Here is a 277,408-nt window from a genome sequence, read left to right as displayed (position 1 = left end):
ACTGAAAGGTTGGTGGTTCGAGCCCACCCAGAGACGTGAGTAACTTTTAATTTTTGCAAACTCATCTATTGTTTAAAAATGGACTCTTTGATTCCGTGAAATGAACAGTGGTGAGCATACTGCTGCTGCCTTCCTGTTTCCAATGGGAACAATCGCTTCATCGATCAGTCTTCTGCCAGGCAGCATGGATATTCTACATCCCTTATACCAATACTCCAAGTGCAGCGTTCTTGCATTAAAATCCAGCAGGAAAATCGGCCACAGTGGATAATCCATTCCGAAAACCCTTTTCTACACTTTCCTCAGGTTTACACATACATGGATTAGAATGGAAAGCTTGCAACTATGACAATTGCCAGAGAACTGCAGCTTCCTTGCATCGCCCTGCACCCTGATCACATGACAACAACCAACCAATCACATAGAGCGGCGCGAGAACACCCCCATTGAATGTGTCCAATCAGGGCCTGAGGATTGAACTGCTCTGTCACATGCAGTTCCAGTGCGTTGGAGGATTTGTTGCTGTCGCTAGCGCCGCGGCCGAGAAGCGAGCAGCCCCTGCAATCTCTTGTTTTCAGCCAAATGCTAGAGGTATGAATTTCTAATGGCAAAATCTTTGACGCTAACTGATTTGGTTGCTGTATTTGAATGCGGTTTAGTGCCTCGCAAGGGCCTTGTGATTTTCTTTTTGTGTACGGTTTGCAGTGTGTGATCGCTTAACATTTTGCGACTGAAATTAAATGCAATATCTGATTCAAATTGTTGCTTCATATGGCGTTTGGTCAAATTGAGGAAATTCGACACTACGAACGGGATTCAAATCGCCTTTTCTCTTGTGTGCTGCTTTTGTCCCTTTGTATGGCCGCGTGCCTCAGGAAATGTGGTTGGAGAATAAATCTTTGGCTGCATTGTTTTTCCTGCTGGTTGTCCATTCAGCGAAACATAGTTTTCTGTGGTGAAATGAATTCAGCAGACGCTACGAAGGAAGAACATATAAATTCTTTCATGGCTTGACTGGGCGGATTCTGAGAGGTTGTTTACCCTGGCTGTGGAGCCCGAACTAGGGGTCAAAGTTTCAGAATAAGGGGCCGGCCATTTAAGATTGAGATGAGCAGAAATTGCTTCATTGTAAGGGTTGTGTATCTTTGGAGTTTTCTAAAGCAGAGGGCTGTGGTGGTTCTGTCGTTGAGTACATTCCTAACTGAGATGGATATGTACATTACGGAAATCAAGGAAAATGGGGCTAGGTTGGTAATTTTCAGTTGAGGTAGAGGATCAGCCATGATCTTATTGAATGGCGGAACATGATCGAGGGCCGCATGGCCAAATCCTGCTCCTATTTCTTATGATCTAATGCACCGATTTAGGCCGGCGGTGTTGAGAACTGTGGCTCGTCTGCCTTAGTTCATTAAATAAGCATCGCAGTAGGAAGCAGCATCAACTGGAAGATGGCTGCGCGGAAGACGTGCATTTTCTTCAATGGGTTGCAAAATAAAATATTTTCGACGGTTAAAATTGCTTTGACGGTTTCAAGAGCGTTAAATAACGTAGTATTCTCCTTTGGCTTAGGCCTCTCGCAATGTCATAATGGGGTGAAGTGCTTGTTATACTTTCTGCTTGAAACTTTGTTTGATTGCAGCTTTGAATCTCGGCAGAGGAACCGAAAGGCAGCAGTTCAAATTAAGTAAAAAGCAATCATTTGGGACGACGTCCTCGGTGCCGTAGTCGGCAGGATTTGAACCTGCGCGGGGAAATCCCAATGGATTTCTAGTCCATCGCCTTAACCACTCGGCCACGACTACCCTGACAGTGGTTTGGACCCACGCAGCTTCTCATTTGCTTCGAAATCGGTGCCTCTGCTGTGAACACTCTGGCACATAATCACATGGGTTCATATGGAATAATTCCAATTGCAAATATTTTCGTGTCTGTCTCTGTGGCGCAATGGGCCAGCGCGTTCGGCTGTTAATTGAAAGGTTGGTGGTTCGAGCCCACCCAGAGATGTGAGTAACTTTTAATTTTTGCAAACTCATCTATTGTTTAAAAATGGAGTCTTTGATTCCGTGAAATGAACAGTGGTGAGCTTACTGCTGCTGCCTTCCTGTTTCCAATGGGAACAATCGCTTCATCGATCAGTCTTCTGCCAGGCAGCATGGATATTCTACATCTCTTATACCAATACTCCAAGTGCAGCGTTCTTGCATTAAAATCCAGCAGGAAAATCGGCCACAGTGGATAATCCATTCTGAAAACCCTTTTCTACACTTTCCTCAGGTTTACACATACATGGATTAGAATGGAAAGCTTGCAACTATTACAATTGCCAGAGAACTGCAGCTTCCTTGCATCGCTCTGCACCCTGATCACATGACAACAACCAACCAATCACATAGAGCGGCGCGAGAACACCCCCATTGAATGTGTCCAATCAGGGCCTGAGGATTGAACTGCTCTGTCACATGCAGTTCCAGGAAGTTGGAGGACTCAGCTGTGACCGGATGACTTGTTGCTGTCGCTAGCGCCGCGGCCGAGAAGCGAGCAGCCCCTGCAATCTCTTGTTTTCAGCCTAATGCTAGAGGTATGAATTTCTAATGACAAAATCTTTGACGCTAACTGATTTGGTTGCTGTATTTGAATGCGGTTTAGTGCCTCGCACGGGCCTTGTGATTTTCTTTTTGCGTGCGGTTTGCAGTGTGTGATCGCTTAACATTTTGCGACTGAAATTAAATGCAATATCTGATTCAAATTGTTGCTTCATATGGCGTTCGGTCAAATTGAGGAAATTCGACACTACGAACGGGATTCAAATCGCCTTTTCTCTTGTGTGCTGCTTTTGTCCCTTTGTATGGCCGCGTGCCTCAGGGAATGTGGTTGGAGAATAAATCTTTGGCTGCATTGTTTTTCCTGCTGGTTGTCCATCCAGCTAAACATAGTTTTCTGTGGTGAAATGAATTCAGCAGACGCTACGAAGGAAGAACATATAAATTCTTTCATGGCTTGACTGGGCGGATTCTGAGAGGTTGTTTACCCTGGCTGTGGAGCCCGAACTAGGGGTCAAAGTTTCAGAATAAGGGGCCGGCCATTTAAGATTGAGATGAGGAGAAATTGCTTCATTGTAAGGGTTGTGTATCTTTGGAGTTTTCTAACGCAGAGGGCTGTGGTGGTTCAGTCGTTGAGTACATTCCTAACTGAGATGGATATGTACATTACGGAAATCAAGGCATATGGGGCAAGGTCGGTAACTTTCAGTTGAGGTAGAGGATCAGCCATGATCTTATTGAATGGCGGAGCATGATCGAGGGCCGCATGGCCAAATCCTGCTCCTATTTCTTATGATCTAATGTAGCGATTTAGGCCGGCGGTGTTGAGAACTGTGGCTCTTCTGCCTTAGTTCATTAAATAAGCATCGCAGTAGGAAGCAGCATCAACTGGAAGATGGCTGCGCGGAAGACGTGCATTTTCTTCAATGGGTTGCAAAATAAAATATTTTCGACGGTTAAAATTGCTTTGACGGTTTCAAGAGCGTTAAATAACGTATTATTCTCCTTTGGCTTAGGCCTCTCGTAATGTCATAATGGGGTGAAGTGCTTATTATACTTTCTGCTTGAAACTTTGTTTGATTGCAGCTTTGAATCTCGGCAGAGGAACCGAAAGGCAGCAGTTCAAATTAAGTAAAAAGCGATCATTTGGGACGACGTCCTCGGTGCCGTAGTCGGCAGGATTCGAACCTGCGTGGGGAAACCCCAATGGATTTCTAGTCCATCGACCTTAGCCACTCGGCCACGACTACCCTGACAGTGGTTTGGACCCACGCAGCTTCTCATTTGCTTCGAAATCGGTGCCTCTGCTGTGAACACTCTGGCACATAATCACATGGGTTCATGTGGAATAATTGCAATTGCAAACATTTTCGTGTCTGTCTCTGTGGCGCAATGGGCCAGCGCGTTCGGCTGTTAACTGAAAGGTTGGTGGTTCGAGCCCACCCAGAGACGTGAGTAACTTTTAATTTTTGCAAACTCATCTATTGTTTAAAAATGGAGTCTTTGATTCCGTGAAATGAACAGTGGTGAGCATACTGCTGCTGCCTTCCTGTTTCCAATGGGAACAATAGCTTCATCGATCAGTCTTCTGCCAGGCAGCATGGATATTCTACATCCCTTATACCAATACTCCAAGTGCAGCGTTCTTGCATTAAAATCCAGCAGGAAAATCGGCCACAGTGGATAATCCATTCTGAAAACCCTTTTCTACACTTTCCTCAGGTTTACACATACATGGATTAGAATGGAAAGCTTGCAACTATTACAATTGCCAGAGAACTGCAGCTTCCTTGCATCGCCCTGCACCCTGATCACATGACAACAACCAACCAATCACATAGAGCGGCGCGAGAACACCCCCATTGAATGTGTCCAATCAGGGCCTGAGGATTGAACTGCTCTGTCACATGCAGTTCCAGTAAGTTGGAGGACTCAGCTGTGACCGGATGACTTGTTGCTGTCGCTAGCGCCGCGGCCGAGAAGCGAGCAGCCCCTGCAATCTCTTGTTTTCAGCCAAATGCTAGAGGTATGAATTTCTAATGACAAAATCTTTGACGCTAACTGATTTGGTTGCTGTATTTGAATGCGGTTTAGTGCCTCGCACGGGCCTTGTGATTTTCTTTTTGCGTACGGTTTGCAGTGTGTGATCGCTTAACATTTTGCGACTGAAATTAAATGCAATATCTGATTCAAATTGTTGCTTCATATGGCGTTCGGTCAAATTGAGGAAATTCGACACTACGAACGGGATTCAAATCGCCTTTTCTCTTGTGTGCTGCTTTTGTCCCTTTGTATGGCCGTGTGCCTCAGGGAATGTGGTTGGAGAATAAATCTTTGGCTGCATTGTTTTTCCTGCTGGTTGTCCATCCAGCTAAACATAGTTTTCTGTGGTGAAATGAATTCAGCAGACGCTACGAAGGAAGAACATATAAATTCTTTCATGGCTTGACTGGGCGGATTCTGAGAGGTTGTTTACCCTGGCTGTGGAGCCCGAACTAGGGGTCAAAGTTTCAGAATAAGGAGCCGGCCATTTAAGATTGAGATGAGGAGAAATTGCTTCATTGTAAGGGTTGTGTATCTTTGGAGTTTTCTAACGCAGAGGGCTGTGGTGGTTCAGTCGTTGAGTACATTCCTAACTGAGATGGATATGTACATTACGGAAATCAAGGCATATGGGGCAAGGTCGGTAACTTTCAGTTGAGGTAGAGGATCAGCCATGATCTTATTGAATGGCGGAGCATGATCGAGGGCCGCATGGCCAAATCCTGCTCCTATTTCTTATGATCTAATGTAGCGATTTAGGCCGGCGGTGTTGAGAACTGTGGCTCGTCTGCCTTAGTTCATTAAATAAGCATCGCAGTAGGAAGCAGCATCAACTGGAAGATGGCTGCGCGGAAGACGTGCATTTTCTTCAATGGGTTGCAAAATAAAATATTTTCGACGGTTAAAATTGCTTTGACGGTTCCAAGAGCGTTAAATAACGTATTATTCTCCTTTGGCTTAGGCCTCTCGTAATGTCATAATGGGGTGAAGTGCTTGTTATACTTTCTGCTTGAAACTTTGTTTGATTGTCGCTTTGAATCTCGGCAGAGGAACCGAAAGGCAGCAGTTCAAATTAAGTAAAAAGCGATCATTTGGGACGACGTCCTCGGTGCTGTAGTCGGCAGGATTCAGAACCTGCGCGGGGAAACCCCAATGGATTTCTAGTCCATCGCCTTAACCACTCGGCCACGACTACCCTGACAGTGGTTTGGACCCACGCAGCTTCTCATTTGCTTCGAAATCGGTGCCTCTGCTGTGAACACTCTGGCACATAATCACATGGGTTCATGTGGAATAATTCCAATTGCAAACATTTTCGTGTCTGTCTCTGTGGCGCAATGGGCCAGCGCGTTCGGCTGTTAACTGAAAGGTTGGTGGTTCGAGCCCACCCAGAGACGTGAGTAACTTTTAATTTTTGCAAACTCATCTATTGTTTAAAAATGGAGTCTTTGATTCCGTGAAATGAACAGTGGTGAGCATACTGCTGCTGCCTTCCTGTTTCCAATGGGAACAATCGCTTCATCGATCAGTCTTCTGCCAGGCAGCATGGATATTCTACATCCCTTATACCAATACTCCAAGTGCAGCGTTCTTGCATTAAAATCCAGCAGGAAAATCGGCCACAGTGGATAATCCATTCTGAAAACCCTTTTCTACACTTTCCTCAGGTTTACACATACATGGATTAGAATGGAAAGCTTGCAACTATTACAATTGCCAGAGAACTGCAGCTTCCTTGCATCGCCCTGCACCCTGATCACATGACAACAACCAACCAATCACATAGAGCGGCGCGAGAACACCCCCATTGAATGTGTCCAATCAGGGCCTGAGGATTGAACTGCTCTGTCACATGCAGTTCCAGTAAGTTGGAGGACTCAGCTGTGACCGGATGACTTGTTGCTGTCGCTAGCGCCGCGGCCGAGAAGCGAGCAGCCCCTGCAATCTCTTGTTTTCAGCCAAATGCTAGAGGTATGAATTTCTAATGACAAAATCTTTGACGCTAACTGATTTGGTTGCTGTATTTGAATGCGGTTTAGTGCCTCGCACGGGCCTTGTGATTTTCTTTTTGCGTGCGGTTTGCAGTGTGTGATCGCTTAACATTTTGCGACTGAAATTAAATGCAATATCTGATTCAAATTGTTGCTTCATATGGCGTTCGGTCAAATTGAGGAAATTCGACACTACGAACGGGATTCAAATCGCCTTTTCTCTTGTGTGCTGCTTTTGTCCCTTTGTATGGCCACGTGCCTCAGGGAATGTGGTTGGAGAATAAATCTTTGGCTGCATTGTTTTTCCTGCTGGTTGTCCATCCAGCTAAGCATAGTTTTCTGTGGTGAAATGAATTCAGCAGACGCTACGAAGGAAGAACATATAAATTCTTTCATGGCTTGACTGGGCGGATTCTGAGAGGTTTTTTACACTGGCTGTGGAGCCCGAACTAGGGGTCAAAGTTTCAGAATAAGGGGCCGGCCATTTAAGATTGAGATGAGGAGAAATTGCTTCATTGTAAGGGTTGTGTATCTTTGGAGTTTTCTAACGCAGAGGGCTGTGGTGGTTCAGTCGTTGAGTACATTCCTAACTGAGATGGATATGTACATTACGGAAATCAAGGTATATGGGGCAAGGTCGGTAACTTTCAGTTGAGGTAGAGGATCAGCCATGATCTTATTGAATGGCGGAGCATGATCGAGGGCCGCATGGCCAAAGCCTGCTCCTATTTCTTATGATCTAATGTAGCGATTTAGGCCGGCGGTGTTGAGAACTGTGGCTCGTCTGCCTTAGTTCATTAAATAAGCATCGCAGTAGGAAGCAGCATCAACTGGAAGATGGCTGCGCGGAAGACGTGCATTTTCTTCAATGGGTTGCTAAATAAAATATTTTCGACGGTTAAAATTGCTTTGACGGTTTCAAGAGCGTTAAATAACGTAGTATTCTCCTTTGGCTTAGGCCTCTCGTAATGTCATAATGGGGTGAAGTGCTTGTTATACTTTCTGCTTGAAACTTTGTTTGATTGCAGCTTTGAATCTCGGCAGAGGAACCGAAAGGCAGCAGTTCAAATTAAGTAAAAAGCAATCATTTGGGACGACGTCCTCGGTGCCGTAGTCGGCAGAATTCGAACCTGCGCGGGGAAACCCCAATGGATTTCTAGTCCATCGCCTTAACCACTCGGCCACGACAACCCTGACAGTGGTTTGAACCCACGCAGCTTCTCATTTGCTTCGAAATCGGTGCCTCTGCTGTGAACACTCTGGCACATAATCACATGGGTTCATGTGGAATAATTCCAATTGCAAACATTTTCGTGTCTGTCTCTGTGGCGCAATGGGCCAGCGCGTTCGGCTGTTAACTGAAAGGTTGGTGGTTCGAGCCCACCCAGAAACGTGAGTAACTTTTAATTTTTGCAAACTCATCTATTGTTTAAAAATGGAGTCTTTGATTCCGTGAAATGAACAGTGGTGAGCATACTGCTGCTGCCTTCCTGTTTCCAATGGGAACAATCGCTTCATCGATCAGTCTTCTGCCAGGCAGCATGGATATTCTACATCCCTTATACCAATACTCCAAGTGCAGCGTTCTTGCATTAAAATCCAGCAGGAAAATCGGCCACAGTGGATAATCCATTCTGAAAACCCTTTTCTACACTTTCCTCAGGTTTACACATACATGGATTAGAATGGAAAGCTTGCAACTATTACAATTGCCAGAGAACTGCAGCTTCCTTGCATCGCCCTGCACCCTGATCACATGACAACAACCAACCAATCACGTAGAGCGGCGCGAGAACACCCCCATTGAATGTGTCCAATCAGGGCCTGAGGATTGAACTGCTCTGTCACATGCAGTTCCAGTAAGTTGGAGGACTCAGCTGTGACCGGATGACTTGTTGCTGTCGGTAGCGCCGCGGCCGAGAAGCGAGCAGCCCCTGCAATCTCTTGTTTTCAGCCAAATGCTGGAGGTATGAATTTCTAATGTCAAAATCTTTGACGCTAACTGATTTGGTTCCTGTATTTGAATGCGGTTTAGTGCCTCGCACGGGCCTTGTGATTTTCTTTTTGCGTGCGGTTTGCAGTGTGTGATCGCTTAACATTTTGCGACTGAAATTAAATGCAATATCTGATTCAAATTGTTGCTTCATATGGCGTTCGGTCAAATTGAGGAAATTCGACACTACGAACGGGATTCAAATCGCCTTTTCTCTTGTGTGCTGCTTTTGTCCCTTTGTATGGCCGTGTGCCTCAGGGAATGTGGTTGGAGAATAAATCTTTGGCTGCATTGTTTTTCCTGCTGGTTGTCCATCCAGCTAAACATAGTTTTCTGTGGTGAAATGAATTCAGCAGACGCTACGAAGGAAGAACATATAAATTCTTTCATGGCTTGACTGGGCGGATTCTGAGAGGTTGTTTACCCTGGCTGTGGAGCCCGAACTAGGGGTCAAAGTTTCAGAATAAGGGGCCGGCCATTTAAGATTGAGATGAGGAGAAATTGCTTCATTGTAAGGGTTGTGTATCTTTGGAGTTTTCTAACGCAGAGGGCTGTGGTGGTTCAGTCGTTGAGTACATTCCTAACTGAGATGGATATGTACATTACGGAAATCAAGGCATATGGGGCAAGGTCGGTAACTTTCAGTTGAGGTAGAGGATCAGCCATGATCTTATTGAATGGCGGAGCATGATCGAGGGCCGCATGGCCAAATCCTGCTCCTATTTCTTATGATCTAATGTAGCGATTTAGGCCGGCGGTGTTGAGAACTGTGGCTCGTCTGCCTTAGTTCATTAAATAAGCATCGCAGTAGGAAGCAGCATCAACTGGAAGATGGCTGCGCGGAAGACGTGCATTTTCTTCAATGGGTTGCAAAATAAAATATTTTCGACGGTTAAAATTGCTTTGACGGTTCCAAGAGCGTTAAATAACGTATTATTCTCCTTTGGCTTAGGCCTCTCGTAATGTCATAATGGGGTGAAGTGCTTGTTATACTTTCTGCTTGAAACTTTGTTTGATTGTCGCTTTGAATCTCGGCAGAGGAACCGAAAGGCAGCAGTTCAAATTAAGTAAAAAGCGATCATTTGGGACGACGTCCTCGGTGCTGTAGTCGGCAGGATTCGAACCTGCGCGGGGAAACCCCAATGGATTTCTAGTCCATCGCCTTAACCACTCGGCCACGACTACCCTGACAGTGGTTTGGACCCACGCAGCTTCTCATTTGCTTCGAAATCGGTGCCTCTGCTGTGAACACTCTGGCACATAATCACATGGGTTCATGTGGAATAATTCCAATTGCAAACATTTTCGTGTCTGTCTCTGTGGCGCAATGGGCCAGCGCGTTCGGCTGTTAACTGAAAGGTTGGTGGTTCGAGCCCACCCAGAGACGTGAGTAACTTTTAATTTTTGCAAACTCATCTATTGTTTAAAAATGGAGTCTTTGATTCCGTGAAATGAACAGTGGTGAGCATACTGCTGCTGCCTTCCTGTTTCCAATGGGAACAATCGCTTCATCGATCAGTCTTCTGCCAGGCAGCATGGATATTCTACATCCCTTATACCAATACTCCAAGTGCAGCGTTCTTGCATTACAATCCAGCAGGAAAATCGGCCACAGTGGATAATCCATTCTGAAAACCCTTTTCTACACTTTCCTCAGGTTTACACATACATGGATTAGAATGGAAAGCTTGCAACTATTACAATTGCCAGAGAACTGCAGCTTCCTTGCATCGCCCTGCACCCTGATCACATGACAACAACCAACCAATCACATAGAGCGGCGCGAGAACACCCCCATTGAATGTGTCCAATCAGGGCCTGAGGATTGAACTGCTCTGTCACATGCAGTTCCAGTAAGTTGGAGGACTCAGCTGTGACCGGATGACTTGTTGCTGTCGCTAGCGCCGCGGCCGAGAAGCGAGCAGCCCCTGCAATCTCTTGTTTTCAGCCAAATGCTAGAGGTATGAATTTCTAATGACAAAATCTTTGACGCTAACTGATTTGGTTGCTGTATTTGAATGCGGTTTAGTGCCTCGCACGGGCCTTGTGATTTTCTTTTTGCGTGCGGTTTGCAGTGTGTGATCGCTTAACATTTTGCGACTGAAATTAAATGCAATATCTGATTCAAATTGTTGCTTCATATGGCGTTCGGTCAAATTGAGGAAATTCGACACTACGAACGGGATTCAAATCGCCTTTTCTCTTGTGTGCTGCTTTTGTCCCTTTGTATGGCCACGTGCCTCAGGGAATGTGGTTGGAGAATAAATCTTTGGCTGCATTGTTTTTCCTGCTGGTTGTCCATCCAGCTAAGCATAGTTTTCTGTGGTGAAATGAATTCAGCAGACGCTACGAAGGAAGAACATATAAATTCTTTCATGGCTTGACTGGGCGGATTCTGAGAGGTTTTTTACACTGGCTGTGGAGCCCGAACTAGGGGTCAAAGTTTCAGAATAAGGGGCCGGCCATTTAAGATTGAGATGAGGAGAAATTGCTTCATTGTAAGGGTTGTGTATCTTTGGAGTTTTCTAACGCAGAGGGCTGTGGTGGTTCAGTCGTTGAGTACATTCCTAACTGAGATGGATATGTACATTACGGAAATCAAGGTATATGGGGCAAGGTCGGTAACTTTCAGTTGAGGTAGAGGATCAGCCATGATCTTATTGAATGGCGGAGCATGATCGAGGGCCGCATGGCCAAAGCCTGCTCCTATTTCTTATGATCTAATGTAGCGATTTAGGCCGGCGGTGTTGAGAACTGTGGCTCGTCTGCCTTAGTTCATTAAATAAGCATCGCAGTAGGAAGCAGCATCAACTGGAAGATGGCTGCGCGGAAGACGTGCATTTTCTTCAATGGGTTGCTAAATAAAATATTTTCGACGGTTAAAATTGCTTTGACGGTTTCAAGAGCGTTAAATAACGTAGTATTCTCCTTTGGCTTAGGCCTCTCGTAATGTCATAATGGGGTGAAGTGCTTGTTATACTTTCTGCTTGAAACTTTGTTTGATTGCAGCTTTGAATCTCGGCAGAGGAACCGAAAGGCAGCAGTTCAAATTAAGTAAAAAGCAATCATTTGGGACGACGTCCTCGGTGCCGTAGTCGGCAGAATTCGAACCTGCGCGGGGAAACCCCAATGGATTTCTAGTCCATCGCCTTAACCACTCGGCCACGACTACCCTGACAGTGGTTTGGACCCACGCAGCTTCTCATTTGCTTCGAAATCGGTGCCTCTGCTGTGAACACTCTGGCACATAATCACATGGGTTCATGTGGAATAATTCCAATTGCAAACATTTTCGTGTCTGTCTCTGTGGCGCAATGGGCCAGCGCGTTCGGCTGTTAACTGAAAGGTTGGTGGTTCGAGCCCACCCAGAAACGTGAGTAACTTTTAATTTTTGCAAACTCATCTATTGTTTAAAAATGGAGTCTTTGATTCCGTGAAATGAACAGTGGTGAGCATACTGCTGCTGCCTTCCTGTTTCCAATGGGAACAATCGCTTCATCGATCAGTCTTCTGCCAGGCAGCATGGATATTCTACATCCCTTATACCAATACTCCAAGTGCAGCGTTCTTGCATTAAAATCCAGCAGGAAAATCGGCCACAGTGGATAATCCATTCTGAAAACCCTTTTCTACACTTTCCTCAGGTTTACACATACATGGATTAGAATGGAAAGCTTGCAACTATTACAATTGCCAGAGAACTGCAGCTTCCTTGCATCGCCCTGCACCCTGATCACATGACAACAACCAACCAATCACGTAGAGCGGCGCGAGAACACCCCCATTGAATGTGTCCAATCAGGGCCTGAGGATTGAACTGCTCTGTCACATGCAGTTCCAGTAAGTTGGAGGACTCAGCTGTGACCGGATGACTTGTTGCTGTCGCTAGCGCCGCGGCCGAGAAGCGAGCAGCCCCTGCAATCTCTTGTTTTCAGCCAAATGCTGGAGGTATGAATTTCTAATGACAAAATCTTTGACGCTAACTGATTTGGTTCCTGTATTTGAATGCGGTTTAGTGCCTCGCACGGGCCTTGTGATTTTCTTTTTGCGTGCGGTTTGCAGTGTGTGATCGCTTAACATTTTGCGACTGAAATTAAATGCAATATCTGATTCAAATTGTTGCTTCATATGGCGTTCGGTCAAATTGAGGAAATTCGACACTACGAACGGGATTCAAATCGCCTTTTCTCTTGTGTGCTGCTTTTGTCCCTTTGTATGGCCGTGTGCCTCAGGGAATGTGGTTGGAGAATAAATCTTTGGCTGCATTGTTTTTCCTGCTGGTTGTCCATCCAGCTAAACATAGTTTTCTGTGGTGAAATGAATTCAGCAGACGCTACGAAGGAAGAACATATAAATTCTTTCATGGCTTGACTGGGCGGATTCTGAGAGGTTGTTTACCCTGGCTGTGGAGCCCGAACTAGGGGTCAAAGTTTCAGAATAAGGGGCCGGCCATTTAAGATTGAGATGAGGAGAAATTGCTTCATTGTAAGGGTTGTGTATCTTTGGAGTTTTCTAACGCAGAGGGCTGTGGTGGTTCAGTCGTTGAGTACATTCCTAACTGAGATGGATATGCACATTACGGAAATCAAGGCATATGGGGCAAGGTCGGTAACTTTCAGTTGAGGTAGAGGATCAGCCATGATCTTATTGAATGGCGGAGCATGATCGAGGGCCGCATGGCCAAATCCTGCTCCTATTTCTTATGATCTAATGTAGCGATTTAGGCCGGCGGTGTTGAGAACTGTGGCTCGTCTGCCTTAGTTCATTAAATAAGCATCGCAGTAGGAAGCAGCATCAACTGGAAGATGGCTGCGCGGAAGACGTGCATTTTCTTCAATGGGTTGCAAAATAAAATATTTTCGACGGTTAAAATTGCTTTGACGGTTCCAAGAGCGTTAAATAACGTATTATTCTCCTTTGGCTTAGGCCTCTCGTAATGTCATAATGGGGTGAAGTGCTTGTTATACTTTCTGCTTGAAACTTTGTTTGATTGTCGCTTTGAATCTCGGCAGAGGAACCGAAAGGCAGCAGTTCAAATTAAGTAAAAAGCGATCATTTGGGACGACGTCCTCGGTGCTGTAGTCGGCAGGATTCGAACCTGCGCGGGGAAACCCCAATGGATTTCTAGTCCATCGCCTTAACCACTCGGCCACGACTACCCTGACAGTGGTTTGGACCCACGCAGCTTCTCATTTGCTTCGAAATCGGTGCCTCTGCTGTGAACACTCTGGCACATAATCACATGGGTTCATGTGGAATAATTCCAATTGCAAACATTTTCGTGTCTGTCTCTGTGGCGCAATGGGCCAGCGCGTTCGGCTGTTAACTGAAAGGTTGGTGGTTCGAGCCCACCCAGAGACGTGAGTAACTTTTAATTTTTGCAAACTCATCTATTGTTTAAAAATGGAGTCTTTGATTCCGTGAAATGAACAGTGGTGAGCATACTGCTGCTGCCTTCCTGTTTCCAATGGGAACAATCGCTTCATCGATCAGTCTTCTGCCAGGCAGCATGGATATTCTACATCCCTTATACCAATACTCCAAGTGCAGCGTTCTTGCATTACAATCCAGCAGGAAAATCGGCCACAGTGGATAATCCATTCTGAAAACCCTTTTCTACACTTTCCTCAGGTTTACACATACATGGATTAGAATGGAAAGCTTGCAACTATTACAATTGCCAGAGAACTGCAGCTTCCTTGCATCGCCCTGCACCCTGATCACATGACAACAACCAACCAATCACGTAGAGCGGCGCGAGAACACCCCCATTGAATGTGTCCAATCAGGGCCTGAGGATTGAACTGCTCTGTCACATGCAGTTCCAGCAAGTTGGAGGACTCAGCTGTGACCGGATGACTTGTTGCTGTCGCTAGCGCCGCGGCCGAGAAGCGAGCAGCCCCTGCAATCTCTTGTTTTCAGCCAAATGCTGGAGGTATGAATTTCTAATGACAATATCTTTGACGCTAACTGATTTGGTTCCTGTATTTGAATGCGGTTTAGTGCCTCGCACGGGCCTTGTGATTTTCTTTTTGCGTGCGGTTTGCAGTGTGTGATCGCTTAACATTTTGCGACTGAAATTAAATGCAATATCTGATTCAAATTGTTGCTTCATATGGCGTTCGGTCAAATTGAGGAAATTCGACACTACGAACGGGATTCAAATCGCCTTTTCTCTTGTGTGCTGCTTTTGTCCCTTTGTATGGCCGTGTGCCTCAGGGAATGTGGTTGGAGAATAAATCTTTGGCTGCATTGTTTTTCCTGCTGGTTGTCCATCCAGCTAAACATAGTTTTCTGTGGTGAAATGAATTCAGCAGACGCTACGAAGGAAGAACATATAAATTCTTTCATGGCTTGACTGGGCGGATTCTGAGAGGTTGTTTACCCTGGCTGTGGAGCCCGAACTAGGGGTCAAAGTTTCAGAATAAGGGGCCGGCCATTTAAGATTGAGATGAGGAGAAATTGCTTCATTGTAAGGGTTGTGTATCTTTGGAGTTTTCTAACGCAGAGGGCTGTGGTGGTTCAGTCGTTGAGTACATTCCTAACTGAGATGGATATGTACATTACGGAAATCAAGGCATATGGGGCAAGGTCGGTAACTTTCAGTTGAGGTAGAGGATCAGCCATGATCTTATTGAATGGCGGAGCATGATCGAGGGCCGCATGGCCAAATCCTGCTCCTATTTCTTATGATCTAATGTAGCGATTTAGGCCGGCGGTGTTGAGAACTGTGGCTCGTCTGCCTTAGTTCATTAAATAAGCATCGCAGTAGGAAGCAGCATCAACTGGAAGATGGCTGCGCGGAAGACGTGCATTTTCTTCAATGGGTTGCAAAATAAAATATTTTCGACGGTTAAAATTGCTTTGACGGTTCCAAGAGCGTTAAATAACGTATTATTCTCCTTTGGCTTAGGCCTCTCGTAATGTCATAATGGGGTGAAGTGCTTGTTATACTTTCTGCTTGAAACTTTGTTTGATTGTCGCTTTGAATCTCGGCAGAGGAACCGAAAGGCAGCAGTTCAAATTAAGTAAAAAGCGATCATTTGGGACGACGTCCTCGGTGCTGTAGTCGGCAGGATTCGAACCTGCGCGGGGAAACCCCAATGGATTTCTAGTCCATCGCCTTAACCACTCGGCCACGACTACCCTGACAGTGGTTTGGACCCACGCAGCTTCTCATTTGCTTCGAAATCGGTGCCTCTGCTGTGAACACTCTGGCACATAATCACATGGGTTCATGTGGAATAATTCCAATTGCAAACATTTTCGTGTCTGTCTCTGTGGCGCAATGGGCCAGCGCGTTCGGCTGTTAACTGAAAGGTTGGTGGTTCGAGCCCACCCAGAGACGTGAGTAACTTTTAATTTTTGCAAACTCATCTATTGTTTAAAAATGGAGTCTTTGATTCCGTGAAATGAACAGTGGTGAGCATACTGCTGCTGCCTTCCTGTTTCCAATGGGAACAATCGCTTCATCGATCAGTCTTCTGCCAGGCAGCATGGATATTCTACATCCCTTATACCAATACTCCAAGTGCAGCGTTCTTGCATTACAATCCAGCAGGAAAATCGGCCACAGTGGATAATCCATTCTGAAAACCCTTTTCTACACTTTCCTCAGGTTTACACATACATGGATTAGAATGGAAAGCTTGCAACTATTACAATTGCCAGAGAACTGCAGCTTCCTTGCATCGCCCTGCACCCTGATCACATGACAACAACCAACCAATCACATAGAGCGGCGCGAGAACACCCCCATTGAATGTGTCCAATCAGGGCCTGAGGATTGAACTGCTCTGTCACATGCAGTTCCAGTAAGTTGGAGGACTCAGCTGTGACCGGATGACTTGTTGCTGTCGCTAGCGCCGCGGCCGAGAAGCGAGCAGCCCCTGCAATCTCTTGTTTTCAGCCAAATGCTAGAGGTATGAATTTCTAATGACAAAATCTTTGACGCTAACTGATTTGGTTGCTGTATTTGAATGCGGTTTAGTGCCTCGCACGGGCCTTGTGATTTTCTTTTTGCGTGCGGTTTGCAGTGTGTGATCGCTTAACATTTTGCGACTGAAATTAAATGCAATATCTGATTCAAATTGTTGCTTCATATGGCGTTCGGTCAAATTGAGGAAATTCGACACTACGAACGGGATTCAAATCGCCTTTTCTCTTGTGTGCTGCTTTTGTCCCTTTGTATGGCCACGTGCCTCAGGGAATGTGGTTGGAGAATAAATCTTTGGCTGCATTGTTTTTCCTGCTGGTTGTCCATCCAGCTAAGCATAGTTTTCTGTGGTGAAATGAATTCAGCAGACGCTACGAAGGAAGAACATATAAATTCTTTCATGGCTTGACTGGGCGGATTCTGAGAGGTTTTTTACACTGGCTGTGGAGCCCGAACTAGGGGTCAAAGTTTCAGAATAAGGGGCCGGCCATTTAAGATTGAGATGAGGAGAAATTGCTTCATTGTAAGGGTTGTGTATCTTTGGAGTTTTCTAACGCAGAGGGCTGTGGTGGTTCAGTCGTTGAGTACATTCCTAACTGAGATGGATATGTACATTACGGAAATCAAGGTATATGGGGCAAGGTCGGTAACTTTCAGTTGAGGTAGAGGATCAGCCATGATCTTATTGAATGGCGGAGCATGATCGAGGGCCGCATGGCCAAATCCTGCTCCTATTTCTTATGATCTAATGTAGCGATTTAGGCCGGCGGTGTTGAGAACTGTGGCTCGTCTGCCTTAGTTCATTAAATAAGCATCGCAGTAGGAAGCAGCATCAACTGGAAGATGGCTGCGCGGAAGACGTGCATTTTCTTCAATGGGTTGCTAAATAAAATATTTTCGACGGTTAAAATTGCTTTGACGGTTTCAAGAGCGTTAAATAACGTAGTATTCTCCTTTGGCTTAGGCCTCTCGTAATGTCATAATGGGGTGAAGTGCTTGTTATACTTTCTGCTTGAAACTTTGTTTGATTGCAGCTTTGAATCTCGGCAGAGGAACCGAAAGGCAGCAGTTCAAATTAAGTAAAAAGCAATCATTTGGGACGACGTCCTCGGTGCCGTAGTCGGCAGGATTCGAACCTGCGCGGGGAAACCCCAATGGATTTCTAGTCCATCGCCTTAACCACTCGGCCACGACTACCCTGACAGTGGTTTGGACCCACGCAGCTTCTCATTTGCTTCGAAATCGGTGCCTCTGCTGTGAACACTCTGGCACATAATCACATGGGTTCATGTGGAATAATTCCAATTGCAAACATTTTCATGTCTGTCTCTGTGGTGCAATGGGCCAGCGCGTTCGGCTGTTAACTGAAAGGTTGGTGGTTCGAGCCCACCCAGAAACGTGAGTAACTTTTAATTTTTGCAAACTCATCTATTGTTTAAAAATGGAGTCTTTGATTCCGTGAAATGAACAGTGGTGAGCATACTGCTGCTGCCTTCCTGTTTCCAATGGGAACAATCGCTTCATCGATCAGTCTTCTGCCAGGCAGCATGGATATTCTACATCCCTTATACCAATACTCCAAGTGCAGCGTTCTTGCATTAAAATCCAGCAGGAAAATCGGCCACAGTGGATAATCCATTCTGAAAACCCTTTTCTACACTTTCCTCAGGTTTACACATACATGGATTAGAATGGAAAGCTTGCAACTATTACAATTGCCAGAGAACTGCAGCTTCCTTGCATCGCCCTGCACCCTGATCACATGACAACAACCAACCAATCACATAGAGCGGCGCGAGAACACCCCCATTGAATGTGTCCAATCAGGGCCTGAGGATTGAACTGCTCTGTCACATGCAGTTCCAGTAAGTTGGAGGACTCAGCTGTGACCGGATGACTTGTTGCTGTCGCTAGCGCCGCGGCCGAGAAGCGAGCAGCCCCTGCAATCTCTTGTTTTCAGCCAAATGCTGGAGGTATGAATTTCTAATGACAAAATCTTTGACGCTAACTGATTTGGTTCCTGTATTTGAATGCGGTTTAGTGCCTCGCACGGGCCTTGTGATTTTCTTTTTGCGTGCGGTTTGCAGTGTGTGATCGCTTAACATTTTGCGACTGAAATTAAATGCAATATCTGATTCAAATTGTTGCTTCATATGGCGTTCGGTCAAATTGAGGAAATTCGACACTACGAACGGGATTCAAATCGCCTTTTCTCTTGTGTGCTGCTTTTGTCCCTTTGTATGGCCGCGTGCCTCAGGGAATGTGGTTGGAGAATAAATCTTTGGCTGCATTGTTTTTCCTGCTGGTTGTCCATCCAGCTAAACATAGTTTTCTGTGGTGAAATGAATTCAGCAGACGCTACGAAGGAAGAACATATAAATTCTTTCATGGCTTGACTGGGCGGATTCTGAGAGGTTGTTTACCCTGGCTGTGGAGCCCGAACTAGGGGTCAAAGTTTCAGAATAAGGGGCCGGCCATTTAAGATTGAGATGAGGAGAAATTGCTTCATTGTAAGGGTTGTGTATCTTTGGAGTTTTCTAACGCAGAGGGCTGTGGTGGTTCAGTCGTTGAGTACATTCCTAACTGAGATGGATATGTACATTACGGAAATCAAGCTATATGGGGCAAGGTCGGTATCTTTCAGTTGAGGTAGAGGATCAGACATGATCTTATTGAATGGCGGAGCATGATCGAGGGCCGCATGGCCAAATCCTGCTCCTATTTCTTATGATCTAATGTAGCGATTTAGGCCGGCGGTGTTGAGAACTGTGGCTCATCTGCCTTAGTTCATTAAATAAGCATCGCAGTAGGAAGCAGCATCAACTGGAAGATGGCTGCGCGGAAGACGTGCATTCTCTTCAAAGGGTTGCAAAATAAAATATTTTCGACGGTTAAAATTGCTTTGACGGTTCCAAGAGCGTTAAATAACGTAGTATTCTCCTTTGGCTTAGGCCTCTCGTAATGTCATAATGGGGTGAAGTGCTTGTTATACTTTCTGCTTGAAACTTTGTTTGATTGTAGCTTTGAATCTCAGCAGAGGAACCGAAAGGCAGCAGTTCAAATTAAGTAAAAAGCGATCATTTGGGACGACGTCCTCGGTGCCGTAGTCGGCAAGATTCGAACCTGCACGGGGAAACCCCAATGGATTTCTAGTCCATCGCCTTAACCACTCGGCCACGACTACCCGGACAGTGGTTTGGACCCACGCAGCTTCTCATTTGCTTCGAAATCGGTGCCTCTGCTGTGAACACTCTGGCACATAATCACATGGGTTCATGTGGAATAATTCCAATTGCAAACATTTTGGTATCTGTGGCGCAATGGGCCAGCGCGTTCGGCTGTTAACTGAAAGGTTGGTGGTTCGAGCCCACCCAGAGACGTGAGTAACTTTTAATTTTTGCAAACACATCTATTGTTTAAAAATGGAGTCTTTGATTCCGTGAAATGAACAGTGGTGAGCATACTGCTGCTGCCTTCCTGTTTCCAATGGGAACAATCGCTTCATCGATCAGTCTTCTGCCAGGCAGCATGGATATTCTACATCCCTTATACCAATACTCCAAGTGCAGCGTTCTTGCATTAAAATCCAGCAGGAAAATCGGCCACAGTGGATATTCCATTCTGAAAATCCTTTTCTACACTTTCCTCAGGTTTACACATACATGGATTAGAATGGAAAGCTTGCAACTATTACAATTGCCAGAGAACTGCAGCTTCCTTGCATCGCCCTGCACCCTGATCACATGACAACAACCAACCAATCACATAGAGCGGCGCGAGAACACCCCCATTGAATGTGTCCAATCAGGGCCTGAGGATTGAACTGCTCTGTCACATGCAGTTCCAGTAAGTTGGAGGACTCAGCTGTGACCGGATGACTTGTTGCTGTCGCTAGCGCCGCGGCCGAGAAGCGAGCAGCCCCTGCAATCTCTTGTTTTCAGCCAAATGCTAGAGGTATGAATTTCTAATGACAAAATCTTTGACGCTAACTGATTTGGTTGCTGTATTTGAATGCGGTTTAGTGCCTCGCACGGGCCTTGTGATTTTCTTTTTGCGTGCGGTTTGCAGTGTGTGATCGCTTAACATTTTGCGACTGAAATTAAATGCAATATCTGATTCAAATTGTTGCTTCATATGGCGTTCGGTCAAATTGAGGAAATTCGACACTACGAACGGGATTCAAATCGCCTTTTCTCTTGTGTGCTGCTTTTGTCCCTTTGTATGGCCGCGTGCCTCAGGGAATGTGGTTGGAGAATAAATCTTTGGCTGCATTGTTTTTCCTGCTGGTTGTCCATCCAGCTAAACATAGTTTTCTGTGGTGAAATGAATTCAGCAGACGCTACGAAGGAAGAACATATAAATTCTTTCATGGCTTGACTGGGCGGATTCTGAGAGGTTGTTTACCCTGGCTGTGGAGCCCGAACTAGGGGTCAAAGTTTCAGAATAAGGGGCCGGCCATTTAAGATTGAGATGAGGAGAAATTGCTTCATTGTAAGGGTTGTGTATCTTTGGAGTTTTCTAACGCAGAGGGCTGTGGTGGTTCAGTCGTTGAGTACATTCCTAACTGAGATGGATATGTACATTACGGAAATCAAGGTATATGGGGCAAGGTCGGTAACTTTCAGTTGAGGTAGAGGATCAGCCATGATCTTATTGAATGGCGGAGCATGATCGAGGGCCGCATGGCCAAATCCTGCTCCTATTTCTTATGATCTAATGTAGCGATTTAGGTAGGCGGTGTTGAGAACTGTGGCTCGTCTGCCTTAGTTCATTAAATAAGCATCGCAGCAGGAAGCAGCATCAACTGGAAGATGGCTGCGCGGAAGACGTGCATTTTCTTCAATGGGTTGCAAAATAAAATATTTTCGACGGTTAAAATTGCTTTGACGGTTCCAAGAGCGTTAAATAACGTAGTATTCTCCTTTGGCTTAGGCCTCTCGTAATGTCATAATGGGGTGAAGTGCTTGTTATACTTTCTGCTTGAAACTTTGTTTGATTGTAGCTTTGAATCTCGGCAGAGGAACCGAAAGGCAGCAGTTCAAATTAAGTAAAAAGCGATCATTTGGGACGACGTCCTCGGTGCCGTAGTCGGCAGGATTCGAACCTGCGCAGGGAAACCCCAATGGATTTCTAGTCCATCGCCTTAACCACTCGGCCACGACTACCTTGACAGTGGTTTGGACCCACGCTGCTTCTCATTTGCTTCGAAATCGGTGCCTCTGCTGTGAACACTCTGGCACATAATCACATGGGTTCATGTGGAATAATTCCAATTGCAAACATTTTCGTGTCTGTCTCTGTGGCGCAATGGGCCAGCGCATTCGGCTGTCAACTGAAAGGTTGGTGGTTCGAGCCCACCCAGAGACGTGAGTAACTTTTAATCTTTACAAACTCCTCTATTGTTTAAAAATGGAGTCTTTGATTCCGTGAAATGAACAGTGGTGAGCATACTGCTGCTGCCTTCCTGTTTCCAATGGGAACAATCGCTTCATCGATCAGTCTTCTGCCAGGCAGCATGGATATTCTACATCCCTTATACCAATACTCCAAGTGCAGCGTTCTTGCATTAAAATCCAGCAGGAAAATCGGCCAGAGTGGATAATCCATTCTGAAAACCCTTTTCTACACTTTCCTCAGGTTTACACATACATGGATTAGAATGGAAAGCTTGCAACTATTACAATTGCCAGAGAACTGCAGCTTCCTTGCATCGCCCTGCACCCTGATCACATGACAACAACCAACCAATCACATAGAGCGGCGCGAGAACACCCCCATTGAATGTGTCCAATCAGGGCCTGAGGATTGAACTGCTCTGTCACATGCAGTTCCAGTAAGTTGGAGGACTCAGCTGTGACCGGATGACTTGTTGCTGTCGCTAGCGCCGCGGCCGAGAAGCGAGCAGCCCCTGCAATCTCGTGTTTTCAGCCAAATGCTAGAGGTATGAATTTCTAATGACAAAATCTTTGACGCTAACTGATTTGGTTGCTGTATTTGAATGCGGTTTAGTGCCTCGCACGGGCCTTGTGATTTTCTTTTTGCGTGCGGTTTGCAGTGTGTGATCGCTTAACATTTTGCGACTGAAATTAAATGCAATATCTGATTCAAATTGTTGCTTCATATGGCGTTCGGTCAAATTGAGGAAATTCGACACTACGAACGGCATTCAAATCGCCTTTTCTCTTGTGTGCTGCTTTTGTCCCTTTGTATGGCCGCGTGCCTCAGGGAATGTGGTTGGAGAATAAACCTTTGGCTGCATTGTTTTTCCTGCTGGTTGTCCATCCAGCTAAACATAGTTTTCTGTGGTGAAATCAATTCAGCAGACGCTACGAAGGAAGAACATATAAATTCTTTCATGGCTTGACTGGGCGGATTCTGAGAGGTTGTTTACCCTGGATGTGGAGCCCGAACTAGGGGTCAAACTTTCAGAATAAGGGGCCGGCCATTTAAGATTGAGATGAGGAGAAATTGCTTCATTGTAAGGGTTGTGTATCTTTGGAGTTTTCTAACGCAGAGGGCTGTGGTGGTTCAGTCGTTGAGTACATTCCTAACTGAGATGGATATGTACATTACGGAAATCAAGGTATATGGGGCAAGGTCGGTAACTTTCAGTTGAGGTAGAGGATCAGCCATGATCTTATTGAATGGCGGAGCATGATCGAGGGCCGCATGGCCAAATCCTGCTCCTATTTCTTATGATCTAATGTAGCGATTTAGGCCGGCGGTGTTGAGAACTGTGGCTCATCTGCCTTAGTTCATTAAATAAGCATCACAGCAGGAAGCAGCATCAACTGGAAGATGGCTGCGCGGAAGACGTGCATTTTCTTCAATGGGTTGCAAAATAAAATATTTTCGACGGTTAAAATTGCTTTGACGGTTCCAAGAGCGTTAAATAACGTAGTATTCTCCTTTGGCTTAGGCCTCTCGTAATGTCATAATGGGGTGAAGTGCTTGTTATACTTTCTGCTTGAAACTTTGTTTGATTGTAGCTTTGAATCTCGGCAGAGGAACCGAAAGGCAGCAGTTCAAATTAAGTAAAAAGCGATCATTTGGGACGACGTCCTCGGTGCCGTAGTCGGCAGGACTTCGAAACTGCGCGGGGAAACCCCAATGGATTTCTAGTCCATCGCCTTAACCACTCGGCCACGACTACCTTGACAGTGGTTTGGACCCACGCTGCTTCTCATTTGCTTCGAAATCGGTGCCTCTGCTGTGAACACTCTGGCACATAATCACATGGGTTCATGTGGAATAATTCCAATTGCAAACATTTTCGTGTCTGTCTCTGTGGCGCAATGGGCCAGCGCGTTCGGCTGTTAACTGAAAGGTTGGTGGTTCGAGCCCACCCAGAGACGTGAGTAACTTTTAATCTTTGCAAACTCATCTATTGTTTAAAAATGGAGTCTTTGATTCCGTGAAATGAACAGTGGTGAGCATACTGCTGCTGCCTTCCTGTTTCCAATGGGAACAATCGCTTCATCGATCAGTCTTCTGCCAGGCAGCATGGATATTCTACATCCCTTATACCAATACTCCAAGTGCAGCGTTCTTGCATTAAAATCCAGCAGGAAAATCGGCCAGAGTGGATAATCCATTCTGAAAACCCTTTTCTACACTTTCCTCAGGTTTACACATACATGGATTAGAATGGAAAGCTTGCAACTATTACAATTGCCAGAGAACTGCAGCTTCCTTGCATCGCCCTGCACCCTGATCACATGACAACAACCAACCAATCACATAGAGCGGCGCAAGAACACCCCCATTGAATGTGTCCAATCAGGGCCTGAGGATTGAACTGCTCTGTCACATGCAGTTCCAGTAAGTTGGAGGACTCAGCTGTGACCGGATGACTTGTTGCTGTCGCTAGCGCCGCGGCCGAGAAGCGAGCAGCCCCTGCAATCTCTTGTTTTCAGCCAAATGCTAGAGGTATGAATTTCTAATGACAAAATCTTTGACGCTAACTGATTTGGTTGCTGTATTTGAATGCGGTTTAGTGCCTCGCACGGGCCTTGTGATTTTCTTTTTGCGTGCGGTTTGCAGTGTGTGATCGCTTAACATTTTGCGACTGAAATTAAATGCAATATCTGATTCAAATTGTTGCTTCATATGGCGTTCGGTCAAATTGAGGAAATTCGACACTACGAACGGCATTCAAATCGCCTTTTCTCTTGTGTGCTGCTTTTGTCCCTTTGTATGGCCGCGTGCCTCAGGGAATGTGGTTGGAGAATAAACCTTTGGCTGCATTGTTTTTCCTGCTGGTTGTCCATCCAGCTAAACATAGTTTTCTGTGGTGAAATCAATTCAGCAGACGCTACGAAGGAAGAACATATAAATTCTTTCATGGCTTGACTGGGCGGATTCTGAGAGGTTGTTTACCCTGGATGTGGAGCCCGAACTAGGGGTCAAACTTTCAGAATAAGGGGCCGGCCATTTAAGATTGAGATGAGGAGAAATTGCTTCATTGTAAGGGTTGTGTATCTTTGGAGTTTTCTAACGCAGAGGGCTGTGGTGGTTCAGTCGTTGAGTACATTCCTAACTGAGATGGATATGTACATTACGGAAATCAAGGTATATGGGGCAAGGTCGGTAACTTTCAGTTGAGGTAGAGGATCAGCCATGATCTTATTGAATGGCGGAGCATGATCGAGGGCCGCATGGCCAAATCCTGCTCCTATTTCTTATGATCTAATGTAGCGATTTAGGCCGGCGGTGTTGAGAACTGTGGCTCGTCTGCCTTAGTTCATTAAATAAGCATCGCAGCAGGAAGCAGCATCAACTGGAAGATGGCTGCACGGAAGACGTGCATTTTCTTCAATGGGTTGCAAAATAAAATATTTTCGACGGTTAAAATTGCTTTGACGGTTCCAAGAGCGTTAAATAACGTAGTATTCTCCTTTGGCTTAGGCCTCTCGTAATGTCATAATGGGGTGAAGTGCTTGTTATACTTTCTGCTTGAAACTTTGTTTGATTGTAGCTTTGAATCTCGGCAGAGGAACCGAAAGGCAACAGTTCAAATTAAGTAAAAAGCGATCATTTGGGACGACGTCCTCGGTGCCGTAGTCGGCAGGACTTCGAAACTGCGCGGGGAAACCCCAATGGATTTCTAGTCCATCGCCTTAACCACTCGGCCACGACTACCTTGACAGTGGTTTGGACCCACGCTGCTTCTCATTTGCTTCGAAATCGGTGCCTCTGCTGTGAACACTCTGGCACATAATCACATGGGTTCATGTGGAATAATTCCAATTGCAAACATTTTCGTGTCTGTCTCTGTGGCGCAATGGGCCAGCGTGTTCGGCTGTTAACTGAAAGGTTGGTGGTTCGAGCCCACCCAGAGACGTGAGTAACTTTTAATCTTTGCAAACTCATCTATTGTTTAAAAATGGAGTCTTTGATTCCGTGAAATGAACAGTGGTGAGCATACTGCTGCTGCCTTCCTGTTTCCAATGGGAACAATCGCTTCATCGATCAGTCTTCTGCCAGGCAGCATGGATATTCTACATCCCTTATACCAATACTCCAAGTGCAGCGTTCTTGCATTAAAATCCAGCAGGAAAATCGGCCAGAGTGGATAATCCATTCTGAAAACCCTTTTCTACACTTTCCTCAGGTTTACACATACATGGATTAGAATGGAAAGCTTGCAACTATTACAATTGCCAGAGAACTGCAGCTTCCTTGCATCGCCCTGCACCCTGATCACATGACAACAACCAACCAATCACATAGAGCGGCGCGAGAACACCCCCATTGAATGTGTCCAATCAGGGCCTGAGGATTGAACTGCTCTGTCACATGCAGTTCCAGTAAGTTGGAGGACTCAGCTGTGACCGGATGACTTGTTGCTGTCGCTAGCGCCGCGGCCGAGAAGCGAGCAGCCCCTGCAATCTCTTGTTTTCAGCCAAATGCTAGAGGTATGAATTTCTAATGACAAAATCTTTGACGCTAACTGATTTGGTTGCTGTATTTGAATGCGGTTTAGTGCCTCGCACGGGCCTTGTGATTTTCTTTTTGCGTGCGGTTTGCAGTGTGTGATCGCTTAACATTTTGCGACTGAAATTAAATGCAATATCTGATTCAAATTGTTGCTTCATATGGCGTTCGGTCAAATTGAGGAAATTCGACACTACGAACGGCATTCAAATCGCCTTTTCTCTTGTGTGCTGCTTTTGTCCCTTTGTATGGCCGCGTGCCTCAGGGAATGTGGTTGGAGAATAAACCTTTGGCTGCATTGTTTTTCCTGCTGGTTGTCCATCCAGCTAAACATAGTTTTCTGTGGTGAAATCAATTCAGCAGACGCTACGAAGGAAGAACATATAAATTCTTTCATGGCTTGACTGGGCGGATTCTGAGAGGTTGTTTACCCTGGATGTGGAGCCCGAACTAGGGGTCAAACTTTCAGAATAAGGGGCCGGCCATTTAAGATTGAGATGAGGAGAAATTGCTTCATTGTAAGTGTTGTGTATCTTTGGAGTTTTCTAACGCAGAGGGATGTGGTGGTTCAGTCGTTGAGTACATTCCTAACTGGGATGGATATGTACATTACGGAAATCAAGGTATATGGGGCAAGGTCGGTAATTTTCAGTTGAGGTAGAGGATCAGCCATGATCTTATTGAATGGCGGAGCATGATCGAGGGCCGCATGGCCAAATCCTGCTCCTATTTCTTATGATCTAATGCACCGATTTAGGCCGGCGGTGTTGAGAACTGTGGCTCGTCTGCCTTAGTTCATTAAATAAGCATCGCAGTAGGAAGCAGCATCAACTGGAAGATGGCTGCGCGGAAGACGTGCGTTTTCTTCAATGGGTTGCAAAATAAAATATTTTCGACGGTTAAAATTGCTTTGACGGTTTCAAGAGCGTTAAATAACGTAGTATTCTCCTTTGGCTTAGGCCTCTCGTAATGTCATAATGGGGTGAAGTGCTTGTTATACTTTCTGCTTGAAACTTTGTTTGATTGTAGCTTTGAATGTCGGCAGAGGAACCGAAAGGCAACAGTTCAAATTAAGTAAAAAGCGATCATTTGGAACGACGTCCTCCGTGCCGTAGTCGGCAGGATTCGAACCTGCACGGTGAAACCCCAATGGATTTCTAGTCCATCGCCTTAACCACTCGGCCACGACTACCCTGACAGTGGTTTGGACCCACGCAGCTTCTCATTTGCTTCGAAATCGGTGCCTCTGCTGTGAACACTCTGGCACATAATCACATGGGTTCATGTGGAATAATTCCAATTGCAAACATTTTCGTGTCTGTCTCTGTGGCGCAATGGGCCAACGCGTTCGGCTGTTAACTGAAAGGTTGGTGGTTCAAGCCCACCCAGAGACGTGAGTAACTTTTAATTTTTGCAAACTCATCTCTTGTTTAAAAATGGAGTCTTTGATTCCGTGAAATGAACAGTGGTGAGCATACTGCTGCTGCCTTCCTGTTTCCAATGGGAACAATCGCTTCATCGATCAGTCTTCTGCCAGGAAGCATGGATATTCTACATCCCTTATACCAATACTCCAAGTGCAGCGTTCTTGCATTAAAATCCAGCAGGAAAATCGGCCACAGTGGATAATCCATTCTGAAAACCATTTTCTACACTTTCCTCAGGTTTACACATACATGGATTAGAATGGAAAGCTTGCAACTATTACAATTGCCAGTGAACTGCAGCTTCCTTGCATCGCTCTGCACCCTGATCACATGACAACAACCAACCAATCACATAGAGCGGCGCGAGAACACCCCCATTGAATGTGTCCAATCAGGGCCTGAGGATTGAACTGCTCTGTCACATGCAGTTCCAGTACGTTGGAGGACTCAGCTGTGAGCGGATGACTTGTTGCTGTCGCTAGCGCCGCGGCCGGGAAGCGAGCAGCCCCTGCAATCTCTTGTTTTCAGCCAAATGCTAGATGTATGAATTTCTAATGACAAAATCTTTGACGCTAACTGATTTGGTAGCTGTATTTGAATGCGGTTTAGTGGCTCGCACGGGCCTTGTGATTTTCTTTTTGCGTACGGTTTGCAGTGTGTGATCGCTTTACAATTTGCGACTGAAATTAAATGCAATATCTGATTCAAATTGTTGCTTCATATGGCGTTCGGTCAAATTGAGGAAATTCGACACTACGAACGGCATTCAAATCGCCTTTTCTCTTGTGTGCTGCTTTTGTCCCTTTGTATGGCCGCGTGCCTCAGGGAATGTGGTTGGAGAATAAACCTTTGGCTGCATTGTTTTTCCTGCTGGTTGTCCATCCAGCTAAACATAGTTTTCTGTGGTGAAATCAATTCAGCAGACGCTACGAAGGAAGAACATATAAATTCTTTCATGGCTTGACTGGGCGGATTCTGAGAGGTTGTTTACCCTGGATGTGAAGCCCGAACTAGGGGTCAAACTTTCAGAATAAGGGGCCGGCCATTTAAGATTGAGATGAGGAGAAATTGCTTCATTGTAAGGGTTGTGTATCTTTGGAGTTTTCTGACGCAGAGGGATGTGGTGGTTCAGTCGTTGAGTACATTCCTAACTGAGATGGATATGTACATTACGGAAATCAAGGTATATGGGGCAAGGTCGGTAATTTTCAGTTGAGGTATAGGATCAGCCATGATCTTATTGAATGGCGGAGCATGATCGAGGGCCGCATGGCCAAATCCTGCTCCTATTTCTTATGATCTAATGCACCGATTTAGGCCGGCGGTGTTGAGAACTGTGGCTCGTCTGCCTTAGTTCATTAAATAAGCATCGCAGTAGGAAGCAGCATCAACTGGAAGATGGCTGCGTGGAAGACGTGCGTTTTCATCAATGGGTTGCAAAATAAAATATTTTCGACGGTTAAAATTGCTTTGACGGTTTCAAGAGCGTTAAATAACGTAGTATTCTCCTTTGGCTTAGGCCTCTCGTAATGTCATAATGGGGTGAAGTGCTTGTTATACTTTCTGCTTGAAACTTTGTTTGATTGTAGCTTTGAATCTCGGCAGAGGAACCGAAAGGCAGCAGTTCAAATTAAGTAAAAACCGATCATTTGGGACGACGTCCTCGGTGCCGTAGTCGGCAGGATTCGAACCTGCGCGGGGAAACCCCAATGGATTTCTAGTCCATCGCCTTAACCACTCGGCCACGACTACCCTGACAGTGGCTTGGACCCACGCAGCTTCTCATTTGCTTCGAAATCGGTGCCTCTGCTGTGAACACTCTGGCACATAATCACATGGGTTCATGTGGAATAATTCCAATTGCAAACATTTTCGTGTCTGTCTCTGTGGCGCAATGGGCCAACGCGTTCGGCTGTTAACTGAAAGGTTGGTGGTTCGAGCCCACCCAGAGACGTGAGTAACTTTTAATTTTTGCAAACTCATCTATTGTTTAAAAATGGAGTCTTTGATTCCGTGAAATGAACAGTGGTGAGCATACTGCTGCTGCCTTCCTGTTTCCAATGGGAACAATCGCTTCATCGATCATTCTTCTGCCAGGCAGCATGGATATTCTACATCCCTTATACCAATACTCCAAGTGCAGCGTTCTTGCATTAAAATCCAGCAGGAAAATCGGCCGCAGTGGATAATCCATTCTGAAAACCCTTTTCTACACTTTCCTCAGGTTTACACATACATGGATTAGAATGGAAAGCTTGCAACTATTACAATTGTCAGAGAACTGTAGGTTCCTTGCATCGCTCTGCACCCTGATCACATGACAACAACCAACCAATCACATAGAGCGGCGCGAGAACAACCCCATTGAATGTGTCCAATCAGGGCCTGAGGATTGAACTGCTCTGTCACATGCAGTTCCAGTACATTGGAGGACTCAGCTGTGAGCGGAAGACTTGTTGCTGTCGCTAGCGCCGCGGCCGGGAAGCGAGCAGCCCCTGCAATCTCTTGTTTTCAGCCAAATGCTTGATGTATGAATTTCTAATGACAAAATCTTTGACGCTAACTGATTTGGTAGCTGTATTTGAATGCGGTTTAGTGGCTCGCACGGGCCTTGTGATTTTCTTTTTGCGTACGGTTTGCAGTGTGTGATCGATTTACAATTTGCGACTGAAATTAAATGCAATATCTGATTCAAATTGTTGCTTCATATGGCGTTCGGTCAAATTGAGGAAATTCGACACTACGAACGGCATTCAAATCGTCTTTCCTCTTGTGTGCTGCTTTTGTCCCTTTGTATGGCCGCGTGCCTCAGGGAATGTGGTTGGAGAATAAATCTTTGGCTGCATTGTTTTTCCTGCTGGTTGTCCATCCAGCTAAACATAGTTTTCTGTGGTGAAATGAATTCAGCAGACGCTAAGAAGGAAGAACATATAAATTCTTTCATGGCTTGACTGGGCGGATTCTGAGAGGTTGTTTACCCTGGCTGTGGAGCCCGAACTAGGGGTCAAAGTTTCAGAATAAGGGGCCGGCCATTTAAGATTGAGATGAGGAGAAATTGCTTCATTGTAAGGGTTTTGTATCTTTGGAGTTTTCTAACGCAGAGGGCTGTGGTGGTTCAGTCGTTGAGTACATTCCTAACTGAGATGGATATGTACATTACGGAAATCAAGGTATATGGGGCAACGTCGGTAACTTTCAGTTGAGGTGGAGGATCAGCCATGATCTTATTGAATGGCAGAGCATGATCGAGGGCCGCATGGCCAAATCCTGCTCCTATTTCTTATGATCTAATGTAGCGATTTAGGCCGGCGGTGTTGAGAACTGTGGCTCGTCTGCCTTAGTTCATTAAATAAGCATCGCAGTAGGAAGCAGCATCAACTGGAAGATGGCTGCGCGGAAGACGTGCATTTTCTTCAATGGGTTGCAAAATAAAATATTTTCGACGGTTAAAATTGCTTTGACGGTTCCAAGAGCGTTAAATAACGTAGTATTCTCCTTTGGCTTAGGCCTCTCGTAATGTCATAATGGGGTGAAGTGCTTGTTATACTTTCTGCTTGAAACTTTGTTTGATTGTAGCTTTGAATCTCGGCAGAGGAACCGAAAGGCAGCAGTTCAAATTAAGTAAAAAGCGATCATTTGGGACGACGTCCTCGGTGCCGTAGTCGGCAGGATTCGAACCTGCGCGGGGAAACCCCAATGGATTTCTAGTCCATCGCCTTAACCACTCGGCCACGACTACCCTGACAGTGGTTTGGACCCACGCAGCTTCTCATTTGCTTCGAAATCGGTGCCTCTGCTGTGAACACTCTGGCACATAATCACATGGGTTCATGTGGAATAATTCCAATTGCAAACATTTTCGTGTCTGTCTCTGTGGCGCAATGGGCCAGCGCGTTCGGCTGTTAACTGAAAGGTTGGTGGTTCGAGCCCACCCAGAGACGTGAGTAACTTTTAATTTTTGCAAACTCATCTATTGTTTAAAAATGGAGTCTTTGATTCCGTGAAATGAACAGTGGTGAGCATACTGCTGCTGCCTTCCTGTTTCCAATGGGAACAATCGCTTCATCGATCAGTCTTCTGCCAGGCAGCATGGATATTCTACATCCCTTATACCAATACTCCAAGTGCAGCGTTCTTGCATTAAAATCCAGCAGGAAAATCGGCCACAGTGGATAATCCATTCTGAAAACCCTTTTCTACACTTTCCTCAGGTTTACACATACATGGATTAGAATGGAAAGCTTGCAACTATTACAATTGCCAGAGAACTGCAGCTTCCTTGCATCGCTCTGCACCCTGATCACATGACAACAACCAACCAATCACATAGAGCGGCGCGAGAACACCCCCATTGAATGTGTCCAATCAGGGCCTGAGGATTGAACTGCTCTGTCACATGCAGTTCCAGTACGTTGGAGGACTCAGCTGTGAGCGGATGACTTGTTGCTGTCGCTAGCGCCGCGGCCGGGAAGCGAGCAGCCCCTGCAATCTCTTGTTTTCAGCCAAATGCTTGATGTATGAATTTCTAATGACAAAATCTTTGACGCTAACTGATTTGGTAGCTGTATTTGAATGCGGTTTAGTGGCTCGCACGGGCCTTGTGATTTTCTTTTTGCGTACGGTTTGCAGTGTGTGATCGATTTACAATTTGCGACTGAAATTAAATGCAATATCTGATTCAAATTGTTGCTTCATATGGCGTTCGGTCAAATTGAGGAAATTCGACACTACGAACGGCATTCAAATCGTCTTTCCTCTTGTGTGCTGCTTTTGTCCCTTTGTATGGCCGCGTGCCTCAGGGAATGTGGTTGGAGAATAAATCTTTGGCTGCATTGTTTTTCCTGCTGGTTGTCCATCCAGCTAAACATAGTTTTCTGTGGTGAAATGAATTCAGCAGACGCTAAGAAGGAAGAACATATAAATTCTTTCATGGCTTGACTGGGCGGATTCTGAGAGGTTGTTTACCCTGGCTGTGGAGCCCGAACTAGGGGTCAAAGTTTCAGAATAAGGGGCCGGCCATTTAAGATTGAGATGAGGAGAAATTGCTTCATTGTAAGGGTTTTGTATCTTTGGAGTTTTCTAACGCAGAGGGCTGTGGTGGTTCAGTCGTTGAGTACATTCCTAACTGAGATGGATATGTACATTACGGAAATCAAGGTATATGGGGCAAGGTCGGTAACTTTCAGTTGAGGTAGAGGATCAGCCATGATCTTATTGAATGGCAGAGCATGATCGAGGGCCGCATGGCCAAATCCTGCTCCTATTTCTTATGATCTAATGTAGCGATTTAGGCCGGCGGTGTTGAGAACTGTGGCTCGTCTGCCTTAGTTCATTAAATAAGCATCGCAGTAGGAAGCAGCATCAACTGGAAGATGGCTGCGCGGAAGACGTGCATTTTCTTCAATGGGTTGCAAAATAAAATATTTTCGACGGTTAAAATTGCTTTGACGGTTCCAAGAGCGTTAAATAACGTAGTATTCTCCTTTGGCTTAGGCCTCTCGTAATGTCATAATGGGGTGAAGTGCTTGTTATACTTTCTGCTTGAAACTTTGTTTGATTGTAGCTTTGAATCTCGGCACAGGAACCGAAAGGCAGCAGTTCAAATTAAGTAAAAAGCGATCATTTGGGACGACGTCCTCGGTGCCGTAGTCGGCAGGATTCGAACCTGCGCGGGGAAACCCCAATGGATTTCTAGTCCATCGCCTTAACCACTCGGCCACGACTACCCTGACAGTGGTTTGGACCCACGCAGCTTCTCATTTGCTTCGAAATCGGTGCCTCTGCTGTGAACACTCTGGCACATAATCACATGGGTTCATGTGGAATAATTCCAATTGCAAACATTTTCGTGTCTGTCTCTGTGGCGCAATGGGCCAGCGCGTTCGGCTGTTAACTGAAAGGTTGGTGGTTCGAGCCCACCCAGAGACGTGAGTAACTTTTACTTTTTGCAAACTCATCTATTGTTTAAAAATGGAGTCTTTGATTCCGTGAAATGAACAGTGGTGAGCATACTGCTGCTGCCTTCCTGTTTCCAATGGGAACAATCGCTTCATCGATCAGTCTTCTGCCAGGCAGCATGGATATTCTACATCCCTTATACCAATACTCCAAGTGCAGCGTTCTTGCATTAAAATCCAGCAGGAAAATCGGCCACAGTGGATAATCCATTCTGAAAACCCTTTTCTACACTTTCCTCAGGTTTACACATACATGGATTAGAATGGAAAGCTTGCAACTATTACAATTGCCAGAGAACTGCAGCTTCCTTGCATCGCCCTGCACCCTGATCACATGACAACAACCAACCAATCACATAGAGCGGCGCGAGAACACCCCCATTGAATGTGTCCAATCAGGGCCTGAGGATTGAACTGCTCTGTCACATGCAGTTCCAGTAAGTTGGAGGACTCAGCTGTGACCGGATGACTTGTTGCTGTCGCTAGCGCCGCGGCCGAGAAGCGAGCAGCCCCTGCAATCTCTTGTTTTCAGCCAAATGCTAGAGGTATGAATTTCTAATGACAAAATCTTTGACGCTAACTGATTTGGTTGCTGTATTTGAATGCGGTTTAGTGCCTCGCACGGGCCTTGTGATTTTCTTTTTGCGTGCGGTTTGCAGTGTGTGATCGCTTAACATTTTGCGACTGAAATTAAATGCAATATCTGATTCAAATTGCTGCTTCATATGGCGTTCGGTCAAATTGAGGAAATTCGACACTACGAACGGGATTCAAATCGCCTTTTCTCTTGTGTGCTGCTTTTGTCCCTTTTTATGGCCGCGTGCCTCAGGGAATGTGGTTGGAGAATAAATCTTTGGCTGCATTGTTTTTCCTGCTGGTTGTCCATCCAGCTAAACATAGTTTTCTGTGGTGAAATGAATTCAGCAGATGCTACGAAGGAAGAACATATAAATTCTTTCATGGCTTGACTGGGCGGATTCTGAGAGGTTGTTTACCCTGGCTGTGGAGCCCGAACTAGGGGTCAAAGTTTCAGAATAAGGGGCCGGCCATTTAAGATTGAGATGAGGAGAAATTGCTTCATTGTAAGGGTTGTGTATCTTTGGAGTTTTCTAACGCAGAGGGCTGTGGTGGTTCAGTCGTTGAGTACATTCCTAACTGAGATGGATATGTACATTACGGAAATCAAGGTATATGGGGCAAGGTCGGTAACTTTCAGTTGAGGTAGAGGATCAGCCATGATCTTATTGAATGGCGGAGCATGATCGAGGGCCGCATGGCCAAATCCTGCTCCTATTTCTTATGATCTTATGTAGCAATTTAAGCCGGCGGTGTTGAGAACTGTGGCTCGTCTGCCTTAGTTCATTAAATAAGCATCGCAGTAGGAAGCAGCATCAACTGGAAGATGGCTGCGCGGAAGACGTGCATTTTCTTCAATGGGTTGCAAAATAAAATATTTTCGACGGTTAAAATTGCTTTGACGGTTCCAAGAGCATTAAATAACGTAGTATTCTCCTTTGGCTTAGGCCTCTCGTAATGTCATAATGGGGTGAAGTGCTTGTTATACTTTCTGCTTGAAACTTTGTTTGTTTGTAGCTTTGAATCTCGGCAGAGGAACCGAAAGGCAGCAGTTCAAATTAAGTAAAAAGCGATCATTTGGGACGACGTCCTTGGTGCCGTAGTCGGCAGGATTCGAACCTGCGCGGGGATACCCCAATGGATTTCTAGTCCATCGCCTTAACCACTCGGCCACGACTACCCGAACAGTGGTTTGGACCCACGCAGCTTCTCATTTGCTTCGAAATCGGTGCCTCTGCTGTGAACACTCTGGCACATAATCACATGGGTTCATGTGGAATAATTCCAATTGCAAACATTTTCATGTCTGTCTCTGTGGCGCAATGGGCCAGCGCGTTCGGCTGTTAACTGAAAGATTGGTGGTTCGAGCCCACCCAGAGACGTGAGTAACTTTTACTTTTTGCAAACTCATCTATTGTTTAAAAATGGAGTCTTTGATTCCGTGAAATGAACAGTGGTGAGCATACTGCTGCTGCCTTCCTGTTTCCAATGGGAACAATCGCTTCATCGATCAGTCTTCTGCCAGGCAGCATGGATATTCTACATCCCTTATACCAATACTCCAAGTGCAGCGTTCTTGCATTAAAATCCAGCAGGAAAATCGGCCACAGTGGATAATCCATTCTGAAAACCCTTTTCTACACTTTCCTCAGGTTTACACATACATGGATTAGAATGGAAAGCTTGCAACTATTACAATTGCCAGAGAACTGCAGCTTCCTTGCATCGCCCTGCACCCTGATCACATGACAACAACCAACCAATCACATAGAGCGGCGCGAGAACACCCCCATTGAATGTGTCCAATCAGGGCCTGAGGATTGAACTGCTCTGTCACGTGCAGTTCCAGTAAGTTGGAGGACTCAGCTGTGACCGGATGACTTGTTGCTGTCGCTAGCGCCGCGGCCGAGAAGCGAGCAGCCCCTGCAATCTCTTGTCACACCAAATGCGAGAGGTATGAATTTCTAATGACAAAATCTTTGACGCTAACTGATTTGGTTGCTGTATTTGAATGCGGTTTAGTGCCTCGCACGGGCCTTGTGATTTTCTTTTTGCGTGCGGTTTGCAGTGTGTGATCGCTTAACATTTTGCGACTGAAATTAAATGCAATATCTGATTCAAATTGTTGCTTCATATGGCGTTCGGTCAAATTGAGGAAATTCGACACTACGAACGGGATTCAAATCGCCTTTTCTCTTGTGTGCTGCTTTTGTCCCTTTGTATGGCCGCGTGCCTCAGGGAATGTGGTTGGAGAATAAATCTTTGGCTGCATTGTTTTTCCTGCTGGTTGTCCATCCAGCTAAACATAGTTTTCTGTGGTGAAATGAATTCAGCAGACGCTACGAAGGAAGAACATATAAATTCTTTCATGGCTTGACTGGGCGGATTCTGAGAGGTTGTTTACCCTGGCTGTGGAGCCCGAACTAGGGGTCAAAGTTTCAGAATAAGGGGCCGGCCATTTAAGATTGAGATGAGGAGAAATTGCTTCATTGTAAGGGTTGTGTATCTTTGGAGTTTTCTAACGCAGAGGGCTGTGGTGGTTCAGTCGTTGAGTACATTCCTAACTGAGATGGATATGTACATTACGGAAATCAAGGTATATGGGGCAAGGTCGGTAACTTTCAGTTGAGGTAGAGGATCAGGCATGATCTTATTGAATGGCGGAGCATGATCGAGGGCCGCATGGCCAAATCCTGCTCCTATTTCTTATGATCTAATGTAGCGATTTAGGCCGGCGGTGTTGAGAACTGTGGCTCGTCTGCCTTAGTTCATTAAATAAGCATCGCAGTAGGAAGCAGCATCAACTGGAAGATGGCTGCGCGGAAGACGTGCATTTTCTTCAATGGGTTGCAAAATAAAATATTTTCGACGGTTAAAATTGCTTTGACGGTTCCAAGAGCGTTAAATAACGTAGTATTCTCCTTTGGCTTAGGCCTCTCGTAATGTCATAATGGGGTGAAGTGCTTTTTATACTTTCTGCTTGAAACTTTGTTTGATTGTAGCTTTGAATCTCGGCAGAGGAACCGAAAGGCAGCAGTTCAAATTAAGTAAAAAGCGATCATTTGGGACGACGTCCTCGGTGCCGTAGTCGGCAGGATTCGAACCTCCGCGGGGAAACACCCAATGGATTTCTAGTCCATCGCCTTAACCACTCGGCCACGACTACCCGGACAGTGGTTTGGACCCACGCTGCTTCTCATTTGCTTCGAAATCGGTGCCTCTGCTGTGAACACTCTGGCACATAATCACATGGGTTCATGTGGAATAATTCCAATTGCAAACATTTTCGTGTCTGTCTCTGTGGCGCAATGGGCCAGCGCGTTCGGCTGTTAACTGAAAGGTTGGTGGTTCGAGCCCACCCAGAGACGTGAGTAACTTTTAATCTTTGCAATCTCATCTATTGTTTAAAAATGGAGTCTTTGATTCCGTGAAATGAACAGTGGTGAGCATACTGCTGCTGCCTTCCTGTTTCCAATGGGAACAATCGCTTCATCGATCAGTCTTCTGCCAGGCAGCATGGATATTCTACATCCCTTATACCAATACTCCAAGTGCAGCGTTCTTGCATTAAAATCCAGCAGGAAAATCGGCCACAGTGGATAATCCATTCTGAAAACCCTTTTCTACACTTTCCTCAGGTTTACACATACATGGATTAGAATGGAAAGCTTGCAACTATTACAATTGCCAGAGAACTGCAGCTTCCTTGCATCGCCCTGCACCTGATCACATGACAACAACCAACCAATCACATAGAGCGGCGCGAGAACACCCCCATTGAATGTGTCCAATCAGGGCCTGAGGATTGAACTGCTCTGTCACATGCAGTTCCAGTAAGTTGGAGGACTCAGCTGTGACCGGATGACTTGTTGCTGTCGCTAGCGCCGCGGCCGAGAAGCGAGCAGCCCCTGCAATCTCTTGTTTTCAGCCAAATGCTAGAGGTATGAATTTCTAATGACAAAATCTTTGACGCTAACTGATTTGGTTGCTGTATTTGAATGCGGTTTAGTGCCTCGCACGGGCCTTGTGATTTTCTTTTTGCGTGCGGTTTGCAGTGTGTGATCGCTTAACATTTTGCGACTGAAATTAAATGCAATATCTGATTCAAATTGCTGCTTCATATGGCGTTCGGTCAAATTGAGGAAATTCGACACTACAACCGGGATTCAAATCGCCTTTTCTCTTGTGTGCTGCTTTTGTCCCTTTTTATGGCCGCGTGCCTCAGGGAATGTGGTTGGAGAATAAATCTTTGGCTGCATTGTTTTTCCTGCTGGTTGTCCATCCAGCTAAACATAGTTTTCTGTGGTGAAATGAATTCAGCAGATGCTACGAAGGAAGAACATATAAATTCTTTCATGGCTTGACTGGGCGGATTCTGAGAGGTTGTTTACCCTGGCTGTGGAGCCCGAACTAGGGGTCAAAGTTTCAGAATAAGGGGCCGGCCATTTAAGATTGAGATGAGGAGAAATTGCTTCATTGTAAGGGTTGTGTATCTTTGGAGTTTTCTAACGCAGAGGGCTGTGGTGGTTCAGTCGTTGAGTACATTCCTAACTGAGATGGATATGTACATTACGGAAATCAAGGTATATGGGGCAAGGTCGGTAACTTTCAGTTGAGGTAGAGGATCAGGCATGATCTTATTGAATGGCGGAGCATGATCGAGGGCCGCATGGCCAAATCCTGCTCCTATTTCTTATGATCTAATGTAGCAATTTAGGCCGGCGGTGTTGAGAACTGTGGCTCGTCTGCCTTAGTTCATTAAATAAGCATCGCAGTAGGAAGCAGCATCAACTGGAAGATGGCTGCGCGGAAGACGTGCATTTTCTTCAATGGGTTGCAAAATAAAATATTTTCGACGGTTAAAATTGCTTTGACGGTTCCAAGAGCGTTAAATAACGTAGTATTCTCCTTTGGCTTAGGCCTCTCGTAATGTCATAATGGGGTGAAGTGCTTGTTATACTTTCTGCTTGAAACTTTGTTTGATTGTAGCTTTGAATCTCGGCAGAGGAACCGAAAGGCAGCAGTTCAAATTAAGTAAAAAGCGATCATTTGGGACGACGTCCTCGGTGCCGTAGTCGGCAGGATTCGAACCTGCGCGGGGAAACCCCAATGGATTTCTAGTCCATCGCCTTAACCACTCGGCCACGACTACCCGGACAGTGGTTTGGACCCACGCAGCTTCTCATTTGCTTCGAAATCGGTGCCTCTGCTGTGAACACTCTGGCACATAATCACATGGGTTCATGTGGAATAATTCCAATTGCAAACATTTTCGTGTCTGCCTCTGTGGCGCAATGGGCCAGCGCGTTCGGCTGTTAACTGAAAGGTTGGTGGTTCGAGCCCACCCAGAGACGTGAGTAACTTTTAATTTTTGCAAACTCATCTATTGTTTAAAAATGGAGTCTTTGATTCCGTGAAATGAACAGTGGTGAGCATACTGCTGCTGCCTTCCTGTTTCCAATGGGAACAATCGCTTCATCGATCAGTCTTCTGCCAGGCAGCATGGATATTCTACATCCCTTATACCAATACTCCAAGTGCAGCGTTCTTGCATTAAAATCCAGCAGGAAAATCGGCCACAGTGGATAATCCATTCTGAAAACCCTTTTCTACACTTTCCTCAGGTTTACACATACATGGATTAGAATGGAAAGCTTGCAACTATTACAATTGCCAGAGAACTGCAGCTTCCTTGCATCGCCCTGCACCCTGATCACATGACAACAACCAACCAATCACATAGAGCGGCGCGAGAACACCCCCATTGAATGTGTCCAATCAGGGCCTGAGGATTGAACTGCTCTGTCACATGCAGTTCCAGTAAGTTGGAGGACTCAGCTGTGACCGGATGACTTGTTGCTGTCGCTAGCGCCGCGGCCGAGAAGCGAGCAGCCCCTGCAATCTCTTGTTTTCAGCCAAATGCTAGAGGTATGAATTTCTAATGACAAAATCTTTGACGCTAACTGATTTGGTTGCTGTATTTGAATGCGGTTTAGTGCCTCGCACGGGCCTTGTGATTTTCTTTTTGCGTGCGGTTTGCAGTGTGTGATCGCTTAACATTTTGCGACTGAAATTAAATGCAATATCTGATTCAAATTGTTGCTTCATATGGCGTTCGGTCAAATTGAGGAAATTCGACACTACGAACGGGATTCAAATCGCCTTTTCTCTTGTGTGCTGCTTTTGTCCCTTTGTATGGCCGCGTGCCTCAGGGAATGTGGTTGGAGAATAAATCTTTGGCTGCATTGTTTTTCCTGCTGGTTGTCCATCCAGCTAAACATAGTTTTCTGTGGTGAAATGAATTCAGCAGACGCTACGAAGGAAGAACATATAAATTCTTTCATGGCTTGACTGGGCGGATTCTGAGAGGTTGTTTACCCTGGCTGTGGAGCCCGAACTAGGGGTCAAAGTTTCAGAATAAGGGGCCGGCCATTTAAGATTGAGATGAGGAGAAATTGCTTCATTGTAAGGGTTGTGTATCTTTGGAGTTTTCTAACGCAGAGGGCTGTGGTGGTTCAGTCGTTGAGTACATTCCTAACTGAGATGGATATGTACATTACGGAAATCAAGGTATATGGGGCAAGGTCGGTAACTTTCAGTTGAGGTAGAGGATCAGCCATGATCTTATTGAATGGCGGAGCATGATCGAGGGCCGCATGGCCAAATCCTGCTCCTATTTCTTATGATCTAATGTAGCAATTTAGGCCGGCGGTGTTGAGAACTGTGGCTCGTCTGCCTTAGTTCATTAAATAAGCATCGCAGTAGGAAGCAGCATCAACTGGAAGATGGCTGCGCGGAAGACGTGCATTTTCTTCAATGGGTTGCAAAATAAAATATTTTCGACGGTTAAAATTGCTTTGACGGTTCCAAGAGCGTTAAATAACGTAGTATTCTCCTTTGGCTTAGGCCTCTCGTAATGTCATAATGGGGTGAAGTGCTTGTTATACTTTCTGCTTGAAACTTTGTTTGATTGTAGCTTTGAATCTCGGCAGAGGAACCGAAAGGCAGCAGTTCAAATTAAGTAAAAAGCGATCATTTGGGACGACGTCCTCGGTGCCGCAGTCGGCAGGATTCGAATCTGCGCGGGGAAACCCCAATGGATTTCTAGTCCATCGCCTTAACCACTCGGCCACGACTACCCGGACAGTGGTTTGGACCCACGCAGCTTCTCATTTGCTTCGAAATCGGTGCCTCTGCTGTGAACACTCTGGCACATAATCACATGGGTTCATGTGGAATAATTCCAATTGCAAACATTTTCGTGTCTGCCTCTGTGGCGCAATGGGCCAGCGCGTTCGGCTGTTAACTGAAAGGTTGGTGGTTCGAGCCCACCCAGAGACGTGAGTAACTTTTAATTTTTGCAAACTCATCTATTGTTTAAAAATGGAGTCTTTGATTCCGTGAAATGAACAGTGGTGAGCATACTGCTGCTGCCTTCCTGTTTCCAATGGGAACAATCGCTTCATCGATCAGTCTTCTGCCAGGCAGCATGGATATTCTACATCCCTTATACCAATACTCCAAGTGCAGCGTTCTTGCATTAAAATCCAGCAGGAAAATCGGCCACAGTGGATAATCCATTCTGAAAACCCTTTTCTACACTTTCCTCAGGTTTACACATACATGGATTAGAATGGAAAGCTTGCAACTATTACAATTGCCAGAGAACTGCAGCTTCCTTGCATCGCCCTGCACCCTGATCACATGACAACAACCAACCAATCACATAGAGCGGCGCGAGAACACCCCCATTGAATGTGTCCAATCAGGGCCTGAGGATTGAACTGCTCTGTCACATGCAGTTCCAGTAAGTTGGAGGACTCAGCTGTGACCGGATGACTTGTTGCTGTCGCTAGCGCCGCGGCCGAGAAGCGAGCAGCCCCTGCAATCTCTTGTTTTCAGCCAAATGCTAGAGGTATGAATTTCTAATGACAAAATCTTTGACGCTAACTGATTTGGTTGCTGTATTTGAATGCGGTTTAGTGCCTCGCACGGGCCTTGTGATTTTCTTTTTGCGTGCGGTTTGCAGTGTGTGATCGCTTAACATTTTGCGACTGAAATTAAATGCAATATCTGATTCAAATTGTTGCTTCATATGGCGTTCGGTCAAATTGAGGAAATTCGACACTACGAACGGGATTCAAATCGCCTTTTCTCTTGTGTGCTGCTTTTGTCCCTTTGTATGGCCGCGTGCCTCAGGGAATGTGGTTGGAGAATAAATCTTTGGCTGCATTGTTTTTCCTGCTGGTTGTCCATCCAGCTAAACATAGTTTTCTGTGGTGAAATGAATTCAGCAGACGCTACGAAGGAAGAACATAGAAATTCTTTCATGGCTTGACTGGGCGGATTCTGAGAGGTTGTTTACCCTGGCTGTGGAGCCCGAACTAGTGGTCAAAGTTTCAGAATAAGGGGCCGGCCATTTAAGATTGAGATGAGGAGAAATTGCTTCATTGTAAGGATTGTGTATCTTTGGAGTTTTCTAACGCAGAGGGCTGTGGTGGTTCAGTCGTTGAGTACATTCCTAACTGAGATGGATATGTACATTACGGAAATCAAGGTATATGGGGCAAGGTCGGTAACTTTCAGTTGAGGTAGAGGATCAGCCATGATCTTATTGAATGGCGGAGCATGATCGAGGGCCGCATGGCCAAATCCTGCTCCTATTTCTTATGATCTAATGTAGCGATTTAGGCCGGCGGTGTTGAGAACTGTGGCTCGTCTGCCTTAGTTCATTAAATAAGCATCGCAGTAGGAAGCAGCATCAACTGGAAGATGGCTGCGCGGAAGACGTGCATTTTCTTCAATGGGTTGCAAAATAAAATATTTTCGACGGTTAAAATTGCTTTGACGGTTTCAAGAGCGTTAAATAACGTAGTATTCTCCTTTGGCTTAGGCCTCTCGTAATGTCATAATGGGGTGAAGTGCTTGTTTTCTTTCTGCTTGAAACTTTGTTTGATTGTAGCTTTGAATCTCGGCAGAGGAACCGAAAGGCAGCAGTTCAAATTAAGTAAAAAGCGATCATTTGGGACGACTTCCTCGGTGCCGTAATCGGCAGGATTCGAACCTGCGCGGGGAAACCCCAATGGATTTCTAGTCCATCGCCTTAACCACTCGGCCACGACTACCCTGACAGTGGTTTGGACCCACGCAGCTTCTCATTTGCTTCGAAATCGGTGCCTCTGCTGTGAAAACTCTGGCACATAATCACATGGGTTCATGTGGAATAATTCCAATTGCAAACATTTTCGTGTCTGTCTTTGTGGTGCAAGGGGCCAGCGAGTTCGGCTGTTAACTGAAAGGTTGGTGGTTCGAGCCCACCCAGAGACGTAAGTAACTTTTAATTTTTGCAAACTCATCTATTGTTTAAAAATGGAGTCTTTGATTCCGTGAAATGAACAGTGGTGAGCATACTGCTGCTGCCTTCCTGTTTCCAATGGGAACAATCGCTTCATCGATCAGTCTTCTGCCAGGCAGCATGGATATTCTACATCCCTTATACCAATACTCCAAGTGCAGCGTTCTTGCATTAAAATCCAGCAGGAAAATCGGCCACAGTGGATAATCCATTCTGAAAACCCTTTTCTACACTTTCCTCAGGTTTACACATACATGGATTAGAATGGAAAGCTTGCAACTATTACAATTGCCAGAGAACTGCAGCTTCCTTGCATCGCCCTGCACCCTGATCACATGACAACAACCAACCAATCACATAGAGCGGCGCGAGAACACCCCCATTGAATGTGTCCAATCAGGGCCTGAGGATTGAACTGCTCTGTCACATGCAGTTCCAGTAAGTTGGAGGACTCAGCTGTGACCGGATGACTTGTTGCTGTCGCTAGCGCCGCGGCCGAGAAGCGAGCAGCCCCTGCAATCTCTTGTTTTCAGCCAAATGCTAGAGGTATGAATTTCTAATGACAAAATCTTTGACGCTAACTGATTTGGTTGCTGTATTTGAATGCGGTTTAGTGCCTCGCACGGGCCTTGTGATTTTCTTTTTGCGTGCGGTTTGCAGTGTGTGATCGCTTAACATTTTGCGACTGAAATTAAATGCAATATCTGATTCAAATTGTTGCTTCATATGGCGTTCGGTCAAATTGAGGAAATTCGACACTACGAACGGGATTCAAATCGCCTTTTCTCTTGTGTCCTGCTTTTGTCCCTTTGTATGGCCGCGTGCCTCAGGGAATGTGGTTGGAGAATAAATCTTTGGCTGCATTGTTTTTCCTGCTGGTTGTCCATCCAGCTAAACATAGTTTTCTGTGGTGAAATGAATTCAGCAGACGCTACGAAGGAAGAACATATAAATTCTTTCATGGCTTGACTGGGCGGATTCTGAGAGGTTGTTTACCCTGGCTGTGGAGCCCGAACTAGGGGTCAAAGTTTCAGAATAAGGGGCCGGCCATTTAAGATTGAGATGAGGAGAAATTGCTTCATTGTAAGGGTTGTGTATCTTTGGAGTTTTCTAACGCAGAGGGCTGTGGTGGTTCAGTTGTTGAGTACATTCCTAACTGAGATGGATATGTACATTACGGAAATCAAGGTATATGGGGCAAGGTCGGTAACTTTCAGTTGAGGTAGAGGATCAGCCATGATCTTATTGAATGGCGGAGCATGATCGAGGGCCGCATGGCCAAATCCTGCTCCTATTTCTTATGATCTAATGTAGCGATTTAGGCCGGCGGTGTTGAGAACTGTGGCTCGTCTGCCTTAGTTCATTAAATAAGCATCGCAGTAGGAAGCAGCATCAACTGGAAGATGGCTGCGCGGAAGACGTGCATTTTCTTCAATGGGTTGCAAAATAAAATATTTTCGACGGTTAAAATTGCTTTGACGGTTTCAAGAGCGTTAAATAACGTAGTATTCTCCTTTGGCTTAGGCCTCTCGTAATGTCATAATGGGGTGAAGTGCTTGTTATACTTTCTGCTTGAAACTTTGTTTGATTGCAGCTTTGAATCTCGGCAGAGGAACCGAAAGGCAGCAGTTCAAATTAAGTAAAAAGCAATCATTTGGGACGACGTCCTCGGTGCCGTAGTCGGCAGGATTCGAACCTGCGCGGGGAAACCCCAATGGATTTCTAGTCCATCGCCTTAACCACTCGGCCACGACTACCCTGACAGTGGTTTGGACCCACGCAGCTTCTCATTTGCTTCGAAATCGGTGCCTCTGCTGTGAACACTCTGGCACATAATCACATGGGGTCATGTGGAATAATTGCAATTGCAAACATTTTCGTGTCTGTCTCTGTGGCGCAATGGGCCAGCGCGTTCGGCTGTTAACTGAAAGGTTGGTGGTTCGAGCCCACCCAGAGACGTGAGTAACTTTTAATTTTTGCAAACTCATCTATTGTTTAAAAATGGAGTCTTTGATTCCGTGAAATGAACAGTGGTGAGCATACTGCTGCTGCCTTCCTGTTTCCAATGGGAACAATCGCTTCATCGATCAGTCTTCTGCCAGGCAGCATGGATATTCTACATCCCTTATACCAATACTCCAAGTGCAGCGTTCTTGCATTAAAATCCAGCAGGAAAATCGGCCACAGTGGATAATCCATTCTGAAAACCCTTTTCTACACTTTCCTCAGGTTTACACATACATGGATTAGAATGGAAAGCTTGCAACTATTACAATTGCCAGAGAACTGCAGCTTCCTTGCATCGCCCTGCACCCTGATCACATGACAACAACCAACCAATCACATAGAGCGGCGCGAGAACACCCCCATTGAATGTGTCCAATCAGGGCCTGGGGATTGAACTGCTCTGTCACATGCAGTTCCAGTAAGTTGGAGGACTCAGCTGTGACCGGATGACTTGTTGCTGTCGCTAGCGCCGCGGCCGAGAAGCGAGCAGCCCCTGCAATCTCTTGTTTTCAGCCAAATGCTAGAGGTATGAATTTCTAATGACAAAATCTTTGACGCTAACTGATTTGGTTGCTGTATTTGAATGCGGTTTAGTGCCTCGCACGGGCCTTGTGATTTTCTTTTTGCGTGCGGTTTGCAGTGTGTGATCGCTTAACATTTTGCGACTGAAATTAAATGCAATATCTGATTCAAATTGTTGCTTCATATGGCGTTCGGTCAAATTGAGGAAATTCGACACTACGAACGGGATTCAGATCGCCTTTTCTCTTGTGTGCTGCTTTTGTCCCTTTGTATGGCCGCGTGCCTCAGGGAATGTGGTTGGAGAATAAATCTTTGGCTGCATTGTTTTTCCTGCTGGTTGTCCATCCAGCTAAACATAGTTTTCTGTGGTGAAATGAATTCAGCAGACGCTACGAAGGAAGAACATATAAATTCTTTCATGGCTTGACTGGGAGAATTCTGAGAGGTTGTTTACCCTGGCTGTGGAGCCCGAACTAGGGGTCAAAGTTTCAGAATAAAGGGCCGGCCATTTAAGATTGAGATGAGGAGAAATTGCTTCATTGTAAGGGTTGTGTATCTTTGGAGATTTCTAACGCAGAGGGCTGTGGTGGTTCAGTCGTTGAGTACATTCCTAACTGAGATGGATATGTACATTACGGATATCAAGGTATATGGGGCAAGGTCGATAACTTTCAGTTGAGGTAGAGGATCAGCCATGATCTTATTGAATGGCGGAGCATGATCGAGGGCCGCATGGCCAAATCCTGCTCCTATTTCTTATGATCAAATGTAGCGATTTAGGCCGGCGGTGTTGAGAACTGTGGCTCGTCTGCCTTAGTTCATTAAATAAGCATCGCAGTAGGAAGCAGCATCAACTGGAAGATGGCTGCGCGGAAGACGTGCATTTTCTTCAATGGGTTGCAAAATAAAATATTTTCGACGGTTAAAATTGCTTTGACGGTTCCAAGAGCGTTAAATAACGTAGTATTCTCCTTTGGCTTAGGCCTCTCGTAATGTCATAATGGGGTGAAGTGCTTGTTATACTTTCTGCTTGAAACTTTGTTTGATTGTCGCTTTGAATCTCGGCAGAGGAACCGAAAGGCAGCAGTTCAAATTAAGTAAAAAGCGATCATTTGGGACGACGTCCTCGGTGCCGTAGTCGGCAGGATTCGACCCTGCGCGGGGAAACCCCAATGGATTTCTAGTCCATCGCCTTAACCACTCGGCCACGACTACCCTGACAGTGATTTGGACCCACGCAGCTTCTCATTTGCTTCGAAATCGGTGCCTCTGCTGTGAACACTCTGGCACATAATCACATGGGTTCATGTGGAATAATTCCAATTGCAAACATTTTTGCGTCTGTCTCTGTGGCGCAATGGGCCAGCGCGTTCGGCTGTTAACTGAAAAGTTGGTGCTTCGAGCCCACCCAGAGACGTGAGTAACTTTTAATTTTTGCAAACTCATCTATTGTTTAAAAATGGAGTCTTTGATTCCGTGAAATGAACAGTGGTGAGCATACTGCTGCTGCCTTCCTGTTTCCAATGGGAACAATCGCTTCATCGATCAGTCTTCTGCCAGGCAGCATGGATATTCTACATCCCTTATACCAATACTCCAAGTGCAGCGTTCTTGCATTAAAATCCAGCAGGAAAATCGGCCACAGTGGATAATCCATTCTGAAAACCCTTTTCTACACTTTCCTCAGGTTTACACATACATGGATTAGAATGGAAAGCTTGCAACTATTACAATTGCCAGAAAACTGCAGCTTCCTTGCATCGCTCTGCACCCTGATCACATGACAACAACCAACCAATCACATAGAGCGGCGCGAGAACATCCCCATTGAATGTGTCCAATCAGGGCCTGAGGATTGAACTGCTCTGTCACATGCAGTACCAATACGTTGGAGGACTCAGCTGTGAGCGGATGACTTGTTGCTGTCGCTAGCGCCGCGGCCGGGAAGCGAGCAGCCCCTGCAATCTCTTGTTTTCAGCCAAATGCTAGATGTATGAATTTCTAATGACAAAATCTTTGACGCTAACTGATTTGGTAGCTGTATTTGAATGCGGTTTCGTGGCTCGCACGGGCCTTGTGATTTTCTTTTTGCGTACGGTTTGCAGTGTGTGATCGCTTTACAATTTGCGACTGAAATTAAATGCAATATCTGATTCAAATTGTTGCTTCATATGGCGTTCGGTCAAATTGAGGAAATTCGACACGACGAACGGCATTCAAATCGCCTTTTCTCTTGTGTGCTGCTTTTGTCCCTTTGTATGGCCGCGTGCCTCATGGAATGTGGTTGGAGAATAAACCTTTGGCTGCATTGTTTTTCCTGCTGGTTGTCCATCCAGCTAAACATAGTTTTCTGTGGTGAAATCAATTCAGCAGACGCTACGAAGGAAGAACCTATAAATTCTTTCATGGCTTGACTGGGCGGATTCTGAGAGGTTGTTTACCCTGTCTGTGGAGCCCGAACTAGGGGTCAAAGTTTCAGAATAAGGGGCCGGCCATTTAAAATTGAGATGAGGAGAAATTGCTTCATTGTAAGGGTTGTGTATCTTTGGAGTTTTCTAACGCAGAGGGATGTGGTGGTTCAGTCGTTGAGTACATTCCTAACTGAGATGGATATGTACATTACGGAAATCAATGTATATGGGGCTAGGTCGGTAATTTTCAGTTGAGGTAAAGGATCAGCCATGATCTTATTGAATGGCGGAGCATGATCGAGGGCCGCATGGCCAAATCCTGCTCCTATTTCTTATGATCTAATGCACCGATTTAGGCCGGCGGTTTTGAGAACTGTGGCTCGTCTGCCTTAGTTCATTAAATAAGCATCGCAGTAGGAAGCAGCATCAACTGGAAGATGGCTGCGCGGAAGACGTGCGTTTTCTTCAATGGGTTGCCAAATAAAATATTTTCGACGGTTAAAATTGCTTTGACGGTTTCAAGAGCGTTAAATAACGTCGTATTCTCCTTTGGCTTAGGCCTCTCGTAATGTCATAATGGGGTGAAGTGCTTGTTATACTTTCTGCTTGAAACTTTGTTTGATTGTAGCTTTGAATCTCGGCAGAGGAACCGAAAGGCAGCAGTTCAAATTAAGTAAAAAGCGATCATTTGGGACGACGTCCTCGGTGCCGTAGTCGGCAGGATTCGAACCTGCGCGGGGAAACCCCAATGGATTATCTAGTCCATCGCCTTAACCATTCGGCCACGACTACCCTAACAGTGGTTTGGACCCACGCAGCTTCTCATTTGCTTCGAAATCGGTGCCTCTGCTGTGAACACTCTGGCACATAATCACATGGGTTCATGTGGAATAATTCCAATTGCAAACATTTTCGTGTCTGTCTCTGTGGCGCAATGGGCCAGCGCGTTCGGCTGTTAACTGAAAGGTTGGTGGTTCGAGCCCACCCAGAGACGTGAGTAACTTTTAATTTTTGCAAACTCATCTATTGTTTAAAAATGGAGTCTTTGATTCCGTGAAATGAACAGTGGTGAGCATACTGCTGCTGCCTTCCTGTTTCCAATGGGAACAATCGCTTCATCGATCAGTCTTCTGCCAGGCAGCATGGATATTCTACATCCCTTATACCAATACTCCAAGTGCAGCGTTCTTGCATTAAAATCCAGCAGGAAAATCGGCCACAGTGGATAATCCATTCTGAAAACCCTTTTCCACACTTTCCTCAGGTTTACACAGACATGGATTAGAATGGAAAGCTTGCAACTATTACAATTGCCAGAGAACTGCAGCTTCCTTGCATCGCCCTGCACCCTGATCACATGACAACAACCAACCAATCACATAGAGCGGCGCGAGAACACCCCCATTGAATGTGTCCAATCAGGGCCTGAGGATTGAACTGCTCTGTCACATGCAGTTCCAGTAAGTTGGAGGACTCAGCTGTGACCGGATGACTTGTTGCTGTCGCTAGCGCCGCGGCCGAGAAGCGAGCAGCCCCTGCAATCTCTTGTTTTCAGCCAAATGCTAGAGGTATGAATTTCTAATGACAAAATCTTTGACGCTAACTGATTTGGTTGCTGTATTTGAATGCGGTTTAGTGCCTCGCACGGGCCTTGTGATTTTCTTTTTGCGTGCGGTTTGCAGTGTGTGATCGCTTAACATTTTGCGACTGAAATTAAATGCAATATCTGATTCAAATTGTTGCTTCATATGGCGTTCGGTCAAATTGAGGAAATTCGACACTACGAACGGGATTCAAATCGCCTTTTCTCTTGTGTGCTGCTTTTGTCCCTTTGTATGGCCGCGTGCCTCAGGGAATGTGGTTGGAGAATAAATCTTTGGCTGCATTGTTTTTCCTGCTGGTTGTCCATCCAGCTAAACATAGTTTTCTGTGGTGAAATGAATTCAGCAGATGCTACGAAGGAAGAACATATAAATTCTTTCATGGCTTGACTGGGCGGATTCTGAGAGGTTGTTTACCCTGGCTGTGGAGCCCGAACTAGGGGTCAAAGTTTCAGAATAAGGGGCCGGCCATTTAAGATTGAGATGAGGAGAAATTGCTTCATTGTAAGGGTTGTGTATCTTTGGAGTTTTCTAACGCAGAGGGCTGTGGTGGTTCAGTCGTTGAGTACATTCCTAACTGAGATGGATATGTACATTACGGAAATCAAGGTATATGGGGCAAGGTCGGTAATTTTCAGTTGAGGTAGAGGATCAGCCATGATCTTATTGAATGGCGGAGCATGATCGAGGGCCGCATGGCCTAATCCTGCTCCTATTTCTTATGATCTAATGTAGCGATTTAGGCCGGCGGTGTTGAGAACTGTGGCTCGTCTGCCTTAGTTCATTAAATAAGCATCGCAGTAGGAAGCAGCATCAACTGGAAGATGGCTGCGCGGAAGACGTGCTTTTTCTTCAATGGGTTGCAAAATAAAATATTTTCGACGGTTAAAATTGCTTTGACTGTTTCAAGAGCGTTAAATAACGTAGTATTCTCCTTTGGCTTAGGCCTCTCGTAATGTCATAATGGGGTGAAGTGCTTGTTATACTTTCTGCTTGAAACTTTGTTTGATTGCAGCTTTGAATCTCGGCAGAGGAACCGAAAGGCAGCAGTTCAAATTAAGTAAAAAGCGATCATTTGGGACGACGTCCTCGGTGCCGTAGTCGGCAAGATTCGAACCTGCGCGGGGAAACCCCAATGGATTTCTAGTCCATCGCCTTAACCACTCGGCCACGACTACCCTGACAGTGGTTTGGACCCACGCAGCTTCTCATTTGCTTCGAAATCGGTGCCTCTGCTGTGAACACTCTGGCACATAATCACATGGGTTCATGTGGAATAATTGCAATTGCAAACATTTTCGTGTCTGTCTCTGTGGCGCAATGGGCCAGCGCATTCGGCTGTTAACTGAAAGGTTGGTGGTTCGAGCCCACCCAGAGACGTGAGTAACTTTTAATTTTTGCAAACTCATCTATTGTTTAAAAATGGAGTCTTTGATTCCGTGAAATGAACAGTGGTGAGCATACTGCTGCTGCCTTCCTGTTTCCAATGGGAACAATCGCTTCATCGATCAGTCTTCTGCCAGGCAGCATGGATATTCTACATCCCTTATACCAATACTCCAAGTGCAGCGTTCTTGCATTAAAATCCAGCAGGAAAATCGGCCACAGTGGATAATCCATTCTGAAAACCCTTTTCTACACTTTCCTCAGGTTTACACATACATGGATTAGAATGGAAAGCTTGCAACTATTACAATTGCCAGAGAACTGCAGCTTCCTTGCATCGCCCTGCACCCTGATCACATGACAACAACCAACCAATCACATAGAGCAGCGCGAGAACACCCCCATTGAATGTGTCCAATCAGGGCCTGAGGATTGAACTGCTCTGTCACATGCAGTTCCAGTAAGTTGGAGGACTCAGCTGTGACCGGATGACTTGTTGCTGTCGCTAGCGCCGCGGCCGAGAAGCGAGCAGCCCCTGCAATCTCTTGTTTTCAGCCAAATGCTAGAGGTATGAATTTCTAATGACAAAATCTTTGACGCTAACTGATTTGGTTGCTGTATTTGAATGCGGTTTAGTGCCTCGCACGGGCCTTGTGATTTTCTTTTTGCGTGCGGTTTGCAGTGTGTGATCGCTTAACATTTTGCGACTGAAATTAAATGCAATATCTGATTCAAATTGTTGCTTCATATGGCGTTCGGTCAAATTGAGGAAATTCGACACTACGAACGGGATTCAAATCGCCTTTTCTCTTGTGTGCTGCTTTTGTCCCTTTGTATGGCCGCGTGCCTCAGGGAATGTGGTTGGAGAATAAATCTTTGGCTGCATTGTTTTTCCTGCTGGTTGTCCATCCAGCTAAATATAGTTTTCTGTGGTGAAATGAATTCAGCAGACGCTATGAAGGAAGAACATATAAATTTTTTCATGGCTTGACTGGGCGGATTCTGAGAGGTTGTTTACCCTGGCTGTGGAGCCCGAACTAGGGGTCAAAGTTTCAGAATAAGGGGCCGGCCATTTAAGATTGAGATGAGGAGAAATTGCTTCATTGTAAGGGTTGTGTATCTTTGGAGTTTTCTAACGCAGAGGGCTGTGGTGGTTCAGTCGTTGAGTACATTCCTAACTGAGATGGATATGTACATTACGGAAATCAAGGTATATGGGGCAAGGTCGGTAACTTTCAGTTGAGGTAGAGGATCAGCCATGATCTTATTGAATGGCGGAGCATGATCGAGGGCCGCATGGCCAAATCCTGCTCCTATTTCTTATGATCTAATGTAGCGATTTAGGCCGGCGGTGTTGAGAACTGTGGCTCGTCTGCCTTAGTTCATTAAATAAGCATCGCAGTAGGAAGCAGCATCAACTGGAAGATGGCTGCGCGGAAGACGTGCATTTTCTTCAATGGGTTGCAAAATAAAATATTTTCGACGGTTAAAATTGCTTTGACGGTTTCAAGAGCGTTAAATAACGTAGTATTCTCCTTTGGCTTAGGCCTCTCGTAATGTCATAATGGGGTGAAGTGCTTGTTTTCTTTCTGCTTGAAACTTTGTTTGATTGTAGCTTTGAATCTCGGCAGAGGAACCGAAAGGCAGCAGTTCAAATTAAGTAAAAAGCGATCATTTGGGACGACTTCCTCGGTGCCGTAATCGGCAGGATTCGAATCTGCGCGGGGAAACCCCAATAGATTTCTAGTCCATCGCCTTAACCACTCGGCCACGACTACCCTGACAGTGGTTTGGACCCACGCAGCTTCTCATTTGCTTCGAAATCGGTGCCTCTGCTGTGAACACTCTGGCACATAATCACATGGGTTCATGTCGAATAATTCCAATTGCAAACATTTTCGTGTCTGTCTCTGTGGTGCAATGGGCCAGCGCTGTTCGGCTGTTAACTGAAAGGTTGGTGGTTCGAGCCCACCCAGAGACGTGAGTAACTTTTAATTTTTGCAAACTCATCTATTGTTTAAAAATGGAGTCTTTGATTCCGTGAAATGAACAGTGGTGAGCATACTGCTGCTGCCTTCCTGTTTCCAATGGGAACAATCGCTTCATCGATCAGTCTTCTGCCAGGCAGCATGGATATTCTACATCCCTTATACCAATACTCCAAGTGCAGCGTTCTTGCATTAAAATCCAGCAGGAAAATCGGCCACAGTGGATAATCCATTCTGAAAACCCTTTTCTACACTTTCCTCAGGTTTACACATACATGGATTAGAATGGAAAGCTTGCAACTATTACAATTGCCAGAGAATTGCAGCTTCCTTGCATCGCCCTGCACCCTGATCACATGACAACAACCAACCAATCACATAGAGCGGCGCGAGAACACCCCCATTGAATGTGTCCAATCAGGGCCTGAGGATTGAACTGCTCTGTCACATGCAGTTCCAGTAAGTTGGAGGACTCAGCTGTGACCGGATGACTTGTTGCTGTCGCTAGCGCCGCGGCCGAGAAGCGAGCAGCCCCTGCAATCTCTTGTTTTCAGCCAAATGCTAGAGGTATGAATTTCTAATGACAAAATCTTTGACGCTAACTGATTTGGTTGCTGTATTTGAATGCGGTTTAGTGCCTCGCACGGGCCTTGTGATTTTCTTTTTGCGTGCGGTTTGCAGTGTGTGATCGCTTAACATTTTGCGACTGAAATTAAATGCAATATCTGATTCAAATTGTTGCTTCATATGGCGTTCGGTCAAATTGAGGAAATTCGACACTACGAACGGGATTCAAATCGCCTTTTCTCTTGTGTGCTGCTTTTGTCCCTTTGTATGGCCGCGTGCCTCAGGGAATGTGGTTGGAGAATAAATCTTTGGCTGCATTGTTTTTCCTGCTGGTTGTCCATCCAGCTAAACATAGTTTTCTGTGGTGAAATGAATTCAGCAGACGCTACGAAGGAAGAACATATAAATTCTTTCATGGCTTGACTGGGCGGATTCTGAGAGGTTGTTTACCCTGGCTGTGGAGCCCGAACTAGGGGTCAAAGTTTCAGAATAAGGGGCCGGCCATTTAAGATTGAGATGAGGAGAAATTGCTTCATTGTAAGGGTTGTGTATCTTTGGAGTTTTCTAACGCAGAGGGCTGTGGTGGTTCAGTCGTTGAGTACACTCCTAACTGAGATGGATATGTACATTACGGAAATCAAGGTATATGGGGCAAGGTCGGTAACTTTCAGTTGAGGTAGAGGATCAGCCATGATCTTATTAAATGGCGGAGCATGATCGAGGGCCGCATGGCCAAATCCTGCTCCTATTTCTTATGATCTAATGCAGCGATTTAGGCCGGCGGTGTTGAGAACTGTGGCTCGTCTGCCTTAGTTCATTAAATAAGCATCGCAGTAGGAAGCAGCATCAACTGGAAGATGGCTGCGCGGAAGACGTGCGTTTTCTTCAATGGGTTGCAAAATAAAATATTTTCGACGGTTAAAATTGCTTTGACGGTTTCAAGAGCGTTAAATAACGTAGTATTCTCCTTTGGCTTAGGCCTCTCGTAATGTCATAATGGGGTGAAGTGCTTGTTATCCTTTCTGCTTGAAACTTTGTTTGATTGTAGCTTTGAATCTCGGCAGAGGAACCGAAAGGCAGCAGTTCAAATTAAGTAAAAAGCGATCATTTGGGACGACGTCCTCGGTGCTGTAGTCGGCAGGATTCGAACCTTCGCGGGGAAACCCCAATGGATTATCTAGTCCATCGCCTTAACCACTCGGCCACGACTACCCTGACAGTGGTTTGGACCCACGCAGCTTCTCATTTGCTTCGAAATCGGTGCCTCTGCTGTGAACACTCTGGCACATAATCACATGGGTTCATGTGGAATAATTGCAATTGCAAACATGTTCGTGTCTGTCTCTGTGGCGCAATGGGCCAGCACGTTCGGCTGTTAACTGAAAGGTTGGTGGTTCGAGCCCACCCAGAGACGTGAGTAACTTTTAATTTTTGCAAACGCATCTACTGTTTAAAAATGGAGTCTTTGATTCCGTGAAATGAACAGTGGTGAGCATACTGCTGCTGCCTTCCTGTTTCCAATGGGAACAATCGCTTCATCGATCAGTCTTCTGCCAGGCAGCATGGATATTCTACATCCCTTATACCAATACTCCAAGTGCAGCGTTCTTGCATTAAAATCCAGCAGGAAAATCGGCCACAGTGGATAATCCATTCTGAAAACCCTTTTCTACACTTTCCTCAGGTTTACACATACATGGATTAGAATGGAAAGCTTGCAACTATTACAATTGCCAGAGAACTGCAGCTTCCTTGCATCGCTCTGCACCCTGATCACATGACAACAACCAACCAATCACATAGAGCGGCGCGAGAACACCCCCATTGAATGTGTCTAATCAGGGCCTGAGGATTGAACTGCTCTGTCACATGCAGTTCCAGGAAGTTGGAGGACTCAGCTGTGAGCGGATGACTTGTTGCTGTCGCTCGCGCCGCGGTCGAGAAGCGAGCAGCCCCTGCAATCTCTTGTTTTCAGCCAAATGTTAGAGGTATGAATTTCTAATGACAAAATCTTTGACGCTAACTGATTTGGTTGCTGTATTTGAATGCGGTTTAGTGCCTCTCACGGGCCTTGTGATTTTCTTTTTGCGTAAGGTTTGCAGTGTGTGATCGCTTAACATTTTGCGACTGAAATTAAATGCAATATCTGATTCAAATTGTTGCTTCATATGGCGTTCGGTCAAATTGAGCAAATTCGACACTACCAACGGGATTCAAATCGCCTTTTCTCTTGTGTGCTGCTTTTATCCCTTTGTATGGCCGCGTGCCTCAGGGAATGTGGTTGGAGAATAAATCTTTGGCTGCATTGTTTTTCCTGCTGGTTGTCCATCCAGCTAAACATAGTTTTCTGTGGTGAAATGAATTCAGCAGATGCTACGAAGGAAGAACACATAAATTCTTTCATGGCTTGACTGGGCGGATTCTGAGAGGTTGTTTACCCTGGCTGTGGAGCCCGAACTAGGGGTCAAAGTTTCAGAATAAGGGGCCGGCCATTTAAGATTGAGATGAGGAGAAATTGCTTCATTGTAAGGGTTGTGTATCTTTGGAGTTTTCTAACGCAGAGGGCTGTGGTGGTTCAGTCGTTGAGTACATTACTAACTGAGATGGATATGTACATTACGGAAATCAAGGTATATGGGGCAAGGTCGGTAACTTTCAGTTGAGGTAGAGGATCAGCCATGATCTTATTGAATGGCGGAGCATGATCGAGGGCCGCATGGCCAAATCCTGCTCCTATTTCTTATGATCTAATGTAGCGATTTAGGCCGACCGTGTTGAGAACTGTGGCTCGTCTGCCTTAGTTCATTAAAAAAGCATCGCAGTAGGAAGCAGCATCAACTGGAAGATGGCTGCGCGGAAGACGTGCATTTTCTTCAATGGGTTGCAAAATAAAATATTTTCGACGGTTAAAATTGCTTTGACGGTTTCAAGAGCGTTAAATAACGTAGTATTCTCCTTTGGCTTAGGCCTCTCGTAATGTCATAATGGGGTGAAGTGCTTGTTATACTTTCTGCTTGAAACTTTGTTTGATTGCAGCTTTGAATCTCGGCAGAGGAACCGAAAGGCAGCAGTTCAAATTAAGTAAAAAGCGATCATTTGGGACGACGTCCTCGGTGCCATAGTCGGCAGGATTCGAAACTGCGCGGGGAAACCCCAATGGATTTCTAGTCCATCGACCTTAGCCACTCGGCCACGACTACCCTGACAGTGGTTTGGACCCACGCAGCTTCTCATTTGCTTCGAAATCGGTGCCTCTGCTGTGAACACTCTGGCACATAATCACATGGGTTCAAGTGGAATAATTGCAATTGCAAACATGTTCGTGTCTGTCTCTGTGGCGCAATGGGCCAGCACGTTCGGCTGTTAACTGAAAGGTTGGTGGTTCGAGCCCACCCAGAGACGTGAGTAACTTTTAATTTTTGCAAACGCATCTACTGTTTAAAAATGGAGTCTTTGATTCCGTGAAATGAACAGTGGTGAGCATACTGCTGCTGCCTTCCTGTTTCCAATGGGAACAATCGCTTCATCGATCAGTCTTCTGCCAGGCAGCATGGATATTCTACATCCCTTATACCAATACTCCAAGTGCAGCGTTCTTGCATTAAAATCCAGCAGGAAAATCGGCCACAGTGGATAATCCATTCTGAAAACCCTTTTCTACACTTTCCTCAGGTTTACACATACATGGATTAGAATGGAAAGCTTGCAACTATTACAATTGCCAGAGAACTGCAGCTTCCTTGCATCGCCCTGCACCCTGATCACATGACAACAACCAACCAATCACATAGAGTGGCGCGAGAACACCCCCATTGAATGTGTCCAATCAGGGCCTGAGGATTGAACTGCTCTGTCACATGCAGTTCCAGTAAGTTGGAGGACTCAGCTGTGACCGGATGACTTGTTGCTGTCGCTAGCGCCGCGGCCGGGAAGCGAGCAGCCCCTGCAATCTCTTGTTTTCAGCCAAATGCTAGAGGTATGAATTTCTAATGACAAAATCTTTGACGCTAACTGATTTGGTTGCTGTATTTGAATGCGGTTTAGTGCCTCGCACGGGCCTTGTGATTTTCTTTTTGCGTGCGGTTTGCAGTGTGTGATCGCTTAACATTTTGCGACTGAAATTAAATGCAATATCTGATTCAAATTGTTGCTTCATATGGCGTTCGGTCAAATTGAGGAAATTCGACACTACGAACGGGATTCAAATCGCCTTTTCTCTTGTGTGCTGCTTTTGTCCCTTTGTATGGCCGCGTGCCTCAGGGAATGTGGTTGGAGAATAAATCTTTGGCTGCATTGTTTTTCCTGCTGGTTGTCCATCCAGCTAAACATAGTTTTCTGTGGTGAAATGAATTCAGCAGATGCTACGAAGGAAGAACATATAAATTCTTTCATGGCTTGACTGGGCGGATTCTGAGAGGTTGTTTACCCTGGCTGTGGAGCCCGAACTAGGGGTCAAAGTTTCAGAATAAGGGGCCGGCCATTTAAGATTGAGATGAGGAGAAATTGCTTCATTGTAAGGGTTGTGTATCTTTGGAGTTTTCTAACGCAGAGGGCTGTGGTGGTTCAGTCGTTGAGTACATTCCTAACTGAGATGGATATGTACATTACGGAAATCAAGGTATATGGGGCAAGGTCGGTAACTTTCAGTTGAGGTAGAGGATCAGCCATGATCTTATTGAATGGCGGAGCATGATCGAGGGCCGCATGGCCAAATCCTGCTCCTATTTCTTATGATCTAATGTAGCGATTTAGGCCGGCGGTGTTGAGAACTGTGGCTCGTCTGCCTTAGTTCATTAAATAAGCATCGCAGTAGGAAGCAGCATCAACTGGAAGATGGCTGCGAGGAAGACGTGCATTTTCTTCAATGGGTTGCAAAATAAAATATTTTCGACAGTTAAAATTGCTTTGACGGTTCCAAGAGCGTTAAATAACGTAGTATTCTCCTTTGGCTTAGGCCTCTCGTAATGTCATAATGGGGTGAAGTGCTTGTTATACTTTCTGCTTGAAACTTTGTTTGATTGTCGCTTTGAATCTCGGCAGAGGAACCGAAAGGCAGCAGTTCAAATTAAGTAAAAAGCGATCATTTGGGACGACGTCCTCGGTGCCGTAGTCGGCAGGATTCGAACCTGCGCAGGGAAACCCCGATGGATTTCTAATCCATCGCCTTAACCACTCGGCCACGACTACCCTGACAGTGGTTTGGACCCACGCAGCTTCTCATTTGCTTCGAAATCGGTGCCTCTGCTGTGAACACTCTGGCACATAATCACATGGGTTCATGTGGAATAATTCCAATTGCAAACATTTTCGTGTCTGTCTCTGTGGCGCAATGGGCCAGCGCGTTCGGCTGTTAACTGAAAGGTTGGTGGTTCGAGCCCACCCAGAGACGTGAGTAACTTTTAATTTTTGCAAACTCATCTACTGTTTAAAAATGGAGTCTTTGATTCCGTGAAATGAACAGTGGTGAGCATACTGCTGCTGCCTTCCTGTTTCCAATGGGAACAATCGCTTCATCGATCAGTCTTCTGCCAGGCAGCATGGATATTCTACATCCCTTATACCAATACTCCATGTGCAGCGTTCTTGCATTAAAATCCAGCAGGAAAATCGGCCACAGTGGATAATCCATTCTGAAAACCCTTTTCTACACTTTCCTCAGGTTTACACAGACATGGATTAGAATGGAAAGCTTGCAACTATTACAATTGCCAGAGAACTGCAGCTTCCTTGCATCGCCCTGCACCCTGATCACATGACAACAACCAACCAATCACATAGAGTGGCGCGAGAACACCCCCATTGAATGTGTCCAATCAGGGCCTGAGAATTGAACTGCTCTGTCACATGCAGTTCCAGTCAGTTGGAGGACTCAGCTGTGACCGGATGACTTGTTGCTGTCGCTAGCGCCGCGGCCGAGAAGCGAGCAGCCCCTGCAATCTCTTGTTTTCAGCCAAATGCTAGAGGTATGAATTTCTAATGACAAAATCTTTGACGCTAACTGATTTGGTTGCTGTATTTGAATGCGGTTTAGTGCCTCGCACGGGCCTTGTGATTTTCTTTTTGCGTGCGGTTTGCAGTGTGTGATCGCTTAACATTTTGCGACTGAAATTAAATGCAATATCTGATTCAAATTGTTGCTTCATATGGCGTTCGGTCAAATTGAGGAAATTCGACACTACGAACGGGATTCAAATCGCCTTTTCTCTTGTGTGCTGCTTTTGTCCCTTTGTATGGCCGCGTGCCTCAGGGAATGTGGTTGGAGAATAAATCTTTGGCTGCATTGTTTTTCCTGCTGGTTGTCCATCCAGCTAAACATAGTTTTCTGTGGTGAAATGAATTCAGCAGACGCTACGAAGGAAGAACATATAAATTCTTTCATGGCTTGACTGGGCGGATTCTGAGAGGTTGTTTACCCTGGCTGTGGAGCCCGAACTAGGGGTCAAAGTTTCAGAATAAGGGGCCGGCCATTTAAGATTGAGATGAGGAGAAATTGCTTCATTGTAAGGATTGTGTATCTTTGGAGTTTTCTAACGCAGAGGGCTGTGGTGGTTCAGTCGTTGAGTACATTCCTAACTGAGATGGATATGTACATTACGGAAATCAAGGTATATGGGGCAAGGTCGGTAACTTTCAGTTGAGGTAGAGGATCAGCCATGATCTTTTTGAATGGCGGAGCATGATCGAGGGCCGCATGGCCAAATCCTGCTCCTATTTCTTATGATCTAATGTAGCGAATTAGGCCGGCGGTGTTGAGAACTGTGGCTCGTCTGCCTTAGTTCATTAAATAAGCATCACAGTAGGAAGCAGCATCAACTGGAAGATGGCTGCGCGGAAGACGTACATTTTCTTCAATGGGTTGCAAAATAAAATATTTTCGACGGTTAAAATTGCTTTGACGGTTTCAAGAGCGTTAAATAACGTAGTATTCTCCTTTGGCTTAGGCCTCTCGTAATGTCATAATGGGGTGAAGTGCTTGTTTTCTTTCTGCTTGAAACTTTGTTTGATTGTAGCTTTGAATCTCGGCAGAGGAACCGAAAGGCAGCAGTTCAAATTAAGTAAAAAGCAATCATTTGGGACGACGTCCTCGGTGCCGTAGTCGGCAGGATTCGAACCTGCGCGGGGAAACCCCAATGGATTTCTAGTCCATCGCCTTAACCACTCGGCCACGACTACCCTGACAATGGTTTGGACCCACGCAGCTTCTCATTTGCTTCGAAATCGGTGCCTCTGCTGTGAACACTCTGGCACATAATCACATGGGTTCATGTGGAATAATTCCAATTGCAAACATTTTCGTGTCTGTCTCTGTGGCGCAATGGGCCAGCGCGTTCGGCTGTTAACTGAAAGGTTGGTGGTTCGAGCCCACCCAGAGACGTGAGTAACTTTTAATCTTTGCAAACTCATCTATTGTTTAAAAATGGAGTCTTTGATTCCGTGAAATGAACAGTGGTGAGCATACTGCTGCTGCCTTCCTGTTTCCAATGGGAACAATCGCTTCATCGATCAGTCTTCTGCCAGGCAGCATGGATATTCTACATCCCTTATACCAATACTCCAAGTGCAGCGTTCTTGCATTAAAATCCAGCAGGAAAATCGGCCACAGTGGATAATCCATTCTGAAAACCCTTTTCTACACTTTCCTCAGGTTTACACATACATGGATTAGAATGGAAAGCTTGCAACTATTACAATTGCCAGAGAACTGCAGCTTCCTTGCATCGCCCTGCACCCTGATCACATGACAGCAACCAACCAATCACATAGAGCGGCGCGAGAACACCCCCATTGAATGTGTCCAATCAGGGCCTGAGGATTGAACTGCTCTGTCACATGCAGTTCCAGTAAGTTGGAGGACTCAGCTGTGACCGGATGACTTGTTGCTGTCGCTAGCGCCGCGGCCGAGAAGCGAGCAGCCCCTGCAATCTCTTGTTTTCAGCCAAATGCTAGAGGTATGAATTTCTAATGACAAAATCTTTGACGCTAACTGATTTGGTTGCTGTATTTGAATGCGGTTTAGTGCCTCGCACGGGCCTTGTGATTTTCTTTTTGCGTGCGGTTTGCAGTGTGTGATCGCTTAACATTTTGCGACTGAAATTAAATGCAATATCTGATTCAAATTGTTGCTTCATATGGCGTTCGGTCAAATTGAGGAAATTCGACACTACGAACGGGATTCAAATCGCCTTTTCTCTTGTGTGCTGCTTTTGTCCCTTTGTATGGCCGCGTGCCTCAGGGAATGTGGTTGGAGAATAAATCTTTGGCTGCATTGTTTTTCCTGCTGGTTGTCCATCCAGCTAAACATAGTTTTCTGTGGTGAAATGAATTCAGCAGATGCTACGAAGGAAGAACATATAAATTCTTTCATGGCTTGACTGGGCGGATTCTGAGAGGTTGTTTACCCTGGCTGTGGAGCCCGAACTAGGGGTCAAAGTTTCAGAATAAGGGGCCGGCCATTTAAGATTGAGATGAGGAGAAATTGCTTCATTGTAAGGGTTGTGTATCTTTGGAGTTTTCTAACGCAGAGGGCTGTGGTGGTTCAGTCGTTGAGTACATTCCTAACTGAGATGGATATGTACATTACGGAAATCAAGGTATATGGGGCAAGGTCGGTAACTTTCAGTTGAGGTAGAGGATCAGCCATGATCTTATTGAATGGCGGAGCATGATCGAGGGCCGCATGGCCAAATCCTGCTCCTATTTCTTATGATCTAATGTAGCGATTTAGGCCGGCGGTGTTGAGAACTGTGGCTCGTCTGCCTTAGTTCATTAAATAAGCATCGCAGTAGGAAGCAGCATCAACTGGAAGATGGCTGCGAGGAAGACGTGCATTTTCTTCAATGGGTTGCAAAATAAAATATTTTCGACAGTTAAAATTGCTTTGACGGTTCCAAGAGCGTTAAATAACGTAGTATTCTCCTTTGGCTTAGGCCTCTCGTAATGTCATAATGGGGTGAAGTGCTTGTTATACTTTCTGCTTGAAACTTTGTTTGATTGTCGCTTTGAATCTCGGCAGAGGAACCGAAAGGCAGCAGTTCAAATTAAGTAAAAAGCGATCATTTGGGACGACGTCCTCGGTGCCGTAGTCGGCAGGATTCGAACCTGCGCAGGGAAACCCCGATGGATTTCTAATCCATCGCCTTAACCACTCGGCCACGACTACCCTGACAGTGGTTTGGACCCACGCAGCTTCTCATTTGCTTCGAAATCGGTGCCTCTGCTGTGAACACTCTGGCACATAATCACATGGGTTCATGTGGAATAATTCCAATTGCAAACATTTTCGTGTCTGTCTCTGTGGCGCAATGGGCCAGCGCGTTCGGCTGTTAACTGAAAGGTTGGTGGTTCGAGCCCACCCAGAGACGTGAGTAACTTTTAATTTTTGCAAACTCATCTACTGTTTAAAAATGGAGTCTTTGATTCCGTGAAATGAACAGTGGTGAGCATACTGCTGCTGCCTTCCTGTTTCCAATGGGAACAATCGCTTCATCGATCAGTCTTCTGCCAGGCAGCATGGATATTCTACATCCCTTATACCAATACTCCATGTGCAGCGTTCTTGCATTAAAATCCAGCAGGAAAATCGGCCACAGTGGATAATCCATTCTGAAAACCCTTTTCTACACTTTCCTCAGGTTTACACAGACATGGATTAGAATGGAAAGCTTGCAACTATTACAATTGCCAGAGAACTGCAGCTTCCTTGCATCGCCCTGCACCCTGATCACATGACAACAACCAACCAATCACATAGAGTGGCGCGAGAACACCCCCATTGAATGTGTCCAATCAGGGCCTGAGAATTGAACTGCTCTGTCACATGCAGTTCCAGTCAGTTGGAGGACTCAGCTGTGACCGGATGACTTGTTGCTGTCGCTAGCGCCGCGGCCGAGAAGCGAGCAGCCCCTGCAATCTCTTGTTTTCAGCCAAATGCTAGAGGTATGAATTTCTAATGACAAAATCTTTGACGCTAACTGATTTGGTTGCTGTATTTGAATGCGGTTTAGTGCCTCGCACGGGCCTTGTGATTTTCTTTTTGCGTGCGGTTTGCAGTGTGTGATCGCTTAACATTTTGCGACTGAAATTAAATGCAATATCTGATTCAAATTGTTGCTTCATATGGCGTTCGGTCAAATTGAGGAAATTCGACACTACGAACGGGATTCAAATCGCCTTTTCTCTTGTGTGCTGCTTTTGTCCCTTTGTATGGCCGCGTGCCTCAGGGAATGTGGTTGGAGAATAAATCTTTGGCTGCATTGTTTTTCCTGCTGGTTGTCCATCCAGCTAAACATAGTTTTCTGTGGTGAAATGAATTCAGCAGACGCTACGAAGGAAGAACATATAAATTCTTTCATGGCTTGACTGGGCGGATTCTGAGAGGTTGTTTACCCTGGCTGTGGAGCCCGAACTAGGGGTCAAAGTTTCAGAATAAGGGGCCGGCCATTTAAGATTGAGATGAGGAGAAATTGCTTCATTGTAAGGATTGTGTATCTTTGGAGTTTTCTAACGCAGAGGGCTGTGGTGGTTCAGTCGTTGAGTACATTCCTAACTGAGATGGATATGTACATTACGGAAATCAAGGTATATGGGGCAAGGTCGGTAACTTTCAGTTGAGGTAGAGGATCAGCCATGATCTTTTTGAATGGCGGAGCATGATCGAGGGCCGCATGGCCAAATCCTGCTCCTATTTCTTATGATCTAATGTAGCGAATTAGGCCGGCGGTGTTGAGAACTGTGGCTCGTCTGCCTTAGTTCATTAAATAAGCATCACAGTAGGAAGCAGCATCAACTGGAAGATGGCTGCGCGGAAGACGTACATTTTCTTCAATGGGTTGCAAAATAAAATATTTTCGACGGTTAAAATTGCTTTGACGGTTTCAAGAGCGTTAAATAACGTAGTATTCTCCTTTGGCTTAGGCCTCTCGTAATGTCATAATGGGGTGAAGTGCTTGTTTTCTTTCTGCTTGAAACTTTGTTTGATTGTAGCTTTGAATCTCGGCAGAGGAACCGAAAGGCAGCAGTTCAAATTAAGTAAAAAGCAATCATTTGGGACGACGTCCTCGGTGCCGTAGTCGGCAGGATTCGAACCTGCGCGGGGAAACCCCAATGGATTTCTAGTCCATCGCCTTAACCACTCGGCCACGACTACCCTGACAATGGTTTGGACCCACGCAGCTTCTCATTTGCTTCGAAATCGGTGCCTCTGCTGTGAACACTCTGGCACATAATCACATGGGTTCATGTGGAATAATTCCAATTGCAAACATTTTCGTGTCTGTCTCTGTGGCGCAATGGGCCAGCGCGTTCGGCTGTTAACTGAAAGGTTGGTGGTTCGAGCCCACCCAGAGACGTGAGTAACTTTTAATCTTTGCAAACTCATCTATTGTTTAAAAATGGAGTCTTTGATTCCGTGAAATGAACAGTGGTGAGCATACTGCTGCTGCCTTCCTGTTTCCAATGGGAACAATCGCTTCATCGATCAGTCTTCTGCCAGGCAGCATGGATATTCTACATCCCTTATACCAATACTCCAAGTGCAGCGTTCTTGCATTAAAATCCAGCAGGAAAATCGGCCACAGTGGATAATCCATTCTGAAAACCCTTTTCTACACTTTCCTCAGGTTTACACATACATGGATTAGAATGGAAAGCTTGCAACTATTACAATTGCCAGAGAACTGCAGCTTCCTTGCATCGCCCTGCACCCTGATCACATGACAGCAACCAACCAATCACATAGAGCGGCGCGAGAACACCCCCATTGAATGTGTCCAATCAGGGCCTGAGGATTGAACTGCTCTGTCACATGCAGTTCCAGTAAGTTGGAGGACTCAGCTGTGACCGGATGACTTGTTGCTGTCGCTAGCGCCGCGGCCGAGAAGCGAGCAGCCCCTGCAATCTCTTGTTTTCAGCCAAATGCTAGAGGTATGAATTTCTAATGACAAAATCTTTGACGCTAACTGATTTGGTTGCTGTATTTGAATGCGGTTTAGTGCCTCGCACGGGCCTTGTGATTTTCTTTTTGCGTGCGGTTTGCAGTGTGTGATCGCTTAACATTTTGCGACTGAAATTAAATGCAATATCTGATTCAAATTGTTGCTTCATATGGCGTTCGGTCAAATTGAGGAAATTCGACACTACGAACGGGATTCAAATCGCCTTTTCTCTTGTGTGCTGCTTTTGTCCCTTTGTATGGCCGCGTGCCTCAGGGAATGTGGTTGGAGAATAAATCTTTGGCTGCATTGTTTTTCCTGCTGGTTGTCCATCCAGCTAAACATAGTTTTCTGTGGTGAAATGAATTCAGCAGACGCTACGAAGGAAGAACATATAAATTCTTTCATGGCTTGACTGGGCGGATTCTGAGAGGTTGTTTACCCTGGCTGTGGAGCCCGAACTAGGGGTCAAAGTTTCAGAATAAGGGGCCGGCCATTTAAGATTGAGATGAGGAGAAATTGCTTCATTGTAAGGGTTGTGTATCTTTGGAGTTTTCTAACGCAGAGGGCTGTGGTGGTTCAGTCGTTGAGTACATTCCTAACTGAGATGGATATTTACATTATGGAAATCAAGGTATATGGGGCAAGGTCGGTAACTTTCAGTTGAGGTAGAGGATCAGCCATGATCTTATTGAATGGCGGAGCATGATCGAGGGCCGCATGGCCAAATCCTGCTCCTATTTCTTATGATCTAATGTAGCGATTTAGGCCGGCGGTGTTGAGAACTGTGGCTCGTCTGCCTTAGTTCATTAAATAAGCATCGCAGTAGGAAGCAGCATCAACTGGAAGATGGCTGCGCGGAAGACGTGCATTTTCTTCAATGGGTTGCAAAATAAAATATTTCCGACGGTTAAAATTGCTTTGACGGTTCCAAGAGCGTTAAATAACGTAGTATTCTCCTTTGGCTTAGGCCTCTCGTAATGTCATAATGGGGTGAAGTGCTTGTTATACTTTCTGCTTGAAACTTTGTTTGATTGTCGCTTTGAATCTCGGCAGAGGAACCGAAAGGCAGCAGTTCAAATTAAGTGAAAAGCGATCATTTGGGACGACGTCCTCGGTGCCGTAGTCGGCAGGATTCGAACCTGCGCGGGGAAACCCCAATGGATTTCTAGTCCATCGCCTTAACCACTCGGCCACGACTACCTTGACAGTGGTTTGGACCCACGCAGCTTCTCATTTGCTTCGAAATCGGTGCCTCTGCTGTGAACACTCTGGCACATAATCACATGGGTTCATGTGGAATAATTCCAATTGCAAACATTTTCGTGTCTGTCTCTGTGGCGCAATGGGCCAGCGCGTTCGGCTGTTAACTGAAAGGTTGGTGGTTCGAGCCCACCCAGAGACGTGAGTAACTTTTAATCTTTGCAAACTGATCTATTGTTTAAAAATGGAGTCTTTGATTCCGTGAAATGAACAGTGGTGAGCATACTGCTGCTGCCTTCCTGTTTCCAATGGGAACAATCGCTTCATCGATCAGTCTTCTGCCAGGCAGCATGGATATTCTACATCCCTTATACCAATACTCCAAGTGCAGCGTTCTTGCATTAAAATCCAGCAGGAAAATCGGCCAGAGTGGATAATCCATTCTGAAAACCCTTTTCTACACTTTCCTCAGGTTTACACATACATGGATTAGAATGGAAAGCTTGCAACTATTACAATTGCCAGAGAACTGCAGCTTCCTTGCATCGCCCTGCACCCTGATCACATGACAACAACCAACCAATCACATAGAGCGGCGCGAGAACACCCCCATTGAATGTGTCCAATCAGGGCCTGAGGATTGAACTGCTCTGTCACATGCAGTTCCAGTACATTGGAGGACTCAGCTGTGAGCGGATGACTTGTTGCTGTCGCTAGCGCCGCGGCCGGGAAGCGAGCAGCCCCTGCATTCTCTTGTTTTCAGCCAAATGCTAGATGTATGAATTTCTAATGACAAAATCTTTGACGCTAACTGATTTGGTAGCTGTATTTGAATGCGGTTTAGTGGCTCGCACGGGCCTTGTGATTTTCTTTTTGCGTACGGTTTGCAGTGTGTGATCGCTTTACAATTTGCGACTGAAATTAAATGCAATATCTGATTCAAATTGTTGCTTCATATGGCGTTCGGTCAAATTGAGGAAATTCGACACTACGAACGGGATTCAAATCGCCTTTTCTCTTGTGTGCTGCTTTTGTCCCTTTGTATGGCCGCGTGCCTCAGGGAATGTGGTTGGAGAATAAATCTTTGGCTGCATTGTTTTTCCTGCTGGTTGTCCATCCAGCTAAACATAGTTTTCTGTGGTGAAATGAATTCAGCAGATGCTACGAAGGAAGAACATATAAATTCTTTCATGGCTTGACTGGGCGGATTCTGAGAGGTTGTTTACCCTGGGTGTGGAGCCCGAACGAGGGGTCAAACTTTCAGAATAAGGGGCCGGCCATTTAAGATTGAGATGAGGAGAAATTGCTTCATTGTTAGGGTTGTGTATCTTTGGAGTTTTCTAACGCAGAGGGATGTGGTGGTTCAGTCGTTGAGTACATTCCTAACTGAGATGGATATGTACATTACGGAAATCAAGGTATATGGGGCTAGGTCGGTAATTTTCAGTTGAGGTAGAGGATCAGCCATGATCTTATTGAATGGCGGAGCATGATCGAGGGCCGCATGGCCAAATCCTGCTCCTATTTCTTATGATCTAATGTACCGATTTAGGCCGGCGGTGTTGAGAACTGTGGCTCGTCTGCCTTAGTTCATTAAATAAGCATCGCAGTTGGAAGCAGCATCAACTGGAAGATGGCTGCGCGGAAGACGTGCATTTTCTTCAATGGGTTGCAAAATAAAATATTTTCGACGGTTAAAATTGCTTTGACGGTTCCAAGAGCGTTAAATAACGTAGTATTCTCCCTTGGCTTAGGCCTCTCGTAATGTCATAATGGGGTGAAGTGCTTGTTATACTTTCTGCTTGAAACTTTGTTTGATTGTCGCTTTGAATCTCGGCAGAGAAACCGAAAGGCAGCAGTTCAAATTAAGTAAAAACCGATCATTTGGGACGACGTCCTCGGTGCCGCAGTATTCGAACCTGCGCGGGGAAACCCCAATGGATTTTTAGTCCATCGCCTTAACCACTCGGCCACGACTACCCTGACGTGGGTTTGGTCCCACGCAGCTTCTCATTTGCTTCGAAATCGGTGCCTCTGCTGTGAACACTCTGGCACATAATCACATGGGTTCATGTGGAATAATTCCAATTGCAAACATTTTCGTGTCTGTCTCTGTGGCGCAATGGGCCAGCGCGTTCTGGCTGTTAATTGAACTGTTGAGTGGCTCGAGCCCATCCAGGAACGTGAGTAGCTTTTAATTTTTGCAAACTTATCTATTGTTTAAAAATGGAGTCTTTGATTCCGTGAAATGAACAGTGGTGAGCATGCTGCTGCTGCCTTCCTGCTTCCAATGGGAACAATCGCTTCATCGATCAGTCTTCTGCCAGGCAGCCTGGATTTTCTGCTTCCCTTATATACCAATATACCAAGTGCAGCGTTCTTGCATTAAAATCTAGCAGGAAAATCGGCCACAGTGGATAATCCATTCTGAATACCATTTTCTACACTTTCCTCAGTTTTACACATACATGGATTAGAATGGAAAGCTTGAAACTATAACAATTGCCAGAGAACTTCAGCTTCCTTGCATCGCTCTGCACCCTGATCACGTGACAACAACCAACCAATCACATAGAGCGGCGCGAGAACACCCCCATTGAATGTGTCCAATCAGGGCCTGAGGATTGAACTGATCCGTCACAAGCAGTTCCAGTACGTTGGAGGACTCAGCTGTGAGCGGATGACTTGTTCCTGTCGCTGGCGCCACGGCCGAGAAGCGAGCAGCCCCTGCAATCTCTTGTTTTCAGCCAAATGCTGGAGCTATGAATTTCTAATGACAAAATCTTTGACGCTAACTGATTTGTTTGCTGTATTTGAATGCGGTTTAGTGCCTCGCACGGGCCTTGTGATTTTCTTTTTGTGTACGGTTTGCAGTGTGTGATTGCTTAACATTTTGAGACTGAAATTAAATGCAATCTCTGATTCAAATTGTTGTTTCATATGGCTTTCGGTCAAATTGAGGAAATTCAACACTACGAATGGGATTCAAATCGCCTTTTCTCTCTTGTGCTGCTTTTGTCCCTTTGTATGGCCCCGTGCTTGTCACAAAATCTTGGACGCGAGCTGGTTTGGTTACTGTGTTTGAACATTAATAAATAGATACAAAAGGAAAATACTGTGGATGATGGAAATCTGAAATAAAAAAAGAAAATGCTGGAAATACTTAGCAGTTCAGGCAGAATCTGTGGAGAGAGAAACAGTGTTAACGTTTCAGGTTGAAGACCCTTCGTCAGAACTGCAATAAGCTGGAGACCGATGTTTCTTGGAACACACCGATTGCAAATTTAATTAATAATTTATCCCAAAATCAACAGCACGAGTAAAACAGATCATTAACACATTGTTGCTTGTGGGACATTTTATGCGCAACTAGGCTGCAGCCTTTCCAACATTACAACAATAACTTCGCTTCAAAATGCTTCATTGGTTGTAAAGCGCTCTGGGACATCTTGAGGAGCTGAAAGGCACTAAGGCAATGCAAGTCTGATCAGAGCGTGCGAGCATGAGGGGAAACATTGCAAGTTGACAACAAATAATATCATGACAACCGTCGGCAGAATGTCAGTGAGAGGAAAGATATCGTGTTTGAGGGAAGAAATAAAAAATGGTAGAAAGAAAGATAATCATTTCCATAGGGACATATTGCAGAATGTTGCCAATTGTTATAATAAAATTCAGAGCATAGCCGACACATTTGATCTTCCTTCTACTGCTCTCACAACTGAACTATTCCTGCCGCATTGAGATTGAAATTTACCATTTGTATAAGAGGAGAGAATATTAGGGGATATTTGCCCTCCTAATCAAAAGTTCCTCAGACTAATGGAATTTAAACAACATCTGACCCTCATCCTGATCATGGAGACCAGCTCACCACCTGTTTATAGATAATGAATATTCCCTTAACCTTGTCTTAATGTAAAGTTCACTGTCTTGCTAGGTCAGGTTGAGAATATATTCTTGTAATATTGAACCAATTGGAGTGCAGGAGCAGATGGGATCCGCTGTTCAACCGGGAAGTTTGGTAGGGCGAACGGGGAAGCGGCTGAGAGATGGTGGGTTTGAGAGTGGCAGCAAACATGGCGCGGTCAATAGATTGTAAATAATGGAAGAAATGTTTAACCGAGGCCTGAGACGCTGGAACTCATAAAATAACGTTTTGCTGAAAATGACGGTGTTAAAAACAATATTTGGAAATGCGGGGTATTGAACCCAAGAATTCATACATGCATGCACTCTATCACTGAGTTACAGCCTCAGCAGATGTTTTGCTGTGATGTAGGACAGAAGGACCGGCAGTATTATTTTTCTAATCTCCCTTTGTGTTCCAAGTCTGTGCTGAAGTAGGTGAAGAGAAGAATTCTGGCCTCATCACTCCAGGAACAGAGAAAGGGGAAATGAGAAGGATGACTTGCGGCATTAATGTGCATCTTCCCTCAAGGAAAAAGTAGACTGAGAGGAGACCTCATATAGGCCTTTAACATTATGGAGGGGTTAAAATATTACATCACAACAGGGGCCATTCGGCCTGTCGTGCCTGTGCCAGCTCTTTGAAAGAGCTGTCCAATTTCATCCAATAACCCAGCGTTCTTCCCACCACCCTGCGAGTTATCTTCAAGTAAATGTCCAAATGCCTTTTGAAGTTTCTGTCGAATCTGACTCCACTGCCATTTTAGGTAAAGTGGTCCTGCTCTTAACAACCGCCTGTGCGCCAATATATATTACACCCATTACCTCTGGTTACCATTTCACTTGTCAGAGTATCCCCACATGCTCTATCATACCCCCTCATGTTATTGAATATCTCTATTAAGCCTCCACTTAAACGTCTCTGCTCCAGGAGAACAATCCGAGGTTCTCCAATCTCTCCACATAACTGAAATCCCTTAACCCTGGTACCATCCTAGTAAATCTTCTCTGCGCTCCCTTCAAGGCCTTGCAATTCTGGCCAAAGTGTATGTCCATAATTGAAAACAATACTCCAGCTGAGACTAACTAGTGTTTTAAGAAGGTTTAGCATAACTTCTTTACTTTTCTTCTCTATTGCTCTATTGAAAAAGCCAAGCATCCCATATGCTTTTTAACAGTCCTCTAATCGTATCCTGCCACCAGCAAAGATTTGGCACATGCACATCCAGGTCTCTCTGTTCATGCACCCGTTTAAAATTGTACTATTTCTTTCATATTTCCTCTCCATATTCGTCCTTCCAAAATATATCACGTCACACTTCTTTGCATTAACTTCCATCTGCCATGTGTTTTCCCATCCTTCTTGAAGGCGATCAGAGATTCAGCACCCACAACACCGACTGGCAAAGCATTCCTGAGGCTCAACGCTCTCTGGGAACAGTAACACCGCCTAAAATCCAGTCTATTCCTCCCTCTGTGTCACGCTGAGAATATATTCTTGTTATATTGATTGGATTCGAGTGCAGGCGCAAGTGGGAGGTGCTGTTCCACCGGTAAGTTTGGAAGGGTGAACGGGGGAGTGGCGGTGAGATGGTGGGCGTGAGAGTGGCAGCAAGGAGGGTGTGGTCGATGGGTTTTAAGAAATGTAAGCAACAAAATTGTACAAGTGGTGGAATCTCTGAGGACGTGAGACACAGCGTGTGTGGAGATGTGTGAGTGAATTGAAATGTCAGCATTGAAAGTTAAAGAGTGGCATAAACACTGTCAAAGCTGGCCAGCCTGCACAGTTTAATGCTTTTAGCGACGAAATTTACAAAAGCCACAATATCTGGCAGCGGTAGGATTAACCACATAACATAAATCCAATAACCCTGGTACCATTCTAGTAGATCTCCTCTGCACCCACGCCAGGGCCTTGCCATCATTCCCAAGGTGTACACCCATAATTGAACAGTCATACATTTCGTCGCTTCACCAACAGCAGTAAACCGTGCAGGGTGAGCGGTTCTGCAAATTATCATGTCACTTCTTCACCATTTGCTCGTGGATGTCCATGCTATCCTTTCCATTCAGTTGTTACTGACAGGCTGAAAAGATTTGCAGAATTCCCTCTGGTCCATAATTGGCCTGAATCCAGCACCGGACACTACAAACACCGTCATCCAACCAACTAAATTCAGACCGTTCACTCACTCGTCTCCACAGCCGCTGTGGCTCACTTATTCAGATATCCAACACTTATACATTATCGTTTCTTCCATTTCTTACAACCACGACGTGCGTGGATTCTTTAGCGCAGTCAAGACCACTTATGGCCCAAGCACACAAGGTCCTATCCCACTGCGGGCCAAGAATAGAGAGGTACTCATCAAAGGCAGGGATGCAGTCAGTGCCCGCTGGAAGGAACACTTCGAAGATCTCCTTAACCGAGACACTTTTTGACGTGAGTTTGCTCAACTCCGCCCTGCGGCATGCTACCTGCCAACATTTCCGCTCAACCCCAGACCGGCATGTGATTGAAAAGGCCATCTGACAACTGAAGAACAGCAAGGCCTCAGGAGCAGATGGAATCCCTGCCGAGGCACTAACGCATGGCAGAGAAGCACTACTGGCTCGAATTCATGAACTAAATTCTCTTATCTGGAAGTGGCCCAAAGCGCTGTACAGCCAATGCAGTTCTTTAAAGTGTAGTTCCCGTTGTGATGTTGGAAATGCCGCAGTCATTATGTGCACAGCAAGCTCCCATAAGCAGCAATGTGATAATGACCAGATATCTCTCTTTTCCTTCATAATGTTACTTTAGGGATAAATAATGAATTAAATTTGCAATTGGTGTGTTCAAACATTCATCTATTTATTGACTCACACATCTCCACGCGGGCTCTATCTCACTAACTCTGATTCCACCACTTTTACAATTTTGTTGCTCCTTGCTGCCACCATCTCACCGCGGCCTCCCTGTTTGCCCTTCCAAACTTACCGGTTGAACAGCACCTCCCATCTGCTCCTGTGCTCCATTCCGAGTAATATATCAAGAATATATTCTCAAGCTGACACAGCGGGAGGAATAGACTGGATTTTAGGCGGTGATACTTTTCCAGAGAGCAGTAATGCGTTGCACTCCGGTTTTGTGGGTGCTGACTCTCTGATCGCCTTCAAGAAGGATGGGAAAACACATGGCAGATGGAAGTTAATGCAGAGAAGTGTGACCTGATATATTTTGTTAGGGTGAATGAGGAGAGGCAATATGAAGGAAATAGTAGAATTTCAAAGGGTGCATGAACAGAAAGACCTGGAGGTGTATGTGCACAAACCTTTGAAGGTGGCAGGACACGGCTGTTAAAAAGCACACAGGATGCTTGGCTTTATCAATAGAGAAATAGAGAAGAAAAGTAAAGAAGTTATGCTAAATCTTCCTAAAACACTGGTTAGCCTCAGCGGGAGTATTATGCTCAATTATGGGCATACACATTGGGAAGGATGGCAAGACCTTGGCGATGGTGCAGAGGAGATTTATTAGAATGGTACCAGGGTTAAGAGATTTAGTTTGTGGAGAGTTTGGCGAACCTGGGATTGTTCTCCTTAAAGCAGAGACGGTAAAGGGGAGGCTGAATAGATATATTCAAAAACTTGAGGTGATTTGATAGGTCAAGTAGGAAAACTATTTCCTGACAATTAGAATGGTAACCAGAGGTCAAAGATGTAATATATATTGGCGCACAGACGGTTGTTATGTGCAGGAATGCATTACCTCAAAAGGTATTCAGATTCGAAGCAACTTCAAAAGGCAATTGGACATGTTTTTGAAGAGAACTAGTCTGCAGGCTTGTGGGGAAAACGCTGGGGTGTGGGACGAAATGGGACAGCTCTTTCAAAGAGCCGGCACAGACACGACAGGCCAAAGGGCCCCTGTTGTAATGTAACATTCTATGACTTTAACTCCTCCAAAATGTTAAAGGCCTACATCAGCTCTCCTCTCAGTCTACTTTTTTCCTAGAGCGAAGAGGCCAAATAGTTCCCGAAGATTTCCTTCTCATTTCTCCTTCCTCTGTTCCTGGAGTGACGAGGCCAAAAAATTCTTCTCTTCACCCACAGTTGCATCAGGTGCTCCTTCTTCAGCACAGACTTAGAAAGCAAAGGGTGATTAGAAAGAAAAGGCTGCCAGGTCTTCTGTACTACATTACAGCAAAGCATCAGTTGTGGATGTAGCTCAGTGGTAGATGATCGTCTGTCCTTCCTAGGGTCCTACCATTCTTTCTGTGTTACATTGCCTTCTTAGTCCTCCAAAAATGCATCACCTCGCAATTTTCAGGCTTAAATTCAATTTGCCACTGTTCTGCCCACCTAAACATCCCGTTTATATCGTTCTGTAGCCAGCGGCTTCCCTCCTCGCTATGTACCACTCCAACAAGTTTCGTCTCATCTGCAAACTTAATGATCATACCTCCTACCTTCATATCTAAATCATTAATGTACACTACAACAGCAAAGCAACTTACACAGATCCCTGCGGTACACCAATGGACACAGACTTCCAGTCACAAAAGCAATTTTCGGTCATCATACTCTGCCTGCTGCCACTAAGCCAATTTTGGATCCAATGAGCCAAATTGCCCTGGATCATAGGGGCTCTTACCTTCTTGACCAGTCTCCCATGTGGGACTTTGTCAAAAGCCTTACTGAAGTCCATGTAGACTATATCAACTACACTACACTCATCCACACGCCTAGTAACCCCCTCGAAAAATTATATCAAATTGGTTAGATATGATCTCCCCCTGACAAAGCCATGCTGACTACCCTTGATTAATCGTTGCCTCTTCAAGTGGAGACTAATTCTGTCCCTCAGAATGTTTTCAAATATTTTCCCTACCACTGGTGTTAGAATCACTGGCCTCTAATTCCCTGGTTTAACCCTACTACCCTTCTTGAATAATGGTACAATGTTAGCTGTCCCGCAGTCCTCTGGCACCTGCCTTGTGGCCAGAGAGTTTCTGAAAATTGGTTTCCGAACCCATGCAATCTGCTCACTAGCCTCAAACAGCAAACTGGGATACTACTCGTCTGGGACTGGGGATTAACCACATTTAAGCCGGATAAAACTGCGAGTACCTCCTCCTTCTCAATACTAATTTGTTAAAGTATATCAAAATGGCTCTGCCTGATTTCTATGCCTATATCGTCCTTCTCCATATTTAACACAGATGCCAAATATTCATTTAAATCCTCACCTGCATCTTCAGATAATCCATTCTGAAAACCCTTTCCTACACTCTCATTAGTTTTACACTAACATAGATAAGAACGGAAACATAGAAACATAGAAGATAGGAGCAGCAGTAGGCCATTCGGCCACTTGAGCCTGCTTTGCCATTCAATGCGATCATGGCTGATCATCCAAATTCAGTACTCGATCCCTGCTTTCTCCGCATACCCCTTGATCACTTTATCCTTAAGAAATATATCCAACTCCTTCTTGAATATATTTAATGTATTGGCCTCTACTGCCTTCTGTGGTAGAGAATTCCACAGGTTCACCACTCTCTGGGTGAAGAAATTCCTCCTAATTTCTGTCCTAAATGGCTTACCCCATATCCTTAGACTGTGACACCTGGTTCTGAACTCCCCGACCAGCTTGAAGCAATAACAATTGCCAGACAATTTTAGCTTCCTGGCATCACCCGCACCCTGATCACGTGGCAACCACCAACCAATCACATGCAGCGGCGCCAGAATGCCCCCATTGAATGTGTCCAATCAGGGCCTGAGGATTGAGCTGCTCCATCACAAGCAGCTCCAGTACGTTGGAGGAATCGGCTGTGAGCGGATGACTTGTTCCTGTCGCTGGCGCCGCGGCCGAGAAGCGAGCAGTCCCTGCAATCTCTTGTTTTCAGCCAAATGCAAGAGATATGAATTTCTAATCACAAAATCTTTGTCGCGAGATGATTTGGTTGCTGTATTTGAATGCGCTTTACTGACTCGCATGGGCCGTGTGCTTTTGTTTTTCCATGCAGTTTTCAGTGAGTGATCGCTTAAAGTTTTGAGACTGAAACGAAGTGCAATGTCTGATTCAAGTTGCTGCTTCATATGGTGTTCGGCCAAATTGAGGCAATTCGACACTACGAAAGGGATTGAAATCGCCTCTTCTCTCGTGTGCTGCTTTTTTCGCTTTATACGGCCACCTGCGTGCCAGAAAAAGTGGTTGGAGAATAAATCTGCAGCTGCATTCTATTTCCTGCTGCGTGTCCATCCAGTTAAACATTGTTTTCTGTGGTGAAATGAAATCAGCAGATTGTACGAAGGAAGAACATATAAATTCTTTCAGGGCTTGACTGGGCGGATAATGAGAGCCTTTTTGCCCTGGCTCTGGAGCCCAGAGCTAGCATTCAGTGTTTCAGAATAAGGGGCCGGCCAATTTGGATAGAGATAATGAGAAATTTCTTCATTCTAAGTGTTGTGTATATTTGGAATTCTCTACTGCAGAGGGCAGTGGCTGTTTAATCATTGAGTACATTCCTAACTGAGATGGATTTGGACATTACGGGTATCAAGGTATATGGGGCTAAGTCTGGAAGCTTCAGTTGAGGTCGAGGATCAGCCGTGATCTTAATGAATGGTGGAGCAGGCTCGAGGGCCGAATGGCCAAATTCTGCTCCTATTTCTTATGTTCTCTGTGGTGTATTTGCCTTTAAGAGCCCCTGTGTACTGTAATGCTGGTAGTGGCCACTCGGGCTATATAAGCCTGTATAGTGTCTTGTATCTGTTAGTTCACCTCCAGAGTTTGTCCAGTAAACACCTGTAAACCAACTCCTGCATTCCGTGTCTCCATTAACACACAGATACAACAGTGGCGACGAATTGGAAACGGACTTACCTGCAATTCGGCAGCACCTCAAGGAGATCGATTCCTCAGACGAAGGAAGAAGAATAAAAGAAAAATAAAGAAAAAACTGTGGTATCACCAGCTAGCCAGGCTGGTGGCAGGTACTGCAATAATCCTTCCTGCGCGGCGGGCTGGGGCTCGATCGGCTGGCTCTACAGCGGCGCCAAGCAGTCAAGGCTCAGGCAAACAGAGACGAAGGGTGGAGCACTCGGGAGAAGGCCAGCTCTGCAAAGCTGGTCGGCGTTCGGACCATGCAGAGGGAGGGGAAAGTCCCAGAGAGTCCGGCGGGAACAAGTCTCCGACTATAAAAAATATTTGTATAAATAAAAACCGCGGAGAACAGCGTTGTCAGCAGCAACAGCGGCGGGAAAGCGTGGGAGGCACCATTTTTTTTTCTCAGCAAGGAAGAAAGGAAAGCGCTGGAGGCGCCATTTTTTTTCAGGATGCCTAAGACTGGCAATATTATTATTTTCGACAGTGATGTAGAGGATTGGACCACATATGTGGAAAGAGTGGAGATATATTGCACAGCAAATGAAATAGAGGATGATAAAAAGGCATCGATACTCCTAAATCTAATGGGCGCAAAGGAATATGGGCTGTTACAAAACTTAATCACTCCAGCCAAACCGATGGACAAGAATTTTAAGGAAATTGTTGATACCCTATAGAAACACTTAAACCCAACACCGCTGCTGATAGCGGAATGGTTCAAATTCTTCAGGAGGAATCAGCACAAGAATGAAAGTAACGCTGATTACCTCACCGAATTAAGGAAGCTATCAAAGCACTGCCAATTCGGAGCAGGACTGGGAGATTCTCTTCGAGACAAATTCGTCTGCGGTCTCCTAAGTGAAGGAACACAGAAAAGGCTACTTTCTGAGAAAGATTTAACACTGGACAAGGCTTTCAGTATGGCTGTATCATACGAGGCAGCAGCGAGATGAGCTGCAGAGATACAGCAAAAGCCACAGGATTTCGGCACCCATGAAATGACACAGGGTTTCGAGAGATGTTATCGGTGCGGCAGATCCACCCATGACCAGAGGGACTGCTGGTTCAACGACAGAGCATGCAGGCAATGCGGAAAGATGGGACACATTGCACGTGTATGCTGATCTGGAAACAAAAAATCCACTGACAAAAAAAAAATCAATAAAGAAAAGTACAAAAAGGTACAAATGATGACGGACAGTAGCTCCGAAGACCAGAAGAGCGATAGCGACTCCGAAAACAAGAGACGAAGCTGTCTCAAATTAAATAGTGCAATTACCAAAGAAGATTACCAGACCATTTGGGTTACCCTCACGATAGCAGGGTCCCCAGTTAAAATGGAGCTAGATACAGGATCAGCTCTGACCGTCATAAGTCGACAGGATTACGAGCGACTGTTTCCGCATATACCCTTGAAAGACACATCCATTATCTTAAAAACATATATGGGGCAGAAAGTATACCCCAGAGGGAAAATAAGGGTGCCTGTTGTATACAACGGCAAGGAAATACAGAAGTTGTATTTATACGTTCTGCAAAATGGTGGTCCACCGCTGTTGGGACGTGAATGGATCAGAAAGATACGTTTAGACTGGCACTCCATTCAGGCACTGACGGTGACCAGTAAGAAAAAAAATGATGATGACATCATACCTGAACGATTGAAAGACAACTTGGCCAACGCCAAAGAAGTGTTCCAACAGGAACTCGGAGCCTTGAAAGGTGTCACCGCCTCAATAAAGGTGGAAGATGCGGCAATTCCCAAGTTTTTTAAAGCAAGGCCGGTGCCATATGCAATTCGCCCAGCAGTCGAGGCGGAGCTGGAGAATTTGGAAAGGACAGGCATGTTATCCAAGATAGATTGGAGCGAGTGGGCAACACCCATCTTCCCGGTCATGAAGAAAACTTTGAATAATGATAAATCTGAAGAACAAAGAAAAATTCGCATCTGTGGGGACTTCAAGGTGACTGTAAACCCGGTCCTTCACACGGTACAGAAACCTCTACCGAGGATAGAAGATATTTTCACCTCATTATCCGGAGGGAAACGTTTCACAAAAATTGACTTGGCACAGGCATATCTACAGATGGAGGTTGAGGAGGCCTCTAAAAAGTATCTCACAATAAACACACACAAAGGCCTGTATCACTACAATCGACTGGTTTTCGGAGTAGCATCAGCTTCAGCTATCTGGCAAAGAGCTATGGAACAAGTCCTGCAAAGGAATCCTGGGACTCAATGCTACCTAGACGACATCCTTGTAACAGGAGAAAACGACAACGAGAACCTTGCCAATTTGGAGCAGGTGCTCACTAGGCTGAGAGAACGGGGCCTACGAGCAAACCGCCCGAAGTGCGAATTTTTCCAGAAACAAATATCATATTGTGGCCACATAATTAACGAAGAAGGGTTGCATAAGTCACCTGAAAAAATTGAAGCGGTCATAAAAGCCCCAGCACCTGAAAATGTCTCACAATTAAGGTCGTTCCTGGGATTGATAAATTACTATCATAAATTATTACCGAACTTGTCAACTGTTCTGCACCCTCTTAACGAACTGCTACAAACGGGAGTAATTTGGGAATGGAACGAGGACTGTAAACGTGCCTTCCATAAATGTAAAGGATTGATCACGTCCAAGGAAGTTTTGGCTCATTAAAACCCATCACTGCTAATCAGACTGGCGTGCGATGCATCCCCTTACTGCGTAGGAGTGGTATTATCGCATAGATTCCCTGATGGCTCAGAGCGGCCGATAGCTTATGCATCACGCTCATTGAACTCAGCTGAGCATAACTTTGCCCAGATCGACAGGGAAGCACTCAGCCTGGTATGGGGAGTGAAGAAATTCAACCATTACCTACACGGACAAAAAGTTACCTTGTTGACTGACCATCAACCCCTCGTCTCCATATTCAACCCTAAAAAGGGCGTTCCCATTTTGTTGGCACAAAGGCAACAGAGGTGGTCCCTTTTCCTAGGGGCACACCGATATGACATAGAATACAAAGGATCAAAACAGCATTGAAATGCAGACGGTTTTTCGCGTCTACCGTTGCCAATGGTAGAAGAAGCACCTACAGTGGACCCAGTGGAAATGTTCCACTCTACCATAGTAGATTGTCTACCAGTAACAAATTCTGCCATTGAAAAGGAAACGAGAAATGACCCGACTCTCTCACGAGTCTACGATTTAACGGTAAAGGGATGGCCAGCAAATGGCGAACCACTGTTGCCAGCATTCTCACAAACAAGGGAACAGCTGTCAGTGTGCCGAGGAACCTTGATGTGTGGATCCAGAGTGGTGATTCCACCCAAACTCCAGGATAAAGTGCTAAAGGAGCTTCACGAGGGGCATCTGTGTGGAGTGAAAATGAATAACCTAGCCAGAGCGTTTGTGTGGTGGCCAGGTTTCGATGGAGACAATGACCAAGGGCTGTCTAGGATGCCAGAAGGTCCAAAATGCCCCACCACAAGCCCCTCTACATCCATGGGAGTGGTCCTCAACTCCATGGCAAAGGGTACACATCGACTTTGCTGGTCCATTTATGGACTCAATGTTCTTAATCGCGGTTGACGCACACTCCAAGTGGCTGCAGGTAATAAAGATGTCCTCCCCCACCACGGAAAAAACCATCACAGTATTAAGGACCATTTTTGCCAGGAATGGGCTGCCTGAACAGATCTGTTCTGATAATGGACCACAATTTGTGTCCGAAGAATTCAGAAAGTTCTTAAAAAACAATGGGGTTAAGCACTATACATCCGCCCCATACCATCCCGCCACCAATGGATTGGCTGAAAGGTTTGTCCAGACCTTCAAGAAGGCCATAAAGGCTATGGGTAATGAAGTCATTAATCTACAGCATAAGGTAGATAACTTCTTGTTTGCCTGCAGGAATGCAACACATATGGTTACAAATCAAACTCCCGCCCTGATGTTTTTCAATAGTAGACTAAGATGCCGGCTGGATTTGATCAAGCCAAACATCAGAAGGGACGTAGAGAACCGGAAATTTCAAGGCATGAATGAAAGGCCAACTAGAACCTTCCAGATAGGTCAACACGTTTTGGCCCGGGACTACCGTACCGAGAAATGGCAGCCTGGAAATATTTGCACACGACTAGGATCACTGATGTATACCGTGGACATTGGAGAAAGCATAATAAGGCGCCATGCTGACCAGATCATGGAGTCATCCGAAAAGGGACAACCTACACCACAACTCTATACACCAATGATGAAGCAGAGATAGCCATAGTATCTACCTCCGATCCGGTGATACTGGAACCAGATGAACCCGACACTGGCATTCAAGCCGAATCGACCTTGCCAAAGGAACCTACTACACCACCGAAAACTACTACACCACCGAGGCGTTATCCGGACTGAGTCAGGAAGCCTCCAGAGAGACTGACTTATAATTGATTAACTGCAGCAAATGTTTAGATTATTGTTCTGGTACACATGTTAATAACAATTACTTAAAATGTTATGTACTGGTTGTCTGAAATGGGAGGAATTGTGGTGTATGTGCTTTAAGTGCCCCTGTGTACTGTAATGCCGGTAGTGGCCACTCGGGCTATATAAGCCTGCATAGTGTCTTGTATCTGTTAGTTCACCTCCAGACTTTGTCCAGTAAACGCCTGTTAAACCAACTCCTGCATTCCGTGTCTCCATTAACACACGGATACAACATTCTCATGTGCCGATCTTGGCCGGCAGGGTTGAGAACTGTGGCTCGTCTGGCTTAGTTCATTAAATAAGCATCGCAGCAGGAAGCAGCATCAACTGGAAGATGGCTGCACAGACGACGTGCATTTTCTTCAATGGGTTGCAAAATAAATATTTCCAATGGTTAAAATTGCTTTCACGGTTTCAAGAGCATTAAATAATGTAGTATTTCTCCAGTGGCCTAGGCCTCTCGTGATGCTGTGATGTAATAATGGGGTGAAGAGCTTGTTTTATTTTCTGCTTGAATCGCCAAGGGTGTCTAGTACTCATACTTCCACAATCCTAAACACAGTTTTCATAATCATTCTTCTCACGCCCTACCACTTGTTTGTTGGTGGTTAGCAACAGCCTTTCTTTCCCTCCTTCCTTCGTTATTTGTTAGATTATGGCTTGTGCAATGTTTCGGTTCTTTTGCACTGGCAATATCCACAAATTAATAACAAAAGGATCATTAATACGGCGCCTTGCACAACTACTAATACGTATGATATGATCCTTATCCAGGGGTGTATATCAACATTTAGCCCCCAGTTCCAGATCTTATTGTACCAAGGAGTCTCTGCTAACGTTTTACTAATGTCTTTTTGTTGTTTCTTTACGTCTTCTTCTATTTAATGATAATACTTTAAAATTTCCTTCGTTTCCTGCTCTAATTTCTTCCAAGCTTTTTCTTCCTCTAACTTAGGAGTTGCCTTGGGCTCTGATATGACATAAGTTTCAACCTCTTTATTAAGTCACATATTATCAAGCGACCAGGTTTTCCCTTGCTGTGGTCTTGGTGGGTGTATATATTGGTGCCCTATCTGTGTAGATATCTTTGGATAGAAACAAAAGTTTGGTTGGGGAATGTGACAAGTCAGATCTTGATATTCATATTTCTGTTCAGTTGTGGTGACACAAAATGGCCCATTGTTCCTCGTTGCTACCGTTGTCCGGTGTATCCCTCGTGGGTGTAGCTCAAGGGTGCAATTGGTGGTTTTCGTAAATCCGCACTCGGCTGTGTCTCCTTCGGTGGGGGTGTGTGTACGCACCCATGTCCTTCCATTATGGTGGCACCCGTCCATTAACACCCCCTTAAGGTTCCATTCTTCTGGTTATTATCTTCATCCCTTTTCCAAATTGCCTTGGTAGGGACATCATGATATTTAACCAAAGTCTCCCTTTGAATCTCTCCTATGTTAATCACATCGCATAGGGGCTGTCCCTCTTCTGGGAGTTGTGGGATGGCTAGTACAATGCCAATCACCTTAGTCCATTGGGTCAGACAATTGCCTACCCTGTATACTTGTCCCATTTTACGCCCTTTGCATAGGCTTTTATTTGTGTCAATCCAAGTTTCCAGATCCTCATTAGTAATCCAGTCAGGGATTTGTCCATTATTTATTTGCTTCATGTTATGCTGAGCATTCGACCATAGCCATGAGCCATACTTTGCACATATCAATTCCTTATGGGTTTTGCGTGATGTATTGCTGATCTGATCAATAAATCTATTAATTGTTTTTTCATAGTAGGCTACTATCCCTTCCACCCGAACAATTTTGCTGTCGTTTGTTTTCCTTCCAGTGCCTTTGCTGGCTATTTCCGGTGGCTTGTTTTAGTAACTTGTCCATTTTTGCTTCTGGTTCCTCTACTCCTTCGTTTACTCCTTCTAAGTCAAAACTATTAACTGTTGCTAACTTGGCCGCATACCCTGCTCCAGCCATTTCAAATATTCCCCGTTTCTTACGTCTTTGTGAGATATATTTTCCCTGTGGACCCCCTGATTGTTTTACCCACAGGGAGTTCCATAATTCTTTTGTATGCTTGTTACACATCACGGGCATCTCAAAAGTACACATATTAATGGCAAGCTAAGTAACTCTATGTGTTACACTAAAATACACCTCATCTTGTTTTTTTCTTATGATGGAACCCCCTCATGCTACTTTTTCCATTGACGGGCAAGGTAGTGGGGTTGTGGATGATGGCGGGATGTTTTTCACACAGAAAGTGCCATTTATACATGTGCCCCATTGTCCGGTGCTCATCTTAAACAAACACACCGGTGGTAGCCTCTATCCTCCGTCACCATATCTGGTCCTCCTACCACTCTGATTTTATGTACAGATTTCGTTACTTCATACTGTAAATCCTGCTGGACAGCGCCTCTCTCCCTCTTTATTCCCAACAGACTCAGCGCTTATAATTAGCCATAAAATCCCGATGAGCGCGCAAATGATGTTCCACTTCATCTTTCTACGAGTTTATCGTTCCTGTAATGATAGACAAAGGGGCCAGTCATCATAAGCTGGTTAGAATTATTCTATTCTTAATTGCTTTGTCAGTTCGAGATGTTGTACATCTTGTTCATTTATTGGTCTGTGGCTCTGTTTCCAGATATACTTAAAGATGCAAACCACGGTGTATAATATTAAAATCACGCACAGCCCTATCATTGATATATGAAGTTAATCCCCTTCCATTCTTTATACATTCTAGCATATTCCTCACTCTCCTCAAAAGGCACCATCTCTGGCTTAATCATTGTCCTTGTTATATACCTGTAACTGAGTCCAGTGCTTCCAGTAGGTCACTTGCAGTCAGAATCAGGGGAGTTTATAATGGGGAACAAAGAAATGGGTGACAAATTAAAAACATATTTTGGTTCTGTCTTCACAAAGAAGGACAAAAATAACATCCCAGAGATGCCGGGAACATAGGGTCTGATGAAAGGGAGGAACTGAAAGAAATCAGTATTTGTAGGGAAATGGCGTAAGGGAAATTGACGGGATTGAATGCCGATAAATCCCCAGGGCCTGATAATCTACTTCCTAGGGTACTTAAGGAAGTGGCCCTAGAAATAGTCGATGCATTGCTGATCATCTTCCAACATTCGATTGATTCTGGAACAGAACACATGGATTGGAGGGTAGCTAATTTTACAATTATTCAATTATTCAAAAAAGTGGTAGGGAGAAAACGGGGAATTACAGACTGGTAAGCCTGACATCGGTAGTGGGGAAAATGCTAGAGTCCATTATAAAAGATGTAATAGAAGAGCACTTGGAAAACAGTGACAGGATCGGACAAAGACAACATGGATTTACAAAAGGATAATCGAGCTTGACTAATCTATTGGAATTTTTTGAGGATGCAACTGGTAAAACAAATAAGCGAGAACCAGTGGATGTTGTGTATTTGGACATTCAGAAGGCTTTGGATAAGGTCCCGCATAAGAGATTAGCGTGTAAAGATAAGGCACATGGGATTGGGGGCAAGGTATTGACTTGGATAGAAAACTGGTTGGCAGACAGAAAGCAAAGAGTTGGAATAAACGGGTCTTTTTCTGAGTGGCAGGCAGTGACTAGTGGGGTACTGCAGGGATCGGTCCTTGGACCCCAGCTATTCACAATATATATTAATGATCTATACAAGGGCACTAGATGTAATATCTCGAAGTTTGCAGATGACACAAAGCTGGTTGGGCGTGTGTGCTGTGAGGAGGATGCAGAGAAGCTCCAGGATGATTTGGACAGGGTCGGTGATTGGGCAGAATCATGGCAGATGCAATATAACGTGGATAAATGTGAGGTTATCCACTTTGGGTTGCAAAAACAGGAAGGCAGATTATTATCTGAATGGCAATAGATTGGGAGAAGGGGAAGTGCAACGAGACCTTGGCTTTCCTTGTGCACTAATCGCTGAAGGTAAGCATGCAGGTGCAGCAGGTGGTTAAGGAGGCAAATGGTATGTTGGCCTGTGTAGCGAGAGGTTTTGAGAACAATAACAAGGATGTCCTGCTGCAGTTGTACAGGGCCTTTGTGAGACCACATCTTGAGTATTGTGTGCAGTTTTGGTCGCCTTATCTGAGGAAGGATGTTCTTGCCATGGAAGGAGTTCAGCGAAGATTCACCAGGCTGGTACCTCGGATGGCAGGAATGACGTATGAGGAGAGATTTGGTCGATTGGGCTTATACTCGCTGGAGTTTAGAAGAATGAGGGGCGATCTCATTGAAAGTTATAAAATTCGAACAGGACTAGACAAACTAGATGCTGGAAGGATGTTCCCGATGGTTGGGGAGTTCAGAACCAGTGGTCACAGTCTAACGATAAGGAGTAAGCCATTTATGACAGTAATGAGGAGGAATTTCTTCACCCAGAGAGTGATGAACCTGTGGAATTCTCTACCACAGAATGCAGTAGAGGGCAATTCATTAAATATATTCAAGAAGGAGTTAGATATATTTCTTAAGGCTAAAGGGATCAAGGGTTATGGGGAGAAAGCAGGGATTTGGATGATCAGCCATGATCGCATTGAATGGTGGAGCAGGCTCGAGGGGCCGAATGGCCTACTCCTGCTTCTATCTTCTATGTTTCTATGTTTCTAAGTTTCCACCTTCCTTTACCTGTTCCAGACTCGTATATACAAGCGCATGTGTCACTGTTCATCAATACCTCGTAGGGTCCTGACATTCGAGGTGCTAACCCTGGTTTGTCAGGGATTAGTTTTGCCATTACCTTGCTACCTATTACTGGAACCTCCTTCTGTTCGTCCCGTGTATGCTGTTCTAGATCTCATATAATCTGTTGGTCTCTGGCCTCATTCCTGAGAGCGTGTAATTGCGTACACAATTTTTTATTAAATCTCCTAGTTCTATCCTTCAGGGGCCCTGCATCCTCACACCCGGTAGTGTCTCCTTCCGGCAGTGTCATTGTTCGTCCGGTCATTAGTTCAAAAGATGTCAGCCCCGTAGTTCTATTCGGGGTTGCCCTAAGCCTCACCAGTATACTCGGGAGTAACTCCACCCATCCCTTTCTCTCAACGCATTCCTGCAGCGCCGCCTCTCCAGCACCAGATGGTGGTCTTAGGCCTTTACACAACAAGGAATACCTTCACACAAGACGGAACACCGTTGCACACCACGGAGAACCTTTACACAACAGGAAACACATTACTCAATATCGGACATCTTTGCAAAGCAGACAACACCTCTAAACAACAGGGAAAACCTTTACACAACAGAGAACATCTTTACGCAACAGTGAACAACTTTATATAACGGGGAACATCTTTACACAAAAGGGAATTTCTTTACACAGCAGAAAGCACCTTCATGCAAGTCTATCTCCTCATCTCAGTCTCCGTTTCCCTGTCTGTCTACAAACCCTCTCTGTTTCTCTCGAAGCCTCGGATTTCCCTCAGTCTCTGTCTCTCCCTTGTGTTATTCGGTCTGTCTCTCTCTCTCTCTCTCTCACTCTTGTTTATTCAGTGTATTTCTCTATCCCTCCCTTTGTGTGGCGAGAAAGACCCTTGCTAGTTTTCTGTGTGTCATTTTGTGTCTGTCCCAATGTCGGTGGAGTAATACTGAGTGTCCTTGTGAAATTACGCAGCCATGTGAGCCTGCCAACACGGGTGCTGCGGGGTCCGGGTCTCTGGGCTGTTTGACGGCCATGCTGTCGCTTTCAACACAGCCTGGATGCTGAAATTTGTCTCGCTAACACACAGCACCGTGGGGCATCGAAAGCTAAACACCAGCCGGCATTCTGCACCAGCCGGCAGCAGAGTGGCGCAGCGGAAGCGTGACTGGGCCCGTAACCCAGAGATCGATGGATCGAAAGCCATCCTCTGCTATTAGCATTCTTATTTACACCAACAATAAAAACCTCTTTTGCTACACACAATCAAATCGCACTGATTTTATCACACTTTACTTACAACAACTTCCTGCTTTCAATACACAACAGGGATAAATTATTAATTAAATTTACAAAGGGTGTGTTACAACAAAGATCTATTTATCAGTGTTGCCCTGTGAACAGGTAGCTTCTTCTGATCAAGTGGGTTGCATCAGAAGAGAGTTTGCCGATCACGAATTTAATTTCCTTTTGTTTCCCCTTTTACTTTCAAGACCAAGCCACTTTTCAATCACCAGTCACTAGTTTCAGATTCCAGATAGCTTTGATGTGGTAGCATGGCCGAGCGGACTAAGGCGCTGGATCAAGATTGCAGTCGCTTCGGGGGCTAGAGTTCGAATCCCACTACAGGCTGATATTGCGGTATTCGTAAATTTTGCCGCTTGGCCAACAGACGTAAACCATGCAGGCACGGTGGTTTTGTTCAGTTTTATGTCACATTTTCCTTCAGTTGTTATTGGCAGATAGGTCTGATTGCAGAATTTCCTCTTGTGCATAATTGGCCTGAACACCGTCCCGAACACTACAAACACCGCCACCCAACCAACTGAATTCAGCTCGTTCACTCACTCGTCTCCATACCTGCTGCCTCTCACTTATTCAGATATGCACCACTTTTACAATTTTGTTTCTTCCATTTCTTACAATCTACCGACCGCGCCCCCATTGCTGTCAAACTCGCACCCACCATCACTCCGTCGTTTCCCCGTTCGCCCTTCCAATCTTGCCGGTTCAACAGCCCCTCCGATTTGCTCCTGTGCTCCAATCCGATTAATGTAACACGAGTATCTTTTGTTCAATCTAACCTATCCAGACAGTGAAAGTTACATTAAGACATGGTTAAGAGAAGATCCATTCTGTAAAAAAAAGGGTGGGTGGGATCTGGACTCTGACTTCAGGATGTGAGTCAGATGTGTTTTTCATACCATTAGTCTGAGGAAGTTGTGATTCGCTGGGCAAACTTTTCCTATTGTTCTCTCCTCTTATAATTATGATACATTTCAGGCTCAATGCGTCAGGTTTTATTTATCACACTTTACACTTTACTTACAGCAACTTCCTTCTTGCAGTAAACACAAGAATCTGCCACACAACTTTCTAATCACGTTATTCGCACCAACATAAGCTGCAAATGCTGCAAACTTGGAGCAGCCTTGGCCTTCCCCTTCCTCTCAACGCATTCCTGAGCGCCGCCTCTCCAGCTCCAGATGGTGGCCTTGGCCTTTACACAACAAGGAATACCTTCACACAAGACGGAACACCGTTGCACAACACGGAGAACCTTTACACAACAGGAAACACATTACTCAATATCGGACATCTTTACAAAGCAGACAACATCTCTAAACAACAGGGAAAACCTTTACACAACAGAGAACATCTTCACACAACAGGGAACAACTTTATGTAACGGGGAACATCTTTCCCCTGCAGAAAGCTCCTTCATGCAAGTCTCTCTCTCTCTCTTCATCTCAGTCTCCGTTGTCCTGTCTGTCTACAAACCCTCTCTGTTTCTGTCGCTTGCTCGGTTTTCCCTCCGTCTCTATCTCTCCCTCACTTTATTAGGCCTGTCTCTCTCTCTCTGGTTTCTTCAGTGTCTTTCTCTGTCCCTCCCTTTTGTGGCCAGAAAGACCCTTGCTAGTTTTCTGTGTGGCATTCTGTGTCTGTCCCATTGTGGGTGGAGTATTCTGAATGTCCTTGTGACATTGTTCAGCCATGTGAGCTTCCCAGCACGGGTCTTGCGAGGTCCGGGTCACTGGGCTGTTTGAGCGCCATGCTGTAGCTTTCAACACAGCCTGGATGCTGAAATTGGTCTCGCTAACACACAGCACCGTGCGCCATCGGAACCGAAAAACCAGCCGGGATTCGGCACCAACCGACAGCAGAGCGGCGCAGCGGAAGCGTGCTGGGCCCATAACCCGGAGGTCGATGGATCGAAAACATCCTCTGCTATTAGCAGTCTTATTTACACCAACAATAAAAACCTCTATTGCTGCACACAATCAAATCGCACTTATTCTTATCACACTTTACTTACACCAACTTCCTGCTTGCAATACACAACACGGATAAATTATGAATTAAATTTATATTGGGTGTGTTCCAACAAAGATCTATTAATTAGTGTTGCCCTGTGAACCGGTAGCTTCTTCTGATCTGGTGGGTTGCATCAGAAGAGAGTTGCCGACCACGAATTTAATTTCCTTTTGTTTCCCCTTTTATTTAAAAGACCAAGCCTCATTTCATTCACCAGTTACTATTTTCAGATTCCGCAATTGATTGCTGTGGTAGCGTGGCCGAGCGGTTTAAGGCGCTGGATTTAGGTTCCCGTCTCTTTCGGCAGGCACGGTTCAGAATCCCACCGCTGCCAGTTATGGTTGCATTTATAAATTTCGTTTCACAGAAAACGTTATACGATGCAAGCCAGACAGTTTTGCCAATATCTATCTCACTTCTTAAACTTTCGATGCTATCATTTCTGTTCACGCACACGTCTCCACGTGCGCTGTATCTCACTTACTCAGATTCCACCGCTTCTTACAATTTTGTTGCTCGTTGCTGCCACCATCTCACCGCCGCTTCCCTGTTCGCCCTTCTAAACTTCCAGGTTGAACAGCACCTCCCCTCTGCTCCTGCGCTCCATTCCGATTATTATATCACGAATATATTCTCAAGCTGACACAGAGGGAGAAATAGACTGGATTTTAGGTGGTTTTATTTTTCCAGAGAGCAGTAATGCGTTGCACTCCGGTGTTGTGGGAGCTGACTCTCTGATCGCCTTCAAGAAGGATGGGACAAAACATGGCAGATGGAAGTTAACGCAGAGAAGTGTGACGTAATATATTTTGTTAGGACGAATGAGGAGAGGCAAAATCAACGAAATGGTAGAATTTCAGACGGGTGCATGAACAGAGAGACCCGGCGGTGTGTGTGCACAAATCTTTGATGCTGGCAGGACACGGTTGTTAAAAAGCACATGGGAACCTTGGCTTTATCAATAGAGGAATAGAGAAGAAAACTAAAGCAGTTATGCTGAATCTTCCTAAAACACTGGTTACCCTCAGCGGGACTATTGTGTTCAATTATGGCATACACTTTGGGAAGGATGGCTAGGCCTTGGAGAGGGTGCAGAGCAGATTTCTAGAATGGTACCAAGTTATGTGGAGAGATTGGAGAACCTGGGGTTGTTCTCCTTAAAGCAGAAATGGTAGAGATTTTCAAAAACTTGAAGTGGTGTGATAGGTCAAGTAGGAAAACTATTTCCTCTGACAATTGGAAAGGTAACCAGAGATAATAGATGTAATATATACTGGCGCGCAGGCGCTTGTTAAGTGCAGGAACACATTACCTAAAATGGTAGTGGAGTCAGATTCAAAGCAACCTCAAAAGGCAATAGGACATGTTTTTGAACTGCAATAATCTGCAGGCTTGTGGGAAAAACGCTGGGGTGTGGGATGAAATTTGACAGTTCTTTTGAAGAGCCGGCACAGGCATGACAGTCTATGACTTTAACTCCTCCATAATGTTAAAGGACTGCATGCGCTCTACTCTCAGTCTACTATTTTTCCTATAGGAACGAGGCCAAATATTTCCAGAAGACGTCCTTCTCATTTCCCCTTCCACTGTTCCTGACGATGCCAGAATTCTTCTCTTCACCCACAGTTGCTTCAGGAGCTCCTTCTTCAGCACATACTGAGAAAACACAGGGAGATCAGAAAGAAGAGGCTGCCAGGTCTTCTGTACTGCATTACAATATGATACCAGTAGGGGATATAGCTCAGTGGTAGAGTGTATGCTTCGCATGTATGAAATTTTGGGTTCACTTCCCAGTATCTCCAAATGTTGTTTTAGGCGTTCCAGAGTCTGAGGCCAAGGTTAAACATTTTTTCCAGTCCTTAAAATCTATCGACCGCGCCACTCATGCTGCCACTCTCGCAACCACCATCTCACAGCCACTTCCCCGTTTGCCCTGACAGACTTCCCTGTTGAAAAGTGCATCTCATCTGCTCCTGTGCTTCAATCCGTTTAATATAACAAGAATAACAAGAACCAGGGCAGCACGGTGGCATAGTGGTTTGCACCTGTTACCTCACAGCGTCAGATAATCCAGGTGCGAATCCGGCCTCACGTGACTGTGCTGTGTAGAGTTTGCACATTCTGCCCGTGTTTGTGTGGGTTTTCTCCGGGTGCTCCGGTTTTCTCCCACAGTCCAAAAGATGTGCGGGTTAGGTTGATTGGCTATGATAAATTGACCCTTAATGTTAGGGGGATTAAATACGTGGGGTTACAGGGATAGGGTGGGATATGTGTCGGTGCGGGCTCAATGGGCCGAAATGGCCTTTATCTGCACTGTGGGGTTTCTGTGATTCTCAGAATATATTATCAACCTGTCCAATCTACACAGGGAACGTTACTTTAAGACAACGATAGGAGAAAATACACAGGTGGCGAGCTGGACTGTCTGTTCAGGATGAGGTTTAGCTTTGTTTTTCATTCCATTCGTCTGAGGAACTTGTGATTGTGAGAGCAAATATTTCCTATTATCTATTGTATAAAAATGGAGTTCTTGTTTCCGTGAAATGGACAGTGGTGAGCATACTGCTGCTGCCTTCTTGCTTCCAATGGGAACAATCGCTTCAGCGACCAGTCTCATGCCTGGCACCCTGGATAATCTACTTCCCTTTTACCAATATTCCAAGTGCGGCTTTCTTGCCATTAAAATCCACCTGGAAAATCGGCGACAGTAGATAATCCATTCTGAACATCATTTTCTACACTTTCCTCAGTTTATCAATTTCATTGATAAGAACGGAAGGATTTGAAGCAATAACAATTGCCAGAGAACGTCAGCTTACTTGCATCGCCCCGCACCCCGATCATGAGACAACAACCAACAAATCACATACAGCGGTTCGAGAACGCCCCCATTACATCTGTCCAATCAGGGCCTGAAGATTGAGATGCTCCGTCACAATCAGCTCCAGCAGGTTGGAGGACTCGGCTGTGAGCGGATGACTTGTTCCTGTCGCTGGCGCCGCGGCCGAGAAGCGAGCAGCCCCTGCAATCTCTTGTTTTCAGCCAAATGCTAGAGGTATGAATTTCTAATGACAAAATCTTTGACGCTCACTGATTTGGCTGCTGTATTTGAATGCGGTTTAGTGCCTCGCACGGGCCTTGTGATTTTCTTTTTGCGTACGGTTTGCAGTGTGTGATCGCTTAACACTTTGCGACTGAAATTAAATGCAATATCTGATTCAAATTGTTGCTTCATATGGCGTTCGGTCAAATTGAGGAAATTCGACACTACGAACGGGATTCAAATCGCCTTTTCTCTTGTGTGCTGCTTTTCACAGAAATCACAAAAACCCCACAGTGCAGATAGAGGCCATTTCGGCACATCGAGCCTGCACCCACACATATCCCACCCGATCCCTGTAACCCCTACACCAACACACATCCCACCCTATCCCTGTAACCCCACGTATTTAATCCCTCTAACACTAAGGGTCAATTTATCACAGCCAATCAACCTAACCTGCACATCTTTGGACTGTGGGAGGAAACCAGAGCACCCGGAGAAAACCCACGCACACACGGGGAGAATGTGCAAACTCCACACAGACAGTCGCCCGAGGTCGGACTCGGACCCGGGTCTGCTGGCGCTGTGAGGCAACAGTGCTAACCACTATGCCACCGTGCTTTTGTCCCTTTGTATGGTCGCGTGCCTCAGGGAATGTGGTTGGAGAATAAATCTTTGGCTGCATTGTTATTCCTGCTGGTTGTCCATCCAGCTAAACATAGTTTTCTGTGGTGAAATGAATTCAGCAGACGCTACGAAGGAACAACATACAAATTCTTTCCTGGCTTGACTGGGGGGATTCTGAGAGGTTGTTTACCCTGGCTGTGGAGCCCGAACTAGGGGTCAAAGTTTCAGAATAAGGGGCCGGCCATTTAAGATTGAGATGAGGAGAAATTGCTTCATTGTAAGGGTTGTGTATCATTGGAGTTTTCTAACACAGAGGGCTGTGGTGGTTCAGTCGTTGAGTACATTCCTAACTGAGATGGATATGTACATTACGGAAATCAAGGTGTATGGGGCTAGGTCGGTAATTTTCAGTTGAGGTAGAGGATCAGCCATGATCTTATTGAATGGCGGAGCATGATCGAGGGCCGCATGGCCAAATCCTGCTCCTATTTCTTATGATCTAATGTACCAATTTAGGCCGGCGGTGTTGAGAACTGTGGCTCGTCTGGCTTAGTTCATTAAATAAGCATCGCAGTAGGAAGCAGCATCAACTGGAAGATGGCTGCGTGGAAGACGTGCATTTTCTTCAATGGGTTGCAAAATAAAATATTTTCGACGGTTGAAATTGCTTTGACGGTTTCAAGAGCGTTAAATAACGTAGTATTCTCCTTTGGCTTAGGATTTTGCGTTGTCGTGTGTCTCGAAGGCCACCTTGGAGAATGCTTACCCGAAGATCGGAGGCTGAATGTCCTTGACTGCTGAAGTGTTCCCTCACTGGGAGGGAACACTCCTGCCTGGTGATTGTTGCGTGGTGTCCGTTCATCCGTTGTCGCAGTGTCTGCATGGTCTCGCCGATGTACCATGCTCCGGGGCATCCTTTCCTGCAACGTATGAGGTCGACAACGTTGGCCGAGTCACATGAGTATGTACCATGTACCTGGTGGGTGGTGTCCTCATGTGTGATGATGGTATCTGTGTTGATGATCTGGCATGTCTTGCAGAGGTTGCTGCGGCAGGGTTGTGTGGTGTCGTGGTCGCTGTTCTCCTGAAAGCTGGGTAATTTGCTGCGAACGATGGTCTGTTTGAGGTTAGGCGGCTGTTTGAAAGCGAGTAGTGGAGGCGTGGAGGCCTTAGCGAGGTGCTCGTCGTCATCGATGACATGTTGAAGGCTGCGAAGAACATGGCGTAGTTTCTCCGCTCCGGGGAAGTACTGGACGACGAAGGGTGCTCTGTTGGTTGTGTCCCGTGTTTGTCTTCTGAGGAGGCCTATGCGATTTTTCGCTGTGGCCCGTCGGAACTGTCGATCGACGAGTCGAGCATCATATCCCGTTCTTACAAGGGCGTCTTTCAGTGTCTGTAGGATTCCATCGCGTTCCTCCTCGTCTGAGCAGATCGTCACGCTACATGTAACCCCACCTGATGCAGGGTCATCCAGACTCGAGTCGACATTGGCTTGTTCTCTCTACATGGATGCGGCCGGACCTGCTGTGATTTCAAGCCAAAAAAAAAAAAAAAAAATGTTTTTTGTCTCTTTTTTTGTTTTTCATACAGACCCCAGCATCTGCAATATTTGACCCCTTGTGACCCCACCTCATTGTTCTTTGATGTAATGTTTCCCTGACTGACCTGTTTGGACACCATTCACACCTTTGACTGCTGTGCTTATCTCTCTGCCGAGGTGTGATTAATGGCAGTTGGAAAGGTTACCTGTAAACATCTGACATGATTCTCTGACGATATAAGCTGTGTCTTTATGCATTTCTCCACTTCACCTGAAGAAGGAGCAGCGCTTCGAAAGCTTGTGATTTCAAATGAAGCTGTTGGACTATAACCTGGTGTTTTGTGACTTTTTACTTGGTATATGGGGCTAGGTCGGTAATTTTCAGTTGAGGTAGAGAATCAGCCATGATCTTATTGAATGGCGGAGCATGATCGAGGGCCGCATGGCCAAATCCTGCTCCTATTTCTTATGATCTAATGTAACGATTTAGGCCGGCGGTGTTGAGAACTGTGGCTCGTCTGGCTTAGTTCATTAAATAAGCATCGCAGTAGGAAGCAGCATCAACTGGAAGATGGCTGCGCGGAAGACGTGCATTTTCTTCAATGGGTTGCAAAATAAAATATTTTCGACGGTTAAAATTGCTTTGATGGTTTCAAGAGCGTTAAATAACGTAGTATTCTCCTTTGGCCTCTCGTAATGTGCTTGTTATACTTTCTGCTTGAAATTTGTTTGATTGTAACTTTGAATCTCGGCAGAGGAACCGGAAAGCAGCAGTTCAAATTAAGTATAAACCGATCATTTGGGACGACGTCCTCGGTGCTGTAAGTCAGCAGGATTCGAACCAGCGCGGGGAAACCCGAATGGATTTGCTAGTCCATCGCCTTAACCACCCGGCCACGACTACCCTGACGGTGGTTTGGACCCACGCAGCTTCTCATTTGCTTCGAAATCGGTGCCTCTGCTGTGAACACTCTGGCACATAATCACATGGGTTCATGTGGAATAATTCCAATTGCAAATATTTTCGTGTCTGTCTCTGTGGCGCAATGGGCCAGCGCGTTCGGCTGTTAACTGAAAGGTTGGTGGTTCGAGCCCACCCAGAAACGTGAGTAACTTTTAATTTTTGCAAACTCATCTGTCGTTGAAAAATGGAGTCTTTGATTCCGTGAAATGAACAGTGGTGAGCATACTGCTGCTGCCTTCCTGTTTCCAATGGGAACAATCGCTTCATCGATCAGTCTTCTGCCAGGCAGCATGGATATTCTACATCCCTTATACCAATACTCCAAGTGCAGCGTTCTTGCATTAAAATCCAGCAGGACAATCGACCACAGTGGATAATCCATTCTGAAAACCCTTTTCTACACTTTCCTCAGGTTTACACATACATGGATTAGAATGGAAAGCTTGCAACTATTCCAATTGCCAGAGAACTGCAGCTTCCTTGCATCGCTCTACATCCTGATCACATGACAACAACCAACCAATCACATAGAGCGGCGCGAGAACACCCCCATTGAATGTGTCCAATCAGGGCCTGAGGATTGAACTGCTCTGTCACATGCAGTTCCAGTACGTTGGCGGACTCAGCTGTGAGCGGATGACTTGTTGCTGTCGCTAGCGCCGTGGCCGAGAAGCGAGCAGCCCCTGCAATCTCTTGTTTTAAGCCAAATGCTAGAGGTATGAATTTCTAATGACAAAATCTTTGACGCTAACTGATTTGGTTGCTGTATTTGAATGCGGTTTAGTGCCTCGCACGGGCCTTGTTATTTTCTTTTTGCGTACGGTTTGCAGTGTGTGATTGCTTAACATTTAGCGACTGAAATTAAATGCAATATCTGATTCAAATTGTTGCTTCATATGGCGTTAGGTCAAATTGAGGAAATTCGACACTACGAACGGGATTCAAATCGCTTTTCTCTTGTGTGCTGCTGTTGTCCCTTTGTATGGCCGCGTGCCTCAGGGAATGTGGTTGCAGAATAAATCTTTGGCTGCATTGTTTTTCCTGCTGGTTGTCCATCCAGCTAAACATAGTTTTCTGTGGTGAAATGAATTCAGCAGACGCTACGAAGGAAGAACATATAAATTCTTTCAGGCTTGACTGGGCGGATTCTGAGAGGTTATTTACCCTGTTTGTGGAGCCCGAACTAGGGGTCAAAGTTTCAGAATAAGGGGCCGGCCATTTAAGATTGAGATGAGGAGAAATTGCTTCATTGTAAGGGTTGTGTATCTTTGGAGTTTTCTAACGCAGAGGGCTGCAGTGGTTCAGTCATTGAGTACATTCCTAACTGAGATGGATATGCACATTACTGAAGTCAAGGTATATGGGGCTAGGTCGGTAATTTTCAGTTGAGGTAGAGGATCAGCCATCATCTTATTGAATGGCAGAGCATGATCGAGGGCGGCATGGCCAAATCCTGCTCCTATTTCTTATGATCTAATGTGCCGATTTAGGCCGGCGGTTTTGAGAACTGTGGCTCGTCTGGCTTAGTTCATTAAATAAGCATCGCAGTCGGAAGCAGCATCAACTGGAAGATGGCTGTGCGGAAGACGTGCATTTTCTTCAATGGGTTGCAAAATAAAATATTTTCGACGATTAAAATTGCTTTGACGGTTTGAAGAGCGTTAAATAACGTAGTATTCTCCTTTGGCTCAGGCCTCTCGTAATGTCATAATGGGGTGAAGTGCTTGTTATACTTTCTGCTTGAAACTTTGTTTGATTGCAGCTTTGAATCTCGGCAGAGGAACCGAAAGGCAGCAGTTCAAATTAAGTAAAAACCGAACATTTGGGACGACGTCCTCGGCGCCGTAGTCGGCAGGATTCGAACCTGCGCGGGGAAACCGCAATGGATTTTTAGTCCATCGCCTTAACCACTCGGCCACGACTACCCTGACGGTGGTTTAGACCCACGCAGCTTCTCATTTGCTTCGAAATCGGTGCCTCTGCTGTGAACACTCTGGCACATAATCACATGAGTTCATGTGGAATAATTCCAAATGCAAACATGTTCATGTCTGTCTCTGTGGCGCAATGGGCCAGCGCGTTCGGCTGTTAACTGACAGGTTGGTGGTTTGAGCCCACCCAGAGACGTGAGTAACTTTTAATTTTTGCAAACTCATCTATTGTTTAAAAATGGAGTCTTTGATTCCGTGAAATGAACAGTGGTGAGCATACTGCTGCTGCCTTCCTGCTTCCAATGGGAACAATCGCTTCATCGATCAGTCTTCTTCCAGGCAGCATGGAGATTCTACATCCCTTATACCAATACTCCAAGTGCAGCGTTTTTGCATTAAAATCCAGCAGGAAAATCGGCCACAGTGGATAATCCATTCTGAAAACCCTTTTCTACACTTTCCTCAGGTTTACACATACATGGATTAGAATGGAAAGCTTGCAACTATTACAATTGCCAGAGAACTGCAGCTTCCTTGCATCGCTCTGCACCCTGATCACATGACAACAACCAACCAATCACATAGAGCGGCGCGAGAACACCCCCATTGAATGTGTCCAATCAGGGCCTGAGGATTGAACTGCTCTGTCACATGCAGTTCCAGTACGTTGGAGGACTCAGCTGTGAGCGGATGACTTGTTGCTGTCGCTAGCGCCGCGGCCGAGAAGCGAGCAGCCCCTGCAATCTCTTGTTTTCAGCCAAATGCTAGAGGTATGAATTTCTAATGACAAAATCTTTGATGCTAACTGATTTGGTTGCTGTATTTGAATGCGGTTTAGTGCCTCGCACGGGCATTGTGATTTTCTTTTTGCGTACGGTTTGCAGTGTGTGATCGCTTAACATTTTGCGACTGAAATTAAATGCAATATCTGATTCAAATTGTTGCTTCATATGGCGTTCGGTCAAATTGAGGAAATTCGACACTACGAACGGGATTCAAATCGCCTTTTCTCTTGTGTGCTGCTTTTGTCCCTTTGTATGGCCGTGTGCCTCAGGGAATGTGATTGGAGAATAAATCTTTGGCTGCATTGTTTTTCCTGCTGGTTGTCCATCCAGCTAAACATAGTTTTCTGTGGTTAAATGAATTCAGCAGACGCTACGAAGGAAGAACATATAAATTCTTTCATGGCTGGACTGGGCGGATTCTGAGAGGTTGTTTACCCTGGCTGTGGAGCCCGAACTAGGGGTCAAAGTTTCAGAATAAGGGGCCGGCCATTTAAGATTGAGATGAGGAGAAATTGCTTCATTGTAAGGGTTGTGTATCTTTGGAGTTTTCTAACGCAGAGGGCTGTGGTGGTTCAGTCGTTGAGTACATTCCTAACTGAGATGGATATGTACATTACGGAAATCAAGGTATATGGGGCTAGGTCGGTAATTTTCAGTTGAGGTAGAGGATCAGCCATCATCTTATTGAATGGCAGAGCATGATCGAGGGCGGCATGGCCAAATCCTGCTCCTCTTTCTTATGATCTAATGTGCCGATTTAGGCCGGCGGCTTTGAGAACTGTGGCTCGTCTGGCTTAGTTCATTAAATAAGCATCGCAGTAGGAAGCAGCATCAACTGGAAGATGGCTGCGTGGAAGACGTGCATTTTCTTCAATGGGTTGCAAAATAAAATATTTTCGGCGGTTAAAATTGCTTTGACGGTTTCAAGAGCGTTAAATAATGTCGCATTCTCCTTTGGCTCAGGCCTCTCGTAATGTCATAATGGGGTGAAGTGCTTGTTATGCTTTCTGCTTGAAACTTTGTTTGATTGCAGTTTCAAATCTCGGCAGAGGAACCGAATGGCAGCAGTTCAAATTAAGTAAAAACCGATCATTTGGGACGACGTTCTCGGTGCCGTAGTCGGCAGGATTCGTACCTGCGCGGAGAAGCACCCAATGGATTTTTAGTCCATCGCCTTAACCAATCGGCCACGACTACCCTGACGGTGGTTGGGACCCACGCAGCTTCTCATTTGCTTCGAAATCGGTGCCTCTGCTGTGAACACTCTGGCACATAATCACATGGGTTCATGTGGAATAATTCCAATTGCAAACATCTTTGTGCATGTGTCTGTGGCGCAATGGGCCAGCACGTTCTGGCTGTTAACAGAAATGTTGGTGGTTCGAGCCCACCCAGAGCCGTGAGTAATTTTTGCAAACTCATCTATTGTTTAAAAATGGAGTCTTTGATTCCGTGAAATGAACAGTGGTGAGCATACTGCTGCTGCCTTCCTGCTTCCAATGGGAACAATCGCTTCATCGATCAGTCTTCTGCCAGGCAGCATGGATATTCGACATCCCTTATACCAATACTCCAAGTGCAGCGTTCTTGCATTAAAATCCAGCAGGAAAATCGGCCACAGTGGATAATCCATTCTGAAAACCCTTTTCTACACTTTCCTCAGGTTTACACATACATGGATTAGAATGGAAAGCTTGCAACTATTAGAATTGCCAGAGAACTGCAGCTTCCTTGCATCGCTCTGCACCCTGATCACATGACAACAACCAACGAATGACATAGAGCGGCGCGAAAACACCCCCATTGAATGTGTCCAATCAGGGCCTGAGGATTGAACTGCTCTGTCACATCCAGTTCCAGTACGTTGGAGGACTCAGCTGTGAGCGGATGACTTGTTACTTTCGCTAGCGCCGCGGCCGAGAAGCGAGCAGCCCCTGCAATCTCTTGTTTTCAGCCAAATGCTAGAGGTATGAATGTCTAATGACAAAATCTTTGACGCTAACTGATTTGATTGCTGTATTTGAATGCGGTTTAGTGCCTCGCACGGGCCTTGTGCTTTTCTTTTTGCGTACGGTTTGCAGTGTGTGATCGCTTAACATTTTGCGACTGAAATTAAATGCAATATCTGATTCAAATTGTTGCTTCATATGGCGTTCGGTCAAATTGAGGAAATTCGACACGACGAACGGGATTCAAATCGCCTTTTCTCTTGTGTGCTGCTTTTGTCCCTTTGTATGGCCGCGTGCCTCAGGGAATGTGGTTGGAGAATAAATCTTTGGCTGCATTGTTTTTCCTGCTGGTTGTCCATCCAGCTAAACATAGTTTTCTGTGGTGAAATGAATTCAGCAGACGCTACGAAGGAAGAACATATCAATTCTTTCATGGCTTGACTGGGCAGATTCTGAGAGGTTGTTTACCCTGGCTGTGGAGCCCGAACCAGGGGTCAAAGTTTCAGAAGAAGGGGCCGGCCATTTAAGATTGAGATAAGGAGAAATTGCTTCATTGTAAGGGTTGTGTATCTTTGGAGTTTTCTAACGCAGAGGGCTGTGGTGGTTCAGTCGTTGAGTACATTCCTAACTGAGATGGACATGTACATTACGGAAATCAAGGTATATGGGGCTAGGTCGGTAATTTTCAGTTGAGGTAGAGGATCAGCCATGATCTTATTGAATGGCGGAGCATGATCGAGGGCCGCATGGCCAAATCCTGCTCCTATTTATTATGATCTAATATACCGATTTAGGACGGCGGTGTTGAGAACTGTGGCTCTTCTGGCTTAGTCCATTAAATAAGCATCGCAGTAGGAAGGAACATCAACTGGAAGATGGCTGCGCGGAAGACGTGCATGTTCTTCAATGGGTTGCAAAATAAAATATTTTCGACGGTTAAAATTGCTTTGATGGTTTCAAGAGCGTTAAATAACGTAGTATTCTCCTTTGGCTCAGGCCTCTCGTAATGTCATAATGGGGTGAAGTGCTTGTTATACTTTCTGCTTGAAACTTTGTTTGATTGCAGCTTTGAATCTCGGCAGAGGAACCGAAAGGCAGCAGTTCAAATTAAGTAAAAACCGATCATTTGGGATGACGTCTTCGGTGCCGTCGTCGGCAAGATTCGAACCTGCGGGTGGAAACCCCAATGGATTTCTAGTCCATCGCCTTAACCACTCGGCCACGACTACCCTGACGGTGGTTTGGACCCACGCAGCTTCTCATTTGCTTCGAAATCGGTGCCTCTGCTGTGAACACTCTGGCACATAATCACATGGGTTCATGAGGAATAATTCCAATTGCAAACATTTTCATGTCTGTCTCCGTGGCGCAATGGGCCAGCGCGTTCGGCTGTTAACTGAAAGGTTGGTCGTTCGAGCCCAGCCAGAGACGTGAGTAACTTTTAATTTTTGCAAACTCATCTATTGTTTAAAAATGGAGTCTTTGATTCCGTGAAATGAACAGTGGTGAGCATACTGCTGCTGCCTTCCTGCTTCCAATGGGAACAATCGCTTCATCGATCAGTCTTCTGCCAGGCAGCATGGATATTCTACATCCCTTATACCAATACTCCAAGTGCAGCGTTCTTGCATTAAAATCCAGCAGGAAAATCGGCCACAGTGGATAATCCATTCTGAAAACCCTTTTCTACACTTTCCTCAGGTTTACACATACATGGATTAGAATGGAAAGCTTGCAACTAATACAATTGCCAGAGAACTGCAGCTTCCTTGCATCGCACTGCACCCTGATCACATGACAACAAGCAACCAATCACATAGAGCGGCGCGAGAACACCCCCATTGAATGTGTCCAATCAGGGCCTGAGGATTGAACTTCTCTGTCACATGCAGTTCCAGTACATTGGAGGACTCAGCTGTGAGCGGATGACTTGTTGCTGTCGCTAGCGCCGCGGCCGAGAAGCGAGCAGCCCCTGCAATCTCTTGTTTTCAGCCAAATGCTAGAGGTATGAATTTCTAATGACAAAATCTTTGACGCTAACTGATTTGTTTGCTGTATTTGAATGCGGTTTAGTGCCTCGCACGGGCCTTGTGATTTTCTTTTTGCGTACGGTTTGCAGTGTGTGACCGCTTCACATTTTGCGACTGAAATTAAATGCAATATCTGATTCAAATTGTTGCTTCATATGGCGTTCGGTCAAATTGAGGAAATTCGACACTACGAACGGGATTCAAGTCGCCTTTTCTTTTGTGTGCTGCTTTTGTCCCTTTGTATGGCCGCGTGCCTCAGGGAATGTGGTTGGAGAATAAATCTTTGGCTGCATTGTTTTTCCTGCTGGTGGTCCATCCAGCTAATCATCGTTTTCTGTGGTGAAATGAATTCAGCAGACGCTACGAAGGAAGAACATATAAATTCTTTCATGGCTTGACTGGGCGGATTCTGAGAGGTTGTTTACCCTGGCTGTGGAGCCCGAACTAGGGGTCAAAGTTTCAGAATAAGGGGCCGGCCATTTAAGATTGAGATGAGGAGAAATTGCTTCATTGTAAGGGTTGTGTATCTTTTGAGTTTTCTAAAGCAGAGGGCTGTGATGGTTCAGTCGTTGAGTACATTCCTAACTGAGATGGATATGTACATTACGGAAATCAAGATATATGGGGCTAGGTCGGTAATTTTCAGTTGAGGTAGAGGATCAGCCATGATCTTATTGAATGGCGGAGCATGATCGAGGGCCGCATGGCCAAATCCTACTCCTATTTCTTATGATCTAATGTACCGATTTAGGCCGGCGGTGGTGAGAACTGTGGCTCGTCTGGCTTAGTTCTTTAAATAAGCATCGCAGTAGGAAGCAGCATCAACTGGAAGATGGCTGCGCGGAAGAAGTTCATTTTCTTCAATGGGTTGCAAAATAAAATATTTTCGACGGTTATAATTGCTTTGACGGTTTCAAGAGCGTTAAATAACGGAGTATTCTCCTTTGGATTCGGCCTCTCATAATTTCAAAATGGGGTGAAGTGCTTGTTATACTTTCTGCTTGAAACTTTGTTTGATTGTCGCTTTGAATCTCGGCAGAGGAACCGAAAGGCAGCAGTTCAAATTAAGTAAAAACCGATCATTTGGGACGACGTCCTCGGTGCCGTAGTCGGCAGAATTCGAATCTGCGCGGGGAAACCCCAATGGATTTCTAGTCCATCGCCTTAACCACTCGGCCGTGACTACCCTGACGGTGGCTTGGACCCACGCAGCTTCTTATTTGCTTCGAAATCGGTGCCTCTGCTGTGAACACTCTGGCACGTAATCACATGGGTTCATGTGGAATAATTCCAATTGCAAACATTTTCGTGTCTGTCTCTGTGGCGCAATGGGCCAGCGCGTTCAGCTGTTAATTGAAAGGTTGGTGGTTCGAGCCCATCCAGAGCCGTGAGTAACTTTTAATTTTTGCAAACTCATCTATTGTTTAAAAATGGAGTCTTTGATTCCGTGAAATGAACAGTGGTGAGCATACTGCTGCTGCCTTCCTGTTTCCAATGGGATCAATCGCTTCATCGATCAGTCTTCTGCCAGGCAGCATGGATATTCTACATCCCTTATCCCAATACTCCACGTGCAGCGTTCTTGCATTAAAATCCAGCAGGAAAATCGGCCACAGTGGATAATCCATTCTGAAAACCCTTTTCTGCACTTTCCTCAGGTTTACACATACATGGATTAGAATGGAAAGCTTGCAACTATTACAATTGCCAGAGAACTGCAGCTTCCTTGCATCGCTCTGCACCCTGATCACATGAAAACAACCAACCAATCACAAAGAGCGGCGCGAGAACACCCCCATTGAATGTGTCCAATCAGGGCCTGAGGATTGATCTGCTCTGTCACATGCAGTTCCAGGACGTTGGAGGACTCAGCTGTGAGCGGATGACTTGTTGCTGTCGCTAGCGCCGCGGCCGAGAAGCGAGCAGCCCCTGCAATCTCTTGTTTTCAGCCAAATGCTAGAGGTATGAATTTCTAATGACAAAATCTTTGACGCTAACTGATTTGTTTGCTGTATTTGAATGCGGTTTAGTGCCTCGCACGGGCCTTGTGATTTTCTTTTTGCGTACGGTTTGCAGTGTGTGATCGCTTAACATTTTGCGACTGAAATTAAATGCAATATCTGATTCAAATTGTTGCTTCATATGGCGTTCGGTCAAATTGAGGAAATTCGACACTACGAACGGGATTCAAGTCGCCTTTTCTCTTGTGTGCTGCTTTTGTCCCTTTGTATGGCCGCGTGCCTCAGGGAATGTGGTTGGAGAATAAATCTTTGGCTGCATTGTTTTTCCTGCTGGTTGTCCATCCAGCTAATCATAGTTTTCTGTGGTGAAATGAATTCAGCAGACGCTACGAAGGAAGAACATATAAATTCTTTCATGGCATGACTGGGCGGATTCTGAAAGGTTGTTTACCCTGGCTGTGGAGCCCGAACTAGGGGTCAAAGTTTCAGAATAAGGGGCCGGCCATTTAAGATTGAGATGAGGAGAAATTGCTTCATTGTAAGGGTTGTGTATCTTTGGAGTTTTCTAACGCAGAGGGCTGTGATGGTTCAGTCGTTGAGTACATTCCTAACTGAGATGGATATGTACATTACGGAAATCAAGATATATGGGGCTAGGTCGGTAATTTTCAGTTGAGGTGGAGGATCAGCCATGATCTTATTGAATGGCGGAGCATGATCGAGGGCCGCATGGCCAAATCCTGCTCCTATTTCTTATGATCTAATGTACCGATTTAGGCCGGCGGTGTTGAGAACTGTGGCTCGTCTGGCTTAGTTCTTTAAATAAGCATCGCAGTAGGAAGCAGCATCAACTGGAAGATGGCTGCGCGGAAGACGTGCATTTTCTTCAATGGGTTGCAAAATAAAATATTTTCGACGGTTAAAATTGCTTTGACGGTTTCAAGAGCGTTAAATAACGTAGTATTCTCCTTTGGCTTAAGCCTCTCGTAATGTCATAATGGGGTGAAGTGCTTGTTATACTTTCTGCTTGAAACTTTGTTTGATTGCAGCTTTGAATCTCGGCAGAGGAACCGAAAGGCAGCAGTTCAAATTAAGTAAAAACCGATCATTTGGGATGACGTCCTCGGTGACGTAGTCAGCAGGATTCGAATCTGCACGGGGAAACCCCAATCGATTTCTAGTCCATCGCCTTAACCACTCGGCCACGACTACCCTGACGGTGGTTTGGACCCACGCAGCTTCTCATTTGCTTCGAAATCGGAGCCTCTGCTGTGTACACTCTGGCACGTAATCACATGGGTTCATGTGGAATAATTCCAATTGCAAGCATTTCCGTGTCTGTCTCTGTGGCGCAATGGGCCAGCGCGTTCGGTTGTTAACTGAAAGGTTGGTGGTTCGAGCCCACCCAGGGACGTGAGTAACTTTTAATTTTTGCAAACTCATCTATTGTTTAAAAATGGAGTCTTTGATTCCGTGAAATGAACAGTGGTGAGCCTACTGCTGCTGCCTTCCTGTTTCCAATGGGAACAATCGCTTCATCGATCAGTCTTCTGCCAGGCAGCATGGATATTCTACATCCCTTATACCAATACTCCACGTGCAGCGTTCTTGCATTAAAATCCAGCATGAAAATCGGCCACAGTGGATAATCCATTCTGAAAACCCTTTACTACACTTTCCTCAGGTTTACACATACATGGATAAGAATGGAAAGCTTGCAACTATAACAATTGCCAGAGAACTGCATTTCCTTGCATCGCTCTGCACCCTGATCACATGACAACAACCAACCAATCACATAGAGCGGCGCGAGAACACCCCCATTGAATGTGTCCAATCAGGGCCTGAGGATTGAACTGCTCTGTCACATGCAGTTCCAGTACGTTGGAGGACTCAGCTGTGAGCGGATGACTTGTTGCTGTCGCTGGCGCCGCGGCCGAGAAGCGAGCAGCCCCTGCAATCTCTTGTTTTCAGCCAAATGCTAGAGGTATGAATTTCTAATGACAAAATCTTTGACGCTAACTGATTTGGTTGCTGTATTTGAATGCGGTTTAGTGCCTCGCACGGGCCTTGTGATTTTCTTTTTGCGTACGGTTTGCAGTGTGTGATCGCTTTACATTTTGCGACTGAAATTAAATGCAATATCTGATTCAAATTGTTGCTTCATATGGCGTTCGGTCAAATTGAGGAAATTCGACACTACGAACGGGATTCAAATCGCCTTTTCTCTTGCGTGCTGCTTTTGTCCCTTTGTATGGCCGCGTGCCTCAGGGAATGTGGTTGGAGAATAAATCTTTGGCTGCATTGTTTTTCCTGCTGGTTGTCCATCCAGCTAAACATAGTTTTCTGTGGTGAAATGAATTCAGCAGACGCTACGAAGGAAGAACATATAAATTCTTTCATGGCATGACTGGGCGGATTCTGAGAGGTTGCTTACCCTGGCTGTGGAGCCCGAACTAGGGGTCAAAGTTTCAGAATAAGGGGCCGGCCATTTAAGATTGAGATGAGGAGAAATTGCTTCATTGTAAGGGTTGTGTATCTTTGGAGTTTTCTAACGGAGAGGGCTGTGGTGGTTCAGTCGTTGAGTACATTCCTAACTGAGATGGATATGTACATTTCGGAAATCAAGGTATATGGGGCTAGGTCGGTAATTTTCAGTTGAGGTAGAGGATCAGCCATGATCTTATTGAATGGCGGAGCATGATCGAGGGCCGCATGGCCAAATCCTGCTCCTATTTCTTATGATCTAATGTACCGATTTAGGCCGGCGGTGTTGAGAACTGTGGCTCGTCTGCCTTAGCTCATTAAGTAAGCATCGCAGTAGGAAGCAGCATCAACTGGAAGGTGGCTGCGTGGAAGACGTGCGTTTTCTTCAATGGGTTGCAAAATAAAATATTTTCGACGGTTAAAATTGCTTTGACGGTTTCAAGAGCGTTAAATAACGTAGTGTTCTCCTTTGGCTTAGGCCTCTCGTAATGTCATAATGGGGTGAAGTGCTTGTGAGACTTTCTGCTTGAAACTTTGTTTAATTGCAGCTTTGAATCTCGGCAGAGGAACCGAAAGGCAGCAGTTCAAATTAAGTAAAAACCGATCATTTGGGACGACGTCCTCAGTGTCGTAGTCGGCAGGATTCGAACCTGCGCGGGGAAACCCCAATGGATTTCGAGACCATCGCCTTAACCACTCGGCCACGACTACCCTGACGGTGGTTTGGCCCCACGCAGCTTCTCATTTGCTTCGAAATCGGTGCCTCTGCTGTGAAAACTCTGGCACATAATCACATGGGTTCATGTGGAATAATTCCAATTGCAAACATTTTCGTGTCTGTCTCTATGGCGCAATGGGCCAGCGCGTTCGGCTGTTAACTGAAAGGTTGGTGGTTCGAGCCCACCCAGAGACGTGAGTAACTTTTAATTTTTGCAAACTCATCTATTGTTTAAAAATGGAGTCTTTGATTCCGTGAAATGAACAGTGGTGAGCATACTGCTGCTGCCTTCCTGTATTCCAATGGGAACAATCGCTTCATCGATCAGTCTTCTGCCAGGCAGCATGGATATTCTACATCCCTTATACCAATACTCCACGTGCAGCGTTCCTGCATTAAAATCCAGCAGGAAAATCGGCCACAGTGGATAATCCATTCTGAAAACCCTTTTCTACACTTTCCTCAGTTTTACACATACATGGATTAGAATGGAAAGCTTGCAACTATTGCAATTGCCAGAGAAATGCAGCTTCCTTGCATCGCTCTGCACCCTGTTCACATGACAACAACCAACCAATCACATAGAGCGGCGCGAGAACACCCCCATTGAATGTGTCCAATCAGGGACTGAGGATTGAACTGCTCTGTCACATGCAGTTCCAGTACGTTGGAGGACTCAGCTGTGAGCGGATGACTTGTTGCTGTCGCTAGCGCCTCGGCCGAGAAGCGAGCAGCCTCTGCAATCTCTTGTTTTCAGCCAAATGCTAGAGGTATGAATTTCGAATGACAAAATCTTTGACGCTAACTGATTTGGTTGCTGTATTTGAATGCGGTTTAGTGCCTCGCACGGGCCTTGTGATTTTCTTTTTGCGTACGGTTTGCAGTGTGTGATCGCTTAACATTTTGCGACTGAAATTAAATGCAATATCTGATTCAAATTGTTGCTTCATATGGCGTTCGGTCAAATTGAGGAAATTCGACACTACGAACAAGATTCAAATCGCCTTTTCTCTTGTGTGCTGCTTTTGTCCCTTTGTATGGCCGCGTGCCTCAGGGAATGTGGTTGGAGAATAAATCTTTGGCTGCATTGTTTTTCCTGCTGGTTGTCCATCCAGCTAAACATAGTTTTCTGTGGTGAAATGAATTCAGCAGACGCTACGAAGGAAGAACATATAAATTCTTTCATGGCTTGACTGGGCGGATTCTGAGAGGTTGTTTACCCTGGCTGTGGAGCCCGAACTAGGGGTCAAAGTTTCAGAATAAGGGGCCGGCCATTTAAGATTGAGATGAGGAGAAATTGCTTCATTGTAAGGGTTGTGTGTCTTTGGAGTTTTCTAACGCAGAGGGCTGTGATGGTTCAGTCATTGAGTACATTCCTAACTGAGATGGATATGTACATTACGGAAATCAAGGTATATGGGGCTAGGTCGGTAATTTTCAGTTGAGGTAGAGGATCAGCCATGATCTTATTGGAAGGCGGAGCATGATCGAGGGCCGCATGGCCAAATCCTGCTCCTATTTCTTATGATCTAATGTACCGATTTAGGCCGGCGGTGTTGAGAACTGTGGCTCGTCTGCCTCAGTTCATTAAGTAAGCATCGCAGTAGGAAGCAGCATCAACTGGAAGATGGCTGCGCGGAAGACGTGCATTTTCTTCAATGGGTTGCAAAATAAAATATTTTCGACGGTTAAAATTGCTTTGACGGTTTCAAGAGCGTTAAATAACGTAGTATTCTCCTTTGGCTTAGGCCTCTCGTAATGTCATAATGGGGTGAAGTGCTTGTTTCCTTTCTGCTTGAAACTTTGTTTGATTGTGGCTTTGAATCTCGGCAGAGGAACCGAAAGGCAGCAGTTCAAATTAAGTAAAAACCGATCATTTGGGACGACGCCCTCGGTGACGTAGTCGGCAGGATTCGAACCTACGCGGGGAAACCCCAATGTATTTCTAGTCCATCGCCTTAACCACTCGGCCACGACTACCCTGACGGTGGTTTGGCCCACGCAGCTTCTCATTTGCTTCGAAATCGGTGCCTCTGCTGTGAACACTCTGGCACATAATCACATGTGTTCATGTGGAATAATTACAATTGCAAACATTTTCGTGTCTGTCTCTGTGGCGCAATGGGCCAGCGCGTTCGGCTGTTAACTGAAAGGTTGGTGGTTCGAGCCCACCCAGAGACGTGAGTAACTTTTAATTTTTGCAAACTCATCTATTGTTTAAAAATGGAGTCTTTGATTCCGTGAAATGAACAGTGGTGAGCATACTGCTGCTGCCTTCCTGTTTCCAATGGGAACAATCGCTTCATCGATCAGTCTTCTGCCAGGCAGCATGGGTATTCTACATCCCTTATACCAATACTCCAAGTGCAGCGTTCTTGCATTAAAATCCAGCAGGAAAATCGGCCACAGTGGATAATCCATTCTGAAAACCCTTTTCTACACTTTCCTCAGGTTTGCACATACATGGATTAGAATGGAAAGCTTGCAACTATTACAATTGCCAGAGAACTGCAGCTTCCTTGCATCGCTCTGCACCCTGATCACATGACAACAACCAACCAATCACATAGAGCGGCGCGAGAACACCCCCATTGAATGTGTCCAATCAGGGCCTGAGAATTGAACTGCTCTGTCACATGCAGTTCCAGTAAGTTGGAGGACTCAGCTGTGACCGGATGACTTGTTGCTGTCGCTAGCGCCGCGGCCGAGAAGCGAGCAGCCCCTGCAATCTCTTGTTTTCAGCCAAATGCTAGAGGTATGAATTTCTAGTGACAAAATCTTTGACGCTAACTGATTTGGTTGCTGTATTTGAATGCGGTTTAGTGCCTCGCACGGGCCTTGTGATTTTCTTTTTGCGTGCGGTTTGCAGTGTGTGATCGCTTAACATTTTGCGACTGAAATTAAATGCAATATCTGATTCAAATTGTTGCTTCATATGGCGTTCGGTCAAATTGAGGAAATTCGACACTACGAACGGGATTCAAATCGCCTTTTCTCTTGTGTGCTGCTTTTGTCCCTTTGTATGGCCGCGTGCCTCAGGGAATGTGGTTGGAGAATAAATCTTTGGCTGCATTGTTTTTCCTGCTGGTTGTCCATCCAGCTAAACATAGTTTTCTGTGGTGAAATGAATTCAGCAGACGCTACGAAGGAAGAACATATAAATTCTTTCATAGCTTGACTGGGCGGATTCTGAGAGGTTGTTTACCCTGGCTGTGGAGCCCGAACTAGGGGTCAAAGTTTCAGAATAAGGGGCCGGCCATTTAAGATTGAGATGAGGAGAAATTGCTTCATTGTAAGGGTTGTGTATCTTTGGAGCTTTCTAACGCAGAGGGCTGTGGTGGTTCAGTCGTTGAGTACATTCCTAACTGAGATGGATATGTACATTACGGAAATCAAGGTATATGGGGCAAGGTCGGTAACTTTCAGTTGAGGTAGAGGATCAGCCATGATCTTATTGAATGGCGGAGCATGATCGAGGGCCGCATGGCCAAATCCTGCTCCTATTTCTTATGATCTAATGTAGCGATTTAGGCCGGCGGTGTTGAGAACTGTGGCTCGTCTGCCTTAGTTCATTAAATAAGCATCGCAGTAGGAAGCAGCATCAACTGGAAGATGGCTGCGCGGAAGACGTGCATTTTCTTCAATGGGTTGCAAAATAAAATATTTTCGACGGTTAAAATTGCTTTGACGGTTCCAAGAGCGTTAAATAACGTAGTATTCTCCTTTGGCTTAGGCCTCTCGTAATGTCATAATGGGGTGAAGTGCTTGTTATACTTTCTGCTTGAAACTTTGTTTGATTGTCGCTTTGAATCTCGGCAGAGGAACCGAAAGGCAGCAGTTCAAATTAAGTAAAAAGCGATCATTTGGGACGACGTCCTCGGTGCCGTAGTCGGCAGGATTCGAACCTGCGCGGGAAAACCCCAATGGATTTCTAGTCCATCACCTTAACCACTCGGCCACGACTACCCTGACAGTGGTTTGGACCCACGCAGCTTCTCATTTGCTTCGAAATCGGTGCCTCTGCTGTGAACACTCTGGCACATAATCACATGGGTTCATGTGGAATAATTCCAATTGCAAACATTTTCGTGTCTGTCTCTGTGGCGCAATGGGCCAGCGCGTTCGGCTGTTAACTGAAAGGTTGGTGGTTCGAGCCCACCCAGAGACGTGAGTAACTTTTAATTTTTGCAAACTCATCTATTGTTTAAAAATGGAGTCTTTGATTCCGTGAAATGAACAGTGGTGAGCATACTGCTGCTGCCTTCCTGTTTCCAATGGGAACAATCGCTTCATCGATCAGTCTTCTGCCAGGCAGCATGGATATTCTACATCCCTTATACCAATACTCCAAGTTCTTGCATTAAAATCCAGCAGGAAAATCGGCCACAGTGGATAATCCATTCTGAAAACCCTTTTCTACACTTTCCTCAGGTTTACACATGCATGGATTAGAATGGAAAACTTGCAACTATTACAATTGCCAGAGAACTGCAGCTTCCTTGCATCGCTCTGCACCCTGATCACATGACAACAACCAACCAATCACATAGAGCGGCGCGAGAACACCCCCATTGAATGTGTCCAATCAGGGCCTGAGGATTGAACTGCTCTGTCACATGCAGTTCCAGTACGTTGGAGGACTCAGCTGTGAGCGGATGACTTGTTGCTGTCGCTAGCGCCGCGGCCGGGAAGCGAGCAGCCCCTGCAATCTCTTGTTTTCAGCCAAATGCTAGATGTATGAATTTCTAATGACAAAATCTTTGACGCTAACTGATTTGGTAGCTGTATTTGAATGTGGTTTAGTGGCTCGCACGGGCCTTGTGATTTTCTTTTTGCGTACGGTTTGCAGTGTGTGATCGCTTTACAATTTGCGACTGAAATTAAATGCAATATCTGATTCAAATTGTTGCTTCATATGGCGTTCGGTCAAATTGAGGAAATTCGACACTACGAACGGCATTCAAATCGCCTTTTCTCTTGTGTGCTGCTTTTGTCCCTTTGTATGGCCGCGTGCCTCAGGGAATGTGGTTGGAGAATAAACCTTTGGCTGCATTGTTTTTCCTGCTGGTTGTCCATCCAGCTAAACATAGTTTTCTGTGGTGAAATCAATTCAGCAGACGCTACGAAGGAAGAACCTATAAATTCTTTCATGGCTTGACTGGGTGGATTCTGAGAGGTTGTTTACCCTGTCTGTGGAGCCCGAACTAGGGGTCAAAGATTCAGTATAAGGGGCCGGCCATTTAAAATTGAGATGAGGAGAAATTGCTTCATTGTAAGGGTTGTGTATCTTTGGAGTTTTCTAACGCAGAGGGATGTGGTGGTTCAGTCGTTGAGTACATTCCTAACTGAGATGGATATGTACATTACGGAAATCAAGGTATATGGGGCTAGGTCGGTAATTTTCAGTTGAGGTAGAGGATCAGCCATGATCTTATTGAATGGCGGAGCATGATCGAGGGCCGCATGGCCAAATCCTGCTCCTATTTCTTATGATCTAATGTAGCGATTTAGGCCGGCGGTGTTGAGAACTGTGGCTCGTCTGCCTTAGTTCATTAAATAAGCATCGCAGTAGGAAGCAGCATCAACTGGAAGATGGCTGCGCGGAAGACGTGCGTTTTCTTCAATGGGTTGCAAAATAAAATATTTTCGACGGTTAAAATTGCTTTGACGGTTTCAAGAGCGTTAAATAACGTCGTATTCTCCTTTGGCTTAGGCCTCTCGTAATGTCATAATGGGGTGAAGTGCTTGTTATACTTTCTGCTTGAAACTTTGTTTGATTGTAGCTTTGAATCTCGGCAGAGGAACCGAAAGGCAGCAGTTCAAATTAAGTAAAAAGCGATCACTTGGGACGACGTCCTCGGTGCCGTAGTCGGCAGGATTCGAACCTGCACGGGGAAACCCCAATGGATTTCTAGTCCATCGCCTTAACCACTCGGCCACGACTACCCTGACAGTGGTTTGGACCCACGCAGCTTCTCATTTGCTTCGAAATCGGTGCCTCTGCTGTGAACACTCTGGCACATAATCACATGGGTTCATGTGGAATAATTCCAATTGCAAACATTTTCGTGTCTGTCTCTGTGGCGCAATGGGCCAGCGCGTTCGGCTGTTAACTGAAAGGTTGGTGGTTCGAGCCCACCCAGAGACGTGAGTAACTTTTAATTTTTGCAAACTCATCTATTGTTTAAAAATGGAGTCTTTGATTCCGTGAAATGAACAGTAGTGAGCATACTGCTGCTGCCTTCCTGTTTCCAATGGGAACAATCGCTTCATCGATCAGTCTTCTGCCAGGCAGCATGGATATTCTACATCCCTTATACCAATACTCCAAGTGCAGCGTTCTTGCATTAAAATCCAGCAGGAAAATCGGCCACAGTGGATAATCCATTCTGAAAACCCTTTTCTACACTTTCCTCAGGTTTACACAGACATGGATTAGAATGGAAAGCTTGCAACTATTACAATTGCCAGAGAACTGCAGCTTCCTTGCATCGCCCTGCACCCTGATCACATGACAACAACCAACCAATCACATAGAGCGGCGCGAGAACACCCCCATTGAATGTGTCCAATCAGGGCCTGAGGATTGAACTGCTCTGTCACATGCAGTTCCAGTAAGTTGGAGGACTCAGCTGTGACCGGATGACTTGTTGCTGTCGCTAGCGCCGCGGCCGAGAAGCGAGCAGCCCCTGCAATCTCTTGTTTTCAGCCAAATGCTAGAGGTATGAATTTCTAGTGACAAAATCTTTGACGCTAACTGATTTGGTTGCTGTATTTGAATGCGGTTTAGTGCCTCGCACGGGCCTTGTGATTTTCTTTTTGCGTGCGGTTTGCAGTGTGTGATCGCTTAACATTTTGCGACTGAAATTAAATGCAATATCTGATTCAAATTGTTGCTTCATATGGCGTTCGGTCAAATTGAGGAAATTCGACACTATGAACGGGATTCAAATCGCCTTTTCTCTTGTGTGCTGCTTTTGTCCCTTTGTATGGCCGCGTGCCTCAGGGAATGTGGTTGGAGAATAAATCTTTGGCTGCATTGTTTTTCCTGCTGGTTGTCCATCCAGCTAAACATAGTTTTCTGTGGTGAAATGAATTCAGCAGACGCTACGAAGGAAGAACATATAAATTCTTTCATGGCTTGACTGGGCGGATTCTGAGAGGTTGTTTACCCTGGCTGTGGAGCCCGAACTAGGGGTCAAAGTTTCAGAATAAGGGGCCGGCCATTTAAGATTGAGATGAGGAGAAATTGCTTCATTGTAAGGGTTGTGTATCTTTGGAGTTTTCTAACGCAGAGGGCTGTGGTGGTTCAGTCGTTGAGTACATTCCTAACTGAGATGGATATGTACATTACGGAAATCAAGGTATATGGGGCTAGGTCGGTAATTTTCAGTTGAGGTAGAGGATCAGCCATGATCTTATTGAATGGCGGAGCATGATCGAGGGCCGCATGGCCAAATCCTGCTCCTATTTCTTATGATCAAATGTACCGATTTAGGCCGGCGGTGTTGAGAACTGTGGCTCGTCTGCCTTAGTTCATTAAATAAGCATCGCAGTAGGAAGCAGCATCAACTGGAAGATGGCTGCGTGGAAGACGTGCATTTTCTTCAATGGGTTGCAAAATAAAATATTTTCGACGGTTAAAATATCTTTGACGGTTCCAAGAGCGTTAAATAACGTAGTATTCTCCTTTGGCTTAGGCCTCTCGTAATGTCATAATGGGGTGAAGTGCTTGTTATACTTTCTGCTTGAAACTTTGTTTGATTGTAGCTTTGAATCTCGGCAGAGGAACCGAAAGGCAGCAGTTCAAATTAAGTAAAAAGCGATCATTTGGGACGACGTCCTCGGTGCCGTAGTCGGCAGGATTCGAACCTGCGCGGGGAAACCCCAACGGATTTATAGTCTATCGCCTTAACCACTCGGCCACGACTACCCTGACAGTGGTTTGGACCCACGCAGCTTCTCATTTGCTTCGAAATCGGTGCCTCTGCTGTGAACACTCTGGCACATAATCACATGGGATCATGTGGAATAATTCCAATTGCAAACATTTTGGTGTCTGTCTCTGTGGCGCAATGGGCTAGCGCGTTCGGCTGTTAACTGTAAAGGTTGGTGGTTCGAGCCCACCCAGAGACGTGAGTAACTTTTAATTTTTGCAAACTCATCTATTGTTTAAAAATGGAGTCTTTGATTCCGTGAAATGAACAGTGGTGAGCATACTGCTGCTGCCTTCCTGTTTCCAATGGGAACAATCGCTTCATCGATCAGTCTTCTGCCAGGCAGCATGGATATTCTACATCCCTTATACCAATACTCCAAGTGCAGCGTTCTTGCATTAAAATCCAGCAGGAAAATCGGCCACAGTGGATAATCCATTCTGAAAACCCTTTTCTACACTTTCCTCAGGTTTACACATACATGGATTAGAATGGAAAGCTTGCAACTATTACAATTGCCAGAGAACTGCAGCTTCCTTGCATCGCTCTGCACCCTGATCACATGACAACAACCAACCAATCACATAGAGCGGCGCGAGAACACCCCCATTGAATGTGTCCAATCAGGGCCTGAGGATTGAACTGCTCTGTCACATGCAGTTCCAGTACGTTGGAGGACTCAGCTGTGAGCGGATGACTTGTTGCTGTCGCTAGCGCCGCGGCCGGGAAGCGAGCAGCCCCTGCAATCTCTTGTTTTCAGCCAAATGCTAGATGTATGAATTTCTAATGACAAAATCTTTGACGCTAACTGATTTGGTAGCTGTATTTGAATGCGGTTTAGTGGCTCGCACGGGCCTTGTGATTTTCTTTTTGCGTACGGTTTGCAGTGTGTGATCGCTTTACAATTTGCGACTGAAATTAAATGCAATATCTGATTCAAATTGTTGCTTCATATGGCGTTCGGTCAAATTGAGGAAATTCGACAGTACGAATGGCATTCAAATCGCCTTTTCTCTTGTGTGCTGCTTTTGTCCCTTTGTATGGCCGCGTGCCTCAGGGAATGTGGTTTCTAGAATAAACCTTTGGCTGCATTGTTTTTCCTGCTGGTTGTCCATCCAGCTAAACATAGTTTTCTGTGGTGAAATCAATTCAGCAGACGCTACGAAGGAAGAACATATAAATTCTTTCATGGCTTGACTGGGCGGATTCTGAAAGGTTGTTTACCCTGGATGTGGAGCCCGAACTAGGGGTCAAACTTTCAGAATAAGGGGCCGGCCATTTAAGATTGAGATGAGGAGAAATTGCTTCATTGTAAGGGTTGTGTATCTTTGGAGTTTTCTAACGCAGAGGGATGTGGTGGTTCAGTCGTTGAGTACATTCCTAACTGAGATGGATATGTACATTACGGAAATCAAGGTATATGGGGCTAGGTCGGTAATTTTCAGTTGAGGTAGAGGATCAGCCATGATCTTATTGAATGGCGGAGCATGATCGAGGGCCGCATGGCCAAATCATGATCGAGGGCCGCATGGCCAAATCCTGCTGCTATTTCTTATGATCTAATGCACCGATTTAGGCCGGCGGTGTTGAGAACTGTGGCTCGTCTGCCTTAGTTCATTAAATAAGCATCGCAGTAGGAAGCAGCATCAACTGGAAGATGGCTGCGCGGAAGACGTGCGTTTTCTTCAATGGGTTGCAAAATAAAATATTTTCGACGGTTAAAATTGCTTTGACGGTTTCAAGAGCGTTAAATAACGTAGTGTTCTCCTTTGGCTTAGGCCTCTCGTAATGGCATAATGGGGTGAAGTGCTTGTTATACTTTCTGCTTGAAACTTTGTTTGATTGTAGCTTTGAATCTCGGCAGAGGAACCGAAAGGCAGCAGTTCAAATTAAGTAAAAAGCGATCATTTGGGACGACGTCCTCGGTGCCGTAGTCGGCAGGATTCGAACCTGCGCGGGGAAACCCCAATGGATTTCTAGTTCATCGCCTTAACCACTCGGCCACGACTACCCTGACAGTGGTTTGGAACCACGCAGCTTCTCATTTGCTTCGAAATCGGTGCCTCTGCTGTGAACACTCTGGCACATAATCACATGGGTTCATGTGGAATAATTCCAATTGCAAACATTTTCGTGTCTGTCTCTGTGGCGCAATGGGCCAGCGCGTTCGGCTATTAAGTGAAAGGTTGGTGGTTCGAGCCCACCCAGCGACGTGAGTAACTTTTAATTTTTGCAAACTCATCTATTGTTTAAAAATGGAGTCTTTGATTCCGTGAAATGAACAGTGGTGAGCATACTGCTGCTGCCTTACTGTTTCCAATGGGAACAATCGCTTCATCGATCAGTCTTCTGCCAGGCAGCATGGATATTCTACATCCCTTATACCAATACTCCAAGTGCAGCGTTCTTGCATTAAAGTCCAGCAGGAAAATCGGCCACAGCGGATAATCCATTCTGAAAACCCTTTTCTACACTTTCCTCAGGTTTACACATACATGGATTAGAATGGAAAGCTTGCAACTATTACAATTGCCAGAGAACTGCAGCTTCCTTGCATCGCTCTGCACCCTGATCACATGACAACAACCAACCAATCACATAGAGCGGCGCGAGAACACCCCCATTGAATGTGTCCAATCAGGGCCTGAGGATTGAACTGCTCTGTCACATGCAGTTCCAGTACGTTGGAGGACTCAGCTGTGAGCGGATGACTTGTTGCTGTCGCTAGCGCCGCGGCCGGGAAGCGAGCAGCCCCTGCAATCTCTTGTTTTCAGCCAAATGCTAGATGTATAAATTTCTAATGACAAAATCTTTGACGCTAACTGATTTGGTAGCTGTATTTGAATGCGGTTTAGTGGCTCGCACGGGCCTTGTGATTTTCTTTTTGCGTACGGTTTGCAGTGTGTGATCGCTTTACAATTTGCGACTGAAATTAAATGCAATATCTGATTCAAATTGTTGCTTCATATGGCGTTCGGTCAAATTGAGGAAATTCGACACTACGAACGGCATTCAAATCGCCTTTTCTCTTGTGTGCTGCTTTTGTCCCTTTGTATGGCCGCGTGCCTCAGGGAATGTGGTTGGAGAATAAACCTTTGGCTGCATTGTTTTTCCTGCTGGTTGTCCATCCAGCTAAATATAGTTTTCTGTGGTGAAATCAATTCAGCAGACGCTACGAAGGAAGAACATATAAATTCTTTCATGGCTTGACTGGGCGGATTCTGAGAGGTTGTTTACCCTGGATGTGGAGCCCGAACTAGGGGTCAAACTTTCAGAATAAGGGGCCGGCCATTTAAGATTGAGATGAGGAGAAATTGCTTCATTGTAAGGGTTGTGTATCTTTGGAGTTTTCTAACGCAGAGGGATGTGGTGGTTCAGTCGTTGAGTACATTCCTAACTGAGATGGATATGTACATTACGGTAATCAAGGTATATGGGGCTAGGTCGGTAATTTTCAGTTGAGGTAGAGGATCAGCCATGATCTTATTGAATGGCGGAGCATGATCGAGGGCCGCATGGCCAAATCCTGCTCCTATTTCTTCTGATCTAATGTACCGATTTAGGCCGGCGGTGTTGAGAACTGTGGCTCGTCTGCCTTAGTTCATTAAATAAGCATCGCAGTAGGAAGCAGCATCAACTGGAAGATGGCTGCGTGGAAGACGTGCATTTTCTTCAATGGGTTGCAAAATAAAATATTTTCGACGGTTAAAATTGCTTTGACGGTTTCAAGAGCGTTAAATAACGTAGTATTCTCCTTTGGCTTTGGCCGCTCGTAATGTCATAATGGGGTGAAGTGCTTGTTATACTTTCTGCTTGAAACTTTGTTTGATTGTAGCTTTGAATCTCGGCAGAGGAACCGAAAGGCAGCAGTTCAAATTAAGTAAAAAGCGATCATTTTGGACGACGTCCTCGGTGCCGTAGTCGGCAGGATTCGAACCTGCGCGAGGAAACCCCAATGGATTTCTAGTCCATCGCCTTAACCACTCGGCCACGACTACCCTGACAGTGGTTTGGACCCACGCAGCTTCTCATTTGCTTCGAAATCGGTGCCTCTGCTGTGAACACTCTGGCACATAATCACATGGGTTCATGTGGAATAATTCCAATTGCAAAAATTTTCGTGTCTGTCTCTGTGGCGCAATGGGCCAGCGCGTTCGGCTGTTAACTGAAAGGTTGGTGGTTCGAACCCACCCAGAGACGTGAGTAATGTTTAATTTTTGCAAACTCATGTATTGTTTAAAAATGGAGTCTTTGATTCCGTGAAATGAACAGTGGTGAGCATACTGCTGCTGCCTTCCTGTTTCCAATGGGAACAATCGCTTCATCGATCAGTCTTCTGCCAGGCAGCATGGATATTCTACATCCCTTATACCAATACTCCAAGTGCAGCGTTCTTGCATTAAAATCCAGCACGAAAATCGGCCACAGTGGATAATCCATTCTGAAAACCCTTTTCTACACTTTCCTCAGGTTTACACATACATGGATTAGAATGGAAAGCTTGCAACTATTACAATTGCCCGAGAACTGCAGCTTCCTTGCATCGCTCTGCACCCTGATCACATGACAACAACCAACCAATCACATAGAGCGGCGCGAGAACACCCCCATTGAATGTGTCCAATCAGGGCCTGAGGATTGAACTGCTCTGTCACATGCAGTTCCAGTGCGTTGGAGGATTTGTTGCTGTCGCTAGCGCCGCGGCCGAGAAGCGAGCAGCCCCTGCAATCTCTTGTTTTCAGCCAAATGCTAGAGGTATGAATTTCTAATGGCAAAATCTTTGACGCTAACTGATTTGGTTGCTGTATTTGAATGCGGTTTAGTGCCTCGCACGGGCCTTGTGATTTTCTTTTTGCGTACGGTTTGCAGTGTGTGATCGCTTAACATTTTGCGACTGAAATTAAATGCAATATCTGATTCAAATTGTTGCTTCATATGGTGTTCGGTCAAATTGAGGAAATTCGACACTACGAACGGGATTCAAATCGCCTTTTCTCTTGTGTGCTGCTTTTGTCCCTTTGTATGGCCGCGTGCCTCAGGGAATGTGGTTGGAGAATAAATCTTTGGCTGCATTGTTTTTCCTGCTGGTTGTCCATCCAGCTAAACATAGTTTTCTGTGGTGAAATGAATTCAGCAGACGCTACGAAGGAAGAACATATAAATTCTTTCATGGCTTGACTGGGCGGATTCTGAGAGGTTGTTTACCCTGGCTGTGGAGCCCGAACTAGGGGTCAAAGTTTCAGAATAAGGGGCCGGCCATTTAAGATTGAGATGAGGAGAAATTGCTTCATTGTAAGGGTTGTGTATCTTTGGAGTTTTCTAACGCAGAGGGCTGTGGTGGTTCAGTCGTTGAGTACATTCCTAACTGAGATGGATATGTACATTACGGAAATCAAGGTATATGGGGCAAGGTCGGTAACTTTCAGTTGAGGTAGAGGATCAGCCATGATCTTATTGAATGGCGGAGCATGATCGAGGGCCGCATGGCCAAATCCTGCTCCTATTTCTTATGATCTAATGTAGCGATTTAGGCCGGCGGTGTTGAGAACTGTGGCTCGTCTGCCTTAGTTCATTAAATAAGCATCGCAGTAGGAAGCAGCATCAACTGGAAGATGGCTGCGCGGAAGACGTGCATTTTCTTCAATGGGTTGCAAAATAAAATATTTTCGACGGTTAAAATTGCTTTGACGGTTCCAAGAGCGTTAAATAACGTAGTATTCTCCTTTGGCTTAGGCCTCTCGTAATGTCATAATGGGGTGAAGTGCTTGTTGTACTTTCTGCTTGAAACTTTGTTTGATTGTAGCTTTGAATCTTGGCAGAGGAACCGAAAGGCAGCAGTTCAAATTAAGTAACAAGCGATCATTTGGGACGACGTCCTCGGTGCCGTAGTCGGCAGGATTCTAACCTGCGCGGGGAAACCCCAATGGATTTCTAGTCCATCGCCTTAACCACTCGGCCACGACTACCCTGACAGTGGTTTGGACCCACGCAGCTTCTCATTTGCTTCGAAATCGGTGCCTCTGCTGTGAACACTCTGGCACATAATCACATGGGTTCATGTGGAATAATTCCAATTGCAAACATTTTCGTGTCTGTCTCTGTGGCGCAATGGGCCAGCGCGTTCGGCTGTTAGCTGAAAGGTTGGTGGTTCGAGCCCACCCAGAGACGTGAGTAACTTTTAATTTTTGCAAACTCATCTATTGTTTAAAAATGGACTCTTTGATTCCGTGAAATGAACAGTGGTGAGCATACTGCTGCTGCCTTCCTGTTTCCAATGGGAACAATCGCTTCATCGATCAGTCTTCTGCCAGGCAGCATGGATATTCTACATCCCTTATACCAATACTCCAAGTGCAGCGTTCTTGCATTAAAATCCAGCAGGAAAATCGGCCACAGTGGATAATCCATTCCGAAAACCCTTTTCTACACTTTCCTCAGGTTTACACATACATGGATTAGAATGGAAAGCTTGCAACTATGACAATTGCCAGAGAACTGCAGCTTCCTTGCATCGCCCTGCACCCTGATCACATGACAACAACCAACCAATCACATAGAGCGGCGCGAGAACACCCCCATTGAATGTGTCCAATCAGGGCCTGAGGATTGAACTGCTCTGTCACATGCAGTTCCAGTGCGTTGGAGGATTTGTTGCTGTCGCTAGCGCCGCGGCCGAGAAGCGAGCAGCCCCTGCAATCTCTTGTTTTCAGCCAAATGCTAGAGGTATGAATTTCTAATGGCAAAATCTTTGACGCTAACTGATTTGGTTGCTGTATTTGAATGCGGTTTAGTGCCTCGCAAGGGCCTTGTGATTTTCTTTTTGTGTACGGTTTGCAGTGTGTGATCGCTTAACATTTTGCGACTGAAATTAAATGCAATATCTGATTCAAATTGTTGCTTCATATGGCGTTTGGTCAAATTGAGGAAATTCGACACTACGAACGGGATTCAAATCGCCTTTTCTCTTGTGTGCTGCTTTTGTCCCTTTGTATGGCCGCGTGCCTCAGGAAATGTGGTTGGAGAATAAATCTTTGGCTGCATTGTTTTTCCTGCTGGTTGTCCATTCAGCTAAACATAGTTTTCTGTGGTGAAATGAATTCAGCAGACGCTACGAAGGAAGAACATATAAATTCTTTCATGGCTTGACTGGGCGGATTCTGAGAGGTTGTTTACCCTGGCTGTGGAGCCCGAACTAGGGGTCAAAGTTTCAGAATAAGGGGCCGGCCATTTAAGATTGAGATGAGCAGAAATTGCTTCATTGTAAGGGTTGTGTATCTTTGGAGTTTTCTAAAGCAGAGGGCTGTGGTGGTTCTGTCGTTGAGTACATTCCTAACTGAGATGGATATGTACATTACGGAAATCAAGGAAAATGGGGCTAGGTTGGTAATTTTCAGTTGAGGTAGAGGATCAGCCATGATCTTATTGAATGGCGGAACATGATCGAGGGCCGCATGGCCAAATCCTGCTCCTATTTCTTATGATCTAATGTACCGATTTAGGCCGGCGGTGTTGAGAACTGTGGCTCGTCTGCCTTAGTTCATTAAATAAGCATCGCAGTAGGAAGCAGCATCAACTGGAAGATGGCTGCGCGGAAGACGTGCATTTTCTTCAATGGGTTGCAAAATAAAATATTTTCGACGGTTAAAATTGCTTTGACGGTTTCAAGAGCGTTAAATAACGTAGTATTCTCCTTTGGCTTAGGCCTCTCGCAATGTCATAATGGGGTGAAGTGCTTGTTATACTTTCTGCTTGAAACTTTGTTTGATTGCAGCTTTGAATCTCGGCAGAGGAACCGAAAGGCAGCAGTTCAAATTAAGTAAAAAGCAATCATTTGGGACGACGTCCTCGGTGCCGTAGTCGGCAGGATTCGAACCTGCGCGGGGAAATCCCAATGGATTTCTAGTCCATCGCCTTAACCACTCGGCCACGACTACCCTGACAGTGGTTTGGACCCACGCAGCTTCTCATTTGCTTCGAAATCGGTGCCTCTGCTGTGAACACTCTGGCACATAATCACATGGGTTCATATGGAATAATTCCAATTGCAAATATTTTCGTGTCTGTCTCTGTGGCGCAATGGGCCAGCGCGTTCGGCTGTTAATTGAAAGGTTGGTGGTTCGAGCCCACCCAGAGATGTGAGTAACTTTTAATTTTTGCAAACTCATCTATTGTTTAAAAATGGAGTCTTTGATTCCGTGAAATGAACAGTGGTGAGCTTACTGCTGCTGCCTTCCTGTTTCCAATGGGAACAATCGCTTCATCGATCAGTCTTCTGCCAGGCAGCATGGATATTCTACATCTCTTATACCAATACTCCAAGTGCAGCGTTCTTGCATTAAAATCCAGCAGGAAAATCGGCCACAGTGGATAATCCATTCTGAAAACCCTTTTCTACACTTTCCTCAGGTTTACACATACATGGATTAGAATGGAAAGCTTGCAACTATTACAATTGCCAGAGAACTGCAGCTTCCTTGCATCGCTCTGCACCCTGATCACATGACAACAACCAACCAATCACATAGAGCGGCGCGAGAACACCCCCATTGAATGTGTCTAATCAGGGCCTGAGGATTGAACTGCTCTGTCACATGCAGTTCCAGGAAGTTGGAGGACTCAGCTGTGAGCGGATGACTTGTTGCTGTCGCTCGCGCCGCGGTCGAGAAGCGAGCAGCCCCTGCAATCTCTTGTTTTCAGCCAAATGTTAGAGGTATGAATTTCTAATGACAAAATCTTTGACGCTAACTGATTTGGTTGCTGTATTTGAATGCGGTTTAGTGCCTCGCACGGGCCTTGTGATTTTCTTTTTGCGTACGGTTTGCAGTGTGTGATCGCTTAACATTTTGCGACTGAAATTAAATGCAATATCTGATTCAAATTGTTGCTTCATATGGCGTTCGGCCAAATTGAGCAAATTCGACACTACGAACGGGATTCAAATCGCCTTTTCTCTTGTGTGCTGCTTTTGTCCCTTTGTATGGCCGCGTGCCTCAGGGAATGTGGTTGGAGAATAAATCTTTGGCTGCATTGTTTTTCCTGCTGGTTGTCCATCCAGCTAAACATAGTTTTCTGTGGTGAAATGAATTCAGCAGACGCTACGAAGGAAGAACATATAAATTCTTTCATGGCTTGACTGGGCGGATTCTGAGAGGTTGTTTACCCTGGCTGTGGAGCCCGAACTAGGGGTCAAAGTTTCAGAATAAGGGGCCGGCCATTTAAGATTGAGATGAGGAGAAATTGCTTCATTGTAAGGGTTGTGTATCTTTGGAGTTTTCTAACGCAGAGGGCTGTGGTGGTTCAGTCGTTGAGTACATTCCTAACTGAGATGGATATGTACATTACGGAAATCAAGGCATATGGGGCAAGGTCGGTAACTTTCAGTTGAGGTAGAGGATCAGCCATGATCTTATTGAATGGCGGAGCATGATCGAGGGCCGCATGGCCAAATCCTGCTCCTATTTCTTATGATCTAATGTAGCGATTTAGGCCGGCGGTGTTGAGAACTGTGGCTCGTCTGCCTTAGTTCATTAAATAAGCATCGCAGTAGGAAGCAGCATCAACTGGAAGATGGCTGCGCGGAAGACGTGCATTTTCTTCAATGGGTTGCAAAATAAAATATTTTCGACGGTTAAAATTGCTTTGACGGTTTCAAGAGCGTTAAATAACGTATTATTCTCCTTTGGCTTAGGCCTCTCGTAATGTCATAATGGGGTGAAGTGCTTATTATACTTTCTGCTTGAAACTTTGTTTGATTGCAGCTTTGAATCTCGGCAGAGGAACCGAAAGGCAGCAGTTCAAATTAAGTAAAAAGCGATCATTTGGGACGACGTCCTCGGTGCCGTAGTCGGCAAGATTCGAACCTGCGTGGGGAAACCCCAATGGATTTCTAGTCCATCGACCTTAGCCACTCGGCCACGACTACCCTGACAGTGGTTTGGACCCACGCAGCTTCTCATTTGCTTCGAAATCGGTGCCTCTGCTGTGAACACTCTGGCACATAATCACATGGGTTCATGTGGAATAATTGCAATTGCAAACATTTTCGTGTCTGTCTCTGTGGCGCAATGGGCCAGCGCGTTCGGCTGTTAACTGAAAGGTTGGTGGTTCGAGCCCACCCAGAGACGTGAGTAACTTTTAATTTTTGCAAACTCATCTATTGTTTAAAAATGGAGTCTTTGATTCCGTGAAATGAACAGTGGTGAGCATACTGCTGCTGCCTTCCTGTTTCCAATGGGAACAATAGCTTCATCGATCAGTCTTCTGCCAGGCAGCATGGATATTCTACATCCCTTATACCAATACTCCAAGTGCAGCGTTCTTGCATTAAAATCCAGCAGGAAAATCGGCCACAGTGGATAATCCATTCTGAAAACCCTTTTCTACACTTTCCTCAGGTTTACACATACATGGATTAGAATGGAAAGCTTGCAACTATTACAATTGCCAGAGAACTGCAGCTTCCTTGCATCGCCCTGCACCCTGATCACATGACAACAACCAACCAATCACATAGAGCGGCGCGAGAACACCCCCATTGAATGTGTCCAATCAGGGCCTGAGGATTGAACTGCTCTGTCACATGCAGTTCCAGTAAGTTGGAGGACTCAGCTGTGACCGGATGACTTGTTGCTGTCGCTAGCGCCGCGGCCGAGAAGCGAGCAGCCCCTGCAATCTCTTGTTTTCAGCCAAATGCTAGAGGTATGAATTTCTAATGACAAAATCTTTGACGCTAACTGATTTGGTTGCTGTATTTGAATGCGGTTTAGTGCCTCGCACGGGCCTTGTGATTTTCTTTTTGCGTACGGTTTGCAGTGTGTGATCGCTTAACATTTTGCGACTGAAATTAAATGCAATATCTGATTCAAATTGTTGCTTCATATGGCGTTCGGTCAAATTGAGGAAATTCGACACTACGAACGGGATTCAAATCGCCTTTTCTCTTGTGTGCTGCTTTTGTCCCTTTGTATGGCCGTGTGCCTCAGGGAATGTGGTTGGAGAATAAATCTTTGGCTGCATTGTTTTTCCTGCTGGTTGTCCATCCAGCTAAACATAGTTTTCTGTGGTGAAATGAATTCAGCAGACGCTACGAAGGAAGAACATATAAATTCTTTCATGGCTTGACTGGGCGGATTCTGAGAGGTTGTTTACCCTGGCTGTGGAGCCCGAACTAGGGGTCAAAGTTTCAGAATAAGGGGCCGGCCATTTAAGATTGAGATGAGGAGAAATTGCTTCATTGTAAGGGTTGTGTATCTTTGGAGTTTTCTAACGCAGAGGGCTGTGGTGGTTCAGTCGTTGAGTACATTCCTAACTGAGATGGATATGTACATTACGGAAATCAAGGCATATGGGGCAAGGTCGGTAACTTTCAGTTGAGGTAGAGGATCAGCCATGATCTTATTGAATGGCGGAGCATGATCGAGGGCCGCATGGCCAAATCCTGCTCCTATTTCTTATGATCTAATGTAGCGATTTAGGCCGGCGGTGTTGAGAACTGTGGCTCGTCTGCCTTAGTTCATTAAATAAGCATCGCAGTAGGAAGCAGCATCAACTGGAAGATGGCTGCGCGGAAGACGTGCATTTTCTTCAATGGGTTGCAAAATAAAATATTTTCGACGGTTAAAATTGCTTTGACGGTTCCAAGAGCGTTAAATAACGTATTATTCTCCTTTGGCTTAGGCCTCTCGTAATGTCATAATGGGGTGAAGTGCTTGTTATACTTTCTGCTTGAAACTTTGTTTGATTGTCGCTTTGAATCTCGGCAGAGGAACCGAAAGGCAGCAGTTCAAATTAAGTAAAAAGCGATCATTTGGGACGACGTCCTCGGTGCTGTAGTCGGCAGGATTCAGAACCTGCGCGGGGAAACCCCAATGGATTTCTAGTCCATCGCCTTAACCACTCGGCCACGACTACCCTGACAGTGGTTTGGACCCACGCAGCTTCTCATTTGCTTCGAAATCGGTGCCTCTGCTGTGAACACTCTGGCACATAATCACATGGGTTCATGTGGAATAATTCCAATTGCAAACATTTTCGTGTCTGTCTCTGTGGCGCAATGGGCCAGCGCGTTCGGCTGTTAACTGAAAGGTTGGTGGTTCGAGCCCACCCAGAGACGTGAGTAACTTTTAATTTTTGCAAACTCATCTATTGTTTAAAAATGGAGTCTTTGATTCCGTGAAATGAACAGTGGTGAGCATACTGCTGCTGCCTTCCTGTTTCCAATGGGAACAATCGCTTCATCGATCAGTCTTCTGCCAGGCAGCATGGATATTCTACATCCCTTATACCAATACTCCAAGTGCAGCGTTCTTGCATTAAAATCCAGCAGGAAAATCGGCCACAGTGGATAATCCATTCTGAAAACCCTTTTCTACACTTTCCTCAGGTTTACACATACATGGATTAGAATGGAAAGCTTGCAACTATTACAATTGCCAGAGAACTGCAGCTTCCTTGCATCGCCCTGCACCCTGATCACATGACAACAACCAACCAATCACATAGAGCGGCGCGAGAACACCCCCATTGAATGTGTCCAATCAGGGCCTGAGGATTGAACTGCTCTGTCACATGCAGTTCCAGTAAGTTGGAGGACTCAGCTGTGACCGGATGACTTGTTGCTGTCGCTAGCGCCGCGGCCGAGAAGCGAGCAGCCCCTGCAATCTCTTGTTTTCAGCCAAATGCTAGAGGTATGAATTTCTAATGACAAAATCTTTGACGCTAACTGATTTGGTTGCTGTATTTGAATGCGGTTTAGTGCCTCGCACGGGCCTTGTGATTTTCTTTTTGCGTGCGGTTTGCAGTGTGTGATCGCTTAACATTTTGCGACTGAAATTAAATGCAATATCTGATTCAAATTGTTGCTTCATATGGCGTTCGGTCAAATTGAGGAAATTCGACACTACGAACGGGATTCAAATCGCCTTTTCTCTTGTGTGCTGCTTTTGTCCCTTTGTATGGCCACGTGCCTCAGGGAATGTGGTTGGAGAATAAATCTTTGGCTGCATTGTTTTTCCTGCTGGTTGTCCATCCAGCTAAGCATAGTTTTCTGTGGTGAAATGAATTCAGCAGACGCTACGAAGGAAGAACATATAAATTCTTTCATGGCTTGACTGGGCGGATTCTGAGAGGTTTTTTACACTGGCTGTGGAGCCCGAACTAGGGGTCAAAGTTTCAGAATAAGGGGCCGGCCATTTAAGATTGAGATGAGGAGAAATTGCTTCATTGTAAGGGTTGTGTATCTTTGGAGTTTTCTAACGCAGAGGGCTGTGGTGGTTCAGTCGTTGAGTACATTCCTAACTGAGATGGATATGTACATTACGGAAATCAAGGTATATGGGGCAAGGTCGGTAACTTTCAGTTGAGGTAGAGGTCAGCCATGATCTTATTGAATGGCGGAGCATGATCGAGGGCCGCATGGCCAAAGCCTGCTCCTATTTCTTATGATCTAATGTAGCGATTTAGGCCGGCGGTGTTGAGAACTGTGGCTCGTCTGCCTTAGTTCATTAAATAAGCATCGCAGTAGGAAGCAGCATCAACTGGAAGATGGCTGCGCGGAAGACGTGCATTTTCTTCAATGGGTTGCTAAATAAAATATTTTCGACGGTTAAAATTGCTTTGACGGTTTCAAGAGCGTTAAATAACGTAGTATTCTCCTTTGGCTTAGGCCTCTCGTAATGTCATAATGGGGTGAAGTGCTTGTTATACTTTCTGCTTGAAACTTTGTTTGATTGCAGCTTTGAATCTCGGCAGAGGAACCGAAAGGCAGCAGTTCAAATTAAGTAAAAAGCAATCATTTGGGACGACGTCCTCGGTGTCGTAGTCGGCAGAATTCGAACCTGCGCGGGGAAACCCCAATGGATTTCTAGTCCATCGCCTTAACCACTCGGCCACGACTACCCTGACAGTGGTTTGGACCCACGCAGCTTCTCATTTGCTTCGAAATCGGTGCCTCTGCTGTGAACACTCTGGCACATAATCACATGGGTTCATGTGGAATAATTCCAATTGCAAACATTTTCGTGTCTGTCTCTGTGGCGCAATGGGCCAGCGCGTTCGGCTGTTAACTGAAAGGTTGGTGGTTCGAGCCCACCCAGAAACGTGAGTAACTTTTAATTTTTGCAAACTCATCTATTGTTTAAAAATGGAGTCTTTGATTCCGTGAAATGAACAGTGGTGAGCATACTGCTGCTGCCTTCCTGTTTCCAATGGGAACAATCGCTTCATCGATCAGTCTTCTGCCAGGCAGCATGGATATTCTACATCCCTTACACCAATACTCCAAGTGCAGCGTTCTTGCATTAAAATCCAGCAGGAAAATCGGCCACAGTGGATAATCCATTCTGAAAACCCTTTTCTACACTTTCCTCAGGTTTACACATACATGGATTAGAATGGAAAGCTTGCAACTATTACAATTGCCAGAGAACTGCAGCTTCCTTGCATCGCCCTGCACCCTGATCACATGACAACAACCAACCAATCACGTAGAGCGGCGCGAGAACACCCCCATTGAATGTGTCCAATCAGGGCCTGAGGATTGAACTGCTCTGTCACATGCAGTTCCAGTAAGTTGGAGGACTCAGCTGTGACCGGATGACTTGTTGCTGTCGCTAGCGCCGCGGCCGAGAAGCGAGCAGCCCCTGCAATCTCTTGTTTTCAGCCAAATGCTGGAGGTATGAATTTCTAATGACAAAATCTTTGACGCTAACTGATTTGGTTCCTGTATTTGAATGCGGTTTAGTGCCTCGCACGGGCCTTGTGATTTTCTTTTTGCGTGCGGTTTGCAGTGTGTGATCGCTTAACATTTTGCGACTGAAATTAAATGCAATATCTGATTCAAATTGTTGCTTCATATGGCGTTCGGTCAAATTGAGGAAATTCGACACTACGAACGGGATTCAAATCGCCTTTTCTCTTGTGTGCTGCTTTTGTCCCTTTGTATGGCCGTGTGCCTCAGGGAATGTGGTTGGAGAATAAATCTTTGGCTGCATTGTTTTTCCTGCTGGTTGTCCATCCAGCTAAACATAGTTTTCTGTGGTGAAATGAATTCAGCAGACGCTACGAAGGAAGAACATATAAATTCTTTCATGGCTTGACTGGGCGGATTCTGAGAGGTTGTTTACCCTGGCTGTGGAGCCCGAACTAGGGGTCAAAGTTTCAGAATAAGGGGCCGGCCATTTAAGATTGAGATGAGGAGAAATTGCTTCATTGTAAGGGTTGTGTATCTTTGGAGTTTTCTAACGCAGAGGGCTGTGGTGGTTCAGTCGTTGAGTACATTCCTAACTGAGATGGATATGTACATTACGGAAATCAAGGCATATGGGGCAAGGTCGGTAACTTTCAGTTGAGGTAGAGGATCAGCCATGATCTTATTGAATGGCGGAGCATGATCGAGGGCCGCATGGCCAAATCCTGCTCCTATTTCTTATGATCTAATGTAGCGATTTAGGCCGGCGGTGTTGAGAACTGTGGCTCGTCTGCCTTAGTTCATTAAATAAGCATCGCAGTAGGAAGCAGCATCAACTGGAAGATGGCTGCGCGGAAGACGTGCATTTTCTTCAATGGGTTGCAAAATAAAATATTTTCGACGGTTAAAATTGCTTTGACGGTTCCAAGAGCGTTAAATAACGTATTATTCTCCTTTGGCTTAGGCCTCTCGTAATGTCATAATGGGGTGAAGTGCTTGTTATACTTTCTGCTTGAAACTTTGTTTGATTGTCGCTTTGAATCTCGGCAGAGGAACCGAAAGGCAGCAGTTCAAATTAAGTAAAAAGCGATCATTTGGGACGACGTCCTCGGTGCTGTAGTCGGCAGGATTCGAACCTGCGCGGGGAAACCCCAATGGATTTCTAGTCCATCGCCTTAACCACTCGGCCACGACTACCCTGACAGTGGTTTGGACCCACGCAGCTTCTCATTTGCTTCGAAATCGGTGCCTCTGCTGTGAACACTCTGGCACATAATCACATGGGTTCATGTGGAATAATTCCAATTGCAAACATTTTCGTGTCTGTCTCTGTGGCGCAATGGGCCAGCGCGTTCGGCTGTTAACTGAAAGGTTGGTGGTTCGAGCCCACCCAGAGACGTGAGTAACTTTTAATTTTTGCAAACTCATCTATTGTTTAAAAATGGAGTCTTTGATTCCGTGAAATGAACAGTGGTGAGCATACTGCTGCTGCCTTCCTGTTTCCAATGGGAACAATCGCTTCATCGATCAGTCTTCTGCCAGGCAGCATGGATATTCTACATCCCTTATACCAATACTCCAAGTGCAGCGTTCTTGCATTACAATCCAGCAGGAAAATCGGCCACAGTGGATAATCCATTCTGAAAACCCTTTTCTACACTTTCCTCAGGTTTACACATACATGGATTAGAATGGAAAGCTTGCAACTATTACAATTGCCAGAGAACTGCAGCTTCCTTGCATCGCCCTGCACCCTGATCACATGACAACAACCAACCAATCACGTAGAGCGGCGCGAGAACACCCCCATTGAATGTGTCCAATCAGGGCCTGAGGATTGAACTGCTCTGTCACATGCAGTTCCAGTAAGTTGGAGGACTCAGCTGTGACCGGATGACTTGTTGCTGTCGCTAGCGCCGCGGCCGAGAAGCGAGCAGCCCCTGCAATCTCTTGTTTTCAGCCAAATGCTGGAGGTATGAATTTCTAATGACAATATCTTTGACGCTAACTGATTTGGTTCCTGTATTTGAATGCGGTTTAGTGCCTCGCACGGGCCTTGTGATTTTCTTTTTGCGTGCGGTTTGCAGTGTGTGATCGCTTAACATTTTGCGACTGAAATTAAATGCAATATCTGATTCAAATTGTTGCTTCATATGGCGTTCGGTCAAATTGAGGAAATTCGACACTACGAACGGGATTCAAATCGCCTTTTCTCTTGTGTGCTGCTTTTGTCCCTTTGTATGGCCGTGTGCCTCAGGGAATGTGGTTGGAGAATAAATCTTTGGCTGCATTGTTTTTCCTGCTGGTTGTCCATCCAGCTAAACATAGTTTTCTGTGGTGAAATGAATTCAGCAGACGCTACGAAGGAAGAACATATAAATTCTTTCATGGCTTGACTGGGCGGATTCTGAGAGGTTGTTTACCCTGGCTGTGGAGCCCGAACTAGGGGTCAAAGTTTCAGAATAAGGGGCCGGCCATTTAAGATTGAGATGAGGAGAAATTGCTTCATTGTAAGGGTTGTGTATCTTTGGAGTTTTCTAACGCAGAGGGCTGTGGTGGTTCAGTCGTTGAGTACATTCCTAACTGAGATGGATATGTACATTACGGAAATCAAGGCATATGGGGCAAGGTCGGTAACTTTCAGTTGAGGTAGAGGATCAGCCATGATCTTATTGAATGGCGGAGCATGATCGAGGGCCGCATGGCCAAATCCTGCTCCTATTTCTTATGATCTAATGTAGCGATTTAGGCCGGCGGTGTTGAGAACTGTGGCTCGTCTGCCTTAGTTCATTAAATAAGCATCGCAGTAGGAAGCAGCATCAACTGGAAGATGGCTGCGCGGAAGACGTGCATTTTCTTCAATGGGTTGCAAAATAAAATATTTTCGACGGTTAAAATTGCTTTGACGGTTCCAAGAGCGTTAAATAACGTATTATTCTCCTTTGGCTTAGGCCTCTCGTAATGTCATAATGGCGTGAAGTGCTTGTTATACTTTCTGCTTGAAACTTTGTTTGATTGTCGCTTTGAATCTCGGCAGAGGAACCGAAAGGCAGCAGTTCAAATTAAGTAAAAAGCGATCATTTGGGACGACGTCCTCGGTGCTGTAGTCGGCAGGATTCGAACCTGCGCGGGGAAACCCCAATGGATTTCTAGTCCATCGCCTTAACCACTCGGCCACGACTACCCTGACAGTGGTTTGGACCCACGCAGCTTCTCATTTGCTTCGAAATCGGTGCCTCTGCTGTGAACACTCTGGCACATAATCACATGGGTTCATGTGGAATAATTCCAATTGCAAACATTTTCGTGTCTGTCTCTGTGGCGCAATGGGCCAGCGCGTTCGGCTGTTAACTGAAAGGTTGGTGGTTCGAGCCCACCCAGAAACGTGAGTAACTTTTAATTTTTGCAAACTCATCTATTGTTTAAAAATGGAGTCTTTGATTCCGTGAAATGAACAGTGGTGAGCATACTGCTGCTGCCTTCCTGTTTCCAATGGGAACAATCGCTTCATCGATCAGTCTTCTGCCAGGCAGCATGGATATTCTACATCCCTTATACCAATACTCCAAGTGCAGCGTTCTTGCATTACAATCCAGCAGGAAAATCGGCCACAGTGGATAATCCATTCTGAAAACCCTTTTCTACACTTTCCTCAGGTTTACACATACATGGATTAGAATGGAAAGCTTGCAACTATTACAATTGCCAGAGAACTGCAGCTTCCTTGCATCGCCCTGCACCCTGATCACATGACAACAACCAACCAATCACATAGAGCGGCGCGAGAACACCCCCATTGAATGTGTCCAATCAGGGCCTGAGGATTGAACTGCTCTGTCACATGCAGTTCCAGTAAGTTGGAGGACTCAGCTGTGACCGGATGACTTGTTGCTGTCGCTAGCGCCGCGGCCGAGAAGCGAGCAGCCCCTGCAATCTCTTGTTTTCAGCCAAATGCTAGAGGTATGAATTTCTAATGACAAAATCTTTGACGCTAACTGATTTGGTTGCTGTATTTGAATGCGGTTTAGTGCCTCGCACGGGCCTTGTGATTTTCTTTTTGCGTGCGGTTTGCAGTGTGTGATCGCTTAACATTTTGCGACTGAAATTAAATGCAATATCTGATTCAAATTGTTGCTTCATATGGCGTTCGGTCAAATTGAGGAAATTCGACACTACGAACGGGATTCAAATCGCCTTTTCTCTTGTGTGCTGCTTTTGTCCCTTTGTATGGCCACGTGCCTCAGGGAATGTGGTTGGAGAATAAATCTTTGGCTGCATTGTTTTTCCTGCTGGTTGTCCATCCAGCTAAGCATAGTTTTCTGTGGTGAAATGAATTCAGCAGACGCTACGAAGGAAGAACATATAAATTCTTTCATGGCTTGACTGGGCGGATTCTGAGAGGTTTTTTACACTGGCTGTGGAGCCCGAACTAGGGGTCAAAGTATCAGAATAAGGGGCCGGCCATTTAAGATTGAGATGAGGAGAAATTGCTTCATTGTAAGGGTTGTGTATCTTTGGAGTTTTCTAACGCAGAGGGCTGTGGTGGTTCAGTCGTTGAGTACATTCCTAACTGAGATGGATATGTACATTACGGAAATCAAGGTATATGGGGCAAGGTCGGTAACTTTCAGTTGAGGTAGAGGATCAGCCATGATCTTATTGAATGGCGGAGCATGATCGAGGGCCGCATGGCCAAATCCTGCTCCTATTTCTTATGATCTAATGTAGCGATTTAGGCCGGCGGTGTTGAGAACTGTGGCTCGTCTGCCTTAGTTCATTAAATAAGCATCGCAGTAGGAAGCAGCATCAACTGGAAGATGGCTGCGCGGAAGACGTGCATTTTCTTCAATGGGTTGCTAAATAAAATATTTTCGACGGTTAAAATTGCTTTGACGGTTTCAAGAGCGTTAAATAACGTAGTATTCTCCTTTGGCTTAGGCCTCTCGTAATGTCATAATGGGGTGAAGTGCTTGTTATACTTTCTGCTTGAAACTTTGTTTGATTGCAGCTTTGAATCTCGGCAGAGGAACCGAAAGGCAGCAGTTCAAATTAAGTAAAAAGCAATCATTTGGGACGACGTCCTCGGTGCCGTAGATCGGCAGGATTCGAACCTGCGCGGGGAAACCCCAATGGATTTCTAGTCCATCGCCTTAACCACTCGGCCACGACTACCCTGACAGTGGTTTGGACCCACGCAGCTTCTCATTTGCTTCGAAATCGGTGCCTCTGCTGTGAACACTCTGGCACATAATCACATGGGTTCATGTGGAATAATTCCAATTGCAAACATTTTCATGTCTGTCTCTGTGGCGCAATGGGCCAGCGCGTTCGGCTGTTAACTGAACGGTTGGTGGTTCGAGCCCACCCAGAAACGTGAGTAACTTTTAATTTTTGCAAACTCATCTATTGTTTAAAAATGGAGTCTTTGATTCCGTGAAATGAACAGTGGTGAGCATACTGCTGCTGCCTTCCTGTTTCCAATGGGAACAATCGCTTCATCGATCAGTCTTCTGCCAGGCAGCATGGATATTCTACATCCCTTATACCAATACTCCAAGTGCAGCGTTCTTGCATTAAAATCCAGCAGGAAAATCGGCCACAGTGGATAATCCATTCTGAAAACCCTTTTCTACACTTTCCTCAGGTTTACACATACATGGATTAGAATGGAAAGCTTGCAACTATTACAATTGCCAGAGAACTGCAGCTTCCTTGCATCGCCCTGCACCCTGATCACATGACAACAACCAACCAATCACATAGAGCGGCGCGAGAACACCCCCATTGAATGTGTCCAATCAGGGCCTGAGGATTGAACTGCTCTGTCACATGCAGTTCCAGTAAGTTGGAGGACTCAGCTGTGACCGGATGACTTGTTGCTGTCGCTAGCGCCGCGGCCGAGAAGCGAGCAGCCCCTGCAATCTCTTGTTTTCAGCCAAATGCTGGAGGTATGAATTTCTAATGACAAAATCTTTGACGCTAACTGATTTGGTTCCTGTATTTGAATGCGGTTTAGTGCCTCGCACGGGCCTTGTGATTTTCTTTTTGCGTGCGGTTTGCAGTGTGTGATCGCTTAACATTTTGCGACTGAAATTAAATGCAATATCTGATTCAAATTGTTGCTTCATATGGCGTTCGGTCAAATTGAGGAAATTCGACACTACGAACGGGATTCAAATCGCCTTTTCTCTTGTGTGCTGCTTTTGTCCCTTTGTATGGCCGCGTGCCTCAGGGAATGTGGTTGGAGAATAAATCTTTGGCTGCATTGTTTTTCCTGCTGGTTGTCCATCCAGCTAAACATAGTTTTCTGTGGTGAAATGAATTCAGCAGACGCTACGAAGGAAGAACATATAAATTCTTTCATGGCTTGACTGGGCGGATTCTGAGAGGTTGTTTACCCTGGCTGTGGAGCCCGAACTAGGGGTCAAAGTTTCAGAATAAGGGGCCGGCCATTTAAGATTGAGATGAGGAGAAATTGCTTCATTGTAAGGGTTGTGTATCTTTGGAGTTTTCTAACGCAGAGGGCTGTGGTGGTTCAGTCGTTGAGTACATTCCTAACTGAGATGGATATGTACATTACGGAAATCAAGCTATATGGGGCAAGGTCGGTATCTTTCAGTTGAGGTAGAGGATCAGACATGATCTTATTGAATGGCGGAGCATGATCGAGGGCCGCATGGCCAAATCCTGCTCCTATTTCTTATGATCTAATGTAGCGATTTAGGCCGGCGGTGTTGAGAACTGTGGCTCATCTGCCTTAGTTCATTAAATAAGCATCGCAGTAGGAAGCAGCATCAACTGGAAGATGGCTGCGCGGAAGACGTGCATTCTCTTCAAAGGGTTGCAAAATAAAATATTTTCGACGGTTAAAATTGCTTTGACGGTTCCAAGAGCGTTAAATAACGTAGTATTCTCCTTTGGCTTAGGCCTCTCGTAATGTCATAATGGGGTGAAGTGCTTGTTATACTTTCTGCTTGAAACTTTGTTTTATTGTAGCTTTGAATCTCAGCAGAGGAACCGAAAGGCAGCAGTTCAAATTAAGTAAAAAGCGATCATTTGGGACGACGTCCTCGGTGCCGTAGTCAGCAAGATTCGAACCTGCACGGGGAAACCCCAATGGATTTCTAGTCCATCGCCTTAACCACTCGGCCACGACTACCCGGACAGTGGTTTGGACCCACGCAGCTTCTCATTTGCTTCGAAATCGGTGCCTCTGCTGTGAACACTCTGGCACATAATCACATGGGTTCATGTGGAATAATTCCAATTGCAAACATTTTGGTATCTGTGGCGCAATGGGCCAGCGCGTTCGGCTGTTAACTGAAAGGTTGGTGGTTCGAGCCCACCCAGAGACGTGAGTAACTTTTAATTTTTGCAAACACATCTATTGTTTAAAAATGGAGTCTTTGATTCCGTGAAATGAACAGTGGTGAGCATACTGCTGCTGCCTTCCTGTTTCCAATGGGAACAATCGCTTCATCGATCAGTCTTCTGCCAGGCAGCATGGATATTCTACATCCCTTATACCAATACTCCAAGTGCAGCGTTCTTGCATTAAAATCCAGCAGGAAAATCGGCCACAGTGGATAATCCATTCTGAAAACCCTTTTCTACACTTTCCTCAGGTTTACACATACATGGATTAGAATGGAAAGCTTGCAACTATTACAATTGCCAGAGAACTGCAGCTTCCTTGCATCGCCCTGCACCCTGATCACATGACAACAACCAACCAATCACATAGAGCGGCGCGAGAACACCCCCATTGAATGTGTCCAATCAGGGCCTGAGGATTGAACTGCTCTGTCACATGCAGTTCCAGTAAGTTGGAGGACTCAGCTGTGACCGGATGACTTGTTGCTGTCGCTAGCGCCGCGGCCGAGAAGCGAGCAGCCCCTGCAATCTCTTGTTTTCAGCCAAATGCTAGAGGTATGAATTTCTAATGACAAAATCTTTGACGCTAACTGATTTGGTTGCTGTATTTGAATGCGGTTTAGTGCCTCGCACGGGCCTTGTGATTTTCTTTTTGCGTGCGGTTTGCAGTGTGTGATCGCTTAACATTTTGCGACTGAAATTAAATGCAATATCTGATTCAAATTGTTGCTTCATATGGCGTTCGGTCAAATTGAGGAAATTCGACACTACGAACGGGATTCAAATCGCCTTTTCTCTTGTGTGCTGCTTTTGTCCCTTTGTATGGCCGCGTGCCTCAGGGAATGTGGTTGGAGAATAAATCTTTGGCTGCATTGTTTTTCCTGCTGGTTGTCCATCCAGCTAAACATAGTTTTCTGTGGTGAAATGAATTCAGCAGACGCTACGAAGGAAGAACATATAAATTCTTTCATGGCTTGACTGGGCGGATTCTGAGAGGTTGTTTACCCTGGCTGTGGAGCCCGAACTAGGGGTCAAAGTTTCAGAATAAGGGGCCGGCCATTTAAGATTGAGATGAGGAGAAATTGCTTCATTGTAAGGGTTGTGTATCTTTGGAGTTTTCTAACGCAGAGGGCTGTGGTGGTTCAGTCGTTGAGTACATTCCTAACTGAGATGGATATGTACATTACGGAAATCAAGGTATATGGGGCAAGGTCGGTAACTTTCAGTTGAGGTAGAGGATCAGCCATGATCTTATTGAATGGCGGAGCATGATCGAGGGCCGCATGGCCAAATCCTGCTCCTATTTCTTATGATCTAATGTAGCGATTTAGGTAGGCGGTGTTGAGAACTGTGGCTCGTCTGCCTTAGTTCATTAAATAAGCATCGCAGCAGGAAGCAGCATCAACTGGAAGATGGCTGCGCGGAAGACGTGCATTTTCTTCAATGGGTTGCAAAATAAAATATTTTCGACGGTTAAAATTGCTTTGACGGTTCCAAGAGCGTTAAATAACGTAGTATTCTCCTTTGGCTTAGGCCTCTCGTAATGTCATAATGGGGTGAAGTGCTTGTTATACTTTCTGCTTGAAACTTTGTTTGATTGTAGCTTTGAATCTCGGCAGAGGAACCGAAAGGCAGCAGTTCAAATTAAGTAAAAAGCGATCATTTGGGACGACGTCCTCGGTGCCGTAGTCGGCAGGACTTCGAAACTGCGCGGGGAAACCCCAATGGATTTCTAGTCCATCGCCTTAACCACTCGGCCACGACTACCTTGACAGTGGTTTGGACCCACGCTGCTTCTCATTTGCTTCGAAATCGGTGCCTCTGCTGTGAACACTCTGGCACATAATCACATGGGTTCATGTGGAATAATTCCAATTGCAAACATTTTCGTGTCTGTCTCTGTGGCGCAATGGGCCAGCGTGTTCGGCTGTTAACTGAAAGGTTGGTGGTTCGAGCCCACCCAGAGACGTGAGTAACTTTTAATCTTTGCAAACTCATCTATTGTTTAAAAATGGAGTCTTTGATTCCGTGAAATGAACAGTGGTGAGCATACTGCTGCTGCCTTCCTGTTTCCAATGGGAACAATCGCTTCATCGATCAGTCTTCTGCCAGGCAGCATGGATATTCTACATCCCTTATACCAATACTCCAAGTGCAGCGTTCTTGCATTAAAATCCAGCAGGAAAATCGGCCAGAGTGGATAATCCATTCTGAAAACCCTTTTCTACACTTTCCTCAGGTTTACACATACATGGATTAGAATGGAAAGCTTGCAACTATTACAATTGCCAGAGAACTGCAGCTTCCTTGCATCGCCCTGCACCCTGATCACATGACAACAACCAACCAATCACATAGAGCGGCGCGAGAACACCCCCATTGAATGTGTCCAATCAGGGCCTGAGGATTGAACTGCTCTGTCACATGCAGTTCCAGTACGTTGGAGGACTCAGCTGTGAGCGGATGACTTGTTGCTGTCGCTAGCGCCGCGGCCGGGAAGCGAGCAGCCCCTGCAATCTCTTGTTTTCAGCCAAATGCTAGATGTATGAATTTCTAATGACAAAATCTTTGACGCTAACTGATTTGGTAGCTGTATTTGAATGCGGTTTAGTGGCTCGCACGGGCCTTGTGATTTTCTTTTTGCGTACGGTTTGCAGTGTGTGATCGCTTTACAATTTGCGACTGAAATTAAATGCAATATCTGATTCAAATTGTTGCTTCATATGGCGTTCGGTCAAATTGAGGAAATTCGACACTACGAACGGCATTCAAATCGCCTTTTCTCTTGTGTGCTGCTTTTGTCCCTTTGTATGGCCGCGTGCCTCAGGGAATGTGGTTGGAGAATAAACCTTTGGCTGCATTGTTTTTCCTGCTGGTTGTCCATCCAGCTAAACATAGTTTTCTGTGGTGAAATCAATTCAGCAGACGCTACGAAGGAAGAACATATAAATTCTTTCATGGCTTGACTGGGCGGATTCTGAGAGGTTGTTTACCCTGGATGTGAAGCCCGAACTAGGGGTCAAACTTTCAGAATAAGGGGCCGGCCATTTAAGATTGAGATGAGGAGAAATTGCTTCATTGTAAGGGTTGTGTATCTTTGGAGTTTTCTAACGCAGAGGGCTGTGGTGGTTCAGTCGTTGAGTACATTCCTAACTGAGATGGATATGTACATTACGGAAATCAAGCTATATGGGGCAAGGTCGGTATCTTTCAGTTGAGGTAGAGGATCAGACATGATCTTATTGAATGGCGGAGCATGATCGAGGGCCGCATGGCCAAATCCTGCTCCTATTTCTTATGATCTAATGTAGCGATTTAGGCCGGCGGTGTTGAGAACTGTGGCTCATCTGCCTTAGTTCATTAAATAAGCATCGCAGTAGGAAGCAGCATCAACTGGAAGATGGCTGCGCGGAAGACGTGCATTCTCTTCAAAGGGTTGCAAAATAAAATATTTTCGACGGTTAAAATTGCTTTGACGGTTCCAAGAGCGTTAAATAACGTAGTATTCTCCTTTGGCTTAGGCCTCTCGTAATGTCATAATGGGGTGAAGTGCTTGTTATACTTTCTGCTTGAAACTTTGTTTTATTGTAGCTTTGAATCTCAGCAGAGGAACCGAAAGGCAGCAGTTCAAATTAAGTAAAAAGCGATCATTTGGGACGACGTCCTCGGTGCCGTAGTCAGCAAGATTCGAACCTGCACGGGGAAACCCCAATGGATTTCTAGTCCATCGCCTTAACCACTCGGCCACGACTACCCGGACAGTGGTTTGGACCCACGCAGCTTCTCATTTGCTTCGAAATCGGTGCCTCTGCTGTGAACACTCTGGCACATAATCACATGGGTTCATGTGGAATAATTCCAATTGCAAACATTTTGGTATCTGTGGCGCAATGGGCCAGCTCGTTCGGCTGTTAACTGAAAGGTTGGTGGTTCGAGCCCACCCAGAGACGTGAGTAACTTTTAATTTTTGCAAACACATCTATTGTTTAAAAATGGAGTCTTTGATTCCGTGAAATGAACAGTGGTGAGCATACTGCTGCTGCCTTCCTGTTTCCAATGGGAACAATCGCTTCATCGATCAGTCTTCTGCCAGGCAGCATGGATATTCTACATCCCTTATACCAATACTCCAAGTGCAGCGTTCTTGCATTAAAATCCAGCAGGAAAATCGGCCACAGTGGATAATCCATTCTGAAAACCCTTTTCTACACTTTCCTCAGGTTTACACATACATGGATTAGAATGGAAAGCTTGCAACTATTACAATTGCCAGAGAACTGCAGCTTCCTTGCATCGCCCTGCACCCTGATCACATGACAACAACCAACCAATCACATAGAGCGGCGCGAGAACACCCCCATTGAATGTGTCCAATCAGGGCCTGAGGATTGAACTGCTCTGTCACATGCAGTTCCAGTAAGTTGGAGGACTCAGCTGTGACCGGATGACTTGTTGCTGTCGCTAGCGCCGCGGCCGAGAAGCGAGCAGCCCCTGCAATCTCTTGTTTTCAGCCAAATGCTAGAGGTATGAATTTCTAATGACAAAATCTTTGACGCTAACTGATTTGGTTGCTGTATTTGAATGCGGTTTAGTGCCTCGCACGGGCCTTGTGATTTTCTTTTTGCGTGCGGTTTGCAGTGTGTGATCGCTTAACATTTTGCGACTGAAATTAAATGCAATATCGGATTCAAATTGTTGCTTCATATGGCGTTCGGTCAAATTGAGGAAATTCGACACTACGAACGGGATTCAAATCGCCTTTTCTCTTGTGTGCTGCTTTTGTCCCTTTGTATGGCCGCGTGCCTCAGGGAATGTGGTTGGAGAATAAATCTTTGGCTGCATTGTTTTTCCTGCTGGTTGTCCATCCAGCTAAACATAGTTTTCTGTGGTGAAATGAATTCAGCAGACGCTACGAAGGAAGAACATATAAATTCTTTCATGGCTTGACTGGGCGGATTCTGAGAGGTTGTTTACCCTGGCTGTGGAGCCCGAACTAGGGGTCAAAGTTTCAGAATAAGGGGCCGGCCATTTAAGATTGAGATGAGGAGAAATTGCTTCATTGTAAGGGTTGTGTATCTTTGGAGTTTTCTAACGCAGAGGGCTGTGGTGGTTCAGTCGTTGAGTACATTCCTAACTGAGATGGATATGTACATTACGGAAATCAAGGTATATGGGGCAAGGTCGGTAACTTTCAGTTGAGGTAGAGGATCAGCCATGATCTTATTGAATGGCGGAGCATGATCGAGGGCCGCATGGCCAAATCCTGCTCCTATTTCTTATGATCTAATGTAGCGATTTAGGTAGGCGGTGTTGAGAACTGTGGCTCGTCTGCCTTAGTTCATTAAATAAGCATCGCAGCAGGAAGCAGCATCAACTGGAAGATGGCTGCGCGGAAGACGTGCATTTTCTTCAATGGGTTGCAAAATAAAATATTTTCGACGGTTAAAATTGCTTTGACGGTTCCAAGAGCGTTAAATAACGTAGTATTCTCCTTTGGCTTAGGCCTCTCGTAATGTCATAATGGGGTGAAGTGCTTGTTATACTTTCTGCTTGAAACTTTGTTTGATTGTAGCTTTGAATCTCGGCAGAGGAACCGAAAGGCAGCAGTTCAAATTAAGTAAAAAGCGATCATTTGGGACGACGTCCTCGGTGCCGTAGTCGGCAGGACTTCGAAACTGCGCGGGGAAACCCCAATGGATTTCTAGTCCATCGCCTTAACCACTCGGCCACGACTACCTTGACAGTGGTTTGGACCCACGCTGCTTCTCATTTGCTTCGAAATCGGTGCCTCTGCTGTGAACACTCTGGCACATAATCACATGGGTTCATGTGGAATAATTCCAATTGCAAACATTTTCGTGTCTGTCTCTGTGGCGCAATGGGCCAGCGTGTTCGGCTGTTAACTGAAAGGTTGGTGGTTCGAGCCCACCCAGAGACGTGAGTAACTTTTAATCTTTGCAAACTCATCTATTGTTTAAAAATGGAGTCTTTGATTCCGTGAAATGAACAGTGGTGAGCATACTGCTGCTGCCTTCCTGTTTCCAATGGGAACAATCGCTTCATCGATCAGTCTTCTGCCAGGCAGCATGGATATTCTACATCCCTTATACCAATACTCCAAGTGCAGCGTTCTTGCATTAAAATCCAGCAGGAAAATCGGCCAGAGTGGATAATCCATTCTGAAAACCCTTTTCTACACTTTCCTCAGGTTTACACATACATGGATTAGAATGGAAAGCTTGCAACTATTACAATTGCCAGAGAACTGCAGCTTCCTTGCATCGCCCTGCACCCTGATCACATGACAACAACCAACCAATCACATAGAGCGGCGCGAGAACACCCCCATTGAATGTGTCCAATCAGGGCCTGAGGATTGAACTGCTCTGTCACATGCAGTTCCAGTACGTTGGAGGACTCAGCTGTGAGCGGATGACTTGTTGCTGTCGCTAGCGCCGCGGCCGGGAAGCGAGCAGCCCCTGCAATCTCTTGTTTTCAGCCAAATGCTAGATGTATGAATTTCTAATGACAAAATCTTTGACGCTAACTGATTTGGTAGCTGTATTTGAATGCGGTTTAGTGGCTCGCACGGGCCTTGTGATTTTCTTTTTGCGTACGGTTTGCAGTGTGTGATCGCTTTACAATTTGCGACTGAAATTAAATGCAATATCTGATTCAAATTGTTGCTTCATATGGCGTTCGGTCAAATTGAGGAAATTCGACACTACGAACGGCATTCAAATCGCCTTTTCTCTTGTGTGCTGCTTTTGTCCCTTTGTATGGCCGCGTGCCTCAGGGAATGTGGTTGGAGAATAAACCTTTGGCTGCATTGTTTTTCCTGCTGGTTGTCCATCCAGCTAAACATAGTTTTCTGTGGTGAAATCAATTCAGCAGACGCTACGAAGGAAGAACATATAAATTCTTTCATGGCTTGACTGGGCGGATTCTGAGAGGTTGTTTACCCTGGATGTGAAGCCCGAACTAGGGGTCAAACTTTCAGAATAAGGGGCCGGCCATTTAAGATTGAGATGAGGAGAAATTGCTTCATTGTAAGGGTTGTGTATCTTTGGAGTTTTCTAACGCAGAGGGATGTGGTGGTTCAGTCGTTGAGTACATTCCTAACTGAGATGGATATGTACATTACGGAAATCAAGGTATATGGGGCAAGGTCGGTAATTTTCAGTTGAGGTATAGGATCAGCCATGATCTTATTGAATGGCGGAGCATGATCGAGGGCCGCATGGCCAAATCCTGCTCCTATTTCTTATGATCTAATGCACCGATTTAGGCCGGCGGTGTTGAGAACTGTGGCTCGTCTGCCTTAGTTCATTAAATAAGCATCGCAGTAGGAAGCAGCATCAACTGGAAGATGGCTGCGTGGAAGACGTGCGTTTTCATCAATGGGTTGCAAAATAAAATATTTTCGACGGTTAAAATTGCTTTGACGGTTTCAAGAGCGTTAAATAACGTAGTATTCTCCTTTGGCTTAGGCCTCTCGTAATGTCATAATGGGGTGAAGTGCTTGTTATACTTTCTGCTTGAAACTTTGTTTGATTGTAGCTTTGAATCTCGGCAGAGGAACCGAAAGGCAGCAGTTCAAATTAAGTAAAAACCGATCATTTGGGACGACGTCCTCGGTGCCCGTAGTCGGCAGGATTCGAACCTGCGCGGGGAAACCCCAATGGATTTCTAGTCCATCGCCTTAACCACTCGGCCACGACTACCCTGACAGTGGCTTGGACCCACGCAGCTTCTCATTTGCTTCGAAATCGGTGCCTCTGCTGTGAACACTCTGGCACATAATCACATGGGTTCATGTGGAATAATTCCAATTGCAAACATTTTCGTGTCTGTCTCTGTGGCGCAATGGGCCAACGCGTTCGGCTGTTAACTGAAAGGTTGGTGGTTCGAGCCCACCCAGAGACGTGAGTAACTTTTAATTTTTGCAAACTCATCTATTGTTTAAAAATGGAGTCTTTGATTCCGTGAAATGAACAGTGGTGAGCATACTGCTGCTGCCTTCCTGTTTCCAATGGGAACAATCGCTTCATCGATCAGTCTTCTGCCAGGCAGCATGGATATTCTACATCCCTTATACCAATACTCCAAGTGCAGCGTTCTTGCATTAAAATCCAGCAGGAAAATCGGCCGCAGTGGATAATCCATTCTGAAAACCCTTTTCTACACTTTCCTCAGGTTTACACATACATGGATTAGAATGGAAAGCTTGCAACTATTACAATTGTCAGAGAACTGTAGGTTCCTTGCATCGCTCTGCACCCTGATCACATGACAACAACCAACCAATCACATAGAGCGGCGCGAGAACAACCCCATTGAATGTGTCCAATCAGGGCCTGAGGATTGAACTGCTCTGTCACATGCAGTTCCAGTACATTGGAGGACTCAGCTGTGAGCGGAAGACTTGTTGCTGTCGCTAGCGCCGCGGCCGGGAAGCGAGCAGCCCCTGCAATCTCTTGTTTTCAGCCAAATGCTTGATGTATGAATTTCTAATGACAAAATCTTTGACGCTAACTGATTTGGTAGCTGTATTTGAATGCGGTTTAGTGGCTCGCACGGGCCTTGTGATTTTCTTTTTGCGTACGGTTTGCAGTGTGTGATCGATTTACAATTTGCGACTGAAATTAAATGCAATATCTGATTCAAATTGTTGCTTCATATGGCGTTCGGTCAAATTGAGGAAATTCGACACTACGAACGGCATTCAAATCGTCTTTCCTCTTGTGTGCTGCTTTTGTCCCTTTGTATGGCCGCGTGCCTCAGGGAATGTGGTTGGAGAATAAATCTTTGGCTGCATTGTTTTTCCTGCTGGTTGTCCATCCAGCTAAACATAGTTTTCTGTGGTGAAATGAATTCAGCAGACGCTAAGAAGGAAGAACATATAAATTCTTTCATGGCTTGACTGGGCGGATTCTGAGAGGTTGTTTACCCTGGCTGTGGAGCCCGAACTAGGGGTCAAAGTTTCAGAATAAGGGGCCGGCCATTTAAGATTGAGATGAGGAGAAATTGCTTCATTGTAAGGGTTTTGTATCTTTGGAGTTTTCTAACGCAGAGGGCTGTGGTGGTTCAGTCGTTGAGTACATTCCTAACTGAGATGGATATGTACATTACGGAAATCAAGGTATATGGGGCAAGGTCGGTAACTTTCAGTTGAGGTAGAGGATCAGCCATGATCTTATTGAATGGCAGAGCATGATCGAGGGCCGCATGGCCAAATCCTGCTCCTATTTCTTATGATCTAATGTAGCGATTTAGGCCGGCGGTGTTGAGAACTGTGGCTCGTCTGCCTTAGTTCATTAAATAAGCATCGCAGTAGGAAGCAGCATCAACTGGAAGATGGCTGCGCGGAAGACGTGCATTTTCTTCAATGGGTTGCAAAATAGAATATTTTCGACGGTTAAAATTGCTTTGACGGTTCCAAGAGCGTTAAATAACGTAGTATTCTCCTTTGGCTTAGGCCTCTCGTAATGTCATAATGGGGTGAAGTGCTTGTTATACTTTCTGCTTGAAACTTTGTTTGATTGTAGCTTTGAATCTCGGCAGAGGAACCGAAAGGCAGCAGTTCAAATTAAGTAAAAAGCGATCATTTGGGACGACGTCCTCGGTGCCGTAGTCGGCAGGATTCGAACCTGCGCGGGGAAACTCCCAATGGATTTCTAGTCCATCGCCTTAACCACTCGGCCACGACTACCCTGACAGTGGTTTGGACCCACGCAGCTTCTCATTTGCTTCGAAATCGGTGCCTCTGCTGTGAACACTCTGGCACATAATCACATGGGTTCATGTGGAATAATTCCAATTGCAAACATTTTCGTGTCTGTCTCTGTGGCGCAATGGGCCAGCGCGTTCGGCTGTTAACTGAAAGGTTGGTGGTTCGAGCCCACCCAGAGACGTGAGTAACTTTTAATTTTTGCAAACTCATCTATTGTTTAAAAATGGAGTCTTTGATTCCGTGAAATGAACAGTGGTGAGCATACTGCTGCTGCCTTCCTGTTTCCAATGGGAACAATCGCTTCATCGATCAGTCTTCTGCCAGGCAGCATGGATATTCTACATCCCTGATACCAATACTCCAAGTGCAGCGTTCTTGCATTAAAATCCAGCAGGAAAATCGGCCACAGTGGATAATCCATTCTGAAAACCCTTTTCTACACTTTCCTCAGGTTTACACATACATGGATTAGAATGGAAAGCTTGCAACTATTACAATTGCCAGAGAACTGCAGCTTCCTTGCATCGCTCTGCACCCTGATCACATGACAACAACCAACCAATCACATAGAGCGGCGCGAGAACACCCCCATTGAATGTGTCCAATCAGGGCCTGAGGATTGAACTGCTCTGTCACATGCAGTTCCAGTACGTTGGAGGACTCAGCTGTGAGCGGATGACTTGTTGCTGTCGCGAGCGCCGCGGCCGGGAAGCGAGCAGCCCCTGCAATCTCTTGTTTTCAGCCAAATGCTAGATGTATGAATTTCTAATGACAAAATCTTTGACGCTAACTGATTTGGTAGCTGTATTTGAATGCGGTTTAGTGGCTCGCACGGGCCTTGTGATTTTCTTTTTGCGTACGGTTTGCAGTGTGTGATCGCTTTACAATTTGCGACTGAAATTAAATGCAATATCTGATTCAAATTGTTGCTTCATATGGCGTTCGGTCAAATTGAGGAAATTCGACACTACGAACGGCATTCAAATCGCCTTTTCTCTTGTGTGCTGCTTTTGTCCCTTTGTATGGCCGCGTGCCTCAGGGAATGTGGTTGGAGAATAAACCTTTGGCTGCATTGTTTTTCCTGCTGGTTGTCCATCCAGCTAAACATAGTTTTCTGTGGTGAAATCAATTCAGCAGACGCTACGAAGGAAGAACATATAAATTCTTTCATGGCTTGACTGGGCGGATTCTGAGAGGTTGTTTACCCTGGATGTGAAGCCCGAACTAGGGGTCAAACTTTCAGAATAAGGGGCCGGCCATTTAAGATTGAGATGAGGAGAAATTGCTTCATTGTAAGGGTTGTGTATCTTTGGAGTTTTCTAACGCAGAGGGATGTGGTGGTTCAGTCGTTGAGTACATTCCTAACTGAGATGGATATGTACATTACGGAAATCAAGGTATATGGGGCAAGGTCGGTAACTTTCAGTTGAGGTATAGGATCAGCCATGATCTTATTGAATGGCGGAGCATGATCGAGGGCCGCATGGCCAAATCCTGCTCCTATTTCTTATGATCTAATGCACCGATTTAGGCCGGCGGTGTTGAGAACTGTGGCTCGTCTGCCTTAGTTCATTAAATAAGCATCGCAGTAGGAAGCAGCATCAACTGGAAGATGGCTGCGTGGAAGACGTGCGTTTTCTTCAATGGGTTGCAAAATAAAATATTTTCGACGGTTAAAATTGCTTTGACGGTTTCAAGAGCGTTAAATAACGTAGTATTCTCCTTTGGCTTCGGCCTCTCGTAATGTCATAATGGGGTGAAGTGCTTGTTATACTTTCTGCTTGAAACTTTGTTTGATTGTAGCTTTGAATCTCGGCAGAGGAACCGAAAGGCAGCAGTTCAAATTAAGTAAAAACCGATCATTTGGGACGACGTCCTCGGTGCCGTAGTCGGCAGGATTCGAACCTGCGCGGGGAAACCCCAATGGATTTCTAGTCCATCGCCTTAACCACTCGGCCACGACTACCCTGACAGTGGCTTGGACCCACGCAGCTTCTCATTTGCTTCGAAATCGGTGCCTCTGCTGTGAACACTCTGGCACCTAATCACATGGGTTCATGTGGAATAATTCCAATTGCAAACATTTTCGTGTCTGTCTCTGTGGCGCAATGGGCCAACGCGTTCGGCTGTTAACTGAAAGGTTGGTGGTTCGAGCCCACCCAGAGACGTGAGTAACTTTTAATTTTTGCAAACTCATCTATTGTTTAAAAATGGAGTCTTTGATTCCGTGAAATGAACAGTGGTGAGCATACTGCTGCTGCCTTCCTGTTTCCAATGGGAACAATCGCTTCATCGATCAGTCTTCTGCCAGGCAGCATGGATATTCTACATCCCTTATACCAATACTCCAAGTGCAGCGTTCTTGCATTAAAATCCAGCAGGAAAATCGGCCGCAGTGGATAATCCATTCTGAAATCCCTTTTCTACACTTTCCTCAGGTTTACACATACATGGATTAGAATGGAAAGCTTGCAACTATTACAATTGTCAGAGAACTGTAGGTTCCTTGCATCGCTCTGCACCCTGATCACATGACAACAACCAACCAATCACATAGAGCGGCGCGAGAACAACCCCATTGAATGTGTCCAATCAGGGCCTGAGGATTGAACTGCTCTGTCACATGCAGTTCCAGTACATTGGAGGACTCAGCTGTGAGCGGAAGACTTGTTGCTGTCGCTAGCGCCGCGGCCGGGAAGCGAGCAGCCCCTGCAATCTCTTGTTTTCAGCCAAATGCTTGATGTATGAATTTCTAATGACAAAATCTTTGACGCTAACTGATTTGGTTGCTGTATTTGAATGCGGTTTAGTGCCTCGCACGGGCCTTGTGATTTTCTTTTTGCCTGCGGTTTGCAGTGTGTGATCGCTTAACATTTTGCGACTGAAATTAAATGCAATATCTGATTCAAATTGTTGCTTCATATGGCGTTCGGTCAAATTGAGGAAATTCGACACTACGAACGGGATTCAAATCGCCTTTTCTCTTGTGTGCTGCTTTTGTCCCTTTGTATGGCCGCGTGCCTCAGGGAATGTGGTTGGAGAATAAATCTTTGGCTGCATTGTTTTTCCTGCTGATTGTCCATCCAGCTAAACATAGTTTTCTGTGGTGAAATGAATTCAGCAGACGCTACAAAGGAAGAACATATAAATTCTTTCATGGCTTGACTGGGCGGATTCTGAGAGGTTGTTTACCCTGGCTGTGGAGCCCGAACTAGGGGTCAAAGTTTCAGAATAAGAGGCCGGCCATTTAAGATTGAGATGAGGAGAAATTGCTTCATTGTAAGGGTTGTGTATCTTTGGAGTTTTCTAACGCAGAGGCTGTGGTGGTTCAGTCGTTGAGTACATTCCTAACTGAGATGGATATGTACATTACGGAAATCAAGGTATATGGGGCAAGGTCGGTAACTTTCAGTTGAGGTAGAGGATCAGCCATGATCTTATTGAATGGCGGAGCATGATCGAGGGCCGCATGGCCAAATCCTGCTCCTATTTCTTATGATCTAATGTAGCGATTTAGGCCGGCGTTGTTGAGAACTGTGGCTCGTCTGCCTTAGTTCATTAAATAAGCATCGCAGTAGGAAGCAGCATCAACTGGAAGATGGCTGCGCGGAAGACGTGCATTTTCTTCAATGGGTTGCAAAATAAAATATTTTCGACGGTTAAAATTGCTTTGACGGTTCCAAGAGCGTTAAGTAACGTAGTATTCTCCTTTGGCTTAGGCCTCTCGTAATGTCATAATGGGGTGAAGTGCTTGTTATACTTTCTGCTTGAAACTTTGTTTGATTGTAGCTTTGAATCTCGGCAGAGGAACCGAAAGGCAGCAGTTCAAATTAAGTAAAAAGCGATCATTTGGGACGACGTCCTCGGTGCCGTAGTCGGCAGGATTCGAACCTGCGCGGGGAAACCCCAATGGATTTCTAGTCCATCGCCTTAACCACTCGGCCACGACTACCCTGGCAGTAGTTTGGACCCACGCAGCTTCTCATTTGCTTCGAAATCGGTGCCTCTGCTGTGAACATTCTGGCACATAATCACATGGGTTCATGTGGAATAATTCCAATTGCAAACATTTTCGTGTCTGTCTCTGTGGTGCAATGGGCCAGCGCGTTCGGCTGTTAACTGAAAGGTTGGTGGTTCGAGCCCACCCAACGACGTGAGTAACTTTTAATTTTTGCAAACTCATCTATTGTTTAAAAATGGAGTCTTTGATTCCGTGAAATGAACAGTGGTGAGCATACTGCTGCTGCCTTCCTGTTTCCAATGGGAACAATCGCTTCATCGATCAGTCTTCTGCCAGGCAGCATGGATATTCTACATCCCTTATACCAATACTCCAAGTGCAGCGTTCTTGCATTAAAATCCAGCAGGAAAATCGGCCACAGTGGATAATCCATTCTGAAAACCCTTTTCTACACTTTCCTCAGGTTTACACATACATGGATTAGAATGGAAAGCTTGCAACTATTACAATTGCCAGAGAACTGCAGCTTCCTTGCATCGCCCTGCACCCTGATCACATGACAACAACCAACCAATCACATAGAGCGGCGCGAGAACACCCCCATTGAATGTGTCCAATCAGGGCCTGAGGATTGAACTGCTCTGTCACATGCAGTTCCAGTAAGTTGGAGGACTCAGCTGTGACCGGATGACTTGTTGCTGTCGCTAGCGCCGCGGCCGAGAAGCGAGCAGCCCCTGCAATCTCTTGTTTTCAGCCAAATGCTAGAGGTATGAATTTCTAATGACAAAATCTTTGACGCTAACTGATTTGGTTGCTGTATTTGAATGCGGTTTAGTGCCTCGCACGGGCCTTGTGATTTTCTTTTTGCGTGCGGTTTGCAGTGTGTGATCGCTTAACATTTTGCGACTGAAATTAAATGCAATATCTGATTCAAATTGTTGCTTCATATGGCGTTCGGTCAAATTGAGGAAATTCGACACTACGAACGGGATTCAAATCGCCTTTTCTCTTGTGTGCTGCTTTTGTCCCTTTGTATGGCCGCGTGCCTCAGGGAATGTGGTTGGAGAATAAATCTTTGGCTGCATTGTTTTTCCTGCTGGTTGTCCATCCAGCTAAACATAGTTTTCTGTGGTGAAATGAATTCAGCAGACGCTACGAAGGAAGAACATATAAATTCTTTCATGGCTTGACTGGGCGGATTCTGAGAGGTTGTTTACCCTGGCTGTGGAGCCCGAACTAGTGGTCAAAGTTTCAGAATAAGGGGCCGGCCATTTAAGATTGAGATGAGGAGAAATTGCTTCATTGTAAGGGTTGTGTATCTTTGGAGTTTTCTAACGCAGAGGGCTGTGGTGGTTCAGTCGTTGAGTACATTCCTAACTGAGATGGATATGTACATTACGGAAATCAAGGTATATGGGGCAAGGTCGGTAACTTTCAGTTGAGGTAGAGGATCAGCCATGATCTTATTGAATGGCGGAGCATGATCGAGGGCCGCATGGCCAAATCCTGCTCCTATTTCTTATGATCTAATGCACCGATTTAGGCCGGCGGTGTTGAGAACTGTGGCTCGTCTGCCTTAGTTCATTAAATAAGCATCGCAGTAGGAAGCAGCATCAACTGGAAGATGGCTGCGCGGAAGACGTGCCTTTTCTTCAATGGGTTGCAAAATAAAATATTTTCGACGGTTAAAATTGCTTTGACGGTTCCAAGAGCGTTAAATAACGTAGTATTCTCCTTTGGCTTAGGCCTCTCGTAATGTCATAATGGGGTGAAGTGCTTGTTATACTTTCTGCTTGAAACTTTGTTTGATTGTAGCTTTGAATCTCGGCAGAGGAACCGAAAGGCAGCAGTTCAAATTAAGTAAAAAGCGATCATTTGGGACGACGTCCTCGGTGCCGTAGTCGGCAGGATTCGAACCTCCGCGGGGAAACACCCAATGGATTTCTAGTCCATCGCCTTAACCACTCGGCCACGACTACCCGGACAGTGGTTTGGACCCACGCTGCTTCTCATTTGCTTCGAAATCGGTGCCTCTGCTGTGAACACTCTGGCACATAATCACATGGGTTCATGTGGAATAATTCCAATTGCAAACATTTTCGTGTCTGTCTCTGTGGCGCAATGGGCCAGCGCGTTCGGCTGTTAACTGAAAGGTTGGTGGTTCGAGCCCACCCAGAGACGTGAGTAACTTTTAATCTTTGCAATCTCATCTATTGTTTAAAAATGGAGTCTTTGATTCCGTGAAATGAACAGTGGTGAGCATACTGCTGCTGCCTTCCTGTTTCCAATGGGAACAATCGCTTCATCGATCAGTCTTCTGCCAGGCAGCATGGATATTCTACATCCCTTATACCAATACTCCAAGTGCAGCGTTCTTGCATTAAAATCCAGCAGGAAAATCGGCCACAGTGGATAATCCATTCTGAAAACCCTTTTCTACACTTTCCTCAGGTTTACACATACATGGATTAGAATGGAAAGCTTGCAACTATTACAATTGCCAGAGAACTGCAGCTTCCTTGCATCGCCCTGCACCCTGATCACATGACAACAACCAACCAATCACATAGAGCGGCGCGAGAACACCCCCATTGAATGTGTCCAATCAGGGCCTGAGGATTGAACTGCTCTGTCACATGCAGTTCCAGTAAGTTGGAGGACTCAGCTGTGACCGGATGACTTGTTGCTGTCGCTGGCGCCGCGGCCGAGAAGCGAGCAGCCCCTGCAATCTCTTGTTTTCAGCCAAATGCTAGAGGTATGAATTTCTAATGACAAAATCTTTGACGCTAACTGATTTGGTTGCTGTATTTGAATGCGGTTTAGTGCCTCGCACGGGCCTTGTGATTTTATTTTTGCGTGCGGTTTGCAGTGTGTGATCGCTTAACATTTTGCGACTGAAATTAAATGCAATATCTGATTCAAATTGCTGCTTCATATGGCGTTCGGTCAAATTGAGGAAATTCGACACTACGACCGGGATTCAAATCGCCTTTTCTCTTGTGTGCTGCTTTTGTCCCTTTTTATGGCCGCGTGCCTCAGGGAATGTGGTTGGAGAATAAATCTTTGGCTGCATTGTTTTTCCTGCTGGTTGTCCATCCAGCTAAACATAGTTTTCTGTGGTGAAATGAATTCAGCAGATGCTACGAAGGAAGAACATATAAATTCTTTCATGGCTTGACTGGGCGGATTCTGAGAGGTTGTTTACCCTGGCTGTGGAGCCCGAACTAGGGGTCAAAGTTTCAGAATAAGGGGCCGGCCATTTAAGATTGAGATGAGGAGAAATTGCTTCATTGTAAGGGTTGTGTATCTTTGGAGTTTTCTAACGCAGAGGGCTGTGGTGGTTCAGTCGTTGAGTACATTCCTAACTGAGATGGATATGTACATTACGGAAATCAAGGTATATGGGGCAAGGTCGGTAACTTTCAGTTGAGGTAGAGGATCAGCCATGATCTTATTGAATGGCGGAGCATGATCGAGGGCCGCATGGCCAAATCCTGCTCCTATTTCTTATGATCTTATGTAGCAATTTAAGCCGGCGGTGTTGAGAACTGTGGCTCGTCTGCCTTAGTTCATTAAATAAGCATCGCAGTAGGAAGCAGCATCAACTGGAAGATGGCTGCGCGGAAGACGTGCATTTTCTTCAATGGGTTGCAAAATAAAATATTTTCGACGGTTAAAATTGCTTTGACGGTTCCAAGAGCATTAAATAACGTAGTATTCTCCTTTGGCTTAGGCCTCTCCTAATGTCATAATGGGGTGAAGTGCTTGTTATACTTTCTGCTTGAAACTTTGTTTGATTGTAGCTTTGAATCTCGGCAGAGGAACCGAAAGGCAGCAGTTCAAATTAAGTAAAAAGCGATCATTTGGGACGACGTCCTTGGTGCCGTAGTCGGCAGGATTCGAACCTGCGCGGGGAAACCCCAATGGATTTCTAGTCCATCGCCTTAACCACTCGGCCACGACTACCCGGACAGTGGTTTGGACCCACGCAGCTTCTCATTTGCTTCGAAATCGGTGCCTCTGCTGTGAACACTCTGGCACATAATCACATGGGTTCATGTGGAATAATTCCAATTGCAAACATTTTCATGTCTGTCTCTGTGGCGCAATGGGCCAGCGCGTTCGGCTGTTAACTGAAAGGTTGGTGGTTCGAGCCCACCCAGAGACGTGAGTAACTTTTAATTTTTGCAAACTCATCTATTGTTTAAAAATGGAGTCTTTGATTCCGTGAAATGAACAGTGGTGAGCATACTGCTGCTGCCTTCCTGTTTCCAATGGGAACAATCGCTTCATCGATCAGTCTTCTGCCAGGCAGCATGGATATTCTACATCCCTTATACCAATACTCCAAGTGCAGCGTTCTTGCATTAAAATCCAGCAGGAAAATCGGCCACAGTGGATAATCCATTCTGAAAACCCTTTTCTACACTTTCCTCAGGTTTACACATACATGGATTAGAATGGAAAGCTTGCAACTATTACAATTGCCAGAGAACTGCAGCTTCCTTGCATCGCCCTGCACCCTGATCACATGACAACAACCAACCAATCACATAGAGCGGCGCGAGAACACCCCCATTGAATGTGTCCAATCAGGGCCTGAGGATTGAACTGCTCTGTCACGTGCAGTTCCAGTAAGTTGGAGGACTCAGCTGTGACCGGATGACTTGTTGCTGTCGCTAGCGCCGCGGCCGAGAAGCGAGCAGCCCCTGCAATCTCTTGTCACACCAAATGCGAGAGGTATGAATTTCTAATGACAAAATCTTTGACGCTAACTGATTTGGTTGCTGTATTTGAATGCGGTTTAGTGCCTCGCACGGGCCTTGTGATTTTCTTTTTGCGTGCGGTTTGCAGTGTGTGATCGCTTAACATTTTGCGACTGAAATTAAATGCAATATCTGATTCAAATTGTTGCTTCATATGGCGTTCGGTCAAATTGAGGAAATTCGACACTACGAACGGGATTCAAATCGCCTTTTCTCTTGTGTGCTGCTTTTGTCCCTTTGTATGGCCGCGTGCCTCAGGGAATGTGGTTGGAGAATAAATCTTTGGCTGCATTGTTTTTCCTGCTGGTTGTCCATCCAGCTAAACATAGTTTTCTGTGGTGAAATGAATTCAGCAGACGCTACGAAGGAAGAACATATAAATTCTTTCATGGTTTGACTGGGCGGATTCTGAGAGGTTGTTTACCCTGGCTGTGGAGCCCGAACTAGTGGTCAAAGTTTCAGAATAAGGGGCCCGCCATTTAAGATTGAGATGAGGAGAAATTGCTTCATTGTAAGGGTTGTGTAACTTTGGAGTTTTCTAACGCAGAGGGCTGTGGTGGTTCAGTCGTTGAGTACATTCCTAACTGAGATGGATATGTACATTACGGAAATCAAGGTATATGGGGCAAGGTCGGTAACTTTCAGTTGAGGTAGAGGATCAGGCATGATCTTATTGAATGGCGGAGCATGATCGAGGGCCGCATGGCCAAATCCTGCTCCTATTTCTTATGATCTAATGTAGCGATTTAGGCCGGCGGTGTTGAGAACTGTGGCTCGTCTGCCTTAGTTCATTAAATAAGCATCGCAGTAGGAAGCAGCATCAACTGGAAGATGGCTGCGCGGAAGACGTGCCTTTTCTTCAATGGGTTGCAAAATAAAATATTTTCGACGGTTAAAATTGCTTTGACGGTTCCAAGAGCGTTAAATAACGTAGTATTCTCCTTTGGCTTAGGCCTCTTGTAATGTCATAATGGGGTGAAGTGCTTGTTATACTTTCTGCTTGAAACTTTGTTTGATTGTAGCTTTGAATCTCGGCAGAGGAACCGAAAGGCAGCAGTTCAAATTAAGTAAAAAGCGATCATTTGGGACGACGTCCTCGGTGCCGTAGTCGGCAGGATTCCAACCTCCGCGGGGAAACACCCAATGGATTTCTAGTCCATCGCCTTAAACACTCGGCCACGACTACCCGGACAGTGGTTTGGACCCACGCTGCTTCTCATTTGCTTCGAAATCGGTGCCTCTGCTGTGAACACTCTGGCACATAATCACATGGGTTCATGTGGAATAATTCCAATTGCAAACATTTTCGTGTCTGTCTCTGTGGCGCAATGGGCCAGCGCGTTCGGCTGTTAACTGAAAGGTTGGTGGTTCGAGCCCACCCAGAGACGTGAGTAACTTTTAATCTTTGCAATCTCATCTATTGTTTAAAAATGGAGTCTTTGATTCCGTGAAATGAACAGTGGTGAGCATACTGCTGCTGCCTTCCTGTTTCCAATGGGAACAATCGCTTCATCGATCAGTCTTCTGCCAGGCAGCATGGATATTCTACATCCCTTATACCAATACTCCAAGTGCAGCGTTCTTGCATTAAAATCCAGCAGGAAAATCGGCCACAGTGGATAATCCATTCTGAAAACCCTTTTCTACACTTTCCTCAGGTTTACACATACATGGATTAGAATAGAAAGCTTGCAACTATTACAATTGCCAGAGAACTGCAGCTTCCTTGCATCGCCCTGCACCCTGATCACATGACAACAACCAACCAATCACATAGAGCGGCGCGAGAACACCCCCATTGAATGTGTCCAATCAGGGCCTGAGGATTGAACTGCTCTGTCACATGCAGTTCCAGTAAGTTGGAGGACTCAGCTGTGACCGGATGACTTGTTGCTGTCGCTAGCGCCGCGGCCGAGAAGCGAGCAGCCCCTGCAATCTCTTGTTTTCAGCCAAATGCTAGAGGTATGAATTTCTAATGACAAAATCTTTGACGCTAACTGATTTGGTTGCTGTATTTGAATGCGGTTTAGTGCCTCGCACGGGCCTTGTGATTTTCTTTTTGCGTGCGGTTTGCAGTGTGTGATCGCTTAACATTTTGCGACTGAAATTAAATGCAATATCTGATTCAAATTGCTGCTTCATATGGCGTTCGGTCAAATTGAGGAAATTCGACACTACGAACGGGATTCAAATCGCCTTTTCTCTTGTGTGCTGCTTTTGTCCCTTTGTATGGCCGCGTGCCTCAGGGAATGTGGTTGGAGAATAAATCTTTGGCTGCATTGTTTTTCCTGCTGGTTGTCCATCCAGCTAAACATAGTTTTCTGTGGTGAAATGAATTCAGCAGACGCTACGAAGGAAGAACATATAAATTCTTTCATGGCTTGACTGGGCGGATTCTGAGAGGTTGTTTACCCTGGCTGTGGAGCCCGAACTAGGGGTCAAAGTTTCAGAATAAGGGGCCGGCCATTTAAGATTGAGATGAGGAGAAATTGCTTCATTGTAAGGGTTGTGTATCTTTGGAGTTTTCTAACGCAGAGGGCTGTGGTGGTTCAGTCGTTGAGTACATTCCTAACTGAGATGGATATGTACATTACGGAAATCAAGGTATATGGGGCAAGGTCGGTAACTTTCAGTTGAGGTAGAGGATCAGCCATGATCTTATTGAATGGCGGAGCATGATCGAGGGCCGCATGGCCAAATCCTGCTCCTATTTCTTATGATCTAATGTAGCAATTTAGGCCGGCGGTGTTGAGAACTGTGGCTCGTCTGCCTTAGTTCATTAAATAAGCATCGCAGTAGGAAGCAGCATCAACTGGAAGATGGCTGCGCGGAAGACGTGCATTTTCTTCAATGGGTTGCAAAATAAAATATTTTCGACGGTTAAAATTGCTTTGACGGTTCCAAGAGCGTTAAATAACGTAGTATTCTCCTTTGGCTTAGGCCTCTCGTAATGTCATAATGGGGTGAAGTGCTTGTTATACTTTCTGCTTGAAACTTTGTTTGATTGTAGCTTTGAATCTCGGCAGAGGAACCGAAAGGCAGCAGTTCAAATTAAGTAAAAAGCGATCATTTGGGACGACGTCCTCGGTGCCGTAGTCGGCAGGATTCGAACCTGCGCGGGGAAACCCCAATGGATTTCTAGTCCATCGCCTTAACCACTCGGCCACGACTACCCGGACAGTGGTTGGACCCACGCAGCTTCTCATTTGCTTCGAAATCGGTGCCTCTGCTGTGAACACTCTGGCACATAATCACATGGGTTCATGTGGAATAATTCCAATTGCAAACATTTTCGTGTCTGCCTCTGTGGCGCAATGGGCCAGCGCGTTCGGCTGTTAACTGAAAGGTTGGTGGTTCGAGCCCACCCAGAGACGTGAGTAACTTTTAATTTTTGCAAACTCATCTATTGTTTAAAAATGGAGTCTTTGATTCCGTGAAATGAACAGTGGTGAGCATACTGCTGCTGCCTTCCTGTTTCCAATGGGAACAATCGCTTCATCGATCAGTCTTCTGCCAGGCAGCATGGATATTCTACATCCCTTATACCAATACTCCAAGTGCAGCGTTCTTGCATTAAAATCCAGCAGGAAAATCGGCCACAGTGGATAATCCATTCTGAAAACCCTTTTCTACACTTTCCTCAGGTTTACACATACATGGATTAGAATGGAAAGCTTGCAACTATTACAATTGCCAGAGAACTGCAGCTTCCTTGCATCGCCCTGCACCCTGATCACATGACAACAACCAACCAATCACATAGAGCGGCGCGAGAACACCCCCATTGAATGTGTCCAATCAGGGCCTGAGGATTGAACTGCTCTGTCACATGCAGTTCCAGTAAGTTGGAGGACTCAGCTGTGACCGGATGACTTGTTGCTGTCGCTAGCGCCGCGGCCGAGAAGCGAGCAGCCCCTGCAATCTCTTGTTTTCAGCCAAATGCTAGAGGTATGAATTTCTAATGACAAAATCTTTGACGCTAACTGATTTGGTTGCTGTATTTGAATGCGGTTTAGTGCCTCGCACGGGCCTTGTGATTTTCTTTTTGCGTGCGGTTTGCAGTGTGTGATCGCTTAACATTTTGCGACTGAAATTAAATGCAATATCTGATTCAAATTGTTGCTTCATATGGCGTTCGGTCAAATTGAGGAAATTCGACACTACGAACGGGATTCAAATCGCCTTTTCTCTTGTGTGCTGCTTTTGTCCCTTTGTATGGCCGCGTGCCTCAGGGAATGTGGTTGGAGAATAAATCTTTGGCTGCATTGTTTTTCCTGCTGGTTGTCCATCCAGCTAAACATAGTTTTCTGTGGTGAAATGAATTCAGCAGACGCTACGAAGGAAGAACATATAAATTCTTTCATGGCTTGACTGGGCGGATTCTGAGAGGTTGTTTACCCTGGCTGTGGAGCCCGAACTAGGGGTCAAAGTTTCAGAATAAGGGGCCGGCCATTTAAGATTGAGATGAGGAGAAATTGCTTCATTGTAAGGGTTGTGTATCTTTGGAGTTTTCTAACGCAGAGGGCTGTGGTGGTTCAGTCGTTGAGTACATTCCTAACTGAGATGGATATGTACATTACGGAAATCAAGGTATATGGGGCAAGGTCGGTAACTTTCAGTTGAGGTAGAGGATCAGCCATGATCTTATTGAATGGCGGAGCATGATCGAGGGCCGCATGGCCAAATCCTGCTCCTATTTCTTATGATCTAATGTAGCAATTTAGGCCGGCGGTGTTGAGAACTGTGGCTCGTCTGCCTTAGTTCATTAAATAAGCATCGCAGTAGGAAGCAGCATCAACTGGAAGATGGCTGCGCGGAAGACGTGCATTTTCTTCAATGGGTTGCAAAATAAAATATTTTCGACGGTTAAAATTGCTTTGACGGTTCCAAGAGCGTTAAATAACGTAGTATTCTCCTTTGGCTTAGGCCTCTCGTAATGTCATAATGGGGTGAAGTGCTTGTTATACTTTCTGCTTGAAACTTTGTTTGATTGTAGCTTTGAATCTCGGCAGAGGAACCGAAAGGCAGCAGTTCAAATTAAGTAAAAAGCGATCATTTGGGACGACGTCCTCGGTGCCGTAGTCGGCAGGATTCGAACCTGCGCGGGGAAACCCCAATGGATTTCTAGTCCATCGCCTTAACCACTCGGCCACGACTACCCGGACAGTGGTTTGGACCCACGCAGCTTCTCATTTGCTTCGAAATCGGTGCCTCTGCTGTGAACACTCTGGCACATAATCACATGGGTTCATGTGGAATAATTCCAATTGCAAACATTTTCGTGTCTGCCTCTGTGGCGCAATGGGCCAGCGCGTTCGGCTGTTAACTGAAAGGTTGGTGGTTCGAGCCCACCCAGAGACGTGAGTAACTTTTAATTTTTGCAAACTCATCTATTGTTTAAAAATGGAGTCTTTGATTCCGTGAAATGAACAGTGGTGAGCATACTGCTGCTGCCTTCCTGTTTCCAATGGGAACAATCGCTTCATCGATCAGTCTTCTGCCAGGCAGCATGGATATTCTACATCCCTTATACCAATACTCCAAGTGCAGCGTTCTTGCATTAAAATCCAGCAGGAAAATCGGCCACAGTGGATAATCCATTCTGAAAACCCTTTTCTACACTTTCCTCAGGTTTACACATACATGGATTAGAATGGAAAGCTTGCAACTATTACAATTGCCAGAGAACTGCAGCTTCCTTGCATCGCCCTGCACCCTGATCACATGACAACAACCAACCAATCACATAGAGCGGCGCGAGAACACCCCCATTGAATGTGTCCAATCAGGGCCTGAGGATTGAACTGCTCTGTCACATGCAGTTCCAGTAAGTTGGAGGACTCAGCTGTGACCGGATGACTTGTTGCTGTCGCTAGCGCCGCGGCCGAGAAGCGAGCAGCCCCTGCAATCTCTTGTTTTCAGCCAAATGCTAGAGGTATGAATTTCTAATGACAAAATCTTTGACGCTAACTGATTTGGTTGCTGTATTTGAATGCGGTTTAGTGCCTCGCACGGGCCTTGTGATTTTCTTTTTGCGTGCGGTTTGCAGTGTGTGATCGCTTAACATTTTGCGACTGAAATTAAATGCAATATCTGATTCAAATTGTTGCTTCATATGGCGTTCGGTCAAATTGAGGAAATTCGACACTACGAACGGGATTCAAATCGCCTTTTCTCTTGTGTGCTGCTTTTGTCCCTTTGTATGGCCGCGTGCCTCAGGGAATGTGGTTGGAGAATAAATCTTTGGCTGCATTGTTTTTCCTGCTGGTTGTCCATCCAGCTAAACATAGTTTTCTGTGGTGAAATGAATTCAGCAGACGCTACGAAGGAAGAACATATAAATTCTTTCATGGCTTGACTGGGCGGATTCTGAGAGGTTGTTTACCCTGGCTGTGGAGCCCGAACTAGTGGTCAAAGTTTCAGAATAAGGGGCCCGCCATTTAAGATTGAGATGAGGAGAAATTGCTTCATTGTAAGGGTTGTGTATCTTTGGAGTTTTCTAACGCAGAGGGCTGTGGTGGTTCAGTCGTTGAGTACATTCCTAACTGAGATGGATATGTACATTACGGAAATCAAGGTATATGGGGCAAGGTCGGTAACTTTCAGTTGAGGTAGAGGATCAGGCATGATCTTATTGAATGGCGGAGCATGATCGAGGGCCGCATGGCCAAATCCTGCTCCTATTTCTTATGATCTAATGTAGCGATTTAGGCCGGCGGTGTTGAGAACTGTGGCTCGTCTGCCTTAGTTCATTAAATAAGCATCGCAGCAGGAAGCAGCATCAACTGGAAGATGGCTGCGCGGAAGACGTGCCTTTTCTTCAATGGGTTGCAAAATAAAATATTTTCGACGGTTAAAATTGCTTTGACGGTTCCAAGAGCGTTAAATAACGTAGTATTCTCCTTTGGCTTAGGCCTCTTGTAATGTCATAATGGGGTGAAGTGCTTGTTATACTTTCTGCTTGAAACTTTGTTTGATTGTAGCTTTGAATCTCGGCAGAGGAACTGAAAGGCAGCAGTTCAAATTAAGTAAAAAGCGATCATTTGGGACGACGTCCTCGGTGCCGTAGTCGGCAGGATTCGAACCTGCGCGGGGAAACCCCAATGGATTTCTAGTCCATCGCCTTAACCACTCGGCCACGACTACCCGGACAGTGGTTTGGACCCACGCAGCTTCTCATTTGCTTCGAAATCGGTGCCTCTGCTGTGAACACTCTGGCACATAATCACATGGGTTCATGTGGAATAATTCCAATTGCAAACATTTTCGTGTCTGTATCTGTGGCGCAATGGGCCAGCGCGTTCGGCTGTTAACTGAAAGGTTGGTGGTTCGAGCCCACCCAGAGACGTAAGTAACTTTTAATTTTTGCAAACTCATCTATTGTTTAAAAATGGAGTCTTTGATTCCGTGAAATGAACAGTGGTGAGCATACTGCTGCTGCCTTTCTGTTTCCAATGGGAACAATCGCTTCATCGATCAGTCTTCTGCCAGGCAGCATGGATATTCTACATCCCTTATACCAATACTCCAAGTGCAGCGTTCTTGCATTAAAATCCAGCAGGAAAATCGGCCACAGTGGATAATCCATTCTGAAAACCCTTTTCTACACTTTCCTCAGGTTTACACATACATGGATTAGAATGGAAAGCTTGCAACTATTACAATTGCCAGAGAACTGCAGCTTCCTTGCATCGCCCTGCACCCTGATCACATGACAACAACCAACCAATCACATAGAGCGGCGCGAGAACACCCCCATTGAATGTGTCCAATCAGGGCCTGAGGATTGAACTGCTCTGTCACGTGCAGTTCCAGTAAGTTGGAGGACTCAGCTGTGACCGGATGACTTGTTGCTGTCGCTAGCGCCGCGGCCGAGAAGCGAGCAGCCCCTGCAATCTCTTGTTTTCAGCCAAATGCGAGAGGTATGAATTTCTAATGACAAAATCTTTGACGCTAACTGATTTGGTTGCTGTATTTGAATGCGGTTTAGTGCCTCGCACGGGCCTTGTGATTTTCTTTTTGCGTGCGGTTTGCAGTGTGTGATCGCTTAACATTTTGCGACTGAAATTAAATGCAATATCTGATTCAAATTGTTGCTTCATATGGCGTTCGGTCAAATTGAGGAAATTCGACACTACGAACGGGATTCAAATCGCCTTTTCTCTTGTGTGCTGCTTTTGTCCCTTTGTATGGCCGCGTGCCTCAGGGAATGTGGTTGGAGAATAAATCTTTGGCTGCATTGTTTTTCCTGCTGGTTGTCCATCCAGCTAAACATAGTTTTCTGTGGTGAAATGAATTCAGCAGACGCTACGAAGGAAGAACATATAAATTCTTTCATGGCTTGACTGGGCGGATTCTGAGAGGTTGTTTACCCTGGCTGTGGAGCCCGAACTAGGGGTCAAAGTTTCAGAATAAGGGGCCGGCCATTTAAGATTGAGATGAGGAGAAATTGCTTCATTGTAAGGGTTGTGTATCTTTGGAGTTTTCTAACGCAGAGGGCTGTGGTGGTTCAGTCGTTGAGTACATTCCTAACTGAGATGGATATGTACATTACGGAAATCAAGGTATATGGGGCAAGGTCGGTAACTTTCAGTTGAGGTAGAGGATCAGGCATGATCTTATTGAATGGCGGAGCATGATCGAGGGCCGCATGGCCAAATCCTGCTCCTATTTCTTATGATCTAATGTAGCGATTTAGGCCGGCGGTGTTGAGAACTGTGGCTCGTCTGCCTTAGTTCATTAAATAAGCATCGCAGTAGGAAGCAGCATCAACTGGAAGATGGCTGCGCGGAAGACGTGCATTTTCTTCAATGGGTTGCAAAATAAAATATTTTCGACGGTTAAAATTGCTTTGACGGTTCCAAGAGCGTTAAATAACGTAGTATTCTCCTTTGGCTTAGGCCTCTCGTAATGTCATAATGGGGTGAAGTGCTTTTTATACTTTCTGCTTGAAACTTTGTTTGATTGTAGCTTTGAATCTCGGCAGAGGAACCGAAAGGCAGCAGTTCAAATTAAGTAAAAAGCGATCATTTGGGACGACGTCCTCGGTGCCGTAGTCGGCAGGATTCGAACCTCCGCGGGGAAACACCCAATGGATTTCTAGTCCATCGCCTTAACCACTCGGCCACGACTACCCGGACAGTGGTTTGGACCCACGCTGCTTCTCATTTGCTTCGAAATCGGTGCCTCTGCTGTGAACACTCTGGCACATAATCACATGGGTTCATGTGGAATAATTCCAATTGCAAACATTTTCGTGTCTGTCTCTGTGGCGCAATGGGCCAGCGCGTTCGGCTGTTAACTGAAAGGTTGGTGGTTCGAGCCCACCCAGAGACGTGAGTAACTTTTAATCTTTGCAAACTCATCTATTGTTTAAAAATGGAGTCTTTGATTCCGTGAAATGAACAGTGGTGAGCATACTGCTGCTGCCTTCCTGTTTCCAATGGGAACAATCGCTTCATCGATCAGTCTTCTGCCAGGCAGCATGGATATTCTACATCCCTTATACCAATACACCAAGTGCAGCGTTCTTGCATTAAAATCCAGCAGGAAAATCGGCCACAGTGGATAATCCATTCTGAAAACCCTTTTCTACACTTTCCTCAGGTTTACACATACATGGATTAGAATGGAAAGCTTGCAACTATTACAATTGCCAGAGAACTGCAGCTTCCTTGCATCGCCCTGCACCCTGATCACATGACAACAACCAACCAATCACATAGAGCGGCGCGAGAACACCCCCATTGAATGTGTCCAATCAGGGCCTGAGGATTGAACTGCTCTGTCACATGCAGTTCCAGTAAGTTGGAGGACTCAGCTGTGACCGGATGACTTGTTGCTGTCGCTAGCGCCGCGGCCGAGAAGCGAGCAGCCCCTGCAATCTCTTGTTTTCAGCCAAATGCTAGAGGTATGAATTTCTAATGACAAAATCTTTGACGCTAACTGATTTGGTTGCTGTATTTGAATGCGGTTTAGTGCCTCGCACGGGCCTTGTGATTTTCTTTTTGCGTGCGGTTTGCAGTGTGTGATCGCTTAACATTTTGCGACTGAAATTAAATGCAATATCTGATTCAAATTGCTGCTTCATATGGCGTTCGGTCAAATTGAGGAAATTCGACACTACGAACGGGATTCAAATCGCCTTTTCTCTTGTGTGCTGCTTTTGTCCCTTTGTATGGCCGCGTGCCTCAGGGAATGTGGTTGGAGAATAAATCTTTGGCTGCATTGTTTTTCCTGCTGGTTGTCCATCCAGCTAAACATAGTTTTCTGTGGTGAAATGAATTCAGCAGACGCTACGAAGGAAGAACATATAAATTCTTTCATGGCTTGACTGGGCGGATTCTGAGAGGTTGTTTACCCTGCCTGTGGAGCCCGAACTAGGGGTCAAAGTTTCAGAATAAGGGGCCGGCCATTTAAGATTGAGATGAGGAGAAATTGCTTCATTGTAAGGGTTGTGTATCTTTGGAGTTTTCTAACGCAGAGGGCTGTGGTGGTTCAGTCGTTGAGTACATTCCTAACTGAGATGGATATGTACATTACGGAAATCAAGGTATATGGGGCAAGGTCGGTAACTTTCAGTTGAGGTAGAGGATCAGGCATGATCTTATTGAATGGCGGAGCATGATCGAGGGCCGCATGGCCAAATCCTGCTCCTATTTCTTATGATCTAATGTAGCGATTTAGGCCGGCGGTGTTGAGAACTGTGGCTCGTCTGCCTTAGTTCATTAAATAAGCATCGCAGTAGGAAGCAGCATCAACTGGAAGATGGCTGCGCGGAAGACGTGCATTTTCTTCAATGGGTCGCAAAATAAAATATTTTCGACGGTTAAAATTGCTTTGACGGTTCCAAGAGCGTTAAATAACGTAGTATTCTCCTTTGGCTTAGGCCTCTCGTAATGTCATAATGGGGTGAAGTGCTTTTTATACTTTCTGCTTGAAACTTTGTTTGATTGTAGCTTTGAATCTCGGCAGAGGAACCGAAAGGCAGCAGTTCAAATTAAGTAAGAAGCGATCATTTGGGACGACGTCCTCGGTGCCGTAGTCGGCAGGATTCGAACCTCCGCGGGGAAACACCCAATGGATTTCTAGTCCATCGCCTTAACCACTCGGCCACGACTACCCGGACAGTGGTTTGGACCCACGCTGCTTCTCATTTGCTTCGAAATCGGTGCCTCTGCTGTGAACACTCTGGCACATAATCACATGGGTTCATGTGGAATAATTCCAATTGCAAACAATTTCGTGTCTGTCTCTGTGGCGCAATGGGCCAGCGCGTTCGGCTGTTAACTGAAAGGTTGGTGGTTCGAGCCCACCCAGAGACGTGAGTAACTTTTAATCTTTGCAAACTCATCTATTGTTTAAAAATGGAGTCTTTGATTCCGTGAAATGAACAGTGGTGAGCATACTGCTGCTGCCTTCCTGTTTCCAATGGGAACAATCGCTTCATCGATCAGTCTTCTGCCAGGCAGCATGGATATTCTACATCCCTTATACCAATACTCCAAGTGCAGCGTTCTTGCATTAAAATCCAGCAGGAAAATCGGCCACAGTGGATAATCCATTCTGAAAACCCTTTTCTACACTTTCCTCAGGTTTACACATACATGGATTAGAATGGAAAGCTTGCAACTATTACAATTGCCAGAGAACTGCAGCTTCCTTGCATCGCCCTGCACCCTGATCACATGACAACAACCAACCAATCACATAGAGCGGCGCGAGAACACCCCCATTGAATGTGTCCAATCAGGGCCTGAGGATTGAACTGCTCTGTCACATGCAGTTCCAGTAAGTTGGAGGACTCAGCTGTGACCGGATGACTTGTTGCTGTCGCTAGCGCCGCGGCCGAGAAGCGAGCAGCCCCTGCAATCTCTTGTTTTCAGCCAAATGCTAGAGGTATGAATTTCTAATGACAAAATCTTTGACGCTAACTGATTTGGTTGCTGTATTTGAATGCGGTTTAGTGCCTCGCACGGGCCTTGTGATTTTCTTTTTGCGTGCGGTTTGCAGTGTGTGATCGCTTAACATTTTGCGACTGAAATTAAATGCAATATCTGATTCAAATTGCTGCTTCATATGGCGTTCGGTCAAATTGAGGAAATTCGACACTACGAACGGGATTCAAATCGCCTTTTCTCTTGTGTGCTGCTTTTGTCCCTTTGTATGGCCGCGTGCCTCAGGGAATGTGGTTGGAGAATAAATCTTTGGCTGCATTGTTTTTCCTGCTGGTTGTCCATCCAGCTAAACATAGTTTTCTGTGGTGAAATGAATTCAGCAGACGCTACGAAGGAAGAACATATAAATTCTTTCATGGCTTGACTGGGCGGATACTGAGAGGTTGTTTACCCTGCCTGTGGAGCCCGAACTAGGGGTCAAAGTTTCAGAATAAGGGGCCGGCCATTTAAGATTGAGATGAGGAGAAATTGCTTCATTGTAAGGGTTGTGTATCTTTGGAGTTTTCTAACGCAGAGGGCTGTGGTGGTTCAGTCGTTGAGTACATTCCTAACTGAGATGGATATGTACATTACGGAAATCAAGGTATATGGGGCAAGGTCGGTAACTTTCAGTTGAGGTAGAGGATCAGGCATGATCTTATTGAATGGCGGAGCATGATCGAGGGCCGCATGGCCAAATCCTGCTCCTATTTCTTATGATCTAATGTAGCGATTTAGGCCGGCGGTGTTGAGAACTGTGGCTCGTCTGCCTTAGTTCATTAAATAAGCATCGCAGTAGGAAGCAGCATCAACTGGAAGATGGCTGCGCGGAAGACGTGCATTTTCTTCAATGGGTTGCAAAATAAAATATTTTCGACGGTTAAAATTGCTTTGACGGTTCCAAGAGCGTTAAATAACGTAGTATTCTCCTTTGGCTTAGGCCTCTCGTAATGTCATGAAGTGCTTTTTATTACTTTCTGCTTGAAACTTTGTTTGATTGTAGCTTTGAATCTCGGCAGAGGAACCGAAAGGCATCAGTTCAAATTAAGTAAGAAGCGATCATTTGGGACGACGTCCTCGGTGCCGTAGTCGGCAGGATTCGAACCTCCGCGGGGAAACACCCAATGGATTTCTAGTCCATCGCCTTAACCACTCGGCCACGACTACCCGGACAGTGGTTTGGACCCACGCTGCTTCTCATTTGCTTCGAAATCGGTGCCTCTGCTGTGAACACTCTGGCACATAATCACAAGGGTTCATGTGGAATAATTCCAATTGCAAACATTTTCGTGTCTGTCTCTGTGGCGCAATGGGCCAGCGCATTCGGCTGTTAACTGAAAGGTTGGTGGTTCGAGCCCACCCAGAGACGTGAGTAACTTTTAATCTTTGCAAACTCATCTATTGTTTAAAAATGGAGTCTTTGATTCCGTGAAATGAACAGTGGTGAGCATACTGCTGCTGCCTTCCTGTTTCCAATGGGAACAATCGCTTCATCGATCAGTCTTCTGCCAGGCAGCATGGATATTCTACATCCCTTATACCAATACTGCAAGTGCAGCGTTCTTGCATTAAAATCCAGCAGGAAAATCGGCCACAGTGGATAATCCATTCTGAAAACCCTTTTCTACACTTTCCTCAGGTTTACACATACATGGATTAGAATGGAAAGCTTGCAACTATTACAATTGCCAGAGAACTGCAGCTTCCTTGCATCGCCCTGCACCCTGATCACATGACAACAACCAACCAATCACATAGAGCGGCGCGAGAACACCCCCATTGAATGTGTCCAATCAGGGCCTGAGGATTGAACTGCTCTGTCACATGCAGTTCCAGTAAGTTGGAGGACTCAGCTGTGACCGGATGACTTGTTGCTGTCGCTAGCGCCGCGGCCGAGAAGCGAGCAGCCCCTGCAATCTCTTGTTTTCAGCCAAATGCTAGAGGTATGAATTTCTAATGACAAAATCTTTGACGCTAACTGATTTGGTTGCTGTATTTGAATGCGGTTTAGTGCCTCGCACGGGCCTTGTGATTTTCTTTTTGCGTGCGGTTTGCAGTGTGTGATCGCTTAACATTTTGCGACTGAAATTAAATGCAATATCTGATTCAAATTGCTGCTTCATATGGCGTTCGGTCAAATTGAGGAAATTCGACACTACGAACGGGATTCAAATCGCCTTTTCTCTTGTGTGCTGCTTTTGTCCCTTTGTATGGCCGCGTGCCTCAGGGAATGTGGTTGGAGAATAAATCTTTGGCTGCATTGTTTTTCCTGCTGGTTGTCCATCCAGCTAAACATAGTTTTCTGTGGTGAAATGAATTCAGCAGACGCTACGAAGGAAGAACATATAAATTCTTTCATGGCTTGACTGGGCGGATTCTGAGAGGTTGTTTACCCTGCCTGTGGAGCCCGAACTAGGGGTCAAAGTTTCAGAATAAGGGGCCGGCCATTTAAGATTGAGATGAGGAGAAATTGCTTCATTGTAAGGGTTGTGTATCTTTGGAGTTTTCTAACGCAGAGGGCTGTGGTGGTTCAGTCGTTGAGTACATTCCTAACTGAGATGGATATGTACATTACGGAAATCAAGGTATATGGGGCAAGGTCGGTAACTTTCAGTTGAGGTAGAGGATCAGGCATGATCTTATTGAATGGCGGAGCATGATCGAGGGCCGCATGGCCAAATCCTGCTCCTATTTCTTATGATCTAATGTAGCGATTTAGGCCGGCGGTGTTGAGAACTGTGGCTCGTCTGCCTTAGTTCATTAAATAAGCATCGCAGTAGGAAGCAGCATCAACTGGAAGATGGCTGCGCGGAAGACGTGCATTTTCTTCAATGGGTCGCAAAATAAAATATTTTCGACGGTTAAAATTGCTTTGACGGTTCCAAGAGCGTTAAATAACGTAGTATTCTCCTTTGGCTTAGGCCTCTCGTAATGTCATAATGGGGTGAAGTGCTTTTTATACTTTCTGCTTGAAACTTTGTTTGATTGTAGCTTTGAATCTCGGCAGAGGAACCGAAAGGCAGCAGTTCAAATTAAGTAAGAAGCGATCATTTGGGACGACGTCCTCGGTGCCGTAGTCGGCAGGATTCGAACCTCCGCGGGGAAACACCCAATGGATTTCTAGTCCATCGCCTTAACCACTCGGCCACGACTACCCGGACAGTGGTTTGGACCCACGCTGCTTCTCATTTGCTTCGAAATCGGTGCCTCTGCTGTGAACACTCTGGCACATAATCACATGGGTTCATGTGGAATAATTCCAATTGCAAACAATTTCGTGTCTGTCTCTGTGGCGCAATGGGCCAGCGCGTTCGGCTGTTAACTGAAAGGTTGGTGGTTCGAGCCCACCCAGAGACGTGAGTAACTTTTAATCTTTGCAAACTCATCTATTGTTTAAAAATGGAGTCTTTGATTCCGTGAAATGAACAGTGGTGAGCATACTGCTGCTGCCTTCCTGTTTCCAATGGGAACAATCGCTTCATCGATCAGTCTTCTGCCAGGCAGCATGGATATTCTACATCCCTTATACCAATACTCCAAGTGCAGCGTTCTTGCATTAAAATCCAGCAGGAAAATCGGCCACAGTGGATAATCCATTCTGAAAACCCTTTTCTACACTTTCCTCAGGTTTACACATACATGGATTAGAATGGAAAGCTTGCAACTATTACAATTGCCAGAGAACTGCAGCTTCCTTGCATCGCCCTGCACCCTGATCACATGACAACAACCAACCAATCACATAGAGCGGCGCGAGAACACCCCCATTCAATGTGTCCAATCAGGGCCTGAGGATTGAACTGCTCTGTCACATGCAGTTCCAGTAAGTTGGAGGACTCAGCTGTGACCGGATGACTTGTTGCTGTCGCTAGCGCCGCGGCCGAGAAGCGAGCAGCCCCTGCAATCTCTTGTTTTCAGCCAAATGCTAGAGGTATGAATTTCTAATGACAAAATCTTTGACGCTAACTGATTTGGTTGCTGTATTTGAATGCGGTTTAGTGCCTCGCACGGGCCTTGTGATTTTCTTTTTGCGTGCGGTTTGCAGTGTGTGATCGCTTAACATTTTGCGACTGAAATTAAATGCAATATCTGATTCAAATTGCTGCTTCATATGGCGTGCGGTCAAATTGAGGAAATTCGACACTACGAACGGGATTCAAATCGCCTTTTCTCTTGTGTGCTGCTTTTGTCCCTTTGTATGGCCGCGTGCCTCAGGGAATGTGGTTGGAGAATAAATCTTTGGCTGCATTGTTTTTCCTGCTGGTTGTCCATCCAGCTAAACATAGTTTTCTGTGGTGAAATGAATTCAGCAGACGCTACGAAGGAAGAACATATAAATTCTTTCATGGCTTGACTGGGCGGATACTGAGAGGTTGTTTACCCTGCCTGTGGAGCCCGAACTAGGGGTCAAAGTTTCAGAATAAGGGGCCGGCCATTTAAGATTGAGATGAGGAGAAATTGCTTCATTGTAAGGGTTGTGTATCTTTGGAGTTTTCTAACGCAGAGGGCTGTGGTGGTTCAGTCGTTGAGTACATTCCTAACTGAGATGGATATGTACATTACGGAAATCAAGGTATATGGGGCAAGGTCGGTAACTTTCAGTTGAGGTAGAGGATCAGGCATGATCTTATTGAATGGCGGAGCATGATCGAGGGCCGCATGGCCAAATCCTGCTCCTATTTCTTATGATCTAATGTAGCGATTTAGGCCGGCGGTGTTGAGAACTGTGGCTCGTCTGCCTTAGTTCATTAAATAAGCATCGCAGTAGGAAGCAGCATCAACTGGAAGATGGCTGCGCGGAAGACGTGCATTTTCTTCAATGGGTTGCAAAATAAAATATTTTCGACGGTTAAAATTGCTTTGACGGTTCCAAGAGCGTTAAATAACGTAGTATTCTCCTTTGGCTTAGGCCTCTCGTAATGTCATAATGGGGTGAAGTGCTTGTTATACTTTCTGCTTGAAACTTTGTTTGATTGTAGCTTTGAATCTCGGCAGAGTAACCGAAAGGCAGCAGTTCAAATTAAGTTAAAACCGATCATTTGGGACGACGTCCTCGATGCCGCAGTCGGCAGGATTCGAACCTGCGCGGGTAAACCCCGATGGATTTCTAGTCCATCGCCTTAACCACTCGGCCACGACTACCCTGACAGTGGTTTGGCCCCACGCAGCTTCTCATTTGCTTCGAAATCGGTGCCTCTGCTGTGAACACTCTGGCACATAATCACATGGGTTCATGTGGAATAATTTCAATTGCAAACATTTTCGTGTCTGTCTCTGTGGCGCAATGGGCCAGCGCGTTCGGCTGTTAACTGAAAGGTTGGTGGTTCGAGCCCACCCAGAGACGTGAGTAACTTTAAATTTTTGCAAACTCATCTATTGTTTAAAAATGGAGTCTTTGATTCCGTGAAATGAACAGTGGTGAGCATACTGCTGCTGCCTTCCTGTTTCCAATGGGAACAATCGCTTCATCGATCAGTCTTCTGCCAGGCAGCATGGATATTCTACATCCCTTATACCAATACTCCAAGTGCAGCGTTCTTGCATTAAAATCCAGCAGGAAAATCGGCCACAGTGGATAATCCATTCTGAAAACCCTTTTCTACACTTTCCTCAGGTTTACACATACTTGGATTAGAATGGAAAGCTTGCAACTATTACAATTGCCAGAGAACTGCAGCTTCCTTGCATCGCCCTGCACCCTGATCACATGACAACAACCAACCAATCACATAGAGCGGCGCGAGAACACCCCCATTGAATGTGTCCAATCAGGGCCTGAGGATTGAACTGCTCTGTCACATGCAGTTCCAGTAAGTTGGAGGACTCAGCTGTGATCGGATGACTTGTTGCTGTCGCTAGCGCCGCGGCCGAGAAGCGAGCAGCCCCTGCAATCTCTTGTTTTCAGCCAAATGCTAGAGGTATGAATTTCTAATGACAAAATCTTTGACGCTAACTGATTTGGTTGCTGTATTTGAATGCGGTTTAGTGCCTCGCACGGGCCTTGTGATTTTCTTTTTCCATGCGGTTTGCAGTGTGTGATCGCTTAACATTTTGCGACTGAAATTAAATGCAATATCTGATTCAAATTGTTGCTTCATATGGCGTTCGGTCAAATTGAGGAAATTCGACACTACGAACGGGATTCAAATCGCCTTTTCTCTTGTGTGCTGCTTTTGTCCCTTTGTATGGCCGCGTGCCTCAGGGAATGTGGTTGGAGAATAAATCTTTGGCTGCATTGTTTTTCCTGCTGGTTGTCCATCCAGCTAAACATAGTTTTCTGTGATGAAATGAATTCAGCAGACGCTACGAAGGAAGAACATATAAATTCTTTCATGGCTTGACTGGGCGGATTCTGAGAGGTTGTTTACCCTGGCTGTGGAGCCCGAACTAGGGGTCAAAGTTTCAGAATAAGGGGCCGGCCATTTAAGATTGAGATGAGGAGAAATTGCTTCATTGTAAGGGTTGTGTATCTTTGGAGTTTTCTAACGCAGAGGGCTGTGGTGGTTCAGTCGTTAAGTACATTCCTAACTGAGATGGATATGTACATTACGGAAATCAAGGTATATGGGGCAAGGTCGGTAACTTTCAGTTGAGGTAAAGGATCAGCCATGATCTTATTGAATGGCGGAGCATGATCGAGGGCTGCATGGCCAAATCCTGCTCCTATTTCTTATGATCTAATGTAGCGATTTAGGCCGGCGGTGTTGAGAACTGTGGCTCGTCTGCCTTAGTTCATTAAATAAGCATCGCAGTAGGAAGCAGCATCAACTGGAAGATGGCTGCGCGGAAGACGTGCATTTTCTTCAATGGGTTGCAAAATAAAATATTTTCGACGGTTAAAATTGCTTTGACGGTTCCAAGAGCGTTAAATAACGTAGTATTCTCCTTTGACTTAGGCCTCTCGTAATGTCATAATGGGGTGAAGTGCTTGTTATACTTTCTGCTTGAAACTTTGTTTGATTGCAGCTTTGAATCTCGGCAGAGAAACCGAAAGGCAGCAGTTCAAATTAAGTAAAAACCGATCATTTGGGACGACGTCCTCGGTGCCGCTGTCGGCAGGATTCGAACCTGCGCGGGTAAACCCCAATGGATTTCTAGTCCATCGCCTTAACTACTCAGCCACGACTACCCTGACAGTGGTTTGGACCCACGCAGCTTCTCATTTGCTTCGAAATCGGTGCCTCTGCTGTGAACACTCTGGCACATAATCACATGGGTTCATGTGGAATAATTCCAATTGCAAACATTTTCGTGTTTTCTCTGTGGCGCAATGGGCCAGCGCGTTCGGCTGTTAACTGAAAGGTTGGTGGTTCGAGTCCACCCAGAGACGTGAGTAACTTTAAATTTTTGCAAACTCATCTATTGTTTAAAAATGGAGTCTTTGATTCCGTGAAATGAACAGCGGTGAGCATACTGCTGCTGCCTTCCTGTTTCCAATGGGAGCAATCGCTTCATCGATCAGTCTTCTGCCAGGCAGCATGGATATTCGACATCCCTTATACCAATACTCCAAGTGCAGCGTTCTTGCATTAAAATCCAGCAGGAAAATCGGCCACAGTGGATAATCCATTCTGAAAACCCTTTTCTACACTTTCCTCAGGTTTACACATACATGGATTAGAATGGAAAGCTTGCATCTATTACAATTGCCAGAGAACTGCAGCTTCCTTGCATCGCCCTGCACCCTGATCACATGACAACAACCAACCAATCACATAGAGCGGCGCGAGAACACCCCCATTGAATGTGTCCAATCAGGGCCTGAGGATTGAACTGCTCTGTCAGATGCAGTTCCAGTAAGTTGGAGGACTCAGCTGTGACCGGATGACTTGTTGCTGTCGCTAGCGCCGCGGCCGAGAAGCGAGCAGCCCCTGCAATCTCTTGTTTTCAGCCTAATGCTAGAGGTATGAATTTCTAATGACAAAATCTTTGACGCTAACTGATTTGGTTGCTGTATTTGAATGCGGTTTAGTGCCTCGCACGGGCCTTGTGATTTTCTTTTTGCGTGCGGTTTGCAGTGTGTGATCGCTTAACATTTTGCGACTGAAATTAAATGCAATATCTGATTCAAATTGTTGCTTCATATGGCGTTCGGTCAAATTGAGGAAATTCGACACTGCGAACGGGATTCAAATCGCCTTTTCTCTTGTGTGCTGCTTTTGTCCCTTTGTATGGCCGCGTGCCTCAGGGAATGTGGTTGGAGAATAAATCTTTGGCTGCATTGTTTTTCCTGCTGGTTATCCATCCAGCTAATCATAGTTTTCTGTGGTGAAATGAATTCAGCAGACGCTACGAAGGAAGAACATATAAATTCTTTCATGGCTTGACTGGGCGGATTCTGAGAGGTTGTTTACCCTGGCTGTGGAGCCCGAACTAGGGGTCAAAGTTTCAGAATAAGGGGCCGGCCATTTAAGATTGAGATGAGGAGAAATTGCTTCAATGTAAGGGTTGTGTATCTTTGGAGTTTTCTAACGCAGAGGGCTGTGGTGGTTCAGTCGTTGAGTACATTCCTAACTGAGATGGATATGTACATTACGGAAATCAAGGTATATGGGGCAAGGTCGGTAACTTTCAGTTGAGGTAGAGGATCAGCCATGATCTTATTGAATGGCGGAGCATGATCGAGGGCCGCATGGCCAAATCCTGCTCCTATTTCTTATGATCTAATGTAGCGATTTAGGCCGGCGGAGTTGAGAACTGTGGCTCGTCTGCCTTAGTTCATTAAATAAGCATCGCAGCAGGAAGCAGCATCAACTGGAAGATGGCTGCGCGGAAGACGTGCATTTTCTTCAATGGGTTGCAAAATAAAATATTTTCGACGGTTAAAATTGCTTTGACGATTCCAAGAGCGTTAAATAACGTAGTATTCTCCTTTGGCTTAGGCCTCTCGTAATGTCATAATGGGGTGAAGTGCTTGTTATACTTTCTGCTTGAAACTTTGTTTGATTGCAGCTTTGAATCTCGGCAGAGAAACCGAAAGGCAGCAGTTCAAATTAAGTAAAAACCGATCATTTGGGACGACGTCCTCGGTGCCGCAGTCGGCAGGATTCGAACCTGCGCGGGAAAACCCCAATGGATTTCTAATCCATCGCCTTAACCACTCGGCCACGACTACCCTGACAGTGGTTTGGACCCACGCAGCTTCTCATTTGCTTCGAAATCGGTGCCTCTGCTGTGAACACTTTGGCACATAATCACATGGGTTCATGTGGAATAATTCCAATTGCAAACATTTTCGTGTCTGTCTCTGTGGCGCAATGGGCCAGCGCGTTCGGCTGTTAACTGAAAGGTTGGTGGTTCGAGCCTAACCAGAGACGTGAGTAACTTTAAATTTTTGCAAACTCATCTATTGTTTAAAAATGGAGTCTTTGATTCCGTGAAATGAACAGTGGTGAGCATACTGCTGCTGCCTTCCTGTTTCCTATGGGAACAATCGCTTCATCGATCAGTCTTCTGCCAGGCAGCATGGATATTCTACATCCCTTATACCAATACTCCAAGTGCAGCGTTCTTGCATTAAAATCCAGCAGGAAAATCGGCCACAGTGGATAATCCATTCTGAAAACCCTTTTCTACACTTTCCTCAGGTTTACACATAATTGGATTAGAATGGAAAGCTTGCAACTATTACAATTGCCAGAGAACTGCAGCTTCCTTGCATCGCCCTGCACCCTGATCACATGACAACAACCAACCAATCACATAGAGCGGCGCGAGAACACCCCCATTGAATGTGTCCAATCAGGGCCTGAGGATTGAACTGCTCTGTCACATGCTGTTCCAGTAAGTTGGAGGACTCAGCTGTGACCGGATGACTTGTTGCTGTCGCTAGCGCCGCGGCCGAGAAGCGAGCAGCCCCTGCAATCTCTTGTTTTCAGCCAAATGCTAGAGGTATGAATTTCTAATGACAAAATCTTTGACGCTAACTGATTTGTTTGCTGTATTTGAATGCGGTTTAGTGCCTCGCACGGGCCTTGTGATTTTCTTTTTGCGTGCGGTTTGCAGTGTGTGATCGCTTAACATTTTGCGACTGAAATTAAATGCAATATCTGATTCAAATTGTTGCTTCATATGGCGTTCGGTCAAATTGAGGAAATTCGACACTACGAACGGGATTCAAATCGTCTTTTCTCTTGTGTGCTGCTTTTGTCCCTTTGTATGGCCGCGTGCCTCAGGGAATGTGGTTGGAGAATAAATCTTTGGCTGCATTGTTTTTCCTGCTGGTTGTCCATCCAGCTAAACATATTTTTCTGTGGTGAAATGAATTCAGCAGACGCTACGAAGGAAGAACATATAAGTTCTTTCATGGCTTGACTGGGCGGATTCTGAGAGGTTGTTTACCCTGGCTGTGGAGCCCGAACTAGGGGTCAAAGTTTCAGAATAAGGGGCCGGCCATTTAAGATTGAGATGAGGAGAAATTGCTTCATTGTAAGGGTTGTGTATCTTTGGAGTTTTCTAATGCAGAGGGCTGTGGTGGTTCAGTCGTTGAGTACATTCCTAACTGAGATGGATATGTACATTACGGAAATCAAGGTATATGGGGCAAGGTCGGTAACTTTCAGTTGAGGTAGAGGATCAGCCATGATCTTATTGAATGGCGGAGCATGATCGAGGGCCGCATGGCCAAATCCTGCTCCTATTTCTTATGATCTAATGTAGCGATTTAGGCCGGCGGTGTTGAGAACTGTGGCTCGTCTGCCTTAGTTCATTAAATAAGCATCGCAGCAGGAAGCAGCATCAACTGGAAGATGGCTCCGCGGAAGACGTGCATTTTCTTCAATGGGTTGCAAAATAAAATATTTTCGACGGTTAAAATTGCTTTGACGGTTCCAAGAGCGTTAAATAACGTAGTATTCTCCTTTGGCTTAGGCCTCTCGTAATGTCATAATGGGGTGAAGTGCTTGTTATACTTTCTGCTTGAAACTTTGTTTGATTGTAGCTTTGAATCTCGGCAGAGAAACCGAAAGGCAGCAGTTCAAATTAAGTAAAAACCGATCATTTGGGACGACGTCCTCGGTGCCGCAGTCGGCAGGATTCGAACCTGCGCGGGGAAACCCCAATGGATTTCTAGTCCATCGCCTTAACCACTCGGCCACGACTACCCTGACGGTGGTTTGGACCCACGCAGCTTCTCATTTGCTTCGAAAGCGGTGCCTCTGCTGTGAACACTCTGGCGCATAATCACATGGGTTCCTGTGGAATAATTCCAATTGCAAACATTTTCGTGTCTGTCTCTGCGGCGCAATGGGCCAGCGCGTTCTTGCTGTTAATTGAAAGGTTGGTGGTTCGAGCCCACCCAAAGACTTGAGTAACTTTTAATTTTTGCAAACTCATCTATTGTTTAAAAATGGAGTCTTTGATTCCGTGAAATGAACAGTGGTGAGCATACTGCTGCTGCCTTCCTGTTTCCAATGGGAACAATCGCTTCATCGATCAGCCTTCTGCCAGGCAGCATGGATATTCTACATCCCTTATACCAGTACTCCAAGTGCAGCGTTCTTGCATTAAATTCCAGCAGGAAAATCGGCCACAGTGGATAATCCATTCTGAAAACCCTTTTCTACACTTTCCTCAGATTTACACATACAAGGATTAGAATGGAAAGCTTGCAACTATTAAAATTGCCAGAGAACTGCAGCTTCCTTGCATCGCTCTGCACCCTGATCACATGACAACAACCAACCAATCACATAGAGCGGCGCGAGAACACCCCCATTGAATGTGTCCAATCAGGGCCTGAGGATTGAACTGCTCTGTCACATGCAGTTCCAGTAAGTTGGAGGACTCAGCTGTGAGCGGATGACTTGTTGCTGTCGCTAGCGCCGCGGCCGAGAAGCGAGCAGCCCCTGCAATCTCTTGTTTTCAGCCAAATGTTAGAGGTATGAATTTCTAATGACAAAATCTTTGACGCTAACTGATTTGGTTGCTGTATTTGAATGCGGTTTACTGCCTCGCACGGGCCTTGTGATTTTCTTTTTGCGTACGGTTTGCAGTGTGTGATCGCTTAACATTTTGCGACTGAAATTAAATGCAATATCTGATTCAAATTGTTGCTTCATATGGCGTTCGGTCAAATTGAGGAAATTCGACACTACGAACGGGATTCAAATCGCCTTTTCACTTGTGTGCTGCTTTTGTCCCTTTGCATGGCCGCGTGCCTCACGGAATGTGGTTGGAGAATAAATCTTTGGCTGCATTGTTTTTCCTGCTGGTTGTCCATCCAGCTAAACATAGTTTTCTGTGGTGAAATGAATTCAGCAGACGCTACGAAGGAAGAACATATAAATTCTTTCATGGCTTGACTGGGCGGATTCTGAGAGGTTGTTTACCCTGGCTGTGGAGCCCGAACTAGGGGGCAAAGTTTCAGAATAAGGGGCCGGCCATTTAAGATTGAGATGAGGAGAAATTGCTTCATTGTAAGGGTTGTGTATCTTTGGAGTTTTCTAACGCAGAGGGCTGTGGTGGTTCAGTCGTTGAGTACATTCCTAACTGAGATGGATATGTACATTACGGAAATCAAGGTATATGGGGCTAGATCGGTAATTTTCAGTTGAGGTAGAGGATCAGCCATGATCTTATTGAATGGCCGAGAATGATCGAGGGCCGCATGGCCAAATCCTGCTCCTATTTCTTATGATCTAATGTACCGATTTAGGCCGGCGGTGTTGAGAACAGTGGCTCGTCTGGCTTAGTTCATTAAATAAGCATCGCAGTAGGAAGCAGCATCAACTGGAAGATGGCTGCGCGGAAGACGTGCATTTTCCTCAATGGGTTGCAAAATAAAAAAATTTTCGACGGTTAAAATTGCTTTGACGGTTTCAAGAGCGTTAAATAACGTAGTATTCTCCTTTGGCTTAGGTCTCTCGTAATGTCACAATGGGGTGAAGTGCTTGTTATACTTTCTGCTTGAAACTTTGTTTGATTGCAGCTTTGAATCTCGGCAGAGGAACCGAAAGGCAGCAGTTCAAATTGAGTAAAAAGCGATCATTTGGGACGACGTCCACGGTGCCGTAGTCGGCAGGATTCGAACCTGCGCGGGAAAACCCCAATAGATTTCTAGTCCATCGCCTTAACCACTCGGCCACGACTACCCTGACAGTGGTTTGGACCCACGCAGCTTCTCATTTGCTTCGAAATCGGTGCCTCTGCTGTGAACACTCTGGCACATAATCACATGGGTTCATGTGGAATAATTCCAACTGCAAACATTTTCGTGTCTGTCTCTGTGGTGCAATGGGCCAGTGCGTTCGGCTGTTAACTGAAAAGTTGGTGGTTCGAGCCCACCCAAAGACGTGAGTAACTTTTAATTTTTGCAAACTCATCTATTGTTTAAAAATGGAGTCTTTGATTCCGTGAAATGAACAGTGGTGAGCATACTGCTGCTGCCTTCCTGTTTCCAATGGGAACAATCGCTTCATCGATCAGTCTTCTGCCAGGCAGCATGGACATTCTACATCCCTTATACCAATACTCCAAGTGCAGCATTCTTGCATTAAAATCCAGCAGGAAAACGGCCACAGTGGATAATTCATTCTTAAAACACTTTTCTACACTTTCCTCAAGTTTACACATACATGGATTAGAATGGAAAGCTTGCAACTATTACAATTGCCATAGAACTGCAGCTTCCTTGCATCGCTCTGCACCCTGATCACATGACAGCAACCAATCAATCACATAGAGCGGCGCGAGAACACCCCCATTGAATGTGTCCAATCAGGGCCTGAGGATTGTACTGCTCTGTCACATGCAGTTCCAGTCCGTTGGAGGACTCAGCTGTGAGCGGATGACTTGTTGCTGTCGCTAGCGCCGCGGCCGAGAAGCGAGCAGCCCCTGCAATCTCTTGTTTTCAGCCAAATGCTAGAGGTATGAATTTCTAATGACAAAATCTTTGACGCTAACTGATTTGGTTGCTGTATTTGAATGCGGTTTAGTGCCTCGCACGGGCCTTGTGATTTTCTTATTGCGTACGGTTTGCAGTGTGTGATCGCTTAACATTTTGCGACTGAAATTAAATGCAATATCTGATTCAAATTGTTGCTTCACATGGCGTTCGGTCAAATTGAGGAAATTCGACACTACGAACGGGATTCAACTCGCCTTTTCTCTTGTGTGCTGCTTTTGTCCCTTTGTATGGCCGCGTGCCTCAGGGAATGTGGTTGGAGAATAAATCTTTGGCTGCATTGTTTTTCCTGCTGGTTGTCCATCCAGCTAAACATAGTTTTCTGTGGTGAAATGAATTCAGCAGACGCTACGAAGGAAGAACATATAAATTCTTTCATGGCTTGACTGGGCGGATTCTGAGAGGTTGTTTACCCTGGCTGTGGAGCCCGAACTAGGGGGCAAAGTTTCAGAATAGGGGGCCGGCCATTTAAGATTGAGATGAGGAGAAATTGCTTCATTGTAAGGGTTGTGTATCTTTGGAGTTTTCTAACGCAGAGGGCTGTGGTGGTTCAGTCGTTGAGTACATTCCTAACTGAGATGGATATGTACATTACGGAAATCAAGGTATATGGGGCTAGGTCGGTAATTTTCAGTTGAGGTAGAGGATCAGCCATGATCTTATTGAATGGCCGAGAATGATCGAGGGCCGCATGGCCAAATCCTGCTCCTATTTCTTATGATCTAATGTACCGATTTAGGCCGGCGGTGTTGAGAACAGTGGCTCGTCTGGCTTAGTTCATTAAATAAGGATCGCAGTAGGAAGCAGCATCAACTGGAAGATGGCTGCGCGGAAGATGTGCATTTTCCTCAATGGGTTGCAAAATAAAATATTTTCGACGGTTAAAATTGCTTTGACGGTTTCAAGAGCGCTAAATCACGTAGTTTTCTCCCGTGGCCTCGGCCTCTCGTAATATCGTGATTTAATAATGGAATGAAGTGTTTGTTATACTTTCTGCTTGAATTGTTGTTTGATTGCAGCTGAATCTCGGCAAAGGAACCGAAAGGCAGCAGTTCAAATTAATAAAAACGGATCATTTGCGACGACGTCCTCGTTACCGTAGTCGGCCGGATTCAAACCTGCGCGTAAAAACTACACTAGATTTTTAGTCCATCACCTTAACCACTCAGCCACGACTACCTGGATGGTAGGTTGAACCCACGCAGCTTCTCATTTGCTGCGAAATCGGTGCCTCTGCTGTGAACGCCCTGGCACATAATCACATGGGTTCATGTGGAATAATTCCAATTGCAAACATGTCCGTGTCTGTCTTCGTGGCGCAATGGGCCAGCACGTTCGGCTGTTAATTGAACTGTTGAGTGGTTCGAGCCCATCCAGGAGCGTGAGTAGCTTTTAATTTTTGCAAACTTATCTATTGTTTAAAAATGGAGCCTTTGATTCTGTGAAATGAACAGTGGTGAGCATACTGCTGCTGCCTTCCTGCTTCCAATGGGAACAATCGCTTCATCGATCAGTCTTCTGCCAGGCAGCATGGATATTCTACATCCCTTATACCAATACTTCAAGTGCAGCGTTCTTGCATTAAAATCCAGCAGGAAAATCGGCCACAGTGGATAATCCATTCTGAAAACCCTTTTCTACACTTTCCTCAGGTTTACACATGCATGGATTAAAATGGAAAGCTTGCAACTATTACAATTGCCAGAGAACTTCAGCTTCCTTGTATCGCTCTGCACCCTGATAACATGACAACAACCAACCAATCACATAGAGCGGCGCGAGAACACCCCCATTGAATGTGTCCAATCAGGGCCTGAGGATTGAACTGCTCTGTCACATGCAGTTCCAGTACGTTGGAGGACTTTGCTGTGAGCGGATGACTTGTTGCTGTCGCTAGCGCCGCGGCCGAGAAGCGAGCAGCCCCTGCAATCTCTTGTTTCCAGCCAAATGCCAGAGGTATGAATTTCTAATGACAAAATCTTTGACGCTAACTGATTAGGTTGCTGTATTTGAATGCGGTTTAGTGCCTCGCACGGGCCTTGTGATTTTCTTTTTGCGTACGGTTAGCAGTGTGTGATCGCTTAACATTTTACGACTGAAATTAAATGCAATATCTCATTCAAACTGTTGCTTCATATGGCGTTCGGTCAAATTGAGGAAATTCGACACTACGAACGGGATTCAAATCGCCTTTTCTCTTGTGTGCTGCTTTTGTCACTTTGTATGGCCGCGTGCCTCAGGGAATGTGGTTGGAGAATAAATCTTTGGCTGCATTGTTTCTCCTGCTGGTTGTCCATCCAGCTAAACATAGTTTTCTGTGGTGAAATGAATTCAGCAGACGCTACGAAGAAGGAACATATAAATTTTTTCATGTCTTGACTGGGCGGATTCTGAGAGGTTGTTTACCCTGGCTGTGGAGCCCGAACTAGGGGTCAAAGTTTCAGAATAAGGGGCCGGCCATTTAAGATTGAGATGAGGAGAAATTGCTTCATTGTAAGGGTTGTGTATCTTTGCAGTTTTCTAACGCAGAGGGCTGTGGTGGTTCAGTCGTTGAGTACATTCCTACCTGAGATGGATATGTACATTACGGAAATCAAGGTATATGGGGCTAGGTCGGTAATTTTCAGTTGAGGTAGAGGATCAGCCATGATCTTATTGAATGGCGGAGCATGATCGAGGGCCGCATGGCCAAATCCTGCTCCTATTTCTTATGATCTAATGTACCGATTTAGGCCGGCGGTGATGAGAACTGTGTGCTCGTCTGCCTTACTTCATTAAATAAGCATCGCAGTAGGAAGCAGCATCAACTGGAAGATGGCTGCGCGGAAGACGTGCATTTTCTTCAATGGGTTGCAAAATAAAATATTTTCGACGGTTAAAATTGCTTTGACGGTACCAAGAGTGTTAAATAACGTATTATTCTCTTTTGGCTTAGGTCTCTCGTAATGTCATAATGGGGTGAAGTGCTTGTTATACTTTCTGCTTGAAACTTTGTTTGATTGTAGCTTTGAATCTCGGCAGAGGAACCGAAAGGCAGCAGTTCAAATTAAGTAAAAACCGATCATTTGGGACGACGTCCTCGGTGCCGTATTCGGCAGGATTCGAATCTGCGCGGGGAAACACCCAATGGATTTCTAGTCCATCGCCTTAACCACTCGGCCACGACTACCCTGACAGTGGTTTGGACCCACGCAGCTTCTCATTTGCTTCGAAATCGGTGCCTCTGCTGTGAACACTCTGGCACATAATCACATGGGTTCATGTGGAATAATTCCAATTGCAAACATTTGCGTGTCTGTCTCTGTGGCGCAATGGGCCAGCGCGTTCGGCTGTTAATTGAAAGGTTGGTGGTTCGAGCCCACCCAGAGACGTGAGTAACTTTTAATTTTTGCAAACTCATCTATTGTTTAAAAATGGAGTCTTTGATTCCGTGAAATGAACAGTGGTGAGCATACTGCTGCTGCCTTCCTGTTTCCAATGGGAACAATCGCTTCATCGATCAGTCTTCTGCCAGGCAGCATGGATATTCTACATCCCTTATACCAATACTCCAAGTGCAGCGTTCTTGCATTAAAATCCAGCAGGAAAATCGGCCACAGTGGATAATTCATTCTGAAAACACTTTTGTACACTTTCCTCAAGTTTACACATACATGGATTAGAATGGAAAGCTTGCAACTATTACAATTGCCAGAGAACTGCAGCTTCCTTGCATCGCTCTGCACCCTGATCACATGACAGCAACCAATCAATCACATAGAGCGGCGCGAGAACACCCCCATTGAATGTGTCCAATCAGGGCCTGAGGATTGAACTGCTCTGTCACATGCAGTTCCAGTCCGTTGGAGGACTCAGCTGTGAGCGGATGACTTGTTGCTGTCGCTAGCGCCGCGGCCGAGAAGCGAGCAGCCCCTGCAATCTCTTGTTTTCAGCCAAATGCTAGAGGTATGAATTTCTAATGACAAAATCTTTGACGCTAACTGATTTGGTTGCTGTATTTGAATGCGGTTTAGTGCCTCGCACGGGCCTTGTGATTTTCTTATTGCGTACGGTTTGCAGTGTGTGATCGCTTAACATTTTGCGACTGAAATTAAATGCAATATCTGATTCAAATTGTTGCTTCACATGGCGTTCGGTCAAATTGAGGAAATTCGACACTACGAACGGGATTCAAATCGCCTTTTCTCTTGTGTGCTGCTTTTGTCCCTTTGTATGGCCGCGTGCCTCAGGGAATGTGGTTGGAGAATAAATCTTTGGCTGCATTGTTTCTCCTGCTGGTTGTCCATCCAGCTAAACATAGTTTTCTGTGGTGAAATGAATTCAGCAGACGCTACGAAGAAGGAACATATAAATTTTTTCATGTCTTTACTGGGCGGATTCTGAGAGGTTGTTTACCCTGGCTGTGGAGCCCGAACTATGAATCAAAGTTTCAGAATAAGGGGCCGGCCATTTAAGATTGAGATGAGGAGAAATTGCTTCATTGTAAGGGTTGTGTATCTTTGCAGTTTTCTAACGCAGAGGGCTGTGGTGGTTCAGTCGTTGAGTACATTCCTACCTGAGATGGATATGTACATTACGGAAATCAAGGTATATGGGGCTAGGTCGGTAATTTTCAGTTGAGGTAGAGGATCAGCCATGATCTTATTGAATGGCCGAGAATGATCGAGGGCCGCATGGCCAAATCCTGCTCCTATTTCTTATGATCTAATGTACCGATTAAGGCCGGCGGTGTTGAGAACAGTGGCTCGTCTGGCTTAGTTCATTAAATAAGCATCGCAGTAGGAAGCAGCATCAACTGGAAGATGGCTGCGCGGAAGACGTGCATTTTCCTCAATGGGTTGCAAAATAAAATATTTTCGACGGTTAAAATTGCTTTGACGGTTTCAAGAGCGTTAAATCACGTAGTTTTCTCCTGTGGCCTCGGCCTCTCGTAATGTCGTGATTTAATAATGGGATGAAGTGTTTGTTATACATTCTGCTTGAATTGTTGTTTGATTGCAGCTGAATCTCGGCAAAGGAACCGAAAGGCAGCAGTTCAAATTAATAAAAACGGATCATTTGGGACGACGTCCTCGTTACCGTAGTCGGCCGGATTCAAACCTGCGCGTAAAACTACAACAGATTTTTAGTCCGTCACCTTAACCACTCAGCCACGACTACCTGGATGGTAGGTTGAACCCACGCAGCTTCTCATTTGCTGCGAAATCGGTGCCTCTGCTGTGAACGCCCTGGCACATAATCACATTGGTTCATGTGGAATAATTGCAATTGCAACCATTTTCGTGTCTGTCTTCGTGGCGCAATGGGCCAGCACGTTCGGCTGTTAATTGAACTTTTGAGTGGTTCGAGCCCATCCAGGAACGTGAGTAGCTTTTAATTTTTGCAAATTTATCTATTGTTTAAAAATGGAGTCTTTGATTCTGTGAAATGAACAGTGGTGAGCATACTGCTGCTGCCTTCCTGCTTCCAATGGGAACAATCGCTTCATCGATCAGTCTTCTGCCAGGCAGGCTGGATTTTCTGCTTCCCTTATATACCAATATACCAAGTGCAGCGTTCTTGCATTAAAATCTAGCAGGAAAATCGGCCACAGTGGATAATCCATTCTGAATACCCTTTTCTACACTTTCCTCAGTTTTACACATACATGGATTAGAATGGAAAGCTTGAAACAATAACAATTGCCAGAGAACTTCAGCTTCTTTGTATCGCTCTGCAACCTGATCACGTGACAACAACCAACCAATAACATAGAGCGGTGCGAGAACACCCCCATTGAATGTGTCCAATCAGGGCCTGAGGATTGAACTGTTCCATCACAAACAGTTCCAGTACGTTGGAGGACTCAGCTGTGAGCGGATGACTTGTTCCTGTCGCTGGCGCCACGGCCGAGAAGCGAGCAGCCCCTGCAATCTCTTGTTTTCAGCCAAATGCTAGAGCTATGAATTTCTAATGACAAAATCTTTGACGCTAACTGATTTGTTTGCTGTATTTGAATGCGGTTTAGTGCCTCGCACGGGCCTTGTGATTTTCTTTTTGTGTACGGTTTGCAGTGTGTGATTGCTTAACATTTTGAGACTGAAATTAAATGCAATCTCTGATTCAAATTGTTGTTTCATATGGCTTTCGGTCAAATTGAGGAAATTCGACACTACGAATGGGATTCAAATCGCCTTTTCTCTCTTGTGCTGCTTTTGTCCCTTTGTATGGCCCCGTGCTTGTCACAAAATCTTGGACGCGAGCTGGTTTGTTTACTGTGTTTGAACATTAATAAATAGATACAAAAGGAAAATACTGTGGATGATGGAAATCTGAAATAAAAAAAGAAAATGCTGGAAATACTCAGCAGTTCAGGCAGAATCTGTAGAGAGAGAAACAGTGTTAACGTTTCAGGTTGAAGACCCTTCGTCAAAACTGCAATAAGCTGGAGACCGATGTTTCTTGGAACACACCGATTGTAAATTTAATTAATAATTTATCCCAAAATCAACAGCACGAATAAAACAGATCATTAACACATTGTTGCTTGTGGGACATTTTATGCGCAACTAGGCTGCAGCCTTTCCAACATCACAACAATAACTTCGCTTCAAAATGCTTCATTGGTTGTAAAGCGCTCTGGGACATCTTGAGGAGCTGAAAGGCACTAAGGCAATGCAAGTGTGATCAGAGCGTGCGAGCATGAGGGGAAACATTGCAAGTTGACAACAAATAATATCATGACATCCGTCGGCAGAATGTCAGTGAGAGGAAAGATGTCGTGTTTGAGGGAAGAAATAAAAAATGGTAGAAAGAAAGATAATCATTTCCATAGGGACATATTGCAGAATGTTGCCAATTGTTATAATAAAATTCAGAGCATAGCCGGCACATTTGATCTTCCTTCTACTGCTCTCACAACTGAACTATTCCTGCCGCATTGAGATTGAAATTTACCATTAGTATAAGAGGAGAGAATATTAGGGGATATTTGCCCTCCTAATCAAAAGTTCCTCAGACTAATGGAATTTAAACAACATCTGACCCTCATCCTGATCATGGAGACCAGCTCACCACCTGTTTATAGATAATGAATATTCCCTTAACCTTGTCTTAATGTAAAGTTCACTGTCTTGCTAGGTCAGGTTGAGAATATATTCTTGTAATATTGAACCGATTGGAGTGCAGGAGCAGATGGGATCCGCTGTTCAACCGGGAAGTTTGGTCGGGCGAACGGGGAAGCGGCTGAGAGATGGTGGGTTTGAGAGTGGCAGCAAGCATGGCGCGGTCAATAGATTGTAAATAATGGAAGAAATGTTTAACCGAGGCCTGAGACGCTGGAACTCATAAAATAACGTTTTGCTGAAAATGACGGTGTTAAAAACAATATTTGGAAATGCGGGGTATTGAACCCAAGAATTCATACATGCATGCACTCTATCACTGAGTTACAGCCTCAGCAGATGTTTTGCTGTGATGTAGGACAGAAGGACCGGCAGTATTATTTTTCTAATCTCCCTTTGTGTTCCAAGTCTGTGCTGAAGTAGGTGAAGAGAAGAATTCTGGCCTCATCACTCCAGGAACAGAGAAAGGGGAAATGAGAAGGATGACTTGCGGCATTGATGTGCATCTTCCCTCAAGGAAAAAGTAGACTGAGAGGAGACCTCATATAGGCCTTTAACATTATGGAGGGGTTAACGTATTACATCACAACAGGGGCCATTCGGCCTGTCGTGCCTGTGCCAGCTCTTTCAAAGAGCTGTCCAATTTCATCCAATAACCCAGCGTTCTTCCCACCACCCTGCGAGTTATCTTCAAGTAAATGTCCAATTGCCTTTTGAAGTTTCTGTCGAATCTGACTCCACTGCCATTTTAGGTAAAGTGGTCCTGCTCTTAACAACCGCCTGTGCGCCAATATATATTACACCCTTTACCTCTGGTTACCATTCCACTTGTCAGAGTATCCCCACATGCTCTATCATACCCCCTCATGTTATTGAATATCTCTATTAAGCCTCCACTTAAACGTCTCTGCTCCAGGAGAACAATCCGAGGATCTCCAATCTCTCCACATAACTGAAATCCCTTAACCCTGGTACCATCCTAGTAAATCTTCTCTGCGCTCCCTTCAAGGCCTTGCAATTCTGGCCAAAGTGTATGTCCATAATTGAAAACAATACTCCAGCTGAGACTAACTAGTGTTTTAAGAAGGTTTAGCATAACTTCTTTACTTTTCTTCTCTATTGCTCTATTGAAAAAGCCAAGCATCCCATATGCTTTTTAACAGTCCTCTAATCGTATCCTGCCACCAGCAAAGATTTGGCACATGCACATCCAGGTCTCTCTGTTCATGCACCCGTTTAAAATTGTACTATTTCTTTCATATTTCCTCTCCATATTCGTCCTTCCAAAATATATCACGTCACACTTCTTTGCATTAACTTCCATCTGCCATGTGTTTTCCCATCCTTCTTGAAGGCGATCAGAGATTCAGCACCCACAACACCGACTGGCAAAGCATTCCTGAGGCTCAACGCTCTCTGGGAACAGTAACACCGCCTAAAATCCAGTCTATTCCTCCCTCTGTGTCACGCTGAGAATATATTCTTGTTATATTGATTGGATTCGAGTGCAGGCGCAAGTGGGAGGTGCTGTTCCACCGGTAAGTTTGGAAGGGTGAACGGGGGAGTGGCGGTGAGATGGTGGGCGTGAGAGTGGCAGCAAGGAGGGTGTGGTCGATGGGTTTTAAGAAATGTAAGCAACAAAATTGTACAAGTGGTGGAATCTCTGAGGACGTGAGACACAGCGTGTGTGGAGATGTGTGAGTGAATTGAAATGTCAGCATTGAAAGTTAAAGAGTGGCATAAACACTGTCAAAGCTGGCCAGCCTGCACAGTTTAATGCTTTTAGCGACGAAATTTACAAAAGCCACAATATCTGGCAGCGGTAGGATTAACCACATAACATAAATCCAATAACCCTGGTACCATTCTAGTAGATCTCCTCTGCACCCACGCCAGGGCCTTGCCATCATTCCCAAGGTGTACACCCATAATTGAACAGTCATACATTTCGTCGCTTCACCAACAGCAGTAAACCGTGCAGGGTGAGCGGTTCTGCAAGTTATCATATCACTTCTTCACCATTTGCTCGTGGATGCCCATGCTATCCTTGCAATTCAGTTGTTACTGACAGGCTGAAAAGATTTGCAGAATTTCCTCTGGTCCATAATTGGCCTGAATCCAGCACCGGACACTACAAACACCGTCATCCAACCAACTAAATTCAGACCGTTCACTCACTCGTCTCCACAGCCGCTGTGGCTCACTTATTCAGATATCCAACACTTATACATTATCGATTCTTCCATTTCTTACAACCACGACGTGCGTGGATTCTTTAGCGCAGTCAAGACCACTTATGGCCCAAGCACACAAGTTCCTATCCCACTGCAGGCCAAGAATAGAGAGGTACTCATCAAAGGCAGGGATGCAGTCAGTGCCCGCTGGAAGGAACACTTCAAAGATCTCCTTAACCGAGACACTTTTAGACGCGAGTGTGCTCAACTCCGCCCTGCAGCATGCTACCTGCCAACATTTCCGCTCAACCCCAGACCGGCATGTGATTGAAAAGGCCATCTGACAACTGAAGAACAGCAAGGCCTCAGGAGCAGATGGAATCCCTGCCGAGGCACTAACGCATGGCAGAGAAGCACTACTGGCTCGAATTCATGAACTAAATTCTCTTATCTGGAAGTGGCCCAAAGCGCTGTACAGCCAATGCAGTTCTTTAAAGTGTAGTTCCCGTTGTGATGTTGGAAATGCCGCAGTCATTATGTGCACAGCAAGCTCCCATAAGCAGCAATGTGATAATGACCAGATATCTCTCTTTTCCTTCATAATGTTACTTTAGGGATAAATAATGAATTAAATTTGCAATTGGTGTGTTCAAACATTCATCTATTTATTGACTCACACATCTCCACGCGGGCTCTATCTCACTAACTCTGATTCCACCACTTTTACAATTTTGTTGCTCCTTGCTGCCACCATCTCACCGCGGCCTCCCTGTTCGCCCTTCCAAACTTACCGGTTGAACAGCACCTCCCATCTGCTCCTTTGCTCCATTCCGAGTAATATATCAAGAATATATTCTCAAGCTGACACAGCGGGAGGAATAGACTGGATTTTAGGCGGTGATACTTTTCCAGAGAGCAGTAATGCGTTGCACTCCGGTTTTGTGGGTGCTGACTCTCTGATCGCCTTCAAGAAGGATGGGAAAACACATGGCAGATGGAAGTTAATGCAGAGAAGTGTGACCTGATATATTTTGTTAGGGTGAATGAGGAGAGGCAATATGAAGGAAATAGTAGAATTTCAAAGGGTGCATGAACAGAAAGACCTGGAGGTGTATGTGCACAAACCTTTGAAGGTGGCAGGACACGGCTGTTAAAAAGCACACAGGATGCTTGGCTTTATCAATAGAGAAATAGAGAAGAAAAGTAAAGAAGTTATGCTAAATCTTCCTAAAACACTGGTTAGCCTCAGCGGGAGTATTATGCTCAATTATGGGCATACACATTGGGAAGGATGGCAAGACCTTGGCGATGGTGCAGAGGAGATTTATTAGAATGGTACCAGGGTTAAGAGATTTAGTTTTGTGGAGAGTTTGGCGAACCTGGGATTGTTCTCCTTAAAGCAGAGACGGTAAAGGGGAGGCTGAATAGATATATTCAAAAACTTGAGGTGATTTGATAGGTCAAGTAGGAAAACTATTTCCTGACAATTAGAATGGTAACCAGAGGTCAAAGATGTAATATATATTGGCGCACAGACGGTTGTTATGTGCAGGAATGCATTACCTCAAAAGGTATTCAGATTCGAAGCAACTTCAAAAGGCAATTGGACATGTTTTTGAAGAGAACTAGTCTGCAGGCTTGTGGGGAAAACGCTGGGGTGTGGGACGAAATGGGACAGCTCTTTCAAAGAGCCGGCACAGGCACGACAGGCCAAAGGGCCCCTGTTGTAATGTAACATTCTATGACTTTAACTCCTCCAAAATGTTAAAGGCCTACGTCAGCTCTCCTCTCAGTCTACTTTTTTCCTAGAGCGAAGAGGCCAAATAGTTCCCGAAGATTTCCTTCTCATTTCTCCTTCCTCTGTTCCTGGAGTGACGAGGCCAAAAAATTCTTCTCTTCACCCACAGTTGCATCAGGTGCTCCTTCTTCAGCACAGACTTAGAAAGCAAATGGTGATTAGAAAGAAAAGGCTGCCAGGTCTTCTGTACTACATTACAGCAAAGCATCAGTTGTGGATGTAGCCCAGTGGTAGATGACATGCATCGTCCCTCTGATCGTCTGTCCTTCCTAGGGTCCTACCATTCTTTCTGTGTTACATTGCCTTCTTAGTCCTCCAAAAATGCATCACCTCGCAATTTTCAGGCTTAAATTCAATTTGCCACTGTTCTGCCCACCTAAACATCCCGTTTATATCGTTCTGTAGCCAGCGGCTTCCCTCCTCGCTATGTACCACTCCAACAAGTTTCGTCTCATCTGCAAACTTAATGATCATACCTCCTACCTTCATATCTAAATCATTAATGTACACTACAACAGCAAAGCAACTTACACAGATCCCTGCGGTACACCAATGGACACAGACTTCCAGTCACAAAAGCAATTTTCGGTCATCATACTCTGCCTGCTGCCACTAAGCCAATTTTGGATCCAATGAGCCAAATTGCCCTGGATCATAGGGGCTCTTACCTTCTTGACCAGTCTCCCATGTGGGACTTTGTCAAAAGCCTTACTGAAGTCCATGTAGACTATATCAACTACACTACACTCATCCACACGCCTAGTAACCCCCTCGAAAAATTATATCAAATTGGTTAGATATGATCTCCCCCTGACAAAGCCATGCTGACTACCCTTGATTAATCGTTGCCTCTTCAAGTGGAGACTAATTCTGTCCCTCAGAATGTTTTCAAATATTTTCCCTACCACTGGTGTTAGAATCACTGGCCTCTAATTCCCTGGTTTAACCCTACTACCCTTCTTGAATAATGGTACAATGTTAGCTGTCCCGCAGTCCTCTGGCACCTGCCTTGTGGCCAGAGAGTTTCTGAAAATTGGTTTCCGAACCCATGCAATCTGCTCACTAGCCTCAAACAGCAAACTGGGATACTACTCGTCTGGGACTGGGGATTAACCACATTTAAGCCGGATAAAACTGCGAGTACCTCCTCCTTCTCAATACTAATTTGTTAAAGTATATCAAAATGGCTCTGCCTGATTTCTATGCCTATATCGTCCTTCTCCATATTTAACACAGATGCCAAATATTCATTTAAATCCTCACCTGCATCTTCAGATAATCCATTCTGAAAACCCTTTCCTACACTCTCATTAGTTTTACACTAACATAGATAAGAACGGAAACATAGAAACATAGAAGATAGGAGCAGCAGTAGGCCATTCGGCCACTTGAGCCTGCTTTGCCATTCAATGCGATCATGGCTGATCATCCAAATTCAGTACTCGATCCCTGCTTTCTCCGCATACCCCTTGATCACTTTAGCCTTAAGAAATATATCCAACTCCTTCTTGAATATATTTAATGTATTGGCCTCTACTGCCTTCTGTGGTAGAGAATTCCACAGGTTCACCACTCTCTGGGTGAAGAAATTCCTCCTAATTTCTGTCCTAAATGGCTTACCCCATATCCTTAGACTGTGACACCTGGTTCTGAACTCCCCGACCAGCTTGAAGCAATAACAATTGCCAGACAATTTTAGCTTCCTGGCATCACCCGCACCCTGATCACGTGGCAACCACCAACCAATCACATGCAGCGGCGCCAGAATGCCCCCATTGAATGTGTCCAATCAGGGCCTGAGGATTGAGCTGCTCCATCACAAGCAGCTCCAGTACGTTGGAGGAATCGGCTGTGAGCGGATGACTTGTTCCTGTCGCTGGCGCCGCGGCCGAGAAGCGAGCAGTCCCTGCAATCTCTTGTTTTCAGCCAAATGCAAGAGATATGAATTTCTAATCACAAAATCTTTGTCGCGAGATGATTTGGTTGCTGTATTTGAATGCGCTTTACTGACTCGCATGGGCCGTGTGCTTTTGTTTTTCCATGCAGTTTTCAGTGAGTGATCGCTTAAAGTTTTGAGACTGAAACGAAGTGCAATGTCTGATTCAAGTTGCTGCTTCATATGGTGTTCGGCCAAATTGAGGCAATTCGACACTACGAAAGGGATTGAAATCGCCTCTTCTCTCGTGTGCTGCTTTTTTCGCTTTATACGGCCACCTGCGTGCCAGAAAAAGTGGTTGGAGAATAAATCTGCAGCTGCATTCTATTTCCTGCTGCGTGTCCATCCAGTTAAACATTGTTTTCTGTGGTGAAATGAAATCAGCAGATTGTACGAAGGAAGAACATATAAATTCTTTCAGGGCTTGACTGGGCGGATAATGAGAGCCTTTTTGCCCTGGCTCTGGAGCCCAGAGCTAGCATTCAGTGTTTCAGAATAAGGGGCCGGCCAATTTGGATAGAGATAATGAGAAATTTCTTCATTCTAAGTGTTGTGTATATTTGGAATTCTCTACTGCAGAGGGCAGTGGCTGTTTAATCATTGAGTACATTCCTAACTGAGATGGATTTGGACATTACGGGTATCAAGGTATATGGGGCTAAGTCTGGAAGCTTCAGTTGAGGTCGAGGATCAGCCGTGATCTTAATGAATGGTGGAGCAGGCTCGAGGGCCGAATGGCCAAATTCTGCTCCTATTTCTTATGTTCTCTGTGGTGTATTTGCCTTTAAGAGCCCCTGTGTACTGTAATGCTGGTAGTGGCCACTCGGGCTATATAAGCCTGTATAGTGTCTTGTATCTGTTAGTTCACCTCCAGAGTTTGTCCAGTAAACACCTGTAAACCAACTCCTGCATTCCGTGTCTCCATTAACACACAGATACAACAGTGGCGACGAATTGGAAACGGACTTACCTGCAATTCGGCAGCACCTCAAGGAGATCGATTCCTCAGACGAAGGAAGAAGAATAAAAGAAAAATAAAGAAAAAACTGTGGTATCACCAGCTAGCCAGGCTGGTGGCAGGTACTGCAATAATCCTTCCTGCGCGGCGGGCTGGGGCTCGATCGGCTGGCTCTACAGCGGCGCCAAGCAGTCAAGGCTCAGGCAAACAGAGACGAAGGGTGGAGCACTCGGGAGAAGGCCAGCTCTGCAAAGCTGGTCGGCGTTCGGACCATGCAGAGGGAGGGGAAAGTCCCAGAGAGTCCGGCGGGAACAAGTCTCCGACTATAAAAAATATTTGTATAAATAAAAACCGCGGAGAACAGCGTTGTCAGCAGCAACAGCGGCGGGAAAGCGTGGGAGGCACCATTTTTTTTTCTCAGCAAGGAAGAAAGGAAAGCGCTGGAGGCGCCATTTTTTTTCAGGATGCCTAAGACTGGCAATATTATTATTTTCGACAGTGATGTAGAGGATTGGACCACATATGTGGAAAGAGTGGAGATATATTGCACAGCAAATGAAATAGAGGATGATAAAAAGGCATCGATACTCCTAAATCTAATGGGCGCAAAGGAATATGGGCTGTTACAAAACTTAATCACTCCAGCCAAACCGATGGACAAGAATTTTAAGGAAATTGTTGATACCCTATAGAAACACTTGAACCCAACACCGCTGCTGATAGCGGAATGGTTCAAATTCTTCAGGAGGAATCAGCACAAGAATGGAAGTAACGCTGATTACCTCACCGAATTAAGGAAGCTATCAAAGCACTGCCAATTCGGAGCAGGACTGGGAGATTCTCTTCGAGACAAATTCGTCTGCGGTCTCCTAAGTGAAGGAACACAGAAAAGGCTACTTTCTGAGAAAGATTTAACACTGGACAAGGCTTTCAGTATGGCTGTATCATACGAGGCAGCAGCGAGATGAGCTGCAGAGATACAGCAAAAGCCACAGGATTTCGGCACCCATGAAATGACACAGGGTTTCGAGAGATGTTATCGGTGCGGCAGATCCACCCATGACCAGAGGGACTGCTGGTTCAACGACAGAGCATGCAGGCAATGCGGAAAGATGGGACACATTGCACGTGTATGCTGATCTGGAAACAAAAAATCCACTGACAAAAAAAAAATCAATAAAGAAAAGTACAAAAAGGTACAAATGATGACGGACAGTAGCTCCGAAGACCAGAAGAGCGATAGCGACTCCGAAAACAAGAGACGAAGCTGTCTCAAATTAAATAGTGCAATTACCAAAGAAGATTACCAGACCATTTGGGTTACCCTCACGATAGCAGGGTCCCCAGTTAAAATGGAGCTAGATACAGGATCAGCTCTGACCGTCATAAGTCGACAGGATTACGAGCGACTGTTTCCGCATATACCCTTGAAAGACACATCCATTATCTTAAAAACATATATGGGGCAGAAAGTATACCCCAGAGGGAAAATAAGGGTGCCTGTTGTATACAACGGCAAGGAAATACAGAAGTTGTATTTATACGTTCTGCAAAATGGTGGTCCACCGCTGTTGGGACGTGAATGGATCAGAAAGATACGTTTAGACTGGCACTCCATTCAGGCACTGACGGTGACCAGTAAGAAAAAAAATGATGATGACATCATACCTGAACGATTGAAAGACAACTTGGCCAACGCCAAAGAAGTGTTCCAACAGGAACTCGGAGCCTTGAAAGGTGTCACCGCCTCAATAAAGGTGGAAGATGCGGCAATTCCCAAGTTTTTTAAAGCAAGGCCGGTGCCATATGCAATTCGCCCAGCAGTCGAGGCGGAGCTGGAGAATTTGGAAAGGACAGGCGTGTTATCCAAGATAGATTGGAGCGAGTGGGCAACACCCATCTTCCCGGTCATGAAGAAAACTTTGAATAATGATAAATCTGAAGAACAAAGAAAAATTCGCATCTGTGGGGACTTCAAGGTGACTGTAAACCCGGTCCTTCACACGGTACAGAAACCTCTACCGAGGATAGAAGATATTTTCACCTCATTATCCGGAGGGAAACGTTTCACAAAAATTGACTTGGCACAGGCATATCTACAGATGGAGGTTGAGGAGGCCTCTAAAAAGTATCTCACAATAAACACACACAAAGGCCTGTATCACTACAATCGACTGGTTTTCGGAGTAGCATCAGCTTCAGCTATCTGGCAAAGAGCTATGGAACAAGTCCTGCAAAGGAATCCTGGGACTCAATGCTACCTAGACGACATCCTTGTAACAGGAGAAAACGACAAAGAGAACCTTGCCAATTTGGAGCAGGTGCTCACTAGGCTGAGAGAACGGGGCCTACGAGCAAACCGCCCGAAGTGCGAATTTTTCCAGAAACAAATATCATATTGTGGCCACATAATTAACGAAGAAGGGTTGCATAAGTCACCTGAAAAAATTGAAGCGGTCATAAAAGCCCCAGCACCTGAAAATGTCTCACAATTAAGGTCGTTCCTGGGATTGATAAATTACTATCATAAATTATTACCGAACTTGTCAACTGTTCTGCACCCTCTTAACGAACTGCTACAAACGGGAGTAATTTGGGAATGGAACGAGGACTGTAAACGTGCCTTCCATAAATGTAAAGGATTGATCACGTCCAAGGAAGTTTTGGCTCATTAAAACCCATCACTGCTAATCAGACTGGCGTGCGATGCATCCCCTTACTGCGTAGGAGTGGTATTATCGCATAGATTCCCTGATGGCTCAGAGCGGCCGATAGCTTATGCATCACGCTCATTGAACTCAGCTGAGCATAACTTTGCCCAGATCGACAGGGAAGCACTCAGCCTGGTATGGGGAGTGAAGAAATTCAACCATTACCTACACGGACAAAAAGTTACCTTGTTGACTGACCATCAACCCCTCGTCTCCATATTCAACCCTAAAAAGGGCGTTCCCATTTTGATGGCACAAAGGCAACAGAGGTGGTCCCTTTTCCTAGGGGCACACCGATATGACATAGAATACAAAGGATCAAAACAGCATTGAAATGCAGACGGTTTTTCGCGTCTACCGTTGCCAATGGTAGAAGAAGCACCTACAGTGGACCCAGTGGAAATGTTCCACTCTACCATAGTAGATTGTCTACCAGTAACAAATTCTGCCATTGAAAAGGAAACGAGAAATGACCCGACTCTCTCACGAGTCTACGATTTAACGGTAAAGGGATGGCCAGCAAATGGCGAACCACTGTTGCCAGCATTCTCACAAACAAGGGAACAGCTGTCAGTGTGCCGAGGAACCTTGATGTGTGGATCCAGAGTGGTGATTCCACCCAAACTCCAGGATAAAGTGCTAAAGGAGCTTCACGAGGGGCATCTGTGTGGAGTGAAAATGAATAACCTAGCCAGAGCGTTTGTGTGGTGGCCAGGTTTCGATGGAGACAATGACCAAGGGCTGTCTAGGATGCCAGAAGGTCCAAAATGCCCCACCACAAGCCCCTCTACATCCATGGGAGTGGTCCTCAACTCCATGGCAAAGGGTACACATCGACTTTGCTGGTCCATTTATGGACTCAATGTTCTTAATCGCGGTTGACGCACACTCCAAGTGGCTGCAGGTAATAAAGATGTCCTCCCCCACCACGGAAAAAACCATCACAGTATTAAGGACCATTTTTGCCAGGAATGGGCTGCCTGAACAGATCTGTTCTGATAATGGACCACAATTTGTGTCCGAAGAATTCAGAAAGTTCTTAAAAAACAATGGGGTTAAGCACTATACATCCGCCCCATACCATCCCGCCACCAATGGATTGGCTGAAAGGTTTGTCCAGACCTTCAAGAAGGCCATAAAGGCTATGGGTAATGAAGTCATTAATCTACAGCATAAGGTAGATAACTTCTTGTTTGCCTGCAGGAATGCAACACATATGGTTACAAATCAAACTCCCGCCCTGATGTTTTTCAATAGTAGACTAAGATGCCGGCTGGATTTGATCAAGCCAAACATCAGAAGGGACGTAGAGAACCGGAAATTTCAAGGCATGAATGAAAGGCCAACTAGAACCTTCCAGATAGGTCAACACGTTTTGGCCCGGGACTACCGTACCGAGAAATGGCAGCCTGGAAATATTTGCACACGACTAGGATCACTGATGTATACCGTGGACATTGGAGAAAGCATAATAAGGCGCCATGCTGACCAGATCATGGAGTCATCCGAAAAGGGACAACCTACACCACAACTCTATACACCAATGATGAAGCAGAGATAGCCATAGTATCTACCTCCGATCCGGTGATACTGGAACCAGATGAACCCGACACTGGCATTCAAGCCGAATCGACCTTGCCAAAGGAACCTACTACACCACCGAAAACTACTACACCACCGAGGCGTTATCCGGACTGAGTCAGGAAGCCTCCAGAGAGACTGACTTATAATTGATTAACTGCAGCAAATGTTTAGATTATTGTTCTGGTACACATGTTAATAACAATTACTTAAAATGTTATGTACTGGTTGTCTGAAATGGGAGGAATTGTGGTGTATGTGCTTTAAGTGCCCCTGTGTACTGTAATGCCGGTAGTGGCCACTCGGGCTATATAAGCCTGCATAGTGTCTTGTATCTGTTAGTTCACCTCCAGACTTTGTCCAGTAAACGCCTGTTAAACCAACTCCTGCATTCCGTGTCTCCATTAACACACGGATACAACATTCTCATGTGCCGATCTTGGCCGGCAGGGTTGAGAACTGTGGCTCGTCTGGCTTAGTTCATTAAATAAGCATCGCAGCAGGAAGCAGCATCAACTGGAAGATGGCTGCACAGACGACGTGCATTTTCTTCAATGGGTTGCAAAATAAATATTTCCAATGGTTAAAATTGCTTTCACGGTTTCAAGAGCATTAAATAATGTAGTATTTCTCCAGTGGCCTAGGCCTCTCGTGATGCTGTGATGTAATAATGGGGTGAAGAGCTTGTTTTATTTTCTGCTTGAATCGCCAAGGGTGTCTAGTACTCATACTTCCACAATCCTAAACACAGTTTTCATAATCATTCTTCTCACGCCCTACCACTTGTTTGTTGGTGGTTAGCAACAGCCTTTCTTTCCCTCCTTCCTTCGTTATTTGTTAGATTATGGCTTGTGCAATGTTTCGGTTCTTTTGCACTGGCAATATCCACAAATTAATAACAAAAGGATCATTAATACGGCGCCTTGCACAACTACTAATACGTATGATATGATCCTTATCCAGGGGTGTATATCAACATTTAGCCCCCAGTTCCAGATCTTATTGTACCAAGGAGTCTCTGCTAACGTTTTACTAATGTCTTTTTGTTGTTTCTTTACGTCTTCTTCTATTTAATGATAATACTTTAAAATTTCCTTCGTTTCCTGCTCTAATTTCTTCCAAGCTTTTTCTTCCTCTAACTTAGGAGTTGCCTTGGGCTCTGATATGACATAAGTTTCAACCTCTTTATTAAGTCCCATATTATCAAGCGACCAGGTTTTCCCTTGCTGTGGTCTTGGTGGGTGTATATATTGGTGCCCTATCTGTGTAGATATCTTTGGATAGAAACAAAAGTTTGGTTGGGGAATGTGACAAGTCAGATCTTGATATTCATATTTCTGTTCAGTTGTGGTGACACAAAATGGCCCATTGTTCCTCGTTGCTACCGTTGTCCGGTGTATCCCTCGTGGGTGTAGCTCAAGGGTGCAATTGGTGGTTTTCGTAAATCCGCACTCGGCTGTGTCTCCTTCGGTGGGGGTGTGTGTACGCACCCATGTCCTTCCATTATGGTGGCACCCGTCCATTAACACCCCCTTAAGGTTCCATTCTTCTGGTTATTATCTTCATCCCTTTTCCAAATTGCCTTGGTAGGGACATCATGATATTTAACCAAAGTCTCCCTTTGAATCTCTCCTATGTTAATCACATCGCATAGGGGCTGTCCCTCTTCTGGGAGTTGTGGGATGGCTAGTACAATGCCAATCACCTTAGTCCATTGGGTCAGACAATTGCCTACCCTGTATACTTGTCCCATTTTACGCCCTTTGCATAGGCTTTTATTTGTGTCAATCCAAGTTTCCAGATCCTCATTAGTAATCCAGTCAGGGATTTGTCCATTATTTATTTGCTTCATGTTATGCTGAGCATTCGACCATAGCCATGAGCCATACTTTGCACATATCAATTCCTTATGGGTTTTGCGTGATGTATTGCTGATCTGATCAATAAATCTATTAATTGTTTTTTCATAGTAGGCTACTATCCCTTCCACCCGAACAATTTTGCTGTCGTTTGTTTTCCTTCCAGTGCCTTTGCTGGCTATTTCCGGTGGCTTGTTTTAGTAACTTGTCCATTTTTGCTTCTGGTTCCTCTACTCCTTCGTTTACTCCTTCTAAGTCAAAACTATTAACTGTTGCTAACTTGGCCGCATACCCTGCTCCAGCCATTTCAAATATTCCCCGTTTCTTACGTCTTTGTGAGATATATTTTCCCTGTGGACCCCCTGATTGTTTTACCCACAGGGAGTTCCATAATTCTTTTGTATGCTTGTTACACATCACGGGCATCTCAAAAGTACACATATTAATGGCAAGCTAAGTAACTCTATGTGTTACACTAAAATACACCTCATCTTGTTTTTTTCTTATGATGGAACCCCCTCATGCTACTTTTTCCATTGACGGGCAAGGTAGTGGGGTTGTGGATGATGGCGGGATGTTTTTCACACAGAAAGTGCCATTTATACATGTGCCCCATTGTCCGGTGCTCATCTTAAACAAACACACCGGTGGTAGCCTCTATCCTCCGTCACCATATCTGGTCCTCCTACCACTCTGATTTTATGTACAGATTTCGTTACTTCATACTGTAAATCCTGCTGGACAGCGCCTCTCTCCCTCTTTATTCCCAACAGACTCAGCGCTTATAATTAGCCATAAAATCCCGATGAGCGCGCAAATGATGTTCCACTTCATCTTTCTACGAGTTTATCGTTCCTGTAATGATAGACAAAGGGGCCAGTCATCATAAGCTGGTTAGAATTATTCTATTCTTAATTGCTTTGTCAGTTCGAGATGTTGTACATCTTGTTCATTTATTGGTCTGTGGCTCTGTTTCCAGATATACTTAAAGATGCAAACCACGGTGTATAATATTAAAATCACGCACAGCCCTATCATTGATATATGAAGTTAATCCCCTTCCATTCTTTATACATTCTAGCATATTCCTCACTCTCCTCAAAAGGCACCATCTCTGGCTTAATCATTGTCCTTGTTATATACCTGTAACTGAGTCCAGTGCTTCCAGTAGGTCACTTGCAGTCAGAATCAGGGGAGTTTATAATGGGGAACAAAGAAATGGGTGACAAATTAAAAACATATTTTGGTTCTGTCTTCACAAAGAAGGACAAAAATAACATCCCAGAGATGCCGGGAACATAGGGTCTGATGAAAGGGAGGAACTGAAAGAAATCAGTATTTGTAGGGAAATGGCGTAAGGGAAATTGACGGGATTGAATGCCGATAAATCCCCAGGGCCTGATAATCTACTTCCTAGGGTACTTAAGGAAGTGGCCCTAGAAATAGTCGATGCATTGCTGATCATCTTCCAACATTCGATTGATTCTGGAACAGAACACATGGATTGGAGGGTAGCTAATTTTACAATTATTCAATTATTCAAAAAAGTGGTAGGGAGAAAACGGGGAATTACAGACTGGTAAGCCTGACATCGGTAGTGGGGAAAATGCTAGAGTCCATTATAAAAGATGTAATAGAAGAGCACTTGGAAAACAGTGACAGGATCGGACAAAGACAACATGGATTTACAAAAGGATAATCGAGCTTGACTAATCTATTGGAATTTTTTGAGGATGCAACTGGTAAAACAAATAAGCGAGAACCAGTGGATGTTGTGTATTTGGACATTCAGAAGGCTTTGGATAAGGTCCCGCATAAGAGATTAGCGTGTAAAGATAAGGCACATGGGATTGGGGGCAAGGTATTGACTTGGATAGAAAACTGGTTGGCAGACAGAAAGCAAAGAGTTGGAATAAACGGGTCTTTTTCTGAGTGGCAGGCAGTGACTAGTGGGGTACTGCAGGGATCGGTCCTTGGACCCCAGCTATTCACAATATATATTAATGATCTATACAAGGGCACTAGATGTAATATCTCGAAGTTTGCAGATGACACAAAGCTGGTTGGGCGTGTGTGCTGTGAGGAGGATGCAGAGAAGCTCCAGGATGATTTGGACAGGGTCGGTGATTGGGCAGAATCATGGCAGATGCAATATAACGTGGATAAATGTGAGGTTATCCACTTTGGGTTGCAAAAACAGGAAGGCAGATTATTATCTGAATGGCAATAGATTGGGAGAAGGGGAAGTGCAACGAGACCTTGGCTTTCCTTGTGCACTAATCGCTGAAGGTAAGCATGCAGGTGCAGCAGGTGGTTAAGGAGGCAAATGGTATGTTGGCCTGTGTAGCGAGAGGTTTTGAGAACAATAACAAGGATGTCCTGCTGCAGTTGTACAGGGCCTTTGTGAGACCACATCTTGAGTATTGTGTGCAGTTTTGGTCGCCTTATCTGAGGAAGGATGTTCTTGCCATGGAAGGAGTTCAGCGAAGATTCACCAGGCTGGTACCTCGGATGGCAGGAATGACGTATGAGGAGAGATTTGGTCGATTGGGCTTATACTCGCTGGAGTTTAGAAGAATGAGGGGCGATCTCATTGAAAGTTATAAAATTCGAACAGGACTAGACAAACTAGATGCTGGAAGGATGTTCCCGATGGTTGGGGAGTTCAGAACCAGTGGTCACAGTCTAACGATAAGGAGTAAGCCATTTATGACAGTAATGAGGAGGAATTTCTTCACCCAGAGAGTGATGAACCTGTGGAATTCTCTACCACAGAATGCAGTAGAGGGCAATTCATTAAATATATTCAAGAAGGAGTTAGATATATTTCTTAAGGCTAAAGGGATCAAGGGTTATGGGGAGAAAGCAGGGATTTGGATGATCAGCCATGATCGCATTGAATGGTGGAGCAGGCTCGAGGGGCCGAATGGCCTACTCCTGCTTCTATCTTCTATGTTTCTATGTTTCTAAGTTTCCACCTTCCTTTACCTGTTCCAGACTCGTATATACAAGCGCATGTGTCACTGTTCATCAATACCTCGTAGGGTCCTGACATTCGAGGTGCTAACCCTGGTTTGTCAGGGATTAGTTTTGCCATTACCTTGCTACCTATTACTGGAACCTCCTTCTGTTCGTCCCGTGTATGCTGTTCTAGATCTCATATAATCTGTTGGTCTCTGGCCTCATTCCTGAGAGCGTGTAATTGCGTACACAATTTTTTATTAAATCTCCTAGTTCTATCCTTCAGGGGCCCTGCATCCTCACACCCGGTAGTGTCTCCTTCCGGCAGTGTCATTGTTCGTCCGGTCATTAGTTCAAAAGATGTCAGCCCCGTAGTTCTATTCGGGGTTGCCCTAAGCCTCACCAGTATACTCGGGAGTAACTCCACCCATCCCTTTCTCTCAACGCATTCCTGCAGCGCCGCCTCTCCAGCACCAGATGGTGGTCTTAGGCCTTTACACAACAAGGAATACCTTCACACAAGACGGAACACCGTTGCACACCACGGAGAACCTTTACACAACAGGAAACACATTACTCAATATCGGACATCTTTGCAAAGCAGACAACACCTCTAAACAACAGGGAAAACCTTTACACAACAGAGAACATCTTTACGCAACAGTGAACAACTTTATATAACGGGGAACATCTTTACACAAAAGGGAATTTCTTTACACAGCAGAAAGCACCTTCATGCAAGTCTATCTCCTCATCTCAGTCTCCGTTTCCCTGTCTGTCTACAAACCCTCTCTGTTTCTCTCGAAGCCTCGGATTTCCCTCAGTCTCTGTCTCTCCCTTGTGTTATTCGGTCTGTCTCTCTCTCTCTCTCTCTCACTCTTGTTTATTCAGTGTATTTCTCTATCCCTCCCTTTGTGTGGCGAGAAAGACCCTTGCTAGTTTTCTGTGTGTCATTTTGTGTCTGTCCCAATGTCGGTGGAGTAATACTGAGTGTCCTTGTGAAATTACGCAGCCATGTGAGCCTGCCAACACGGGTGCTGCGGGGTCCGGGTCTCTGGGCTGTTTGACGGCCATGCTGTAGCTTTCAACACAGCCTGGATGCTGAAATTTGTCTCGCTAACTGTGGTAAACCACTGTTTGTATTCCTGTTTGTCCTGTTTGTATTCCACTGTGTACATGCCTGGACATGCCTCGGCTGACTCCTCCCACAGATCCTAGTATAAAGGTGACTGCTCCCCAGCCCTTGGTATCCTGGACCGGTCGACCACTCGAGGCAGACCTCCATTCTGTTGTTAATAAAAGCCTTTAGTTACTCTTCTAACTCTCAGTCTTTTATGAGTAATTGATAGCGCATCAATTTTATTAACAACATTTTTATAATGGAGAAGATCCTCACACCAGCATGCCTGGACTTAGACCATTGGGAGGCGGACTCATCCAGCAAGTTTACTCACTGGCTTAAGTGTTTCGAAAAATTCCTGACCGCCTCCGAAGCAATCAAATCGGACGAGGACAAACTGGATGTCCTGACCTCCAAAGTGAACCACCGAGTGTACTCGGTCATCCAAGACGCGACCTCGTACGCGGATGCTATCAAGCTCCTCAAGGACCAGTACACGTGCCCAGTGAACGAAGTGTACGCCAGGCACCTCCTGGGGAGTCGTAAACAACAACCTGGGGAATCGACCGTGGAATACCTTCAGGCACTGTCTGTGCTTGGCTGGGCCTGTGGTTGTAAGGATGTAAAGGCCGCCGTGTACACAGAGGAACTTATCCGGGACGCTTTTGTAGCGGGCCACAGATCCAATTACACACGACAGCGACTGTTGGAGCAGAGTAACCTCGACCTCAACAAGGCCTCTGAACTCGCACTATCGTTGGATGCAGCCAACCAGGGCATGGATGCCTACTCCTCTGCACCGTGGACGCCGCGGGGAATGACAGCCTGGGACACGGTAGGACCGCCTCATAGCGCCGTGCCACCCCAGCCACACCCCAACAACGGCCCAACTACCGCAGCAGTGTCCCAAGGCCAGACAGCAGTGCCCCAAGGCCAGAAATGCTACTTCTGTGGCCAGGCAAAATACCCCAGAGCGCGCTGCCCGGCGAAAAACGCGATCTGCTCGGGCTGCGGGAAGAAGGGACACTACGCTAGCGTCTGCAGGGCCAAAGCCACCCCGAACCTCAGCAGCGCCGCGTGTGGGCCATGCGGGCCACCATTTTGGACCTCCCCGGCCGTGTGCGAATCACCGGTACAGCAGCCATTTTGGACGCCTCCAGCCACTTGGGGATCATGGACGCTGCCATCTTGGACGACAGCCGGGACGCAGCAGGCCCCCGACACCGCCTCATCTGATACCCGCAGCGACACACCGACCCCTACGCTGGCATCCGTTACACTGGACCAAGCGAGACCGCACCAACTGGCCAGTTCCACAATGGACATTAAGGTAAATGGTCACGATACAATCTGCCTTTTTGACTCTGGGAGCACGGAGAGCTTCATCCACCCCGACACGGTGCGGCGTTGCTCTCTCCCAGTCCTGCCTGCGCAACAGCGGATTTCTATGGCCTCCGAGTCCCAGTCGGCGGGCATCGGCGGCTACTGCGTGGTGACACTCGTAGTAGACGGGACCGTGTATGATCATTTTAAACTTCTGGTCCTGCCTGACCTCTGCGCTGCCGTCCTGCTGGGGTTAGATTTTCAGTGCCACCTTAAAAGTGTTACGATGGCGTACGGTGGACCCCTACCCCCACTCACAGTCCGCAGCCAGCAGCTTCCAAATTGCCCGCCGCGCACCAGGTGCAACCTCTCCACACTCAGAGTCACCCCCCCACCACTGTTTGCTAACCTCACCCCCGACTGTAAGCCCATCGCCACAAAGAGCAGGCGATACAGTGCCGGGGACAGGGTTTTCATTAAAACCGAAGTGGAGCGGCTCCTGAAAGAAGGGATTATTGAGGGCAGCACCAGCCCCTGGCGAGCCCAGGTTGTGGTCGTTAAGACCAGCGAGAAGCAGCGCCTGGTCATCGACTACAGCCAGACAATAAATCGCTACACCCTGCTGGACGCCTACCCACTCCCCCGTATAGCTGATATGGTCAACCAGATCGCGCAGTACCGCGTCTTCTCGACCATTGACCTGAAATCAGCGTACCACCAGCTTCCCCTCCGCCCTGAGGACCGCCAGTACACTGCCTTTGAGGCAAATGGCCGCCTCTTTCACTTCCTTAGGGTTCCCTTTGGCGTCACCAACGGGGTCTCCATCTTCCAAAGGGAGATGGACCGGATGGTAGATCAAAATGCGTTGCAGGCCACTTTCCCATATCTGGACAATGTGACCATCTGCGGCCGTGACTTGCAGGACCATGACGCAAACCTCGAAAAATTCCTCCGCACCGCCCAACTCCTAAACCTGACATATAACAAGGAGAAGTGCATATTCCGCACAAACCGCCTCGCCATCCTTGGCTGTGTTGTGGAACACGGAGTCATCGGCCCCGACCCCGACCGGATGCGTCCCCTTATGGAACTTCCACTGCCCCACTGCCTCAAGGCCCTGAAGAGGTGCCTAGGGTTTTTCTCCTATTACGCCCAGTGGGTCCCCTACTATGCGGACAAGGCCCGTCCGCTGATCAAGTCCACCTCTTTTCCCTTGACGGCAGAGGCCCGCTTAGCCTTCCACCGTATCAAGGAGGACATTGCCAAGGCCACCATGCATGCAGTGGACGAATCCATCCCCTTCCAGGTGGAAAGCGATGCGTCAGACTTTGCCCTGGCTGGTACCCTCAATCAGGCGGGGAGACCCGTGGCCTTCTTTTCACGAACCCTACAATGCCCGGAGACCAGACACTCCGCTGTTGAGAAGGAGGCCCAGGCGATTGTGGAGGCTGTGCATCATTGGAGGCACTACCTGGCCGGAAAACGATTTACCCTGCTCACTGACCAGCGTTCAGTTGCTTTTATGTTTAACAACAAGCAGAGGGGCAAAATCAAAAATGACAAGATCTTGAGGTGGAGAATCGAACTTTCCACCTACAACTACGAGATCTTGTACCGGCCCGGGAAGCTAATTGAACCCCCGGATGCGCTATCGCGTGGCACCTGCGCCAGCGCGCAGATCGATAGACTACGGGTCCTCCACAATGACCTCTGCCACCCGGGGGTCACCAGGTTCTTCCACCTCATCAAGGCCCGCAACCTGCCTTACTCTATTGAGGAGGTCAGGACCATGACCAGGAACTGCCAAGTCTGCGCTGAGTGCAAACCGCACTTTTATAGACCAGACAGGGCCCACCTGATAAAAGCCACTCGCCCCTTCGAGCGCCTGAGCGTTGATTTTAAAGGGCCTCTCCCCTCCTCCGACCGCAATGTGTACTTCCTCAATATTATTGATGAGTACTCCCGTTTCCCGTTCGCCTTCCCCTGCCCGGACATGACCAGTGCCACGGTCATTAAATGTCTGAACAACCTCTTCACCCTGTTCGGCTTCCCCAGCTATATCCATAGCGACCGGGGCTCATCGTTTATGAGCGACGAACTCCGTCAGTACCTGCTAACTAGGGGTATTGCCACAAGCAGGACCACCAGTTACAACCCCCGGGGGAACGGACAGGTGGAAAGAGAAAATGCGACAGTTTGGAAGGCCGTCCTGCTAGCCTTAAAGTCTAGGGGCCTTCCAACCTCCCGCTGGCAGCATGTGCTCCCCGATGCGCTCCACTCTATTCAGTCACTGCTCTGCACTGCCACTAACGCCACCCCTCATGAGAAAATGTTTGTCTTCCCAAGGAAGTCCACATCGGGGACATCGCTACCGCCATGGCTGACGTCCCCAGGGCCGGTCCTACTGAGAAGACACGTGAGGACCCATAAAACGGACCCCCTGGTCGAGAGGGTCGACCTCCTCCACGCCAACCCCCAGTATGCTTACATCGCATACCCGGACGGGCGGGAGGACACAGTCTCCATAAGAGACCTTGCACCCTCGGGGGCCGCAGTAACCCACTACTCACTACCACCCCCCCCCACGATCCGATATCCAGCCCCAGCAGACGGCAGGCCTGGGCCCCGCGACCCGCTCGACATCTACGAGGACGACACGCCTGTGCCACAGCCTACGCTGGACTCGATGCCGGAAACTTCACTACCCCTGCCGTCGCCACGCAGATCACAGCGGCAGACAAGACCTCTGGAGAGACTCCAATACACTAACTTTTAATACACTTCACCCCGCCGGACTCAATTTTAAACAAGGGATGAATGTGGTAAACCACTGTTGGTATTCCTGTTTGTCCTGTTTGTATTCCACTGTGTACATGCCTGGACATGCCTCGGCTGACTCCTCCCACAGGTCCTAGTATAAAGGTGACTGCTCCCCAGCCTTTAGTATCATGGACCGATCGACCACGCGAGGCAGACCTCCATTCTGTTGTTAATAAAAGCCTTGAGTTACTCTTCTAACTCTCAGTCTTTTATGAGTAATTGATAGCGCATCATTCACATTATCTGAATCATGACTATTGTTAATATCCTCAGAAGAGGGCTGGCCACCACAAGGAGCCAAGTCTTTAATTGAAACGGTACTTTCTTTCCCATCTTGGAATCGAATATGAGCATCTTGGGAATTTGCCTCCAACAGCTCCACCTCCTCCACTAAAGGATCATATTTTGACAATCTAACGTGGTGTCGAAGCAGCACAGGCCCCTGCATAGTAAGCCATGAAGGTACCGAATATCCCATAGTAGATCTCCGTGAATAGTTAAAGAGCCTTTCATGGGGGGTCACATTAGTAGCCGTTGAAAGCAATGATCTAATGGAATGCAGGGCATCAGGCAGTAGCATTTCCCACTGTGTATTCTTAAGGTTCCGGGATGTCAAAGCCAACATAACTGCCTTCCAGATCACCTCATTGTATCGTTCGCACTGTCCATTACCCTGGGGATTTTACGGGGTAGTTCTGCTAGTAGAAATTTCCCGACTCTGAAGGTATTCCTTCAACTGGGAAGACATAAAAGAACTTCCCTGATCCGAATGGATATACGCAGGCATCCCAAAGATGACAAAAAGTTGAGTCAGACATTTGATACCTGTAGCAGCTGATACATCTGCGCAAGGAAAAGCAAAAGAGAACCTTGAAAACTCATCCACAGCAGTAAATATATATCGGTTTTGAGTAGTTGAAGGAAGAGGCCCCTTGAAATCGACGCTCAAACGTTCAAAAGGAGAAGTAGCCTTTATAAGATGAGCTCGTTGAGGCTTAAAAAAATTCGGTTTACACCGAGCACAGATAGAACATGATGAAGTCATCCGCTTGACGTCTTCAACTGAAAAGGGCAAATTCTTACTGCGTACGAAGTGTATCATCCTCGTAAACCCAGGATGGCATAAGGCATTGTGAAGATTAATAAGCATATCTCCATGAATCACAGAACAAAAAGCCCTCGACAGTGCATCAGCAGCAACATTATCCTTCCACGGACGATAAACTATATCAAAATGGTAACACGCCAACTCAATCCTCCACCTCATTATTTTATCGTTCTTAATCTTTCCAAAATGTTTGACATCAAACATGAAGGACACAGACTTTTGATCAGTTACCAATGTAAAATGTCGCCCCGATAAATAATGTCTCCATTTACGCAGTGCTTCTACTATTGCCTACGCCTCTTTCTCTATTGAAGAAAGCCTTTTTTCACTATTGTTCAAGGTACGTGAGAAAAAGGCCACACGTCTTCCATTTTGGTTCAGAGTAGCCCCAATTGCAAAATCAGAAGCGTCCGTCTCAATCACAAAAGGAAACTGCTCGTCAATAGAATGCACAACTGCTCCAAGGATATCCTTTTTAAAATTATCAAAACACGTCCTGGCCTCCCATGATAGAGGATATGTCATAACCCGAATAAGAGGCCGGATCTTCTGTGAAAAATTTGCAATCCAATTAGAATAGTAAGAAAACAGTCCAACAACTCGTTGCAAGGCCTTAGAATTAGTAGGACAAGGTAAATTAATCAATGGTCGCAGACGTTCTGGGCCTGGTTTAATCTTGTTTCCCGAGATAATGTACCCCAGTAGATTTACCTCAGTGGTCGAAAAGGTACACTTCTCTTTATTGTAGTTAAACCAACTTTTTCCGCAGCTTGAAGGAATCTTTCTAAATTAGAATCATGCTCCACCCTTGATTTGCCACACACCGTGATGTCATCTAAATATGAAAAGGTGTCAGAGAGAGAGTTATCACTTATATAAGCATTCATTGCCCGTTGAAAACAAGCAACACCATTAGTAACACCAAATGGTATTCGGCAAAACTGATACAGCTTTCCACCAGCCTCAAAGGCCGTATATCGTTGATCCTTCTTAACAATAGGAATCTGATGATAAGCACTCTTTAGGTCAATAGTGCTAAAAACCTTATACTGAGATACTTTATTGATAAGCTCCTCAATCTTAGGCAAAGGGTACGCATCTAATTGAGTATACCTATTAATAGTTTGGGAATAGTCTATCACCATTCGTTTCTTATGTCTCTCGTTAGTCGTGACAACTACCTGTGCCCGCCAAGGTGAACAACTAGGTTCAATGATTCCTTCCAATAAGAGACGTTGAACTTCAGAATTAATAAATTCTCTATCCTGACTGCTATACCTTCTTGACTTGGTAGCAATTGGCTTACAATCCGGCATCAAATTGGAAAAAAGTGATAATGGAGAAATGGATAAAGAGGTTAATCCACAAATAGATAAAGGTGGCTTAGTCCCTCCAAATGAAAGACTGAGACTCTCGTGTAACTGAAGCACATCATGACCAATCAAAATATCCGCACAGAGATTAGGCAAAACAGATAGGCGTATATCAGTATACGTATTACCTAGAAGAATTAATTTCACAAGGCAACAACCAGCTACTTGTGAAGTGAGAGTCGTCTGAGCCATACACACCTGATAGGAAACAGGTGAAATTTTCAAATGCTTCTCCTTTGCAAACTGAAGACTTATAAAACTCTCGGTACTGCCCGTATCTATAAGGGCCTTCACTTCCAACCCATTAACTTGGGCCGTAACTATAGCTTTGTTTAGGCCATGAGCAAATGCAGCAGAAATTGATGCAATAAACGCCCTATCTAAAGGCTGAATAGTCACAGAGGAGGTAATTGAACCTGATGATTTACACACACGTGCGTAATGACCTCTCTTGCCGCATTTACTACACACAGCCTCCCGAGCAGGACACTTCAGACGAGGGTGCCGGATGTTCCCACAAAAATAACACTTCTGAATCCTAGAGGCAACAGCCGCTGAAGTAGAAACTGTTTCAGAATCTAGTAAACCACTCCTATTAAGTCCACATAATTCCTTTTCATCCGGAACTGCCGAAACCACAGTCACAGACTGATTAAAAAGTGCATAAGAATCCGAACTTCTCTGAGCCACATCCAATGTAGAAGCTTGCTCAAAAGCACTCTTAAGATCCAAAGTCTTATTTTCTAACAACTGCTGACGAATTGATCTAGACAGTAATCCATTAATAAAAGCATCCCGTACCGATTCTTCCTTATATTCTTCAGCCGTCACGGCCTTATAATTACAGTTAACACTAAGGCACCGAAGTGCTTGTAAATAAGTATCCAAAGATTCTCCCACCTGCTGCCTACGGGCAGATAGAAGGTGACGTGCAAATACCTCATTCTTTGGTTTAACAAAAAGCTTTTCCAATGTTGAAATAGCCACTTTGTAAGTTTTACAGTCCAAAATATACTTATACACATCCGGAGCAATGTAGTTGATCAGCATATTCAGCTTATTTAGAGACTCTTGATCCAACACGCCCAAAAAGTGTTTAAATGTACAATACCAATGTTTCCATTTATCATCCACTCCTGCAGAATTAGGGTCAGCATTAAATCGTTCTGGTTGAAGATATCGCTCCATTCTGACATAAAGTTAATAAGTTGAAACAAAGAATAGATTTGCCTTTCTAATCTAGGCTTTATTATCTTAAAAATCCGGTAGCACATTTTCAACACCCAGTCCCAACTAAAGGCTGGAAAGAACTGAATTTAAGATGGCCACCACAAATCACATGACATCAACTACCAATGAGATTACAGCATATATCCCAAGGCAGGAAACAAACAACCAATCACAATACTTCTTACTAAACATAAAGAATAATCACCACAGGCGGGGGACACAGAACAATCGGTTTCACATCAATCGCCTGTTACACACTGGGCCCAATATTCAGTTACATTGGGCATGGGCGGGGGACACTGAACGATCGGTCTCACATTGATCGCCTGTTATACACTGGGCCCAATATTCAGTTACATTGGGCATGGGCGGGGGACACAGAACGATCGATCTCACATCGATCACCTGTTATACACTGGGCCCAATATTCAGTTACATGGGGCATGGGCGGGGGACACAGAATGATCAGTCTCACATCGATCACCTGTTATACACTGGGCGCAATATTCAGTTATATTGGGGATGGGCGGGGGACACAGATCGATCGGTCTCACATCGATCACCTGTTATACACTGGCCCCAATATTCAGTTACATTGGGCATGGGAGGGGGACACAGATCGATCGGTCTCACATCGATCACCTGTTATACACTGGGCCCAATATTCAGTCACATTGGGCATGGGCGGTGGACACAGAACAATCGGTTTCACATCGATCACCTGTACAAACTGGGCCCAATATTCAGTTACATTGGGCATGGGTGGGGGACACAGAACGATCGGTCTCACATCGATCACCTGTTATACACTGGGCCCAATATTCAGTTACATTGGGCATGGGAGGGGGACACAGATCGATCGGTCTCACATCAATCACCTGTTATACACTGGGCCCAATATTCAGTTACATTGGGCATGGGCGGGGGACACAGAACGATCGGTCTCACATTGATCGCCTGTTATACACTGGGCCCAGTATTCAGTTACACTGACGTCATGAGAGCTGATATGTTGCATGTCCCATAACCATCAGCAAATTCCCAACTGGGCGCTAAACAATGCCATGCAGAGATTGGCAGGCAGCAGTAGATGGGAGAAAGCACAAAAACCTTCTATGAAGGAAATTTGAACCAACAGAATAACCTATATATGTGATGCCCATCATTTAAAGAAGGTGTTTAAACATGTCGTGGACAATATATACCCGGTTACACCGGGATACCCGGTTAGACATATTCCATGTGTAACCGGGTATAATGAAGGAGAGTGGAAGCAACCTGCCACATCTCCTCTGATGATTTTACACATCCTGTAATGTGAACGGTGGGTTTGACCAATCCCAGGTGCAGCCTTTCCTGCACATCTTCCAATCACTAACCCAAACACCGCTGCTTATATTGGAATACAGTTTCAGTTGAGGCACAACAGGAGGGTGGAAAAATGTTAGTTAATTGGCTCAAATTTTCATCTCTTGTTTCAACACTCTCAAACCCAGGTCGCCAGTGGGGCCGCACGGAGCTACCAATACACCGCCTTTCACTGGGGATACCCGGTCAATACCAGTTGGTAAAAGGCAGGAGTTATAGAAACATAGAAACAGAGAAGATAGGAGCAGGAGTAGGCCAGTCGGACTCTCAAGCCTGCTCCACCATTCAATGTGATCATGGCTGATCATCCAAATTCAGTACCCGGTCCCTGCTTTCTCCCCATACCCTTTGTTCCGTTTAGCCTTAAGAAATATATCCAACTCCTTCTTGAATATATTTAATGAATTGGCCTCTACTGCCTTCTGTGGTAGAGAATTCCATAGGTTCACCACTCTCTGCGTGAAGAAATTCCTCCTCATCTCTGTCCTAAATGGCTTACCCCTTATCCTTAGACTGTGACCCCTGGTTCTGGACTCCCCCGCCATCGGGAACATCCTTCCTGCATCTAGTCTGTCTAATCCTGTCAGAATTTTATAAGTTTCAATGAGATCCCCTCTCATTCTTCTAAACTCCAATGAGTATCAGCCCAATCGACCCAATCTGCCCTCATGCATCATTCCTGCCATCCCAGGTATCAGCCTGGTGAATCTTCACCATATTACATGTTGGCCCAGAAATTAGCTTCGGGGGCTTGCCGCGCTTACAAGCCCCCAATGTGCACTTACCCGGCGCGCCGGCCGTTCTGCTCCCGGGATGCCTGGAATTCCTGTTTTCAAATGATGACTCCCGGGCAGCGTCTGATGTCACGCCGCCCTGGAGTGCAGCCAGCGTGAAGCCTGGAGCGCGCATTGCAAGTGAGACACGCCCCTTGAGGTCTCATTTTAATAGGACACGCCCCCAATGTTTCTCACAAGCTGCAAAGCATTTTAACATGCAGAGCAGCATTTTAAATTGGTTTTTTGTATTTTTATGAATCTTTTGCTAACTTTTATAAACTTTAAAAAACTTTTGCATTATTTTGAAGAATCTGAAGTAGTTTCAAACAGAATTAAAGCAATTTAAAGACTTTTAAAAGCCCTGAAAGCATTTTTTCATTCAATTTTTTTAATTGCAACGTGAAATTCACGGCATTAAATGAACTCACAATTGAACTGACGATGACCTCAGCAATCTCCTCAACGAGGTGGAGGCACAGCGCCTGCTCATCTTTGGTAATGAGAAGTCCAAGGCGCTGCAAAAAGGACAGATGATAGCTTGGTCTTTCAAGTGGCAGCATAGGGCTCCAGTCATGGGGAGGGAAAAGGTGCAGGAAACGTATGGGTGTCACCTTTTGCACGGAGTGGGCCTTTTGCATAGCGGTAAGCATCCCTGCCGCTGGGCCAGAAGGAGTAGGGTTTCGAACCCCGCTCCAGACAGTCCCAGCAAGTGGAGTCGGAGCTCCGACTATAAATTCTGGGTGGACATCCAGCGGGATACTTGCGTCCGTGGGTGTGTGTGGCCCCCCCCCTCGGATGGGTTGTGGGAGCCCGTAAAACCCTCGCGCCATAGGAATAACCACCCTAATGGCTGGTATGAAGATGGTTATGGTCACGGAAGGAGCGTTAACGTGGCCAGAAATCCTTCCAACACTTCATACAGTTCCCGAAAGGGAACAGTGTGAGGACACATACGACGATGACCTCTTGCGCAATGCACCTCCTTGGAGCCTTAGTCACGGATGCGAGGGGTCAAATCATTCAATTGTTAAATTTTTCATTTTATTGACATGTAAAATGTTGTCTTTGCTGTTTTCATTGAAATGTTTATTTGTGACTGAAAGGATATGTAACCTTTTCCTTTAAACAGTGCAGCCTGGAGTCAGTTTGAAAAAAATTAGCAACTTTTATTGGAGCCAAAGTATTTTTACAACAACTGTTTGAAAATTAGAACATAGCTAGTTTCCACCTTGAATGCCTTTATTGCACTAAGAAACCAGAAAAAGTCACTTTAAACTGTTAACACATTTTTTTCTGAACTATTCATGTTTACAAATGTTTGAAAAGCAGGAAATAGCTAGTTAACATTTAACAGTTATAATCTATCTACATCAAAACTGACCCTGAAAATTGTTTTATAATGCAATAAAAGTTCACTGCTTCACTTTAAATTGTGTCTGCTCCTTTCTTTGCCCTGCGGGGGGAGGGGGAGGTACAAGGCGCCACTAGCTCGTGAAGGTATTGGCTACTAGCAGTTCCCGGGCATTTTTCTCCCTCACAGGCCTCCTGCTTACACAGACGTCCTTGCAAGGAAGAAATGGAAAGTTTTGTTAAAGTAATTTTAATGAAGTCATAGAGTCATAGAGTCATAGAGTTTTACAGCACAGAAAGAGGCCCTTCGGCCCATCGTGTCTGCGCCGCCCATCCATCCCTGTCCAGTCTAATCCCATTTTCCAGCATTTGATCCATAGCCTTATATGCAATGGAATTCAAGTGCTCATCCAAATGCTTCTTGAATGTTGTGAGGGTTCCTGCCTCTACCACCCTTTCAGGCATTGAGATCCACATTCCAACCACCCTCTGGGTGAAAAAGTTCCTCCTCAAATCCCCTCTAAATCTCCTGCCCCTTACCCTGAATCTTTGCCCCCTTGTTATTGACCCCCCCACTAAGGGGAAAAGTTCCTCTTTATCTACCCTATCTATGCCCCTCATCATTTTGTACACCTCAATCAGGTCCCCCCTCAGCCTTCTCTGCTCCAAGGAAAACAACCCCAGCCTGTCCAGCCTCTCTTCATAGCTGAGGCGCTCCATCCCAGGTAACATCCTGGTGAATCTTCTCTGCACCCTCTCCAAAGCAATCACATCCTTCCTATAGTGAGTTAACCAGAACTGCACACAGTACTCCAGCTGTGGCCTCACCAGCGTTTTGTACAGCTCCATCATAACCTCCCTGCTCTTATATTCTATGCCTCGGCTAATGAAGGCAAGTATCCCATATGCCTTTTTAACCACCTTATCTACCTGCTCCGCTGCCTTCAGGGATCTATGTACATGTACACCAAGGTCCCTCTGACCCTCTGTACTTCCTAGGGTCCTACCACTCATTGTGTATTCCCTTGCCTTATTTGTCTGTCCAAAATGCATCACCTCGCACTTTTCTGGGTTAAATTCCATTTGCCACTTTTCCGCCCATCTGACCAACCCGTTTATATCGTCCTGTAGCCGGAGGCTTTCCTCCTCGCAATTTACCACCCCACCAATTTTCGTGTCATCTGCGAACTTACTGATCATACCTTTTACATTCTCATCCAAATCATTTATGTAGATCACGAACAACAAGGGACCCAGCACCGATCCCTGAGGTACCCCACTGGACACAGGCTTCCAGTCACAAAAGCAACCTTCAACCATCACCCTCTGCCTCCTGCCACTCAGCCAGTTTAGGATCCAACGCGCCAAGGCACCCTGGATCCCATGGGCTCTTACCTTCTTAACCAGTCTCCTATGTGGGACTTTGTCAAAAGCAGAAGTGACTGGCTAGAAAATCACCCCGGCCTATGGCATGAGAAACGAGTTATCTGCTTGGTAATACATCATACCCGGCTGATCAATTTCACAGCCGAGATGATTTTCCAATAAGTTACTTTCTCTGAAAGTCATAATTAAATACATACATTCATACACATAAGTAAAGGAATATATCCATACATACATATACGTAAAGGAATATATACAGACATACATACATAATTATTAAAAGAATATATTACTGATGAAAAGTTTCTTTCTTAAAAATGTTGGAAATGTTACATTATTCATTTTAAAACAGTCATTTTCACCTTTAATAAACACAGCAAATTCAATTCGGCATTGCACACAGCCACAATTGCTCCTTGTACCTACATTACTCAAAACCTATTTAAAAAAAAAATTAAACTAGCAAACTTACCTCAGAATTTCTTAAAATAACTTTTTTGCCTTTCCCAAGCAGAAATAGTGCCTTTCGGCTCCACTGATGAAAGAGTTCTTCCTCCGCAGCTTCTCGGGTGCATTACTCATGCTTTTTTTATGTGTAAGTTGTGAGGACTTACCCTCACTCAAACCATGAATGAAAATGCTGAATTTCACTGCGCACGCACTGCCTGACAATTAGCACGCGTTCCGCCTCTTCACCCCTTGGGTCAGAGGAAAGTAAATGCTGGTTTTCCCCGCATGCGCTGTGCATGCTGAAAACCGGCAATTCCTCAGGGCCCACGCGTGAGTACCCCGTCCGCACTCACGCGTTGGGACAGGAATTACTGGGCCATGTTTGTCTGTGTGCAAACACAGGCAGAGGATTGTTCCATCTGAATACCTGACGATTACATTGTGCAGATCGTTGAATTAACTTCCCCTATTATTTAGGGAATTATGAATTCTTACACTGTGTAACCTGGTCGCTGATTCAGATTAACTGCAATCAGGTTCTCTGTGACAAAATTAGTATAAGCAAATATCAGCTTTACTTTAACATAGCTACAAATCCTCAATTAATTCTCAGTAACAGACATCAGAAAAATACAGGTAAAATGATGGAACGCCAGTTAACATTCAAAGACATGGTGAAACATCGCGACACTCTGAGCAGATAGCGGCACCGCTCCTTATTCCCAGGAGATGGGATGAGGCGGTCGGTGCAACTTCAATCAGTCCAAGTAACATTTTCAGCAAACCTGCGTGAAAAAATAAGGTCACCAAGAGTTCTAAACCAGCGAGACTTCGTCTAAATCTGACGGATATCCCTGTCAATTGCACGGTAGAATTAAATTACAGTCCTAGTCCTGTCACATATTAAACACGATGATCAAATATTCTGCTCCATTATTAAACTTCTCTCGTCACTGACACTTTTCATACTAAAGGAGGAATCTCCTCATTGTGCAGGAGTCATCAGTTAACGAACTGTTGAAACCCAGGGTCAATGTTGGGTTAAATGCCACAGGGGGCACAGATATAGTCACGTATCTGAGAGGCTTAACAAGAACCATCTTGATGTAGCTGTAATGATTGAGAACTTCAAATCTAATGAACTAACAGTGAACTCTAATGTTCCAAAGCCAGCTCTAATTCTTATTTCCTTCACTGTAAACCAGTCTTAGAATCAGTGTCCAGGGAGATTTCAGCACCTTCTTCAGCTGTTCTCTGAATATCCGCTGCGTCGCTGCATAAATACACGGGTTTACACAGGAACTCAAAAGCTTCAGCATGGCTCCAGCTTCAGTGGCGATATAGGCTGTGTTTGTGCGGTCGCCTCGGTAATAATTGGGGTTTGACAGTCCGGTAGCTGCAAAACTCACTACAGCTGTCAACCACAACAGTATAAAACTGCCCGATATAATGAAGAGTAAAATGATGGATTTCCTTCGGTTCTCCATCTCTGGATCGCTCTGATTCTCACTCCTCTGAGCACGGAGTCCCCTGCGGGCTCTGCTGGCCACTAAAATACGTCTGACTGTCAAAGAATTACACAAAGCAATTAATGTAAAAGGAAGCCAAACTAGAAAGACAGTGTGGAACCAGAAGTGCGCTGCACCTGGAGGTGATGAGAAGAAGGCCACACTTGGCTGGCAGCCCCACTGCATCTTGTTACTGATCTGCTGAGCTTCAAATGCAAATATAAAGGGAATGTTAATTAACAAGATCAGAACAGAGAGCGTGGTTATAATCGCGGCCGCGGTTTTCTTGGTGCAATACTTTGTTTTAAACTTCTGGCTGCAGATAACTACAAATCGGTCAAATGTGAAGGAGACGGTGAACCAGACAGACAATTCGAGGTTGACAGTAGTCATGTATAGAATGAACTTACACACGGGAGTGTGGGACAGGAAGGACAGTGGAAAATGATAACTGAAAATATAATACACCATTACATTGAAGATCAAGACCAGTAGATCTGCTGTTGCCATGGCCACCATGTAGACAGTGATACACTTGGAAAGGCCGCAGTTTCCTCGAGTGAGAATCACAATTGCCACCAAGTTCGCTGTAAGAAAGAGAGAGGAGAGAAATAATGTTCCAATGTCTGATTGAAATGTATATGGAGATACCTGTGGAGAGCATTTTACTCCATTCAGTGTGATGATCCAAACGGAGCAGTGTGAGAACAGGATTAATATTGGAGCCGTTACCTGGGAAACCCACCCACACATTTTAATGAGCTTCTGCAGTGCTCACTCTGCACGGGGGGGACAAGACGGTCCAGAAATCCACTAAAATCCTTGTGTTGGAGCTTCAAGGAGCTTTTCAACATCATTAACTTGATCATGTTAAGGAGAACCCGGAAGTACAGACGGCGGTTCACTAGTAGGTCCAGTCACTATTGACTGTGTAAGGCTGCTCTCCAGAAAACGCATTACCCTATCCAACAGGCAGTAAGAGCAAGGAGACAATTAGCACCGATTACCAACAAACAGGTTAGAATGGCTCACCGGGGACACCGAAGGCTGCGATAATCGGGAAGTAAATCTCTTTTAGCAGCAGAATAGATGGTTGCCCCATTTTCTGTGAGATTGGATGAATTCTGTCGGATCAGAAGGACTCTGACTGGCGCAGTGCAGAGACAATGGAAGGGAAGCTATATTTATCCAGACATCAATCCTCCAGCGAGTCAATGAGGTTAAGTCATAATTAGCATTAGTTACAGTCATTTAACAAATAGTCTCAGGAAAGTTTTCTTTTGTCACATACTTCAGATAAAGAGAACTGTTTGAAATGATTATTGGAGATGTTTAAAAAACATTATTTGCAAGTAGAAAGTGTAATCCCGCAGTACTGGTGCTGGAGGAGCACATTCACCTCTCCTGTAAATGTGCTGACCCTATTTGCACTGGATTAGTGGAATCAGCTCCCCTTGACCTTCACACCCTGACCCTGCACTTGACTCAGTCCCAGTGCTCCTACTCCTCCAGATCAGGTGGTAAAACAAGTCTTGCAATATTGTTGATGACCCCAATTCTGCAGCATTGAATGTAAGGGTGTCCCTCCTGTAGTTGTAGTACACCTACACTTAGAGTAGAGGTGAGCGTGCTGTTCCTGCACTAGTGAAACCCTACACTTAAACTCAAGTTGACCGTACTATTCCTGTACTATTGGGACCACTACATTTACACTAGTGGAGAAAGTGGTACTACGGTGCTAGTGGAAATCTCCATTTACAAGAGAGGTGACTGTCCTCCTCCAGCAGTAGTGATGGCCCTGTACTTAAATTGCGGTGAACGTGGTCGTCCGATACTAGTGGTTCTATCAACTACACCAGTGGTGATCCTGCTTCTATGATACAAGTGGTACCTCTCCACATATACTAGATGTGACCGTGTTCCTCTGGTAATAGTGTGTCTATAGTTACACCAGAGTTGACAATGCTCTTCCGCTGCTATAAGGGAATGTGTTCCTGTTCGAGGCCCCACTCGTGTTGCACTGATGGTGACGCAAATACTGCACTACTGGTGATGACACAACATTTGCAGCACTGGTGGAACACCTACTGCTGGGACACCAGCTCTGACCAGTTTTGCAGCACTGGTGGAACACCTACTGCTGGGACACCAGCACTGACCAGTTTTGCAGCACTGGTGGAACACCTACTGCTGGGACACCAGCACTGACCAGTTTTGCAGCAATGGTGGAACACCTACTGCTGGGACACCAGCTCTGACCAGTTTTGCAGCACTGGTGGAACACCTACTGCTGGGACACCAGCACTGACCAGTTTTGCAGCACTGGTGGAACACCTACAGCTGGGACACCAGCACTGACCAGTTTTGCAGCACCGGTGGAACACCTACTCCTGGGACACCAGCACGGACCAGTTTTGCAGCACTGGTGGAACACCTACTGCTGGGACACCAGCACTGATCAGTGTTGCAGCACCGGTGGAACACCTACTGCTGGGACACCAGCACTGAGCAGTTTTGCATCACTGGTGGAACAGCTACTGCTGGGACACCAGCACTGACCATTTTTGCAGCACCTTCATCAACCCTCACCTGTTTCATCGATTAACACAATAAATTCAGCCATATTCGATTTGCCAAAAAAAAATCAATTTTTGCTGTCGCTAATTTTTATTCAGTTATTGGATGTAGGCATCGCTGGCGACGCCAGCACTTATTGCCCATCTCTAATTGCCCTTGAGATGGTGGTGGTGAGCTGCCTGCTTGAACCGCTGCCATCCGTGTGATGAAGGTATTCCCACACTGTTGTTAGGCAGGGATTTCCAGGATTTTGACCCAGCGATAATGAAGGAACGGTGATATACATCTATGTCAGGTTGATGTGCTATTTGGAAGGGAACTTGGAGGTTCTGGCGTTTCCATGCACCTGCTGCCCTTGTCCAACTAGATGGAAGAGGTCAGTGTTTTGGGAGGTGCTGCCGAAGAAGCCTTGGCGAGTTGCTGCAGTGCATCTTGTAGATGGTACACACCGCAGCCATGGTACGCCGGTGTTGGAGGGGGGGAATGTTTACGGTGGTAGATGTGGTGTCAGTCAAGCGGGCTGCTTTGACCTGGATAGTGTCGAGCTTCTTGAGTGTTGTTGGAGCTGCACTCATCCAGGCAAGTGGAGTGTATTCCATCGCACTCCGTACTTGTGCCTTGTAGATGGTAGAAAGGCTTCGGACAATCTGGAGGTGGGACACTCGCCACAGAATACCTAGTCTGTGACCTGCTCTTTTTGCCACAGTAATTATATGGCTGGTCTAGTTACGTTTCTGGTCAATGGTGATCCCAATGATGTTGATGGAGGGGGATTTGGCGATGGTTAGTCTCTCGCTTGTTGGAGATAGTCATTGTCTGGCACTTTTGTGGCGTGAATTTGATCTGCCACGTATCAGCCCAAGCCTGAACGTGGCCCAGGTCTTGTTGCATGGGAGCATGGAGTGCTTTATTATCTGAAGAGTTGTGAGTGGCGCTGAACACTGTGCAATCCTTAGTGAACATCTCCATTTCTGAACTTATGCTGGAGGGAAGGTCATTGATGAAGCAGCTGAAGATGGTTGGGCCCAGGACACTGCACCGTGAACACCTGCGGCGATGTCCTGGGGCTGTGATGATTGCCCTTCAATCAAAGCAACCATCTTCCTTTGTATTAACTCATGTTCTTCCAAGTGACAATTAATTTTGATTTGGATATTTCTCCATAGAACTTTCCTCCTCATCAATATTAAGCTAAGTCGCCTGTAGTTATTTGGTTCATCACTCTCCAACATTTTTGCTCATGGAAGTAACACTTGCAACCCTCCAGTCCTCTGGCACCTTTCCCATATCCAAAGATTGGAAGGTTGTGGCAGAATTTAGTGGTGACTTTTATAATTTGAGCCCTGCCAATCGTTTTAGTACATCGCCCTGATCAATTTAAATCCTGTCCAATGTCTCTACCACCTCGTTCTTTACTGTACGATTGGCAGCACCCTATCCTTCAGTGAATACGGATGCAAAGTGTTAATTTAGTACCTCAGCCATTTCCTCTGCTTCCAAAAGATGATTGTCTTTTACGTCATTAATCGGCCCCACCTTTCCTTGGACTATTCTTTCACACTTTATATGTTTATAAAAGGCGTTAGTGTTCCCTATTATGATACCACTACTCATTTCTCATACTTTCTCCCTGCCCCTCTGTTGCTGCTGTTTATTCCACCAGTGGCAGCGTTAGTGAAACAGCAAAGTGCTGAATTTTCCAAAGTCTCAAACTGGTACTGATTTAACTGAATCACTTTTACATTTCCACAGTGGGGAAAGGAAAGGCCACTGATTGATAGTTTCAATGGCCACACGTGCGCTGGCACACAGACAAATGGAGAATTGAGATTGTAAAACAGCAGTAAAATCCACCAGTTGCATATTCATGGTGTTTTCTGAGATCCCAGAGTTACCAGCTGCTCTACTGATGAGGGAGGAGGGACTTGATATCATGTTAACAAGGCAACGTTCTCCTTCTCATTTTAATATTTCTGTCCAATCCTCCCATGAATAATATATTTGTTATAGAGCATCAGAGCCTGGGAACGCCTGTCACCACCATGGCTGAATGTTCAGACAGGGGAGAAAATCCAACATCTTCAACAAGAATGAGAATGGACACAGGTAAGTTCACAAAACTCTTAAAGATACAATGTCCAGAACAAGTTCATGAACCTGCAGCAGTCACAGGTCGAGCAAACAGTAAAGGGGCTGAGTAAAAAGAGGGAAGTGGGTGACCATCTAGAGGGACACCGCAGTCACAGGTGGAGGGAGCCCCTGAGTACTGGAACTGTCCAATAGATACCTGATATTGGGGGCTGTAAGGTGGAGAGAGACAGTGACTCAGAGGATCGCAGTCACAGGTGGATGAAGCCCCTGAGTACTGGAACTGTACAATAGATACCTGGCATTGGGGACTGTAAGGTGGAGAGAGACAGTGACTCAGAGGATCGCAGTCACAGGTGGAGGGGGCCCCTGAGTACTGGAACTGTCCAATAGATACCTGGTATTGGGGACTGTAAGTTGGAGAGAGACAGCGAATCAGAGGATCACAGTCACAGGTGGATGAAGCCACTGAGTACTGGAACTGTACAATAGATCCCTGGTATTGGGGACTGAAAGGTGGAGAGAGACAGTGAATCAGAGGATCGCAATCACAGGTGGAGGGAGCCCTTGAGTACTGGAACTGTCCAATAGATACCTGGTATTGACGACTGTAAGGTGGAGAGAGACAGTGACTCAGAGGTTCGCAGTCACAGGTGGAGGAAGCACCTAAGTACTGGAACTGTCCGATAGATACCTGGTATTGAGGAGTGTAAGGTGGATAGAGACAGTGCCTCAGAGGTTCGCAGTCATAGGTGGAGGAAGCCCCTGAGTACTGGAAATGTCCAATAGATACCTGGTATTGTGGAATGTAAGGTGGAGAGAGACAGTGACTCAGAGGACCACAGTCGCAGGTGGAGGGGGCCCCTGAGTACTGGAACTGTCCAATAGATACCTGGTATTGGTATCTTTAAGGTGGAGAGAGACAGTGACTCAGAGGATCATAGTCACAGGTGGAGGAAGCCCCTGAGTACTGGAACTGTACAATAGATACCTGGCATTGGGGACTGTAAGGCGGAGAGAGACAGTAAATCAGAGGATCACAGTCACAGGTGGATGAAGCCCCTAAGTACTGGAACTGTACAATAGATTCCTGGCATTGGGGACTGTAAGGTGGAGAGAGACAGTGACTCAGAGGATCGCAGTCACAGGTGGAGGGGGGCCCTGAGTACTGGAACTGTCCAATAGATAACTGGTATTGGGGACTGTAAGTTGGAGAGAGACAGCGAATCAGAGGATCACAGTCACAGGTGGATGAAGCCACTAAATACTGGAACTGTACAATAGATACCTGGTATTGGGGACGGAAAGGTCGAGAGAGACAGTGAATCAGAGGATCGCAATCACAGGTGGAGGGGGCCCTGAATACTGGAACTGTCCAATAGATACCTGGTATTGGGGACTGTAAGTTGGAGAGAGACAGCGAATCAGAGGATCACAGTCACAGGTGGATGAAGCCACTGAGTACTGGAACTGTACAATAGATACCTGGTATTGGGGACTTAAAGGTGGAGAGAGACAGTGAATCAGAGGATCGCAATCACAGGTGGAGGGAGCCCTTGAGTACTGGAACTGTCCGATAGATACCTGGTATTGAGGAGTGTAAGGTGGATAGAGACAGTGCCTCAGAGGTTCGCAGTCATAGGTGGAGGAAACCCCTGAGTACTGGAACTGTCCAATAGCTACCTGGAATTCGGATCTGTAAGGTGGACAGAGACAGTGACTCAGAGGATCACATTCACAGGTGGAGGAAGCCCCTGAGTACTGGAAATGTCCAATAGATACCTGGTAGTGGTATCTGTAAGGTGGAGAGAGACAGTGACTCAGAGGATCATAGTCACAGGTGGAGGAAGCCCCTGAGTTCTGGAACTGTCCAATAGATACCTGGTATTGGGGACTGTAAGGTGGATAGATTCAGTGATTCAGAGGATCGTCTTCCTGAGGAAACAGTGTTGCACCAGAGAGCAGAAGGCCACCCAGCGGGGCGAGAGTGAAATGCAGGTGGGGCACAGGAATGGGAGAGCAGTACTGGTGTCAGATTGTATAGTCGGGGGAATAAACAACCTCTTCTGTAACTCTGAGCAGTTCCTGAATGGTTAGTTACCTCCCTGTTGCCAGAGGTAAGAACATCCTTGATCGGTGGGACCTCCTCTGGGAAGGAAATGAGGCAGAAAATAGCCATGGTCGGAGCCAGTAACACGGAGAGTAATACGTTTATAGAGGGACTATTAAGACTGAGGCATTAAAGTAAGAAACCAGACCTCAAGCTGTTGATTTCCGGATTGTTTGCACTGGGCTACTTAAGGCGGGAAATATGAGGCTGTTCACTTTGCGGCTGAGGGCTGGAGCAGCAGGGAAGTGTTCACGTTCTTCGGCCGCTAGAGTGGATTCAGTTGGAAGGGAAGCATGCATAACAAAATAGATGAGTTGACGGTACAAATAACTAAACATGGGTATGATCTGGTGGCCATTACAGAAACATGGCTGCAAGATGACCATGACTGGGAACTAAACATCCAGGGATATTTCACCATTAGGAAGGGCAGACAGGAAGGAAAGGGAGGTGGGGTGGCTATGTTAATAAAGGATGGAATCACTGAAATAGTGAGAAATGATATTGCGTCAAAGGGTCAGGATAGTGAAACAGTTTGTTTGGAGATTAGGAATAATAAGGGGAAAAAGTCACTAGTGGGCGTAGTCTGTAGTCCTCCTAACAGTTGCAACTCTATTGGTCGGAGTATAAATCAGGAAATAGTTGGGGCTTGTAATAAGGGAACAGATATAATCATGGGAGATTTTAACTTTCATACTGACTGGACAAATCAAATTGGGCAGAGCAGCCTTGAGTAAGAGTTCATAGAGTGCATTAGGGACGGGTTCCTTGAGCAGTATTTTACCGAACCAACCAGAGGGCAGGCAACCTTAGATCTGGACCCGTGTACTGAGACAGGATTAATAAAAATGTCCTAGTAAAGGATCCCCTTGGAATGAGAGTGACCATAACATTGTTGAATTCCAAATTCAGTTGGAGCGTGAGAGTTGGATCTCAAACCAGCGTACTAAGCTTAAATAAAGGAGACTATGAAGGTATGAGAGCAGAGTTGACTAAAGTGGACTGGGAAAATAGAATAAGGTGTAACTCGGTACATGAGCAGTGGTGTACATTCAAGGATATATTTCACAGCTTTCAAGAAAAATAGATTCCACTGAGGAAAAAGGGGCATAAAAGAAAAGACAGCCATCCATTGCTGTGTAAAGTAAGAAACGATAGTATACGACTGAAAACAATGGCATATAAAGTAACCAAATCTAGTGGGTGCATAGAAGATTGGGAAGAATTTAAAATCCAGCAATGATTAACTAAAAGATTAATTAAGAAAGGGAAGATAGATTATGAAAGTAAAATAGCAAAATATTTAAAAACAGATAGTAAGAGTTTCTACAGATATATGAAAAGAAAAATGGTGACTAAAGTGAATGTTGGTCCCTTAGAGGACGAGAGCGGGAAATTAGTAGTGGGGAGCATGGAGATGGCAAAAACGCTGAACAAATATTTTGTATCAGTCTTTACAGTAGAGGACACTAAAAATACACCAACACTGGACAAACAGGGGGCTATAGGGGGAGGAGCTAACCACGTTTCAAATCACGAAGGAGATTGTACTCGGTAAGATAATGGGGCTTAAGGCAGATAAATCCCCTGGACCTGATGGCTTACACCCTAGGGTCTTGAGAGCAGTAGCGGTAGGAATTGCGGATGCATTGGTGGTAATTTTCCATAACTCCCTGGATTCAGGAAAGGTCCCAGCAGATTGGAAAACTGCTAATGCAACGCCCTTATTTAAAAAGGGTGTTGGACAAAAGGCTGGAAACTATAGACCAGTTAGCCTAACATCTGTGGCTGGTAAAATGTTGGAGTCCATTATTAAGGAAGCAGTAACAGAACATTTGGACAAGCATAATTTAATCTGACAGCATCAGCATGGTTTTATGAAGGGGAAGTCATGTTTGTCAAATTTGCTCCAATTCTTTGAGGAAGTAACAAACAGGGTGGTTAAGGGGAACCAGTGGACGTAGTGTATTTGGACTTCCAAAAGGCATTTGATTAGGTGCCACACAAAAGATTACTGCACAAGATAAAAAATCATGGGATTAGGGGAATATACTGGCATGGGTGGAAGATAGGATATCTAACAGAAAAGAGAGAGTGGGGATTAATGGTTCATTCTCGGGTTGGCAATCAGTAACTAGTGGTGTTCCACAGTGGTCAGTGCTGGGACCCCAACTCTTTACAATATATATTAACGATTTGGAGGAAGGGACCAAGTGCAACATATTCAAGTTTCTCGAAGATACAAAGATGGGAGGGAAAGCAGTGAGTGAGGAGGACATAAAAAACCTGCAAAAGGACATAGACAGGCTAAGTGAGTGGGCAGAAATTTGGCAGATGTAATATAATGTTGGAAAGTGTGAGGTTATGCACTTTGGCAGAAAAAATCAAAGTGCAAGTTATTATCTAAATGGAGAGGAACTGCAAAGTGCTACAGTACAAAGGGACCTGGGTTGCCTTGGTGCAAGACAAACAGAAGGTTAGTATGCAGGTACAGCAGGTGATCAGGAAGCCCAATGGAATCTTGGCATTTATTGCAAGGGGGATGGAGTATAAAAGCAGAGAAGTCTTGCTTCAGTTATACAGGGTTCTGGTGAGGCCACACCTGGAATAATGCGTACAGTTTTGGTTTCCATAATTAAGAAAAGATATACTTGCCCTCGAGGCATTTGAGAGAAGGTTCACTCGGTTGATTCCGGAGATGAGGGGGATGACGTATGAGGAAAGGTTGAGAAGGCTGGGCCTCAACTCATTGGAGTTCAGAAGAACGAGAGGCGATCTTATCGAAACATATAAGATTGTGAGGGGGCTTGATCGGGTGGATGCGGGGAGGATGTTTCCACTGATGGGTGAGACTAGAACTAGGGGGCATAATCTTGGAATAAGGGGCTGCCGTTTCAATGCTGAGATGAGGAGAAACTTCTTCACTGAGAGGGTAGTAAATCTATGGCATTTGCTACCTCAGGGAGCTGTGGAAGCTGCGACATTAAATAAATTTAAAGCGGAGATACAGTTTCCTAGCTGATCAGGGAATTAGGGGTTATGGGGAGCGGGCAGGGAAGTGGACTTGAGTCCAAGTTCGGATCAGCCATGATCCTATTGAATGGCGGAGCAGACTCGTGGGGCCATATGGCTTACTCCTGCTCCTACTTCTTATGTTCTTATGTTATTATGTGGAAGGGACGACCACCTACTGTACCGACCAACAATAATGGTTTTACAGAAAAGGTGCATGGAGCAGTGGGAGGGTATCGAGGATGTAACTGGAGAGTGAAAAATATCCGGATCTCAGACTAGAGAGCAGAATTAATAAAAATGTGGGAGCTGAAACTGACTTCTTACATTTGTCCACCCCAGTCCAACTCCGGCATCTCCACACCACGATGATTTAAGCAATAGTGAAAAGTTATTGGCGGGAAAAAGGCAGGAGAGATAAAGTTGTGTTTATCAAAAGAAGAAACGGGGACAAGTCAACATGCCAAGTGTTGGAGCTAGTGTTGTGTGTGTGTGAGTGTACAAATCATTCCAAACATTCAGAAGCATGAGAGATGTAATCTAATATTTATAAGCCAGGGCCTTGGTTTTCATAGGACACAGAGGGAGATGTTTCTGGTGATAACATTTTGAGGGAAGAGCAAAAGGTTTGTGGATGCCAGTATCAATAAAGCATTCTATGACAACGTAGAACAACAAGAACAAACTGGCATTTATATAGCGCCTTTAATGTTGAAAAACCTCAAGGTGCTTCACAGGAGTGTTACCAAACAAAATTTGACACTGAGTCACATACGGAGATATTAGGACAGGTAAAGTTTAAGTAACGTCTGAAAGGAGGAGAGCGAGAGAGAAGCAGAGTGGTTTAGAAGGTAAGGATGTTCCAGGGAGCAATGCTAAGATGGAATCCATATGTACGCAGTTCAGCAATAGGAAGGCGAGATAGCACAATTCTCAGTGGGTTTTACAGGCCAATCAGCAGTTGAGGTGAGATACAGGGGTGGCTCAGTAAACTAGCTCTGCGGATGCAATTCTGGTGAGATACAAAATATTTCCTTAACTTTCTAAAAATGATGGTGTAAGCGAAGTTTTGATGTACTAGAGGAGGATGTGGGTCCACAGTTAGTGTTCACTGTGGAGATGGATTTAGATCTGAGTAAAGTAGCTGAGGTGGAGAAGTCACTGGGATCAGAAATAATGCACCCCAGACTGTTAGATGAAGTCAGAGAAGAGATAGGAGGGATTGACCACAGCATTTCAACCCACGTTTAATACCAAAAATATACAGGTGGTCTCAAGGAGCCCAGTGATGTTTCTGTTCTAATGTGGAGAGTGGATCAACCTGGTAACCAGAAAGCATTGTTTACAAACTCCACCAAATCTGTTCATCCAGGTCGAATTAGTGAGCATTTACTGAGAAAGATGATGATGAGGGGAGGCTGGAAGGGATTAGCTGTAGAAAAGTCGTATAAGGCAATTTTACGAACAATGACGGACAGGTGAAGAGCCTTTGGCCCATCCAGACATTCCCAGGGAATTGTGATACTTTGTCATACCTTTTTCTAGCCATACCAAACCAAACCATGTGTGAGGTAAAAACACAGGCCAATTTGGGGGATGAAAATAGGGGAAATTCCTCGCCGACCCATCTAGGCGATTGAAACCAGTCCAGCAGATCAATCTTACACTGAATTCCCGGAAGTGTCTTCCTGTTGTAAGAGGTGATGTCCGCACCAAACAGGAACAGGTCCAGCTTTCGGCTGAAGGAATTCACCGAGTCAGTGTCCACTGCCAGAGAAGGTATCCTGTTCCAGAGGTCGACTATTCTCTGAGAAAAGAACCACCTCCTGACATATAACTTAAATCTGGCCTTGCACAACTTAAAATGGTGACCCCTGGCCCTCCGTAAGCTATGTAATTGGAACAAACTGTCAAATGGAACACACATGATTCCTTCATCATCTTATAAACCTCAATCAGTTCACCGCTGAGTCTTTGCTTCTCTAAAGCGTAGAGTCCAAATTCTTAACCTATATTGATAACTAAGTTCCTTTATACTGGGAATTAGTCTAATGTCCCTCCTCTGCAACAGGTTCAAAGCCCCAATCTCTCCCACCTTATGTTGGGACCAGAACTGGATACAGTATTCCAAGTGAAGCCTTTACCAAGGACTTGTACCAGGACAGAATTGGTCGTCTTATACCATACTGTCCTATGAATGCACCCCAATATCCCCTTTGTTCTAGCTATCACCTCACGGCATTGGTCCTGTACCTTTAGAGATGTATCCACTAGAATGCCCGGATCTTCCTTTCTCCCCCTTATTTAATTCCATGAAGGTTGTATGAATGTTTAGCACTCGCCCTGCCCACAGGCATAACACGGCACTTATCCAAGCTAAATATCAGTTGCCAGTCATGTGCCCAATAACCAAACACATCAAAATACGGGAAATTCCTCTGACCCACCTAGGCGATTGAAACTAGTCAATTAAGATGCAGTTTGTTGAGCCGTGACTATACAGGTTGATGGAAATTTTTACATGCGGTGGATGTGGGTTATCAGAAGGTGTTTGATAATGTGGCTCACAGGAAGCTGTAGCCGTTTGGCATCTGATGAAATGTAGCTGCCTGGGTAGAAAGTGGATAATGTATTTAGTTTTCTCCATTTGTGTTCACAGATCCGAAATCTACAATCACTGAATTCTTGACAAAATGCGACGATTACCAGCTGTTCCAGTTCACGAAATTCTACCGGGACAGACTGGAACAGGCGATTGAAAGAGGGGTGGATGGAGTCAGCTTGTTGTTAACATATGAGAGGCATTTCAGTGGACAAGAACATCGGGTAAGTGGGAGGGACACAGAATGAGTCTGGATTATCAAAACATCAAAGAACTGACATGATATCATATCTTAGAATAACAGAATGTTACCGAAGAGAAACAGGCCAAATAGGAAAGAAATAGGTAAACTAAAATATTGCGAATCTGAAACAATGATATGGTGAGGTGAAAATACCCAATGGATCCGTCAGTGTCTGCACAAAGGACAGGGGAACGGTTCGGGTAAAACTCTTTGTTGACTGAAAACAAAGGGAAAAGTTTTAGTGGGACTGGGAAAAGGAGAAACCAAAGGCAACAGAGAGGGAGTACAGGGAAGGTCATGAGTTAACTGACCTGGAAACTACTTAAAGCAAATTAAGGAACTGAGAGATGACAAAAATCATCTTTGGAGTAAATGAGAGGCTTTTCAAGAACAAAAACAAAATGGTAAAATGGTGAGAATGTATGAGACACGAACAGGAAAATTAACCCCCAGAGAATCAGGATTGGAAACCCGAGGCTGTGCAGGTTTTTCTTCCCCCTGCATCACCGGGAGTCAATTCCAACTTCGACAGAGACTCAATACTGGCAGTAGAATCTGTCGTGGAGCGTCACTCCCCGGGCCAGCACTTCAGGAAATTACAGCAAGCAGCCTGTAATGTTCTCTCAGTTACCTGTAATGGAATAGAACTAAATGGAAATGATAATCGAGCAGGGTGTATAATGGGCGGTCGACCTGCTACCAACTTTCCAAGTTGATAATCTAGGAAATTTACTCTCATCCCAACCGCCTGCACACTACCCATTACCGTTAATATCCCAAATCATCTAATGCCAACATCCTGCTCGCTAGCCATTACCGTTAATATCCCACCTAGTCTAATCCCAACCTCCTGCTCACTACCCATTACTGTTAATATCCCACCTAGTCTACTCGCAACCTCCTGCTCACTGCCCATTACTGTTAAATCCAACCTAGTCTAAACTCAACCTCCTGTTCACTACCCATTACTGTTAATATCCCACCTAGTCTAATCCCAATCTCCATCTCATTACGTATTACAGTTAATATCCCACCTAATCTAATGCCAACCTCCTGCTCTCTAGCCATTACCGTTAATATAATAACATAAGAAATAGGTGCAGGAGTAGGCCAATCGGCCCCTCGAGCCTGCTCCGCCATTCAATAAGATCATGGCTGATCTGATCCTAACTGCCAATCTACTATCACAGAACCATCTCTTGAATCTAACAGAAGTAGACACACGAAATAGGAGCAGGATCAGGCTACACGGCCCCTGGGCCCGCTCCGCTACCCACAGGGCCATGTCCGATCCGAACCTAGACTCATGTCCAAATTCCTGCCCGCTCCCCGTAACCCTTAATTCCCTTTACTTCTAGGAAACTGTCTATTTCTGTTTTAAATTTATGTAATGATGTAGCTTCTACTGCTTTTTGGGGCAGCATATTCCATGGACCTACCACCCTCTGAGTGAATTAGTTCCTCCTCATCTCAGTTTTGAAAGAGCAGCCCCTTATTCTAAGACTATGCCCCCTAGTTCTAGTTTCACCCATCATCAGTAACATCCTCCCCACATCCAGCCGATCCAACCCCTTCTCAATCATATATGTTTCAATAAGATCGCCTCTCATTCTTCTGAACTTCAATGAGTAGAGTCCCAATCTACTCAACCTCTCCTCATATGTCCATCCCCTCATCCTTGGGATTAACCGAGTGAACCTTCTTTGTACTGACTCGAGAGCAAGTATGTCTTTTCTTAAGCATGAACACCAAAGCTGTATGCAGTATTCCAGGTGCGGTCTCACCAATACCTTGTACAACTGAAGCAATACCTCCCTATTTTTATATTCTATCCTCCTAGCAATGAAAGCCAACATTCCATTGGCCTTCTTAATTACTTGCTGCACCTGCATACTAACCTTTTGAGTTTCGTGCACCAGGAACCCCAGAACCCTTTGTACTTCAGTACTTTCCAGTTTCTTGCCATTAAAATAATAAATTGCTCCCCGATTTGTCCTGCCAAAGTGCATAACCTCACACTTTCCAGTATTGTATTCCATCTGTCAAATCTCTGCCCACATACTTAGCCTGTCTATGCCCCCTTGCAGGTTTTTTATGTCCTCCTCACTCACTACTTTCCCTCCCATCTTAGTATTATCTGCAAACTTTGATATGTTACACTCGGTCCCCTTCTCCAAATCGTTAATATAGATTGTAAAGAGTTGGGGACCCAGCACTGAACCACGCGGAACACCACTAGTTACTGATTGCCAGTCTGAGAATGAACCATTTATCCCAACTCTGTGCCTTCTGTTAGATAGCCAATCCTCTATCCATGCCAGAATATTACCCCCAATCCTGTGATTTTTTATCTTAAGCAATTATCTTTTGTTTGGCAACTTCCCTAATGCCTTTTGGAAATCTAAATACACTACGTCCACTGCTTCCCCTTTATCCACCCTATACGTTACTTACTCAAAGAACTCCAGCATATTTGTCAAACATGACTTCCCCTTCATAAAACAAAGCTGACTTTGTCCTATTAAATTATGATTATCCAAATGTCCTGTTACTGTCTCCTTAATAATGGCCTCCAAAATTTTAGCTACCACAGATGTTAGGCTAACCGGTCTCTCGTGTCCAGCCTTCTGCCTACTGCCCTTTTTGAATAAATGTGTTACATTAGCAGTTTTCCAGTCTGCTGGGACCTTTGCTGAGTCCAGGGAGTTTTGGAAAATTATTACTAATGCATCCAAAATCCCTACCGCCACTTCCCTCAAGACCCTAGGGTGTAAGCCATCAGGTCCAGGTGATTTATCCGCCTTGAGTCCCATTATTTTACCGAGTACCACTTCCTTAGTGATTTTGATCGTGTTTAGCTCCTCCCCCCTATAGCCCCCTGTTTGCCCAGTGTTGGGATATTCTTAGTGTCCTCTACTGTAAAGACTGATACAAAATATTCATTCAGTGTTTTTGCCATCTCCATGTTTCCCACCATTCATTTCCCAGTCTCATCCTCTAAGGGACCAGCATTTACTTTAGCCACCCTTTTTATTTTTATATAACTATAAAAACTCTCACTATCTGTATTTATATATTTTGCTAATTTACTTTCATAATCTATCTTCCCTTTCTTAATCAATCTTTTTGTTATTTTTTGCTGTCAATTTAAAGTTTTCTGAATCCTCTATCTCCCATTAGATTTGGCTACCTTATATGCCCTTGTTTTTAGTGGAATGCTATCCTTAATTTCTTTACTTAGCCACGGATGGCTGTCTTTTCTTTTACACCCTTTCCGTCTCAGTGGAATATATTTTTTTTGGAAGTTGTAAAATAACTCCTTAAATGTACACCACTGATCATGTATCGTCTCACCCTTTAATCTATTTTCCCAATCGACTCTACTCAATTCCGCTCTCATACCTTCATAGTCTCCTTTATTCAAGCTTAGCACGCTTGCTGGAGATCCAACCTTCTCACCCACGAATTGAATATGGAATTCAACCATGTTATGGTCACTAATTCCAAGGGGATAATTTACTGCGACATTTTTAATTAATCCTGTCTCGTTACACAGTACCTGATCTAAGGTTGCTTGCCCCCTGGTCGATTCAGATACATACTGCTCAAGAAACCCATCCCTAATACACTCAATGAACTCATCCTCAAGGCAGCCCTGACCAATTTGATTTGTCCAATTAATATGATAGTTAAAATCCCCCATAATTATAGATGTTCCCTTATTACAAGCTTCAACTATTTCTTGATTGATATTCCGTCCAACAGAGTTGCAACTGTTCGGAGGCCTATAGACTATGCCCACTAGTGTTTTTTCCCCCTTATTATTCCTTATCTCCACCCAAACTGTTTCATTATCCTGATCTTTTGACCCAGTATCATTTCTCTGTATTAGTGATTACTTCCTTTATTAACATAGCCACCCCACCTCCGCTTCCTTCCTGCATGTCCTTCCTGATCGTTAAATATCCTGGTATGTTTAATTCCCAGGCATTGTCACCCTGCAGCCATGTTTCTGTAATGGCCACAAGATCATTAACATATGTAGTTATTTCTGCCATTAACTCGTCTATTTTGTTACGAATGCTACGTGCATTCAGATAGAGAACTTTCAAATATGTTTTGTGACACTTAGTTCCTGCTTTTGCCCTTTTTATTACTTTACTTTTACTCCATACCTTCTGCCCCTTCCTGACACGCTCTGGTTTTTAATTTCCCCACTGCTACCTACGTCTATGACCTTCTCTGTTGTCATTTTTTTATTTGCTCTCTAGGAACCTCCCCCCCACTAGTAAGTTTAAAGCCCTCTCTACAGCCCCAGTTAAATGATCCACCAGGACTCTAGTCCCAGCACTGGCCAAGTGAAGCCCATCCCAACGGAACAGCTCCCTCCTGCCCCAGTACTGGTGCCAGTGTCCCAGGAAGCAAAACCCATTTCTCCCACACCAGTCTTTGAGCCACGCATTTAACTCTCTAAATTTATTTGTCCTTGCCAAATTCGCTCGTGGCTCAGGTAATAATCCAGAGATTACTAACTTTGAGGTTCCGTTTTTTAATTTGACACCTAGCTGCTCATACTCCTTTAACAGAACCGGCTTCCTAGTCCTATCTACGTCGTTTGTACCAACATGGACCACGACAACTTGATCCACCCCATCCCACTGCAAGTTTCTATCCAGCCCAGAGGAGATGTCCTTAACCCTGGCACCGGGTAGGCAACACAGCCTTCGGGACTCTCGCTCTCGGCTGCAGATAACTCGATCTATCCCCCTAATAATACTATCCCCTACCACTACAACATTTCTATTTGCTCCCCCCTCTTGAATGGCCCCCCGTTCCACGGTGCTGTGGCCAGGTTGCTCATCCTCCCTGCAGTTCCCGCTCCTGTTCCAACAGGGAGTAAGCACCTCGAACTGTTGGACAAGAGCAATGGCTGCGGCTCCTCCAACTATACCTTCTGGATCCCCGTACCTGCCTCACTCGTAGTCACACCGTCCTGTCCCTGACCATGGGCTACATCTGAATTAATTAACTTCATAGGTGTGACCACCTCCTGATACACAGAGTCCTGGTACTTCTCCCCCACCCCTGATGTGTCGCATTGCCTGAAGCTCAGACTTCACCTTATCAACGCGGAGCTGGAGTTCCTGTAGCAGCAGACACTTGTCACAATTGTAATCACCGTGAGCCTCAATGGGGTCCACCGGCTCCCGCATCTCGCAACAGTAACACATCATCTGCTCCATTCGATGTAATTAATTATTTTTTTAATTGTTAGTTATGGACACCCTCTGCCCGATTTTAGATGCTAGTATCTTTAGTGTCCGTGTGTTGATAGAGATACTGAAGACAGGAGTTGGTTCATATGTGTTTACTAAGCAAAGTCTGGAGGGGCACTAACAGATATAACAAAATATACAGGCTTATATAGCCTGAGTGGCCATTACCGGCATTACAGCACACATGGGGCTCTTAAAGGCACATACACTACAATTCCTCCCCTTTTAGCTAACCAGTACATCATATTTTAAGTAATTATTAATTACATGTTATAAGAAAAATAATATACACATTGCTGTAGTTACTTAACTATAAGTCAGTCTCTCAGGAGGCTTGCTGACTCGGTCTGGATAACGCCTCGATGGTGTAGTAGTTTCTGGTGGTGTAGTAGGTTCTTTTGGCAAGGCTGATTCGGCTTGAATGCCAGTGTCGGGTTCATCGGGTTCCAGTATCACTGGATCAGAGGTAGATATGAGTATCTCTACTTCATCATTAGGAGTATAGAGTTGTGGTGCAGGTTGTCCCTTTTCGGATAAGTCTATGATTTGGTCAGCATGGCGCCTTATTATGCTTTCTCCGATGTCCACGGTATACATCAGTGGTCCTAGTCGTGTGCAGATAGTTCCAGGCTGCCATTTCTCGGTACGGTAATCCCGGGGCCAAATCTTGTTGACCTATCTGGAAGGTTCTAGTTGGCCCTTCATTCATGCCTTGAAACTGCCGGTTCTCCACGTCCCTTCTGATGTTGGGCTTGACCAAATCCATCTGGAATCTTAGGTTTCTATTGAAGAACATCATGGCGGGAGTTTGGTTGGTAACCATATGTGTTGCATTCCTGTATGCGAACAAGAAGTTATCCACTTTGTGCTGAAGTTTTATGTCTTCATTACCCATGGCCTTTATGGCCTTCTTGAAAGTCTGGACAAACCTTTCAGGCAATCCATTGGTCGTGGGATGGTATGGGGCGGACGAGTAGTGCTTAACCCCATTGTTTTTTAAGAACTTCCTGAATTCTCCGGATACAAATTGCGGTCCATTATCAGAACAGATCTGTTCCAGCAGCCCATTCCTGGCAAATATGGTCCTTAATACTGTGATGGTTTTTTCCGTGGTGGTGGAGGACATCTTTATTACCTCCGGCCAGTTGGAGTGTGCATCAACCGCGATTAAGAACATTGAGTCCATAAATGGACCAGCAAAGTCGATGTGTACCCTTTGCCAGGGAGATGAGGGCCACTCCCATGGATGTAGAGGGGCTTGTGGTGGAGCGTTTTGGACCTTCTGGCATCCTAGGCAGCTCTTGGTCATTTCTTCGATGTCTCCATCGATACCTGGCCACCATACAAACGCCCTGGCTAGGTTCTTCATTTTCACTCCACCCAGATGTCCTTGTGAAGCTCCTTTAGCACTTTATCCTGGAGTTTGGTGGAATCACCACTCTGGATCCACACATCAAGGTTCCTTGGCACACTGACAGCTGTTCTCTTCTTTGCGAGAATGCTGGCAACAGTGGTTCACCAGGTGCTGGCCATCCCTTCATTGTTAAATCGTAGACCCGTGAGAGAGTCGGGTCATTTCTTGTCTCCCTTTCAATGGCAGAATTTGTTACTGGTAGACATTCCACTATGGTAGAGTGGAACATCTCCACTGGGTCTACTGTATGTGCCTCTTGTACCGTTGGCAACGGTAGGCGCGATAAACCGTCAGCATTCCCAACTGTTTTGATCCTTTGTATTCTATGTTGTATTGGTGTGCCCCTAGAAAAAGCGACCACCTCTGTAGCCTTTGCGCTGTCATAATGGGAACACCCTTTATAAGGTTGAATATGGAGATGAGGGGTTGATGGTCAGTCAATAAGTTCAATTTTTGCCCGTGTAGGAAATGGTTGAATTTCTTCACTCCCCATATCAGGCTGAGTGCTTCCCTGTCGATTTGGGCATAGTTCCGCTCAGCTGAGTTCAATGAGCGTGACGCAAAAGCTATCGGCCGTTCCGAGCCATCAGGGAATTTATGCGATAATACTGCTCCTATGCCATAAGGGGATGCATCGCACGCCAATCTGATTGGCAGTGATGGGTTGTAATGAGCCAAAACTTCTTCGGATGTGATTAAGTCTTTGCATTTATGGAAGGCACGTTTACAGTCTTCCTTCCATTTCCAAATTACTCCTGTTTGTAGCAGTTCATTAAGAGGGTGTAGAAGAGTTGGTAAGTTCGGTAAAAATTTATGATAGTTGTTAAGTCTGTGTGTTCTAGTTGTATTTAAGATTAATTACTGACACAGACTACAAGAACAACGTTTCAACAGGTCTTTACGAGTTGGAGGTCAGGGCTATACTAACAGCAATATCACTACACAGCACTTATATACCGGTGGTCACCACCGGTATTACGTATACAGCAGCCAGAGAAAGTAGTACATCTCTTAAGGTGGAACAGGCTTAAGTTCTCTTAAGGTGGAACAGGTTACATACACCACAATCCTCCCTTTTTAGCTTAACAGTCATATCCCCATTTAACATAACATAATAACATATATACATATATAACTTCAGGTATAAACAGTTCAAAGGTTCAGTCTCTCAGGAGGCCTTCTGATTCGGGTTGGATAATGCCTTTCAGTGGTCTCTGCTTCTTGTTGCTGAGGTGACTCCTCTAGTTGGTTTCCTATGTATTGGACGTCATCATCAGGTACATTCCCTGCCGAGGTAGATGCTTCAGGTTCATTAACGTCTTCCACAGTTGTCTCTGTCGCAACCATGGGTTCGACCCTTGCTCTCAATTCTACCAGTTGATCCGCATGATGCCTTATCACATTGTTACCAATATCTACTGTGTACATCAGAGGTCCTTGTCTGGCCCGAATTGCTCCGGACTGCCATTTTTCGTTTCCATAGTCCCTTGCCAACACTGGTTGTCCTACGTCGAAACTTCGAGTGGTCTTGTTATTAATATGCTGGAACTGTTTGTTTTCCACTTCCCTCCACACATTTGGTTTTAACAAGTCCAACCTGGACCGCAACCTCCTGTTATAAAACATCATGGCAGGATTTTGGTTAGTTACTGCATGAGCGGCGTTTCGATATGCCATTAGGAAATTGTCCACCTTGTGTTGTAGCAGAATCTGATCATCGTTCATGGCCTTTATTGCCTTTTTGAATGTTTGGACAAATCTCTCGGCCAACCCGTTTGTCGCCGGATGATATGGGGCAGAGGTATAATGTTTCACCCCATTCTTCTTTAAGAATATTTGGAATTCTTCCGACACGAACTGTGGTCTGTTGTCCGAACATATCTGTTCTGGCAATCCGTTCCTTGCGAATATTGTTCTTAACACCGCAATTGTCTTTTCTGAAGTAGTGGTATTCATCTTGATCACTTCTGGCCATTTGGAATGTGCGTCCACCGCAATTAGGAACATGGAGTCCATGAATGGACCAGCAAAGTCAATATGTACACGTTGCCATGGGGCTGAAGGCCATTCCCATGGGTGTAGCAGTGCGATCGGAGGTGCATTTTGCACTTTTTGGCACCCAGCGCAGCTTCTCGTCAACTCCTCTATCTGTTGGTCAATACCCGGCCACCATACATAAGCCCTAGCAAGACCTTTCATCTTAACTCCCCCCAGATGACCTTCATGCAGTTCCTTTAGAAGTATTTCCCTTAACTTGGGAGGAATAATCACTCTTGTCCCGTACATCAAAGTACCATGGCAGACGGACAGCTGGTCTCGCCTTGCCGAGAATGCCGGTAACAGAGGATCACCATGTGTTGGCCATCCCTTCACTGTCACCTCGTAGACTCGGGACAGTGTCGGGTCGTTCCTGGTTTCTCTTTCAATACTTGCATTGGTGACTGGTAAACACTCGATGATGGTCGAATGAAATAACTCAACATGGTCAACTTTCATCGTCTCTTCTTCTTCAGGTAGTGGCAGGCGCGACAGCCCATCAGCATTGCCATGCTGCTTTGTACCTTTGAATTCTATTTGATATTGATGTGCCCCTAGGAAAAGGGACCATCTCTGGAGTCTCTGTGCTGTCATCACCGAAACAACCTTCTTAGGGTTAAAAATGGATACCAACGGCTGATGGTCTGTCAGAAGTGTGAATTTTTGGCCCTGCAGGCAATGATTAAACTTCTTCACTCCCCATACAAGGCTGAGAGCCTCCCTATCGATCTGCGCAAAGTTGCGCTCAGCGGAGGTCAATGATCTGGATGCAAACGCGACTGGCCTTTCCGTGCCATTTGGCAACTTGTGTGAGAGTACTGCCCCAATACTATATGGAGAAGCATCACAAGCCAACCGAATAGGCAGTGTCGTGTTGAAGTGAGCCAACGCTTCCTCTGAGGTGATCAATTCTTTGCTTTTGCGAAATGCCTTCTTACAGTTTTCGCTCCATTCCCATGGTACCCCCTTCTGTAAAAGAGCATTCAGCGGGTGCAGTACCGTGGATAGATTCGGTAGAAACTTATGGTAATAGTTAATCAATCCTAGAAACGACCTCAACTGAGAGACATTGTCCAGAGTGGGAGCCTTTACAACTGCCTCTATCTTGTCAGGAGACTTATGAAGCCCCTCCCAGTCAATGACATGACCACAGTACGAGATCCGCTTCTGAAAGAACTCACATTTCTGCCGATTAACTCGAAGTCCATACTCTTTCAGTCTGTTGAGCACCAGTTCCAAGTTTGCGAGGTGTTCTTCATCACCATCTCCTGTAATCAGAATATCGTCCAGGTAACATTGTGTGCCTGGAATCCCCTGTAATACCTGCTCCATGGCCCTCTGCCAAATTGCTGGAGCCGATGCCACTCCAAAAACCAGCCTATTATACCGGTACAAACCTCTATGCGTGTTCATAGAGTCATAGAGTCATAGAGTTTTACAGCAAAGAAAGAGGCCCTTCGGCCCATCGTGTCTGCACCGCCCATCCATCCCTGTCCAGTCTAATCCCATTTTCCATAATTTGGTCCATAGCCTTGTATGCAATGGCATTCCAAGTGCTCATCCAAATGCTTCTTGAATGTTGTGAGGGTTCCTGCCTCTACCACCCTTTTGGGCATTGAGTTCCACATTCCAACCACCCTCTGGGTGAAAAAGTTCCTCCTCAAATCCCCTCTAAATCTCCTGCCCCTTACACTGAATCTATGCCCCCTTGTTATTGAATCCCTACTAAGGGGAAAAGTTCCTCTTTGTCTACCCTCTCTATGCCCCTCATCATTTTGTATACCTCAATCAGGTCCCCCCTCAGCCTTCTTTGCTCCAAGAAAAACAACCCCAGCCTCATAGAGTCATAGAGTTTTACAGCACAGAAAGAGGCCCTTCGGCCCATCGTGTCTGCGCCGCCCATCCCTCCCTGCCCAGTCTAATCCCATTTTCCAGCATTTGGTCCATAGCCTTGTATGCAATGGCATTTCAAGTGCTCATCCAAATGCTTCTTGAATGTTGTGAGGGTTCCTGCCTCTACCATCCTTTCAGGCAGTGAGTTCCAGCTTCCAACCACCCTCTGGGTGAAAAAGTTCCTCCTCAAATCCCCCCTAAATCTCCTGCCCCTTACCCGGAATCTGTGCCCCCTTGTTATTGACCCCCCTACTAAGGGGAAAAGTTCCTCTTTATCGACCCTATCTATGCCCCTCATCATTTTGTACACCTCGATCAGGTCCCCCCTCAGCCTTCTTTGCTCCAAGGAAAACAACCCCAGCCTGTCCAGTCTCTCTTCATAGCTGAGGCGATCCATCCCAGGTAACATCCTGGTGAATCTTCTCTGCACCCTCTCCAAAGCAATCACATCCTTCCTATAGTGAGGCGACCAGAACTGCACACAATACTCCAGCTGTGGCCTCACCAGCGTTTTGTACAGCTCCATCATAACCTCCCTGCTCTTATATTCTATGCCTCTGCTAATGAAGGCAAGTATCCCATAAGCCTTTTTAACCACCTTATCTACCTGTTCCGCTGCCTTCAGGGAATTATGTACATGTACACCAAGGTCCCTCTGACCCTCTGTACTTCCTAGGGTCCTACCACTCATTGTGTATTCCCTTGCCTTATTTGTCCGTCCAAAATGCATCACCTCGCACTTTTCCGGGTTAAATTCCATTTGCCACTTTTCCGCCCATCTGACCAACCCATTAATATTGTCCTGTAGCCTGAGGCTTTCCTCCTCACAATTTACCACCCCACCAATTTTCGTGTCATCCGCGAACTTACTGATCATACCCTTTACATTCTCATCCAAATCATTAATGTAGATCACAAACAGCAAGGGACCCAGCACCGATCCCTGAGGTACCCCACTGGACACAGGCTTCCAGTCACAAAAGCAACCTTCGACCATCACCCTCTGCCTCCTGCCACTCAGCCAGTTTAGGATCCAACGCGCCAAGCCCCCTGGATCCCATGGGCTCTTACCTTCTTGACCAGTCTCCTATGCGGGACCTTGTCAAAAGCTTTACTGAAGTCCATGAAAACCACATCCACAGCATTTCCCTGATCCACACACCTAGTCACCCCCTCGAAAAATTCAATCAGATTGGTCAGACATGATTTACCCTTGACAAAGCCATGCTGACTATCCCCGATTAATCCTTGCCTCTCCAAGTGGAGACTAATTTTGTCCCTCAGAATTTTTTCCAATAATTTCCCTACCGCAGATGTTAGGCTCACTGGCCTGTAATTCCCTGGTTTATCCCTGCTACCCTTCTTGAATAATGGTACTACATTAGCTGTTCTCCAGTCCTCTGGTACATCCCCTGTGGCCAGAGAGGTTCTGAAAATTTGTGTCAGAGCCCCTGCAATCTCCTCCTTTGCCTCACACAACAGCCTGGGATACATCTCGTCCGGGCCTGGGGATTTATCCACTTTTTGGCCTGCTAAAACCGCTAGTACCTCCTCCCTCTCGATGCTAATATGTTCAAGTATGTCACAGTCCCCTTGCCCGACTTCTATATCTACATCGTCTTTCTCCATAGTGAACACTGAGGCAAAAAATTCATTTAAAACCCCACCTACTTCATCTGGCTCTACACACAGCTTGCCACTTTGGTCCCTAATGGGCCCTACCCTTTCCCTGGTTATCCTCTTGCCCTTAATATACTTATAAAACATCTTAGGATTTTCCTTTTTTTTTGCTCGCCAGTGTTATTTCATGGCCCCTCCTCGCCCTCCTAATTTCCTTTTTAAGTATGCACCTGCACCTCCTATACTCCTCTGTTTAGTCTCTCTTCATAGCTGAGGCGCTCCATCCCAGGTAACATCCTGGTGAATCTTCTCTGCACCCTCTCCAAAGCAATCACATCCTTCCTATACTGAGGCGACCAGAACTGCACACAGTACTCCAGCTGTGGCCTCACCAGCGTTTTGTACAGCTCCATCATAACCTCCCTGCTCTTATATTCTATGCCTCGGCTAATGAAGGCAAGTATCCCATATGCCTTTTTAACCACCTTATCTACCTGTTCCGCTGCCTTCAGGGATCTATGTACATGTACACCAAGGTCCCTCTGACCCTCTGTACTTCCTAGGGTCCGACCATTCATTGTGTATTCCCTTGCCTTATTTGTCCATCCAAAATGCATCACCTCGCACTTTTCAGGGTTAAATTCCATTTGCCACTTTTCCGCCCATCTGACCAACCCGTTTATATCGTCCTGTAGCCTGAGGCTTTCCTCCTCGCAATTGACCACCCCACCAATTTTCGTGTCATCTGCGAACTTGCTGATCATACCTTTTACATTCTCATCCAAATCATTTATGTAGATCACAAACAACAAGGGACCCAGCACCGATCCCTGAGGTACCCCACTGGACACAGGCTTCCAGTCACAAAAGCAACCTTCGACCATCACCCTCTGCCTCCTGCCACTCAGCCAGTTTAGGATCCAACACGCCAAGGCACCCTGGACCCCATGGGCTCTTACCTTCTTTACCAGTCTCCTATGCGGGACTTTGTCAAAGGATTTACTGAAGTCCATGTAGGCCACATCCACAGCATTTCCCTCATCCACCCCCCTAGTCACCCCCTCCAAAAATTCAATCAGATTTGTCAGACATGATTTACCTTGACGAAGCCATGCTGACGATACCCGATTAATCCTTGCCTCTCCAAGTGGAGACTAATTTTGTCCCTCAGAATTTTTTCCAATAATTTGCCTACCACAGATGTTAGGCTCACTGGCCTGTAATTCCCTGGTTTATCCCTGCTACCCTTCTTGTATAATGGTACTACATTAGCTGTTCTCCAGTCCTCTGGTACATCCCCTGTGGTCAGAGAGGTTCTGGAAATTTGTGTCAGAGCCCCTGCAATCTCCTCCTTTGCCTCCCACAGCAGCCTGGGATACATCTCGTCCGGGCCTGGGGATTTATCCAATTTTTGGCCTGCTAAAACCGCTAGCACCTCCTCCCTCTCGATGCTAATATGTTCAAATGTGTCACAGTCCCCTTGCCCGATTTCTATGTCTGCATCGTCTTTCTCCATAGTGAACACAGATGCAAAAAATTCATTTAAAACCCCGCCTACATCATCTGGCTCTACACACAGATTGCCACTTTGGTCCCTAATGGGCCCTACCCTTTCCCTGGTTATCCTCTTGCCCTTAATATACTTATAAAACATCTTAGTATTTTCCTTTATTTTGCTCGCCAGTGTTATTTCATGGCCCCTCCTCGCCCTCCTAATTTCATTTTTAATATGCCCCTGCACTTTTTATACTCCTCTAGGGCTTCTTCCGTCTTTAGTCTTTTGTAACTGCCAAAAGCCCCCCTTTTATTTCTAATGCATTTTTGTATATCCCTTGTCATCCAAGGTTTCCTTTGCTTGTTGGTCCCACCCTTGACCTTTTCAGGAACATGTTGGCGCTGTACTCTCTCTATTTCCCTTCTGAAAGTCTCCCACTTTTTTGATGTGGATTTTCCTATAAGTAGCTGTTCCCAGTCCACTTTGGCCAGATCCTGCCTTATCATATTAAAATCGGCCTTCCCCCAATTTACAACCCTTATTTCCGGGCCGCCTTTATCTTTTTCCATGACCACCGTAAATCTCACCGAATTATGGTCACTGTCGCCAAAATGCTCTCCTACTGATACTTCCACCACTTGCCCGGCAACATTCCCCAGAATTAGGTCCAGTACCACCCCCTCTCTTGTAGGACTTTCTACATGTTGGCTCAAAAAGCTCTCCTGGATGCACTTTAAGAATTCTGCACCCTCTAAGCCTTTCACACTCTGACTATCCCAATTTATATTGGTGAAGTTGAAATCCCCCACTATTATTACCCTATTATTTTCGCACTTCTCTGAGATTTGCCGACATATCTGTTCCTCTATCTCCCCCTGACTGTTTGGGGGCCTATAGTACACTCCCAGCAAAGTGCTTGCCCCCTTTTTGTTTTTAAGTTCTACCCATATGGCCTCATTAGAGGACCCCGCTAATATATCATCCCTCCTTACAGCAGTAATTGACTCCTTAATTAATATTGCAACACCCCCTCCCCTTTTACACCCGCCTCTGTCTCGCCTGAAGATTCTATACCCCGGAATATTGAGCTGCCAGTCCTGACCCTCCCTCAACCATGTCTCCGTGATAGCAACAATATCGTACTCCCATGTGTTCAACAACAACTTCAGTTCATCCACCTTATTTGCAAGACTCCTTGCATTAAAATAAATGCCTTCCAGCCCTGCCATATTCCCTTTTGCCTTCACATATTTGCTCTGCCTTCCCAGCTGACTTGTTTTTTCCTCTGTATTTGGCTGTAAATCACCCCCTACTATAGCTCCACTCTGTACCCCATCCCCCTGCAAAGTTAGTTTAACCCCCCCCAAGCAGTGCTAGCAAACCACCCCGCAAGGATATTGGTTCCCCTCTGGTTCAGGTGTAAACCGTCCGACTTGTACAAGTCCCACCTTTCCCAGGAGCAGACCCAGTGATCCAGGAAACTAAAGCCCTCCCCCCTGCACCATCCCTTTAGCCATGCATTCATCTGTTCTATCTTCCTATTCCTATACCCACTTGCACGTGTTGATCGTGAGGTACTGGCGTGACTCTTCTTCAACCTCCATCTGCAAGTACGCCTGTGCCAGGTCTATCTTGGTGAAGTGTTTCCCGCCAGACAACGAAGCAAAAATATCCTCAATCCACGGAAGTGGATACTGCACCGTGTGAAGCACCGGATTAACGGTGATCTTGAAGTCTCCACAGATGCGAACCTTCCCTGGTTCTCCTGGCTTGTTGCTCGAAGGACGTTTCATAACGGGAACAATGGGCGTAGCCAACTCACTCCAATCTACTTTAGACAGTACACCTGAACGTTCTAGCACTTCCAGTTCTGCTTCTACAGCAGGTCGTATTGCATAGGGTACCGGTCTGGCTCTGAAAAATTTTGGGTGTGCATGTTCATCAATCTTGATGTTTGCCATAATTCCTCTCAGTGTTCCCAGTCCCTGCTGGAACACCTCTTTAGCATCATCCAATATTCTGGACAATCGTTTACGTTTGACATCTGTCTCCCCGGAATCTACCGTTAGTGCCTTTAAGGAGTGCCAGTCCATATTCATTTTCCTAATCCACTCCCGTCCCATTAGTGGTGGACCTCCTTCAGGTAGCACATATAAGTCCATTACTTGGCTTTCTTTGCCCTTGTGGACCACTTTTACCTCTATCTTTCCGATGGGGTACACTCTTTGCCCCGTGTATGTTTTCAATATAATCTCCGTATCCAATAGTGGAATATGTTCGAATAACCTTTTGTAATCTTTCTTATTCATGACCGTCAATGACGATCCAGTGTCCAATTCCATCTTTACTTGGACTCCTGCTATCTGAAGAGTGACCCAAATTGTCTGGAGATCTGCATCCTTACCAACGTTGTGTACTCTTAAGCTACCCAGTTCATTACTGCTGGCGTCTGAATCTGACTTCTGTTCATTCGAACTGTTCTTTGTCACCTTGTGTACCTTATGTATTTTCCTTGCGGTGACTTTTTGTTGCTGGTCTTCTTTCCTGACCGGCATACTTTAGCTATGTGGCCAAGCCTGCCACACGTTCTGCATTCTTGGTTTTTAAACCAACACTGGTTCTGATCGTGCGTTGTCTTTCCACAATGATAACATTTTGCATTACTCAAAACCAATTGATTTGTACTGAGTTCTGGTGACCGTAGCTGCATTACTGCCGTGCCTCTCGCTGCGGCTTCGTGTGATGCTGGCATAGTGACCGCTTCTTCAAGCGTCAGCTCATTCTCCTCGAGCAGTCGCTTTTGTGCATCTTCTTTTAATAATCCACACACAAATTTATCTCTTAGTGCATCTGTTAGTCCCGTTCCAAACAGACAGTACTTTGCTAGCTTACGCAATTCCATTAAATATTCAGCATTGCTTTCATCTTTCAGCTGCTTTCTGCTGTAAAATTTAAATCGTTCCGCTAGCATCAGCGGCGTGGGGTTTAGATGATTTCTCAGGACAGTAACAATCTCCTCGAACGTCTTCTCCGCCGGTTCATCTGGTGATAAAAGGTATTTCAATTGCCCGTATGTCTTCGCACCCATTAAGTTTAATAAAGTTAGTGCTTTCTCATCATCTGGGATTTTATTTGCTTTACAATAATTTTGTATGCGTTCTACATACGTGGACCAATCTTCCATGTCGCTATCAAAGGTATTAATGTTCCCATGTTTAGGCATCGTTGCAAATTTTTCTTTTTTTCTTTTTAGCGATTTCCCTTTTTCCAAGATGGCGGCTTCCCGCTCTTGTCTTCGTCTTCCGCCTACAAAATGGCGGTTTCCCACGCTTGGCGGTCTTTCCCGCACTCGCCTTCTTCACCCGCTGGCTGCAATGGTGTTTGGCGTGTCGCTGCTGCTCCCCTTTCCCAGCGGTTAGTAACTCCCCCGACGCTGTCTCCGCTTCACCGCGGCTCCCTTGGGCATTCATGCTTCCCCGATGTCGCACCTCACAGCCCTTCTTGCAGCCCGGTTATTAGCACCGGCTGCATTCGCCTTCACCGCAGCTCTCGCGCCTTCAGTCGCCCCAGAAGCTGCGCCTTTTTGGCCCGAATGCGGCCCGGCACTTATCTCCGGTCGCGATCGATCTCACCGCCCTTATTCCTCCGTCTTCCCTCCCCGTCTGTACAGCCAACGCGGCCGACTTTCTGCTCACGTCGCTGACCGGCTTACCCACCACCAAGGTAGAAGGAAGATAGCTGACTGCCGCTGATGTAGGCTTCGAGTTCAGGATATCTTCTGCACTCTGGGTTCTCGATGCCTGCCGTGCGATGTGTCCTCCAGCAGGGTGATGAGGGTGGATGCCTCTCTTCGACGCCCGTTCTGTGGACGAAGCCGCCGTGGATATAAACTGCCGCAGGGTAAGAATCGGACTCATCGCCACTGTTAAGTCTGTGTGTTCTAGTTGTATTTAAGATTAATTACTGACACAGACTACAAGAATAACGTTTCAACAGGTCTTTACTAGTTGGAGGCCAGGGCTATACTAACAGCAATATCTCTACACAGTACTTATACACCAGTGGTCACCACCGGTATTACGTATATAGCAGCCAGAGAAAGTAGTACATCTCTTAAGGTGGAACAGGCTTAAGTTCTCTTAAGGTGGAACAGGTTTCATACACCACAATAGTAATTTATTAATCCCAGGAACGACCTTAATTGTGAAACATTTTCAGGTGCTGGGGCTTTTATGACCGCTTCAATTTTTTCAGGTGACTTATGCAACCCTTCCTTATTTATTATGTGGCCGCAATATGATATTTGATTTCAGAAAAATTCGCACTTGGGGCGCTTTGCTCGTAGGCCCCTTTCTCTCAGCATAGTGAGCACCTGCTCTAAATTGGCAAGATGCTCGTTGTCGTTTTCTCCTGTTACAAGGATGTCGTCAAGTAGCATTGAGTCCCTGGAACCCCTTGGAGGACTTGCTCCATAGCTCTTTGCCAGATAGCTGGAGCGGATGCTACTCCGAAAACCAGTCGATTGCACTGGTACAGATCATTGTGTGTATTTATCGTGAGATATTTTTTAGAGGCCTCTTCAACCTCCATCTGTAGATATGCCTGTGCCAATTCAATTTTGGTGAAACATTTCCCTCCGGATAGTGAGGTGAAAATATGTTCTATCCTTGGAAGAGGTTACTGTACCGTGTGAAGGACCGGGTTTGCAGTCACCTTGAAGTCTCCACAGATGCGAATTTTTCTCTGTTCTTCAGATTTATCATTCTTCAATGCTTTCTTCATGACTGGGACGATGGGTGTTGCCCACTCACACCAATCTATTTTAGATAATAAGCCAGCCTTTTCCAAATTCTCCAGCTCTGCCTCGAATGCTGGACGAATTGCGCATGGCACCGGTCTTGCCTTTAAAAACTTGTGAATTGCTGCATCTTCCACTTTTATCGAGGCGGTGATGCCTGTCAAGGTTCCTAGTTTCTCTTGAAACACTTCCTTGGCGTTGTCCAAGATGTCTTTCAAACGTTCAGGTATGACGTCATCGTAATTTTTTTCCTTGCTGGTCACCGTCAGTGCCTGAATGGAGTGCCAGTCTAAACGTCTTTTCCTCATCCATTCACGTCCCAACTGCGGTGGACCTCCATCTTGTAGAACATATAAATACAACTTCTGTATTTCCTTGCCGTTGTATACAACAGGCACCCTTATTTTTTCTTTGGGGTATACTTTCTGCCCCGTATATGTTTTCAAGATAATGGATGTGTCTTTTAAAGGTATATGCAGAAATAGCCTCTCGTAATCCCATCGATTTATGACGGTCAGAGCTGATCCTGTATCTAGCTCCATTTTAACTGGGGACCCTGCAATTGTGAGGGTAACCCAAATGGTCTGGTAATCTTCTTTGGCAATTACATTATGTAATTTGAGAGAGCTTAGTCTCTTGTTCCTGGTGTCGCTATCACTCTTCTGGTCTTTGGAGCTACTGTCCGTCATCATTTGTACCTTTCTGTGCTTTTCCTTATTGATTCTTTTCCTGTTAGTGGATTTTTTGTTTCCAGATCAGCACACAAGTGGAATGTGTCCCATCTATCCCCATCGCCTGCATGCTTTGTCCTTGAACCAGCAGTCCCTCTGGTCATGGGTGGATCTGCCGCAGCAATAACATCTCTCGAAACCCCGTGTCATTTCATGGGTGCCGAAGTGCTGTGGCCTTTGCTTTATCTCTGCAGCTCCTGTTGCACTGAAAGCCTTGTCCAGTGTTAAATCTTTCTCAGAAAATAGACTTTTTATTGTTCCTACAATTAGGAGACCGCAGACGAATTTGTTTTGCAGAGAATCTGCCAGTCCTGCCTCGAATTGGCAGTGTAGGGTATCAACAATCTCCTTAAAATTCTTGTCCATCGGTTCGGCTGGAGTGATTAAGTTTCGTAACAGCTTGTATGTCTTTGCGCCCATTAGATCCAGAAGTACTGAAGCTTTTTTCTCATCTTCTATTCCATTTGCGGTGCAATATACCTCCACTCTTCCCACATATGTGGTCCAATCCTCTATCTCGTTATCAAAAGCATCAATATTGCCAGAATTAGTCACCTTAGAAAAGATATGGCACTTCCAGCGCTTTTCTCTCGCTGCTGCCGATGACAACGCTGTTTCCCGCGGTTTCCGTTCTTTTTTATTTTATTTATTGATTTACAGTTGGAGACTTGTTCCCGCCGGACTCTCTCTGTATGTCTGAATGCCGAACTGCTTGCAGCCGTGGCCGTCTCCCGAGTGCTCCCTCCCCGTCTGTTATTGCTTGCCTCCGACTTCGCTGCTTGTACCAGCTGTAGAGCCAGCCGCTGGAGCCCCAGCCTGATGCCCAGGAAGGATTAGCGCAGTACCAGCCACCAGCTAGGCCAGCTGGTGAAACCACAGCTTCTTTCACATTCTAGAGTCTTCTGGACGCCCGAGGAATCGATGTCGTTGAGGTGCTGCCGAATTGCAGTTATGTCCGTTTCCACTTAGTCGCCACTGTAGTGTCCATGTGTTGATAGAGACATTGAAGACAGGAGTTGGTTCATAGGTGTTTACTGAGCAAATTCTGGAGGGGTACTAATGGATATAACACAATATACAGGCTTATATAGCCCGAGTGGCCATTACCGGCATTACAGTACACATGGGGATCTTAAAGGCACATACACTACATTATCCCCTTTAATTAATTGGATTTAAATTCAATCAATCCCTCTAATTACACCAGTTAAATGGTTTACCAACAGTCACTCTGCACCAGAAAGGACTTATTAACTACAACCCACAGAGTTAAAGTTTGAAAAGAGCACCTAACACCCCACTTACCCTAACTCACACTTATCCAAACTCACATCACTCTCTGATGATTCGCACTCAGTGCTTGCGCGCACTAGGACTGGTCTTTTTATACTGTTTGTTTGTTTACAACAAATGAGTCTCCCCTGCTGATTGGTTAGTAAACTGGTTTCCACTGCCTGCTGTGACAATTTACTCCTACTGCAATGAACGTTGTTTTACTCTTTTAAACCAACAGAATCCAAATATATAACTTTTCCCCTTTACTTAAACTGCTTAAGTAATCATATCAAGAATGATTTAAAGAGAAATAACAATTAAAGAACTCTCACACTTACCCAAACTCACAGCACTCTCTGATGACTCGCACTCAGTGCTTTCACGCACGAGGACTGGTCTTTTTATACTGTTTGTTTGTTTACAGCCAAATGAGTCTCCCCTGCTGATTGGTTAGAAAGCTGGTTTCCCCTGCCTGCTGTGTCAATTTACTCCTACTGCAGTGTAACCTTGTTTTACTCTTTTAAACCAAAAGATTCCCAAATATTTAACTTTTCCCCTTTACTTAAACTGCTTAAGTAATCTTATCAAGAATGATTTAAAGAGAAATAACAATTAAAGAACTCTCACACTTACCCAAACTCACAGCACTCTCTGATGACTCGCACTCAGTGCTTGCTCGCACTAGGACTGGTCTTTTTATACTGTTTGTTTGTTTACAGCCAAAGGAGTCACCCCTGCTGATTGGTTAGAAAACTGGTTTCAACTGCCTACTGTGCCAATTTACTCCTACTGCAGTGTAACCTTGTTTTACTCCTCTTAAACCAACAGAATCCCAACTATTTAACTTTTCCCCTTTACTTAAACTGCTTAAGTAATCTTATCAAGAATGATTTGAAGAGAAATAACAATTAATGAACTCTCACACTTACCCAAACTAACAGCACTCTCTGATGACTCCCACCGAGTCTAATCCCAACCTCCTGCTCACTACCCATTACAGTTAATATCCCACCTAGTCTAATCCCAACCTCCTGCTCACCACCCATTACCGTTAATATTCCACCTAGTCTAATCCCAATCTCCATCTCACTATGCACTACAGTTAATATCCCACCTAGTCTAAATTCAATCCCCTGCTCACTGCCCATTAGCGTTAATATCCCACCGTGTCTAATCCCAACCTCCTGCTCACTGCCCATTACCGTTAATAGCCGACCTAGTCTAATCCCAATATCCTGCTCACTACCCATTACCGTTAATATCCCACCTAGTCTAATCCCAACCTCCCGCTCATTGCCCATTACCGTAAATATCCCACCAAGTCTAACCCCAACCTGCTGCTCACTGCCCATTACCGTTAATAACCCACCTAGTCTAATCCCAATCTCCTGCTCACTAACCATTATTGTTTATATCCCACCTAGTCTAATCCCAACCTACTGCTCACTACACATTACTGTTAATATCCCACCTAGTCTAATCCCAACCTCCTGCTCACTCCCCATTACCGTTAATATCCCACCTATTCTAAGTCCAATCTCCTGCTCACTACACATTACCATTAATATCCCACCTAGTCTAATCCCAACCGCCTGTTCACAAGCCATTACTATTAATATCCAACCTAGTCTAATCCCAACCTCCTGCTCACTGTCCATTACCGTTAATATCCCACCTAGTCTAATCCCACCCTCCTGCTCCGTGCCCATTACCGTTAATATCCCACCTAGTCAAATCCCAACCTCCTGTTCACTGCCCATTACTGTTAATATCCCACCTAGTCTAATCCCAAACTCCTGCTCATGCCCACTACTGTTACTATACCACCTAGTCTAATCCCAACCTCCTGCTCACTGCCCATTACCGTTACTATCCCACCTAGTCTAATCCCAACCTCCTGCTCACGACCCATTAATGGTAATATCCCACCTAGTCTAATACCAACCTACTGCACATTGCGCATTATGGTTAATATCCCACCTAGTCTAATCCCAATCTACTTCTCACTAACCACTACTGTTAATATCCCAGCTAGTCTAATCCTAACCTCCTGCTCACTACCCATTACTGTTATTATCCCACCTAGTCTAATCCCAACCTCCTGCTCACTACCCATTACTTTTAATATCTCACCTAGTCTAATCCCAACCTCCTGCTCACTACACATTACTGTTAATATCCCATTTGTCAAATTCCAACTCCTGCTGATCGCATTAAGGTTAGTATCCCAGTTAGTCCAAGTGCAATCGTCCCTTCACTCCCCATACTCCAGCATTACTTTCTATACATGCAGCAATAGAAATAGATTTTAGCAAATAATTGTCCATTTGCTTCTACCATAGCTTGTGGGATTGAATTCCACTTTCTAACCACCGCGTGTGTAATTACATTTATCAGCATTCACCCCAATTCTTTGAATTAGCCTAATTATGTGCCCGCTGGACAATCAGTGGAACCTTTCAGTAACTATTTATTTGATCAGAACTCGTCAGAATCTGAAGGCTTGCAGCAACTGCTCACTTAATCTGCTCATCTGTAGTGAAATGATACCAATGTTCTCAAATCGCACTCTCTAACTGTAACTCCACATCCCTGGTAACATCCTTGTGCAATTGCACACCAGTTTTTCCATTGCTTTTACATCCTATAAATGGAGTGTCCAAACTTGTACACCACTGGGTAAATTACCTACCCCTGTGGTCTTGGTGTGGGACGTCATTCCCCAGGGGGAACATGAGGAAAGTGAGATTTCTCAGTCTGTAGTTACCAGCCCCTGTGCTCTTGGTGTGGGACGTCACTCCCCAGGGGGATCATGAGGAAATTGAGATTTCTCAGTCTGTAATTACCTGCCCCTGTGCTCTTGGTGTGGGATGTCATTCCCCAGGGGGAACATGAGGAAATTGAGATTTATCAGTCTGTAATTACCTGCCCCTGTGCTGTTGGTGTGGGACGTCACTCCCCAGGGGGGAACATGAGGAAATTGAGATTTCTCAGTCTGTAATTTCCTGCCCCTGTGCTCTTGGTGTGGGTCGTCACTCCCCAGGGGGAACATGAGGAAATTGAGATTTCTCAGTCTGTAATTACCAGCCCCTGTGCTCTTGGTGTGGGACGTCACTCCCCAGGAGGTGAACATGAGGAAATTGAGATTTCTCAGTCTGTAATTACCTGCCCCTGTGCTCTTGGTGTGGGTCGTCACTCCCCAGGGGGAACATGAGGAAATTGAGATTTCTCAGTCTGTAATTACCTGCCCCTGTGCTCTTGGTGTGGGACATCACTCCCCAGGGAGAACATGAGGAAATTGAGATTTCTCAATCTGTAATTACCAGCCCCTGTGCTCTTGGTGTGGGACGTCACTCCCCAGGGGGAACATGAGGAAATTGAGATTTCTCAGTCTGTAATTACCTGCCCCTGTGCTCTTGGTTTGGGGCGTCACTCCCCAGGAGGTGAACATGAGGAAATTGAGATTTCTCAGTCTGTAATTACCTGCCCCTGTGCTCTTGGTGTGGGACGTCACTCCCAAGAGGTGAACATGAGGAAATTGAGATTTCTCAGTCTGTAATTACCAGCCCCTGTGCTCTTGGTGTGGGACGTCACTCCCCAGGGGGGAACATGAGGAAATTGAGATTTCTTAGTCTGTAATTACCTGCCCCTGTGCCCTTGGTGTGGGACGTCACTCCCCAGGGGGAACATGAGGAAATTGAGATTTCTCACTCTGTAATGACCTGCCCCTGTGCTCTTGGTGTGGGACGTCACTCCCCAGGGGGGAACATGAGGAAATTGAGAAGTCTCAGTCTGCAATTACCTGCCCCTGTGCTCTTGGTGTGGGACGTCACTCCCCAGGGGGAACATGAGGAAATTGAGATTTTTCATTCTTTCATTTTCCGTCCGCTCACTTTACTGGTTTGATTTCTGCACCATTTTATTCACTGAGTGAGTGACTGGGGGTTGAATAGTGGTAGTTTCATATTTTAGCAATGGGCCAGATTTTGTGGTAGATTAAACGGTGGGGCTAACAGCACACACTTTTATTAAAGTGTAAATTGGACAGCAACTTCCAGCGACTGCACATGCAGAGTTAAACTCGAAAATAGTGAAGGTCCTGTCCAAATTGCCCTGCTGCTCCCAAAGCTGCGCGAGAATGGTGTCTCGCTGAGAGACTCGCCATTGAAATGCATGGAACCACGTAAAATTACTGTACTTACCTGATAGATACACAGGAATCTCGCCTGGAAAAGTCAGGGCTTGCCTATTCCAGTGTAATTATTTGTTTAACGGCGTGATCAGTCTTAACTAATGCCAAACAACCTCTCTGGTACTTAAAATTATTTTTACACTTGTGGAGTCTCATTCCTTCGGATTTTAATAATTGTTGGAGCTGTACAAACAAAAAATCAATAATATTTGTACCTTTTCTTTCTGTCTCTTTTTTCGCTCCCTCTGAAAATAAAATAAAAAATATTAGCAGGAGTAGGCCATTTATCACTTCGAGCCTGCTCTGCCATTCAATAAGATCATGGCTGATCTTTTACCTCCTCTCCCATTTCCTGCACTATCCCCATATCCCTTGATTCACTTAAGATTAAAAAATCTATCGATATCTGTCCTGAATACACTCAACAACCGAGGCACCACAGTCCTCTGGGGTAGATAATTCCAAAGATTCACCACCCTCTGAGTGAAGAAACTTCTCCTTATCACAGTCCTAAATGGCCAACCCCTTTTTCTAAGACTGTGCCCCATGGTTGCAGATTCCCCAGCCAGGGGAAACATCCTCCCTGCATCTACACTGTCAAGCCCTGTAAGAATGTTGTATGTTTCAGTGAGATGCATTCTGAATCCAATCTTTCTTTCCCTCTCTTTATTTCACTTTCTGCTTGTGATTTGACATTGTATTCTATATTCTAACTAATAGTTCCTGGTTCAGACATTGCGTAAGGATTCTTCAAGCTGATTCGTTAAGGAAACATACAGTCGCTTCTCCTGTTCCCTCAGTAAAGTGCGCTGGGCGTTTTGGCTCTAATTTACACTGACGATGAAGGAACGGCGATACATGCTCAAGTCAGTATCGTATGTTACTTGAAGTGGAACTTGGAGGTGGTGGTCTTTCCATGCGGCTGCTGCTCTTGTCCTTCTAGGTGGCAGAGGGCGTGTGTTTGAGAGGTGCTGTCAAAGAAGCCTTGGCGAACTGCTGCAGTTCTTTCTGTGAACAGCACACACTGCAGCGATGTTGCACCGTTGGTGGAGGGATTGGATGTTTAAGGTGGAGGATGGGCTGTTGATGAATCATGTGACTCTGTCCTGGATTGCGGGGAGCTTCTTGAGTGTTGTTGCAGGCAAGTGGAGAGTTTTCCATCACACGCTGCAGTTGTACCTTACAGGTGCAGGAGAGGCTCCTGGGTGGCCAGGAGTTGGGCCACCAGCCACAGAATAACCAGCCTGCTCCAGCAGCCACGAGTTTTTTTGTGGCTAGTCAATGGTAGGGATTTGACGATGGCAATGCCAGTGAATGACAAAGATGGGCATTGCCTGACACTTCTGGGGCGCGACTGTTACTTGCCACTTGTCCGCACAAGCCGAGATTTTGTCCAGGACTTGCTGCATTCGAGCACGGGCTGCTTCATTATCTAACGAATTGAAAATGAAGCTGAACACTGCAATCATCAGAGAACATCACCTCTCCTGGCATTATGATGGAGGGAAGGTAATTGGCGAAGCAGCTGAAGTGATTAGGCCGAAGACACTGTCCCGAGGAACTCCTGCAGTGATGTCCTGGTGCTGAAATGATTCTACAGTTACCAGACTCCATGGTGCCAGACACGTCGAACACTGTCCCGAGGATCTCCTGCAGTGATGTCCTGGTGCTGAGACAATGCGCCTCCAACAAACACACTTCATGGTGTCACACACGTCGAACACTGTCCAGAGGAACTCCTGCAGTGATGTCCTGGTGCTGAGATGATTCTCCAATAAACACACACCATGGTGCCACACACATCGAACACTGTCCTGAGGATCTCCTGCAGTGATGTCCTGGTGCTGAGACGAGTCGCCTCCAGTAACCACACTCCATGTTGTCACACACGTCGAACAGTGTCCCGTGGAACTCCTGCAGTGATGTCCTGGTGCTGAGACGATTCTCCAATAACCACACTCCATGGTGCCACACACATCGAAAACTGTCCCGAGGATCTCCTGCAGTGATGTCCTGGTGCTGAGACGATTCTCCTCCAATAACCACACTCCATGGTGCCACACACGTCGAACACTGTCCCGAGGAACTCCTGCAGTGATGTCCTGGTGCTGAGACGATTCTCCAATAACCACACTCCATGGTGTCACACACGTCGAACACTGTCCCGAGGCTCTCCTGCAGTGATGTCCTGGCGCTGAGATGATTCTCCTCCAATAACCACACTCCATGGTGTCACACACGTCGAACACTGTCCCGAGGATCTTCTGCAGTGATGTCCTGGTGCTGAGGCGATTCTCCAATAACCACACACCATGGTGTCACACACGTCGAACACTGTCCCGAGGATCTCCTGCAGTGATGTCCTGGTGCTGAGACGATTCACCTCCAATAACGACACTCCATGGTGCCACACACGTCGAACACTGTCCCGAGGAACTCCTGCAGTGATGTCCTGGTGCTGAGACGATTCTCCAATAATCACACTGCATGGTGCCACACACGTCAAACACTGTCCTGAGGAACTTCTGCAGTGATGTCCTGGTGCTGAGACGATTCTCCAATAGCCACATTCCATGGTGTCACACACGTCGAACACTGCCCCGAGGATCTCATGCAGTGATGTCCTGGTGCTGAGACGATTGTACAATAACCACATTCCATGGTGCCACACACGTCGAACACTGGCCCGAGGAACTCCTGCAGTGATGTCCTGGTGCTGCGACGATTCTCCAATAACCACACTCCATGGTGTCACACACGTCGAACACTGTCCCGAGGACCTCCTGCAGTGATGTCCTGGTGCTGAGACGATTCTCCTCCAATAACCACACTCCATGGTGTCACTCACGTCGAACACTGTCCTGAGGAACTCCTGCAGTGATGTCCTGGTGCTGAGACGATTCTCCAATAACCACACTCCATGGTGTCACACACGTCGAACACTGTCCCGAGGAACTCTTGCAGTGATGTCCTGGTGCTGAGACGATTCTCCAATAACCACACTCCATGGTGCCACACACGTCGAACACTGTCCCGAGGATCTCCTGCAGTGACGTCCTGGTGCTGAGATGATTCTCCAATCACCACTCTCCATGGTGTCACACACGTTGAACACTGTCCCGAGGAACTCCTGCAGTGATGTCCTGGTGCTGAGACGATTCTCCAATAGCCGCACTCCATGGTGCCACACACGTCGTACACTGCCCTGAGGATCTCCTGCAGTGATGTCCTGCTGCTGAGACGATTCTCCTCCAATAACCACACTCCATGGTGCCACACTCGTCGAACACTGTCCCGAGGAACTCCTGCAGTGATGTCCTGGTGCTGCGACGATTCTCCAATAACCACACTCCATGGTGTCACACACGTCGAACACTGTCCCGAGGACCTCCTGCAGTGATGTCCTGGTGCTGAGACGATTCTCCTCCAATAACCACACTCCATGGTGTCACTCACGTCGAACACTGTCCTGAGGAACTCCTGCAGTGATGTCCTGGTGCTGAGACGATTCTCCAATAACCACACTCCATGGTGTCACACACGTCGAACACTGTCCCGAGGAACTCCTGCAGTGATGTCCTGGTGCTGAGACGATTCTCCAATAACCACACTCCATGGTGCCACACAGGTCGAGCACTGTCCCGAGGAACTCCTGCAGTGATATCCTGCTGCTGAGACGATTCTCCAGTAACCACACTCCATGGTTTCACACATGTCGAACACTGTCCCGTGGATCTCCTGCAGTAATGTCCTGGTGCTGAGACGATTCACCTCCAATAACCACACTCCATGGTGCCACACACGTCGAACACTGTCCCGAGGATCTACTGCAGTGATGTCCTGGTGCTGAGACGATTCTCCATAAACCACACTCCATGGTGTCACACATATCGAGCACTGTCCCGAGGAACTCCTGCAGTGATGTCCTGGTGCTGAGACGATTATCCAATAACCATACTCCATGGTGTCACACACGTCGAACAGTGTCCCGAGGATCTCCTGCAGTGATGTCCTGGTGCTGAGACGATTCTCCAATAACCACACTCCATGGTGTCACACACGTCGAACACTGCCCGAGGATCTCCTGCAGTGATGTCCTGGTGCAGAGACGATTCTCCAATAACCACACTGCATGGTGCCACACACGTCAAACACTGTCCTGAGGAACTCCTGCAGTGATGTCCTGGTGCTAAGACGGTTCTCCAATAACCACACTCCATGGTGTCACACACGTCGAACACTGGCCCGAGGAACTCCTGCAGTGATGTCCTGGTGCTGGGACGATTCTCCAATAACCACACTCCATGGTGTCACACACGTCGAACACTGTCCCAAGGAACTCCTGCAGTGATGCCCTGGTGCTGAGACGATTCTCCTCCAATAACCACACTCCATGGTGTCACACACGTCGAACACTGTCCTGAGGAACTCCTGCAGTGATGTCCTGGTGCTGAGACGATTCTCCAATAACCACACTCCATGGTGTCACACACGTCGAACACTGTCCCGAGGAACTCCTGCAGTGATGTCCTGGTGCTGAGACGATTCTCCAATAACCACACTCCATGGTGCCACACACGTCGAACACTGTCCCGAGGATCTCCTGCAGTGATGTCCTGGTGCTGAGACGATTCTCCAATCACCACACTCCATGGTGTCACACACATCGAACACTGTCCCGAGGAACTTCTGCAGTGATGTCCTGGTGCTGAGACGATTCTCCAATAACCACACTCCATGGTGTCACACAGGTCGGACGCTGTCCCGAGGATCTCCTGCAGTGATGTCCTGGTGCTGAGACGATTCTCCAATAACCGTACTCCATGGTGCCACACACGTCGTACACTGCCCCGAGGATCTCATGCAGTGATGTCCTGGTGCTGAGACGTTTCTCCTCCAATAACCACACTCCATGGTGCCACACACGTCGTACACTGTCCCGAGGAACTCCTGCAGTGATGTCCTGGTGCTGAGATTATTCTCCAATAACCACACTCCATGGTGTCACACAGGTCGAAAACTGTCCCGAGGAACTCCTGCAGTGATGTCCTGGTGCTGAGGCGATTCTCCAGTAACCACACTCCATGGTTTCACAAACGTCGACCACTGTCCCGAGGATCTCCTGCATTAATGTCCTGGTGCTGAGTCGATTCACCTCCAATAACCACACTCCATGGTGCCACACACGTCGAACACTGTCCCGAGGATCTCCTGCAGTGGTGTCCTGGTGCTGAGACGATTCTCCAATAACCACACTCCATGGTGCCACTCACGTCGAACACTGTCCCGAGGATCTCCTGCAGTGATGTCCTGGTGCTGAGACGATTCTCTAATAACCACACTCCATGGTGTCACACACGTCGAACACTGTCCAGAGGATCTGCTGCAGTGATGTCCTGTTGCTGCGATGAATCTCCAATAACCACACTCCATGGTGTCACACACGTCGAACACTGTCCCGAGGAGCTCCTGCAGTGATGGCCTGGTGCTGAGACGATTCTCCAATAACCACACTCCATGGTGTCACACACGTCGAACACTGTCCCGAGGAACTCCTGCAGTGATATCCTGGTGCTGAGATGATTCTCCAATAATCACACTCCGTGGTGTCACACACGTCGAAAACTGTCCCGAGGATCTCCTGCAGTGATGTCCTGGTGCTGAGACGATGCTCCAATAACCACACTCCATGGTGTCACAAACGTCGAACACTGTCCTGAGGAACTCCTGCAGTGATGTCCTGGTTCTGAGACGATTCTCCAATAACCACACTCCATGGTGACACACAAGTCGAACACTTTCCCGAGGATCTCCTGCAGTGATGTCCTGGTGCTGAGAAGATTCTCCAATAACCACACTCCATGGTGTCACACATGTCGAACACTGTCCCGAGGATCTGCTGCAGTGATGTCCTGTTGCTGCGATGAATCTCCAATAACCACACTCTATGGTGTCACACATGTCGAACACTGTCCCGAGGATCTCCTGCAGTGATGTCCTGGTGCTAAAACGGTTCTCCAATAACCACACTCCATGGTGTCACACACGTCGAACACTGTCCCGAGGAACTCCTGCAGTGATATCCTGGTGCTGAGATGATTCTCCAATAACCACACTCCGTGGTGTCACACACGTCGAAAACTGTCCCGAGGATCTCCTGCAGTGATGTCCTGGTGCTGAGACGATGCTCCAATAACCACACTCCATGGTGTCACAAACGACGAACACTGTCCTGAGGAACTCCTGCAGTGATGTCCTGGTTCTGAGACGATTCTCCAATAACCACACTCCATGGTGACACACAAGTCGAACACTTTCCCGAGGTTCTCCTGCAGTGATGTCCTGGTGCTGAGACGATTCTCCTCCAATAACCACACTCCGTGGTGCCACACACTTCGAACACTGTCCCGACGATCTCCTGCAGTGATGTCCTGTTGCTGAGACGATTCTCCAATAACCACACTCCATGGTGCCACACACGTCGAACACTGCCTTGATGTCAATCACAGTCAATATCACCTCAGAGCTGGATTTCAGTTCTTTGGTACTTGTTTGGAGTCGATTATTCCTGGTGGAACTCAAATTGAGCCTCGGTGAGCAGCTTATTTGTGATGATGTGCTGCTTGATCGCAGTGTTGATAACTCCGTCCAACACTTTGATGATTGAGAGCAGATTTGTCCTGCTCTTTGTGGACAGGGCATACCTGGACAATTCTCTACATTCTCGGGCAGATTCCAGTGCTGTGGATGTCCTGGAACAACTTTACTAGAGGTGTGGTTAATTCCAGAGCACAGATCGTCAACACCACAGCCAGAATATTGACGGGACCTTTAGCATTTGCTGTGCCCAGTGCATTCATTTGTTTCTTGATATCGAAATGTGGGGGAACTAAGCACTAAATCTCACACCTACTGTACATTCTGGACCTTTTGTCACCTTTAGTGCTTCCTCCAAGTTGTGTTCATAATGGAGGAGTACTGATTCATCGGCTGAGGGAGGGTGGTAGGTGGTAATCAGCAGGAGGTTTCCTTGCCAATGTTTGACCGGAACCCATGAGACGTCCTTGGCTCCGGAGTCAATGTTAATGACACGAAGGGCACTTGCATCTGAGGGAATATCACTGTGCCACAAAACTGGTGGGTCTGTCCTGTCCGATGAATGCTGATGGAGGTACCTGGGATGTTGGCTAATAAATATGATTTTAAATGTATCACTACGTCACACAGTTGCTTGACTAATGTGTGGTCCACTTCTCCGTACTTTGGCTCCAATCCCCAGGTGTTAGTGAGGAGGGCTTTTCAGTGTTGACTGGGCTGGGTGTTCCTTCGCTGTGTCCGAATCCAATGCCAAAGCCGAACGGTCCGCCCAGTTTTATTCTTCTGTATCCTTCTTTCGAGAGGCTTTCTAGGCCATTTCAGAGGCCACCACATTGGTGAAGGACTGGAGTCACGTATAGGCCAGGCGTAAAGGGCATTGGGTTTTACAACAATCTTTACTAATACCAGCTTTTTATTTCGAAATGTTTCAAATTCGAATTTGAATTCAAATTCATGAAACAATCACGATGGGATTTGAACAGTTATCTCTGGATTACTCGTCCAGTAACATAACCAACACGCTGTCGTTCTCCACACCTCGCCCACTCTATATCATTACCCGTCCAGTAACATAACACATAGGCTATCGTTCTCCACACCTCGCCCTCTCTATATCATTACCCGTCCAGTAACATAACTAACAGGCTATCGTTCTCCACGCCTCGCCCTCTCTATATCATTAATCTTCCAGTAACATAACCAACACGCTATCGTTCTCCACACCTCGCCCTCTCTATATCATTACCCGTCCAGTAACATAACACATAGGCTATCGTTCTCGACGTCTCATCATCTCTGTGTCCATTGTCTGATTGCACCTCTGTGAAATGCCTATTGATGCTTTCTTTCTTGCATTAAAGGTGTTATATAAATGTAAGTTTTGATGATGAAAGTCCTGATTACACCAAACCCATTGCTAGATATCTGTTCCCGGTTACCGAGATTTCATTGCGGCAGCGGATGTGTAAAATAACGGGTGTCGGACATTTCAATTACCGAGGGGAAAAGGTGATTAGATTTTTCATCATTATTTTTATTGGTCGATTCTCCGGCCCTTCACTAACAGTGATTGTTTCGATTAGTCAGTGTAATTTCTCAGGCAGTTTTCTAGCTGTTTCTCTCACTTCAGATTCCTTCCTTCCCTGCCACTAGAGTTCTGACTCGCTGCTTTTTTATTTCTCGGGAAATCACAAAGAATGGCAGCAGGAAAAAATGTGAGAAATGAGTCTATCACATTGTCAGTCAGTAATCTGATGTCATGTTGGATATTGAAGGACAGAGACAAATAATCACATTAAAACTGCTGCAGATTCTGTAATTCCTCACTCACCGAGAACTATAAATCATCAAATTTCTTTGCCGTTAATGACTGAATCAAGATGTTTACAGAATATTCAGCCCATGTTCAGAATGGATCAGAACCCGGCACAGTGACTGCTTCCTGTGCTCAACAACTGGGAGATCCCATCACTGAGCAGATCCTTTCCTTCTCATTCTCGGTGTTTATATTTCACTCAGCTCCTCAATATATTCATTATTGTTCTTTATAGAAAGTCACTGAGCTCGTGGAGAAGGGAAACCAGGCAGACAGTTCCAAACTTCTCCTAAATCTGGTGATGGAGAAATGCTCTCAGGCCCGAATGGTGATGTGGGAATCCTTTGTGAAAATACGCCATGGGGTATCAAAGCTGGACAAAATACTGAAAGAAATACAGGAACATGGTACGGTAAAAACACACTGAATAGAAATTCAGGTTCAAACAGGATTTACTATAATATTACACAGATCTGATTGCATGAACGCTAATTTACTTAAACAGGTTCTGAACCATTTGATTGCATGAACATCGCACGAGGTTTATCCGAAGTACCCAGTCACCTGAAAGGTAAGTGATGAAATGGAGATTTCAGGCTGTTTATCTCACTATCCAAATATTTGACTCGAGACGATTGTTTAAAGATTGTCAGAATCTGTGAATGAGAATTCACGATATATTAATGATCTAGACGAGGGAACTAGTAGTAATATCTCCAAGTTTGCAGATGACACAAAGCTGGGTGGGCGTGTGTGCTGTGAGGAGGATGCCGAGAAACTCCAGTATCATTTGGACAGGTTGGGTGATTGGGCAGAGGCATGGCAGATGCAATATAATGTGGATAAATGCGAGGTTATCCACTTTGGTGTCAAAAACAGGAAGGCAGATTATTATCTGAATGTCAATAGGTTGGGAGAAGGGGAAGTGCAATGAGACCTGGGTGTCCTTGTGCACCAGTCGCTGAAGGTAAGCATGCAGGTGCAGCAGGCGGTTAAGAAGCCAAATGGTATGTTGGCCTTCGTAGCGAGAGGGTTTGAGTACAGGAACAAGGATGTCTTGCTGCAGTTGTACAGGACCTTGGTGAGACCACATCTTGAATATTGTGTGCAGTTTTGGTCGCCTTATCTGAGGAAGGGTGTTCTTGCCATGGAGGCAGTGCAGCGAAGATGCACCAGGCTGATACCTGGGATGGCAGGAATGACGTATGAGGAGAGATTGGTTCGATTGGGCTTATACTCGCTGGAGCTTAGAAGAATGAGAGGGAATCTCATTGAAACTTATAAAATTCTAACAGGACTAGACAGACTAGATGCAGGAAGGATGTTCCCGATGGCCGGGGAGTCCAGAACCAGGGGTCACAGTCTAAGGATAAGGGGTAGGCCATTTAGGACAGAAATGAGGAGGAATTTCTTCACCCAGAGAGTGGTGAATCTGTGGAATTCTCGACCACAGAAGGCAGTAGAGGCCAATTCATTAAATATATTCGAGAAGGAGTTGGATATATTTCTTAAGGCTAAAGGGGTCAAGGGATATGGGGAGAAAGCAGGGACAGGGTACTGAATTTGGATGATAAGCCATGATCTCATTGAATGGCGGAGCAGGCTCAAGGGGCCGAGTAACAGACTCCTGCTCCTATCTTCTATGTTTCTATATTTCAGAGGCTAAGGAAATAGTATTGAATATTGTTTGGATGCGTGATTAATCCACAATAGTTCTGCATCGATTCAATTTACAAAATGCCGATTTTTGAATTATTAAACTTGCAGGTCTTGCATGCTCCAGTTAATCCAACTGCACATTGCCTACACCTGGTAGGATCCTGATATTCTGTGAAAGCCCACACACACCTGGCAGGATCCTGATACACTGTGAAACCCCATACACACCTGGCAGGATCCAGATACACTGTGAAACCCCATACACACCTGGCAGGATCCTGATAAACTGTGAAACCCCATACACACCTGGCAGGATCCTGATACACTGTGAAACCCCATACACACCTGGCAGGATCCTGATACACTGTGAAACCCCATACACACCTGGCAGGATCCTGATACACTGTGAAACCCCATACACACCTGGCAGGATCCTGATACACTGTGAAACCCCATACACACCTGGCAGGATCCTGATACACTGTGAAACCCCAAACATACCTGGCAGGATCCTGAAACACTGTGAAACCCCATACACACAAGGCAGGATCCTGATACACTGTGAAACCGCATACACACCTGGCACGATCCTGATACACTGCGAAACCCCATACACACCTGGCAGGATCCTGATACACCGTGAAACTCCATACACACCTGGCAGGATCCTGATACACTGTGAAACCCCATACACACCTGGCAGGATCGTGATACACTGTGAAAACCCATACACACCTGGCAGAATCCTGATACACTGTGAAACCCCATACACACTGGCAGGATCCTGATAAAGTGTAAAACCCCATACACACCTGGCAGAATCCTGATACACTGTGAAACCCCATACACACCTGGCAGGATCCTGATACACTGTGAAACCCCATAAACGCACTGGCAGGATCCTGATACACTGTGAAACCCCATACACACTGGCAGGATCCTGATACACTGTGAAACCCCATACACACCTGGCAGGATCCTGGTACACTGTGAAACCCCACACACACCTGGCAGGATCCTGATACACTGTGAAACCCCATACACACCTGGCAGGATACTGATACACTGTGAAACCCCATAAACACCTGGCAGGATACTGATACACTGTGAAACCCCATACACACCTGGCAGGATCCTGATACACCGTGAAACCCAATACACACCTGGCAGGATCCTGATACACTGTGAAGGCACATAAAAAAACCTGGTTATGCTGATAGATTTAGATGAGGAAAGACGGGAGGAGGCTCGAGTGGAGCATAAACGCCAGCATGGACTGGTTGGGCCGAATGGCCTGTTTCTGTGCCGTATATCCTATGTAATGATTAGGGACAGCAAATGGCCATTTGTCCCAAATGAGCGTTTCCCTATTATAAAGATCAACCCAACTAGCCCTTTTCTGTGTATCCACAGAATCGCAATTACTTGTCCCCGTACCCCACTGACACCGCCCCTTTAGTCTCCTTCCCTGATAACTGTTCCCCCGCTCTATTACCCTTTGGGTAAAAAAGTTACCTTGGTTTCCCTTCCTACTTCTGACTTTCAATTTTCTCAGTTACTAATTATTTTGTAAATGTGAGCCTGTTTCCTGCACTGATGTTGGGAATTCCATTAAAACGTTTCAGTACAGAAGTCTCTTGCCCAAACAAAGCACAACTAACCCCCTCAATCTAAACTCCTAATACCTTGAATAATCTTTCTCATTCCCCTCTGTACCTTCAGAATGACACTAACCTTCACCAGTGATCAGGTGATTGTGGAGGTGGAGTTAATACACCAGATAACCTGAGTCCTGAAGCAAAAGCAAATTACCTCCCGAGCTTTCACAGTCTGTCGCTCGCTCAGTGCCCACAATACCACAGATAACATGTACGAGTCCTGATATAAGAACAGTGGATTTCTGTTCAGGATCGGAGAGGATTAAAGAGTGAATTCCAGAACTTAGGGCCGAGGAAGCAGAAAAAAGACTGGCAATGATGGAATGATGAAAATTTGGGACGCTGAAGGGGCCAGAATTGGAGGAGTGCAGCGATCTCGGGTTGTAGGGCTGGAGGAAGCCAGAGGGATAGGGAGGGTGAGGTCATGGAGGGATCGGAATGCAAAAATTATTATTTTTAAAACGAGGCATTGCCGGACGCGGAGCTGATGTAGGTCAGCGAGGAATGGGGTGAGGGGTGAACGGGACTTGGGGCAAGTTAGGTTAGGGGCAGCAAAGTTTTGGATGACCAAGTTTCTGGAGCGTGCAAGGTGGGAGGCCGACCAAGAACGCTTTGGAATAGGGAGGCTGAGCAGGAGAGGGTTGGAGTTGTTCATCTGGTGGTAATGAAGACAATGGTGTGGGTTTCAGCAGCAGATGAGCTGAGGCAAGGGCGGAGACAGCCAATATTATGGAGGTGGAAGTGGGCGGTGTTGGTGATGGAGAGGATATGGGGTTGGAATCTCAGTTCAATTCAAATAGTCCACCGATTGGAACTTACTTCCCTTCCCAGTCTGTCCATCACCCAATGTACACAATATCATAAATAACGTGCCCAAGGTCTGATAAAATATTAGTGGGGTTCAGACCATTCACTGTCTGTCCCTCTTCCACAGATATCCAATGTCCTATTTCCCATTTCTGAAGATTGTAAGCACCACTGACTGAGTGAATGATTGATCCACTAGAAGTCTACTGCCTTGTAACCTGGATCATGTGTGGATTTGTAATGAACATAAGAAATAAGAGCAGGAGGAGGCCATTTGGCCCTTCAAGCCTGCTCCGCCATTCAGTGAGATCATGGTTGATCTTCTACCTCATCTCCACTTTCCTGCACGAGCCCCATATTCCTTTATTCCCTTAATATTCAAAAATCTATCGATCTCTGTCTTGAATATACTCAACGACTGAGCCTCCACCGCCCACTGGGGTAGAGAATTCCAAAGATTCACCACCCTCTGAGTGAACAAGTGTCTCCTCATCTCAGTCCTAAATGGCCGACCTCTTATTCTGAGACTGTGACCCCTGGTTCTAGACTCCCCAGCCAGGAGAAACATCCTCCCTGCATCTACCCTGTCAAGCCCTGTAAGAATTTTGTATGTTTCAATGAGATCACCTCTCACTCTTCTGAACTGTAGAGAATATAGGCCTAGTCTACTCAATCTCCCCTCATAGAAAAGTCCCCCCATCCCAGGAACCAGGCTGGAGAACCTTTGTTTCACTCTCTCTATGGCAAGTATATCTTTCCTTAGGTAAGGAGACCAAATCTGTACAAAATACTCCAGCTGTGGTCTCACCACAGCCCTATAGAACTGCAGTAAGATGTCTTTACTCTTGTACTCAAATCCTCTTGTAATAAAGGCCAACATACCAGTTGATTTCCTAATTGCTTGCTGTACCTGCATGTTAACTTTGTTATTTGTGTACAAGGACACCCAGGTCCCTCTGAACACCAACATTTCCCAATCTCTCACCATTTCAAAAAATTCTGCTTTTCTATTTTTCCTACCAAATTGGACAAATTCACATCTCTCCACATTTTATTCCATGTGCCATGTTCTTCCCCATGCACTTAGCCTGTCTACATCCCCTTGAAGCCTTCTTGCAACCTCCTCAACTTACATTCCCACTCAGCATTGAATCATCAGCAAACTTAGATAAAGTACATTTGGTATCTGCATCCAAATCATTGATATAGTGAATAACTGAGGCCAAAGCAGTGATTCTTGCAGTACCCAACTAGTTACAGCCTGCCGACCAGAAAATGACCTGTTTATTCCTACTCTCTTCTGTCCGTTAACCAATCCTCAATCCATGCTAGTACATTAACCCCCAGTCCCATGAGTCCTAATGACTGAGGTTTAATAACCTCTTGTGTGGCACCTTATCGAATGCCTTCTGAAAATCCAAATACACTACATCCACTGGTTCCCCCTTATTTATTCTGCTAGTTACAACCTCAAAAATCTCTAACAGGTTCGTCAAACACGATTTCCCTTTCATAAACCATGTTCACTCTGCCCAATCCTATTATTATTTTCTAATTGCCCTGTTACCACTTCCTTAATAATAGATTCTATCATTTTCCCTACGACTGATGTCAGGATAACTGGTCTGAAGTTCCTCATTTTCTCTCTCCCTCCTTTTGTAAATAGTGGGGTTACATTTGCTACCTTCCAATCCACGGGGACTGTTCTAGAATCAAGGGAATTTGGGAAAATGTCATCCAGTGCATCCACTATCTCTATAGCCAACTCTTTCAAAACCCTAGGATGAAGGCCATCAGGTCCAAGGGATTTATCGGCTTTCAGTCCAGTACTTTTTTTTAACTAATACAGGTCCACAATCCCTTATACGAAACCCTTGGAGCCAGATGTGTTTCGGAATTCGGAATTTTTCGGATTTCAGAATGGTTTTACGGTAACACCCTAGCGGGGATCTGGGCAGCACCCCGTAAGCAAACACATTAATATTTCTGCAGCGAACCTTATGAATATTCACTGAGTGGGATAAATAAAGACTATAAATAGTAATTTATTTGTACAGTAATAATTTGGTAAATTAAATAGTGGGATAAATATAGACCATAAATACTCTAGTACAGTTTATTGAACCAGTCAGAAAATATTTCTCTGGTTACCCATGCTTTCTTGCTCGCATAATAATACACAAGTAAATTGCGTACACCTTTCAAACACCTCATGTTGGCTTTTTCCAATCACTAACATCTTTAATGTGTGTGCCTGCAGCATTGGCACACCCAAGAAAAGTCAACCTGTCCTTAGCGTCCTTTAAACCTGCTGGTGCACTCTCATCAGCCGTTGTTAATGTTATTCTAGGAACGTAGCGCCAGGACAGAGCTGTTTCATCAGCATTGTAAATTACACTCAAAATCACAATAACAAAAAATATCAGAGAGCAGCAGATGCACGTGTGACTGGTAGCAGCATTGAGACACAACTGATGCCTCACTCTTGCGTGGGTCGAGCATCGACCGCATCGGGTCATGTTTGGCACCACTCGGGTCATGTCGTGCACACGAGTGACGCTCCACAAAAAAACTTTCAGTCTTCAGAGCTTTTCGAATTTCGGAATTACGGATAAGGGATTGTGGACGTGTACTAATTTCTTTCAGTTCCTCATTCTCGCTGGACCCTTGGTTCTCCACTATTTCCGGGAAGTTTTTTGCATTTTTCTTCCGTGAAGATAGACACTAAGTATTTGTTTAATTTATCTGCCATTTCCTTATTTCCCGTTAAAATTTCTCCTGTCTCAGCTTGTAATAGACCCACATTTACTTTCACGAATCTTTATCTTTTTACATAACTATAGCAGATTTTACAGTCTGTTTTTATGTCTCTCGCTAGTTTACTCTCATTCTATTTTCCCTTTCATTTTCAATTTCTGTTCCTCCTTTGCTGAATTCTAAAATACTCACAAACTCAGGCTTACTACTCTTGACAACAATATAAGCATCTTCCTTTGATCTAATACTATCTTTAACTTCTCTTGTTAGCCACAGTAGGAACACTTTTCCTGTGGAGCTTTTGTGCCTTTTAAAGGAATGTATATTTGTTGTAAATTATGTATTAATTCTTTAAATGCTCGCCAGTGCTTGTCTACCATCATAGCTTGTATTTAATTTCCCAATCTTTCTTAGCCAACTCGCCCCTCATACCTACGTAGTTTGCTTTGTTTAGTTTTAAGACCCTAGTTTCAGATTTAACTAAATCACCTTTAAACTCTACATAAAATTCTATCATATTATGGTCACTCTTCCCTAAAGGCCCCTTTACTACAAGGTTATTCATTAATCCTGTCTTATTGCACAATACTAGATCTAAACTAGCCTATTCCCTAGTTGGTTCCTCAACATACTGATCTACAAACCTAACTTGCACTCATTCCGTGAATTCGTCCTCCACAGTATTACTGCAAATTTGGTTTGTTCAATCTATATGTAGATTAAAGTACCCCAAGATTATTGTATTGCCCTTGTTACATTCTCCTCTAAGTTCATGATTTATATTCTGCCCTACGTTACAACTACTGTTTGGGGGCCTATACACAACTCCCACCAATGTTTTCAGCCCCTTGCTGTTTCTTAGCTCCACCCAAACTGACTCTACTTCTTGATTTTCAGAGGTAAGATCCTTTCTCTCTACTGCCTTTATCCCATTGTTTATTATCCGGATTAAGCCTCCTCCTTTTCCATTTTGCTTAACTCTTCTAAAAGTTAAGTATCCTGATATATTTAGTTCCCTACCTTGGCCACTTTGCAACCAGGTCTCCGTTATGGCTATTAGATGAAACCTGTTAATTTCTGTCTGCAGTATTAATTCATCTATTTTGTTGTGAATGCTTCACGCATTCAGATGTAATGCCATTAGCTTTATCTTATTTCTATTTTTCCCTGATGTCACCTTAGTCACTGATGCCTTATTACCTTTGTTAGCCTCTCTCTCCCATCCTGGCCCACTCTGCTTATTTTTACCCAAAACTCTACTCTGCTCTAGAGCCTTGAAATTTCTCTCACTGCTTTTAAATTTACTCTTTCCTGAAGCCTCCCACCCCCAACCCTTCATTAGTTTAATGCCCTGTCTATTGCCCCAGTTATTCGGTTCGCCAGGGCACTGGTCCCAGCCCCGTGGAGCCCATCCCAAAGGAACAGCTCCCTCTTTCCCCAGTACTCGTGCCAGTGCCCCATAAATTGAAAGCCCTTCCTCCCACACCACTCGTTGAGCCACACAGTTAAACCTCTATTCTGTTTGTCCCTATGCCAATTTGCGCGGGGCTCAGGTACCAATCCAGAGATCATTACCTTTGAGGTTCTGTATATTAATTTGGATCCTAGCTCCTCAAACTTCCTCAGTAGGACCTCTTTCCTAGTTATACCTCTGTCTTTGGTTCCTACATGGACCATGACAACTGGATCCACCCCCTCCCACTCCAAGTTCTTCTCCAGCCATAAGGAGATGTCAATAGTAAAGGGCAGGCCGGAAAGTATTAACCATCAGATGTATAAGACATATCATTGTAACCTGCATGTTCAGTGAATATTAGAATCAAGTGAGGATTCGAAACTGATCTCGGCCATTGTTCGCTTTCAAACGAGGTTTCCATTAACTGAGTTTTAATTTCAACACCCACCTCTATTGCAGCTGTGAATTAAATCTTGCAACATTTTACTGAATAATGAAATGTTATTGAGAAGTTAACTTTATGTCAATACAACTAACATTGAGAACCACTTTAAGTTTGTTCTCATTGAAGATGTTCAACAGAAACACAAGGAAACACTCCGGGTACAAACTGAAACACTGAGAGTGAAAACTATCCTAATAAAGGAGAAGGTTAAGATTTTCCAGCTGGTTGATCGATATGTTGAGCTTACGGTCATTTCTGCTGTTTGAGATAGGACACTTGGAGAACATGAACTGCTGGCAAGAGGCCGAGACCATGAAGAGTGGAGAAAGCAACATCTCCGGGGAGTGCTGGAAAAAATCCGAACTGATCAATTGTTCCACAGCAGTTTTTCCCATAGAAAATCCAAATCTGGGAGTTCAGGGGCAGTGCGCGGAGTCCCAGGGATTAGAAAAACAACAATGGTACAAAAGATTGTTCATGACTGGGCCACTGGGAAAATATACCCACACTTTCAATTTGTTTTCAGTTTTGAATTTCGCGATTTGAATGCTATTAACTGCAGAATAAACCTGAGGAACCTGATACTCATTTTCTATCCTTACTTGAGGAATATTCTGGGAGAGCTCTGGAAGAACCCAGAGGGATTGCTGTTTATATTCGATGGTTTGGATGAATTCAAGGACAGTATCGATTTTGCTGACAATTGGAGAAATAAAGAACCTCAGCACAGGTGCACAGATCCCGAATGCCGATGTAAAGTGCCTGACATTGTGTACAGTTTAATACAGCACAAGCTGCTCCCAGGATGTTCAGTGCTAGTGACCAGCCGCCCTACTGAATTACATTTATTGGAAAAGGCTGAGATCAGTGTCTGGGCTGAAATCCTGGGATTTGTTGGTGAAGAGCGGAAGAAATATTTCAACAAATTTTTTGAAGATCAGACGGTGGCAGCAGTTGTTTTCAAACATGTGGAGGAGAACGAGATCCTGTACACCATGTGCTACAACCCTTCCTACTGCTG

The 277,408-nt window shown here is 45.6% G+C and overlaps 114 non-coding genes and 1 pseudogene across 114 annotated transcripts in view; 54 read left to right on the top strand and 61 right to left on the bottom strand.

Annotated features, from left to right (window-relative positions):
• Positions 1-36, top strand: part of trnan-guu (transfer RNA asparagine (anticodon GUU)) — a 74-nt gene extending 38 nt beyond the window's left edge. Inside the window, exon 1 of the tRNA in view lies at positions 1-36. This exon is cut by the window's left edge and continues 38 nt beyond it. This is a non-coding gene — a tRNA (tRNA-Asn).
• Positions 37-1,720: 1,684 nt separating this feature from the next.
• Positions 1,721-1,802, bottom strand: trnas-aga (transfer RNA serine (anticodon AGA)). Its single transcript has one exon. It is a non-coding gene; the product is annotated as a tRNA-Ser (tRNA).
• Positions 1,803-3,918: 2,116 nt separating this feature from the next.
• Positions 3,919-3,992, top strand: trnan-guu (transfer RNA asparagine (anticodon GUU)). Its single transcript has one exon. It is a non-coding gene; the product is annotated as a tRNA-Asn (tRNA).
• Positions 3,993-5,695: 1,703 nt separating this feature from the next.
• Positions 5,696-5,778, bottom strand: trnas-aga (transfer RNA serine (anticodon AGA)). Its single transcript has one exon. It is a non-coding gene; the product is annotated as a tRNA-Ser (tRNA).
• A 128-nt stretch (positions 5,779-5,906) lies between these two features.
• On the top strand, positions 5,907-5,980 carry trnan-guu (transfer RNA asparagine (anticodon GUU)). Its single transcript has one exon. It is a non-coding gene; the product is annotated as a tRNA-Asn (tRNA).
• Positions 5,981-9,670: 3,690 nt separating this feature from the next.
• On the bottom strand, positions 9,671-9,752 carry trnas-aga (transfer RNA serine (anticodon AGA)). The gene has a single exon. It is a non-coding gene; the product is annotated as a tRNA-Ser (tRNA).
• Positions 9,753-9,880: 128 nt separating this feature from the next.
• trnan-guu (transfer RNA asparagine (anticodon GUU)) lies at positions 9,881-9,954 on the top strand. Its single transcript has one exon. It is a non-coding gene; the product is annotated as a tRNA-Asn (tRNA).
• Positions 9,955-11,657: 1,703 nt separating this feature from the next.
• Positions 11,658-11,739, bottom strand: trnas-aga (transfer RNA serine (anticodon AGA)). Its single transcript has one exon. It is a non-coding gene; the product is annotated as a tRNA-Ser (tRNA).
• Positions 11,740-13,644: 1,905 nt separating this feature from the next.
• Positions 13,645-13,726, bottom strand: trnas-aga (transfer RNA serine (anticodon AGA)). Its single transcript has one exon. It is a non-coding gene; the product is annotated as a tRNA-Ser (tRNA).
• A 128-nt stretch (positions 13,727-13,854) lies between these two features.
• On the top strand, positions 13,855-13,928 carry trnan-guu (transfer RNA asparagine (anticodon GUU)). The gene has a single exon. It is a non-coding gene; the product is annotated as a tRNA-Asn (tRNA).
• Positions 13,929-15,631: 1,703 nt separating this feature from the next.
• Positions 15,632-15,713, bottom strand: trnas-aga (transfer RNA serine (anticodon AGA)). The gene has a single exon. It is a non-coding gene; the product is annotated as a tRNA-Ser (tRNA).
• Positions 15,714-15,841: 128 nt separating this feature from the next.
• Positions 15,842-15,915, top strand: trnan-guu (transfer RNA asparagine (anticodon GUU)). The gene has a single exon. It is a non-coding gene; the product is annotated as a tRNA-Asn (tRNA).
• Positions 15,916-17,618: 1,703 nt separating this feature from the next.
• Positions 17,619-17,700, bottom strand: trnas-aga (transfer RNA serine (anticodon AGA)). The gene has a single exon. It is a non-coding gene; the product is annotated as a tRNA-Ser (tRNA).
• A 1,905-nt stretch (positions 17,701-19,605) lies between these two features.
• On the bottom strand, positions 19,606-19,687 carry trnas-aga (transfer RNA serine (anticodon AGA)). The gene has a single exon. It is a non-coding gene; the product is annotated as a tRNA-Ser (tRNA).
• Positions 19,688-21,586: 1,899 nt separating this feature from the next.
• Positions 21,587-21,668, bottom strand: trnas-aga (transfer RNA serine (anticodon AGA)). The gene has a single exon. It is a non-coding gene; the product is annotated as a tRNA-Ser (tRNA).
• Positions 21,669-21,796: 128 nt separating this feature from the next.
• Positions 21,797-21,870, top strand: trnad-guc (transfer RNA aspartic acid (anticodon GUC)). The gene has a single exon. It is a non-coding gene; the product is annotated as a tRNA-Asp (tRNA).
• A 1,914-nt stretch (positions 21,871-23,784) lies between these two features.
• Positions 23,785-23,858, top strand: trnan-guu (transfer RNA asparagine (anticodon GUU)). The gene has a single exon. It is a non-coding gene; the product is annotated as a tRNA-Asn (tRNA).
• Positions 23,859-25,772: 1,914 nt separating this feature from the next.
• trnan-guu (transfer RNA asparagine (anticodon GUU)) lies at positions 25,773-25,846 on the top strand. Its single transcript has one exon. It is a non-coding gene; the product is annotated as a tRNA-Asn (tRNA).
• A 1,703-nt stretch (positions 25,847-27,549) lies between these two features.
• Positions 27,550-27,631, bottom strand: trnas-aga (transfer RNA serine (anticodon AGA)). Its single transcript has one exon. It is a non-coding gene; the product is annotated as a tRNA-Ser (tRNA).
• A 128-nt stretch (positions 27,632-27,759) lies between these two features.
• On the top strand, positions 27,760-27,833 carry trnan-guu (transfer RNA asparagine (anticodon GUU)). Its single transcript has one exon. It is a non-coding gene; the product is annotated as a tRNA-Asn (tRNA).
• Positions 27,834-29,536: 1,703 nt separating this feature from the next.
• Positions 29,537-29,618, bottom strand: trnas-aga (transfer RNA serine (anticodon AGA)). The gene has a single exon. It is a non-coding gene; the product is annotated as a tRNA-Ser (tRNA).
• A 128-nt stretch (positions 29,619-29,746) lies between these two features.
• trnan-guu (transfer RNA asparagine (anticodon GUU)) lies at positions 29,747-29,820 on the top strand. Its single transcript has one exon. It is a non-coding gene; the product is annotated as a tRNA-Asn (tRNA).
• A 1,703-nt stretch (positions 29,821-31,523) lies between these two features.
• Positions 31,524-31,605, bottom strand: trnas-aga (transfer RNA serine (anticodon AGA)). Its single transcript has one exon. It is a non-coding gene; the product is annotated as a tRNA-Ser (tRNA).
• A 128-nt stretch (positions 31,606-31,733) lies between these two features.
• On the top strand, positions 31,734-31,807 carry trnan-guu (transfer RNA asparagine (anticodon GUU)). Its single transcript has one exon. It is a non-coding gene; the product is annotated as a tRNA-Asn (tRNA).
• A 1,703-nt stretch (positions 31,808-33,510) lies between these two features.
• Positions 33,511-33,592, bottom strand: trnas-aga (transfer RNA serine (anticodon AGA)). Its single transcript has one exon. It is a non-coding gene; the product is annotated as a tRNA-Ser (tRNA).
• Positions 33,593-33,720: 128 nt separating this feature from the next.
• On the top strand, positions 33,721-33,794 carry trnan-guu (transfer RNA asparagine (anticodon GUU)). Its single transcript has one exon. It is a non-coding gene; the product is annotated as a tRNA-Asn (tRNA).
• A 1,703-nt stretch (positions 33,795-35,497) lies between these two features.
• On the bottom strand, positions 35,498-35,579 carry trnas-aga (transfer RNA serine (anticodon AGA)). Its single transcript has one exon. It is a non-coding gene; the product is annotated as a tRNA-Ser (tRNA).
• Positions 35,580-35,707: 128 nt separating this feature from the next.
• trnan-guu (transfer RNA asparagine (anticodon GUU)) lies at positions 35,708-35,781 on the top strand. Its single transcript has one exon. It is a non-coding gene; the product is annotated as a tRNA-Asn (tRNA).
• Positions 35,782-37,482: 1,701 nt separating this feature from the next.
• trnas-aga (transfer RNA serine (anticodon AGA)) lies at positions 37,483-37,565 on the bottom strand. Its single transcript has one exon. It is a non-coding gene; the product is annotated as a tRNA-Ser (tRNA).
• A 128-nt stretch (positions 37,566-37,693) lies between these two features.
• Positions 37,694-37,767, top strand: trnan-guu (transfer RNA asparagine (anticodon GUU)). The gene has a single exon. It is a non-coding gene; the product is annotated as a tRNA-Asn (tRNA).
• A 1,702-nt stretch (positions 37,768-39,469) lies between these two features.
• trnas-aga (transfer RNA serine (anticodon AGA)) lies at positions 39,470-39,551 on the bottom strand. The gene has a single exon. It is a non-coding gene; the product is annotated as a tRNA-Ser (tRNA).
• A 128-nt stretch (positions 39,552-39,679) lies between these two features.
• trnan-guu (transfer RNA asparagine (anticodon GUU)) lies at positions 39,680-39,753 on the top strand. Its single transcript has one exon. It is a non-coding gene; the product is annotated as a tRNA-Asn (tRNA).
• A 1,913-nt stretch (positions 39,754-41,666) lies between these two features.
• On the top strand, positions 41,667-41,740 carry trnan-guu (transfer RNA asparagine (anticodon GUU)). The gene has a single exon. It is a non-coding gene; the product is annotated as a tRNA-Asn (tRNA).
• Positions 41,741-43,442: 1,702 nt separating this feature from the next.
• On the bottom strand, positions 43,443-43,524 carry trnas-aga (transfer RNA serine (anticodon AGA)). The gene has a single exon. It is a non-coding gene; the product is annotated as a tRNA-Ser (tRNA).
• Positions 43,525-45,429: 1,905 nt separating this feature from the next.
• On the bottom strand, positions 45,430-45,511 carry trnas-aga (transfer RNA serine (anticodon AGA)). Its single transcript has one exon. It is a non-coding gene; the product is annotated as a tRNA-Ser (tRNA).
• Positions 45,512-45,639: 128 nt separating this feature from the next.
• Positions 45,640-45,713, top strand: trnan-guu (transfer RNA asparagine (anticodon GUU)). The gene has a single exon. It is a non-coding gene; the product is annotated as a tRNA-Asn (tRNA).
• A 1,703-nt stretch (positions 45,714-47,416) lies between these two features.
• Positions 47,417-47,498, bottom strand: trnas-aga (transfer RNA serine (anticodon AGA)). Its single transcript has one exon. It is a non-coding gene; the product is annotated as a tRNA-Ser (tRNA).
• A 2,116-nt stretch (positions 47,499-49,614) lies between these two features.
• trnan-guu (transfer RNA asparagine (anticodon GUU)) lies at positions 49,615-49,688 on the top strand. Its single transcript has one exon. It is a non-coding gene; the product is annotated as a tRNA-Asn (tRNA).
• Positions 49,689-51,391: 1,703 nt separating this feature from the next.
• On the bottom strand, positions 51,392-51,473 carry trnas-aga (transfer RNA serine (anticodon AGA)). The gene has a single exon. It is a non-coding gene; the product is annotated as a tRNA-Ser (tRNA).
• Positions 51,474-51,601: 128 nt separating this feature from the next.
• Positions 51,602-51,675, top strand: trnan-guu (transfer RNA asparagine (anticodon GUU)). The gene has a single exon. It is a non-coding gene; the product is annotated as a tRNA-Asn (tRNA).
• Positions 51,676-55,576: 3,901 nt separating this feature from the next.
• On the top strand, positions 55,577-55,650 carry trnan-guu (transfer RNA asparagine (anticodon GUU)). Its single transcript has one exon. It is a non-coding gene; the product is annotated as a tRNA-Asn (tRNA).
• A 1,914-nt stretch (positions 55,651-57,564) lies between these two features.
• trnan-guu (transfer RNA asparagine (anticodon GUU)) lies at positions 57,565-57,638 on the top strand. Its single transcript has one exon. It is a non-coding gene; the product is annotated as a tRNA-Asn (tRNA).
• Positions 57,639-59,341: 1,703 nt separating this feature from the next.
• trnas-aga (transfer RNA serine (anticodon AGA)) lies at positions 59,342-59,423 on the bottom strand. The gene has a single exon. It is a non-coding gene; the product is annotated as a tRNA-Ser (tRNA).
• Positions 59,424-59,551: 128 nt separating this feature from the next.
• On the top strand, positions 59,552-59,625 carry trnan-guu (transfer RNA asparagine (anticodon GUU)). Its single transcript has one exon. It is a non-coding gene; the product is annotated as a tRNA-Asn (tRNA).
• A 1,702-nt stretch (positions 59,626-61,327) lies between these two features.
• On the bottom strand, positions 61,328-61,409 carry trnas-aga (transfer RNA serine (anticodon AGA)). Its single transcript has one exon. It is a non-coding gene; the product is annotated as a tRNA-Ser (tRNA).
• Positions 61,410-61,537: 128 nt separating this feature from the next.
• trnan-guu (transfer RNA asparagine (anticodon GUU)) lies at positions 61,538-61,611 on the top strand. The gene has a single exon. It is a non-coding gene; the product is annotated as a tRNA-Asn (tRNA).
• Positions 61,612-63,314: 1,703 nt separating this feature from the next.
• On the bottom strand, positions 63,315-63,396 carry trnas-aga (transfer RNA serine (anticodon AGA)). Its single transcript has one exon. It is a non-coding gene; the product is annotated as a tRNA-Ser (tRNA).
• Positions 63,397-63,524: 128 nt separating this feature from the next.
• Positions 63,525-63,598, top strand: trnan-guu (transfer RNA asparagine (anticodon GUU)). The gene has a single exon. It is a non-coding gene; the product is annotated as a tRNA-Asn (tRNA).
• Positions 63,599-65,300: 1,702 nt separating this feature from the next.
• trnas-aga (transfer RNA serine (anticodon AGA)) lies at positions 65,301-65,382 on the bottom strand. The gene has a single exon. It is a non-coding gene; the product is annotated as a tRNA-Ser (tRNA).
• A 128-nt stretch (positions 65,383-65,510) lies between these two features.
• On the top strand, positions 65,511-65,584 carry trnan-guu (transfer RNA asparagine (anticodon GUU)). Its single transcript has one exon. It is a non-coding gene; the product is annotated as a tRNA-Asn (tRNA).
• A 1,703-nt stretch (positions 65,585-67,287) lies between these two features.
• Positions 67,288-67,369, bottom strand: trnas-aga (transfer RNA serine (anticodon AGA)). The gene has a single exon. It is a non-coding gene; the product is annotated as a tRNA-Ser (tRNA).
• Positions 67,370-67,497: 128 nt separating this feature from the next.
• On the top strand, positions 67,498-67,571 carry trnan-guu (transfer RNA asparagine (anticodon GUU)). The gene has a single exon. It is a non-coding gene; the product is annotated as a tRNA-Asn (tRNA).
• Positions 67,572-69,262: 1,691 nt separating this feature from the next.
• Positions 69,263-69,349, bottom strand: trnaf-aaa (transfer RNA phenylalanine (anticodon AAA)). The gene has a single exon. It is a non-coding gene; the product is annotated as a tRNA-Phe (tRNA).
• A 27,285-nt stretch (positions 69,350-96,634) lies between these two features.
• trnaa-agc (transfer RNA alanine (anticodon AGC)) lies at positions 96,635-96,718 on the bottom strand. Its single transcript has one exon. It is a non-coding gene; the product is annotated as a tRNA-Ala (tRNA).
• Positions 96,719-98,621: 1,903 nt separating this feature from the next.
• Positions 98,622-98,703, bottom strand: trnaf-aaa (transfer RNA phenylalanine (anticodon AAA)). The gene has a single exon. It is a non-coding gene; the product is annotated as a tRNA-Phe (tRNA).
• A 1,905-nt stretch (positions 98,704-100,608) lies between these two features.
• Positions 100,609-100,691, bottom strand: trnaf-aaa (transfer RNA phenylalanine (anticodon AAA)). The gene has a single exon. It is a non-coding gene; the product is annotated as a tRNA-Phe (tRNA).
• A 6,083-nt stretch (positions 100,692-106,774) lies between these two features.
• On the top strand, positions 106,775-106,848 carry trnan-guu (transfer RNA asparagine (anticodon GUU)). Its single transcript has one exon. It is a non-coding gene; the product is annotated as a tRNA-Asn (tRNA).
• A 1,702-nt stretch (positions 106,849-108,550) lies between these two features.
• Positions 108,551-108,632, bottom strand: trnas-cga (transfer RNA serine (anticodon CGA)). Its single transcript has one exon. It is a non-coding gene; the product is annotated as a tRNA-Ser (tRNA).
• A 128-nt stretch (positions 108,633-108,760) lies between these two features.
• trnan-guu (transfer RNA asparagine (anticodon GUU)) lies at positions 108,761-108,834 on the top strand. The gene has a single exon. It is a non-coding gene; the product is annotated as a tRNA-Asn (tRNA).
• Positions 108,835-110,746: 1,912 nt separating this feature from the next.
• On the top strand, positions 110,747-110,820 carry trnan-guu (transfer RNA asparagine (anticodon GUU)). Its single transcript has one exon. It is a non-coding gene; the product is annotated as a tRNA-Asn (tRNA).
• Positions 110,821-112,523: 1,703 nt separating this feature from the next.
• Positions 112,524-112,605, bottom strand: trnas-aga (transfer RNA serine (anticodon AGA)). Its single transcript has one exon. It is a non-coding gene; the product is annotated as a tRNA-Ser (tRNA).
• A 128-nt stretch (positions 112,606-112,733) lies between these two features.
• trnan-guu (transfer RNA asparagine (anticodon GUU)) lies at positions 112,734-112,807 on the top strand. The gene has a single exon. It is a non-coding gene; the product is annotated as a tRNA-Asn (tRNA).
• A 1,696-nt stretch (positions 112,808-114,503) lies between these two features.
• Positions 114,504-114,585, bottom strand: trnas-aga (transfer RNA serine (anticodon AGA)). Its single transcript has one exon. It is a non-coding gene; the product is annotated as a tRNA-Ser (tRNA).
• Positions 114,586-114,713: 128 nt separating this feature from the next.
• trnan-guu (transfer RNA asparagine (anticodon GUU)) lies at positions 114,714-114,787 on the top strand. Its single transcript has one exon. It is a non-coding gene; the product is annotated as a tRNA-Asn (tRNA).
• A 1,703-nt stretch (positions 114,788-116,490) lies between these two features.
• trnay-aua (transfer RNA tyrosine (anticodon AUA)) lies at positions 116,491-116,572 on the bottom strand. The gene has a single exon. It is a non-coding gene; the product is annotated as a tRNA-Tyr (tRNA).
• Positions 116,573-118,505: 1,933 nt separating this feature from the next.
• trnas-aga (transfer RNA serine (anticodon AGA)) lies at positions 118,506-118,587 on the bottom strand. The gene has a single exon. It is a non-coding gene; the product is annotated as a tRNA-Ser (tRNA).
• A 1,905-nt stretch (positions 118,588-120,492) lies between these two features.
• Positions 120,493-120,574, bottom strand: trnas-aga (transfer RNA serine (anticodon AGA)). Its single transcript has one exon. It is a non-coding gene; the product is annotated as a tRNA-Ser (tRNA).
• Positions 120,575-120,702: 128 nt separating this feature from the next.
• Positions 120,703-120,776, top strand: trnan-guu (transfer RNA asparagine (anticodon GUU)). The gene has a single exon. It is a non-coding gene; the product is annotated as a tRNA-Asn (tRNA).
• A 1,684-nt stretch (positions 120,777-122,460) lies between these two features.
• Positions 122,461-122,542, bottom strand: trnas-aga (transfer RNA serine (anticodon AGA)). The gene has a single exon. It is a non-coding gene; the product is annotated as a tRNA-Ser (tRNA).
• A 1,886-nt stretch (positions 122,543-124,428) lies between these two features.
• On the bottom strand, positions 124,429-124,510 carry trnas-aga (transfer RNA serine (anticodon AGA)). The gene has a single exon. It is a non-coding gene; the product is annotated as a tRNA-Ser (tRNA).
• A 2,116-nt stretch (positions 124,511-126,626) lies between these two features.
• On the top strand, positions 126,627-126,700 carry trnan-guu (transfer RNA asparagine (anticodon GUU)). Its single transcript has one exon. It is a non-coding gene; the product is annotated as a tRNA-Asn (tRNA).
• A 1,703-nt stretch (positions 126,701-128,403) lies between these two features.
• Positions 128,404-128,486, bottom strand: trnas-aga (transfer RNA serine (anticodon AGA)). The gene has a single exon. It is a non-coding gene; the product is annotated as a tRNA-Ser (tRNA).
• Positions 128,487-128,614: 128 nt separating this feature from the next.
• Positions 128,615-128,688, top strand: trnan-guu (transfer RNA asparagine (anticodon GUU)). Its single transcript has one exon. It is a non-coding gene; the product is annotated as a tRNA-Asn (tRNA).
• Positions 128,689-130,390: 1,702 nt separating this feature from the next.
• trnas-aga (transfer RNA serine (anticodon AGA)) lies at positions 130,391-130,472 on the bottom strand. Its single transcript has one exon. It is a non-coding gene; the product is annotated as a tRNA-Ser (tRNA).
• Positions 130,473-132,377: 1,905 nt separating this feature from the next.
• trnas-aga (transfer RNA serine (anticodon AGA)) lies at positions 132,378-132,459 on the bottom strand. The gene has a single exon. It is a non-coding gene; the product is annotated as a tRNA-Ser (tRNA).
• Positions 132,460-132,587: 128 nt separating this feature from the next.
• On the top strand, positions 132,588-132,661 carry trnan-guu (transfer RNA asparagine (anticodon GUU)). Its single transcript has one exon. It is a non-coding gene; the product is annotated as a tRNA-Asn (tRNA).
• A 1,703-nt stretch (positions 132,662-134,364) lies between these two features.
• Positions 134,365-134,446, bottom strand: trnas-aga (transfer RNA serine (anticodon AGA)). The gene has a single exon. It is a non-coding gene; the product is annotated as a tRNA-Ser (tRNA).
• Positions 134,447-134,574: 128 nt separating this feature from the next.
• Positions 134,575-134,648, top strand: trnan-guu (transfer RNA asparagine (anticodon GUU)). Its single transcript has one exon. It is a non-coding gene; the product is annotated as a tRNA-Asn (tRNA).
• Positions 134,649-136,351: 1,703 nt separating this feature from the next.
• trnas-aga (transfer RNA serine (anticodon AGA)) lies at positions 136,352-136,434 on the bottom strand. The gene has a single exon. It is a non-coding gene; the product is annotated as a tRNA-Ser (tRNA).
• Positions 136,435-140,531: 4,097 nt separating this feature from the next.
• trnan-guu (transfer RNA asparagine (anticodon GUU)) lies at positions 140,532-140,605 on the top strand. Its single transcript has one exon. It is a non-coding gene; the product is annotated as a tRNA-Asn (tRNA).
• Positions 140,606-144,500: 3,895 nt separating this feature from the next.
• On the top strand, positions 144,501-144,574 carry trnan-guu (transfer RNA asparagine (anticodon GUU)). Its single transcript has one exon. It is a non-coding gene; the product is annotated as a tRNA-Asn (tRNA).
• A 1,704-nt stretch (positions 144,575-146,278) lies between these two features.
• On the bottom strand, positions 146,279-146,360 carry trnas-aga (transfer RNA serine (anticodon AGA)). The gene has a single exon. It is a non-coding gene; the product is annotated as a tRNA-Ser (tRNA).
• Positions 146,361-146,488: 128 nt separating this feature from the next.
• Positions 146,489-146,562, top strand: trnan-guu (transfer RNA asparagine (anticodon GUU)). The gene has a single exon. It is a non-coding gene; the product is annotated as a tRNA-Asn (tRNA).
• A 1,703-nt stretch (positions 146,563-148,265) lies between these two features.
• Positions 148,266-148,348, bottom strand: trnas-aga (transfer RNA serine (anticodon AGA)). The gene has a single exon. It is a non-coding gene; the product is annotated as a tRNA-Ser (tRNA).
• A 128-nt stretch (positions 148,349-148,476) lies between these two features.
• Positions 148,477-148,550, top strand: trnan-guu (transfer RNA asparagine (anticodon GUU)). The gene has a single exon. It is a non-coding gene; the product is annotated as a tRNA-Asn (tRNA).
• A 1,703-nt stretch (positions 148,551-150,253) lies between these two features.
• On the bottom strand, positions 150,254-150,335 carry trnas-aga (transfer RNA serine (anticodon AGA)). Its single transcript has one exon. It is a non-coding gene; the product is annotated as a tRNA-Ser (tRNA).
• Positions 150,336-150,463: 128 nt separating this feature from the next.
• On the top strand, positions 150,464-150,537 carry trnan-guu (transfer RNA asparagine (anticodon GUU)). The gene has a single exon. It is a non-coding gene; the product is annotated as a tRNA-Asn (tRNA).
• Positions 150,538-152,239: 1,702 nt separating this feature from the next.
• On the bottom strand, positions 152,240-152,321 carry trnas-aga (transfer RNA serine (anticodon AGA)). The gene has a single exon. It is a non-coding gene; the product is annotated as a tRNA-Ser (tRNA).
• A 1,905-nt stretch (positions 152,322-154,226) lies between these two features.
• On the bottom strand, positions 154,227-154,309 carry trnas-aga (transfer RNA serine (anticodon AGA)). The gene has a single exon. It is a non-coding gene; the product is annotated as a tRNA-Ser (tRNA).
• A 128-nt stretch (positions 154,310-154,437) lies between these two features.
• On the top strand, positions 154,438-154,511 carry trnan-guu (transfer RNA asparagine (anticodon GUU)). Its single transcript has one exon. It is a non-coding gene; the product is annotated as a tRNA-Asn (tRNA).
• Positions 154,512-156,214: 1,703 nt separating this feature from the next.
• Positions 156,215-156,296, bottom strand: trnas-aga (transfer RNA serine (anticodon AGA)). The gene has a single exon. It is a non-coding gene; the product is annotated as a tRNA-Ser (tRNA).
• Positions 156,297-156,424: 128 nt separating this feature from the next.
• trnan-guu (transfer RNA asparagine (anticodon GUU)) lies at positions 156,425-156,498 on the top strand. The gene has a single exon. It is a non-coding gene; the product is annotated as a tRNA-Asn (tRNA).
• A 1,912-nt stretch (positions 156,499-158,410) lies between these two features.
• On the top strand, positions 158,411-158,484 carry trnan-guu (transfer RNA asparagine (anticodon GUU)). The gene has a single exon. It is a non-coding gene; the product is annotated as a tRNA-Asn (tRNA).
• Positions 158,485-160,187: 1,703 nt separating this feature from the next.
• trnas-aga (transfer RNA serine (anticodon AGA)) lies at positions 160,188-160,269 on the bottom strand. The gene has a single exon. It is a non-coding gene; the product is annotated as a tRNA-Ser (tRNA).
• A 127-nt stretch (positions 160,270-160,396) lies between these two features.
• On the top strand, positions 160,397-160,470 carry trnan-guu (transfer RNA asparagine (anticodon GUU)). Its single transcript has one exon. It is a non-coding gene; the product is annotated as a tRNA-Asn (tRNA).
• Positions 160,471-162,173: 1,703 nt separating this feature from the next.
• On the bottom strand, positions 162,174-162,255 carry trnas-aga (transfer RNA serine (anticodon AGA)). The gene has a single exon. It is a non-coding gene; the product is annotated as a tRNA-Ser (tRNA).
• A 128-nt stretch (positions 162,256-162,383) lies between these two features.
• Positions 162,384-162,457, top strand: trnan-guu (transfer RNA asparagine (anticodon GUU)). Its single transcript has one exon. It is a non-coding gene; the product is annotated as a tRNA-Asn (tRNA).
• Positions 162,458-164,160: 1,703 nt separating this feature from the next.
• trnas-aga (transfer RNA serine (anticodon AGA)) lies at positions 164,161-164,242 on the bottom strand. The gene has a single exon. It is a non-coding gene; the product is annotated as a tRNA-Ser (tRNA).
• Positions 164,243-166,147: 1,905 nt separating this feature from the next.
• trnas-aga (transfer RNA serine (anticodon AGA)) lies at positions 166,148-166,230 on the bottom strand. The gene has a single exon. It is a non-coding gene; the product is annotated as a tRNA-Ser (tRNA).
• Positions 166,231-166,358: 128 nt separating this feature from the next.
• On the top strand, positions 166,359-166,432 carry trnan-guu (transfer RNA asparagine (anticodon GUU)). The gene has a single exon. It is a non-coding gene; the product is annotated as a tRNA-Asn (tRNA).
• Positions 166,433-168,135: 1,703 nt separating this feature from the next.
• Positions 168,136-168,218, bottom strand: trnas-aga (transfer RNA serine (anticodon AGA)). Its single transcript has one exon. It is a non-coding gene; the product is annotated as a tRNA-Ser (tRNA).
• A 128-nt stretch (positions 168,219-168,346) lies between these two features.
• trnan-guu (transfer RNA asparagine (anticodon GUU)) lies at positions 168,347-168,420 on the top strand. The gene has a single exon. It is a non-coding gene; the product is annotated as a tRNA-Asn (tRNA).
• Positions 168,421-170,116: 1,696 nt separating this feature from the next.
• Positions 170,117-170,199, bottom strand: trnas-aga (transfer RNA serine (anticodon AGA)). The gene has a single exon. It is a non-coding gene; the product is annotated as a tRNA-Ser (tRNA).
• A 128-nt stretch (positions 170,200-170,327) lies between these two features.
• On the top strand, positions 170,328-170,401 carry trnan-guu (transfer RNA asparagine (anticodon GUU)). The gene has a single exon. It is a non-coding gene; the product is annotated as a tRNA-Asn (tRNA).
• A 1,703-nt stretch (positions 170,402-172,104) lies between these two features.
• Positions 172,105-172,187, bottom strand: trnas-aga (transfer RNA serine (anticodon AGA)). The gene has a single exon. It is a non-coding gene; the product is annotated as a tRNA-Ser (tRNA).
• Positions 172,188-172,315: 128 nt separating this feature from the next.
• Positions 172,316-172,389, top strand: trnan-guu (transfer RNA asparagine (anticodon GUU)). Its single transcript has one exon. It is a non-coding gene; the product is annotated as a tRNA-Asn (tRNA).
• A 1,703-nt stretch (positions 172,390-174,092) lies between these two features.
• trnas-aga (transfer RNA serine (anticodon AGA)) lies at positions 174,093-174,174 on the bottom strand. Its single transcript has one exon. It is a non-coding gene; the product is annotated as a tRNA-Ser (tRNA).
• A 128-nt stretch (positions 174,175-174,302) lies between these two features.
• Positions 174,303-174,376, top strand: trnan-guu (transfer RNA asparagine (anticodon GUU)). The gene has a single exon. It is a non-coding gene; the product is annotated as a tRNA-Asn (tRNA).
• Positions 174,377-178,065: 3,689 nt separating this feature from the next.
• Positions 178,066-178,147, bottom strand: trnas-aga (transfer RNA serine (anticodon AGA)). The gene has a single exon. It is a non-coding gene; the product is annotated as a tRNA-Ser (tRNA).
• Positions 178,148-180,052: 1,905 nt separating this feature from the next.
• trnas-aga (transfer RNA serine (anticodon AGA)) lies at positions 180,053-180,134 on the bottom strand. Its single transcript has one exon. It is a non-coding gene; the product is annotated as a tRNA-Ser (tRNA).
• A 1,907-nt stretch (positions 180,135-182,041) lies between these two features.
• trnas-aga (transfer RNA serine (anticodon AGA)) lies at positions 182,042-182,123 on the bottom strand. Its single transcript has one exon. It is a non-coding gene; the product is annotated as a tRNA-Ser (tRNA).
• A 1,909-nt stretch (positions 182,124-184,032) lies between these two features.
• trnaf-aaa (transfer RNA phenylalanine (anticodon AAA)) lies at positions 184,033-184,114 on the bottom strand. The gene has a single exon. It is a non-coding gene; the product is annotated as a tRNA-Phe (tRNA).
• A 2,118-nt stretch (positions 184,115-186,232) lies between these two features.
• trnan-guu (transfer RNA asparagine (anticodon GUU)) lies at positions 186,233-186,306 on the top strand. The gene has a single exon. It is a non-coding gene; the product is annotated as a tRNA-Asn (tRNA).
• Positions 186,307-188,014: 1,708 nt separating this feature from the next.
• Positions 188,015-188,095, bottom strand: trnaf-aaa (transfer RNA phenylalanine (anticodon AAA)). Its single transcript has one exon. It is a non-coding gene; the product is annotated as a tRNA-Phe (tRNA).
• Positions 188,096-267,906: 79,811 nt separating this feature from the next.
• Positions 267,907-277,408, top strand: part of LOC147084597 (NACHT, LRR and PYD domains-containing protein 3-like) — a 17,704-nt pseudogene continuing 8,202 nt past the window's right edge.

The sequence above is a fragment of the Somniosus microcephalus genome, unplaced genomic scaffold (assembly GCF_052327205.1).
Source record: "Somniosus microcephalus isolate GS21.2 unplaced genomic scaffold, FLI_Smic_1.0 unresolved_chr9, whole genome shotgun sequence".
NCBI lineage: Eukaryota > Metazoa > Chordata > Chondrichthyes > Squaliformes > Somniosidae > Somniosus > Somniosus microcephalus.
Note: the sequence above shows the minus strand (reverse complement) of the source record. Positions and strands in the feature narration are given on the sequence as shown.